Source organism: Giraffa tippelskirchi, chromosome 11 (assembly GCF_054371585.1).
Source record: "Giraffa tippelskirchi isolate mGirTip1 chromosome 11, T2T-mGirTip1v1.2.pri, whole genome shotgun sequence".
In the NCBI taxonomy this organism is placed as follows: domain Eukaryota; kingdom Metazoa; phylum Chordata; class Mammalia; order Artiodactyla; family Giraffidae; genus Giraffa; species Giraffa tippelskirchi.
This window is the reverse complement of record NC_137285.1, coordinates 134,907,673-135,196,030: the sequence shown is the minus strand read 5'-3', so window position 1 is coordinate 135,196,030 and position 288,358 is coordinate 134,907,673. Positions and strand designations below refer to the sequence as shown.

Sequence of the window (288,358 nt, the reverse complement as noted above, 5' to 3'; positions counted from 1 at the left end):
GCAGAAGAAGTCATCATAGCTGGAGTGCAGTGAATAAAGGGAGAGGAGGAAGGAAATGAGTTTAGAGAGGGAGGCAGGGGCCATACCATGCTGTGTCTTGTGAGCTGTGATACAGAGTTTGGATTGTATCGATGCAATGAGAAGCTACTCAGTTTTAAATAGGGCAGGTGAGTTGACACAATCTAATTTATACTTTTTTTTAAAACTAAGCGTCTGTTTGTTTATTTATGGCTGCAGCAGGTCTTCCTTGCTGTGCCTGGGCTTTCTCTAGTTGCGACACAAGCTTCTCACTGCGGGGGCTTCTCTTGTTTGAGAGCATGAGGGGCTCAGTAGTTGCGGCATGCAGGTTTAGTTGCCCAGAGGCATGTGGAATCTTCCTGAGCCAGAGGTCAAAACCGTGTCCCCTGCATTGGCAGGCAGATTCTTAACCACTGGACCACCAGGGAAGTTCCTAATATACACTTTAGAAAGACCCCTCTGGCTGCTGTGGGATGGATAAATTACAGTAAGACAGGAGTCTTACAGGAAAAGTCTCAGATCAAGAGGTAGGAACTTCTGGGTCAAATCATATAAATAGTCCCAGGAGCTGGGCCAGTGGAAAATCTGTGTGCAATATCTCTGTCTCCTCTCCAACCCTGAAGTTGTTCTTATACTTAAACCAGGCTGGTAGGTAGGCCTCACCTCTAATTTGTTTGCCAGGAGCAGCTTGGTCCTGGGAATGTGCTTATTCAGATTTCCAAACCTGTGCAGATGAACCTAAAATTTTGAGAAACACAGCTTGAAGCTGCTAAAATGCAGCTCCTGCTACACACCTCATTCTGTTTTAATATGGATGAGGAGAACTAAAGTTTATAGTTTTTTAAAAAGTAAGAGGGTGTGTGGAGAAGTATGTTCATTTAAGTAGCATTTCAAATAGATGGGTTGGATTAGTCTTTAAAGATAAGTTAAAAGTATATAAAATTACAAGCTTCCCTGGTAGCTCAGCTGGTAAAGAATCCGCGTGCAATGCAGGAGACCCCGGTTCGATTCCTGGGTTGGGAAGATTCCCTGGAGAAGGGATAGGCTATCCACTCCAGTATTCTTGCCTGGAGAATCCCCATGGATAGAAGAGTTTGGTGGGCTACACTCCATGGAGTAGCAAAGAGTCAGACATGACTGAGCAACTAAGCACAGCACAGCACACTTATAAAGTTACAATATAGTATAGCATATAGCATATAGAATATAGAATTAGAATAGCTGCAAGTTATTGAGTGCCTACCATGGGCTTCACAAATGAAACAAAACAATAATTATTGACATAGGAGTCTTTTTCCTCCTGCTCTGCATTTGAAGAGGGTTCTGATTCTGGGACTGACTGATCTTTGTGGGCCTTTGGATGCAATTGGTTATAAAAATACTTATTTACTTCTTGGCAAGCTAGCCATTAGAGTCCCCATGTTTTGCAGGTGAGGTGAAAAAAATTTATAGAGGTTGTCTATAATTGGTCTAATTATAGACTGGTCTAATTGAGTACTAAAGCCAGAATTTCCATCCAGGGGTATGCAACTCCAGGACTCATGTTGGAGCCATTCTATGCGAGTCACACAGGTGTGATGCAGTGATTGAGAGTGTGAATCATGGCATCAGGGGGTCTTGGATGTGAATTCTGCCCCATCGTTTAGTAACTTCCCTGATGGCTCAGTGGTAAAGAATCTACCTGCAATGCAGGAGACGTGGGTTCAATTCCTGGTCCAGGAAGATCCCCTGGAGTAGGAAATGGCAACCCACTCCAGTATTCTTGCCTGGGAAATCCTGTGGACAGAGGAGCCTGGCGGGCTACAGTCCATGGGGTTGCAAAAGTGTTGGACACGACTTAGCGACTAGACAGCAGCAACAACAGCAACCATTGCTTACTAGCTCTATCATCTTGGTCTGGTTACTTAACATCTAGGAAATGTTACTGAACATCTTAGATCTACTAACATCTGTGTTTCGTTCTCTGTAAATCAGGGGTAACAATAGCCCTTCCTGCAAAGCTTGCTCTAAAGATCAGGTGAGACCTGTCACATGGACCTGGCAAATGAAGGAGTCCAATAAATGTTAGTTATGATGATCATATACCATGCTGGCCTCTGAGAGGGGTTCTTTGCCATCTGTCTGAACCAGTTTCACTGCCAGCATCAGAAACATACATCCAGCCCTGGAAACATCCCACATAAGAGACTGTGTCCACTTGAGTCACTTCGAGCTGTGCTGTGAACACCAGACATCTAAGGAGTGCTTTGGATGATGATATTACCCAACTGCATGAGTGAGTTTGATAGCTTTTCCAAAGGGCTGGTATTTCAGTTGTGCAACTGTAACTGCTTCGTGGCAATAGGAAAGATTTATTTTTTGTACCCCAATCAACCTTCAGCCCCATTTCTCAAACTCCATAAGATGTCGAAATTGTGCAGTATTAACGTTTGGTCAAAGGTGCTCGTGGCGTTTCACAGATGGAATGAAGAACCCATATTGTCCAAAATTGCTTTGTGATGCCTCCTGCCCTGAGCTCTGCTTGCCCTTTAAAGCTCAGTTGGTGGGAAAATTCAGATGAAAGCACAGTTGGAAGGCAGAGGAAGGACAAAAAGCTGGTTTATTCCACTTTGCAGGAGCCTGGGACCTCAGGCTGAGGTACAAGATGCCCCAATGAGGAAAAGGGTCTGCTAATCCTCTCCCTCCAGATTCAAGGAGGGCCAAGGAAGCTATATCTTATAATTAAAAAAGTTAACATAATGCAGTAAATTTTGAATGGAGATGGCTGCCCGATTCCTCTAGAGGAAACAGGAGTGGTGGGGGAGCAGAGAAAAAGGGATTTTCTATCAGAGGGCTACCGTTGTCAGTGAGGTAAGCTGCTCAATAAATCATTTCCAACTGCTTTGTGGGACCAGATTTCTCAACCTGAAGGTGAGGAATTGTGTGTGCTTTCTTCAGTCGGGGGTCTTTGCTACCCAGTAGTCTGTTTTCACTTACAGTGAAGAAACAGAGTCAGCCTGACGGGGTGTAAGAGTCCGTCCCGGGGGCAGTTTCCGTGTCTTGCAGTCTCGAGTGTCCCCACTCTCCTCTAAATCCTGGTGACATGCGGAGTTGAACGGGCCTGGTTCAAAGAGCGGTGCAACCACAAACTAAAGTCACGTGACCTTAGTGTCCTCATCTGTAGAATGGAATTGACAAAAGAACTTCAACAATATATATATAGGGACTTCCGTGGTAGTCACTGGCTATGACTCCACACTCCCAAGGTAAGGGGTCCTGGTTTGATCCCTGGTCAGGGAACTAGATCCCACATGCTGCAACTAAGAGTCATATGCCACAACAAAGATCAAAGATCCTGCTTGCTGCAGCTAAGACCCGGCACAGCCAATAAATATATGTTATTGTTGTTCAGTCACTAAGCTGTGTCCAACTCTTTGCGACCCCATGGACTGCAGCATACCAGGTTTCCCTGTCCTTCACTGTCTTCCGGAGTTTGCTCAAATTCATGTCCACTGAGTCAATGATGATATATATATATATATATTTTTCTATATAATAGGAAATAAAGGTAGCATTATAAACTAAAACTGACCATTAACACTTCTGTGTTTTAAAGGAGGTAGGCATGGTTCATGTCAGTGAGGAGATACATTTTTCCTCTGTGCTTTTTCATTAACAGTGTTTGGATGATCCACAGTAAAATTGGAGCTGAATATGCCATAGAAGTTGGAGAGGGCTGAATTGCTTTGCCCAATAAATACTTTTGGGAGGCTTAATAGCTTTGGGGGCTTTCAGTGGCCAATGAGAGAGACAAGAGAGAGAGAGAGAGAGATGGCCCAAACAATACAGTGGAAGGCAGATCTTAAAAGTCTAGTAGAGCCCAGCTGTTGTTCAGTTTAGATGTTTATATATGTGAAAGCACTTAGAATAATTCTTGGCACCAGTAAGCATTTAATAAGGGGCAGCCACAAGCTATGTAGCAAAGCTATCTCACTGCTGTCCTCTAACAGTCTCTCTCTCCAGAGTAGAATCCTCTCTCTGTTATGGGGTGTGTTTGTCTTGGGGAAAGTGCACTAAACAGCAAATGTGGGATGCAGTGGGTTCAAATTCTGATTTCACAGGGTTTACTTATCTGTTCCTTTAATTTTCCATCTTTAAATTAGGGCAAAGATAGTGCTTCACTACAAATAATAAATGATGGAGAGGGTATTCCTATACTGTTGGTGGGAATGTAAATTTTTACAACCACTATGGAGAACAGTATGGAGCTTCCTCTAAAAAATAAAAATACAACTACCATATGATCCGACAATCCTACTCCTGGGCATATATCCAGAGAAAACCATAGTTTGAAAAGATATATGCTCCCCAGTGTTCATAGCAGCACTATTAACAATAGCCAAAACATGGAAGCAACCTAAATGTCCATTAACCTGTATGTATTGTGTGTATATCGGAGAAGGCAATGGCACCCCACTCCAGTACTCTTGCCTGGAAAATCCCATGGATGGAGGAGCCTAGTGGGCTGCAGTTCATGGGGTTGCTAGGAGTCGAACACAACTGAGCGACTTCACTTTCACTTTTCCCTTTCATGCACTGGAGAAGGAAATGGCAACCCACTCCAGTATTCTCGCCTGGAGAATCCCAGGGACGGGGGAGCCTGGTAGGCTGCAGTCCATGGGGTCGCGAAGAGTTGGACACGACTGAGAGACTTCACTTTCACTTTTCCCTTTCATGCACTGGAGAAGGAAATGGCAACCCACTCCAGTATTCTTGCCTGGAGAATCCCATGGACGGAGGAGCCTGGTGGGCTGCCGTCTATGGGGTCGCACAGAGTCGGACACGACTGCAGCAACTTAGCAGCAGCAGCAGCAGTAAGAGCTAACATTTACTGAAGGCGAAGTGCCTGGCTCATGGATTATCCAGATAATCTCGTTTAAACTTTACTTATAAACTGTATGATATGAGGAATGTTTTTTCATTTTTTTGTATATTTATTTTTTATTGAAGTATAGTTGATTTACGATGCTGTGTCAGTTTCAGGTATAAAGCAAAGTGTTTCTGTTTTACATATATATATATATCATAGGTTATTATAAAATATTGAGTATAGTTTCCTGTGCTATACCCTAGATCCCTGTTGGCTATCTATATTATATATAGGAGTGTGTATATATTAATCACAAACACCTAATTTATTCCTCCCCTTTCCTTTCCTTGTGGCTCAGCTGGTAAAGAATCCGTCTGCCATGTGGGAAACCTGTGTTCAATCCCTGGGTTGGGAAGACCCCCTGCAGAAGGAAAAGGCTACCCATTCCAGTATTCTGTTCTGGAGAATTCCATGTTCTCTACAGTCCATGGGGTTGCAAAGAGTTGGACATGACCGAGAGACTTTCACTTTCACTTTTTCTCCTTTCCCATTTGGTAACCATAAATTTGTTTTCTGTCTATGAGTCTATTTTGTAAATAAGTTCATTTGTATCATTTTTTTTACAGTTCACATATAAGTGATATATGGTATTTGTGTTTCACCATCTGAGTTAGTATGATAATCTCTAGATCCATTCACATTGCTGCAAATGGCATGATTTCATTCTTTTTAATGGCTGAATAATATTCCATTATATATATACACACAATGCTGCTGCTGCTAAGTCGCTTCAGTCGTGTCCGACTCTGTGCGACCCCATAGACGGCAGCCTACCAGGCTCCTCCATCCATGGGATTTTCCAGGCAAGAGTACTGGAGTGGGTTACCATTGCCTTCTCCGAGCTCTTACTAGTATTCTACAATAATAGTCTATGACGATGGTATACCATCCTGGGCTTCCCAGGGGGCGCTAGAGGTAAAGAACCCGCCTGCCAATGCAGGAGAGTTAAGAGATGCAGGTTTGATCCCCGGGGAAGGAAGATCTCCTGGAGGAAGGCATGGCAGCCCACTCCAGTATTCCTGCCTGGTGAATCCCAAGGACAGAAAAGCCTGGTGGGCTCTGGTCCATAGGATCGCAAATAGTCAGACATGACTAAAGCAACTTGGCATGCATACCATCCTAGAACATGTGCTTTGTGGGTTTTATTTTAAAATTTACATGTCTGTTCAATTTTAAAAACTAGAAAAACATAAAGAACACAGAAAACAACAGCTCTTTCAACAAAAAGATCACCAGTGTTAACATTTTGGTTCATCTTTTTCTTTTCCCTTGCAAGTGTATTATCTTTGTATATCTTTGTTCTGTCTTTCAAAATAGGATACTGTTCTATAGTCTGCCTTTTTAAAAACCTAGCAATAGACTGTGAACTTTTCTCCATGGATGAGTTGTTTCTTAAAATAGATATTTCAATGAAAGCAGTCATACCCTGGGACAGTGAATTCATTGCTTTTTTTTTTTTTTTTTAAAGAGGGGGATGCCTCATGGCTGTCCAAATTTGAGAGACACTGCATCTTATATTTCCTTCTTGGAAAATTAACAGTGCATATTAGCATGTTAAAGGCTCTGAGAAGCCCTTCCACAAAGAACCTGTTTGACTTTGATCAGTGTTTCCCAAACTAATTTAACGCTGTGGAGTCATTTATTCTCATAACTCCTATTAATGTCTCAGGAATTATTGGGGGAGACACAGCTGCAGGCTCAAGATTCCTTGAGAACAGGGAGCAGGTCTTGTTCATCTTCATTGTTTCCACACGGCCTTACAGTTGTGTTTTTAAGAAATTATACAAAATGAGATTGGATTGATGACTCTCCTTTCTAACTGACAGCCACACACGTGCGAACTGCGGGCCAAGGTTAGAGGCTGAGTCTGTGCTCCCAAGTGTTTCTCGGTGTAAAGTTAATTGGCCCCTTTGGGGATGAACCTGTGAACTTGGCCTTGTTAATGCCAGCACAAAACAGCTGAGTTAGTTTATCTGCTGCCCTGAAATTGTTCTCTTACCCAGATTCCCATGCTGTCCTGCAGGTGGCGATGCTGGTTTGTCAACTTTCTGAGCTCCTGAAGCTTGGGCCAAGAAAAGCTTGAAACTGAGAGGGAGCAGATGCAGGTGAGGAAGAGAGTCAGGAACGAGGGGATTATTGAAAACCGGAAGACACACTGTCAGGTTTGCAGTTGGCATGAAGCCGAAGGGTAGCCTTATATGGGGTGCTGGACATAGGTGTAAAAAAAATCTTGATGAACCAGTGAGCCAAGATTAAATATTGCTATTATTTATTGAGCACCACTCTTGGGGCTGGAGGTACACTAGATAATTTCATTTATTATCCCCTTTAATCCCCTAAATAGACCAAAGAAGTAGTTTCCGCAGCTAGAAGCAGCAGAACTGGAAATTCAACCCTGCTTTGTAGGCGTGGTGCTGTATCTGAGTGCTTTGCTAGACTGAAACAAGAAGGTATTTATCAAGGATGAATAAATATAAAATACTTCCTATGTCTATCTATCTACTGTCACTCTATCTATCCATCTGTTTTTTTCATTTTCACAGGATGGACCTAATTGCACTTCATGAAATTAATACCAGAGTTTTTTGGTGTGTTTTTTTTTTAAGTTAGTCATCTGCTAAATAAATTAATTACAGTTCTGGGCTGCATTCTTAGAATTATCACATTTAGATCAGAGTGGTGGAAGTACTCTTTTTAGAATTCTTCTAGTATTTTTAGTTCTGGTGATCATCATGCAAGATAAATACGGTCAAAATGAATGTCCTAGCATGGCTAGTTTAAAAGTCAGTCGTTGGACTGAGTGGTCCTTGTGTCCCACCATATCCCTGTTATAGCCCTTGCCAGTGATGTTGCAATTATTTCTTTACATGTTCCCCTCTCCCAGTGGTTGCTGTATTTCTTGAAGGTAGGAACTATGCCTTCATTTCTGTATTTCTAGGTTCTAGCAAAGTATATGGTACACAATGAGTTGTTAGTAAAGTCTGAAAGAATGAATGACCTCATGAATGAAGGGTGTCTCCAGTAGAAGTGATATCCGAGCCTGAACCGAGGAAGGCTCTCAGGGAGCTTAGCCTAGATGAGCAGAAAGAGGACCTGAGGAAGCTGCGAGAACTATCTTCACACATGTGAGAGGTGTCATGCAGAGGAGATAGCAGAACAAAATTGTGCCTCTTCAAGTCTTGGGAGGCCAGTTTCTTTAACAAAGAAGAATCTCAGAGCTGTCTAAACAAAAGGAGTTACTTTTTAAAAAATATTTATTTTGCTGTGCTAGATCTTTAGTTGCTGCACACAGGATCTTCCGTTGCAGTATGTGAGAACTTCAGTGGCTGTATATGGAATCTATTTCCCTGACAAGGGATCAAAACTGGGCCCTCTGCAGTGAGAGTGAGGAGTCTTAGGCACTGATGGCAAACACCTTCCAATCATCTCAGCCAGAGGCAGTATGAATATCTAGCAGGAATGGGGGAGAAAGAGTCCCTTCATTAGTTTGAGGCAGGAGGAGGTTACTGACGCGTGCAGCTGTGGGGCAGGCATGCAGAAGGGACTCAATATTTGTTGAACAAATGAATAACAGCCTTCTACTAATTAAAGATTCATTCTGTAAATATCTATTACAATTTTCTATGCATTAGGTCTGTATTCAACTGCAGAGGTTGCATCAGTGAAAAGGATGACTCAGCTCCCAGCAACAAGGGGAAGTATACCATATAGGTTGGGAGCACAAGATGCAGCCACACTGCCTGGGTTCAAAACCCAGCTCTGCTAATTCCTGTATATCTGTGTGCCTCAGTCTCCTCAGCTGTAAAATGGGGATAAAATAGCAGCCACCTTAAGGGATTATTTTGACAATTAAATGAATTAACACTTGACATATCTTATTGATTCAAGTATTAATGATTATCAGAGTACATATCTTCCAGCAAGGGCTACAGAGAAGTTACTGTTATGTGAAGGATGCCCTGAGAAGTATGAACTGAAATATATGAGTATCCAGACAGCCCAATAATTAGACACCCCATCAAATCAATATGCTCTAAATCTCTATCCAGTTTTCATTAGAGGAAAGGCTAAGTGCTTTGTGAGGCAGGATTAAGGCTCACCCAACAGGGTTTTGTGATGGTACCTCTCTCTCCCCTGGGAGTTGTCCAGTGCAACTAGAAAGGGATGTTGGGACCCAGTCAGCAGGGAAGAGCAGAGAAAGGAGACCTGCTGGTGCCAACCCTGATCCTTACACCAAAGTCCTGAGCAATTCCCCTCAGCTCCAAACCTGCAGTCCCCACTAAGCCTAACGAACCCTTCAAAGTTATACAACTGTGTGCACGCTTGCCAAGTCACTTCAGTTGTGTCCAACTCTTTGACTGGACTGTAGCCTGCCAGGCTCCTCTGTCCATGGGATTCTCCAGGCAAGAATACTGGAGTGGGTTGCCATGCCCTCCTCCAGGGGATCCTCCCAACCCAGGGATAGAACCAGCATCTCTTGAGTCTCCTGCATTGGCAGGTGGGTTCTTTACTACTAGCACCACCTGGGAAGACCTAAACAGAAAGCTCCCCTCCCCCGACCCCAGCGCATTAAAAGCTCACCTAGCATTTCCAAGAAAGGTCCTTTGGGGTGTTACCCCTACCCCAAGGAACTTAGCAGAGTACTCATTCCAACCACATAGCATACTACCTGAGGAAATTGTAGGACAGAATTTTTCTGATCTCATTACACTTCCTATGATTTTTTATTTCCTCTTGTAGGTTTCTGCCCCAGGTGACTGATTAGCTGACCACCCCTAATCCCTCTCTGCTGATGGGGGCTGAGCAGAGCGCCGTGAGGACATCTCCAAGGGAGCCTAGCCCTGACTTGGAGGGTAAGCGAGGACTGCAGAATATGTAGGTGTTAGTAATGCACTAACCACTAATGTTAGTTAGTGGTAAGGTTGGCTGTTCTGGACAGAGGGAATAGCACATGCAAAGTCCTGAGGTTAGTGAGAGGAACTGAGGTGTGTTAGGGGTTTGAAAATGGTTTAGTGTGGCTGGCTCACAGGGTACAGGGGGTGTGATGTGGGAAGAAGAGAGTGAAGAAGAGGCTGGAGAAGTATGAAGGGCCCTGTAAGTTGTGTTCAGGAGCTTACACTCCATCTGGAGCATGACAGGGAATCTACGAAGGGTTTGAAGGAAGGTGGTTCAACGAAGAGGTCTGCAGTTTAGAAAGAGCACGGTTGCTGGGATGGGGATGGTCCTATGGGTGGAACCAGAAGCAGGTGATTAGGAGGGTGTTGCAGTACCTCTTGAGAGAGACAGGGGGCGCTGAACTACAGAAACTCCAGCATTGTGATTGGAGAAAGTGAAAGTGAAAGTTGCTCTGTTGTGACCAACTCTCTGGGACCCCATGGACTATACAGTCTATGGAATTTTCCAGGCCAGAATACTGGAGTGGGTAGCCGTTCCCTTCTCCAGGGGATCTTCCCAACCCAGGTCTCCCACATTGCAGTGGATTCTTTACCAGCTGAACCACCAGGGAAGCCTAAGAATACTGGAGTGTGTTGCCATTCCCTTCTCCAGGGTATCTTCCTGATCCAGGAATCAAATTGGGGTCTCCTGCATTGCAGGTGGATTCTTTATCAGCTGAGCTACCAGAGAGAGATGGTAAGCAAATTTGAGGGCAATTAACAGCCTCTTGCCACTGACTGGGAACTGAGGGTGATTGATACCTTTTGGCTTCCCTGGTTCTTAGTGACAGTGTATTGATGTTTTCAAACTGTGGTACTGGAGAAGACTCTTGAGAGTCCCTTGTACAGTCCCTTGGATCCAACCAGTCAATCCTAAAGGAAATCAACTTTAGGAAATCAATGAATATTCATGGAAGGACTGATGCTGTAGCTCCAATACTTTGGCCACCTGATGTGAAGAGTCGACTCATTAAAAAAGACCCTGATGCTGGGAAAGATTGAAGGTAAAAGGAGAAGGGGGCAACAGAGGATGAGATAGTTGGATGGCATCCCTGACTCAAGGGACTTGAGTTTGAGCAAACTCCGGGAGATAGTGAAGGACAGGGAAGACTAGCGTGCTGTAGTCTATGGGGCTGCAAAGAGACAAGACTTAGCAACTGAAAAACAAAATACAGGTATCAGGCCAAAACCAGGCAGCAAAAATGGTCCATCGGGAGTACCTGACAGTTCCCTCTTGACCCTTCTTCTCTCATGGCCCCCATGCTTTCTCTCTTATTTTTTTTTCTTTTTAAAATCTCTCCTTATATAGTATGTACTAAAGAGCACGGGGGTCAGTCAGGCTAATGTTAATCACAGAACTAATTAGGTATTTATTTTATTTATTTAAGGTATTTATTTTAATTTCTTTGTGCCTCATTCATTTAATTATAAATGGGGATAATTGCACCTACCTCACAGGGCTGGGATCATAATTCTGTGCAGATTTTCTCATTTGGACCCAAACTCAGTTCCCTGATGGAGGATGGTAAATGGCACCACCCTGTGACCCTACCCAAACCGAAACCTACGCTTCCCCCTTTCTTTTAGCACCACCTCCTCCCACCCTACCCCTATGTAAATCACTGTCTCCGGTTGTCTTGATGGCTGCAGTAGCTTCTTAACTGATCACCTGCTTCCACTTCCCTCCTTCAAGGATCCTTTCTCTTGTTTTCTCTGTAAAGAAGCCAGGGTGATCTTTTTTATTGTTGATTTTTTTTTATAACAACTTTATTGAGATATGTCACCTACCATAAGATTCACCCATTTAAAGTGTACAATTCAGTGAGTTTCAGTATATTCAGAGAAACTAATTTAGAGCACCATCATCACCACTATCTAATTTTAGAGCATTTTAATCACCCAAGTGGTTCAGTTGGTAAAGAATCCACCTGCAATGCAGGAGACCTAGGTTCGATCCCTGGGTTGAGAAGATCCCCTGGAGAAAGGAAAAACTACCCACCCCAGTATTCTGGCCTGGAGAATTCCATGGGCTGTACAGTCCATGGGGTCGCAAAGAGTCGGACATGACTGAGCGACCACTCACTTCATTTCAATCACCCGCAAAGGAAACCCCACACCTATTAGCAGGCATTCTCTACTACCTCCTCCCCCAGACTTTGGCAATCATCAGTACTTTTTCTCTCTATGGATTTGCCTGTTCTGGACATTTTGTATAAATGGACTCAAATAATATGTGATCTTTTGCTTCTGGTTTCTTTCACTCAACATAGTTTTCAAGGTTTACCCATATTGCAGCATATGTTAGTGTTTTATTTCTTTATAGAGCAGAATAAGCTTACATTGTATGGATATACCACATTTTAAAAAATATTTATTTGATGGTACCAGGTCTTGGTTGCAGCATGCAGAATGTTTTAGCTGCAGCATGTGGGATCTAGTTCCCTGATCAGTTCACCCCCTGCATTGGGAGCAAGGAGTCTTAGCCACTGGATCACCAAGGAAGTCCCTATACCACATTTTCTTTACCGTTCATCAGTTGATAGACATTTGAGTTCTACTTTTTGGCTCTCATGAATAATGCGGCTGCTATGAACATTTTTGTACAAGTTTTTGCATGGACGTATGTCTTCACTTCTCTTGGGTATATAGGACTGGAATTGCTGGGTCATGTGATAACTCTTACGTCATACGCAATGAAGGAAGTCAGACACAGAAAGGCGAATGTCATATGATATCTCTTCTATGTGGAATCTAAAAAAAGGGCACAAATGAACTTATTTACAGAAGAGAAGTAGAATCACAGATATTGAAAACAAACATGGTTACCAGGGGATAAGAAGGAGGGAGGGATAAACTGGGAGATTGGGACTGACATATACACAATTATTTATAAAATAGATAACTAATAAAAACATGCTGTATAAAAGAGGGAACTCTACTTAATACTTTGTAATGGCCTATACGGGAAAAGAATCTTTAAAAAAGAGTGGATATATGTGTACATATAACTAAATCACTTTGCTGTACACCTGAAACTAACATAACATTGTAAATCAACTACAGTCCTTTAAAAAAATTTTTTTAATGACATTTTTGAGGTCTGCAAAAGTGTTTACCAAAGTGACTGCCCATTTAATAATCTCACTGGCAATGTACAAGGGTGCCAATTTCTTCATATTCTTACAACTCTAGTCATTGTCTGTTTGTTTTCTTTTTTAATATTCATCTACCTGAGTATGAACTGGTATCTCAAGGTGGCTTTGGTTTGCCTTTCCCTAAGGACCAATGATGTTGAACATTTTAAAATGTATTTTATGGCCATTTATATATCTTATTTGGAAAAATGTCTATTCAAATACTGGGCTTTCCTGCATCCTGTCCCCACCCCCACCTTTTAAAAACGTTTCTTTATTGTGGTAAACTATACATAACATCACTGACGTGATGGACATGAGTTTGAGTAGGCTCCGGGAGTTGGTGACGGACAGGGAAGACCGGCGTGCTGCAGTCCATGTGGTCGCAAAGAGTCAGACATGACTGAGCGACTGAACTGAATACATAATGCAAAAGTTACCATTTTAGCTATTACCGTTCAGTGGCGTTAAGCAGATTCACGTTATTGTACAACCATCGTCACCATCCATCTCCAGAAGGTTTTCATCATCCCAAACTGAAACTCTGTCTTCGCAGTCCCAGGCCTTAGTAACAACTATTCTCCTTTCTGCTTTTTAATTTTAATTATTTCTGGTTTTAACAAAAGCCATCCTAATGGATGAGAAGTGGTATGTCATTGTGGTTTTGATTTGCATTCTCTAATGCTTAGTGGTGTAGAGCATCTTTTTATGTACCTGTTGGCCATCTGTATGTCTTCTCTGGAGAAATGTCTATTTATGTTCTTTGCCCATTTTAAAATTGGATTATTTTTCTTCATATTATCGAGTTGTAAGTGTTTTTTATATATCTTAGATACAAGTCCCTTATCACTTCTTATGATATACTTCGAAACATAAAAATTTCTCATTTCGAGAACTCTACTTTATCTGTGTCTTTTGCTGCTTATACTTTGGTGTCACTGCTAAGAAGCTATTGCCTCATCCAAAGTTAGAAAGATTTAGTCCTATGTTTTCTTCTACCTGTTTTGTAGATTTTAGCTCTTACATTTAGGTGCCTGATATGTTTTGAGTTCCTTATAGTAAGTATATGGTGTGAGATAGAATGAAGGCGATCTTTTAGAAGTACAAACCAGATTCCATGACTCCCCCTGCTTAAAATTCGACACTGGCTTCTCATTGCTCCTAGGACAGATTCACATTCCTCACCACGGGGTCTTTTGTTTTCTCATTCCTCCCACCCCCCACCAGCCCCTCTAGTTTGCTGCAACTTTAGGCGCCTTCTAACAGTTCTTATATGCAAACTCCTTTCTGCCTCAGTGTTTCTGCCCTGCTATTCCCTATACCTAAACACAGACTATCTGGTGGCTTCTCTCTCATTCCTCAGGTCTCAGTTTAAAAGTTTTCCTTCTTCAGGAAAGTCTTTGCTGACAGCTCTATGTAAAGTAGGTTCCCCACACCACACTTTACTCCTCAGTTTCCCTCACAGCGATGGTAAAAAAACTGAGCAAAATTTAAAATCTTACTGGCTTTATTCAACCATTCATGAATCAGGTAGCGTCGAATCTAGCAGATAGAAAGGAGCTCCAAGTAGCTGTAGAAAATGGAAGACTTTTGTCGGCAGAAGGGAGTGGGAATGAGGAAGTTGCGCTGGGCAAAAAGCATGGTGGTTATTGCAAGTGACTTTGCTTTAGGGGATGGCAGGGGTTTATGAGGCAGATTACCTAACTAGTGATGATGAAGAGATTCCAGACTGCCTGGTTTAAGATTCCATTTCTGAAGTCTTCATTCAGGCTCTTGATTTGATGACGTGTGACTTTCAACCTAAGAGACTCCCTGTTGGGCCTGTTGTCTTGTTTTTGACAGTAATTAACAAAGAAAATATTCACTTTATTTGCTTACTTATGTACTGCCCCTCTCCTTTTTTAAAGTCTGTGAGGGCCTGGACCACGTGTGTCTGATTCACCTTTATCCCCAGCACTTAGTACAATGCTCTGCACGTTAACAGGTACCCCATAATTACTTATTTTAGGAAAGAAAGAGAAAGAATGAGCATTCTTAGTGTTTCTTCCCTTCCCAGCATGCATTCTCACTTTTGCCAATTCTACCACCTTTATTTTTTGTCACTTTTTGCCTGGATTTTCTTCTATTTCCTGTTTTTACAAAATATATCATGGAGTAGAACATCCATTTTTTCTTTTTCATGTTTGTTTTTCTTTTCTTATTGCTTTTAGCATAAACATATGTTGGAATTCATCTTTCTAGTCCACAACAAATTACTTTTTTCTTTTCTGAAACTTTCTCAACAGAAACTCAGTATTGAACATTGAACTCTCTTGGTCTTTTCTTATGTTTTCATATGAATAAGACTTTCCCCCTCCATGAAGATGAAAACTAAGAAGAGAATTTTTTCTAGCTCAGAGTGGTGGACTGAGTTCTGGACAAGTAAATCTCAATAAACACTAGGGCCTTGATCAGCAGCACTTTAGAAAACCAAATAAAACTAGGGTATGCTGTGCTCAAAATGTAAAAACAAAAAAAAATCCAAATCAGTGGGTTCTGAAACTGTTACCACCCAACAGCATACAAAATTTAATTAACCAAGCACCCTTCATGTAGAAATTCTATTAGAGGTAATCACATAATATTATTATTATGTATTTCCCAGAATCCTGCAGAATAATTTCTTACAGATGACTCCCTGTTGAAATGGGGGAGCTGGGGTCCTTTGTTTGGTGACATATCTCTGCACACACTTCTGCTCCATATCAATTCAGAAGGATTATATTCATAAAAAAGGAACACACCTTCATCTTAATGTTAAGCTCTGCTCCCCCCACTGATAAAAATTCTTTTGATGAAGAAGACTGCAGCCAGAAACATGTTTAGGGACCATTTCACCTGAAAGCCTCACATTTTAGATTTTTTTTTTTGAGTTTGCCATCTTGCTTATCATTTACAGATATCCAAATACCTAAGAAGTGAACCCAAAAGATGATTGAAACTTTTGATCCGAGAAATAACTCACACATTTGTTTTCTTTGCTCTAATCTTCAGAGCTGTGTATCTTGCTGACAAGCCCCAGATTTTTAAAAAACAGATTTTCCTTTGGGTTTCCCCCTCCTTTCATGGTGGTAATATTTTCTCCTATCTTCTATCTTCTGAAAAAAAGTAGGTATAACAGTCTAATCAGCCTTTACCAACTTTTCTGCAAGAACAAGGCAGAAAATATGAAGATATAAATCAAGAATTGTTATTATTGTTTATGTAGTAGTGATATATGACTCCACTGGGCTTTGTATTTTACATGGCCACTTTGAAAACACAGAATGCTGCTCAGGCACAAGCGATTTGTTTCTGAGCCCTGTGCTTGGATATTTCTAATAAATATTATTCTTCCTCTGATTTTATGATATCAACAAGATACTCATGCAATAAAATATGTCCAGATTCCTAGTGTTAAGTCTACATTGTCAAACAAAGATAATATTCCCAAACTTGAAGAACCGTAGGTAAACATTAGGCATAGAATAACTAAATATTTGTAAATCATCATAATAACAATGATAGTTTTATGCATGGGACAATGTCTGGAAGGATATATATCAACTTATTAAGCCATGTAATTTCTGGATAGAGAAATCAGAGGCTATTTAATTTTCTTTTTCTCTTTTTTGGCTTATCTATATTAATTTTTCTCTAACTGTGAATGTATATTACTATTGAAATAAAGAGAGATCCTTTTCAAAGAATGGTACATAGGAAGAGTTGATAAAACTGAGTATAAAAATAGAATTAGTATCATTCTTTCCTGGAAAATAGAGTAGGTTCTGAGAAAGTAAAAAATCTGATCTATCTTCTCTTAATTTCTGAGTTCATATTGTGCACACTTTAATGTGATGAAAACACTGACCACCTGTTGGCCAGCCTCATCCTTGTATCTAAGGCAGGTCACTACGCCTACCTACCACATGCCAGGAAAAAGCAAGCAGCAGACCCTCCTATGTCTCAGTGGGAAAATAAGCTTCTCATTTGATTGCCAACTGGTTCCCACCCCAATCCTTTTTCCACCTGGCTCTGAATTCCTAGCTTCTTCTTCTTTCTAAAGCCATGGGATTTCCTCAGGACACCTTAAAGCCTTGGTCTGAACTCAGTCTTCCAGCTTGAAGCGTGATCTCTTTCTTCAGCCCAGACACTCATGTAATAGCTGCCATACTTCCCATCGCACCCCACCTTCTTTTTCCACCGCCTTGTCTCAAGATGTTGGAGGAAGACGAGATTGAAAGCCCTCTGTTTATAATAATGACCCCACCACCTCACCTCTCTTGCCTCATCTTGCAGTCTTATTTGGGAACAGTAGGACTTCTGTGAATGGCAGAGAAGGCTGGACCCAGAGATGCAATGTCATGTTCAATGTCCTTGAATTGATCATCCTGGAGATATTCAACGGTATGAATGAGAATGGCCACATCCATTCATTGTTTATATCTGTCCTGCCTAGTCAGTACCTATGTCTTATCAGTCATTAAATATTTCAATATCATTCTCAGAGGAAAGTTGTAGTGTTATTAAGTCGACAGTGCTTACAAGAAACCAGAGTTGAGTATGACTTAGGGCCAGCAATTTACCTTCAATAAACCTTGGTTTACACATTGGGAGAATGGGGTACCCTGCCCACTTCAGAGAGGTACTGTGATGCTCAAATTATCAGAGTAGATGCAGAAGTTCTCTGTCAATTGTGAGAGGCTGTATACAGGCAAGGAGTAATGATGAAAATGACCAATAGTGACCATAACAATGGTAGTGGAGAGGTCAAGGTGGTGGTGATAATGAATAATAAGGCAAGCCTGGGAACACTGTAGACTGTCCTTTTCTAGTTCAATGTGCTACAAACATTGCTCCCTGGATCACAATCACAGTACTAAAGAGTTAGAAGCATATAAACCAGCCGCATCCACCCCCTCTGGTTTATGCCATTGTAGCTCCCAGGTTGTTCATTGGTCAGGGCTTTGTCTGTGGGCATTTGTTCATGGTTTATTTCACATCCTGGCTTGGAGACCCTTCTATCTTGTAATGGCCAACACCAGGGACAGCTCTTGATGTCCATTCAGTGATCTACTGGGACCCAGAGCCAGCAAGATGGATATGTGGAATTACCCCAATGGGTTCCTGCACCACTAATACAGCATGGTCTGAGCTGGATTCTCACGTGCCTTCTGTGATCCCCAAACCCATTCTGCAAGTGTCTTGAATGAGCTGTTGGTTGTGGTTAGGTAGAGTTAGTGATTGACTGCCTGCCTCCTTCCCCTCTCCTTTCTTCTCCTTGGCTCCCCGCTCACCCCACCCCTCCCCTACACACTTCCTTTTGAAGTCTCTGGATCTGTGCTGAATCATAAATGATGCTTCTTGCTGACCTTGACAAGAGCCCCTATTCCTTTGGAGAAAGATGCAGATGAACTCCATGAAGTCTATTTCAACAGAGCTGCACATACTGCCCCAATCATTGGCTCCTTTAATTCATTCAGAGCAATGGCTGGTGGGCAGAGAGGTTTAAACCCTGTGGCCTTGAGGGAAAAACATATCCTAGAAAGGGTTTTCTTTGCCTTTGTTAATTGTGAAATAAAACACTTCCTGCAGAGGAGGCCCCTCTTGGTGAGGGCTTTCGTGTCTCTTCCCAGAGTGATGGTCTCTGGGAGCCTCTCTTTCCCCTTTCCTCATACTTTGGGATCAGATACTTAAAAGTTACACAGCCTATAAGATAGTGGGGAGAAGGCCTGAGGAACAAGCCCCAACACTCCCAAAGGCCTCTCAATTACACACCGAGAACAGGGTCTCGGGTGGGGGCTAAGTGAGAGGGAGTGGTTTTGCAATGGCCTCAGTCACAGAGCCTCACACTCATCTCCGATCCCACGTGATGCAACGAAGACCCTGTGTGCCACAATTAAGACTGGACACAGCCAAATAAGTAAATCTTTCTCTAAAAAAGTAAACATACTTAAAAAAATGGAGTGGAGCTGGGCTGGTCTATCACTGAAGCATCTTCCCATGCTTCCATTTTATAGTCAACGGTTTTATAGCCAACCGTTTTATAGTTAGCCCTGGACTTACTCATCAGCACCTGGGCTGATCTTCCAAGTGGGACCATCCCTTCTCTGAATTCCTCATGAAGACCATCCTACAGGAGCTGCCAGGTGGGGCTTAGGTTTCTGCCTCAGTTAAAATCCTCTAAAATTCCCTTACGAGAGAAGCCAAGGCCTCTGATGCGTTGATTGCCCTGGGTGACATCATGTTTAAGTTAGTCTGACCTCCCTGAGCTCATTTCTTTGTCCCGGTCACCTCTGCTTCCATCAGAAATAACAGGTTGCTGATAAGCTGGCTCTCGGCTCCCTGGCTCAGACAGTGGACTCTGAATCCATGCTCAGAGCGGGCCTCTCAAGTTCGAAAAAGCCTTCATGCTCTATGTTTTGACAGGTTGAGAAATCCAATCCATTTATTTTGAAAACCCATTAAGCCCAGCCAATATGAGATATTTAGAAAGGCCAGAATTTTGCTTCTGGTCAGAAGGTCAGTGCTGTCATAAAACAACAGCTAAAGGAAGTGAAACAAAACATATTTTATTGTAGGGCTATAATTCCCAAACATTCTTTAAAAATGTACTTTCAGTTAAAATCAGACAAAACAAAAATACAGCACATTGAATTGCTGGAAATTGCCACCACTAAAAACTCTCTTTGTTCAGGGTACTTATTCAATTTTGCATGCCCAGTTCCCATATCAGTGACAGGGGCATAGTAAATGCTCAATACATATTCAATGAATGAGTCTCAAAATGGTTTACTTTGCTCTTTAACCTTTTTTCTAGGTATTAGTTTTTCTTGTTCTCAATGGCTATTAAATCATTCTCAAGAAAAGAACATCTGATTTTAGTTCTCTAGGGTTTTGGAAAGTGAGTTTCAGAATAAGTAAGTTTGCCTCTTCTTGGCATCTTGAATTACATTATTGATGATACAGATAACAGGGTCTTATGGTCAGATTCTCCAAAGATATCTCATTTGATCCTTCCAACCTTGTGAAGGAGGCATGAGAGATGTTATTATTTTCATGTTACCCCTAGGAAGGGTGTGTAAGTACAGACTTTAACCTGAAAGAAAATAACCTCACTATTAGGTGATCCTGGACACAAATGATGTTCAGAAGATGGTACAAAATATTCTATACCCATCTCTCCAAGCTCCATCCCAAAGAATCACCAGAAAATCTTCAAGTTTCTTTTTAAAGAAAGGAATACTTTAAAGAATGATTTTACTACTTTTATTTATTTATATTTAGTTTTGGCTGTGCTGGGTCTTTGCTGCTGTACAGGCTTTTCTCTAGTAGCGAGTGGGGGTGACTCTCTGGTGGAGATGCTCGGGCTTCTCACTGTGGTGGCTTCTCTTGTTGCAGAGCACAGGCTGCAGTAGTTCTGGTACGTGGGCTCAGTGGTTCTAGCTCCCGGTAGAGCACAGGCTCAGTAGTTGTGGCACACGGGCTTAGCGTCACATGGGATCTGCCCAGATCAGGGATAAAACCCGCATCTCCTGCATTGGCAGGCAGACTCTACCACTGAGCCTTCAGGGAAGCCCAATCTTCAAGTTTCTAAGCATGACTCCTGCCTTCGTTCTCATGAGATAGCAGTTAAAATCCCGCATTCAAAGATTTAGTTTGTTGTTAGAGGAAGCAAATGTATGACCTGGGGTCAGAGCTGACTCCTGGAGCCTTCAGGTAGACCCTGTAATTAGGGTTTCTTTTTTCCCCGCTTGAACTATGAACCCACTGAGAAGTAAGACCAAAGAGTATGTTGATGGAGGTGATGTATCACCTTAACAAGAAAGTGGATGTTGGGGGAATATGGCTTATAGTGGTAGGCAGATAGGGTTCCTACTACAGAATCCCAGATTAGAGATTTGCCCACACTGGACTGGGGTAGGCTGGCCTTCATCAGGGCAGAATCCTTGGGTGGGTAGCTCCCAAGGGAAAGGGAGAGGAAAGCCACTGGGTTATAAATGCCCAGTCCTTTCTTATAACCCAGTGCCTTCTTCCAAACCCATCAATCAGGTAAGTTATTTTGTCCTACCTGAGGAAGAATGAATGAAGAGTGGGGCAGAGGACAGGGGTGTTTTTATTTTTTTATTGAAGAATAGTTGATTTACAATGTTGTGTTAATTTCTACTATACAGCAAAGTGATCCGGTTATATATATTCTTTTTTCATATTCTTTTCCATTTTGGTTTATTGCGGGATATTGAGTATAGTTCCCTGTGCTGTACAGTAGGGCCCTATTGTTTACCTATTTTATATTTAGTCATGTGTATCTGGCTTTCCCTGGTGGTTCAGAGGGTAAAGCGTCTGCCTACAATGCGGGAGATCCAAGTTCAATCCCTGGGTCGGGAAGATCCCCTGGAGAAGAAAATAACAACCCACTGCAGTACTCTTGCCTGGGAAATCCCATGGACGGAGAAGCCTGGTGGGCTACAGTCCATGGGGTCGCAAAGAGTTGAACACGACTGAGTGACTTCACTTTCACTTTCAGGTGTATCTGTTAATCCCAAACTCTTAATTTACTTCTACCCCCACTTCCCCTTTGCTAACTGTAAGTTTATTTTTTATAGATGTCTCTTTTTGGGAGACAAGAAGGGAAGTGTTTCCCGTTAACACAGCATGTTCTATTGCCCCACACTGTTTTCAAAGAGTGGACAGAGGGCTTGCCTGGTGGTCTAGTGGTTGGGAGTCAGCCTGGCTATGCAGAGGACACCAGTTCAATCCCTGGTCCAGGAGGATCCCACATAGCAACCAAGCCCATGTGCCACAGTTACTGAGCCCATGTGCTGCAACCACTGAAGCCCACGTGTCCTAGAGCCCATGCTCCACAACAAGAGAAGCCACTGCAATGAAAAGCCCTCACACTGCAACTGGAGAATAGCCTCTGCGGAGAAGGCAATGGCACCCCACTCCAGTACTCTTGCCTGGAAAATCCCATGGACAGAGGAGCCTGGTAGGCTGCAGTCCATGGGGTCGCTAAAAGTCGGACACGACTGAGCGACTTCACTTTCACTTTTCACTTTCATGCACTGGAGAAGGAAATGGCAACCCACTCCAGTGTTCTTGCCTGGAGAATCCCAGGGACAGGGGAGCCTGGTGGGCTGCCGTCCATGGGGTCACACAGAGTTGGACACAACTGAAGCGACTTAGCAGCAGCAGCAGCAGCAGCTGTAACTAGGGAAAGCCTACATGCAGCCAAAAGAACTAAAATAAATAAATAAAATTATTTTAAAAGACAAAAAAAGTAGACAGAGTAGGTAATGTTTATAATAAGGAGATTTTGCATAAAAATCAGAATTTCAGGTGTTCTTTGAAAAATGGAATGGTTCATCAGCAATGAACCCATGTTACCACGTGGCAACAATTGCTCAGAACTGAATCACACCTGCCCCTTTAGGCAGGTCTATGTGCCTTAGCTCCTCAAAGATCTCCATTTCCTGTTGTGTAGACTGTGCTCTCTCCAATGGCATTCATTTGTATTTCCTGCCTGGTCCTTCTGGGCATTTTATTTGGTTGCCTGTGCTTTACCTGTATGAGTCTAGAGTGGAGTATCTACAGGACTAACAGATGTGGCTCTAGCTGATGTTGTTCAGCTTAACTGATCAGTTTCATTTTGATTTGTTATTAGCTTAACCAAATCTCAATCTTTCTGTTCTGCCTCACTAAAGACCTCTTCCATACCAGAGGCTTTGTGTTGGAGAAGAAAAAGGAGGCGAGGAAAACGGAAAATTCTGTCCTAGTAAACAAAAAAAGAAACCGAGGCTCAGAGGTTAAGGAACTCGTCAAGGTGTGTTGCAGAAGAAAGACACCCACATGGTCCCTTGACATCTCCTCCACTGCACCACAGCTGCGGTCATTTCTGCTTCACTGATCCAGTGAGCACCACTGATCCAGATGAGCAGCAAATTGCACATCTGAGTGTATGTTTCTGAAATATACGTTGCCTCCCTAAGATGACAAGTTAGACAGAAGCTCCAGCCCAAGTAGATTCACAGTTGCTTTTCCAGGCCCAGCCATGGGTGAAGAGAAGCAGTGACAAGGAAGAGAAGGGAGGCAAGAGTTTGTTTTCATAGCCATCCTGAAACATTTCGGTCTCTTCTAGAGGTGCAAAGGGGTTAATTCAGGGAAGAGCAGGGCAGTAGCTCATTCAAACATTTCTGCTCTTAGCCTGCCCACCCATTCTTTCTTAATAACTTGGCATAAACCAGAGGGAAAGATGGTTGCTATGACGGATGGATGGATGGACCAATGGATCGATGATTCTTTTCAGGGAATTTTGTAAGGCTCTTCCATGTGTTTGTAACAGAAAACATTTTGATTTAACACTTAAGGGTCAAATATCAAGGCTGAAAAAGCAAAGATACTCGGTCTCCCAAAAGAAGGAAGTACAGTGGAGATTAAGAGCAAGGATGTTGGATGTTGGAGTCATTTGCTCCTTAGTAACATCTCTGAGCCTTAGTGTCTTCATGTGTAAGTTGATAATAACAGTACCTTTCTCAAAGATGGTTGCAATTAGAATTAAATAATTTTCGGAAAATACGAATAACTCAGTGCCTGGCAGATAGGAAACACTTGGGGTATGATGACCCTAATTCAGTTGAGAGAATTGTTTTAAACTGAGCACTGCTTACACATTTAGCTCTATCGCAGGAATTAGGTGTGTGTTTGTGGGCACTAGCAAAACTGCGAGTGTTACCTGCAGAGTATGGTTATAAGAGGACAGACTGACAGATCTGTAACTGAGCGTCCTCATATATACTCTGGTAGATGGTTAGAAGCAGAGAACATTCCTCTGGCAACAGCTGTCGACAAGGGAATGCATAGGTAGAAGGAAAAAGGAGTTGGGGAGGAACTCCTGGTAAGGGAAGCCCCACTCCAAAAGAACAACTGTTTGCTGGCCATAGTGAGGAAGGAGACATGGATAGAACTGTAGCTGCCAGTCAATTTCCTTGTAACCCAGATCAGGGGACTTCTCCTAAGAAGCAGATTCTGAAATAAGTACAGTTGTACCTTGGTATCCATGGGGAATTAGTGCCAGGACCCTCCCCAGATACTCAAATCTGAAGATGCTGAAGTCTCCTACATAAAATGACATAGTATTTGTATATAACCTATGTTTGCGTGCTAAGTTGCTTCAGTCATGTCCAACTCTTTGTTACCCTATGGACCATAGCCCACCAGGCACCTCTGTCCATGGAATTTTCTAGGCAAGAATATTGGAGTCGGTCGCCATGCCCTCCTCCAGGGGATCTTCCTGACCCAGGGTTCAAACTCGCGTCTCTTTTGTCTCCTGCATTGGCAGGCAGGTTCTTTCCCACTAACGCCACCTGGGAAACCCTTATAACTTATGCACATCCTCCTTTTAAATAATCTCTGGATTACTCATAATACCTAATACTTTGTAAATGCTAACTCCAATACTTTGGCCACCTGATAAGAGAGCCGACTCATTGGGAAAGACCCTGAAGTTGGGAAAGATAGAAGGCAGGAGGAGAAGGGGATGACAGAGGATGAGATGGTTGGATGGCACCACTGACTCAATGGACATAAGTTTGAGCAAGCTCCAGGAGATGGTGAAGGACAGAGAAGCCTGGTGTATTGCAGTCCATGGGTCACAAAGAGTCAGACACGACTGAACAACAACAACAACAAGTAATTGTAAATACAATATAAATACTGTGTAAATAGTTTCTGGTGTGAGGCAAATTCAAGTTTTGCTTTTTGGAACTTTCTGGAATTTTTCCACATGTATTCAATCCAGGGTTGTTTGAAACTGCAGATGCAGAACCCATGGCAACAGAGAGCTGGCTGTACTTTCAGCTGAGTCCTGTCACTTGTTGGTTATTTTAGCTGCCTTTAGTCACTCGAATGAGTCTGAGCCTCAGCTTTTCATCCATAAAACAAGAATTATTCTGTGAATTTCATTTGGTATTGTGATGATTTTGAAATTGCCATTAAGGAAAGTCGTGCCCGACTCTTTGCAACCCCATGGACTGTAGCCTACCAGGTTCCTCCGTCCATGGAATTTTCCAGGCAATAAGAAAGGGCTTTATAAATGGAAAAGCATTGTACAAATGTCAGGGCTGATTGTTGATGGCTTTTTCACCTGGCAGCCACAGTGGACTGTTCATCATTCCTTTGCTGAAGATTCCTGCAGTGCTTCCGTATTGCACTTAAAATCCAAACCTCTTAACAATGGCTCACTGGACTTTTTACGTCTGCCCCGGGGCATCCACTCTCCTTTGTTTCTCCAAAGACTAAGCCATTCCTACCTCAGTGCCTTTGAACTTTGTTACATCTGCTGGAAGTTCATGGCTGGCTCCTCATTTTTCCGGAGGTCTTGTCTCAGAAGCCATGTCCACAGAGGCCGCCCTCGACCACCCGCTCTAAGAAACTGTCCGCCCCAGCCGCTCTCTCACCCTGTTTCATTTGCCCAGCATTATTTGTCACCGTGCAAACACGCCTTGATCATTTATTGTTTGTTTGTTGCCTGTTCTCCTCCCCCATGTCAGTTACTCCCCAGGGGATCTGGTGTACTTTTTCAGTTTTACCAGTGCTTCAGAGAATGCCAGATACTGAGAGGTGCTCAGTGAAAAAAATCATTGATCACATTTAACTACAGGCCCACAAACCTCCAACACTTTTCACAAAAGTCAAAGAAGTCCCATTCATGGGAAAAATGTTTATAATTCACCCCGGACTTCTAAACTAGGAGCATTCTGAATCGAGTTATATTCACTGAACACCTGCCAACTACATGATTTAAGAGTCAGAATACTTTAAGAGTCTGACTCAGAATACTGAGTCAAAATATTACCAAGAAGGGAAAGCAACAAGCTTGGTTTGTACCCTGTAATACCAGTCAAGGCAGAATACATGAGGCTCACAGTTGTGTGGTCAGACAAAGACAGGGGCAAGGGCATTTCAGAGGAAATTTGTGGGTGGCAAGTGGACTCTTCGAGAAACAGAGCCAAGGAGGGCCAAGAAGGTCTTTGCCGAAATTGGCAGGCAGTGGCTGGTTAGTGAGGTAATTTGTGCCTGTCTGGCCCTGGCCCTGCCAACAGAGATGTGTGTCCGAGGGAGGTGTTGGCAGATCCGTGATGCCCCTTGGTGTTCTGCAAACTGCTACTGCTGCTTAATGAGCCAGTCAGACATTAAGTGCCTCCTACACTATGGCAGCGTTTGCAAATGAGCAGCTGAAGGAACATACTGGAAAGCAGAGAAGCTGAGTCTTGACCAAGTCTTCCAAATCCTGCCCTTTCCACCCCATCTCTTTGATCTTAACATTTAACACAGTCTCCTTGTTCATTTTGCTTCCAACCCACTCAACCGAGCCTACCTCAGGGCCTTTGCACTGGCCAGTCCTTCTGCCTGGAACTCACTGCCATCAGACCTGGCTGATTCCACGATATAGTTCATGTTTCTACTTTAATGTGGCCTCCTCAGAGAGGCCTTCTCTAGCCACTCTATCCAAAAAGAGCACCTGTCCTCCAGCCACACTCAAGTTCCTTACTCTCACTTATTTTTCTTCAAATAAAACTGATAGTTTATTATTATCATCCATTTGTTTATTTGCCTACTGGCTGTCTCCAATCCACTCATTATCCTCCTATCCCTACCAGTCTAGTTTAAATTTCTGGATAGGGACAATGTTTGTCTTGCTTAGAGCTATATTCCCCTTAGAACCATGCTTAACAGACTATCAATCCTGGATGTTCACTGGAAGGACTGATGTTGAAGCTGAAACTCCAATACTTTGGCCATCTCATGCGAAGAGTTGACTCATTGGAAAAGACCCTAATGCTGGGTAGGATTGGGGGCAGGAGGAGAAGGGGACGACAGAGGATGAGATGGTTGGATGATATCACTGACTCAAGGGACATGGGTTTGGGTGGACTCCAGGAGTTGGTGATGGACAGAGAGGCCTGGCGTGCTGCAATTCATGGGGTTGCAAAGAGTCGGACACGACTGAGCGACTGAACTGAACTGAACTAACAGACTATCAACAACAGTTGATTCAACTGAATAAATCTGGTTTAGTTGAATTTACTGAATGAATGGGTAGATGAATGAATGAATGAATGAATGAGACGAGGTTTAGGATGGACTGGGTTATGAAGGGCACTGAATACCAGAGGTGAATAAAGAAGGGCAGGTGAGAGAGTAGAGAGAGTGGGTAGAGAGAGTGATGACTGAATGTAATGAAGCAGGAAAGTCTCCAGATGAAGAGGAGAATTTTAAGGGCTTTATCAGGTCCAGGCATATCCATCCCACACTAAACACACACACACACACACACATACATATATATATATATATATATATATATATATATATATATATGTAGAAGATGCAAACAAGATTCAAGATTTTGATAATTATCAATTCTGAAATTATTTGGTCACAAATACATTTGTTACATTGATTAAACAAGAAGGCCATTGAACTGAGGTGGAATAAAGCAAGGGTATTATTTGATTGGCTAAAGCAATTGCCTGATTTGGGAAAGCCCAGTTGGCTATTTATGATGATTTGTGGTCCTTGTGTTTTGATTTCTTAACCATGAGGCATTTACAGACTTAGGTTTTGGTTTGCTTATGTTGACAGACACAGAGTTACCAAATCTCTAGGAATTTCTGGGGTGATAGGTTTTCTAATAAGGCAACTCTTGATGGACTCCTAGATGGGGGCTGGTCACCAGAGAGACCAAGCCATGATTAGAAGCTTGAAACTTTCAGCCCCATCTCCCATCCTCCAGGAAAGGGGCAAGAACTGGACACTGAGCTAATGATCCATGTGCCTCTGTAATGAAGCCTCCATAAAAATCCTCAAAGTACAGGGTTTGAAGAGCTTGCACGGCCGTGAACACATTTTTTGCAGAGAGGGTGGAGCAGCCCAAGTCAACAGAAACAGAAGTTCCTGTGTTCAGGACCCTTCTAGACCTTACCCTATGAAGCTCTTCATCTGGTTATTCATCCATATCTTCTATTGTTTTCTTTATTACGTAGTAAGCTGGTAAACATAAGTGTTTCTCTGAGTTCTGTGAACTGTCCTAGCAAATTATTAAATCCCACTTTACAGCCAATTGGTCAGAAATACCAGACACAAACTGGAACTTGCAATTGGTGTCTGAAGTAGGGTCAGTCTGTGGGACTGAGCCCTTAACTTGTGGGATTTGATGCTAATTCCACATAGATGGGCTTCCCTGGTGGCTCAGACAGTAAAGAATCTGCCTGCAATGCAGGAGACCCTGCATTCAGTCCCTGGGTGGGAAAGATCCCCTGGAGGAGGAAATGGCAACCTGCTCTAGTAATCTTGCCTGGAGAATCCATAGACAGAGGAGCCTGGTGGGCTACAGTCCATGAGATCATGACTGAATTGAACTGTAGGATATCCAGCTGGTCAGAGAACTGGTTGTGTGGGAATAAATTCATACATCTCATGTCAGAAGTGTTGTGAGTGTGGTATTTGTGTAAGAGTAAAGGAAATGGGTATTTCTCTGAGGTAATGTGAAACACTGGGCAAAGCACTACCACCACTTCTATTCAACATAGTACTGTATTGGCAGTCTTAGCCACAGCCATGTGAAAGAAATAAGAGGTATCCAGACTGGAAAGAAAGAGGTAAAACTGTCATTATCTGCAGATGACATGATATTCTATATAGAAAACCCTAAGGACTCCACACAAAAGCTATTAGAACTGATAAGAAAATTCATCAAGGTAGCAGAATAGATTAATATGCAGAAATCTGTTGCATTTCTTTACATGCACAATGAAAGACCAGAAGTAAAAAAAAAACAAACAAAACTCCTTTTAAAATCATGTTAAAAAAATACCTAGGGATAAACCTGACCAAAGAGCTGAAAGACTTATACTCTGAAAATTATAAAACATTAATAAAGGAAACTGAAGATGATTGAAAGAAATGGAAAGATAGCCCACGCTCTTGGATTGCAAGAGTTAATATTGCTAAAATGGCCATACTGGACTTCCCTGGTGGCACAGTGGATAAGAATCCACCTGCCGATGCAGGGGATACGGGTTCAGTCCCTGGTCTGGGAGGATTCCACATGTCGTGGAGCAACTAAGCCTGTGCACCATGACTTCTGAGCCTGGGTTCTAGGTCCTGCAAGCCAACTACTGAGCCTGTGTGCCCCAGCTCCTGATTCCCATGCACCTAAATTCTGTGCTCCTCAGCAAGAGTAGCCACCAAATGAGAAGCCTGCACAGCGCAACAAAGAGTAGCCCCTGCTCTCTGCAACTAGAGAAAGCCAGTGCACACCAACAAAGACCCAGCGCAATCAAAAATCAATAAATAAGTTAATTCATTAAAAGAAAAAGTGGCCATACTACCCAAAGCAATCTACGGATTTAATGCGATCCCTATCAAATTACCCATGACATTTTTTCACTAACTAGAACCAGGAGGTTGAGATGAACAGATTCACACTTTTATATAAAAAATAAACAACAAGAGTTAACTATATAGCACAGGGAATATAGTCAATATATTGTAATAACCTATAATGAAAAAGAATCTGAGAAAGAATATATATATTCACACTGAATCACTTTGCTGTGTACCTGAAACTAACACAACATTGTAAATCAACTGTACTTCTATTAAGACATTAAAGAAAAGCCTGGGCAAAGCAACTTAAGACTCAAATGTATGTGATAGTAATAATTGTTCAACATGACATTGGACCAAGAGATTTGGATTGAAATCCTTATCAGGGAGCAAGTAAAAGTCGAACTGAGTCATTCTCTTTGAAGTAGGTGTGACAGAATTCAGACTAGTATTATCTTCCAAGCAGCTAACTGGTGAATGCAGAGGAGGCAGAAGGTAAGCGCCTGGGCACAAATCCAGTACACCAAAGCCTGGAGTGTCCCTTTCCCAGATCCTCGATGCTCACCCAGTATGGCCTGAGAGATTACTGCTGGCCTTCCTGCGGCCCCCTGATATCACAGTCCAGTTGTTATCTACCCCAACCTGCTCTGGAGCCTTGGGGAGGCCAAGCCGCAGCCCTACTTCAGAGGGGCCCTCCTACCTTTCCAGTAAAGCTACCTCCAGTATTCCTGGTAAAGGAATTGCTCCACCAGCCACAGGACATTGGAGTATACCTGGTACCCAGAACCACTTCCCATCAGTCATCCACCTCCAACTGTTCCGGCACCATCGACATGGAGATTCACGTCCACAATAAAAGATGTGAAACTTGCCCTGTGTTTCCTGCTAAGTGAATGAGTCTTCTGGTTTGTTGTTGCTATTGTTGTTTTTCTTTAATCTTACCCTCTCACTGGAGAGAAAGTGATGAGGGGAGAACAACTTCCAAAAAGAAAAAAACCGAAAACCTCCTAAAACAAAACAAAAAACTCCAAAAGAGTGGCCAACCTCATAAATGACCCTCAAGCCTTTTGGATGGAGACATATCAGAAGAGGTGTGCCAACTCTCTCCAAACATGTGAGCTTTCCACATAGAACAAAGATCAGATTTAAATGTCCCATGATTCTGGAGAGCACAGCAAGAAACAAGCAATGACCCCAGAGAGACAGCCTTTGACTCACTGAAAAAAAGAAATGTCCATCAGCCAGAACTTTCTGGAAATTAAATGCGCCACTTAGTCAGGTAGTGAGTCCTCTGTCCTTGGAGGTATTCGAGACTGGCCAAGGTATATGGTCCTATATTTCATTCTACCATATATATATAACAAGGGATGTTACATAGGCTTGCTGCTCCTGAGGAAGGTCTGGATGCTGGGAGTAGGGGGACAGAGATAATATGACCACACAATCAAAGTCATTAGCAGTTCAGTATGCATGTATTGAGTGCTTATATCCATCAAGCTCTGTATTAGCTACTTTGCATGTATGATATCATTCAGCCCTCACAGCAGTCTGAGGCATGGAGTCCTTTAATCACTATCCTGTTAGAGACAGGAGACAAAAGAATGTGAAGTAACTTGCCCATGATTGTACAGCTAGGAAGTGCAGATCTGGAACTCAAATCTTAAACAAATCCCCATTCTGCTTTGGGGCCATCCTCACCTCTGCTCCCCTCCTCTCTACCTCCCTGCTCCCTCCTATTAGAGCATGACTATAAGAGTATGATGACGCAGTGTCCCCCAAGAAAGTGCATCGGAATGGGCCCTAACCCAGAACAGCAATGCTAACAACACAAAACACCCAAATCGGGGAAGTTACTACACTTGAGTACAATTTGCAAATCACCAAGAGAGAGTCTTCCTACAAAGTGAGAGTTTTAAAACGCCCACATCCTCTAGCCTCACTCTCCTCCCCAAAGGTTCTTCTGGGCTGGCTGTGGGGGGAAAAAAATCCCTTTGTCTTCATTTGCATCATTCTCAAGTGTGAAGTCCCTCTCCGGAGAAGAGTGAGAATCACACCTTCAGCTTCACCAGCCGTGACTTTGTGGGAATCTGGCTAAAAGGTCCAAAGCGAGTCAAACTAAGTAGTCAATGTTTCCCCCAAAGACTGTAGCACTTGACCCTCCTCAAAGAACATGAGTGCATCCCACCCACTTACAAGAAAGGAGGGTGCATTGCAAAGAGAACTGGGAAGAGTGGTGTTTGCGTTCTTTCTGTTTTTAATTGAGAGCTAATTGTTAGCTAAGTTAGAGCTAACTAACTTGACATACATTAGTTTCAGGCATACAACATAATGATTTGATATTTGTATGTACTGTGGAATGAGCACCAGAATAAGCCTAGTTAACATCCGTCACCACACACAGTGACACATTCTTTTTTCTTGTGGTAAGAACTTTTAAGATTCACTCTCTTAGTAACTTTTAAATGTACGACCCAGCATCATATACTATAGCCATCAGGCTGTATATTACATCACTGGGACTTTATTTTTTAACTGGAAGTTTGTACCTTTTGACTCCTTTCACCCATTCGGCCCCCTCCACGCCACCCACTAACCCCCACTAACCTCTGGCAACCACCACCAATCTGTTTTCTGTACCTCTGAGTTTGGGAGTTTTTTGGATTTTTGCTTTAAGATTCCACTTGTGAGATCACACGGTATTTGTCTTTCTCTGTCTGACTTATTTCACTAAGCATAATACCCTCTAGGTCCGTCTATGCTGTCGCAAATGGAAAGATTTCCTTCTTTTTATGGCTAAATAATATTCCATTGTATATATGCGCCACATCTTCTTTATCCATTCATCATGGACATTTAGGTTCCTTCCATGTCTTTCTTGGTTATTGTGAATAGTGCTGCTATGAACAGAGGGCTGCATGTATCTTCTCGAGTTATGGTTTTGTCTGGATATATGCCTGGTAGTGGGATTGCTTGGATCATATGGTGATTTCCTTAATTTTTTGAGGGACCTCCGTACCTTTCCATTGTGGCCGCACCTTTTACATCCCGACATTTTAATGTGCTTCCACCCGCATTGGACTCCAGTTGTGGGCCATAGACAGGAGGGGTCTCTGAGCTGCTATCACCTGTCAAACCATGCTCCCTCCAAGATTCAGGGACCCCTGGGACTGTGAAATGTCATCTTCCAACTGCATCTATAGAACCACAGATAATTTATGTGGGGTTAGGTTCTTTTCTAAAGCTTTTCTCTACGTCCTAAAGACAGTTTCTTACAAGGATATAAGGTTCTTAATGGGTATCCCAGGTGTCGGTAGTGGTAAAGAACATGCCTGCCAATGCAGGAAATGTAAAAGACGTGGGTTTGATCCCTGGGTTGGGGAAATTCCCTGGAAGAACGCATGGCAACACATTCCACTATTCTTGCCTGGAGAATCCCATGAATAGAGGAGCCTGGTGGGGTATAGCCCATAGGTTTGCAAAGAGTCGGACACAACTGAAGCGACTCAGCATGCAAGTATAAGGCTCTTAAAATCCCAAAACCCTGGTATGATCTAGAGGTCATGTTGTATTAACTTTTCCTAACTTCTTCTTCTCTTGCACCACCTCATGAAGTATCTACTTATCTGTGGGTCCCTGATCTAGGGTGCTGGGGTTGTGCCCAATCCCAAATAATCCCATTCTCCTCCAGCACCCTGGGGTGGCCTGGATTGACTTTTGTTTAGCAGAAGAATAAAAATAATTTTCATCCCCACAAAATGGCAAAACCAAGCAGAGTGTGTGTGACTCTTCCCTGCCTCCCAGGGACCCTGGGCCACTGTGGCCCCATGCTGCTGGGGAGGAGAGAAATGACTTAGCAGCACAAGGGCGATGCGTCATTAGAACAACAAGGGCAGCAGCAGCAGTGCTGCCTGGCCTTATCAGGGCGGGAGGCCTCACTGGATTCTATTAATTGCCGAATGCTGTTGGGTTTGGCAGATACAGGAAGCAGTTTACATGGCTACACAGTGCCCCGGCTCACAGTCTCTCTGAAATGGTATTATTGTAGTGGGATAATGGTGATTAGGGACAGTTCCCGGAGGAAGACCAGGCCTTTGATGATTAAGTCACTTCCTCCCCACTCCCTCCAGTGCGATAGGGCAGCTCGCCCCACAGACACACACCCTTTGCTGGCCGGACGGTCCCACGCCCCATGGCAAGGTTCCCAAGCAGGGCAGCTGGGAGCCTCATCAGGGTCACGATCGTGGGAGAAGTGGGAGCAGGCTGGAGACCACCCCTTTTCCCAGTTCTATTTTAGGTCAAGGTGAAAAGCAACCTAGTTAATGATTTCAATTGTGTATCCCTGACTCCTGTGACAGCATGGACTTTGGAACCAGGGAGAACAGGTTCTGGCTGTGTGAGCTGGAGAAGTCCTCTCTTTGAGCCTCAGTTTCCCCATTGGCAAAGTGGTGGTGACAAGAGAATCTACCCCAAAGGATGTTCTGAGGATTAAACGGGGTTCCTTTAATGTTGAATAAATAGTAGCTATTATTATTACTGCTGTAGTTGCTGTCAAGAACACCTCCCCTCCCTGTCCCCACATCCATCTTCTCTTCCCCCAGAGTCTACTGAGGGCAGGTCACATCGCCTTGACTTGAGAGAAATGTAGTCGTCTCCAAGGGGAAGGCTGGAGAAAGATAAGGCTGCCTAGAGTGAAGGCCTGGAGTGGGGTAGATCTGAGTCTTGGCTTCCTCAGGGGCCACTTCTGGGCCCAGAGCTCCCCCAGAAACACAGCCCATTGCCCTCACCCTGAACTTGAGATGTGGTCTTCTTTACCACCAGGTGCTGTCCTGGTCTACCCACTCTGCCAAGGGCTTGTCTCCAGGACATCTATCTTCTCAAGAGCCATTCAGCATCCTGCTCATCTCAGCCTTCATTAGGCTTCCGGGAGAAAAGCAACCCTTTGTGCACCTGGGTGGGAGCAGTGTTTGCCCTAACAAGGGACTCCGCCCTATTACTAGAACCCAGAGTGGGCCCTGCAACTGCCCTCCGACACGCATGGGGGTGGAAAGAGGTGCGGTGAAGCTGGCAGGCCGAAGATGGGACAAAAACTGAGTGGCTGACGGTATGGGTGGGTTTCAGAGTCAGACGTCTTGGGCTCACATCTGCCACTTACTAGCTGTATGCTCTTAGGAAAGTCACTTTTCCTCTCAGTGCCTCAGTTTCTTCATCTGGTAAATGGGGATAAAAATACCTCTCTCAGAGTGCTGTGGTCAGGATGAAATTAGGTACATATGCAAAACACTTAGTATAGTCCCAAACACATAGAAAATAATATATGGCAGCCAAAAGAGGTGACCCACATGAGCCAAGGAGAGCTCTGAACACCACCGACAGGTTCCAGGCTCCAGAAAGGACAGAGCTCCCACTGTCCCAGAGATGCTTCTGGAAGCTAATGTGCTTTAGGAACTGCCGGCCAGACCCAGAGTCCCCAAGGCAGTGGCAACATCCAGTAAGCTGTCAAGAGCAGACATCATGTTGGTTTTGTTCACCTCTCTACCCTCAGTACCAGTGTATTTGCTTCCTGTGGCTGCTATAGCAAATTACTACAGACTTACTGGCTTAAAACATCACCAGTTGGACTCCCCTAGTGGTGCAGTGGATAAAAATCCACCAGGCAATCCAGGGGACGATCCCTGGTCTGAGAAACTTCTCCATGCCACAGAGTTAGCTACTGAGCCCATGCACCTAGAGCCTGTGCTCCACAACAGGAGAAGCCACCGAATGAGAACTGCAACCAAGAGTAACCCCCACTTGCTGCAACTAGAGAAAGCCCGCACAGAAGCCGTGAAGACCCAGAGCATCCAAAAAGAAAAAAAAAACAACACTCCCAAGGTAACACCACCCATCTATTACCTTTCAGAAGCCTGAAGTCGGTCTCATGAGGTGAAAATCGAAGTGTGAAAGGGCAACCTTCCTTCTGGAGGCTCTGGGAGGGTGTCTAGAGACTGTCTGAACTTCCTGGCTCCTGGCCCCCTCCTCCATCTTCAAAACGAGCAGTGTAGCGTCTTCAAACTTGAGTCTGATTCCCACTTACAAGGGCTTGTTATCACACTGGGCTCACCTGGATTAGGCTGCTCTCCGCAGCCCAAGGGCAGTGATTAACTCCACCTGTGGAGAAGGCAATGGCACCCCACTCCAGTACTCTTGCCTGGAAAATCCCATGGACAGAGGAGCCTGGTAGGCTGCAGTCCATGGGGTCGCTAAGAGTCGGACACGAGTGAGCGACTTCCCTTTCACTTTTCACTTTCATGCATTGGAGAAGGAAATGGCAACCCACTCCAGTGTTCTTGCCTGGAGAATCCCAGGGACGGGGGAGCCTGTGGGCTGCCGTCTATGGGGTTGCACAGAGTCGGACACGACTGAAGCGACTTAGCAGCAGCAGCAGCAGTGAACCTAATCCCCCCCCTTTGCTATTTAGCATATATATCCATCTAAGGATTCGAATATGCATACTTTGAGAAGCCATTTCTTTGCCTACCACACCTAGTAGGAAGGAAAGTGCACAAAAGTCAGATAATAATGCTGAGTGGGCACCTCTTTAGGGCTGAGCTTCCTATAAAGGAAGGACAGAAGATCTTGCCATCCATCCCAGGATGCAAGATATTCACTTGTGAGAACAGTTGCAAGCACATTACAAGTGATTACAACATAGAGTGGTAACAGGGTACAATAGCCCTCAGGAGATGGAGCACCTCAGGCCAGTGCTCAATGACTCCGAATATTTATTCAATAACTATTTTGAGCATCAATTAGGTGCGAAGTGCTCAGGAGGCAATGACAAACAAGATTACTATTCCTGTCCTTCAGGAATCTAAGAGCTCAGGAAAACCCCCGGAAGAGGTAAGGATGGAGCCAGGGTTAGACAGGAGAAGGCCAAGAGTTTGGAGAGAGGATGATGGCTTGGAAAGGTGGTCTGCATAGGTTACAAGCACAGAATCCACAGCCAAGATTTCCTGGGTTCAGAATTTGGCCCTGCCATCTATCAGCTATTTGACCTTTAGAAAGTTTCTTGGAAATTCTCTGGTGGTTCAGTGGTTAGGGATCTAGGCTTTCACTGCCAAGGACCCAGGTTCAATCCCTGGTTGGGGGAACTAAGATCCCACAAGCTGTGTGTTACAGCCAAAAAAAAAAAAAATAAGAAAGTTTCTGGACTCCTTTGTACCCCAGTTATCTCATTTAAAAATAGGAATTGGGAATTCCTTTGTGGTCCAGTGGTTAAGACTCTGTGATCCCATTGCAGGGGGCATGGGTTTAATCCCTGGTCGGGAAACTAGGATCCCGCATGCTACAGGGCATGGCCTAAAACAAAAAATTTCCTTGTTAAAAAAAAAATGGGAACAATAACAGTACCTATGTCACAGAGGTGTCTGGGAAAACCATACAACTAAGTATATGAAAAGTGGTTGGCGCAGTACCTGGCAAACTGCAAGTACTATGTAAATGCCAACTAACATTATTGTCCACTTCTTATCCTTTTGATGGTCTTAAAAGAGCAAGCAAGGAGTGAGGGATAGCCCAGCAGATACTGGAAAGGAGACAGTTAAGCCAACTAATGGTCTCTAGTTGCTGCTGCTGCTAAGTCGTGTCAGTCGTGTTCGACTCTGTGCGGCCAGATAGACGGCAGCCCAACAGGCTCCTCTGTCCCTGGGATTCTCCAGGCAAGAATACTGGAGTGGGTTGCTATTTCCTTCTCCAATGCATGAAAGTGAAAAGTGAAAGTGAAGTTGCTCAGTCGTGTCCAACTCTTCGCGACCCCGTGGACTGTAGCCTACCAGGCTCCTCCATCCATGGGATTTTCCAGGCAAGAGTATTGGAGTGGGTTGCCATTGCCTTCTCCGAATGATCTCTAGTAGGAATGTTCATTTAGGGGTAGAATTTTCAGTTTTTAAATTCTCCCAAGGTGGGAAAAAAATGCAGTATTTAATGAAGGCTATTGGGTGACAATCTTTCTTCATGGAAATTTCTTTGTGACCCCCTAATGTAAACAGTTCAAGAGGCACAGAGTTTGACCTGAATAAGCTTGGACTTGCCCCAAGTGGACCAAACCTTGGCCTTGATCTTCACAGGTCCCTGGCCCTAGATACTGAAAGGATTGGGGGCAGGAAAGCCAGAAGGTCCACTGTCAGAGAGGGGCCCAGATTCCCTGGGGAAAGAACTCCTTTGGCCATTGGACTCTTGTACCAAACAATTCCGGAAACATCAATCTGGTTTATGGGGTGTCCTAAATGCCCACTCTTCCTTAAACTCAGAGCCAGTGGTTGATTAGTGAGCAAACGTCTCCATTATCAAGGACGGAGGGCTAAAACTGGATTTATTTAAAGTGTTTTCTCTTTGGAGGTGCAGTAATTGCTCTCTGATCAGACAGGAAGTCCTATTGCTCGAAAGGAGCCAGTGTTATCAAGAGAAAACATATCAACGCCTGTCCTCTTGGGAAGGGAATTGTGAGTAATCAACAAGGCCCCTCTCCAGCTGGCCGTGGGGCCTTTGTTCAGATGGTGGACAGGTCAGGGAAAGTTTGAGCAGACAGTGCTTTGAAGGGGCGGGTGCAATTCCAATCCTTTCTCTTCATACTTTCCTCTCCAGGGAACAGGCTTTCCCCAGGGAAAGGTCCTAATGGGGTAAATTGTTCTGAAGCCATCAGACAAATCTGATTACATCACTCTCCTACTTGAAACCCATCAAGGGTACCCCTGTTACCTTCAGGTACAAGACCAGCTCCTTGATACAGCTTACAAGGCCCTTCATCACCTGGCTTTGGTGGTCCATTGCTTCCTCTGGCTTTATCATCACTCTGGCTTTATCATCTTTTCTACTTTTCTCAGTGTATGGGAAGTGCACTCACCATGCCAGGAGCACCATCTCTATACATTATGGTGTGTTGGGTCTAAGACGTTACCTGTGAGCTCAGGAGACTGAATGTACAGACATGAGAGGGAGCTCCAATAGAAGTCACAAAATGAATGAGACGGTCCTGATTGTGACAAAATTTTCCAAGCTAGCCCCGCCATCTAGCAACTTTCTGTGTGTTCTCTTTTTCTTAACTTTTTATTTTGTATTGGAGTATAGCTGATTAACAATGTTGTAATAGTTTCAGGTGGACAGCAAAGGGACTCAGCCATACGTAAACATGCATCCATTCTCCCTCAAACTTCCCTTCCAGCCAGGCTGCCATATAACATTGAGCAGAGTTCCCTGTGCTATACAACAGGTCCTTGTTGGTTATTCATTTTAAATATAACAGCATGTACATGTCTATCCCAAACTCCCTAACTATCTCTTCCTCCCATTCTTATCCCAGGCAAGTTTTTATTCTCTAAGTCTGTTTCTGTTTTTCTCTGTGTTCTTATCCTAGTCTGTATGCTTCTCGAGAACAGGAGAAATTTCTGATACCTTTGTTCTTCTCACAAGAAGATACGATGGAAGGCAGGAATGATGAAACTGATAGTAGGTGTTTAGTAAGTGACACCACTAATAAGTATCATTTATTGAGCACATACTATGCTTCAAGGAGCTTCCCAGGTGGCACAGTGGTAAAGAATCCACGTGCCAATGCAGGAGATGCAAGAGATACGGGTTCAATCCCTGGATTGGGACGATCCCCCTAGAGTAGGAAACCCATTCCTGTATTCTTGCCTGGAAAATTCCATGGACAGAGGAGTCTGGCAGGCTACAGTCCATGAGGTTGCAAAGAGTTGGACGTGACTGAGCAATTAAGTGCATTTGCACACGCACATACACACACACACACACACACACACACACACACACACACTATGCTCCAAGCTGCGTGCTAAAGACTTTGTGTGCCTTGTTTTATGAAATCCTCACAATGACCCTAAGAGGTAAGTTTTATTATCCCACCTTTATAGATAAGAATGTCAAGGCTTGTGGAGATGGTCGTTTGCCCAGGGTTATACATCCAGGAAACTCAAACCTAGGTTTTCCTAAGCCCAGACCCATCCAGAACTCAAAGGCATACAAATCCCTATATGTGGATGTGTGGACGTGTGCATGCAGGGTCTCCAGCTTGGGGAGGGCTGAACCAGGAAAGGCAGGACAGATGTAATCAGGGTAGGGCCTCTTTTGTTTGGCTTCACTTCAAACAAAGACGACAGCAGGGAAACTGAAGCCCCCACTTCCCTTCTCTGAAGACCAAAGCACAGCCAAAAATAGGAGTGACAGGAAACATTTGATCCCAATGTGTTAAATGAGCACAAACATCCTGCCAGCTTTGCCATCAGGGAGTGCCCGAGAACAGCTGCTACACGCAGGCCAGTCAGGAGGCCAGCCTGCGGGGCAATGCCCGGCCAGACCCCTCATGTCAGCGTGGCTCCGGGTCTGCTGGCAGAGCTCCAGGGTTCTTAGAACGATGGACAGGAGAGCACACAGGGTGCTTAGAGAGGATTATGGCCCAAAGAATGCACCTCGCAGACCTCCAAGCTCGGGAGGGCCCAGCTGCTTGCTCTGAATGAGCTTCTTGGACTGTCTACTTGGAGGCCACACTTCCCAGATGACAGAAAACAGCGCAGATGCTAAGGCAGACCTCTTCCTGGGAGACACCGAACTCCACTGACAGCTGTCCCTTGTTTAAGGACTGCTTGATGGCCTCGCTGAACTTTCCTTAGATTTAGGGCCCATCTAAGACGCTTCCGCTTACCCTTCCTCTCCTTGCATTGTGGTCTGAGGACTCTCTCAGCCTTTCTCAGCTCACCCTTCATTTTCTCTCACAGGAATTTCTCCTCTGAAGTCCTTGCATTGTTGAACAACCCCTTCTTGCCATCTGCTTCTCAGAGGACCTGGGCTAACTCAGAGATCACCTAGTAATTGCCTCATTTTATAGTTGAGAAAATTGAAGCTCAGAGAGGCAAAGGGATTTTTCTGAGGTCACACAGTAAACTCTCGCAGAGCAGGAAAGTGTTCTCCCAGCCCTCAGGTCATATCTGTTGACGTTGCCTCATGTGTGTTTGGAGTGGGAGGGAAGTGATGAGGCTTGTGTTAGAGTTTCTTCAAAATAAGACCCCTCACATACTCGTGACTCCTTCTAGTCCAGTCTCTAAAGCTTGAGCCCTTAACCACATTGCTTGCCTGACCTAATAAATATGAACATCCTGTTCAACTGAGAGGGGTCATTTTTGCTTTTGTAAATGGGTCTAGTAAAGTGCATAGATGTCCAGCAGTGTGTGTGTGTGTGTGTGTGTGTGTGTGTGTGTGTGTGTGTGTTTAGAGAGAGCAGATCAGAAGAAAATTGAAAGGACTGGGGACCATCCCAACCAGAGAAAAGGGCACATCAGCACTTGCTCAGGGCCCTCTTTCTGCTGGGGCCTAAACTGACTTGTCAGTTAAGACGCTTCCGGCTAATTTCTTCCACACCTGCCCGGGAGCTGGGGCTGCTTCATGGCCTCCATCAGGCTAATTGCCACTGTCTCCCCAGTGACACTGAGCTCAGTTCCTGATAAGGTGCTTCCTTAATAGTCTCCCATTTCCCTGCTGACACCAGAAAATGGGCCTGACTTGGCGGCCCTGCGCTGAGTGAGGCAGAGCTGTCACACTCAGCCCCCCCAGCCCGAACCATTAGTGGACCCAGAATCAATAGTGTTCAGGCAACCCTGGTTTCCCTGAAAGCATTCATTTGGCACGTTTGCTGTTTGTCAGGCAGTTCCTTTCTCTAATGTCCCACGGTCCATGGCCCTGGTGCCTGAGTCCCTCCTCCTCCTTTTACAGAAAGCTGAGCAGAGTTTGCAAGCTCCAGACATTATCAGCTTGCTCTCTTTGGAACAAACAAATTCCAACTTTCATGGTAATTGGTGAACTACTGTCTTGGTTACAGTTCTTAGGTCGCAAGCAGCAAAAATCAACGGCAGTGACTCTAAGCAGAGTAGGGCCTAACGGGAAGTCACGTCAGAACTCATCAGTGAGGCTAGGTAGCACAGGCCAAGCTTCTTAAGATTCAAGTTCAAGGGAGAGAAGGTCAGTTTGGTATAGTATGGGTCACTTACCTACCCTTTGACCAAAGGGGGGTGCAGTGACTAGATGGTCTGAATCGAACAAAGGTGAGTGATGATACCAGAAGAGAAGAGAATGGATGTGGGTCCAGCAACACAATGGAAGTCCACTAAGTGGACAGACATCTAGGGATACAGGACCAAAGGAGGGTCTAATGACCTAGTGTATGGTAATTCAGGCTCCGTTGGGCCTTCAGGTCTCTCTAGTAGGCCTATGAAAATTGCCTGGCACTGAACATGTATTCAGTAAATGACAGCTAGAATCATTTAGTGCTTAATTTTTTGCCTTTAAAGCATAACTTTAAATATTAGGCAAAGTTGAAGTACCTGGTGAAATGCTGGAGGTGTGCCCTAATTACCATCTTGAATTACACAAAGACTCCTAAGTGTTTTGACCAATTCTTTTTAAAGATTCTTGCTAAGTTTAACAGGTAATGGAAACAGAGATTTCTCTTGTGGTCTAGAGGCTAAGGCTCCATGCTCCCAATGCAGGGGGCCTGGGTTTGATCCCTGGTTAGGGAACTAGATCCCACATGCCACAACTAAGACCCAGTACAGCCAAATAAATAAATATTTTAAAGAAGAAGTCATGGAAACAGGGCTTCCCTGGTGGCTCAGTGGTAAAGAATCTACCTGTTAACTAGACTTATGCAAGAGATGTGGGTTTGATTCCTGGGTCAGGAAGATCCCCTGGAGAAGGAAATGGAAACCCACTCCAGTATTCTTGCCTGGAGAATCCCATGAACAGAGGAGCCTGACAGGCTGCAGTCCATGGGGTCACAAAGAGTTGGACACAACTTAGGGACTGAACACAATGAAAACAGTCTGAGATATTTGAAGACTTGGGTGAACCATAAAAAAAATTTCAGTCTCTGGAAAGGGCTGCAGAAGAGCATGGAGGCCCCTGCTTCTTAATATACTGTTAAACAGAATAGAATTTCATCCATGTGGGATACCTTACCAGCACCATCAGATAGAATTTGCCCTGTAACTGCTTATTTGCTTGCCTGGATCCCCTTCTAGCATATAGCATATATTCAAAAAATATTTGTTGAATGAATGACAGGGGGACTGATGACCTTTCAGGATCCCTGGTTGGCTAACTGCAAAGTGTTACAGCCACTGTACCACATCAGCTTGTGGAAACGGAATCAAGTCTCCTGGAGTTATTTTGGAGGCTGCAGAGCTGATCTCTTACAGTGTTCTTATCTGAAACCTTGTGATGCTTATTGAGTGGAGGGGAGAGAGGGCATGGAAGGGCTAGCAGGGAAATCTGTGATTCAGAGGTGAGGCTGGGAGGACAGGAAATGGAACATAGAGGGGTGGGGGAGGGAGTTTGACAGGAAATTCCTGTGGGAACCCAGGGGTGGGTTCATGGTCAGGAACTTCGTTTAGTTCTGACCTGGACACTGTTGACCAGAGGTCCCCTCCTGACCCAAACGCCCATGAGCAAGAGGCTATAAGTTATCCCCCAAAAGAAATGTTTGGTGGCGATACAGGACATGTCGGAAGCAATTCTTGACTGAAGGCCAGGTGCAGGTGGAGGGAATATATGCTACAGGGGTTCAGATGTGTAGGAGACCATCATGCCAGAGGTGGTCAAAGGAGGCTTCGTAGATAAGAAGTGGGGTTCAGGCTGGTCTCATATGATGGGAGAGATTTGGATACATGGAGAAAAAGGAGCACAGGCAGGAACAGAGCCTGAAAAAGCACAAAAGTAGAAAAGCACAGAGTGTGCTTCTGAGGCAAGAAGGTCCTGGCCAACTCAGGAAAATGATGAGTCAGAGAAACGGCGACGCAGGGAGCCTGGGTCAAGCCAAGGAGAGCTCTTTTTTTTTTTTCTCTCATTTCTTTTAAAATTTTAATTTAATGTAATTTACTTTTTATTTTTACAAAGGAGAAATTTTAATATCAAATTAAATTATTATTTTTGATTCATAGATGTATATTTTATAACTGTTATCTACATATGAACGAATGAATGTGAAAATGAACAGAACATAAACAGGAGGGAAGGAGCCAACTCTACTGCTGTTGAAACCCCCTGGTCCAATCCAGTGATGACAAGAGGCTTTAGAATGGCAGCCTTTCAGGTGTACAGTGCTCACCTCCACACCTCGGGCTCAGGAAGCTGCCATCCTCCTCCCTGATCAAAGTTCTGGCTTCACACGGTCTTGGCAACTCACTAAGTTTTTCAGTTGATAGAAGGAGTATTGAATAAGTGAAACAGCCTGGATTGTACGCATAGTTTCCATGTCCCCAAATGTTTCTGTGTCCTCAAGTACTTTTTTTTAAAAAAGCTTTTAATTTTATATTGGAGTAGAGCCAATTAACTGGAGAAGGCAATGACACCCCACTCCAGTACTCTTGCCTGGAAAATCCCATGGACGGAGAAGCCTGGTGGGCTGTCATCTGTGGGGTCGCACAGAGTTGGACAAGATTGAAGCGGCTTAGCAGCAGCAGCAGCAGAGCCAATTAACAAACAACGTTGTGATAGTTTCAAGTGAACAGCAAAGGGACTCAGCCATACATATACATTATCCTTTCTCCTCCAAACTCCCCTCTCATCCAGACTGCCACATAATATTGAGCAGAGTTCCCTGTGCTATACAGTAGGACCTTGTTGGTTATCCATTTTAAATATAGCAGAATGTACATGTCCATCCCAACCTCCCTAACTATCTCTTCCCCTCATCCTTCCCCCACCACAACCATAAGTTCATTCTCTAAGTCTGTGAGTCTGTTTTTCTGTTTTGTAAATAAGTTCATTTGTATCCTTTCTTTTTAGATTCTGCATATAAGAGATGTCATATGATATTTCTCCTTATTTGTCTGACTTACTTCGCAAAGCATGACAATCTCTAGGTCCATCCATGTTGCTACAAAAGGCATTATTCAATTCTTCTTAATGGCTTAGTAATATTCCATTGTATAGATATACCACATCTTCTTTATCCATTCATCTGCAAGATATAGGATTTTTTTTCTTTTTGTTTAAACATTAAAAATTTATTACAGAAATTTCAAACATGAGAAAGTTGAGAAAACAGTATAATGAATTCCTATGAACCCCTATACAGATTCAACAGTTATCAATTTATGGTCAGTCTTTTTCATCTCCACTTGTTCTGTTCCTTTGCTTCGTTCTTTTAAAGCAAATTCAGATGTCATACAATTTCATGTGTGTGTTAATCGCTCAGTCATGTCTGACTCTTTGCCACCCCATGGACTGTACGGACTATAGCTTGCCAGGCTCCTCTGTCCATGGAATTCTCTAGGCAAGAACACTGGAGTGGGTTGCCATTTCCTTCTCCAGGGCTCAAGTACTTGGAAGCTCGTAAAGAAGAGAATCTGGGTCTCCTCTGCTTCTGCAGCCCTTACCCCCTCTACCACCCACTTCACAGTGAGAGCTCAAGCGGAAGTCCAGGACTTAATTGCTGTAAGACAGGGCCTTGGAGAAGGCCAGTGGAGGCAGTGGGTAGGCGGAGATATAAACTGCTTGGGAATTCTGGAACAATGCCTACAGCGGAGTGAGGTTCTCCAGTGATTTTCTCTCTCCTGTCAGCCAGGAGAGCAGTTCAGTCAAGTGGGTTAACCTAGCAAGTTAAGTAAGATTGGCTATTTCCCTTGGGTGAAATTTTAGGGATGCTGAGAAAGCTCCCTGCCTCCAAACTGTCTACCAGATCCCTTAATTCAGCTGGATGCTGCCTAAAATTCCATAATCAAAACTTCACCTCTCAGCTAGAAGCTATGATCGATGACTTCTAAAGCAGTTATCGGTCCAGGATACCTTACCGTGAAGGAAGGATGTGAAAGCATGTTTTGATAGGGAGGTTGGAGAAGAAGAGGAAGATGGAACCTGAGTCCTTGAGACAGAAGATCCTCAGAGACCTAGAAAGTGCTGGAGAGAGTGCAGGAAGGAGCTGGCATGGTGACTGACTTTGCTCAGCGGAATTTTGCTGAGTTCTAGCAACTAATCCTGACACCAGCCAGACTGTCCAGTTATTAACAAAAACGTTTCATACACTCAATCTGATTACGGCATCAGCCAGATGATTTAAACGACTGCATTAGGCAGCTAAATCCGCAGTCGTTGGCTGCTCTGACACGTAGGGGAGCTTGGCTAATCTTAACATTAGCAGGTTGCAGCCCGCCATCCACGGCTGCCCGCTCGCGGGGTGAGTGATGCTGTTCTCAAGATCCCAAGGAGGCCCAGGGAGCTCAGGAGGATGGAAGTACTCATTCTTATTATAAAATCCCCTGAGAATAGCAGGCTGTTCAAAGGATCAGTGTGGGGGCCATTTTTCTTCGGAGGAACTTGCCTCCCAGTCTCACGCTGCATATTTCCTGGTCGTAATAGTTTGGAGAAAAATATTGCTAAATGGCTGCATAAACAATTTTAATTGGCCTGGGCTCCCAAAATGTGCTATTTTTGTTCTGCTGCCAAGCTTGCTTTTTTACTAGCTAATTATGCCCAGCATTTAACTTTCAGCAAAAAACAGGAAATAGGGCATTCATTACTCGAGCGACAACTTTTCAACAAGCCCACATTTCAACATCCATTGTGTAATTTCCTCTCCCTAGCTTACAGTTGGTTGTTCCATCAGGCCTTCGGAAACAAACAGCTCCTTCAGCGGGGGCTGGAAGGGGCTTTGTTAAGTTTAAATGCTTGCCTATCTCCAAAGCCCGCAATGCCTGCCTATCCCTGCCCAGAGGGTGCATCACTCCCATCTCATTTAGGCTCCTTGCAGACTTTCCTCATTGTGGTTTCTTCTGGTCTAAGTTTGCTGCTAGATTGGTCTCTCCTATCAGGGGCTGGGCTGTACCTGTTTATGAATCATCCCAGTGCTCCTGTGTGTTCTGGCCATACTCAGATGGATGCCCTGTTGTCCCCTGGGGAATCACAAAAGATAGCCAACTTCAGTTTGCTAGGCAGTAACTCCTAGAAAGTGCTATAAAGCCATGTCTCGTTGTGTGTGTGTATGTATGTGTGTGTGCTCAGTCGCTAAGTACTGTCCAACACTTTTGTGACTCCATAGACTGTAACCCGCCAGGTTCCTCCGTCCATGGGATTTCCCCAGCAAGAATACTGGAGTGCGTTGCCATTTCCTTTTCCAGGGAATCTTCCTGACCCAGGATTCAAACCCACATCTCCTGCCTGAGTCTCCTGCATTGACAGGCAGATTCTTTACCACTTGAACCACCTGGGAAGGGCCATTTTAAACATATTTTATTTTAAAAAATTTATTGCAAAGTATATCACATATGCATAGAAAGTGCTCAAATTGTTAAATATACAGGTCAGTGAGTTACCATAAAGTAAATACCATGTGAATAGATGACTACCAGTACCCCAGAAGTCCCCTTCATACTCTTTCCCAATAATTACTCCCTAGGTCCTCCCCAAAGGTAACCACTATCCTGACTTCTCATACAATAATTTAGTTTTAGGGATTTAAACTTTACAGAAATGGAATTATATGTATTGTGTATATGAATGGGGCTATGTGTGTATGTTTTTATATCTGGTTTCTTTTGTTCTACTAGGTTTTGTTGCTTGTAGCTGTGCCACGTTCATTTTCATTACTGTAGAGTCTTCCACTGTATGACTATATCACAAGCTGTCATTCTCCTATTAGTGGACAAATGTGGTTTCTGATCTGTAACTGTTGTGAAGTGGACAAATGTGGTTTCTGATCTGTGACTGTTGTGAAAAATGCTGCTGTGAACATTCCTATGCGTGTCCTTTAGGTGTACGTACACACATTTCTGTTGAGCATCAACTAGGAGTGCACTACTGGGTCATACACATAGTGTGCCTGTTTGATTGTTTTGACTGCATGCAAATTGTTATCAAAGTAGTGTGTGTGAGTTGCCACTGCACTACTTCCTTATCAACCAGTGGAACTGTCTAATATGAGCACTGATTCTTCATATTTCTTTTTTTCTTTTATGTGTCTGCCCTCTGCTTTTACCAAAACTCAGGGCCTTCTTGAGGATGAGGTAAGTGGAGTGAAAGTGACATTGGTGTCAGGTGGATCCAGGTGCTTTATCTCCTGCTTTGGCTCCTTATTATTATTATTAATTGAGCACTTACTATATGGCAAGCGCTGTGTTAGGCACTTTGTAATAGATGTTACCATTTAAAACCTTACAACATGGATGCTATTATTGTCCTCATTTTCCAGGTGAAGAAACAGACTCAGAAATGTTAAGAACCTTGCCAAAGGTCACATAATAAGCAGTAGGGCAGGAATTAGAATCCAGCTGTCTGACCCACAGTCCCAATTCTTCACCATTGTGCCATTAGTTCTCACCTGTATATTTTGGCACTCTGGTCTACTGCAATCCTTTCCTGGACACGTTGCTAAATTTTACATATAAAATGTATTTTGCTGCTCAGTACCAACACCTGTCCCTGCCCTAAGGCTCCCAGCCTCTGGTATCTTCAGATTGATACAGGCATTCCATGGTCCCCTCTCTGTATATGCCAGCTAAACCCATACTCCATACTCTTGGTCTCTTTATTATTCCTTTCTATGCTTCTCTTTCAGTTATATACTGTCATGTGAAAAACTAACCCAAACTTAATGACATAAAATAGTCACCATATTTTTTTCCTGTTCATGTGTTCTGCAGGTTAGGAATTTATTTACAGAAGATATGGTGGGACAGCTTGTCACTGCTCCTGAATCTATGAGCTTCAGCTGGGAAGATCAGAATGGCTGGGGCTGGAGTCATCTGGAAGCTTTTTGATTTACACGTACCTGTTGCCTGGGCTGGCTTTGGCTCAGCTGGAACCGTTGACACCAACATGTAACCTCTCCACAATATGATGGTTTCAGTATGATGGTTTCATAGTAGGCAGACCTTTTTCTTCTTTTTTGATTGTGCTGAGTCTATGTCACGGTACAAGAGGGCTCCTCTTGTTGTGGAGAAAGGGCTCTAGAGCGCGTGTAGCTGCAGCACGTGGGCTTTCTTTAATTGCCGTGTTTGGGCTTAGTTGTCCTGTAGCATGTGTGATCTCAGTTCCCAGACCAAGGATCAATCCCATATCCCCTGCATTGGAAGGTGAATTCTTAGCCAGCGGACCACCGGGGAAGTCCTGGAAGACTTTCAATAGAGCAGCACAATGCTCCAAGGATGACGTGAAATCTCCATGGCCATTGATGAATTTTCCTTGGAACTCAAACATATCTTCACATCGCTCATACTCTATTGGCTAAGACAGTCATAAGCTTTCCCAGATTCAAGAGGAGGGGACATAGACCTCATTGCTTGATGGGATAATCGTCCTGTACAAAGAATTTGCAGCCATGTTCTAAAACCATTCAGTTCTGTTCGATACATGATACAGGGTGCTCGGAGCTGGTGCACTGGGATGACCTGAAGGGGTGGGATGGGGAGGGAGGTGGGAGGGGGGTTCTGGAAGGGGAAAACATGTACACCCATGGTGGATTCATGTCAATGTATGGCAAAACAATTACAATATTGTAAAGTTAAAAAATAGATAAATAAACTAATTTAAAATTAAAAAAATAAAAATAAAAAAATAAAACCATTCACTTCAGTTCATTTCAGTCGCTCAGTCGTGTCCAACTCTTTGGGACCTCATGGACTATAGTCCACCAGGCTTCTCTGTCCATGGAATTCTCCAGGCAAGAATACCGGAGTGGACTGCCATTCCCTTCTCCAGAGGAACTTCCCAATCCAGGGATCGAACCCTGGTCTCCTGCCTCGCAGGCAGATTCTTTACCGCTTGAGCTACAGGGAAATCCTGGAGCAAGTGCCTTTTAATTTCATGGTTGCAGTCACCATCTGCAGTGATTTTGGAGCCCCAAAAAATAAAGTCAGCCACTGTTTCTGCATCTATTTGCCATGAAGTGATGGGACTGGATGCCATGATCTTAGTTTTCTGAATGTTGAGTTTTAAGCCAACTTTTTCACTCTTCTCTTTCACTTCCATCAAGAGGCTCTTTAGTTCTTCAACTTCTGCCATAAGGGTGGTGTCATCTGCATATCTGAGGTGATTGATATTTCTCCCAGCAATCTTGATTCCAGCTTGTGCTTCATCCAGCCCGGCATTTCACATGATGTACTCTGCATATAAGTTAAGTACACAGGGTGACAAGATACAGCCTTGATGTACTCCTTTTCCGATTTGGAACCATTCTGTTCCATGTCCAATTCTAACTGTTGTTTCTTGACCTGCATACAGATTTCTCAGGAGGCAGGTCAGGTGGTCTGGTATTCCCATCTCTAAGAATTTTCTACAGTTTGTCGTGATCCACATAGTCAAAAGCTTTGGTGTAGTCAATAAATCAGAAATAGATGTTTTTCTGGAACTCTCTTGTTTTTTCGATGATCCAGCGAATGTTGGCAATTTGATCTCTGGTTCCTCTGCTTTTTCTAAATCCAGCTTGAACATCTGGAAGTTCACGCTTCACTTGCTGTGGAAGTCTGGCTTGGAGAATTTTGAGCATTACTTTACTAGTGTGTGAAATGAGTGCAATTGTGCAGTAGTTTGAACATTCTTTGGCATTGCCTTTCTTTAGGATTGGAATGAAAACTGACCTTTTTCAGTCCTGTGGCCTCTGCTGAGTTTCCAAATTTGCTGGCATATTGAGTGCAGCACTTTCACAGCATCATCTTTTAGGATTTGAAATAGCTCAACTGGAATTCCATTACCTCCACTAGCTTTGTTTGTAGTGATGCTTCCTAAGGCTCACTTGACTTTGCTGCATTCCAGGATGTCTGACTCTAAGTGAGTGATCACACCATCGTGGTTATCTGGGTCATGACGATCTATTTTTATAGTTTTATGTGTATTCTTGCCACCTCTGCTTAATATCTTCTGCTTCATAGCATTTCTGTCCTTTACTGAGCCCGTCTTTGCATGAAATATTCTCTTGGTATCTCTAATTTTCTTGAAGAGATCTCTAGTCTTTCCCATTCTATTGTTTTCCTCTATTTCTTTGCAGTGATCACTGAGGAAGGCTTTCTTATCTCTCCTTGCTATTTTTTGGAACTCTGCATTCAAATGGGTATATCTTTCCTTTTCTCCTCTGCCTTTAGCTTTTCTTCTTTTCTCAGCTATTTGTAAGGTCTCCTCAGACAACCATTTTGCCTTTTTTTTTCTTGGGGATGGTCTTGATCACTGCCTCCTGTACAATGTCATGAACCTCCGTCCATAGTTCATCAGGCACTCTGTCCATCAGATCTAATCCCTTGAATCTATTTGCCACTTCTACTGTATAATTGTAAGGGATTTGATTTAGGTCATACCTGAATGGTCTGATGGTTTTCCCTACTTTCTTCAATTTAAGTCTGAATTTGGCAATAAGGAGTTCATGATCTGAGCCATAGTCAGCTCCCGGTCTTGTTTTTGCTGACTATATAGAGCTTCTCCATCTTTGGCTGCAAAGAATATAATCAATCTGATTTCGGTATTGACCATCTGGTGATGTCCATGTGTAGAGTCCATTATACCTTAAATTTGTAAAACTATCATACCTTAAATTTCTTTGTCTATTGTGCCAGTTATGAAGATCCTTTATTTTATGTAAGAATCTTTAGGTTGCAAGGAACAAAAAGTTACCAAGCTAGCTTAGAAAAAAGACATTAGTTAATTTATTATAAGGATGCAATGTTATCTCCCAGAACACCCCAAAGACATCACCATTGTCCTGTTGTGTGCTCAGTGCCTGTGGATGCTAACGGGTTAATGAGGCAAATATCCCCACTGACCTATCTCTGCAGCTGGGCAGTGATGCCTTATCCCTGAAGGCCCTTAGGGAGCACCGGTGGAGGGAAAGCAGAGCACTGTGGCAGTTATATCCCACATAATAAATAGGAGGCCAAAGTGTGGAGATAGTTTTGTCTCCCCTGGTGGGAGCTAGAACACTGAGGATGTAGGGCAGCTGCTAGGAGCAGTCTCTCCCGTCCCTAAACACATGAGTATCTAGTCTCAAGGGTCTTCATAGATCTTTCTCCCCTCCATCCCTCAGACTGACTCTGGCTAGCCCCAGCCCAGCAGATGCGGTAATTCATCCATTCCACAGATGTATGTTGATTCTCTTGGTTGTACCTGGCACTGTGACAGTGAACACGACATTCAGGAGCCTGATGAGATGAAAAATGCTTTGACTTGGGACCCAGGAGCCCTGATTCTGCCACTTATTCGCTAAGTGACTTTGGACATATACTCAGTCTTCACTGGGCCTCAGTTTCCGCATCAGTCCAATCAGGGCCTTGACCTTGAAGATTGCTAAAACCCCTACAGAACCCCCAGAAGAAAGACGATTCTGGCACACCAGGCTCTCCTAAAATTTCAGTCCTCAACCTCGAGTTTTTATTTTCTGTCTTTTGCCTTTACTGCTGGCTGGCTTACTCTTGCTGTAATTTATTTAACTGAGCCGTGCCGAGCAGTTTGGAACTGAGTTTGCATGAATCACTGTCCATAAAATCAAGTTAAGTGGATTTCATTCCACACAGTGCACCTGTGTATATACTTGGGGAGAAGAAGCTGGATTTTCTTGGCTCTTGCAGACCACTGTTGGAATTGCTTCTTTACAGATATAGCATTCATCCTGTATTTATAGTCCATTGTTATAACAGCCTCCTTCAGAGACCTGAAAGTAAAGTGTTGGATGCAATTTTTCCTTCAGATCATTTTATATAGCTGTCCTGTTTCTCTATCTAGCTGGAAATACTGACATTGATTTCCTCTATTTTATCAGAGTTGGCAAATATCAGATTCAACTTCATTCAGTCATTCAACAACTATTTATTGAGTGCTATGTAAAGTCATACTGAGCTAGGTATAGGGGTGGGGGTCAAGGGGAGTGTCCTGCTGCTCAAAGACCCTACAAACTATGAAGTTTTATGTAGCGACAATGCAAGAGAATGTTTCCAGGCAGAAAATGGGAAATTTGCTGTGCTGCGTGGAAGCAGAGACCATCGAAGGTGAGTGATCTGGGGAGGATTACGGAGAGTTTGGGGAGGATATTGAGCTTGGAAGGGGGATTTCTGTTTGGACCACTGCCCACATTTCCTTCCTCCCCAGCTCCATCCAACAAAACCTGCACCAAAATCATTTCAGTTTACCATTTTGTAAGAGGATATGATTAAAACAGAGAAAGGTTTTGAGTGGAGATGAGCATTTTTATAGGAAAAAATAATGCCCAAAGGGTCTGCTCTGGTGCTTGTGAAAATACTTTTTTGGAGCCAGTATGAAGGATTATAAAGGGATTTATTTCATTTTGTAACACAGCCTAAAGCACCGGCAGACTGTGACTAAAATGGCGGTGAGAGGGACTGGCTATTTGGATCTTTGTTCTTATATTCTACCTTGATAAAAAACATGCAATTTTTACCCTGCCACAGAATAAACATTTTACAGTTTTCTCGGTCGATTTCAAGTGATTTTGGAAATTCTATGACCTTGACCCCTGGGACTCTGGGAGATTTACTGGGATGTTGGGGAAGAGCACGGTGGGGCCTCCCACCTCCACTGACACTATGCTTATGGCCATCTGGTCTTTTTGAGAAAATGGGGTCGCTTCAGGGCACTCAAAGCCAGTGCTCTGGGACAACCCAGAGAGATGGAGTGGGGAGGGAGGTGGGAGGGGGGTTTAGGATGGGGGGACACATGTACCCGTGGGTGATTCTTGTCGATGTATGGCAAAAACCACCACAATATTGTAAAGTAATTAGCCTCCAATTAAAATTAATTAATTAATTAAAAAGAAAAAAGAAGTGAAGAGGGGGAAGACTTTAAGTTTTTGTTGCACCTGTGTTTGTACCCAAGCTTCAAGCAAAATTTGCTTTGCTTACTGGCTTCTGTATGTTGTGCTTTCTTAAGTTGAGACACACTCACATTTCCAGGCAACCATTTAGGAATTTTGTATTTCCAGAAGGTGCTTAAGCCTGAGTAGTCTCTGCCCTGGACAGAGACAATGAACAGCACCACTTCTGCCCTGAAGGAGTAACACAATGGACAGAGCCATGCTGTCCCAGAGAAATACAATGTGAGTCATGCATGTGATTTTCTTTTATAAGGAAGAATTTACTATTTTTTAAAAATATTTATTTATTTATTTGCTGTGCTGGGTCTTAGTTGTGGGGTCTTCCGTCTTCATTGTGGCATATGAGATCTTTAATTGTGGCATGTGGGAGCTAGTTCCCCAACCAGGGATCAAACCAGGGCCCCCTGCATTGGGAGCACAGAGTCTTAGCCATTGGGTCACCAAGGAAGTCCCCATGTATGTAATTTAAAATTTTCGAGTAGCTATATAAAAACCTAAAATGAAATAGGTGAGTTTAATTATATTTATTTGACCCGACATATCTAAAATATTAAGATTTCAACATATAATCAATAGGAAAATGATTGAGATATTTTCATTCTTTTTTATTCATACTCAATCTTCAGAACCTCATGTGTATTTTACGCTTTAGCACATCTCAATTCAGACCAGTCGCATTTCAAGTGCTCAACAGCTACATGGCTAGTGGCTACCATATTGGACAGCACTGGTCCAGAGTTCTTCCACGGACTCCTTGAAGCCCTGGAGGGTCTTTTCTTTTAACCTTTGTAGGCAATAAAGAGCCCAACTTTTTCTTTTTGCCTACACTGGAATAGCTCGCTAGTTAGCCCTTCAGCTGTATAATGGTCTCTGTTGCTCTCTGAGATGGAGTCAGGTACATTTCAGGGGCCTTCCATTAAGATACCCATCACTCTCATCCCTATTTATGCTACATTCATACCTTGTCTGTGTTTCTTACTCTGGCACTTTCCGTACTTTCTTTATCCTTTCGAAACTTACCTTTCCTGAGTTCTTTTTCCCTCAGAATCCTACAAAGTGTTTAGGGGATGATGGAAATAAGGACTAACAGTCAAAATAGACTGTGGGACTCTTTCTGGGTACTTTCTGGGTACACACAAACCCACTTCAAAATTACGATCCTCCTGCAGATGGTGAGTGTCAGTGGGCCTTGGTGGCAGAGCACTGGAATTGGAAAAAATTCAGAGAGCTTCTAGTATGGTGTTTTGTTTTTGAATTGAGGTAGAATTTGTATAATATAAAATTAATCTTTTAAAGTACACAGTTCAGGGCATTTAGTATGTTCACAATGTTGTGTAACCATCACCTCTATCCAGTTCTAAAACATTTCTGTCACTTCAAAGGAAAAGGCAAAATTGGGCAGAAAATTCACAGTTCCCATTTACCCTGTTCCCACATATGCGCAACCTTCCCCACTATGAGTATCCCATACTACAGGGGACCGCTTCTTACAATTAGTAAAGCTGCATTGATAGCATTATCACCAAAGTCCAGACATTTGTATTAGGGTTCTCTCTTCATGTTGTACATTCTATGGAATTTGACACATGTACAATGATGTGTATCCACCACCGTAGTATCATACAGAATAGTTTTAGTGCCCTAAAACTCCTCTGTGTTCCCCCTCATTGTGGTTTTGATTTGCATTTCCCTAATGACGAATGACGTTCAGCACTGATCTAGTGGTTTTTAAGCAGTGCCTCCATAAGACCCCTGAAAAGCCACCATGGTGAGGAAGAGAAGGCCAAGCACGTAGCCGTGGTACTCAAGGCCCCCATGCCTTCTCCTACCACAGTCATTCCCTTTGTGTCTATTTGTCATTGACTTTGCATTGAAAATTTCATCGAGCAAAGGGCTCTAAAGCTAATGCAAATTTGACAGTCATTTACCTGGTCCTACATTTTCCACATCTTCATTTTGCATGTGATGAAACTGAAATCACAAGAAGCAAAAGATATTTAGCTAGTGTCTTGAAATTGGTAACGTCCAAAACCAGTAGTAGAACCCTCTTTTTCTGACTCCTGGGTCCATTGTCTTTCTTTTTTTTTTAAATATTTGTCTGCGTCAGATCTCAATTGTGGCACATGGGTTCTCTAGTTGTGATGCGAGGGCTTCAGTAGTTGTGGCACTTGGGCTCCAGAGGGTGGGGGCTTCAGTAGGGTGGCACATGGGCTCTCTAGTTGTGGCATGTGGGCTCTGGAGCACTGCAGGCTCAGTAGCTGTGGTGTAGGCTTAGTTGCTCCAAGGCATGTGGCATCTTAGTTCCCCAATTAGGTTTTGAATCCATGTCCCTTGCAAGGCGGATTCTTAACCACTGGACCATTAGGGAAGTCCCCAGTCTTATGACAATACCACCTGCCATTAATTACAAGAATAATAATGATAATCACCACATAGGAAATGCTTCCCACATGACAGGCACTCTGGTAAGCACTGTCGTGTCTCTTAATAATGCTATGAGGTTCACGCCAACATGAGGTATGTGTCTTCACCATGGGCTGCGAGACCCCTCTCCAACCCTCATACCTGCCCCTCTTCCCCTCCGTAGCTCTGCTCCAGCCATGCGACATTCCTGTTGCTCCGTGTGAAGGCAAGTAGGTTCTGACCTCAAAGCCTCCCCTACCCTGCTCTTTTGTCCTCCTTCATGATAAACTCTTACATTATAGATAGTTTTTGCAGATCTTTCAATGACAGATCATTGGTTTTTCTCAAAAGCTCCTGTAGTAGGTATTGATGTGTGTGTTAGTCACTCAATCATTTCCGACTCTCTGTAACCTCATGGACTGCAGCTTGCCAGACTCCTCTGTCCATGGAATTCTCCAGACAAGAATACTGGAGTGGGTTGCCATTTTCTTCTTCAATGTGAATTTTAGTAGTAGTAGTTTAGTCGCTAAGTCGTGTCCAACTCTTGCGACCCCACAGACTGTAGCCTGTCAGGTCTTCTGTCCATGGGATTCTCCAGGCAAGAATATCGGAATGGGTTGCCATTTCCTTCTCCAAGTAGGCATTGATACTTCCTTTTAAAATTAAGGAAATTAAGTAAAATCAGTTGTTCAAGGTCATGCACGTCTCCACATTCATGTTTGTTCATTATTTAAAAATGTTTTAAAATCTCTATTTTGTGTCAGGCACTGTGGATAGGTATTGTATGGAATAAAAAGGTAAAATAGAAAGAAATGCCTGCTCTGAAGGAGCTTACAGATTAGTAGGAGAAGTGAAATGGGAACATGAACACAAGCTCAGAATTCAAACTGCTATACACAAGAATGCCCACGTGCAAAGATTTCATTAGAGCTAGGTTTATCTGCATACAAAGCCAAATCCCATAATAACAGAGGCATAAATAAAACATTTATTGCTCTGTCACCTAAAGGAGATCTGGAGGTTAACAGACCTCTGACTCTGGGATCATCAGAGACCCAGGCTCCTCCTATCCTGCTCTACCACCCTAGAGTGCGGCTTCCATATTCATAATTCAAGATGATGCTGGACTGCCAGCCAGTCTGCTTGAGGCCAGGCAATAGACGGGAGAAAAGGAGGAGGGCTAAAATACAGCATTTCCCAGCTAGGTCAGTTTCCTCCAGGCAACCTTCCCAGAGGCCCCATTTACCATTTCTGTTTATCTCAGTAACTAACACATGTTCTCTTGACCTCAGCTAATTGCTTGGGAAGCCGGGAAATGATATTTTTTAGTTTACCTTTTTTGTCACACCAAAGTGAAATAGGGATACTATTCTAAAGAATAAGGGGAGAATGGAGCCTATCACGGCCTTTTATTGGAAAAGTGAAAGTCAAAATCGCTCAGTCGTGTCCGGCTCTTTGTGACCCCATGGAATAGTCCGTGGAATTCTCCAGGCCAAAATATTGGAATGGATTCCCTTCTCCAGCAGATCTTCCCAACCCAGGGTTTGAACCTAGGTCTCCTGCATTGCAGGTGCATTCTTAACCATCTGAGCCACCAGGGAAGCCCTTTTTAGCGGAAGCACTTTTAATAGTAAAATTAATGTAAATATCTATAAATGGTGATTGGCTCAGCAAATTAACAGATTCATTAATATCATTTGTGCTTACATGTTATAGTGTTTGGAAGAATATTTAATGACATGGTAAAATGTTTATGATACTACATTGAGTGAAAAAAATTACTATTGTTCTAAAAAGCAATTAAGATACATAAGAACCATAAAAGAGAAATAGCTACTTGATGATATAAAAGAGTTCTGGTACTGTACTTGTCTTTTAAAAAGGTCCTTATCAGCTGGTGATATATTTATACATTATACAGAGTGAAGTAAGCCAGAAAGAAAAACACCAATACAGTATACTAATGCATATATATGGAATTTGAAAGATGGTAACGATAACCCTATATGCGAGACAGAATAAGAGACACAGATGCATAGAACAATTTTATGGACTCTGAGGGAGAAGGTGAGGGTGGGACGTTCTGGGAGAATAGCATTGAAACATGTATATTATCATATGTGAAACAGAACACCATTCCATGTTCGATGCATGAGACAAGGGCTCAGGGCCGGGGCAATGGGATGACCCAGAGGGATGGGATGGGGAGGGAGGTGGGTGGGGGGTCCAGGAAGGGGAACACATGTAAACCCATGGCTGATTCATGTCAATGTATGGCAAAAACTATTACAATATTGTAAAGTAATTAGTCCCCAACTAAAATAAATAAATTTATAAAAAAAAATAAATAAATAAAACATAAAAAGGTCCTTATCAGCTGGTGATATATTTATGGATGAAATAATATGATGTCTGGAATATGCTTCATAAGTAAAGGAGGATAAAAGGTTGGTGGGCGAATGTGGATAAAACAAGAGTGGCCATATGTTGATAATTGTTGAAGCTGTGAATAGATAAATGAAGGTTTGTGATTCTATTCTTTTACGCATGTTTGAAATTTTCCATAATAAACAAATTTAAGGATAAATTATAAGTCATTTAACCTTTGTCTCATTTCTCAAATGGACTAATAATAGTAATTAGCTTGCAGGGTGGCATGGAGATTAAATGAAATGAGAGGGTATATAAAAATACTTGGACATGAGTAAAGGCAGTCAGAAATGCCAATTACTCTCGTAAGGATGGGGCTGGCACAAAGCCAAATTAGAGAAAAAAGCCAGGTTCTCCAAATCTTTATCCCTGGGGTCTGTTACCCCCTACTTTGACTTGATACTAACACTAGCTAATGAGAATTAAGTGTTAGGCAAGTTCTAAGCTGGTCAGGGGCATTATTGATTCACAGCAACCCTAGAAGGCAGGCGCTACTAAGATTCCCTTTTGACAGATGAAGAAACTGTGGCACTCCCTAAGCTCCCCAGGGAGTGGCAAGAGGTGCTGGCACAGCTCAGCTCAGTTCACAGCCAAGGGTGAGGCAGGTTCTATGATAAGGTCTCTCAGGCCTCCAGTACCACCCCGGTAGGTACCCACCTTCTTGATCTATACGTGAGGTCAATATAACCACTGTCACCCATTTCACTGCCACAGGCTGGGTCACAGTCACGGTACTCCACCAACTGGCCATGTGGCCTTGGGTGAATGACTCCCTCCCAGGGCCTCAGAATCCCCTCTGTCCAAGGAAGCAGCTGAACACACTTGTTTGCAAGGATTCTCTGCCCCTGATGTTTTCAGAAGATAATAATGACAACAGATAGCCTTTGTTGAGTGCCAAGTATGAACCAGGCATAATGCTAAGCACTTTATAAGCTTTAATTCCTGTAATGCTTCCAACAGTCTTTATGAGGCAGGGTCTATTATTATCCCTTTTTTGCAAATGAAAAGGTACATTCAGAAAGTGTAAATCACTTGCTCAAGGTCACCAAGCTGGTAAGTAGCAAAACTGGGTGTTGAATCCAGGCCCCAGAGCTCAATAGGCCAGAGAAAGCTGCAGATTAAATGTCACGTCATTGCAGCTCTGTTAAGCAGGCTGCATCCAACTTAGAGTCGCCACACTAAATCCTGAGGTCCCAGACAAAGCCATGGGTCTGTGAAACTCAGGAAAGAAGACCCCAGTATTTCTCCCAAAGGATGAGGAAATGTTCTCAGCCTCCATTGTGAAGATCAGAAGGAAAATGTTTCCAATGCCCCACTTAGGAGACACCTGACAGATGGTCAGATTGCGTGGGCTGGTTTGATCTTATGGGTTCATTATATTTGGGATAGTTTTGATTAGTTCACGGCCAGGGCACTCCAGTTGCCAATTATTTACTATCGCCCTGATAGAGAGGAGAATGTCTTGTTTGCAAATATTAATATTTAGTAGTTGGACAATCTTCTCAAAGGAGTTTGGGGGATATTCTTAGAAAATGATAGACAGCTCCCTGGCTTGGGTAGATAACCAAGCAATGTGCTTCATGGCCCTTCAAAGTCCTGCAGAGGCTCCAGGATCTCATAAATACTGCTAGATCGGTTGCTTGTTTGGAGAAAGTGATAAGTCAAAACCACCAGAAGAGTTCTGTAGTAGAAACATATTTTTGCCAGGTGAGCTTTGCCATTCCCTTGTTCTGTTACTCTATCTTGGTTTTCCTTTGGGGAACTAGCTCTCCCTCCCCACTTACTGTTGGTGGGACTGTTCATCAGGGTGCTCCATCCTCCCAGGCCAAGGGAGGACCATGTGACCCATGGAGGCTGCTCAGATGCTCGCTTGGAATATGAATCCTAAATCAAGACACAATGACAGAAAACAGCACAGGTGCACCCCAAACAGTGCCTTCAAGAGAGCCACCCTGGTTTCAAATATTTTTGAGACCCAGCTATTTAGCCTTTTTATTCAATAGTTGTATTTTCTGAAGTTATCCAAAGTCTGTTTCTGATGCTGTAACAAAAGCAACAACAGAAAAAGCCAAACAAACCCGAAACCCCTTATTCACATAGGGGTCAATATCAAATGAATGTCAGGGCTGTTTACTTAAAAGCTTTTAATCCTGAAAGATAGACCCTTCCTCTCTGGTTCAGCTTCCCCTATCCCCAGAACCCAGGTCCTTCCATTTCCTTCCAGAGCTTCCCGGGTCAGGGTAGAAAAGGGCTCCTGTCAATGTGCTAAGCTTTACCTTGAGGGATGAGTGAGGACACTCTTTAAATTACCTATAAAACCCTTTGATTCACTCAGCAGAGGTTGCCATGGGCAATTTGCTAAGCTTATTGATTATTTTCTGTTTAAATTAAAGTTTGATGTCCTGGAACAGGCTGTGCAGTGTATGGAGTTAATGGAAAAGGTTGAGATCCTGGGGAGAGACACTCGCTGGGGAAATGGAGGGTATTCAAGGGGAAAACAGAGAGTCTATGAAGAGGAGATTGTCAGTGCCAAGTTGTAGTAAATATGATGGCGATAAAAAAGATAGAGAATGGAATTCTTTTATGGAGAAGGGTAGCTTCTTGGACATTTAAAGCTTCAGGGAGACAGTGGGAAAAATGTATTCACTCCACAAATATTTGTTGCATTTGTACTTGTTATATGCCAGGCATTGTGCTGGGCATCAGGGACAAATAGCGTGGAAGGTATGATCTTTGCCCTGTGCTTAAAATCAGTGCTTCTGAAAGTGTAGTTCCTGGTGGGGCAACATCCCCACTAACTGGGGATGTGTTAGGAGTGTGAATTCTCAAGTCCCACCTCAAACCTAGGGCTTCCCAGGTGGTGGTAGTATTAAAGAACATGCCTGCTAATGCAGGAGACGTGAGAGACCTAGGTTTGATCCCTGGGTGGGGAAGATCCCATGGAGGAGGGAATGGCAACCCACTGCAGTATTCTTGCCTGGAAAATCTCATGGATAGAGGAGTCTGGCAGGCTACAGTCTATAGGGTCGCACAGAGTCAGATACAACTGAAGCAAATTAGCACGCACCTCAAACCTACTGAATCGAAACTATGGACATGGGGCCCAGTCCCTTCCAGGTGAATCTGATGCGTGCTAAGGCTTGAGAACCACTGCTTTAGACCCTCAGGGCTCTGAGGAGTGGAGCTCAGTTTGCATTGATTTTTTTTTATGCCCAACATCTGTTGAGTATTTATCATTGCCAGGTTTTGTGCTAAGCATGACATATAGGTTTCATCTCACCCTCATGACAACCTTTTTTTAAAGGATGAAATGGAGGTACACTGGAATTAAGTGGGATTGATAGAATTCAAATGCAAGAATTAATCACCCTACCCTACTGTCTCCCCAACACCAAATACAAGCTCTATGATTCATCCTGTCCTGATTAAAGCCAATCTTCAGATAGACACAGAACCATGGTTTTCTCCAGATGAACTATATGGCAGAGTTGGGTTTTAGATGCTTGGGAAGTAAAAGAGGAGTAAGAAGTATGAAATGTGGGATGAACTGGGAGAGTAGCATTGACATATATACACTAACATCTGTAAAATAGCTAATGGGAAGTTATTGTATAGAACAGGGAGCTTAGCAAGGTGCTCTGTGATCACCTAGGGTTTGGAATTGGGTGGGGGGAGGGAGGTTCATAAATATACACATATAGCCGTTTCGCTTTGTTGTATAGCAGAAACTAACACAGCATTGTAAAGCAATTATACTCCAGTCAAAAAAAAAAGTGTTTAATGGACTTGGGAAGGTGGCAGAGGGCATAATGGGCCCCAAGGAGAAGCTAGTCAACAGTCCCACATGCACAGTTCTGCTTCTCTTATGGGAAGGTAGAATCCACAATCTCCATGTATTGATTGAGTATAGGGAAATCTTGTCAATTCAGTCAAAATGAGACTTCATATTATGATACCTAAACCCAAGATCTTTAACTTTTCCACTGTTAGTGTGTGTTGGTTGCCCCACTGCTGCTTGTGACAAAGTCAGTATTTGTTTCATGCAACCACTGAAGCAAATTACCACAAATTGAGTGGCTTAACACAAATTTATATCTTACAGTTTTGAAGGTCAGTTCAGTCACTCAGTCTTGTCCAACTCTTTGCGACCCCACGGACTGCAGCACGCCAGGCTTCCCTGTCTATCACCAACTCCCGGAGCTCACTCAAACTCATGGCCATCGAGTCAGGGATGCCATCCAAGCATCTCATCCTCTGTCGTCCCCTTCTACTGCCTTCAATCTTTCCCAGCATCAGGGTCTTTTCCAGTGAGTCAGCTCTTTGCATCAGGTGGCCAAAGTATTGGAGCTTCAGCTTCAGCATCAGTCCTTCCAATGAATATTCAGGACTGATTTCCTTTAGGATTGACTGGTTGGATCTCCTTGCAGTCCAAGGGACTCTTGAGAGTTTTCTCCAACTCCACAATTCAAAAGCATCAATTCTTCAGTGCTCAGCTTTTTTTATGGCCCAACTCTCACATCCGTGCATAACTACTGGAAAAACCATAGCTTTGACTAGACAGACCTTTGTTGGCAAAGTTTGTCATAGCTTTTCTTCCAAGGAGCAAGTATTTTTTAATTTCATGGCTGCCGTCACCATCTGCAGTGATTTTGGAGCCCCCCAAAATAAACTCTGTCACCGTTTCCGTTGTTTCCCAATCTATTTGCTATGAAGTGATGGGACTGGATGCCATGATCTTAGTTTTCTGAATGTTGAGTTTTAAGCCAGCTTTTTCACTTGCCTCTTTGACCTTCATCAAGAGGCTCTTTAGTTCCTCTTTGCTTTCTGCCAGAAGGGTGGTGTCATCTGCATATTTGAGGTTATTGATATTTCTTCCAGCAATCTTGATTCCAGCTTGTGAGTTATCTAGGCTGGCATTTCTCATGATGTACTCTGCATATAAGTTAAATAAACAGGGTGACAATATACAGCTTTGACATACTCCTTTCCCAATTTGGAACCTGTCCATTGTTCCATGTCCAGTTCTAACTGTTGCTTCTTGACCTGCATACAGATTTCGTAGGAAGCAGGTAAGGTGATCTAGTATTCCCATCTCTTTAAGAATTTTCCACATTTTCTTGTGACCCACACAGTCAAAGGGTTTAGCATAGTCAATGAAACAGAAGTAGATGTTTTTCTGGAATTTTCTTGCTTTTTCTATGATCCATTGGATGTTGGCAATTTGATCTCTGGTTCCTCTGCCTTTCTAAATCCAGTCTGAACATCTGGAAGTTCTTGGTTCATGTACTGTTGAAGCCTGGCCTGGAGAATTTTGAGCATTACTTCGCCAACATGTGAGATGAGTGCAATTGTGCTGTAGTTTGAACATTCTTTGGCATTGCCTTTCTTTGGGATTGGAATGAAAACTGACATTTTGGAGGTCAGAAGTCTAAAATCAAGGTGTTGGCAGGCTGTGTTCCTTCTGGAGGCTTCAGGGGTGAATCCATACCTCTATTTTCCCAGTTTTTGGAGGCTGCTTGTATCCCTTGGCTTTTGGTCCTCTCCTCCATCTTCTCTGCTGCCATTCTTACATCTCCAACTGACTCTGAGCCTCCTTTGTCCCTCTTATAAGGACCGTGGTGATTATATCAGGACCACCTTGATAATCTGGAATAATCTCATCTTCATATTCTAAATCACATCAGCAAAATCCTTTTGCATTGTAAGATAACATATTCAAAGATTCTGGGAATCAGGATGTGAATGTCTTTGCAGAGGCATTATTCTGTCTACCTCACTTTGTGACCTTAGGAAAGGCATTTTTCTTTCTGAAAGCCTCCTGCTGCTGCTGCTGCTGCTGCTGCCAAGTCGCTTCAGTCGTGTCCGGCTCTGTGCGATCCCATAAACAGAAGCCCACCAGGCTCCCCCGTCCCTGGGATTCTCCAGGCAAGAACACTGGAGTGGGTTGCCATTTCCTCCTCCAATGCATGAAAGTGAAAAGTGAAAGCGAAGTCACTTAGTCTTGTCCGACTCCTAGCGACCCCATGGGCTGCAGCCTACCAGGCTCCTCCGTCCATGGGATTTTCCAGGCAAGAGCACTGGAGTGGAAAGCCTCCAGTTCTCTCCAAAAATGTGGACCATCATAATTCTCAGTCATAATCTTATAGGTCTATGATTGTAATGAGTGGGTATGTCATTTTAATCACAGATGTAAATATTATTACTGCCTCAGTTTCCTCATCTGGCAAATGGGTGTAAGAGTGGTATTTCTTTTTTTTCAGTTAAAACTATGTACTGCTTACTTGCCCTGAGGTACGTGGTGGTCGTGTTGGTTTGGAAAGGACTTGACATGCATCTGCCATAGGAAAAAAAAGTAAGATGTAGTTACAGTAGTTGTGTAAGTTAGTTAGATTTTAGAGCCTTAAATATGCGTCAGCAACAGGCAGAGATGAGGCTGATTCTCCTGAGAAACCAACCATCTGATGACTCATATCATCATGCAATGTTTGGAAGAGAAGCAATAAGCCCAGGTCCCAAGATGCTCCGGCAATTGTGAACTTAAGAGTCTGCCCACTGAGCTGAGGGTCAAAATGAGCCTCTTTGCCCCCCATGGTAGGTGACAGGTAGGGGCTGCGTGTGCCCACTGGAGGCTGTTATTGCCAGGTCCCTTGATCTGCATTTGTTGGGGATCGAGAACAAAAAGCAGCAGCCGGGTCCACCAGAAGAGAGACATTACAGTTGATTAAGTGAAGGGGCCAATTAGCGTCTGGCTTCATGCAGTGTGGAGTTAATTAGCCTCTACAAAACAACAACAGCTGCTTTAATGGTGGGGCAGGAGGCCCAGCAGAGGAGCCATGGGAAGAGAAGTGATAGGGTTAGTGCTTAATAACTTGGCTGCAGTGAGCCCTGCTCCACTAAAAATGGAGAACAAAGCCCTGGGCAAACTTTCCTGCCTGCTTGTGCAGACAGTGCCTGGGGCAGAGAACCAGACCCTTCCAGGGTCCTCCCCCGATGGGGAGACCAATCTCAGACCTCAGACTTGAGTTTCTTTCTGAGCCTATTAAGCACAGCCTAGTTTACCTTCTAACTAAAATCACTATGCGACAGATTTTGTCTGGATTCTCAACTTTATAATTCACATTGTTTCCTAATGGTGATATTTTTTGCCTTATTCCAAAAGTAATATATATTCTAGGGGGAACATTTGGAAAGTATATAAAAGAGGATAGAAATATCCATCCACCCTGAGATAGATTCTTTTATTCATTAACCATTTATTGTTCACCTGCTAAATGCCAAGACTGTTCAAGGTGTTCAGACAAAGTATACATCAGTTTTGCTGTTTCTCCATGCAAATAGATATGCTCTTTTACAAACTGGACTCACTATGCATGATCTTTAATAACCTACTGTTTAAAGCAATATGTCATGAATATTTTCCCCACCTTGTTAAAGTATACTTTTAAACAACTCAGCCTTTATGGTTTCACTAATTAAGCTACATTTTAGCTGTCCATTTATTTATGCCTTCTTCTTCCTCTTCTAACGAAGTTCTTGAGGGCATAGACAATCGCTCTCTCTCTTTTTAAAATCACTATATTCCTAATACCTAGATGAGAGCCAGGAATGGGGTAGGTACTCACTAAAAATGTGATGAATGATTCAGCAAATGGGTAAACAAATGTAACCAGTCACTTTTTATGGGTTACTGGGGTTGCTTTCATTTCTTTTCCATTATAAAAATGTTGTTGTATCAGTTAATATTGGGTTTAACTACAAGTGACAGAAAATCCTCCAAGGCAGTGACTTAAACAAGATAAAAGTTTGCTTCTCTTTTGAAAAAGTTCAAGAAGTGAGTCCAGGGCTGGTCCAGTGCTTTGCTGGGCTGGTCCAGTGCTTTGCTATCCACTGGCATGGACTCCATTTCCAGAGTTACCCCATTGTTCAAGATGGCCTGAACCCTGTCCAACTACAATCCAGCCAAAAGCAAGGAAAGGAAGGGAAGAGAAGGACATATACTCTTTCTTTAAGGACCCTTCCTGGAAGTTCCATATATGGCTTCTGCTTGCATTCTCATTAGTCAAAATTTGTCACATGAGCCTGTCTAACTGCAAGGGAATCTGGGAATTATGCAGCTAACATTCAGGGCTACTGTTAATGAGAAAGAAGGGGAAGGAAACTAGGGAATCATTAATTGGGATGGCTATTGGACTTCTGCATTGACCCCAACCTGTCAAGCTAGCCCTTCCTTTATGTGGCCCTTAACAATTCCAAATGGGGATCTGGATATCGATCTAGTCAGCCTGGCTTCTTGGACTCAGTCCTGGGGCCAGTGCACCAGGAAGGTTTCAGAGCTTTCATCTCCCTGCTGCAAACTTCATCTTGCCAGTTGACATAGCCATCGCCAAAGATTGACTCAATAAAGCTGCCCCGTTTCCCGGAGGATGTTTTTCCAATTAATGCAAAGAGGAAGTCCCAGCTGTGAGGACAGGAATCGGGTTCTGTCCTGAAATACAGTGATTATTAGTAACAATCAATCAAATGGCCTCTGAGGACAATGGAGAGAAAGCCAGCTCTCAAGGATTCTATGTGGGACAAGGAAGACAGGCTGCCTATAACAAGAGGTGGTGGGGCTCCATCACAATGCTACCAAGCTCCTGAGACAGTGAGGGACTTTGTAACAAGGTTTTACTGCCTGCAGTAAAAATCCTGCCAAAAACACATTCAGGAACGTGCGGGGAGACATGTATTCATTATTGTGCCCCTAGCAGCTATCACAGGAAACCATCTGGGCTTGGTTGGCCTATAAATTTGCAACTTGCAGTTGGGTGGGCTACAGGGACTTGGCCAAGTGGGAAGGCAAGGTGTGAAGTGGATCTGGCAGGTTCCACCCACAGGGCTAGCTCAGAGTCGCCATTTCTGGCAGCTACTTTTCTTTTAAATTTTTTTATTGTGAAATATATCACACAAGTTTCTATGGTTCAGTTGCTAAGTCGTGTCTGACTCTTTCAACGCCATGGACTGTGGCTCACCAGGCTCCTCTGCCCATGGGATTTCCCAGGCAAGAATACTAAAGCGAGTTGCCATTTCCTTCTCCAGGGGATCTTCCCGACTCAAGGATCGAAGGAACATGCGTCTCCTGCATTGGCAGGCGGGTGCTTTACCACTGAGCCACCAGGCAAGCCCCAAATCACACTTACAGAAAAGTGAACAAAACATAAATACACACTTCAACAAATTATTATAAAGTGAATGCATAGGTAAGCATCACCTTGGTCGAGAAATAGGACATTGCCAGTCCCCCAAAACTTCCATGTGCTATTTCCTAAACACAGTGCTGTCTTTCCCCTCAAATATAATAACCTTGACTTTAATGAGTATACCTTCCTTGCCTCACTTTACTGTTGTCACTTAAGTAGTCACCCCAAAATGGTGTAATTCAGTTTGTCTGTTTTTGAATCTTCTGTTGTTGTACAGAATCATCAAGTTCATATTCTTTTGTGTCTAGACTTGCTTTTGGGTGTGTATGTATGAGTGCTCAACATTATTTTTTTAATGCTTATCCATGTTCCCCATGGGCAGAGGAGCCTGGTGGGCTGTAGTCCACGGGGTCACAAAGAGTCAGACACAACTGAGCGACTAAGCACAGCAGAGCATCGCGTAAGACTCCAGTTTCCTCATTTTCATTTCTGAATTTTATTCCACTTACCTATTTTACTGCTTTGGAGCATTTTACTGATCCTGGACATTTGGGTGGTTTTCAGTTTGAGGCTATGACAGCAAAGCTGCTGTGAACATTCTTGTTCATACATCCTTATACACCTGTGTGTGAGTTTCTCCACAGCTGTGACTCTCAAACTTAATTGTGAACAAAAACAGTCAAGAGCCTCTTAAAATTCAAATTCCTGGTCCTTCTCTCTAAAGATTCTCATTCAGTTAAGTCTAGGGTAATGCCCACACAATTTCATTTCCCACATATTGTTAGGTGATAACAGAGAGAAGTTGAAAGCAACTTAAATGTCAGGTAATGGAAGAAGAGATATAATTTTGCCAACAAAGGTCTGTATAATCAAAACTATGGTTTTTCCAGTAGTCATATATGGAAGGAAGAGTTGGTCCATAAAGAAGCCTGAGTGCCAAAGAACTGATGGTTTCAAGCAGTGGTGCTGGAGGAGACTCTTGAGTCCCTTGGACTGCAAGGAGATCAAACCAGTCAATCCTAAAGGAAATCAACCCTGAATATTCATTGGAAGGAATGATGCTAAAGCTCCAATATTTTGGCCACCTGATGAGAAGAGCTGATTCATTGGAAAAGACCCTGATGCTGGGAAACATTGAAGGCAAAAGAAGCGGGTAGCAGAAGATGAGATGGTTAGATAGCATCACCAGTTCAATGGACATGAATCTGAGCAAAGTCCAGGAGATAGTGGAGGACAGAGGAGCTGGTGTGCTGCAGTCCATGGGGTTGCAAAGAGTCAGATGTGACTTAGCGACTGAACAACAATGAAGGAATGGATAAGTCAACTGTAGAATATTGTGCAATTATTCAAATACAGACAGAAGCAACATGAATACCTGAATTGAAATTAATTAATGAATTAGTATGATGCTAATTGAAAAAAAGACAATGAATTTCTGTTAATTAAAAGACACCATCATGAGGTTAAAAGACACATCTCAGCAAGAAGATATTTCCACACATATGAATGACAAAGGAACTGTATTCAGAATAGATAAAAGACAGATAATATAATAGAAAAGGGGGCAAAAGATTTGAACAGGCATTTCCTGAAGTAGATATCCAAATAGCTAATAAACACTTGAAAATGTGCTTAACGTTTATTGATAATCATGAAAATGCAAGTTAAACCGCGAGGAGATACCGCTGCACACTCAATGGACTTGTTAACATTTAATTCAGATAAAGCCAAGTGTTGGTAAGAACGTAGTGATGGGAATATAAAAGTGGTACAACCACCTCAGAAACTGACATTGTCCAGTAAAGGTGTTACAAGTGCATACCCTATAACATAGAAATTCCACTCAAGAGCATACATTCTGGATCAGGTATTAGCAAACTTTTTCTGTCAAAAACCAAATAGTAACTATTATAGGCTTTCAGGGCCAAATTCTCTCTCACAACTACTCTCAACTCCACTGAGTACTAGCTTAGTCATAGATAATACATAAAGAAATTGGCATAACTGTGTGCCATTAAAACTTTATTTACAGACACTGAAATACAAAGACAAAAATAAATCTATCTGTAAGAGAAGGAAAATGCATTGGAAAAATACTGGAAGGAATTACAATGATGGTAAGAGTAGTTATGAATATGGGTAGTATTTCCTTTTTTCTATTTTCTAAACCTTTGGTAATGTCATTATATAAATTTATAGTCAAATTGAGTTAAATAAGTTAAAGAGCTACTTCCTGTTAGTAACTGACTCCTATTTTCAGTACCTGTTATGTATCTGGCAAGATGCTAAATGCCTTACGTGTGTGATCTAGTTTAATCTCCAGAGCCCTTGTGGGAGGAGTGTTTTTAGATTATTGTCTCCTTGTGAATAAGAGGAGGAGGAGGAGGCTTAGGAGGGCAGGTACTTCCCCCTAGTTACACAATGAGAGCAGAGCTGGTGCACAAACGTGGATCCACCACACCCTCTGGTCTTCACCACTATACCAGCCTAATTCCACTTGCTAGAGCCGTGGTCCCCAAACTGGCACCTGGACCAGTTCCATGGAAGACAGTTTTCCCACAGACCAGGTGGATGGGGGATAGTTTTAGGATGATTCAAGTGCATTACATTTATTGTGTACTTTATTTCTATTATTTTATATCAGCTCCACTTCAGATCATCAAGAATTCGATCCTGGAGGTTGGTGACTCCTGTGCTAGAGAACCATGGCATCTTTCAGAGGGAAATGAGGTTAAGAATGGTTCAAGTGCAATTCTACCCGAAGAAAGTAGGTCATTAGCTTTTAGACCCCCCTGGCCCAGTGCCTCTGATTCTCAATCCCGTCTCATGTGAACGAGCCAGGTAACTTTAGATGATGCCCAAAGCCTGCTGAGCCCCAGCTTAGTCTCCTGTCAAATGCAACGACGCAGCCCACCTCGGAAGTGGTTGCGTTGATTAATGAGATAATATATAACCCATGTCCTTCAAAAGGGAGGCACTTGTTAATTTATTTCCCTCCACCCAAGGACACAGGAAACTTTAAGAAGCCCCAGCCTTTTCCTGTCACTTGGGCTCTGGTTATTGTCCTGGGTGTAATGGAGTGGAAAACTCCAAACATGGCTCCCTCTGACAGTGAATTTCTAATCTTAGAAAACTTAATGGTTTTTGTCAACCTGATTGTCCAGTGAGAGCGGATTAGGAGAATGACTTCCTTGTCACTGGGAAGTTGACTTGCTTCACAGCGTTTTTCCTGGTGCCAGTGGGAGGCATGATCGATACAACACAGACTTAAATACTTACCTGCGGTTTCAAAGTGAGGACAAAGGTTGGGTGTTCCATTTATGTGCCTTCCACCATTTCCATGTAGACCCAGGCGTGATGTGCATTACAGCGGTTTAGGCAGGCGACCCGCAGCTCTGCAGTCTGAAGGGCAGACCAGAAATTGAGCAGTTGCTTCCTCCTGACCAGCGAAGCACAGGCCCCTCAGGCTCAGGCTGGTTTGTCTTTTCTTGCTCTGTTTTTCCCGTCTGGGAAAGGAGGGTCCATTAGTTACTGTCTGTGCTACAGGGGAAGGACGGCCTTGCTTTTTTCTGTATCAGGACATCCCAGACATCATGCACTGGGGCAAAAATGGATGGTGACTGCTAATGGAGATGCAGTTTCAAATCCCTACCCACTGTCTGCCTATTGCCAGGAGCATCTCTCACACCAGGCTACTCTCTAAAGCAGATGGAACTCAGGAAGCCTCAGCCAGAATTTAGTCACCCAGGGAAACTCCTGCCCTGTCCAGGGAAGCCCTCTCAGTCCTGGAGGGCAAAACAAAGCCTCATCTTATTTGAGGCACTTAAAATGATGTCATTTCCTCCGGGATATCAGATGAGGCAGGTCCCCTGTACTTTTACTTCGTCTACTTATTTTAACTAGAAATAAATCAGTATTTACATCATTAGAATGTAACCTTCCTGAAGGCAAAGCTGTCTACATGCTTTGTTCACTGCTGAACCGCAGTGCTTAGAAACACTTGTGCCATGTGGTAGGTACTCAGTAAATACTCGTTATATACATGAATTAATAAATCAGTTATATATAATTACTTGTTTATGTCCTGTCTCCCCTACTTATGAGAGAACCTCCATGAAAGAAGGAATTGTGTTTATCTTATTCATCCTGTATTCTTAGGACCCAGATGAGAAACTGGCACATAGTAGGTGCTCAATAAACACTGAAGAATAATAACGTATTTTAAATTTTTATATTAAATTAATGATAAAAATTTTATTCATGTAACAAACAGTATCACAGTTATTTTTAGAAAAAGAGAGTAAGGTAAAAGACATATCTCCCACCACTCTTAAGCAGCTACTTTAATTATTTTGATGTTTTTCCTTTCAGGGTTTTTCCACTGTGTGTTTTACACATAATTTTAATCAGGTCACTTTAAGTGCACACGCGTGCACACACACACGCACATCAACAGCTGTCCAGGTGGCAGGGATTTTTATGAATTTAAGAGCAGGAAGGGAGGACTGGATGAATAATGTCTCTCTTATTGTTATAATTAATTGTTGGTCCTACAATGGGATTGATAGCATCATGGGAACAGCCAGCGAGAAGCATTGCTCACTAAAGGTTTACCCCTGGGGTCAAGGCAAATCTGGCTATGGAAAAAATTTGCAGGTTAGAAATAATCCACAGGAAAAATGCTTTATTTTTATGCTCACAAATCAGGGAAACTTGCCGTGGCCACTGCTAACCATAAACCGGTTATATACACTGCTGTGGGCTTAGTGGCTCAGGGCTCATTTCTCAGCCTTTTTTATTTGGATCATTATATAGAAATCAACCCAGTTTCTATCTTTAAGCCCCTAGTGCTACAGTGCCAACAAGTGACTCTGACTGTATTTATAGAAGTGAGGAAACCACTGTATACTTTAAAAAACAAAACAAATCCACACCCTGCTCTGTTATTTTCAAAATACCTTTCTGAATGTTTAGAGGAAAAAGGGCCTACTCCCTGTAAGATGCAGCCCATAATAGTAGAAAGCCTCTTAGGTTACAATGGGGAAAATTCACGCAAATTCCTTATTGATAAATAAGGTAGACAGGAAGTTGAGTGAACAAATTATCTATTGTTAGAGGGACTACTTTGGGGCTTGGATAGAGACTGTGTTGACTGGTGGATAAGAGATTTATCTTGATCTGGATCTTTTGTCTTTTTTTCTGTTCCTTATCTGCAATAGCAAACAGGAGTAAATGGTGAAGGGAGGGGATTTATTTGAGATGAATAAAACAACGCTCTTTCAGGAGATGGTTCAGTGCAGCGGTCCCCAACATTTCTGGCACCAGGAACTAGTTTCTTGGAAGTCAGTTTTTTAAAAAATAATTTTTATTTATTTATTTATTTTTATTTTTGGCTGTGTTGGATCTTCATTAGAGCCCACTATGACTCAGATGGTAAAGAATCTGTCTGCAATGCAGGAGACTTGGGTTCGATCCCTAGATTGGGATGATCCCCTGGAGAAGGGAATGGCAACCCACTCCACTATTCTTGCCTGGAAAATTCGAGCCACCAGGGAAGCCCTGTGAAAGACAGTTTTTCCATGGATGGGGTGGGAGGATGGTTTTGGAAAGATTCAAGTGCCTTACATTTATTGTGCACTTTATTTCTATTATCATTACATCAGCTACACCTCAGATTATCAGACACTAGATCCCAGAGGCTGGGGACCCCTGGTTTAGTGGAAAGGCAGATGAACTGTGTGCTGGTTTCTAGCTCTCTGACCACCTTAATGTGTGAACCTGGTCACCCTTCTGGGAGCTGGGTATGACAGTGACCTCATCTCACCTTCACAGAGTTGTTTGGAGGATCAAATAAAACCCTAGCAGTGGAAGCACTTTGAAAACATGTAGTTAAATGGTCTTTAAATGAGTGGTAAGGCTCAACATTGCAGGAGGAAGCCATACTATTGAAAAGCGCTGGTGAGGAACTTCGATATTCAAGCTCCAGCAGCCATAAAGGAAACTGAGACCAGCTGAGAACTTGGGACTTTTGTATATTGGAGGCACAGAAGGAGAGAGAGAGGGAGCAGGTTTCTCAAGCATTCAAAGGATTGCCCCTGCGTGCTAAGTCACTTCATTCATGTCTGACTCTTTGCAACCCTATGGACTGTAGCCTACCAGGCTCCTCTGTCCGTGGGGATTCTCCAGGCAAGAATACTGGAGTGGGTTGCCGTGCCCTCCTCCAGGGGATCTTCCAGACCCAGGGATCAAACCCTGGGTCTATCCAGCATTAGGAGGCAGGCTCTTTACCACTAGAACCACCTGGGAAGCCCAAAGAGTGACAGAGAGAAAAATTTCTCTCTGTAGTAGTAACCAGCTGTGTGTGCGTGCTAAGAAACTTCAGTGTCTGACTCTGCAACACTATGGACAGTAGCCCATACTTGATAACAGTTGAGTTAAATGGGAAAGAGCATGTGTATTTGTTTCTACTTCTCTGATTTTTCCTTTCTAAGATGTTGATGTTATTTGTAAAATGAAGATGGGAAGAGATGTCCATTTAAGCAGAAATTCTAAGAAAATTAGATTTCTAGGGTAAAATAGTAAACTTTGTCTTACTTTCCCCCGTTGTTAATAACTGAAACAGCTGGATCTGTTAAACAATATATTACCTTCAGATAGGCTTATTGAATTCACTTATCCATTCAACAAAGATGAACTGAGTATCCAGCTGAATGTACACTGGAGAAATAATTTGCTTCTCTAGGGCAGTTCTTATATTCCCAAACCCACTGGGCATTGCAAAGTTTCCCAAGAAGAAACTAATAAAGAAATTGCAAGATCAAAGCACCATTCAGAATTCAAAAAAGAAACATCAAATGCGGTTCAGGGACTGATGACACGTATTTTCTGCTCTTTCCTGGCCACACAGAGGGACTACATTCCCCAGTTTCCCTTGCATGTAACAATAGCCACAGGACTGTATTCTAGACAAGAAATAAGAAGCTGCTCACCGCTTTCAAGCCTGGCCCATAAAATCCTCTCCCACAATGCTCTTTCCTTGTCCAGCTGGCTAAAATCCAGGGGACCTCACATGTTGAGGATGGCAGCACCTCCATCAATCTGGATCCCTGAATGACTGCAGAGAAGAAGCCTGCCCTGTGAGCTGTTCACCAAGCCAGTGCCCTTATGAGAACATGAAGTCAATCTCAATTATGTTGTGTCATTAGGCTTTTGGGGTCTGTTGGTTCAGCAGTTATACTAATTAAACTAATTCATATGGCAACCAAGTCTTCACATTTTAGGCCTATAAGAAGGAAGAAATCAGGAACTGTAACAAATATCAGCAATGGGTGCTTTTGCTGTCATTAAAAATTTCAATTTTTAATGGCATTCTTAGTCTGATTATTCCAGGGACTTGCCTTCTAGGAGAATCATCTGCACTTTTCTCTGCCTTGGTGTTTCCACAGCAAGAGAGTAGATTTATAGATAGATGTAGTTATATAACTACAAAGATATTTTTGAAGGTATAGTGTAAACATAAACTCTTTGAAGGGTAGATGGATGCAGATACAAAAGCAGAGCGTAAGGCATCAGAAAGAACCTGGCTTTCTGTATCTCTGATCATTTCTCTGCCAACCCAGCCCTGCCAGGGTATCCACAGTGATGTCAGGCATCTGTAACCTGAGTCTTACCCAAGCCCTGGGCCAGTGGGAGCCTGGCCTCATACCACACCAGGAATCTGCTATCTATCAGTGAGCAAACTTGTGCCAGAAAATAGGCTCTCTTCAGTTGCTTCAGCCTTCAGTTAGGATGCTTTGGTTGAAAGTGATAGAAAATGCAAACCAAGCTAATTTCTGCTAATAGGGAGTTTATTAATATATGCAACTGAAAACCCAGGACCAGGGACTAGTTCCAGGAAGAGCTGGATTCAAGGGCCCCAACAGCATCATTAGAAACTGTCTCCTCTTTGTTCTATTCTTTTTCTTCCTTCAGTCTCCATTTTGCCTGGTCACAAATGGTTGCAGCAACATCAGCTACCTAAGGTAACTGCTCCCCTGAACCAATCCCAGTGGCCAGAGAGGCACAGTGCTTTGATTGGCCAGGTTTGGTCATGTGGTCTACTCTGGTGGCTGGATGTGAGAACTCTGCACAGATGGCAGAGACTGAAAGCAGGGAAGAGATGGCTTCCCGGGGGAATGGCAAGGGCTATTACCAAGAAAGGGAGGATGAGTGCCTAAGAGGCAAACCTTACTGGGTACAGAGAGGTTAAGGTCATAAGCACTGTGCTGTGCCTTTCTGCCTCTTTGCTCCCTGTGGTGCAAACCCACCTCCCTGCCTCTTCTAGAACCTAGCAAGAGAGACCGGAGCCCTAGTTCTGAACCCCAGCAGCAGGCTACATATCCTGTCCCACTTGCTTGATCCTTGGCTCAGCACTGGTTTCTAGGTTTCCCTAATCCTGCAGGAGACCAGGGGCAGGGATGGGCAGCTTTGGGCTCTGTAGCAGAATTCCTGCCTGTGCATCTTGCTATTGGCTTCTCTCACTGCTCTTCTTTCTGATCTCTGGGGCCATCCAGTCTGCCTGCTCCATCAGGTTGGGTTCCTTGGTCATCATTATCTGCCTACATTGCACTTAGGTTTTGCTCATACTCTTTTGGACATAATTGTCAAGTTCTCAAGAGATGAGCTTCCATCTGTTTGGTCTTGTGGTATTTCTGGTTCCAGCCTTCCTTCTTCTCCCATCCTCAGCCCCACCTGCTCCCACAACCAGCCCTCCTCTGTACTTCAGACACCTCTAGATTTTGTCAGCCTGACAGGCTCCTGGGATGGGAGGCCTGGGCATCCAGCAGCTCTGAGATGGACAGTCAAGTGTCTTCTGGACCTCCCTGGGCCAGAGGCACATTCTCTACAATTGGGCTAGAGCTCTGACCTTGTGACCCTTCTCTGGCCTTATAAAGTGGGAAGACTGGTACTGTTTGTAGATCTGAAAATAAAATCACTTTTAATGCATATGTGTTATAGCTCATCAGCATACAGGCCTGGAGACAGCTCATGAACAGAAAATATCCTAAGTCCTGAGTTGGTTGGAAGTGGAGGAAGTACTGTGGGTTCCCCAGAGGTCTGTGGTAGGAGCCATCCCATGTGGGCAAGGCCTTCTTCATCGATTGTGGGGGGATTCAGGATGCTTCTTTGAAAACCATCTTGAGCCTTAGGTTTCAGGAAAAAGGGGAAAATGTTCCTTATTTGGAAACTAATGAAAACACTTATAAAGATAAGAATAATGGTATTTTATTGAGGCTTTTCTATAATATTAATATGTTCCAGGCATGTTAGAAGCCCTTTACATATCTCATTTGCCATGAATCCTTACAACACTTTCATGAGATGGTGTTATAATCTCTACCTTTTATAGGTAAGAGGTAGGAGGATTGAGAAGGCAAAATAATGTATCCACAGCTACACAACTAGTAAGTGATAAGGACTAAGGTTCAAATACAACCATTCTCACACTAGGGGCTTCATCAAAGTGCTTAGCTTTAGAAGGGGTTCAGGCTTTATAAAGGGCTTACATGAGCTGGGGACAGTGCCAGGTTGAAAATGCCAAATCAAAGCAGAAAGGACAACAGGTTGTCAGGCTGGTCCTCAATTAGAGATTAGGCTCAGCCAATGTCACACACAGGGACAAAGACAGACCAGGAACCCCAGTGCTCAGAAAATCAGGTCGCCAAGGTCTGAATAAAAAGTGCAGGAGGCCCGAGGCTGGGGCGGAGGGCAGGGCCAGAGGGAAAGGTGATCTGCCAGGAGCCAACTGACCTGGCTCTGAATGCGCCGGTGTTTCTCCCCTCCAGGGTGTATCTTGGCTCACAGTTCAACCCCTTTGTGCTGAATCGGGATCTCAAGGCATAGTTCATGGAGTGTTGGGACGGGGCAGAAGTGGTCAGCCAGAACTCAGAGACCACAACAAAGTGTTTTCTGGGTTGAGTGTCCCACCACAAGGCCACACAATGCCAGGGGGACTCTGCGAGATATTTAAGGTGTGTGCAGAAGAAAGAAATGGGAAACGAGAAAATGAGAATTTGCAGGAGGGCAAGAGCAGAGAAAGACAACACCGGGGCGATTGTGACGGGAGGTCAGAGGATCGAGCTTTGTCATTTACTGCCTTGCCCCACAGTACTGCTCCCAGAAACCTGTTCAGGGGTCAAGGTGGGAGGGCAGGCTGTACTGAACAACCTGGGCTTCCTTCCTCCACATTTGTCCACTCTTCTGAACAAATTTTGAGTATAAAATATCTCTCCCTAGGCAGGAAGAGTTCTAGTAATAAGGTGCCTGGAGTTAGTTATGACACTGAAGCCTCTCACAGGAAGGAAATATTTTTTTATGTCATCATAAAACTGCTCAACTCCTCTAAACCTGCTGTGGAAACGGTGACTCTGAGGACAGAGTGGAGATAAGAGCGTCTGACCTGAAGCTGAGGCAGAAGGGAAAGGTAGGGACACAGGTCCCCTCCCAGCTCAGAGTCACACTGGCTTTTCTACTGCATCCCAAGTCAACAGGAAAAAACAACACAAGTCAGTCAGAGAGGAAAATGAAAGGACAAATGGAAGTCCCTGGACTATGCCCAGCCCGGTCCAGAGGAATTACACCTGTAAGATCTCCCAGGAATCAGTCATCTCCCTGGTAGGGGCAGGTGTGGGTGGGTAGGGACAGGTGTCTGTGTATAGCTGCCCTGAACTCTCTGCTTAACTAGAACGCCTTGTCCTGTTGTTGTTCAGTTGCTAAGTTGCATCCGACTCTGCAACTCCATGGACCGTAGCACACCAAGCTCCTCTGTCTTCCACTATCTCCCAGGGTTCAAACTCATGTCCATTGAGTTGGTGGTGCCTTCTAACCATCTCCTCCTCTGCCAACCCCTTCTCCGTCGCCTTCAATCTTCTCCAGCATCAGGGTCTTTTCTAATGAGTTGGCTCCTCATATGAGGTGGCCAAAGTATTGGAGCTTCAGCTTCAGCATCAGTCCTTCCAGTGAAAATTCAGGATTGATTTCCTCTAGGGTTGACAGGTTTGATCTCCTTGAAGTTCAAGGGACTCTCAGGAGTCTTCTCCAGCACCACAGTTCAAAAGCATCAATTCTTTGGCGCTCAGCCTTCTTTATGGTCCAACTCTCACATCCGTACATGACTGTCCTAGCCCCGCCTAAAGTAAGTCAGTGTAGGTCTGCTAGGCTGCGTTCACAGACCTCTCCCTCAGACAAGAGGTACCCCAGCATCGAGCTCTGCAGGCAGCGAGACTTCTGTCCAAATGTCACTCTGGCATTTCTAGCTGAGTCATCTTGGGTGACTGCCCCTTTCTGAGCCTCTATTCCCTCATGAAGTTGAGGAAAACAATGCCCATCTCCCAGTGGTTAGAGGCTCAGAGCCAGAGAGGGCAAAACACCGCTGGTGAAGCTCAAAGTTTTGTATCTAAAGATATTATTACACAGTTTTCCCACCCAGAGCCTTAATGGTACGTTCCCTTCCAGAGATGCAGCTTTGAGGGTCTTTGTCACACAGGCCCTGGAGACAGAGGTGAATAAGGCAGGGGCCTGCCCACCAGGGCACACAGTGAGCAGGGAAAACAAGACAGGCAGACACCATTAGAATCAAGGCGAAATGTGCTGGGATGAATGAGCAGCTCTGGGAGCTCTCGAGAGTGAAGAGTGTCCACCTAGGGGATACAGCAGATCAGTATAAGACCTGGGCCTTGAAGGGTGAGCAGGATTTTATTGGACAAAAAGTAATTAGCAGAGAAAGGGAATTTTAGGAAGAAGGAGCTACATGAACAACAGTATAGTCATTTGATATGACCCAGAGTATTAGGAGCAACATGAATGGTCTAAAAGGCTGGAGAGTATAGTACATAATGGGCAGTGACAAGAGGGAGGTGAGAAAGGCAAGCTGGTCAAGACTTAGCTGTGGTTAATACAACCAAGAATGATCCCATGAAAGTAAGAATGCTTCCCAGAGGACTTCCTGTGATGGAAATGTTCTGTATTCGCACTGTCCAATATGGTAGCCAGTTGGCCTTGTGTGGTTTGTTGTTGTTCAATCGCTCAGTAATGTCTGATTCCTTGCGACCCCATGGACTTGGAGCACACCAAGAATCTCTGTCCTTCATTATCTCCCAGAGTTTGCTTAAATTCATGTCCATTGGGTTGGGGAGGCTATCTAACCATCTCATCCTCTGTCACCCCCTTCTCCTTTTGCCTTCAATCTTTCCCAGCCTTCAGTCTTTCCCAGAATCAGAGTCTTTTCCAATGAGTTGGCTCTTCACATCAGGTGGCCAAAGTACTGAAGCTTCAGCTTTAGCATCAGTCCTTCCAATGAATATTCAGGGTTGATTTCCTTTGGGATTGACTGGTTTGGTCTCCTTGCTGTCCAAGGGACCCTTTAGAGTCTTCTCTTGTGTGGCTGTGCTTTGTGGCTCAGTCGTGTTCAACTCTTTGCAACCCCATGGACCCCACCAGGCTCCTCTGTCCATGGAGATTCTCCAGGCAAGAATACTGGAGTGGGTTGCCATTTCCTCCTCCAGGGGATCTTCCCAACCCAGGGATCGAACCCAGGGCTCCCACATTGCAGGATTCTTTACTATCTGAGCCACCAGGGAAGCCCTTTTGTGGCTACTGAGCACTCAACATGGAGCTAGTATGACTGAGAGATGAAACTTTTAGTTTCAATTAATTTCAGTGTCAGTTTATGTAGTTCCATGTGACTAGTGGCTATGATACTGGTCAGTGTTACCATCAAACACTGACAATTACTTCGAGTATATAGAGGGAGCCCTCAAGATCCCCACCTTGCTGTTCTGTCCTCAGCCCCTACAACGCGAGCTCCTAAGCCAGCCATTGCTGTGATCATGCAGCCAAGTGGTTGAGTTGGGCTGAAACACAGCTTGTTTCCTGCTTGCCAAGCTGTGGCCCAAGATGTGGTTGTGTCTGCTTGGAGGAAGTGGCAGCTTTAAAAAAATTCTTCCAAAGGCGTCATGTGGACTAGCAGCAGCCCTGTTTCTGCCCTTGGTGGCCTCTCTGCAGGCAGAGTCCGGTTTCCTCTCTGCTCCTACTTCCTGGAGCTCCTGGTTCAGGTGAGCATCCCTGGGGCATGACTCGGGTAGGGCATGCTGGGTGCTGGCTGTTACTCAGGAACGCTCCCATGAGGTGCTGAGGCCAGGCTCTCATTAAGAATGTCAGTGTCAGTTTCTACTCTGCAGCCCTACCTGTCTGCAAGCAGGTCGCTTGGCCTGAACTTGGGAAGAGGTCATGGGAGGCTCTGACTCTGGCCACAGGTTAAAAGCAAGGTCATTATTCAGCTTTACGTGGCATAAAACATATTTTGCAATTTAATTCCCACCTGGCCTCCTGGTCTAGTTCTCAGTAGTTTCTAATACAAAAGCGAAGAGGAGGAAAGGTAAGCCATTAAGTTCCTCCAGAACCTCCTCGCCTCCCAACCAAAAGGACATGGATTACACTTTCTAGTCTTGAACACAAAACAGGAACATATTCATGAGCCAACATGTCCATTCATGATTCCCTGCTCTAGAACATAGGCACAAGCTTTCTGAATTGGCAGGAATATTGAATTCTAAAATCTCATCATAAGATGAGGAAATTTGGGTGCCAGGGAAGTTTGATGACTTGGTCAAGGCCATGCAGAGATGAGAGGAAGGTATGACTGGATTCCAGTTCTCCTAACTCAGTCCAGTCCTAATTATAAAAATCAGATTGCAAACCAGAGGCAATGGGTTGAAGTTAGCTTGCTGTTTTTGTTGTCGTTGTTTGATTGTACACAGTGTTGGCCCATGCAAGGTTTTAAAAATGTTTTTGAATCATTTGCCAATATTTAAAAATCAGATGAATTCCTTTTGAAATCCCTATTGGCTGTCATCTGGGGGCCTGTAATTCTACATGGCAGCAAGGGCATATAGCGAAGTAATGCCTGATCCTGCCAAAAGAGAGGTAAAAGTGAAAGGGGGAAGATGTAGACCGTTTCAGAAGCTGGTCAGCGAAGGCCACATCAAACTGATCCCAAAGTAATATATGCTGCTTTGAAAGTGCTAGGTTAGTGATTTGCTACTGCTTACTTTGAGTTTCAGTTTGTAGACGTTCAAACAAAATAGAGATCTTAGAAATCACCTGGTTGAGCCGAATTTTTTTTTTTTTTTACAGATGAGTGTTGTGTCTAAACCACTGTGCATCTAAGCCTGCAGATAAAACAGGATCACAGGGAGTTGTAACCAGGTAGGATTTTATAGGCTCCCCTGGCTCCAGCTCTACGGGGGGGCTCCAGATCCATCACATTTCCGCCTAAAATAGTTTTGGCAAAAAATTTCCTAGGAATATTTCTTATGGATTCTGTGTAGTGACAGCACTGATGTCTGCACCAAACACATTGATGTCCAACTTGGCACATAACAGGCTTTCATTCAATAAATTTGTTAACAAGTGAATGCATCTGTGGGTCAAAATTGGGTGTAGCTTCCTTATACATGTTGCCGTTTTCAGTACATAATCTTTTCAAATTAATATTGATGAATCTTGACAAAATCCTGATATCTCTGTCAATTATAATCTGTTCTTCTTTAAACAGATGTGACATTGCTCTGATTTGGAGCAGCAGAGAATCAGAGCACTGGTGTTATGTTTTTCAGGATGTATTTTGCAGTCTCATAAAATATTAATATTTTAATTGCCCCCAAATGAAAACTAAATAAATCTTCACACCACTAGGTAGGAAATCAGCAGGAAGGAAAAAAAATAAAACTAAACTAAAAACAAACCAAAAACACCATGCTGTTGCCCAAACCAAGTCAATCATCGTTTGAAGCCACCAGTACCATCTTTGCTCACAGCCAAGGAGCTGGCCCCGATGTCTTACATCTTTCTATTCCCCAGATATTTGAGTAAGAAACCTTTGATTCAATTTTTACTCACTCTTATTATAGCTCTCTTGTTCCAGGGCTCTTTTGTGGATGCCTTAGTTATCCTCAGAAACAATTCTGCCCTCTCTCCACTGTTACCCCTTGTCCTTGAATTGGACAAATGTCCCTCAACTTTGCCATTCCCTGAGACAAGTCATCTTCTGAGAAGCAGCTTAGTTCTGCAGGTAATTGGATCCTGGGGCAGGGATGGTACCCAGTCCTCCAGTCTGGTTCCAACATGTCTGGACACATCTTAAGCTATGTTATCTGATACTAAAGGTGGTAACACATTGGAATGCTTTGCTCTTTCTTTGCTGCTGTCTTCTAGAGCAGTGCAGGGACCTTGCTTATCTCCACTTCACGTGGGAGTTATTGCTGATTTGATCACTGTACAAAAATGAGGTTATACAAGTCCAGCTCTTTGTGAACCCATGGACTGTAGTCCACCAGGCTCCTCTGTCCATAGCATTATCCCCTCAAGAGTACTTGAGTGGGTTTCCAGTTTCTTCTCCAGGGGATATTCCCAACCAGGATCAAACCCAAGTCTCCCACATTGCAAGGAGATTCCTTACCATCTGAGCCACCAGGGAAGCCCATACCAATTTGAAAGCCTTTGCCAACTAAAAACTTTTTCTCCATAAACATCAATACACTAGAGAGAAATCTTCACAGTGAAAACTCTTTTTTTAATTTTTTGAAAATTAAGTCTCAGGTTGCATAGAGGGGCAATAAATTACCACTTACTATGTGCCAGAAATTATACCAATTCTATGTCTTACTAAATCCTCACAACAGCCTGAAGAGGGCTTTATAATCCGCATTTATAGATGAACAGTGGAGATTCCGTGAGTAGAGTGGCTTGCTTGTATAAAGGGCTGAGCCAGAATTCAAATTAAGGTTTTTCTAACTACAGAGTCCTTTTTTTAGTGTTGCCTTTCCAGAGAGACTTTTTTCCTTAAAGCACCCCCAAAGCACACAAAACAGCCTTCTTCTCTGTGTGTTACCACCGGGAGCTCATAAAACAACATATTTCCACCGTAGTCTGAGACTTTGCAAAATGCACATATAACTAACTGGGAAAATATAATGTTTGAACCATCTCGGTAGAGAGAACTTCAAAGCAATAAGCCCAGGGCAAATGCCATCTGATCGCCCAGCCCAAAGATCAGCCTAAAACTTTCTGTAGGGTGTTACTCTAAAGATAACCCAAAAGGTCTCATAGCTTCCTGGTTGTTAAAACAACTACAGTAGCAGGAATTGAGACCTAAAGATCAGCGGAGTAGAAATGAGGAAGGAAATGGCATGTTAAATGACTACTTTTCCCCAGTTGGCCCTATTCTTTCTAGATATAGTCCCAGAACCTGCATAGTTACAGTGGGAGAATTTGATCGATCAAAGGCTGAAAGTTTTCTACCAAGGTTCAGGCTGTTCAAAACTTGAAGTACTTCGAAGTTTGGGGTATAGTAGAATTTCTAGGAAATTTATGCCTCTATCTCTGTTAGGCTGGTTTGACACAAATACCCTCTTAGGAGGCCCTTCACAAGCCACCGTGTATATTCTCCTAGGACAGTAATAAAGTATGTCCTTGTAGTCTCCTGCCTCCAAGGATCTCATTTTAATTCCTGCCTCTTTTTATCCTTTTCTGGTTTCATTAAATTCATTGTCACTTTGGTTCTTTTCTTTTCTTTTTTGTTTTCATTTTTACTGGAGTATGATTGCTTTCAATGTTGTGTTTCTACGGTACAACAAAGTCAATCAGCTATATATATATACATATAGCCCCTCTTTTTTGGATCTTTCTCCCTCTCTCTCCCCATTTTTCTACTTCAGTTCAAAGGAGTTCCCCATTTCCTCACTTCTGAAATTACTCCTGGAAGGCAAATCCAGTAATTTCCCATCTCCTTTTCCAGGCACACAGGGTGCTCCTTAGCCGAATAAGATCCCCACCCGACCCCCCACCCAGAGAGCCCTGGCAGGCTTTTGGGTTGTAGCAAGAGTAAAGGTTTAGTTTGATGTGGTTAAGCCAGTCATCACGGTGTCTTCAGACTCTCAGCCCCAAACCACTCTGGGGTACATCACCCTCACTTTCCATTTCTCTGGATTATCTTTCATCTGTTCACCACTAACCCTCACAGCCTCAACCAAGGCTGAACCGGGGGCCAGCAAGGTGGTACGCTTCCTTTCTTGGTTGAGATACTAACTGCTGTGGCTAAAGCCATTCCTTTTCAGACTCGTTACAGGGAACAAGAGAAAGAGAAAGCAAGAGTGAGTGCTGCAAAGACTGCTGTTACATGGTTTCCCTTAAGCCCAGAAATAGAAAGCCAGACTTCCGACTTGCAGAGCCTCTGTGCAAACCACCAGACCACACTGCCAGATAAGAAAAATGTTCGATTGTGTCATATTTCCTTCATCAGCACTAGTTTCTGAAAATGCCCCTGAGTTTCAGAGAGCCTGGCCATGATCCTAAGATTAAGAGAAGATGAAAGAGGAGGGAATAAGGGATCAGATCTTTTTCTTTTCAGGTGTAAGTTTATTTTCAACCACAGAAGTAAAGGGAAGGAAAGATTATGAGAGATTAGATGTGAGCTAACTTTATTTGCAAAAGAAATTTCTTATTTGCAAGAGAAATGAATTGGACATCAACAGGCATTGAGAAAGGGAGCCTGCTAGTTTAAAAAACTGTGTCCTTGGTCTTTTAATTCCCTTGTTTATTTATTGAGTGCCTACTGTATGCCAAGGGCTGTGCTTATTGCTGCAGATCCAAAGAGGATGAGGCATCTGTTCGCAGAACAAGGAGGCTGGATTAGATTCAGATTCACCTAGATTCCAACTCATGCGCTCAGCACCACCTCCACCACCAAAATAATTTTACTCCACTCTCCCAGAGAAGCCTTGGTGGGCATCTGTGTTGTCAGCTGCTGCAGGAAGAGTGATGGCCAGGGTATTGACAAGCTCCTAACTGGATGGTAGGAGGTACCGTCTGCTATAAAAGGTTATCTTTGGACCAGGCTGGGCTGCTTGTGCTTGGAAAAGACTTGGAGGGTAAAGCCTGGTGATCTGTCAACCTGGGGTAGGACCTGGCCCAGCAGACAGATGACAAAGGTTGGGGAGGCAGATGACAGACAAGGCTCTCGTGGGGAAGTAGCCATTTCAGGGATGCAACAACAGCATGGAAACCAGGACCTCAGAAGCCGGTGAGCTCACCAGGGGCACAAAGAAAGGAGAGAGCCTGATGTGGCCCCAAAGCTCAGGACCAGAGACCGGGTTTGGAGAGCTGCTGATAGGAGCCTCGTGGTGAAGACAAAGGAAGGCGAGGGGACTTCCGTGGTGATCCAGTGGCTTAAACTCTGTGTGCCCAATGCAGGGAGCCTGAGTTCAATCCCTGGTCAGGGAACTAGACCTTGCATGCCACAAATAGACCCCTGGTGTCCCAACTAAGATCCAGCACAGCTGGAAAAAAAAAAAAAAGACAAAGGAGAGGTAGGAGTCAGGAGTCTCTTTTATCAATACGTAACCAATACAAACCCAGCTACTTATGAGTGACTTCTGTTTGCCTATCCATGTGCCTTGGGGCTTCCCTGATGGCTCAGAGAGTAAAGAATCTGCCTGCAATGAGAGAGACCTGGGTTCAATCCCTGGGTCAGGAAGGTCTCCTGGAAAAGGGAATGGCAACCCACTCCAGTATTCTTGCCTGGAGAATCCCATGAACAGAGGAGCTTGGTGGACTACAGTCCATGGGGTTGCAAAGAGTCGGACAAGACTGAGCAACTGAGTTCACACAAACACACATAAACACACACACATACACGTGCCATGCCCTGAGGGGTTCAAAGGAAGAGCCAAGTTAGAATTTCACATCTAATGTAGAGCTGATCAAATCCATACACTGAAATTACTGCTGGCTGAGACAATCCTGCATGGGTCACGCAGTACTGGCACTCGCACAAGCTCTTTCTCCTTGCCTTATCTCGTTTAATCCACCCGACAGCCCTGCAAGGTGGGGACCGTAGTCCCTGTTTTAGAAATAAGGGTGCTGAGGTTCTGAGAGACTGTGTACCTTATCCGAATTGGTCCAGCTAGTAAGTGGCTGAGCCAGGCTTCAGATCCAAGCCTGTGTTGAGCCTCTGAACTTTCTAGTATAGCCTGCAGCATCCCTGTACTGGAATAATACGGTGCTCCATTGAGCTCATATGCTTAGATGTTCAGCTGTGTCTGACTCTGAGGGAAAAGTAAATACCAGCCGGAGGTGCAGGGGAGAAGGGCAGCAGGAGGAGCCCTAGGAGCGGGAGGGTGCTTTGCAGGCATGGGGTCAAGGATGGCTTCTTGGAATCAGAGGGTCTGTTGGAGCTGGTTCAAAGCTGTAATCATGAGTCTTCTCCAGTTTCTGAGGCAGAGAAGGAGGGTCTATGTTAGGATGTAAGCCATCCGGCAGTTGCTATCTGCAGTGGCCCTGCCCTGAAGACACGGGGGTGTCACGCAGAGCACACGTGGTGTGAGAGCTCACGGCAGGAGCCACGCTCCATCCGGTCAGACAGACACCCAGGCGGCCCACAGGCCCAGCCCCCAAGCCGTGGGCTTGCAACCCCCTCGCAGAACCGCCACTGGCCCCCGAGCAGAAGTGAGAAGGAAGTACCCCCTCAGCCCTAGGCCGTGGAAGGGGTCTGGCTGTCCACCAGGGCCTGCGGGTATCCTGGCAGAGACAGGAGGTAGCACAGGCCCCAGGCTCTAGGGTGCCAGAGCCTCCCGAGAAGGAACAGGTGCGAAGCAGGGCAATTAGCTGGGAAGGCATCCGGGGGGCAGGTGGCCTAGAGCTGATTGGGGAAGTCACCAGGATTACATCATTGGCCAATGAGTAGGCTTGATTAACTCTCGGATGAGCGCAGTGTCGAGAGGGAACGGTTTTTTCTTCTTCCAGGAGCCAGAAGAAGTGATCGTTAGATTTGTCTTATAAAATACAACTGTTCTGTAGCAGGGACAAGCCTTTAAGCTTCTCCGGTGTATTTGGCACCCTGGCTTCTCTCTGGGAGGAAGGAAGGGCATCTATTCATGGGCTGTGACTTGGAGAGGCCCCATGGTGAGTCAGGCGTTCTCTCTGTGTATGCACCCCGTAGTCGCTCATGTCGTGGGGGAACTGCTAATTTACTCATGTAATGTGTTCCTCTAGACCAGCCACAAAGACCACTCAGTTATTTTGATCCAAAAGAGAGGATAGTGTTTACCACAAACTCCTCGGCAACCCTCTGTGTGTGTGTGTGTGTGTGTGTGTTTGCACAACGACCTTATACAATGAAGGGTTGCCCTGGCTGGCAATGACAAACATTCCAACTCTGAATTGAGGTCAGAGATCGTCCTGGAGTGACCTCCACCGGCATGATGACTTGTACGTCTTCTAAAAATCCAAGTGCATGGAGGGAGTGGTCACGTGTTTCGGCCACCACAGGGGACCTGAAGGGAAGCAAACATTTGAGAATATCTACTTCTTGCCAGGCACGGGGCTCAGGTTTTACATATCTCATCGTGTTGGCTTCTCTCAACTACCCTTTGAAGCAGGTATTATGCTTTCACCATTCCAGACTCTTGCCCCAGTGTTTCTGCTTCGAGGACACTCATACGTCCTTAGGTGCCCTCTGAAAAATCCTATAAAACCTTTTCTGACTTTATCACAGTTAGTTACACTCTCCTTTGTGCTCCCAGAAAGTCATAGACTTTAGGGAGATGGCAGCTTCAGTTTCTTCCTCTGTAATATTGGGGTAACCATAGGGTCATTGTGCGGAATATATGAAATAAATCACGTAAGTGTTTTGACAGCAGTTGGCACTTAGCCCTTGCCAGTCGTTGCTGTTATTAATAATAGTAGCAATAATATCACATATAATTACATACCACTTGTAAGTTTCTTGAGTGTAGGGATGTTAACTACTTGGTTCATTGTTTTATCCTCAGAGTCTAGCAGTGTTTGGCACGTGGGAGGTACTTGTTTTCTAGCTGGTGAATGAATCAGCGTGAAAGCCTTGCCACCTCTCACTTCTGTATGTGCCTGAGAATGGACCCTTGTCTAACCCGCCTCTGTATCTGTAATATCCCCACTTCATCTGTACAACCCACATGTTCAGTGACTCTATTGAACAGATGAACAGGACCATGAGATGTTGCTACTCAGCCAGTGCCTGGCTAAGGGAGCCCGGCAGCATGCTCATTTGATGCTGTGTGGGGGCTCGGGGATCCCTCCTGCTCCCTGAATTCAGTAAGTGTGCCCTCAGCACACCACCCCTGCATGGGGAGCTCCTCAAGGTGGGGACTGCGTCTTGTTTACTTTTAAATCCTTGGTGTCCAGCACTGTGCTTGGCACAGCATGCCCAGATGGGTATCCGAGGACTCTCCTGTCCTCCTGGACTCAAAGAAGCGTGGAGTCAAGTGGATTTGTCATCTCTCCTCCGTCACTACCTAACCCTCTTCTTCTGTCGAGGTTCCCATTTCAGTTTATTAAAGACCCCTTTTCTCAATTACAATGGTCTAAGTCTCCTCCAGAGTATTGTACCCTATGGGAAGAGTAGTCTTTGTAATCAGGCTTTTCTGGACTCAAATCATGACTCTGGCAACCCCTCATCTTATCTGGACAAGTTGCTTACCTCTCCTGGGCATCAATTTCCCCTTTCATCAAATGAGGCAGTAATACACTCTATTCAACTTAGGGCGCCTAAGACATGGCAGGACCTGTTCTAGGCCCTGGAGATACATATACGTGAACAAAACAAACATTGCTCTAGCCTAAATGGTACGTGCAAACCAGAGAGGGAGAGATCGACACTAAACAAATAAGCCAGTAAACAGATAGGGGGTTGGATGGTGTATGTGCTGTGGGGAAAGGAAGTGGGCAGTCAGGGTTATCAGTGACTTATTCTGGGGAAGAAGGAAGGCCTTTCTAATAAGGAGAAACTGCATCTGCAGAATAAGATTCCAGGGAGAGGAAAGCAGCAAAGACACCTCCTGCCTCTCCCACCCCAGTCCAGCCCCAGTGCAATCCAGTCGCATCCCTTCTCCTGCTCAAAAGTCTGCAAAGGACTAATGGCTCATTAAGTTCATAGTCTTAGAGACTGACATTCAGAACCACCTCCAATATGAGGCTACATTCACCTTTTCCAGCCATATTCTACTGCTCTCCCAGAAATATTTAATCCTAGGGGAGAGAGCTGGGTACACTTTGTCAGTCTCAATAGAATGACTGAGGAAAAAAGCCTAACCACACTCCCAGTGACAAATAGATTGAGATGGGCCCTTATCCCAGATTCCCTGGGCCACTCGCACGTTCCAGTCATGGTGGACAGGACCCCTGTCTATTACTGGCTCGCCCCTCCCATAGTGCTACCATGGACTCGGTGATAATGCATCTTTTTTTTTTAATAATAAGCATCCCTTAATTTGCTGACGCCATTGCAAAAACTGATTGCATTAGCAACAAAAAGTGTTTTCTTGAGTTGAAGTCAGAGGCAGTTACTCCCCAAAATGTTAAGTAAAATAGTGTGCAACATCAGTATTAAAATGTTAAATTTTACATTGTCTTTACCACTTTTGATCTGAACAATTTTATTGAGCAAGATAAGATAAAAGATTACATGTTCATTTTATCTTCAGGAATGTAAAGGTCTAATTATTCAAACAGTTTTTATTATAAAACTAAACTCTGAAGGTGTCTACAGAGTTGGGTTTTTTTTTCTTAAAGCTACAAAACAGCATGTGGTTTCCCAAATCAGTTTTCTTTTACTACTTTTATCTCCCTTGATCCCTGCTCCTATGAGCCCCTCACCCATAACAAAATGACCTCATTTTGCCTTTATCGATTCTAATGGGAGATCCAGGCTCCAGTCATAAATTTCTGTATCAAACAGCTGGCTGCAAGGCTCCCCTGGTCCTCCATCCTTCTATCCATTTTCAATCAGCACTCAATCCACAAAGGATTCGTGTCCAGACCAAGGGCACATCTTAAACTGGGACCCTCTAGCCATACACAGAACAGTAAAATCCCCCATACTACGTTTCTACCAGCCTGGTGATCAGGCACCACCAGCCTCTAAAACATTCCCCACGATGGAATTTATGATGAATTTAAAGCCTGGCTAATTTCAGACCCTTCTTATAGGGAAAGCCCTTGGACCAACACCTACGACCATGTGGATCTTGGAGAAAAGCAAAAGAGATCCTGATCCTCAACACTGATATTACTCTAAAAGAAGGTGTCTGAGGCTTTCTATTCCCCACCACACGACGTTGAAGCAAGGACAGCCATTCATGGCTGTGGGATACAGATGTCCCCTACCACTATGAATGACATCCCTGAATACCACTGTGGAGCCTACACGTCTGAAAATGTTACTGCTGAACCTTTAGCTTTTCACTAGCTGGCTCCACCGGATATGGCTGATGTAGCCTCAGTCTGGGACACAGTTTTCCTACTCAATGCCAGGACACCTGGGCAGTGTGGCACCCACACTGTCATTCCTATCTATTTGGAGGGTTCCACTCTTCTTCCCCAATACCACTAGCCAAGCAGATTACATTATCCTAAGCAGCCATCAGGAAAATACAAAAGGAATGTGGTTCTGCATTTTAGTGCCCACTTCTGAAGATTCCTCTACCGTAGTTATGATGCCCAGTTGGATGCCCAGCACATAGTAACTTGTGCCCTCGAACATACCTTCTACCATGTACATCCTTGTGACAGCCTTTCTGATGTCAGCCTATGCTTCCACGACCTGGGTCAAGAGCTGCACTTGCCCAGGGAGCCTATCACAGCATTACAGGTGATGACCTGATCCCAGACAACCACCACATCTCAGAGAACGACTACCCAGTTACCCACATCATCTGCCAAGGTGCCCCTGCCAGAACACAGGGATCTTCCCCTCAGGGGATAGCCCACTCAGCATGTACCATACACTCAAAAGAGGTGAACAACAGACAGACCTCCACACTTAACCCTCTACTCCCCATTGGGCACAATAAACCCCATTACCACTGTGGCTAAAACTTCCCCTCCTAAACCTCCTAAAGCAAGCCTCCTGCTTAAGGCCATCCCCAAGCTAGTCTGTCTGTACACATGGTCAAGGCTACATCCCAGAGGTCCAGTCACTGGGTGTACTCGGCCCCTATGAGCAAGCCATTTCCTTATTCACACCATGCCAGGTGACCCAAGACTCATGAAAAAAGGCTCCCCCCAAACCCACCAATATTAATGCTACTGGTCTAGGTCTCTAGGTCTTGCTCTATCTTATCCAGGACCCAATAGGACATTGATCAAATGTTATCAAGTCTGGTCCCTGGCCCATGAGTCCGGATCATGTAACCATTCAAATCCACATGCCTGTGTTGTGTCTTCCCAGGCCCACAGAGCATGATGGGAGGCACAGCTCTCCGCTGGCCCAGACAGTAAAGGAACATGAGTGATTAGAAGCTACAGAAGGAATCTGGTTCTCCAGTGTCCCTCCCCTAGATAACTCACTCCTGATGTCCCAACTCCTGAAACTCACCCGCACACTCTACTGACTCCATTGATCTTCTTAACCTTTTCCAACCACCCCGTGAGGGGGCCCTGCTGGTCAAAAGCCCCAGCAGAAATGATGAGCATTTCCCTATACATGGCCCCAGATATGAAAGTGACACCTTGGGGCTAGAGGAGTGGGACTAAGGGCTTGATTACATAAGGAATGTATTATAGCAGATGCAGCAGAGGAAATGTCCAAGGTTCTATTAGAATCTTGTGACGTTCACAGTGTAACAGAAACAGTGGCAGCACTTGAGGCTTTCACTGAAGGGCAAAATTCCTAACTGCCAGGGTGGCAGATGACAGACTAGCTCCAGATGACCTTACCACTGTAATATATGTGCCCTCAAAGAGGAGGAATATGTGTCCTCAAGGGAATTTCCTGCTATGTGTGGATAAGTGACGCAGGCAAAGTCATCTAAATAGCCCAGCAGATGCGCCACCAAACCAAATTTTATACAAAGTACCTTGAAGTCTTTAGTTTCTGAATGTTCCCTGCCTCTTGGGGTGATCTGCTCCAGGGACCCTGCCACCAGAAAGTGGACCTCACATACTGAACTGGTTATGTAAAGTCAGTGCAGCCCACAGTCAAGTATATCAATAAGAGACTACCTGAAATTAATTTCTCTTCTCCATCACCTCCTCGCATTTTTCAGTAGGTGGGCTCCTGTCCTACATCGACATCCCCAGAACCAGGCTTTCTCTCCCTGAAGAGGTTAGGGAGCTCTCTTGTCAGGGGGCTGCTCACCTAGGGATTCCCCTCACTTTGCCAATGTCTGATTAGGTAACAAACCTTTGAGTCACTTGTGATCACAGCCAAGGGGTGGTGTGTTTGGACAGGCAATGCCCTTAAACAAGGGGGAATGGCAGACAGGTTGTCGAGTTGAATCATAACAATATTCCAGTGAAAGGAAATCTGAACCTGTCTTTATTCCATCACCGCCCCAGAACCACACCTGCAGCTCTTGACCCCACACCCAGACACTTACTCAGGCTCTTTCCTGCCAGTCACACCTGCTTCACTCACTGGGTGCCTAGGACTACGGACTTTGAAACCTCTGCTGTTTATCCCTACTCATTCCTCAGCTCTGTGACCGGCAGCAAGTTCCTTAGCCTTTCTGTAACTCAGTTTCCCCATCCATAAAGTTATGCTCACAATACATACTCCGTTAGGGTGTTGTAAGGGATGTGAATATCTCACTCTAGGTAAAGCCCACAGTACAAGTCTGGCACAAAGGAAATACCCAGGTATTTATTCATCAAGGGTACCTCACTTTCTATTAACGCTTCCTCCAGAAAAACTTCTACATCTATTTCCACTCCAGTTTCTCCTTAATCCAATTAATCTGATTCCATTTCTGTTCAGCACCTTGCTGTGAATCATATATCTGTTCTCCATTACATATGCATTCATTTTGGCTCTCCAAGTAAGAGATAAAGGTCCTTGAGCAAGAGACAACACTATACCTGGCTCGCCTACTGATGTGCTATGTCATCTTGCACTTGATTTTTTTAGGATTGAGTTTCTTTCCCTGGAACATGTGGCAAATATGTGGCATGTGTGCCAACATTTCCCCACCCCATAGCCTTGGGAGATACTAATACTCAACAATAATTCTCTTCCTCCTAACCTGTCTCCAAACTCAGCATCCTTAGTGCAGTGCTTTGGACAGTGTCTACTAATGTATTCAGTAATTACATGTTGAGTACTTACTAGGTACTACCCTTATTTAGTATTCTGGAGATAAAACTTTGGGTGTGTAGTCGGTGCATTTGTGAAACTTGTCACTTAATGCGGAAGAAAGAAAATGTGCAAATTCATAAGTGAGGAGATCTCAGATAGTGATCAGTACAGTGATGAAAATAAAATAGTGCTGTGTTAGTGTCTGGTGAAGAGGCAACTTTAGGTTGAGTGTCCAGGGACTTTCTGAGGCCTCAGGAGATTTTGATCTGGTAGATTTGGTGTGGGCCCCAGAATATGTGTTGTTAACAAGCAAATGCAGGAAATGGCAACCCACTCCAGTATTCTTGCCTGGAAAGTTCTATGTACAGAGGAGTCTGGCAGGCTACAGTCATGGGATCACAAAGAGTCAGACATGACTGAGTGACTAAGCACTTGGTAAGAGTGAATGTCTGGAATCAGGAGACCTTATATCCATTTCCTTAGTTACATAGTTGTGTGACTTAAGCAAGTTATTGAATTTCTGTGACCCTCAATTTCCTTATCTGTTAAATTGAAATATTACTACTACTCATCTCAGAAGGTTACATTAGGATTAACCAAGATAAAACATATAAAATTCCCGGCACATAGTGTATGCTCAATAACAGACAGCTACTAATTACAACAATGGGCCCATCTACTCCTAATTATAATCTTCAAAAATAGATCCAACAAGTACCATTTAGTAGGTACTGAATATAGCCTTCAGTTGATTTTTGCCTAATGAAACTCTTCCTCTTGAAAAATAAATTGTCAAAAGACCTTCCAGTGAGCAGGACTGCCAGAGTCCAGTGAATATATATTCCCTGGCACTCTAGTTGAGGCAGGTTTCAGGTTTGGAAGGACTTTGTCCTAATTTCCTCTCCTGTCAAGTGGGAGCCTGGCTACTTGCCTTTCTAATTCGGTGGGCAGGGATGGGGGGATTTCTGAGACCTGAAAGGATGTGAGATTTGCAAAGTATGAGGCACACACAGGACACTTGCCTTCTCAGAACAACTGGCCCATCCAGCTGAAAGGCCCAACAGCAGCGGTAAGCGCGGCTCCTGCTCTGCTGGCCTCCACTCATTTAGAGAAGGGGGGCACTCCTCCACGTTAAAAGCTGAGCTGGTACATAACGAAGAAAAAAAAAAAAAAAAGCTGGGCAGGAAGCAGCCTTTTCAACCAGTGAAGAAACCGTTAGAATCCATCCCTTTGCCCCGATGCCAAAGCTCAACTTGCCCCACCCGGCCACACTATCGAGGACGCTCAGGCCATCGCAAACCCCTGGAGGTGTTCGTCCCTAGTTTATCAGGGACCTGTGAAAACATTTCCCTACCGAAGATAAAGAGCTCTTTCCCCCTCTCCCTCCCTTCTACTTCTAACTACCTACCAGAGAGTTCCTCTCCTTTTCTTTCAGTAACACCGACTCTGAAAAGAAGCTGTTTTTTACCCTGGACTTGAAGTAACTGGTGGAGAGGCAGGTAAGAGCATTTTATTCATTCATTCCTTCAGTAAGTAATTACTGGGGGCTTAATACATGCTGGGCTAGGCTCTTGGATTCAATTCCAACGCAGAAGCAGCCTGCAGCGTTTGGGGGAATCCAACAGTACTTAACAACCACAAAACGTAGAATTATCCATTGTGATCCAAACTGGCAATGAGTAGATAAACAACCAAGTCCTACTGAATAGCACAGGGAACTAGTCAGTATCTTATAATAACCTATAATGGAAAAGAATCTGAAAAAAAAAAAACAACTGAATCACCTTGTGGTATGCCAGAAACTAATACAGCGCTGTAAATCAACTCTACTTAAATAAATAAAAAGGAAAAAATATTAAAACAAAAACCTTGGGAGTGGGGTCATATAATGATGGGTCCTAATCCAGTCATGAGGGGCTGGGGGCTTCCCTGCTGAAGTAATGTTTGAGTTGAGAGAGAGTGTATATGGTATAATCTTCTAGATTTCACTTTTGCCCTCCCAGTGGGTGTTTTCACGGTTAAAAAGCTGCCTCAGGGGCGGGAAGACTTGCTGCCATGCCATGCCTGTCCTGTTTTCAGGACCAAGTCACGATTCTTCAACTCTGGTGAAGGTTAGGATGGAAATGACTTATTAGAGTGATGGAGAGGCCAGCATAAACCTGCCAGGACCTCCTTCAAGATTCAGTTCACTTTGCAAAAGTTGCCAGATAAAAGATATTTCCAGATGGAGAGCCATGCAGGAAATACAAATGGAAGAGTTTTTAACAGCTCCTCCTTTGCAGGCTATGACCAAAGCAGTTTTGGCAGCGTGATGGGAAGGACTGTAGCCTAATAGCATGGGAAGAGCTGAACTGGTCCATGAGCATCCCAAGGGCGTCTGGAGAGAGACTGTGCCCTGAAGAGGGCATTCAAGATGCTCTACTATGGGACCACCCCCCACCCCCTCATCCTGCCACCACCACTCCACGTGGAGCCTGTGCCTGCTAAATACTAACCCTCGATTTCTCAGAGGAGAGGGCAGATAGGAATCTGAGAGCATGGGTCCCTTTAAGGAGGAGGCTGTACATAATAATAAACTGCCCCCTTTTCCCCTGTCCTTGGGGCCTAGAGGGCCTGCAAAGAAGATAATCTGGAAGTCAGGGACCAGCACTGCTTGACGGGGGCCTAAGTGGGCAGGGATTGCCACTGGGGGACCCAAAGAATGTCTCAGAGTTCATGCAACAGGCCTCACGGTAAACTTGTGTGTGTGCGCGCTAAGTCACTTCAGTCATGTCTGACTCTTTGCAACCCTGTGGACTGTAGCCTGCCAGGCTTCCTTGTCCATGGGATTCTCCAGGTAAGAATGCTGGAGTGGGTTGCCATGACCTCCTCCAGGGGATCTTCCCAACCCAGGGATCGAACCCACATCTCTTACATCTCCTGAATTGGCAGGTGGGTTCTTTGCCACTAGCGCCACCATAACATTGGATGTTGTTAAATATATCCATGGATGAACCTGAGAAGGTTGCAAGCTCCCTGAAATGAAAGGTAAAATTCTGCACCTTGGACAGCTGTGCACCTAGGGAAAGGTCTTTAACTTTTACCAGGTTTTGTGTGTGTGTGTATGTGTGTGAAAAATATACATGGCATAACCTTTACTATTTTAACCACTCCCAAGAATACAGCTGAGTGGCATTGAGCACATTTACACTGTTGTGCAACTGTCACCCACTATCCATCTTCAGAAGGTTTTTTATTCTCCCCAAACTGAAATATCATATCCAGTGAAAAATAACTCTCCTCTCTCCCAGCCCCTGGCCACCCCCATTCTACTCTTTGTCTCTATGAATTTAACTACTCTAGGTACCGCGTATGAGTGGAATCATACAGGCTGTATCCTTTTGTGACTGGCTGTTTCACTTAGCATAACATCCTCAAGTTTCAACCATGTTGTAGCATGTGACAGGATTTCTTTTTTAAGGCAGGCCTTTCTTCTTTAAGAATGTAAGTCACTTATAAGGTGGCAAGATAGTGTGCACACATTTTATGCATATTTATTTATTGGGTATATACCCAGAAGTGGAATTGATGAATCATATATTAATTTATTTTAAATTTTGTATAGAACCTGCTTATACCATAAATTATATATTACGTTAATATATTATATATATATAATATATATTATACATGTGTGCCTAGTCACTCAGTTGTGTCTCTTTGTGACCCCATAGACTATAGCCTGACAGGCTGCTCTGTCCTTGGGGATTCCCCAGGCAGAAATACCAGAGTGGGTTGCCATGCCCTCCTCCAAGGGATCTTCCCAATCCAGTGATCAAACCCAGATCTCCCGCATTACCAGATTCTTTACCGTCTGGGCCACCAGAGAATCCCAAGAATACTGGAGTGGGTAGCCTATCCCTTCTCCAGGGGATCTTCCCAATCCAGGAGTCAGACCAGGGTCTCCTGCATTGAAAGTAGATTCTTTACCAGCTGAGCTACCAGGGAAGTCCATATGTTATGTATAATATATATATTATATTCCCATTAGCAGACCACAGAATTTCCAATTTCCCCACGTTTGCCAACACTTGTCATTTTCTGTTTTGGGAATAATAGTGTCCTGATGGATGTGAAGTGTACTTTATTGTGGCTGTGTTTTGCATTTCTCTGAAGATTATTATTTCTGAACCTCTCTCTATCTGCTTATTGGCCATCTGTATATCTTCTTTAGAGAAACATTTCTTCAAATCTTTTGCCCATTTTTTAATTGGTTTTTCTTTTTTTTTAGCTGTTGAATTATAGGAGTTCTCTAAATATTCTGGATATTAACCTTTTATCAGATATATGATTTGCAAATATTCTCTCCCATTCCATAGGGTGCATTTTCACTCTCCTAATACTGTCCTTTGATACACAGAAGTTTTTAACTTGCGGTCTAGTTTGTCTGTTTTTCATTTTGTAGCCTGTGACAATAAAAGGTGTCATATTCAAGAAATCATTGCCAAATCCAATGTCATGTAGTTTTTACCCTATGTTTTCTTATAAGAGTTTTATAGTTTTGAGTTGGTAGGTTTTTAAAGAGATCTATGACTGACAATGCATGGGCCATCCTCAATACTGATGGGGATGCGTGGAGACCCTCACATCTTGACCAATGTCAGTGTGAAGCTAGGAATTGGGAAATTGATAACATGGTGGTGATATGTGAAGTCTTTAATTCAAAAGGAATTATCGAATATCTCCAAATTTAGTAAAAATGAAAATTATGATCTCTCTTCTCTAAGAACATAAGTCACTTATGAGATGGCAAGATGGTGCGCACACATAAAATCATGGCTCTGCAAGGCAGAGTCTATTGAGCACCTACCCAGGCCCCAGAACCAAGAGCTGGAAGGAGTTGAGTTCAGGGGACAGAGAAACCTTCAGTGCAGAGATGTGACTTGAGTGGGCTCCAGGTTGATGGACACAATCTGGAGAGGCAGAGAAGACCTGGGAGGATTTTTACAAACTGCAGGATGATTGCTATTACCGAGCACTCACTGTGTGCTGGGCTCTGTGCTCTGCCTGCTGCATACATTATCTCAGCCATGCCTCTTCACCCTATATTTATCATCGCCTCTGTTTTATCACTGCAGGCACTGAAGCACAGAGATTTGCCTAAGATTAATTACCCAGATAGTAAGTTGTAAAGTGGAGACTAGAAACCAGGTTTATTAATCTCTATTCTTAACCCCTCTACAATTCTAGCACCAAAGTTTTGGAGCACAGACAAAGCAGACATTCCTGATGGAAAGAACAGAATAAAACAGTGCACAGAAATGGGCATGAGACGAATGTCTGAGGTCAGAGAGGAGCAGCCTGGTTGGTGGGAAGGGTCAGGCTCTAGGGGTTTGGGATATGAAGTTGATTCGATGAGATGGGCAGGGTCACAAGCATCTTTCATGGAATCGTCGAGAGTTTGTCTTGATCTTATAGAAGGGCAGAATCTCACATAGAACTGCATCTCTAACCTTCCAGTCCACCTCTTTCTTCTATAAAATGAGAGCATCAAGATCCCAAAAGGTTCAGCTACTTGCCAATGATCACAGCAATAAGAGAGTCATTGCAAATTTTTGAGCAGGGTGGTGACAGTGAAGAAAGGAGTAGTCCAGATGGGTTAGTCAGGCAGCCAGATACATGAGGGGTAGCTGAAGGGAAGCAGAGAAAATTGGCACTAAGAAGCAAGCAGCTCTTTCCCCGGTTTTGGCTGAAAGATATCTCCCTCAGCTATAGGTATTTTCGGGAGCATCACATACAAGACTCCTTTCCGCTGAGGTCGGGAGCTTAGGAAGTCAAGTGTCATCAGGAAGGTCAGATGCCCTTGCCCCGCCAGCCTCAGGGCCCTCAGCTAGATACGAATGCCAGAAAACACCGCTTCCCCGGAAGCTGCCCAGCCCTTCCTCCAGTGGAAGGTCTATCTGGAGTGAGATGTCTCAGACCAGAGACCCCAACTCTGAAGAACCAGTGACTAGGACAGGCTCCTGACGTCATCTCCTTTTGTTGTCTACCTGAGTATGAAGCTGGGCCAGCTGTCTGTGAGTCTAACCCACCAGCCCCATGGGGGTTGGGGGTTGTCCAAGCTGGTGAGATAAGGCAAGAGTCCCCCAGGCAAGGAGGCTGATCCCACCCTGCTTGGACTGAGCCCTATATTGTGACGTAAATCCAGTTATCCACCTGTGTGTCAAGAAAGGCCTGCCCTGGTTGACTATCCTCCTCTGAGGTTCTCTTAGCTTCATTAATTCTAATAATAGCCGCCATCCATTGAGCACTGTGCTAAGCATTTGACATGCATGATCTCATTTTATTCTTCCAACCCTGTGATGAAGATATAATTATCCTCATTCTATACGTGACAGAACTGAGGCTCAGAGCTATCAAATGATTTGCCTAAAACCACATAGCTGAAAGAGCCAGGACTAAAACGTAAGCCTATCTATATCTAAAGCCTGTGCCTTTACCCATAGAATTGACTGTATTCTACACATTGGTCCACTGTAACCACATCTCCTTGTGGGCATGGGGGACCCGCAGTAGAGAATCAAGCTTCAAAGCAGGTCTTTGTTTCTGACACCACCTGTATCTGTGTGTTCCTAGGAGCCAAGAGCTTGATTTGGTTCCCAAACCAAACTCTTGGATCTGAATCTGAATGGTATATGGGCCCTTATTTTCTCCCAATAGCAATGCTCTAGGAAAACAAGTGATCTTCAAGTTCCCTCTCAACTTTTACCTGGAGAGCATAGTGCAGGCATGCTTTGGCCAAAGGGAGCAAGGCTGTGATTTATTCATTCCTCATTCATTCAATGAACAGTTATTGAAAGCCTACTGTGTGCTAGGCACATTTTAAGTCCTAAAGACACAATTGGAAACAAGTCACATTCTTATGGAGTTTATATTCTAGCTGGGAAGAAAGGTCAAAACCAAACCCATAAAAAACTACAAACACATATGTAGTAAACTGGAAGTAATGATGATACTAGGGAGAAAAAAGCAGGATAAGGGAATGGAGAACGATAAGAAATGGGATTTTAAAAGACTCTTATGAGGATAAACATTTGAACCAAAATGAAGTAAATGGGAGCCATAGGATGCTCTAGAGGAAGAGCATCTCAGGCAGAGGAAAGAGCAGGTGCAAAAGCCCTCCAATAGGAGTTTCCAGTAGTCATGTATGGATGTGAGAGTTGGACAGTGAAGAAAGCTGAGTGCCCAAGAATTGATGCTTTTGAACTGTGGTGTTGGAGAAGACTCTTGAGAGTCCCTTGGACTGCAAGGAGATCCAACCAGTCCATCCTAAAGGAGATCAGTCCTGGGTGTTCATTGGAATGACTGATGTTGAAGCTGAAACTCCAATACTTTGGCCACTTCATGCAAAGAGTTGACTCATTGGAAAAGACCCTAATGCTGGGAAGGACTGGGGGCAGGAAGAGAAGGGGATGAGAGAGGATGAGATGGCTGGATGGCATCACCGACTTGATGGACATGGGTTTGGGTAAACTCCAGGAGTTGGTGATGGACAGGGAGGCCTGGCGTGCTGCGATTCATGGGGTCGCAAAGAGTCGGACACGACTGAGCGACTGAACTGAACTGAACTGGTTTGTTTTAAAGTTTAGGGAAAACATCAGTGTGGATCTAGCATAGCAAAGGGGTTGTAATGGGAAAAAGTAGTAGGGGCTTTAGGATAAGCCTTTCGAGGCCACAGAAAGGAGCTGGGATTTCAAGTGTGCTGTGTGAGTGTCCCAGGCACTGTGGTGTGTCATTCAGGTAGGGCTGCCTCTGAGAAACTAAAGGGAGGATATGAATCTCATGAACAAAGGGCATCAGGACAGCTCTGTGAGTCAGCTCACCCAGCTCTGACTCCCCCTTGAATTCAGAGCACCAAATAATTTCAAAGTCTGGTACCCAAGAGAGAAGGTGGGGGAGGATTTGACGGGGACAGAGACAGAAGAAGGAACTGTTGACTCTAGGTCTCATTTGCCTTGTCCATCAATGGGGCTCTGAATGAGTGTTCAAATATTTTAAAGCTGGAATCTCTCTGTATAAGCCAAATCTTCTGCAGAAGCTTTCTCTGTGCCTGTCTCCTTTCCAAGTACCTTATATAATATGTTTCATTTTACAGAATTGTTATAGCAGTTTCGTGAGATAGGTACCCTGAATATGCCCACTTTACAGATGCAGAAGCTGAAGTCCAGAGAGGCTGAGCAACATGTTAATAGGTGCAGAGGTGCTGTGGTTGGAGCAGGAACAGGTGGAACCTACTAGGGAAATACTTCAGAACCCCTACTGCTCCAAGGAGCAAGCTGGGAAATCACATTTCAGACATGCCATGAGTTTAACTCTGCTTAAGACCTCGCTGTGGAGTTGTGACATTTGGGGGCAGTTACTTCATCACTTTGACTTTGTCTCCCATCTCAGTCCAAACAGGTGATTTAGAAGTTGCTGGAAAGGGGAAAATCAGAAACATGCAATCAGGGATGTGGCTGAAGCAGGCCATGTGGTAGGGAAGCGATGAAGCTGTCAACAGCCTACCTAGGACCTAAATGGTCACATTCCTGAATTTCTGATTGGAAAGTGGGGGCTTCCCAAGCCTGAAACCAGCTTATGTCTCGGGTGCACTTCAGCTTTTTTAATAGCACCCCAGTCTCAGCATTCTTTGGTGGATGTCCTGACTGGCTAGGAGATTGCTGCTTCCTGATATAGTAGTGATGACTTCTGAAAGATGGGGTAATAACAACAGGTATCATTTCTGAGTGTTTACATCACTGTGCAAAGCATTTTTATACACATTACCCTTTTGAATCCTCTTAAAACTCCTGTGAAGTGAGCAGGTATTCCTGTGCCCTTACTCTAGTCCCAACCCTGCTGAGTTTACTTACTGTTGCCTCCATTTAAGAGATCAAGAATCTGAGGTTCAGAGAGGTGAAATAACTTCCCCCAAGTCACCAAGCTAGTAAACAGCTGAGTTATGCCTTCTGACACCTATGCTCATCTCCTAAATTTAGTTGGTAAAGATTTTTGAAAAAGATTTGGGGGCTTTTTTCTCCTATATAGGGAAACTGGTTTATTTTTCACTAATGTTACTGATAGATCTAACATTCTGAAAATATGTCCATCAGCATGCCCTGAAATGTTGAGATGAGTTTGGAAACCAGATTCCTGTGACAACTGAGTTGTTTAAAGAAGTTTCCATGGGAGCTGAAGCCAAAATAAGACAAATCTTTATTTTTGTTCCTATACGTGAATGTCACAACTAACAGGTAATATGATGCAGCTTGGCTTCTAAAGGTTGTAAAAAAAAAAATAGAAGAAGTAAATTGTCATTCTTGGCATTTTCCCAATGACATTTGCATTTTCCTTTCTACTAGAAGTCCATTTTAGCAAAGAAATGTAGCCTTAGTCACTTGAAACTGCTCTTCCTGAGAAAACAATTGTAGATGTAATAAGCAAAAAGAATAGAAAATGCCAACAGGAAGAAAGTAATCCACCTAAAGTCAGAATCATCATGCCAACTGATTCAGTTTTCCTGTGACATTCACATTCAGGAAGGAAAAATTGGAAATTTTCTAAATTTTAAAGTATGTAAGATTTGCAAGGAGTCGGGGGTGGCTAAAAGGAATTAAATTGCAAACCCACTGGGGGGCGGGGATCAAGTCCGGATTTCCTCAACTCTCAAGAACCATTGTACATGTTCAAATTGCCTCCTAGTTACTGAGTCACTCTTCTACATAAGGCATAAGGTTGCTATGGAAGGATACAATAAGGTCATGATTGCTCTAAAATTATTCACAATGAAAACACATTTTGAGACTCGATTCTAAATGTTAAACTTAAATTTGAGCAATTTAATTGCCCGTTGAATAGAAATGAAATCCCACTGGCAGGCAGTTATTTCTTACAACCACTGTGTGTGAAATTGAAATCTTAAGATACCATTTCAAATATTCACTTTCTCTAAGGAAGTTCTCCCCAAAGAGTGGTGAAAGATAAGAAACTGACCCAAAGTCATCAGTAATAACTCTTTCTTTACACATTCGGATCAAAACAGAAGCATATTATTAAAAGGAAACTTCATGTCCCAAAGTTGGCCGTTTGGAGCTTACCTCCTGGAACCCAAGGATATATTTAATTTAACAACTAACTTGGGCTCCATGCAAAACTATATAGCAAGGAAGGAAGCAACTTATCAGATTTAATAAAAGCAAGCAGATGAAAACACATCACGTAGTCACCAAGATAGTGAACATTAAACTGGAAAATGCAAATATGTTTTGTATACGAGCACAAGGAGGTGAAGTGAAAGGACACTGTTCTGTTTGCTTTTTAAAAATGGGACAGGTTTTCAAATCTAGGTGGGAAATTAGGAAGTTCTTATTTTTAACCTCCATTTCACCTTTGAATTTAATTTCAAACTCTCTAAATTCTCCCAGTGATGTTTTCCTACAACACAGAAGTTACCATTTATGAGTGCTTAATACACACCAAATGCTTTGCATGCATGTAATCTCATATCCATTATTACCCCCAGTTCATTACAGGTCTACCGGCCACACTGCATGCGTTTACTCATTTAATCCTCACAACGGCCACACTGCATGTGTTTACTCATTTAATCCTCACAACGGTTGATGCAATAGGCTCTGGTATCCCCATTGACAGATAAGGTTCCTGGGAGTTTATAAATTCCTGCTCTTCCACTAGGTTCACAAGTAGGAAAGTGTGGGTTGTTATGAAGGCAGGCTGACTCCACAGCCACTACCCAATACTGTCTCTTCAGATTAAGTGACTTTCCTAGATAGGCTCCACTAGCTGATAAGTAAGAATCTAAATCAAACGTAGGCAGTCCAATGCCCAAGTCTTAGCGTTTCACCACCACACTGATTGGTTGTAAGCAGGTGAATTGCTCATCAAAGCCTATTTGTTTATTTTCATTTTTGATTGTAGAGTGGTGGGTTGTATGTTTATCACATAATTTAGACTGATTTAAAAATGCTAGACATTTTCCTTTTTTAATTAAAAACAAGCGCCTGAGCAGAAGTTCTTTTTTAGATTGAAAGGCTTGAGTTGGACCCAAAGCTGCTCTTAAGACTTCCTTTGACCCCCCTCCCCCAACACACACACAGGAGAGGGTGGAGGAAATAGGGAGAGATTTTTATTATATCCATAGGGACCCAACCTTTGGACATGGACATAAGAAAAGGACAAGGGCATGCAGACAATGGTAAATTCTAGGTATGCATGTGAGAAGTTAGAATCAGCTTTAAACAAGGAAAACGAAGCCTACAGGGATGTACTTCTGACCTCAACCACCACCTTCCAGGGTGAACTCATCCAGACCCTTCAGTGTCATCTTTAAAATGGGAATACAGTGTCCATGACCATGATCTAGACTGCTCCTATAAAACCATGGATCCTGAGAATACTGGTAGCTGCTTCTTTACAAGACTTGTGGCGTGCACAAGTAGGCCTTTAGTAAGAATTTCTGAATGCAATTATTTTCAGGGAGCGCTGATGAGGCCCAAGGGACCTAAAGTTTTGCTCTATTGAAGAGAAGACTATTAGCTTCCTCCTCTCCCCTTCTTCATTCCCCTCTCTTCTTGGAATTTGCCCTTGAAGTTGGAGGGGAAACCTGAACTAAACAAGTCTGCTTTCTCTCTCTTTTCCTGACCCAGGGCAAAATAGTCTCCAAGCATTGCTCTCCATCATTGGAGAGGCACTTTTCTCTGTGCAGAGTGCTATTGGCCCTTTACAGGGGCCAGTTCAACCGCAGGGGTCCGATTTTTAAAGATACTGAGGGAGGGAATTCTGCCGCCAGCAGATGGAGAGGAGACTCAAACCAGCTTGGTCCCTCCCAACCACCCTCCCTCGGGATTAGCTGCCCCTGGTACTGCTCAGGCGTACCCAGCCCGAGCAGTCCCTGTTCGCTCAGCTCCCGTCGTCTTTTTGGAGCGCGGACGCAGTCACAAGTCCTCAACCAGCAGAGCCGCGCTGCCTGGGGGGCATCTCCGCGTTCCCTGTCCGCGGATCTGGGACCTCCAACCCTGGACGCGCGCGAAAGCCACTTGGAACGCGTACATCTCTGTATGTTTTTATTTCACATTCTCGTTTTTTCTTTCTTCCTTGAGCGGCCCGCTGGTCACTTTCAATCTTAGTTAACCAAAAGGGGAACGCCGAAGAGGGGAAGCCCTAAAGAATGCTTTACAGACACCCCAGTCGCCTCTCCAAGGAGAGGTGTTCTCTGAGCGAGTCTCCCTGTCCCCGACGCTGGCCCCTTTAAGAAGCCAACTCAGTCTTGCTGCGGCTGCCGCTGTTTGTATCGCTAATCCCCAGGAGCCCCGTTTTTAAAAAAAAAGGGAAGAAAAAAGAAGGGGGGGGACCGGGCAGCTGTCTCTTTAAATGTGATTTCCTTCTATTGTATTTGAATCGTGATCAGGAAAAAGGAAATGAAACCAGAGACAGAGGGAAGCTGAGCGAAAATAGACCTTCCCGAGAGAGGAGGGAGCCGGGGGAGAGAGGCGCGGTCCCCTCCCCGCCCCCAGGCCGCCGCCCCCTCCCTGCCCTCGGCGGCGAGCTGCGCGCCGCGACCCGGGCTGAAGGTGCGAGGGGCGCGGGGCGGCCGGGCGGGCGCGCACCATCCCCGCGGGCGGCGCGGAGCCGGCTACAGCGCGCGAGCCGAGCCAGACCCGGCGGCGGCGGCGGCGGCGGCGGTGGTGGCGGCGGGACCGGGATGGAAGGTTAAGTCCTGAGCAGCAGCAGCAGCTGCAGCCGCCCGGGGCCAGGCTGCGCGCCCCGGTCCCCGCCTCGGCCGCGGCGCGCCGGCAGCCTGGTGATTCGCTCTCTCTCTTTGGCGTTTGAAGGGAGCGCGGTGACTGTCCTTGAGCGCGGAGGGGCGAGCTCGCCGCCAGAGCGCCGGAGCAAGAAGAGGCGCAGGAGCGGCGGCGGCGCCCGAGCACCCGAGGGGGTCCGAGCCCCGGCAGCCGGCCAGCCTCGCGCCACAAAGGGAGCGCCCCCGCCGCCTGGCACGCCACCTCCCTCCCCAATGTCCTCGGCCATCGAGAGGAAGAGCCTGGACCCATCTGAGTAAGTGCGGCGCTCCTGCCACCGAGGGTCCACGGCCTCGCGCCCCGGGGCGGCGGGGTTGGCGCGAGCGGCCGGCCAGAAGGCTCCAGGTGCGCGTCCGCGGCATGCCCTTGGTTCCCCCTGCTGTGCGCGGGGCTCCCGCATCCTCTTGGGTGACTCCGGGGACACTGGGAGAGGGGCTGGGTGGCGGGCGGCAGGAAGAGGGGTCGGCCCGGCGCCTCGGCGGGGCCCTCGCGGCTCCCTGGGACGCTCCCTAAAGCCACTTCGGGCCAGAAAGTTTGCACCGGAGCAGGCCCACGGGGAGGTCAGAGGCGCGCCGGTGCAGTCCCGAGAGCCTTCAGGACTCGATTCTGTTCCCGTCTCGCCTCTCGTTCCTTCTTGGTCCCCCTTCTCTTTGTCCGTTTGGTCTTGGAAAGGGGAACACTACAAGTGGAGCTCCCTCCGCCCCGGGTCCCCGACGGTCCACTTCCAGGTCCGCAGGTGGAGCGGTTGCCCACGGTGCCGGGGACCCGCGGGTGAGGAGGTGCGAGTTCACCTCGGAACTCACTCAGGCCTCCAGAGACTTTAGAGCAGCCGAACAACACGGGAGTTAGGCTGGATATGCGGACACGCCTCTCCCCTCGGAGCCACCGATGGGTACCTTTGAACCTCGAAAGTTAGTGCACCATTTTGGATATAGGTGAATTTTTCCGGAGAGCGGAGTCTTACGGCTTTTGTCACAACCTCAAAGGGTTTAGGGTCTGGGAACCAGAACTCTAAATGAACCGCATTTGTTTTCTGAGCCCCTGACTGGTTTGAAGTATCCCCCTCTTCCCAATCGTTACCTTCAGCCCATTGCTCAGTGTTAACAGGGGGAGAAAGGGATGTTTAAGATATCATTTTCCCGTCAGCGCAAATGCCCTTTTAAGATTCATTAGTTGTCTGGTTTTGAGAATTTTTATTCCTTTGAAGTCCCCATCTAAATCCTTTGAAGGGATTTGTTACACAGACCAAAGGAGCTGGTTAATGACTTGTCCATTTGTGCTTTTAAGAGGCATTTGTTTTGTTTTGTTTTGTTTTCCTGCTTTGAAAGAATTGTGCTTTCCTTATTGAAATACCTCCTCCTCCCAATTTCAGCCTCCTATGGTGTTTATATACCTGGGTTTTACCCTCAGTTACCAGCATAAAACCTCAGCGTGTTCTCATAAAACACAGGAAGTAACCATGATCCAGTGAGAATATAAACATCACTATTCAATCTTGAAGGTTCAGAAGCCAGATCTACAAGGAGTCAGGTTTGTTCTAATAAAAACTCAGCTTCCTTAAATTCTCAGGGAAAAAAAATAACATAATTTTTTTTTTAAAGTATTTATTTAGGAAAACTCTGGGAAGGGTGCTTTGCTCACTTTTTTTAAACAAACCTAGAATTACAACTTAGCCCTAAGTTTTCAGAGCCTGGGCAGGATGATAGTAATACAATAAGAGAGTGAATTGGATGAATTATCTTTGAAAGGTACCTTAATGCCTTTTCCATCAACAGAACTTAGTCACTAATCTTTTTATTAGAAGATAAATCTGGAGGTTTCAGCTCCCTGACGGAAGTTTGCTCTTTTCAAAGTTTGTGCTTTTTCACAAAGAGACTGGAAAATTGAAACATCTTCCTCTCATAACACAGCAGGCATCTATGGAAGGATGCTCAGTAGGGTGCTCTTCGCTATCCTTTGCTTCACTATTTGCCCAGTGAAGACAGGCTCTAATTGGAGATGGACCAGCTGGCTGAGAAATCATTGCAGCACATTTTTTCCCCACATCTTTCTTGAAAACTTGAGAAATTATCCCAGAAATCCAGGCCAAAGTGTACTGAGGTGTAATATTCAGATAGGCTCTGGGAGAATGTAAAATATTAATTAGAATCCCACAGTTATTGACTTGGAACATCCACCAAAGATAATGTGATATTATCTTTAATTATAGAAAGATAGAGCCAATATCTTATCCAGTCCTTTCCTATCTCATCTTAGGCCATCACAGACAGTAGCTTTTTGACTTAACATTTCTCCTGTGGACCACTACCCTACCAGATGCTTCAGTGTATAATACTTGGGTCAGTGTGACTGAGGTCAGTCTGATGAGCATCTCCAAATTACACCCAGCAACTTGCCTAGGCCTACGCAAATGAAACATTTAGACAGAAAGACAGCCAGAATTCACACACACACACAGATTCCCTCTGCTGTGCCATCGGTGGCCCCTACTGCCTCCCTGTGAATAACAGGAGCTGCTGCTGCTACTAAGTCGCTTCAGTCGTGTCCGACTCTGTGCGACCCCATAGACGGCAGCCCACCAGGCTCCGCCGTCCCTGGGATTCTCCAGGCAAGAATACTGGAGTGGGTTGCCATGTCCTTCTCCAGTGCATGAAAGGGAAAAGTGAAAGTGAAGTCGCTCAGTCGTGTCCGACTCTTAGCGACCCCATGGACTGTAGCCTACACCAGGCTTCTCCGTCCATGGGATTTTCCAGACAAGAGTACTGGAGTGGGGTGCCGTAACAGGAGCAGTTCATTTTAATTCCAGGCAGTTTTGCACCAGCTAAGTGCAAATTCTCTTCTTTCACAGTTGGTTGGCAGGATCTGCGTCAGGGCATCCAGTGGTGTTGAGGTTCCATGAATGTTTCTGAAAGCCTAAAGTAAGGCCACGGGCTGTGAAAAGGGAAGAGAAGCAATTCTGAGGCGATGCACAGGAAAATGCTGGGTGTTTTATTTTTCAGGAGGGAGGGTGGAAGTTCTTATACATAAACTGTGGAAACAAAGACAAGTCAGACTTCAGTGGATGTTTAAAACCCTATTTAAAGTCTTGAGTTTTTAGGAGATAATTAGTTCGGGTTTACACTTCCCTGGTCTAAAAGGAGATCATCTCACAAAGGACCCTCATAGCCTGTCTGCAAAGTGTGGGCTTGGTTTCAATATTCCTGAATATTCACAGGGAAGTGTGCACTTTACAGACAGAGTTCTCTGAAGGTGTCCGAGTGTGTTAGCAACACTGATTCCCTGAGCCTCATCCTTCCTTAAGTATAAAGGGCCTTAAATGCTGTGGGCACAGGGCAGTCAGGATGCAAGGTCACCAAGTAAGCCAGCATCAGCTGGAAATAGGAGACACAGATTTATATCCTCAAGGTACCAAGGGGGAAATTCCCTTTGGGAATTTCACAGTTGGAAGCAGGTCCATTTTTCCAAACATAATAGATTTTTGAAAAACAGATTTGTGTTTGAGTGAAGTTCAAGAGAGCATTTGTTAATTGCTACAGATCAACAGGTATTCGGTTTTTCCTATGTCCCATCTAGTGCAGGAATCATTTCTCTCACTCAATTTTTTTTTTTTTAATCTTCTTCTGGCAAGTAAAGTTATTTCTTTACGATAACCCTATATGCGAGACAGAATAAGAGACACAGATGCATAGAACAATTTTATGGACTCTGAGGGAGAAGGTGAGGGTGGGACGTTCTGGGAGAATAGCATTGAAACATGTATATTATCATATGTGAAACAGAACACCATTCCATGTTCGATGCATGAGACAAGGGCTCAGGGCCGGGGCAATGGGATGACCCAGAGGGATGGGATGGGGAGGGAGGTGGGTGGGGGGTCCAGGAAGGGGAACACATGTAAACCCATGGCTAATTCATGTCAATGTATGGCCAAAACTATTACAATATTGTAAAGTAATTAGTCCCCAACTAAAATAAATAAATTTATAAAAAAAAAAAGTAAAACAAAAGGATTCAGATTCCAGTTAAGTGAACTGGAGACACTATATGATTTTGTAATGAAAGAACACATGTCGCAGGCTCACTCTTAACAATTGCCTGGAGGAGATTTCAGTGTTTAATTGCCTTCCACACTCTCTCCTGAAAAGAACTATTGCCCCCTCCCCATTTTCTTTCCTAAATCAACTTCATGCGAATCAGTTTTGCTGCTGTAAAAGTGTTCATGTGCAAAAACATCTGTTTGATCTCCTTTATAAATATATTAAAGTGGCTTTAATTAACACCTGAGATTTTTCCTCAAGGACTCATTCCATAAGAAGGATAGGATGTGGAGTTTCTGTTAAAAATAATAATCATGAGAATTTCTATTGTATCTTGATGGTATTTTTATCTGGGAAAGAGAAAGCAACCTAAAATAATTTGGGGGCCCTTTCCTCCTCATCTCTACATTCGTGCAGTTGGAAAAGGATGGAGTCCAGGTGGTGCAGAGATTCAAAAGGGGATTTGAAGATGTTTAGCCCACTAGGTAGTCACTGTTTTGCCCATAAGCAACTCTTAGAGTCCTGGTGCCTCCTCTGGGGTTGGGCAGTGCCCTTGGCTCCAGGATATCGGGGGAGGAAAGAGATGAGGTGTGGAGGTGGAATAGGAGGGGAGGGGGGATCAAGAAGAAGAGAGACCACAGGTATGGGAGAGGGCTGGGCTGTAGGTTGGGGCAGGGGGCGTAGTACCCTTTGCCTGGGTGCCTCTTGGTGCCCTGCCCTTGCTTCTCCCAGGATCTAGAACGTAGGGGCTAGCTCTTTGCTGTGCTAAGCCAAGGCTGGCGGGGCCTCTCTGCCGTCGTCTGCCCTAGGTCTGTGCTCTCCCCTCCTTTTTCCGGTGTCACCAGACAATTGAGTGAGGTTCTCTGTGGGGCGCACCGTGACTCCTGAGCCCCTGGCTGGTCTCCCCGAGGTGAGGCCATCCCTAATGCGTGGCCTTCCTTCCAGGGAGCCGGTGGACGAGGTGCTGCAGATGCCCCCGTCCCTGCTGACATGCGGAGGCTGCCAGCAGAACATCGGAGACCGCTACTTCCTGAAGGCCATCGACCAGTACTGGCACGAGGACTGCCTCAGCTGTGACCTCTGCGGGTGCCGGCTGGGCGAGGTGGGCCGGCGCCTCTACTACAAGCTGGGCCGGAAGCTCTGCCGCCGAGACTATCTCAGGTGCGTCCTCGCCGCCCTCCTGGGGCCCTGGCTCTGTCTCCCTGGCACCTGCCTCCTGGGCCAGCAAGATCACGTTGGTCTCAGCTGCCCTGTGCAGGGGAGCAGTTGGCCTTTCTTCCTGTTGGAGAAGCATGTTCTCAGGGACATAGGCCTGTGTGGTCCAATTCTCATATTTTAAAGGCAAGAGAGTGATGAGCACAAAATTCAGAATAGTGGTTCCCTCTGGGGGTCAGACAAGGGGAGAGGGTGGGGGAGGAAGGCTCAGGGTATGCCAAGGGAACTGGGAGTTTTGAAGCTTGTAAGTTTGAGGGTGGATTACTAGCAGCTCATTTGATGCTTCAAAAATATAAGCATAGGTTTCTAAGTATTCTTTTGTAAGATCTCGATATAATGTGACGAGAAATTTAAAAAGATTAGCATGGAAACATATACACTAACGTATGTAAAATAGATAGCCAGTTGTATGACTCAGGGAACTCAATCTGGGGCTCTGAGACAACGTAGAGGGGTGGGATAGGGTGGGAGGTTGGAGGGAGGCTCAAGAGAAAGGGGACCTATGTATGCCTATGGCTGATCCATGTTGATGTATGGCAGAACCCCGCACAATATTGTAATTATTCTTCAATTAAAAATAAATTTAAAAAATTGAAAGTACATTCTCGCCCTAGCACTCCAAGCATTTTTGGTCACAGCAGGAAGGCCCTCAAGTCAGCTGTAGATTTGAGCCCCGGCACCACTGCTTTCTAGCTCTGTGACCTTGGACAAGTTACATAACCTTCCTAAGCCTCAATTTCCTCATCTGTAAAATGGGGTTATAGAATAGCGATACCTACTTCCAGGAAGGGGTGGGAATTAGATGGGGTGGTACATGTAAGGTGCCTGGCGTGGTGCATGGGTATCAAATAGATGTTAGCTGCTGTCTTCAGTAACCCTCATGACATTTATCATTAGAATCTTTCCCAACCTAATGAACAAAGTGATGGAAGAATGGAAAGGCAAAAGAGGAACTCTGGAACACCCACTGAGACAGGCACTGAAGATATCTCAGATACTCTGGGTCATACGTTTGGCTATGTGAATTTTCCGACTCTCAAACAGGTGCCTTTGCCTGGAATGTTCTAGTTTCATATGAAATTTCCAGTTTCATATTAGCTACGGCAGAGGTAACCCTATGCCCTCTGCTGTCAAATCTGCTCGAATGTGTAGCTGTCAGTTTTTTTGCCATCTTCGTGGGGTACAGGGTCTGTGGAGCATGCAGCCTTAATACTTTAGGACCACCCAACCCAGGGAAGCTTGTTTAGACTCCAGTGCCCTTGGCTGCCAGGCCAGCTCTTTCTCCCAAACCTGCCCTCAGAGCATTTTACATTAAAAAAAAAATTGCAGGCAATTCCATGAAGCAAGCTTATCTGTTTACCCAGAGACTGATAGAATAAGCTTTTTCTCCCCCCTAAATTTCCTGATTAAAGTCCTTGCAAATTTGGTGGTTCAGAGAAAAGAAGTCAAGTTTCCAAGGATCATGATTTTAATTTTGACCATTTATTATTATTATTATTATTAAGGAATAAGAAAATAGAACTGGGATAAATAGAGACCTGATTCTGCTCGCTACTAGTTTGCCAAGTCAGTGCGGAAAAGCAGACGGGTAAATGATTCCCACTGGGCCCCCTGACGACATCCCTGTCAAATCATTTGAATCTTATTAAATGAAGTACAGATAGAGTAAGGTCAAAAGAGCCAAGGTTTCTCCCTATCTCTGACGTTTTATATAACATTCAAGAAGAAAACCCTGTGCTGCCTGGGCTTGTTAATCTCTTGCATTTTTAAAAAGGAGAGAAAAAAAAAATAGTCTAGGAGAACCCAATGTTAATTAACTTGTGTCTTGGTGACATGAAATAATTCTCCCTGCTACATTCCTAGGCAACATGTTAATTAACTCTGTTAGTGCAGGCGTTTCCAGCCATCCTTTCATATTTATATTATTGTTATTAAAATGGGCAGGTGGAAGCTTCAGACATGACACCTCTTGACAGAGGAGAAAAATCGTTTCTTGCTGCAGGCATGGCCCTTCAGCCATGGACTTGTTTGCTTGCATTCTTAACATAGCTGACTGTGCCTTTGCGAAAGATGAGTTGGAGGAGTGATGAAATGTGTCCTGGGATGGCGTTCAGTCCTTACCCCCGACCCCCCCCTCCTCCCACCCTCACCCCAGGAGAACTCCTCCCCAGGGTTTCCAGTTGCTGCCTGGCCTGTTAAAGCCTTTTTCAGATATTTAGCCTCACATAATCAGGAGATTCCCATGCAGAACCTAAATAAACTCTTAGTCACTAAGTTGTGTCCAACTCTTTGCGACCCCATAGACTGCTGTCCACCAGTCTGCTCTGTCCATGGAATTCTCCAGGCAAGAATACTGGAGAGGGTAGCCATCCCCCTCTCCAGGGGATCTTCCTGACCCAGGGATCGAACCCACATCTCCTGCATTACAGGCAGATTCTTTACCATCTGAGCCACCAGGGAAGACTGAACCTAAATAAACCCTGTGCTATTTATGTTGTTTTCCTGGGAATTTAACAGTAGCTGTTAATGTCAGTACCCAGTCCAGCTCCCCTCAGATACCTTTTAACGAATTTTGTGCTCAGTGCACCCCCTACCCGCTATTGTTTTACCTTCGACAGCTGCTACTAAGTTGCTTCAGTCGTGTCTGACTCTGTGCGACCCCATAGACGGCAGCCCACCAGGCTCCGCCATCCCTGGGGTTCCCAGGCAAGAACACTGGAGTGTGTTGCCATTTCCTTCTCCAACGCATGAAAGTGAAAAGTGAAAGTGAAGATGCTCAGTCGTGTCCGACTCTTCGTGACCCCATGGACTGCAGCCTACCAGGTTCCTCCATCCATGGGATTTTCCAGGCAGGAGTACTGGAGTGGGGTGCTATTGCCAGAAGCCTGCCCTGTACTCCCACCCACCCACCCAATGCCCAGTGGCTGGCACTGCCAGAGACCAAAGTCCAGTAATCTTGCCTGGAGCCAAGGCCACTTGGAGACATAACGTACACCCTAGAGTCCCCGTGCATTCAGGCCAAAGCTCCCCTCTGAGGAACTTGGCCCAAGACTGCATCTTGGCCTGCCTTCCATCTTCTGTCTGGTTTCCCTTGCCACTGTACCTGTTTTCCCTGATGACACATCCTTAATAAATCCTGACCTCAGGGTCAGTTTCTGGGATAGCCAGCCTAACTTACCAATTCTTGGTGCCAGAGGTGAACATGCAAGTTAGATGTCAAGTTCTAGCTTATTTTCACTTAGTGAAGTCTCAGCAAACCAGAGCTGGAAGGGGCTGTAGAGGCCTTCCTTCCCTTCCAGTTCTCTTGTCTTATAGCTTAAGACATGGAAGCCAAGGCAGAGGATGTCCCTGGCTCCAGGAAAACTGGCTGGTTGGAGGTGATGTTGGGATCTGAAGGTGTCTCCCAGATATTGTCCTTCATGCTTCCCGTCATTAATTGTCTGATGTGTGTTGTGATTTACCCCCTGATTTCCCTTTAATAAATGCTCCTCTTCTGTAAGGGCCACACACCCCAGGCAGTTAGCTGCTTTCCACACATGCTGTTTTGTGAGTTGTTTATTCTCACTCAGGCCCAAACTCCTCTTACTGAACAATCAGAAAATCAGAACTGTCTTTCCACCCCATGACCTCCAAGGTGGCAGTTCCCAACAGCTCCACCATCTGCTGTCTTGGCCTGAAGTGTTCTTCCCCCAGTAATGAGTTTGCTCCCAGGTAGGGCCTTGAAAACACTCGGAGTTCTTTGCATGGAGAGCGGGATTTGGAGGGACACTAGCCAGCCTGGCTGTAACCTCGAGCTCTCTACCCACAGATGGAGTCTTCCTGGTTCCATTCATTCTGCTCTAAATTTGTCAACTGCTCTCATCGCCCCTACATCCTCTCAGAACCTACCAGTTGATTCTCTGCTACGCTGAAGTTCATAAGAACTTCCGAGAAGAACAGGCATTTACCTAAAACTGCCCTGAAGGTTTCCTATGGAAAAGACATGCTGACGTGCCATGTAATCAGGCAGCAAGACTGGCCCCTTTGGGATACCCCCAAGATGTGTTAAAACCCAGCGCTTTGACTTGCTGCGTTCCATCCTCCAACAGCCGGGTGAGGTTGATGCTGTGATGACTATCATTCCACAAGCTCACAGTCGTCAGAGGTCTCAGCAGGTCACAGTCATCACAGGTCCCTGCCTGAATCTGAGTCTTCTGATTCCAGCACTTGTGTTATCCAACTCCTGCAGGCTGATTCTCAAATTTCAGCCTGCAAATACAGCTGGTCCCAGGACCACACTTTGAGAACCACTGCACTAGGCTTCAGCCCTCCTCGGTGGCACTAGTGGTAAAGAACCCACCTGCAGGAGATGTAAGAGACGTGGGTTTGATGGGTGGGTTGGGAAGATCCCCTGGAGGAGGGCACGGCAACCCACTCCAGTATTCTTGCCTGGAGAATCTCATGGACAGAGGAGCCTAGAGGGCTACAGTCCATAGGGTCGCACAGAGTTGAACAGGACTGAAGCAACTTGGCAGCACTAGGCTCCACCATAGTGCATCTCCTGCTTTGACAACCGCATATTGCTTAAAATAAATGACCGGTCAACTGAGACTTAGGAGGGTCTTGATTTTGATGACAGAAGAGAAGTTTTTCAGGGACTTATGCCATTGGGCCAGCGAGGATCTTGAATTAGGATCTTCCATTCTATATGGAGAGATATTGCTTGTCCCCCAGGTGGCTGAGGGACTGTTCACTGTTGAACTCCCTCTGTCTCCCAGAAACTGGGGTCCTATAGAGCCATTGTGTGCAATGGCCTATGTGGCTCTGAAGAAGTTAATGACCAATCCTCCCTATGGGTGGAATTAGAGCCGTTGATGTGATAGGGTGTGGGAGGGAGCCTCAGAAAGGTGCCCATTTCATTGCATTCCTCTCAAGAAGGCCCCTGGGGTTTACTCCTGCTCCTCTTCCAAAATAAAAGTTCCCTTGGGAGGAGACACATAATCCATGCCTAACCTTTTTTTTTAATTGGAGGAAAATTACTTTACAATGTTGTGTTGGTTTCTGCCATACAACATGAGTAAGTCATAATTATATATGTAAAACTATATATAATATATATCCTTTCCCCTGCTTTACCCTCTAGGTTGTTGCAGAGCACCAGGCTGGGCTCCCTGTCTTATATAGCAGCTTCCCCTTAGCTATCTCTTTTGCCCATGGTAGTGTATGTAGGTCAATGCTACTTTCTCAGTTCATCCCACCCTCTCCTTCCTCTGCTGTGTCTACAAGTCTATTCTCTACATCTGTGTCTCCATTCCTTCCCTGTAAACAGGTTCATCAGTACTATTTTTCTAGATTCCATATATACATGTTAATATATGATATTTGGTTTTCCCTTTCTGATTTACTTCACTGTGTATAACAGGCTCTAGCTTTGTCCACCTCACCACAACTGACTCAAATTCATTCCTTTTTATGGCTGAGTAATATTCCGGGGTGTGTGTGTGTGTGTGTGTGTGTGTGTGTGTGTGTGTGTATGGCACAACTTCTCTATCCATTCATCTGTCAATGGACATCTAGGTTGCTTCCAATTCCTGGCCATTGTAAATAGTGCTGCCATGAACAACGGGGTACATGTGTCTTTTTGAATTGTGCTTTTCTCAGGGTATATACCCAGTAGGGGGGCTTGCTGGGTCATATGGTAGTTTTATTCCTAGTTTTTTAAGGTGTCTCCACACTCTTCTCCATCGTGGCCATATCAGTTTACACACAGCTAAACTCTTAAATCACTTCAGTTGAGAGTCTTTTCACAGAGGCAGGTCCTGGGGCATCCTAGAAGCAGGGAGAAAGCTCAGAAGAGGAACAAGCTATGCCAAACACAAATGCCCCAGGCATGGTGTCATGTCAGAGGACCGTCTTCCTTCTAGGAAAGACTGTGAATTAGTCATAGTCAGTTGTGGTGAGCTGGATGAATTAGTGGGCCGTCTGTCTGGACCCAACTCTTCTTTGCTTCACGACATCTTGGAAATCCAGCCTACATCATGGAAACCATCCTCAGGCTCTTTCTTCCAGTCTTATCTCTGCCCCTGCCTTTTTAGCTTCTCTTTCTTTCTTCCCCCCAGGCTTTTCGGCCAAGATGGTCTCTGTGCATCCTGTGACAAGCGGATTCGTGCCTATGAGATGACGATGCGGGTGAAGGACAAAGTGTATCACCTGGAATGTTTCAAGTGTGCCGCCTGTCAGAAGCATTTCTGTGTGGGTGACAGATACCTCCTCATCAACTCCGACATAGTGTGTGAACAGGACATCTATGAGTGGACTAAGATCAATGGGATGATATAGGCCAGGGGCCCCAGCATCTCGGGGAGGAGATTCACTGAAAAGTCACTGTCTCCGTGGGGTCTTACGCTCTTGGGCATTCTGGGGATTTGAGGGTGGGCTGAGGCATTTCTTAGGGGATGGTAGACCCTAACTGGGCACCAAGTACCAAGACATAGCATCCAAGTGACATAATGCAAGGGGCAAAACTTAAATGTCACAAAATGACTGGCCTTGAGGGAGAACTTAGGGACAGTGGCCACAGCCTATGGGTAATAACTGACATGATAAGCCAAGGAGAGAGTTCTGGGGGGCTGCTGTGCCATCATAATGGGACTTCCATCTACAGATGGGGACATGTTCTGCCCAGACTTGTTATGTCTTTGACCCTTGAAAACTAGAGATGTGCAATTGATTTATTTTCTTCCGGGTTTTTATGACAACCCTGTTCCAGCCCCTCTCCTCCACATGAGGGAAGGCCAGAGATAAAGAGTGGCCATCCTTTTCTTCTTGGCCACCTTACCAAGGCCTTAAGCTTTGGACCCAAGGGACACTGCATGGAGACAACATTTTAGTTGAGAATGAAAACTGCAACTTTTAACCAAACAATTATTTAAAGCAATGCTGATGAATCACTGTTTTTAGACACCTTAGTTTTGAAGTGAGGAGTTCCACAGATTGTTTCTATACGAATGTAAATCTAAAAACAAAAAGTTGTTCAACTATTTTATTATCTTAGATTATATCAAAGTATTTGTTGTGTGTAGTTTAAAAAAAAAACTGCGGAAAATAAAAATGACTGACTAAAATGCAGTGTTGTGTATTTGGCAATGACTTACAATTTGGGATGGCAGAAAAATGACTTTTTATATTAAAAGGGAGAAGTAAATAAGCAATTTACCTTCAGGTCAAATAAAACTTGGGTTTATGTGTGGAGTTTATAGGAGGCAGGCACATTTCTATATTACTAGCAATTAGTATGTAACAGGTCATCATGTAGCTCAGAGGGACGTAGAATAATTAGATTGTTATTGTAAAACAAGCATTTCTCTTCAGCATTGTACGGAGCGAATGGAAGGCAAGATCTTTGCCTTTGGGAAACCTGTAACCTAGAAAGGACACAAATACATAAAACAGATTCCCTTTGGGGGAGAAGGTAATTACCTAGTTTGAAATGTGGCAAAGATGCTGAGCTTGACACTTCGATTTTCCAAGACGTGTGTCTCAGGGTGTTTTATGACAAGTGGTTAAGAGAACCTTACTTTGAGGATTTAAAGCAGCCACCTTGTCTGTGTTTGCCTTTCACCGCATTCAGGCCGCCATGACCTGACTCCGAGCGCCACCTGCTGGTCATCACCTCTCAGGTCTCTAGTTCAAGAATGTCCCAATGACAGACCAACAGAGGTGTATTTCAATTGTTACGTAAAAATACTGGCAAGTACCAAGAAGTCTTAATGTGTTTAATTATCAAGACATCAGAAACATGCATCTAGTACTACAGTTAATTAGCCGTGATATTCCTTTTAAAACTTTTAACATTAAGGTTTGCTTGAGTTTTTTTTTTTTTTTTTCTTCTGGAGAAATAAGTGATGGCTCCCTTGGTCTGTAAAATACTAAAAGCGGTTGGGAAATTTGACTGCTGAGGGTGGCCTATTTAAATCAAATCTAGTTATACTGAGTTCCACCTCAGGTGGTGGAAGGGACTGCCAGTGAGGGGATGTTTGTTCTAAATCAACAGAGGGAAGTGGTTCTCCGATTGTGATCCCTAAACCAGCAATATCAGCGTCACTTGAGAACTTATTAAAAGTGAAGATTCATGGGCTCCATCCCAGACAGAGTGTGTTGGAAACGCTGGGGATGGGATTCAACAATCTTTGTTTTAACAAGCCCTAAAAATGCTTCTGACTCATGCTCAAGCTTGAGAATGTTCTTCAACATCTCCCAGTTTGGTAGAGCATCTGCTCTAAATTGTTAATAGCTAATATTTGACACAATGGTTAATCCCTGAGGAACCTTTCCACATGTAGACTTGACTATAGAATCTCTGAGGGACAGAGGAAGGGTGCAAGGGAGGTACAAGATGGGCCTGGAACATCTTATTACACTAGAAAATAAGGGAGTGCTTTAAAAAATGCAGGCATGTCACAAGGACAAAGAAGCCAGCTTGAAGGGGCTATCAGTGGCCAAATCTGGGGCAATTTGACTACGAAAATCATGAAGGACAGTAACGAGTTATAAAGTGTTGGGGAAAAAATAAGAATCTGTGGGTTCATACCAATAATAAATAAATGGAGAGAAGAAAGGGCTATCGTTTACTGCAGAATCTTGAATGCAGACTGGTAAATGTGAAGAGAGTGTGGGAGCTGGAAAATCATCCTTCTGAAACTATCATACTGAAATGACAGAATCAAGCAAGAAGCATCAATAGCTGCTAAATTTCAACAAAGAGCAGGGTACTTGGATGGTCTTACAGTGTCTTCCCACGGATTGTTATTCATTGCAAGGGGGAAATCCATAATTACTCAGATGAGAAATTGGACAGCACCTTGACCAGGTAATCAGTGAGGGACGGTCGGACCATGTATGTCTCCAGATGTGATCCTCTGTGGGGGACACATCATCTCTGTTTTAGCATTCTGCCTGAGAATACAGAGCTTGGCTCTAAGTATGAGGCAAATTACCAGGCAAACTCAAAATGATGAATATTGTATTTCCAAAAAGAGGAGATGAAATGTTTGTGTCATAAAAAATAAAGAAAGGCTGGGGAATGTTTCAGATTCAAGAAGGCTAAAGAGATCTGATGACTAAATCTAATACCTGGCCCTTTTCTTTCCCTCCAGTACTGGAGAGGCGAAAAGTTAAAGAGGACATCATAGGGGCAGTTGGTAATATTGAAATATGAATAGGTAGATTAGTTCAAACTAATGAACAAATGTTAAATTTATTGAGGTTGACAACCGTGGTTACAAAACAGACTATCCCTATTATTAGGTAGTACATAGGTAAATACTTAGGTAAATACTTAGGACTAAAGGGTCATGACATATGGAACTTATTCTCAAATAAAAGAAATTCACATGTGCTGTGCTGTGTGTGTGTGTGTGTAGAGAGAGGTTGGAGAAGGAGGAATAAATGGCAAAGCAAATGAGTAAAAAAATGTTAAAGGCCGGGGGCCTCCCTGGTAGTCCAGTGGTTAAGACTCCACACTTCCACTGCAGAAGTTGTGAGTTCCATCCCTGGTCGGGAAATTCCCAGCCTGCTGTGAGGTGCAGCCAAAAAATAGTTAACAAACGAATCTAGGTAAAGGAAGCAACAGTTAGAACTGGACATGGAACAAAAGACTGGTTCCAAATAGGAAAAGGAGTACGTCAAGACTGTATATTATCACCCTGCTTATTTAACTTATATGCAGAGTACATCATGAGACACGCTGGGCTGGAGGAAGCACAAGCTGGAATCAAGATTGCCAAGAGAAATGTCAATAACCTCAGATATGCAGATGATACCACCCTTATGGCAGAAAGCAAAGAACTAAAGAGCCTCTTGAAGAAACTGAAAGAGAAGAGTGAAAAAGTTGGCTTAAAGCTCAACATTCAGAAAACGAAGATTATGGCATCTGGTCCCATCACTTCATGGCAAATAGATGGAGAAACTGTGGAAACAGTGGCAGACTTCATTTTTGGGGGCTCCAAAATCACTGCAGATGGTGATTGCAGTCATGAAATTAAAAGACACTTACTCCTTGGAAGGAAAGTTATAACCAACCTAGACAGCATATTAAAGAACAGAGACATTACTTTGCCAACAAAGGTCCATCTAGTCAAGGCTATGGTTTTTCCAGGGGTCATGTATGGATGTGAGAGTTGGACTATAAAGAAAGCTGAGCGCCAAAGAATTGATGCTTTTGAACTGTGGTGTTGGAGAAGACTCTTGAGAGTCCCTTGGACTGCAAGGAGATCCAGCCAGTCCATCCTAAAGGAGATCAGTCCTGGGTGTTCATTGGAAGGACTGATGTTGAAGCTGAAGCTCCAATACTTTGGCCACCTGATGCAAAGAGCTGACTCGTTTCAAAAGACCCTGATGCTGGGAAAGATTGAGGGCAGGAGGAGAAGGGGATGACAGAGGATGAGATGGTTGGATGGCATCACCAACTCAATGGACATGGGTTTGGGTGGACTCCGGGAGTTGGTGATGGACAGGGAGGCCTGGCGTGCCGCAGTTCATGGGGTCGCAAAGAGTCAGACATGACTGAGCAACTGAACTGAGCTGTAAGGATATATAGGTGCATGATTTTTATTCTAACATCTTTTCTTTAAATTTGATACTTTAACAAGTAAAAAGTTTTTTAAAAGTTCAGAAATCTTGACTTTTTCTTGTTTCGGATTTTTGATTTAATTAGGAGAACAGGAGAGATGATAGAGTGAAAATAGTTTAGTTTAGAAGTCAGTGATATTCTACTATTCATTTGTCACAATTTTAATACACTTTTGGCCTCAGAAGTGAAGGTTATGTGTCCCAAGCCAGCAATTCCTTCCAAATATAGATAATATAAATGATGTGTTTAGGAGGATTCACTTAGTGCCCGTTTCTGGAGCAGGTGATTTCTCAACCTTATAAAATGAGCTTGCTGCAAATTCTACATTTCCTTTGAAATCAGGATCAAGATGTAATCATCTGAAATGTGTTTTAGGACCAGGAATCTAAGCTATAATGATTTGTGCGAAGATGTAAGAATTGAGTTGAAAGAAGTTTCAAAGCACTAAAGTGACTTTCGTTCTCTCTCAGGGGCTGTGTGTTAATTCTCCCAGAAAAACATCGTTTCTCTGAGTTAACAGAATCTTTGAAGTTAAATCAAGTCCATTTCCATTGTCACATTGTGAAGCTTTTGAACCAGACTCACTGAATTATCCTATTCGATGGCCACCTTGAAGATAGCTTTGCGGTGATCCTAAGAAAACCCACAGCTGCAGCTTCTGTGCGTCACTGCCTTTCCGCCTCACCTGGTTCATTTTCATTACTTAATGAGAAGCTCAAGGCAAATGCCACTTAGATAAATAGTAGGTAAAATAGAAGTCAATGTGATGTGCAGAGAAGGCAATGGCACCCAACTCCAGTACTCTTGCCTGGAAAATCCCATGGACAGAGGAGCCTGGTGGGCTGCAGTACATGGGGTCTCGAAGAGTTGGGCACGACTGAGCGACTTCACTTTCACTTTTCACTTTGATGCATTGGAGAAGGAAATGGCAACCCACTCCAGTGTTCTTGTCTGGAGAATCCCAGGGACGGCGGAGCCTGGTGGGCTGCCGTCTATGGGGTCACACAAAGTCGGACACGACTGAAGCAACTTAGCAGCAGCAGCAGCAGCTATGTGATGTGATAGAAAGAATACTGAAATGGAAACTGGAAACCTGATTTTTGTCTCTAATTAAGGGGTATGTCTTCAGGCAGACCTCAGTTTCCTCATCTGCAAGATGAGAAACTTATATAGATTAGGAATTTGCTCCTCAAAATTTGGTTTACAGACAGGGAAGTGTGAAAATTGGGAGTAAGCATTTGCAGTAGCCGGTCTCCCAAGATAGCTCCAGAGATTGTTTTTAAAAAATTTGTTTTATTTTGTGTTGGAAAATAGCCAATTAACAATGTTGTGATAGTTTCAGGTGGACAGCAAAAGGACTCAGCCATAATTATACATGTATGTATGTATAATTGTATGTCTCAAACTGCCTTCTCATCCAGGCTGCCACATAACACTGAGCAGTTCCCTGTGCTATATGGTAGGATCTTGTTGGTTATCCACTTAAAATATAGCAGTGTGTACAGGTAAATACCGAACTCCTTAACTATTCCTTCCCCCCATCCTTCCCCTCTGGCAACTGTAAGTTCATTCTCTAAGTCTGTGAGTCTGTTCCTCCAGAGAGCTTTCCTCCTGGCTTCATGCTTTTGTGGTCTCCTCTCACATCAAACAAGACAAACCCATCTAGTCAGACATGACTGAGCAATGAAACCACCACCACATCTAATCAACAGTGTATTGCAGAGATAATACATTGTGATGTCTGAGGTTAGGTCATAAGGGACTTCGTGGCTTCCATTGAGCTATCTCTTGGATGACTTGCTCTGGAGAAAACCAGTTGCCCTGCCATGAAGATGCTCAGTCAGCTCTATGGAGAGGTCCGTGCGGTAAAAAGGAATTGAGGCCTCTTGCCATCAACCAGCATTTGCCTACAATAGGAAGAAGCCACCTTGAAAGCAGAGCCTCAAGCCCTAGTCAGGTCTTCAGATGGCTACAGCCTTGAATGTATGTCACTCATGAGAGACTCTTAAGTCAGAATCAATCAACGAAGCTGGTTCCAAATTTCTGACCCACAGAAATTATGTGAGATAAATAACTGTTTTAAGCTGCTGAGTTCTGAGGTATTTTATTATGTGGTAAGCCATAATTAAAACACATTTTAAAACTCTCAAAGCAATTTGATAATCTTATGACTATTGAATCTAATTTTTAAATTTTTCCAGTCATTTCACTTTCTACTGTATTTTACCAAAGTATCAGTCCAAGGTGGTTTGAAAATTAAAAACAAAAACTGATTCTACTCCACAGAGAATTTGAAAATCACTGATCAGAATAATACAATCTCAGAGTTGAAAAAGCTTTTTGAAATTATCCAGTCCAAAGTTACTCAGAGAATAAATTCTCTCTTACAGTTTTCCTACAATTTTTCCAGCAGTAAAACTCTGATTCTCAGCAGCATTTTATTATCACTATTGTTATTAAACATGCTTTTTATTGAGAGACCAGATGGGGGAATATTGCTTAAGCCAAGTTAGAAATGACAGTGGCTTGGACGAGTGTGTTTGCAATGAGGATGGAGAAAAGTCAATAGGATCAAGATACACTTCAGAGGTAGCTGAAATTACTTAGCATACCCTAAAAACATGGTTGTTTTCTTGTTATTACTGTTAATAGGGGATTCTTAACCATCTTGAGTGTCATTATTTTGTTGAAGAAACACTGTCTTCATGGTGTTTGTTGCAACACAATTTGCCGTGTTTGCTAATGTTTTACTTGCTTTGTGTAATCAAAGGAAATGAGCTACTGAGAAGAGAAAATTTTCATTTGAATATTGACAAATCTTTCCTTCCTTGCCTGGTGATTAAAGAAAAAAAGATGGCTGGTCTTAAGTTCTGGGTAATTGGTATCATTAGAAAAGAATATGAATCTCCTTTTTTCTTTGAGGTAACTGGTTTATAACATGGTATAAGCTTCACGTGTACTTCTGTATACACTACAGTGTGTGTGTGCTCAGGCGTGTCCAACTCTTTGCAACCCCATGGACTGTAGCCCGCCAGGTTCCACTGTCCATGGGATTTTCCAGGCAGGAATACTGGAGTGGGTTGTCATTTCCTCCTCTAGGGGATCTTCCTGACCCAAGGATCAAACCCAGGTCTTCTGCATCTCCTGCATTGGCAGGAAGATTCTTTACCACTGAGCCCATATACTACAGTGTGTTTATCACCAAAAATTTAGTTTCCATCCATCACCATACAGTTGATGCCCTTTACCCATTTTGCCCCACTCCCCAACCTTTTCCCTCTGGTAACCACTAGAAAGTGAAGCTCCAGATCCTGCCTGCCATGGTTTATAAAGAAACCAAGGTGCCCCACAGTGGGTATACCCAGCATTACCAAACAAGGGAAGGTAAGATGCATCAGATCCAACACTACAAAAGGTGTCATAGTGATGAAATCTAAACTGGAGAATGTTTTGTTTAGGCAAGATGACACCCTAAGATAACCTACCACACCTATAACTTTTTAATATAATTGATTAAAAGATATTTAAATGCAAAATTGAACTGCAGGAAAAACAAATATGGAAAATATTAGATCCAGAAATAAAGGTCAGAAAAATTACATCAAGTTACTCCTGAGACGCGCTGGGGGAGTTACTGGCCACTGCAGTGTGGCACCATGCAGGGATTAAGGGATGAGAATTGTTGCAAAGTGGAAGCAAAAACCTACATAAAAGCAGAGATAGCAAAGGGTCATATCCACAGTGAAAGAGTGGACTGGAAAAAAAATCTATCCACAGACTCAGAGAGATGTCAAGGAATTTTGTAATCTCTGCCTGGATATACTGGATGAGAGCAAACAAAAGTTTCCCCTGGGTACTCAACGTCTTAGGCCTACTGCTTGTACAGATTCTGAATTGACAATATACACACAGCCCAGAAAATTATAATAAAGATCTACACTGGTCCAGTGATTCTTCCTGTCTCACTGGACGTGACGCACTTTCTCTGACACGACGCACTTGCAGATCATGCAGAATTTCCACAGAAAACTAAACTTAAATTATGCAAAATGTCCATAAAAATCTAGAGCCTCGCTCAAGATGAGCTTTAGATAAATAAGTAAAATGCAAAGTATACATCCTCCTATGAACAAGTATCAGAAAATATAACACACATAGACCCCAAGAATTTTAGTTCATAGAAAAACAGTTTAAAGGATAATATAAAATAAATACATTTTAAAGGATTAAATATATTAAGTATATTATTTACTTACTATATTAAAAGAACAAGTCTCTATTTTTTTTCTAAAAAAAATGTAGATTTGAACAAGTATCAGATAGAACTTCTAGAAAGAAAAACAAAAGAACTGAAATTTAAAATTCAATGAACGGGTTGAATAGCATAACAGCTTAACAAGAATTAGTGAGCCTATAGACAGAGTTAAGAAAATCACTCAGAGTGAGATTAAGAAAAACAGAAGTTAGAATGAGAAGTTTCAACCTATGCCTACTAAAAGATGATGCTGTGAAAGTGCTGCACTCAATATGCCAGCAAATTTGGAAAACTCAGCAGTGGCCACAGGACTGGAAAAGGTCAGTTTTCATTTCAATCCCAAAGAAAGGCAATGCCAAAGAATGCTCAAACTACCGCACAATTGCACTCATCTCACACGCTAGTAAAGTAATGCTCAAAATTCTCCAAGCCAGGCTTCAGCCATACGTGAACCGTGAACTTCCAGATGTTCAAGCTGGTTTTAGAAAAGGCAGAGAAACCAGAGATCAAATTGCCAACATATGCTGGATCATCGAAAAAGCAAGAGAGTTCCAGAAAAACATCTATTTCTGCTTTATTGTCTGTGCCAAAGCCTTTGACCATGTGGATCACAATAAACTGTGGAAAATTCTGAAAGAGATGGGAATACCAGACCACCTGACCTGCCTCTTGAGGAATCTGTACGCAGGTCAGGAAGCAACAGTTAGAACTGCACATGGAACAACAGACTGGTTCCAAATCAGGAAAGGAGTACATCAAGGTTGTATATTGTCACCCTGCTTATTTAACTTATATGCAGAGTACCTCATGTGAAATGCTAGGCTGGATGAAGCACAAGCTGGAATCAAGATTGCCAGGAGAAATATCAATCACCTCAGATACGCAGATGACAGCACCCTTATGGCAGAAAGTGAAGAAGAACTAAAGAGCCTCCTGATGAAAGTGAAAGAGGAGAGTGAAAAAGTTGGCTTAAAACTCAGTATACAGAAAACTAAGACCATGGCATCTGGTCCCATCACTTCATGGCAAATAGATGGGAAAACAGTGACAGACTATTTTTCTGGGCTCCAAAATCACTGCAGATGGTGACCGCAGCCATGAAATTAAAAGACGCTTGCTCCTTGGAAGAAAAGCTCTGACCAACCTAGATAGCATATTAAAAAGCAGAGATATTACTTTACCAACAAAGGTCTGTCTGGTCAAAGCTATGGTTTTTCCAGTAGTCATGTATGGATATGAGAGTTGGACTATGAAGAAAGCTGAGCACCGAAGAATTGGTGCATTTGAAATGTGGTGTTGGAGAAGACTCTTGAGAGTCCCTTGGACAGCAAGGAGATCCAACCAGTCCATCCTAAAGGAAATCAGTCCTAAATACTCATTGGAAGGACTGATGCTAAAGTTGAAACTCCAATACTTTGGCCACCAGATGCAAAGAACTGACTCATTTGAAAAGACCCTGGTGCTGGGAAAGATTGAAGCCGGGAGGAGAAGGAGATGACAGAGGATGAGATGGTTGGATGGCATCAATGACGCAATGGCCATGAGTTTGAGTAGGCTCCGGGAGTTGGTGATGGACAGGGAAGCCTGGCATGCTGCAGTCCATGGGGTGGTAAACAGTCAGACATGACTGAGCGACTGAACTGAACTAGGAGTTCCAAAAAGAAAGAATAGAGAAACCTAGAAAGAGGAAATATTTGAAGGGATAATGGGTGATAACAGCCCAGAATTGATTAAAGCACACATATGAATTTTCACATAAGATATTATGTAAAAGGCACAAGATATTAGTCAGTGTTCTCCAAAGAAACAAAGCCAACAGGATGTGTTGTGTGTACGTAGACAGATGTGATAAAGAAAATCTATTAATATGAAAAACCCACAATTAAAATTATACATAATATGAAAGACTGAAATTTTCAGTTTGGGAAAAAATTCAAGGATGCCCACTCATAACTTCTCAACATTGTGCTAAAGATTCTAACCAGTGTAGTAAGGAAGAAAAAAGAAATAGAAAATGAGTGGACTGGGAAAGAGGAAGTGAAGTTGCCTTTTCATAAACAGAAAGCTTGACTATGTATAAAATTTAAAGGAATCTACCCAAAAAGCCAACTTAGAATTAAGGAGTTTAGCAAGGTAACAGAATGCAAAAATCAATTGTATTTACATATACTAGCAACAAAAAAATCAGAATTTGAAAGAAAGTTAAAGACCATTTAAAATAGCAGAAGAATATTAAATTCGAGTCAGACATGCCAGTGACTAAACAACAATCCTGAATATTTAATGAACCCTTATAACTCAACATTTGAAGATAACTCATCCAAAATAGACAAAAGATTTGAATAGATATTTTGCTAAAGGAGATGCACAAATGGAAGACTACTCAGCAATACAAGGAAAAATTAAAGCCTACTGATGTAAGCAACATGAATGGGTCTCAAAAATCATTGCCCTGAGAGAAACCGGACATAAAAGGCTATGTATTATACAAGTCCATTTACTGAGGTTCTAGAAAAGGGAAAAGCAGTGATGTAAAATAAATCAATGGTTGCCAGGAACTGGGATTGGGGGTAGAGAGTATTCATTCCAGACGGGCATGAAAGAACTTAGGGTCTGACACAAGATTCAATCGCCAGCTCAGGGACACTTTCTAAGCCTCTAGTCATTGTCTGACTCATTCAACAGCCTTCACAACAACCTTCTGTTATGGTTTGGCTTCCCTGGTAATTTTCCAACAGGGAGAGTTGGTCCTAGATAATTTAATTTTGGAATGTTATAACTGCATTCTCGGTTATAGTTTCATCTTGTGTGAGTTGCATTCCCATCTGCCACCACCTCTGGGACACTGATGATATCACGTATCTAGATCTGAGAAGCTGAGGGCCTGGTTCCCTGGTGTGAAGGAAGGAGGCCCAAATGAGTGGCCTCCCCTGGCACCATTTCCAGGCCATCATGCTCTAGTGGTAACTCAAGATGGTGGCCACAGATGCCAGAGGGAAGCTGACCTCTCCCGTGACTTCCAGTCTTTAGAAATATTTTTGGATACAAGAAGTATCATTTACCGTGCTGAAGAGAGAGAGATTGGGGGGTGGGGGGCGGTGCTAATGAAATACGACTTTTCATGAAATATACATAAATCTGGGTTATTTTGTGTGACTATTCTGGTTTACACATGATATCCTCTTTTCTTGTTCCACAAGGACTTCCTGACTTTGAGTTGAAATAAACATTTTGGTGGAATTCTCTTTCCCAGTAAGAGCAACCAAAAAAAAAAAGAACAAATTTTCTTCTAATGCTTCCTAACATTTCCATATTTTGGCACATATGGAATGGAATACTGCAGTAATGGAAGGAAGCTGCTTGTGGCCCAACAGGGGGTTGATAATATAGATCCAACTGTAAGCCTTCTAGGTTCCCCAGTAGATCAGTGGCTTTGACCCTGGAGCCATGGCTGCAAATGACGTGCTTGTGAACTAGGAAGGAATAATGGTCTAAATGCTGGCCAGCTGCAATTCTAATTCCATAGCAAGAGACCTGTAAGTCAATCAGAACACCTCAGGGCACACCCATGACCACGTTCCTGGACAGTTTTCATGAAGGTGAACTGATATCACTGCTGAATTAATCTTTGTTCCTTGGACACTGGCTTCATGTCTTAAGGTTCGATCCTAAATTCACAAATCCAGGAGAAAGGCTAAATCTACTTGCTTCCCTGGTGCCTCAGATGGTAAAGAATCTGCCTGCAATGTGGAAGACTCAGGTTCGATCCCTGGATCAGGAAGATCCCGTGGAGAAGGGAATGGCAACCCACTCCAGTATTCTTGCCTGGAGAATTCCATGGACAGAGGGGCCTGGCAGGCTACAGTCCATGGGGTTGCAAAGAGTCTGACACAGATTGAGTGACTAAAACAGTCATAGTTGGGTGACATATTATAGATAAATTTTCATCCATTCATTACCTCTTGGGGCGCCATTGGAGAAGGCAATGGCGCCCCACTCCAGTGCTCTTGCCTGGAAAATCCCATGGACGGAGGAGCCTGGTGGGCTGCAGTCCATGGGGTCGTGAAGAGTCAGACACGACTGAGCGACTTCACTTTCACTTTTCACTTGCATGCACTGGAGAAGGAAATGGCAACCCACTCCAGTGTTCTTGTTTGGAGAGTCCCAGGGACGGGGGAGCCTGGTGGGCTGCCGTCTGTGGGGTCGCACAGAGTCGGACACGACTGAAGCGACTTAGCAGCAGCATTATCTCTTGACTGTCTGTCCAAAGTACTTCTGTAGCAGAAACTAGATATGTCAAATTATTTCTTACAATTTTAAAGTTGGAATAATAATTCCTACCTACCTACTTCATGGGGTTGTGAAAATAGAGCATTAGAACAGTACTGGTCACAGAGTAAATGCTCTTTAAATGGTCACAATTATTATGCACATCTTCACATTCTCAGAACTAATCAATAGGTTAATAAAGAGTAAAAATGTTAAAATTTTCCCAATTCATATTAAATAAATATATATACTTTTGGCTGCACTGCAAGACTTGTGGGATTTTAGTTCCCTGACCAGGGATCAAATCTGTGTCCCTTGTCATGGAAGCACAGTCTTAACCACCAGACCACCAGGATTGTATAGAAATATGACTTTTGTAGGAAATATGGAGTCAAGGTACCTTGGAACTTTGTCAGTGCTACTGTTAGCAATAAATTGTCAAACGAGTTAATAGAATCAGGGAATTGGGGACATGGGGGAAAAGACCAACACTTTCCATTTTTAGATGGAGAAAAGGAGATATACAGAAAGAAAGTCACAGTGGCAAGCCTGTGACCAACAGCTCACAGCCCATGGTTTTTCTCCAGAGTGCTACACCATGGATAAAAAGGTTTTTTAAAAGAAGTGCTTCAGAAAACCTAAACACTCTACAAACAAGAGGTAGCATAAGCAATATGTTTGGGCAAATAAAATCTGAATCTGGTTATCAGATCCCCTAATGGAAGCAACAACCGGCAGAAGCAAAATCCTTGTGATTTGAAAGATAACAGGACCCAGCTCACCAGATCTCCTGTTATTAGACAGAATCCTCCCAGCTATTACACCTTGGAAAAGTATTAATGCGTTCAGTCAACAAAGACAAATTTAAAAGAAGAAGCAAGTGCTGTTACACGTGGCAATGCCACCTGATATTCAAATGCGCTCTTCTGAGCTGTGTCTAATGTCAGTATCATTTTTTTAAAGAGACATATCAGTTTCAGTCAAGGTTTTTATTTCACTTTCCCCATTCTTCACTGCCTGGACTAGAGGAAAATAAAGAAGAATTACCGGTGATGTTACTTTTTAATTTAATGCCCTTGAGTAAGGGCAACTGGAAGGAGACAGGATAGAAATTTCGAGAGGACAGCGGATGGAGAACAGTTGTTAGTGCCACATCTTCCATGAATATTGGTGGCAGCAGCTGTCTCTGCCATCATTCTCTCAAGGTAATGCCTTGCTTCGCATTGTCATGGTATCTCAGAATCAAATTATTTGAATTCCAGACACATCGACAACACACTGAAGGGCCCCTGCCAATTTCTGCAGCTCGCTTGGAAAAGAGCATCATGAAGCATTACTCATTTATACGACTCCCAGGTTCCTGTTGTAAATTCAGCACGCAGGACGGCCTCCAGGTGCAGCCCTTCGGCTTAGCTCTCTAATCCTGTAACCCTTTACCACCAACTCCTTCCCAGAAATATGGGCAGAAAATCCCCAGGCCAGGTCGTCCTCGTCTTTGAGCTTTGCAGATGGAGGTTGGGCTGCCAAAGCTGACCTGGAGGCAGAAGTCAGAGATGTTTTGCCTCAGTCTGGCCTAGAGATGAAAGGCCCAAAGCATGACACACTGAATTGTCCCCACAGCCATGCCTCCAACATTTTCACACAGATGAAGTCCGCTTAAAAATTAACATCTGTTCTGCAGTAGTGAAGCAGCTGATAATGGTCCATCTCTTGGAGTATAAGGGAACCATTAGCAAGGGTGTCTTGGAAGATTTTTTTTTTAATGACCTAGGAAAAACTCTCACAACATAAATGGAAAAAAAAGAGTGTAATCTCAAATCTCATAAAGGTTTTATATATGCATATAGGTATACTTACATATGGGCTTCCCAGGTGGCGCCATAGTAAAGAACCTGCCTGAGAATGCAGGAGACTTAAGAGATGTGGATTCCATCCTGGGTCCAGAACATCCCTTGGAGTAGGAAATGGCAACCCACTCCAGTATTCTTGCCTGGAGAACCCCATGGACAGAGGAGCCTGGCGGGCTACAGCCCACACAGAGTCGGACTTAGCACACATGCACACACTTACATATACATATCTAACTAGAAGAAAATGCATCATAATTAACGGTGATTGTTTTATTTTCTTTATCTTTTATTATATTCTCTAAAATAGGCAGACATCACTATCATATTCAGGGAAATAGATGCCCTCTATAAATTTTTTTTTTCCATCAAAGGTATTTTTAAAACAACAGGATTGTTTTCAAAAGGTTCACTACACAGGTAGCCCACATATCCCCATTCTAAAAGCAAAGGGTTCCTATGTACTGGCTCCTGCTTAGAAGAACTGCCACGGTGGGGTCCTCCTAGCACTCCCTTAGCAAGGGGGTTCTAGTTAAGGAGTTTTGTCCAGCAGGACCGAAAGTGACTGCATTAGTCCAATCAGATTCTCTCTCTTGAATTGACCCACACAGAGAGAGTAGCAAAGGCAGAAGAGGAAGGAGGCGGGGCAAGAATGAGTCACGCTTGTGTGGCTGGAGTGCGGACTGCCAAGGATGGAAGAAAGGGACCTTTTAGCTTGAGCTACCTTACACCTTGGACTAGTTTCTGATTCCAGGATTCTGTGCCATGCAAGACCACAGTGCCTCTTGGTGGTTGATCTTTCTGGGTATCTGGCAGATGGACCTAGACCCAAGAATGCTGTTCTCCTTAGTACCATGAATATCCTTGTAACAATCTATTTGGGGGCCAGATTATACTGTGACTCTTTTAATCACACGACAGGAATTGCAAGGTACAAAAACCCTGAGACCAGGTTAATGGGTTTCATAGGTCATTTTATTCCTTATTATGTACACTTCCCCAAACGTTATTTATTCCTTATTATGTACATTACAGGTCTTCCCTGTAGCTCAAAAATGAAGAATCCGCCTGCAATGCAGGAGAACCGGGTTCAACCCTGGATCAGGAAGATCCTCTGGAGAAGGGAATGGCAACCCACTCCAGTATTCTTGCCTGGAGAATCCCATGGACAGAAGAGCCTGGTGGGCTACAGTCCATGGGGTCACAAAGAGTCAGACACAACTTAGTGACTGACACTACTGCTACTACAGCTACCCAGACCAGGGCTACCACCAGACCATGTGGCGTTTTATACAAATTTGAAAAAGCTATCCCTTCCTCAAATTAAAAAAGTTGATTATTTCTCAATAACAGTTACTAGAGAAAAACAGTAATTTTATATGAGTTGCACAGCTAAGTGATCTATCATAAAATGAGAGAAAATTCAAATGTTTAGTGATCATATTAGAAATTTAAGTCACTTTGATCTAATAATTTGTTATAAAATTGATAGACATCTTGCCCAGGAAGAAATTATTGTTTTCAACGGTAAGCACAAAAAGTAAGTTTTTGTGCTTACTTTTTAGTATAGTTCATATTTTATAGAAATGTTCACCAGATTGGCAGTCTTTCTTATGACACTGTAGACTTAACATTGTTCTTAGCGTATTTAATTTTGAGATGCCACATTCTTCATTGATATTGATATTGACAAAATTAGTCATATCTTGAAACTTTCAAAGTTATTTGGAAATGGAACTGGTAAATTATTGTCACAAAAACATTACAATATTTTGGTGGGAGAATATTTGATTATAAAAAGACAAATTTGGATTTTTAGTTCTTTGTACATTTCCAGTGGTCATGTATGTATGTGAGAGTTGGACGATGAAGAAAGCTGAGCGCCGCAGAATTGATGCTTTTGAACTGTGGTGTTGGAGAAGACTCTTGAGAGTTTCTTGGACTGCAAGGAGATCCAATCAATCCATCCTAAAAGAGATCAATCCTGGGTGTTCATTGGAAGGTCTGATGTTGAAGCTGAAGCTCCAATACTTTGGCCACCTCATGCGAAGGGTTGACTCATTGGAAAAGACCCTAATGCTGGGTAGGATTGGGGGCGGGAGGAGAAGGGGACGACAGAGGATGAGATGGTTGGATGGCATCACCGACTCGATGAACATGGGTTTGGGTAGACTCCGGGAGTTGGTGATGGACAGAGAGGCCTGGCGTGCTGCAATTCATGGGGTCGCAGAGAGTCGGACACGACTGAGCGACTGAACTGAACTGAACTGAACATTGATGAGTGATGCATAAAATTCAATATGCCCATCAGTCAATTTCAGTCATACATTTTTAGCCAGCTTTGGTACTTCACATTGATAGTAGCTCTTCAAATAACACAAGATAGCTAGAACTCACCTACTTCAATTACACAGAATCAGGGCATCACCAGGAGCTTGTTTGAAATGTAGAATCTCAGGTACCATCCCAGAATTATCAAATCAGAATTTGCATTTTCATAAGATCCCAGGCAGGGTTGGTTGGATAGCATCACTGACTCAATGGACATGAACTTGGGCAAATTCCAGGAGACAGTGAGGGACAAGGAAGCCTGGCATGCTGTAGTCCATGGGATAGCAAAGAGTCAGACATTACATAGTGACTGAACAAAGATCCCAGGCATTTTGTATACACATGAAAATTTGAGAAGTACCGATCTAGGCTACTGTAAAGGCCATATCATATTATTTCAGCAATATAAATTTTTTTTAATTTATTTTTAATTGAAGGATAATTGCTTTAGAGAATTTTGTTGTTTTCTATAATTGCTTTACAGAATTTTACTGTTTTCTGTCAAACCTCAACATGAATCAGCCATAGGTATACATATGTGCCCTCCCTTTTGAACCTCCTTCCCATTTCCCTCCCCATCCCACCTGTGTAGGTTTCTCAAAGCCCCTGGTTTGAGTTCCCTGAGACATACAGCAAATTCCCATCGGCTATCTATTTTACATATGTAAACCTTTCTTTTAAAGAAATATTGTTACCATTACAGAAAACATAGAAATCAGTTTGAATCAGAGATAGATTGATTGTGGAAATAATATTTAAAATGAATCTTCCTCCCCTCTCTGGTGTTTCTATATTGAATAAGTAGGAGTCAATGTCAAGAAGTTGCAACTTGTTAAACAGCAATATTTTGTAACTACCATAAATTCATTTTTCTTGAAAGATTTTCTTTGCCCATTATATGCTTTTGAGGGCATAATAGATGTTGACTTTCGGTTCCCATCTAATTTTGCTTACAGCATTAATTTTTCCTTAATTTCAGTTAATACAGCAATGCTTTTTAAAGAGAATGTTTTCAAAAGTGTACTTTGACTTGTATTTGAGAATCTGTTTTTATTTGTAACATCAATAAGCACTGCATACTCCCTCTAATTAAGTTTTAGTAGCAAGATGGCATCTACTCAATTTTCCCATCTCCTATTCAACGATTTAAAATTTTATGTCCCATAAATGCATGTTCAATATACTTCAACATTTGATTGAAGCAAAAAGAGTAGTTATACAATTTCTTGGATGATATAAAAAATACAGTTCTGTCAGAATATCTTTTTGCCACATCATTCAATGCCAAATGTAAAGAATATGTAAAACAAAAAATATAGAATACCCTAGGGTTTTGGTTTTTTTATTTTTTGAGAATCTTCTGTAGCAATTCATTACATTCTCTACACATACTTGTGGCATTACTGAATCCAATACTTCTTTGGATTCAGTTTTTGTAAGTTGTCTTGAAAACATGTATATGCTTTCTTTTGTCTTGTCATCTGCAACATATGGTCTGCTAGACATTCACATACGAAATGCTTGCTTATTGGAAATCCACAAATCTAACATGACATGTTCTACAAGGTTTATACCAGGGGTTGTTTCCAAAACAATACAATAATAATTTCATTTCTTACCTTTTTCAAAATTCATTAATCCATTGCATCTGCTATGATTTTAACCACTGGACTGCCAGGGAAGTCCCCACATCTACTACAATTTTAATTATCTGGTTTTATATTTTGTGCCTTTAAAAATGTATAACATTATTTGTTAATCAATGTGCCATTATGTTATCAAATTTTTAGTTTCTGCCAAAGAAAGGAAATTTTCATCTCTGTACTTGAGGCCTCCTGGGTAATCTCCCTAGATGTGGCCTGGCCAAAAGTTGAATTAGGTATAGTATGTGTTCCCAATGTTGTTTCTCATTTTCAAGGTATCTTTGTCTGCATCTCTCTCAATACGTAGTATTCAAATACATATTTCAACTTTAAGTTCTTAACACTATCATAGCATTTATCAGCTTATTAGTAATGTGTGATGCATACTGCCAGTCCTTCCTTATGTTTTCATTTCAGTTGATAACTTTCCTCTATCCCCAAAGAATTTTTAACATAGATAAAACACAGAATTCCTAGAGGTAGAATACTATAGGGTTTTTGATCATTAGTAAGGAGTTGGTGATGGACAGGGAGGCCTGGCGTGCTACGATTCATGGGGTCACAAAGAGTCAGACACAACTGAGCGACTGAACTGAACTGAACTGAAGAATTTATGAATATACAATTTCTGAAAACTCACCCGCACTGATAGTTAAATTTGATAAACTTTGATGAAAATAAATTTAATAAAAAGTTACATAATTTCTTACATAAGATAGATAAATTTCAGATGGAGTGTTGTTAATATTCAAATTGTTAAATATTCAGATTATACAGCCGGATACCTGGATAGCCAGAATATACATCTACCTGTATGTGGATAGATAGATCTCCAGTCTAATGTTTTCTCTTCTATAGCCTTCCTAATCCAGCAGACTGATCCCTCATTCCATCTTCTCCAAAATGTATTTAATGATCTAAATTATTCTTTTTCATTTTCTTCTGTTTTCTGATTCTGAAATCAATTTTAAAAATGCTTTCATAGAATCTGATTAAAAATCGATTAGTATTTTATCTTAGAATCCTACATATATGTAACATACAAAATATATATTCAACAAGATGATAAATATTGTCAAGTGTTAATACGCTCACTAACAGAATATCCATAACAAGTAATTGCTGTTATGTAATTTCTAGGTCATTAAACAGTGATCTCTAATTTATGTGCATATAATTTATTTTATAGATCATTTGAGCATAGGTAGTTTGATGGTGACTCATAGAATAATGAAACTTCTTGTAGATTTATGTTGGGAAGTCAGCAATACCTTTTGAATACAGCAAATAAACAGGAGATGATGTGATGCAACATGAAACACTAAATTAGCTGTACACTGACAATGATGATTTTAAAAAATTTTTGAAATACTCACCTATCAGTATATCAATTAGAAAAGCAGTTTCTTATTCAGAAGCAAAAATATTTTGGATGATGTTAGACCAGTTATTGGTTTTGATTATTGACTCATTTTTCCTTTGTGCATGGAAGCAGAACAAAATATATTAAACCCCTTAAAACAAGACACTTTACTGCCATCTGCCAGGAAGTCATAATAAGTATACAAACCACCCATCTTTGTGATAAACAATAATAATAAACATACAAACATTTTCAGGATAATAAAGGTGTCCATGAAGTAAATGGTGCCCTTTTAGACGAGGAGCAGCATGCAGTGCTTAACTGAAATAACCCTAGTAGCAGCCCCAATCCCAACTGCATCTAGATTTTATATTGTTGCTTTCAATCTTCTGCCAAAGGAGAAAAATCCCCATTGTAAACACATTCTTGGGGTCCAGTCTGATGTTTTTCATTTCTATTTTGGGTAGAAAAACAGGGGAGTGGGGTACAACCAACAATGCAGCTTCTAAAGAAAGGTCACTCACTCTAGCAGAGAAGATAGGTTGTTCAGGACTTTCATCACTGGCCCCAGGACATTGGGCTGAGCTGTACTGTCTCCTCTGGGCTAAAGCCAATGACCCTGCAGGGAGTGGGAGTTGGGGAGGCAGAGGTCCAGGCTAAACCGTCAAAGGAAAAACACATCTGCCTAAAATTATGGGTGAGCCAGCAGGATCCCTGAACAAAAGAACTTTGAGTAGGGGTGAGAGGGGATGGGGAGATGCAAACTCACAAGTATCTTGCTAGAAAGGGATAACATAACCTTTGGCATGCTTGGCTCGGAAACTATGGGCATAAATCCAATACTATTTTCTATTCTCAGAAGAAGACAAATTGTTAGATGGCAAGGTAATAAGAAATTTCCATGTAGTATGAGTCCAGTTTTATAAAACATAAATCAATCCTGTAAAATATTAAAAAAAAAAAAGAAAAATTCTCATGACTTAATACAATGTATTTGAGGTAAAATATTGAGCTAGTCTATGTTCCTTGCATTCAACTAGCAAAAGTTAATATTACCAATACCTGGACTTCCCTGGTGGTCCAGTGGTTAAGAGTCCACCTACCAATGCAGGGAACATGGGTTCAATCCCTGGTCTAAGAAGATCCCACATGCCATGGAACAACTAAGCCCATATACCACCACTACTAAGCCTGTGCTCTAGAACACGAAAGCTGAAACGAGAGAAACCACTGCAAGCAAGAAGCCTGTGCACCACAAAGAAGAGTAACTCCCACTCGCCACAACTAGAGAAAGCCTTTGTACAGCAAGGAAGACCCAGTGCAGCCAAAGGAAATAAATACAAATGTTACCAATAACTAATACAGGGCAGAAAGTATCAAGTTCCTGACCCATCACAAGCATGGAATGAATGAGAAGAGTTCTATTCCAGAGCAACCCCAAAGTACCAAGTGAGCATAGAGAATGTAGAATTGGGGGAACCAGGGAAGGCTTCCAGGAGGAGGTGTTCTTTGAGCTCAGCCCCAGAAAGCAGAATCTTGATAGGCAGAGATGGAGAGAAAAGGAATCCCAGGAAGAGTCAATGGTAGCAACAAGACCTGGCAAGTGGGAGGAGAAGGTGGAGTATCAGTCAGTCATCTGGGACAGAAGAGAAGGCCAGGGGAGCATGGTGACAGTGTCTAGTGAGGAAGAAGTGTCTAGCAAGGGTCACTGCATCTGGTAACCTCTGAAGGTGGGTGTGGCAGCCAGATTGCTAGGAAGGATAACAATTGAGTGAGAGAGGAAGGAAGGGGGAGTAGAGAAGAGAGATAGGCTACTGTCTTTTTTGGTTAACTTTTTAATGAAGTAACATATGTTCCGGAGAAGGCAATGGCACCCCACTCCAGTACTCTTGCCTGGAAAATCCCATGGACGGAGGAGCCTGGTAGGCTGCAGTCCATGGGGTCGCTAAGAGTCGGACACGACTGACCGACTTAACTTTCACTTTTCACTTTCATGCATTGGAGAAGGAAATGGCAACCCACTCCAGTATTCTTGCCTGGAGAATCCCAGGGACGGCGGAGCCTGGTGGGCTGCCGTCTGTGGGGTCGCACAGAGTCGGACACGACTGACGCGACTTAGCAGCAGCAGCAACATATGTTCATATGTTCCAGCTTCCCAGGTGGTGCAGTGGTAGAGTCTGCCTGCCAATGCAGGAGACTCAAGAGAGCCAGTTCGATCCCTAAGTAGGGAAGATCCCCCTGAGGAGGAAATGGCAACCCATTCTGGTACTCTTGCCTGGAGACTCCCATGGACAGAGAAGCCTGGCAGGCTAAAGTACATGGGGTCACAAAGAGTTGGATGCGATTGAGCACAAACACATGTTTATTATTATACATTATTAAAATGTATTTTACATATATTTATTGAATTAATATGTATTATATAAAACACTCAAATTATGTTCTTTTATGCATATATGTATTTATATTAAAACATTTTCCTGATACATGAATGGCATGTGCATGGGCACCCCACTCCAGTACTCTTGCCTGGAAAATCCCATGGATGGAGGAGCCTGGTAGGCCACAGTCCATGGGGTCGCTAAGAGTCGGACACAACTGAGCGACTTCACTTTCACTTTTCCCTTTCATGCACTGGAGGAGGAAATGGCAACCCACTCCAGTATTCTTGCCTGGAGAATCCCAGGGATGTCGGAGCCCGGTGGCTGCCGTCTATGGGGTCGCACAGAGTCGGACACGACTGAAGCGACTTAGCAGCAGCAGCAGCAGCAGCATATATAGCAAAATGTACATAGTCCACAGCTCGACAAATAATTTTCCTGACTCCTAACAGCATAGATTAGTTTTTAGAGCTACTTGTTGTTTTTTTTAAAGAAGTAAAAGGAGAGAAACAGGATGGTAGCTTGAGTGGCAGGATCAGTGGAAAGGGATTTTCAGACCAAAGAAGCATTTTTATACCAAGGGGAGCCAATTAAGAGGGAGAGATTGGATATGTAAGAGGAAGTGGGAACAACCGATGGCAGTACTAATGGACATGAAAGGAACAGGCTCAAGGCAATGGATGTGGTTATTAAAAAACTAGGAAAAGTCGCCCTGGGGTAGCCAAGCAGAGAGATCAGTGTGGGGCAGGGGACCTGACAGTCCTGGTGCCACTTCAGCTCTGCCACCCACGCAGACCATTAACAGTTACTCCACCCCTTTCCTAAACTTGAATCACTATAACAAAGGCAACAGCAACAAAAAAAGCAATGGCTCCTGTTGGAGTCCAACAGCCCTGATATCATCTTGAAATGGGACCTGCTTTTAAGTTGTAGTGATTTCCCTGGTGGCTTAGATGGTAAAAGCGTCTGCCTACAATGCAGGGAGACCCGGGTTCGATCCCTGGGTTGGGAAGATCCCCTGGAGAAGGAAATGGTAACCCACTCCAGTATTCTTGCCTGGAAAATCCCATGGACAGAGGAGCCCGGTAGGCTGCAGTCCATGGGGTAGCAAAGAGTCGGACATGACTGAGTGACTTTACTTTCACTTTCTTTCACTTTTAAGTTGGACTCAACCAAGGCCACAAGACTTCTATCCTCACCCTATCCCTGCCCTGTAACTTTTCCAGAGGAGAGCCCACTTCAGATTAGCCCTGGAGTGTCACAGGAAGCATCGTGCCAGCCTCCGAAATTCCAAAAGATAATTCAAGCCAAATCAGTCTGATGGTCCGGGGGTGGCAGTTGGAAAGTCCAGCATGTGGGGGGACTCTGGCCTCCAGGGCCTCCCTGCCGCTTACGGTCTCTGGTGGGTGGTGCTGAGGGGAGGTGATGGCAGAACTCAGCTGTCTGAGGACAGGCCCTCCTCCTCTTGTAGAGGCAGCCAGAGCAGAGCAGGACCAGCCAACACGTCATCAAACCTCCTTTCTGAGGCTTCTTCCCAGGGTCCGTGTTGCCCATGCAGGAAGGGTTGGGCAAGAACCTCTTTGCATTCAGCAAATAGGCCCTGACCTCACCTGAGAACCTGTCTCCCTGAAGGAACTGGTGATCTGGGGCTAGGATAGACTCACAGGTGAGGCTCCAGTCCTCAAGAAGTGGGCAAGCACTGGATAGGCAGTAGTGACAAAGAGCCCTCTTCTGAAATGAAATCCACACCAGACCGTGGTGGGAACTGAAGGACACGCATGCAGAGGGAAGGCCAGAGCCGGTGGCCACCGGTTCGCCTGTTCTTTGGGGGAGCCACTTCTCCCTGCTTTTCCTGCCACCGACTTTCTGGCTGCACAGGGACAGGCTCACCCTTGCTACTCTCGTCATTCCTTGTAAGTCGTCTGAGACAAGACTAGAAAGTTCAAATAGGACTTTAGCAAATGCTGAAGGGAAATGCAAACTCAAAGCAACATGGGTTATAAGGAGGGCCACAGAGCTACAGAGATCACGGGATCCAGAGAGGTGAAACTTGCTCCAAGATTGTAGAACGCTGTATGAAGTTCCCGCTGCCTCAGCCAAGCCCCCAGATGGAAAAGAAATCCAGCAGAGGAGCAGCAGGTTGTCGTGGTTAAGGCGCCAAACCCAGGAGCCAGGTGACCTGGGTTTATGACCCAGTTCTACTAGTTCCGTAATCTTTGGCAAAGATTTAGTCTCTGGGGGCCTTGGTTTCCCCATCTTAAAAACAAGGGTGAAACTAGGGCCTCCCCCATAGGTTCTTACAGGAATTAAGTCAGTTAACACGTGTAAAGCACTTACAACAGTCTTTGGCTCATAGATGTTAAGTAAGCTTGGAATTTTCTCATTATTAAGGACATGCCCAGTGGGCCTAGAGGAAGAGAAGAGATGGAGGCCACCTGGGAGATAGGCAAGGAGGCAGGAATGAGATAGACAGGAATGGGTCCCAAAAAATGGAGGCCACAGAGAAGGATGGAGGAATGAGAAAAAAAAAAACATCCAGGGTGGGACTAGGGTAGGGCAGAGGAGACTCTCAGGTAAGTGAGACAGATGGGAAGAGGCACTGCCCGCCTTTAAGCCAGAGAAAGAGACCCACTGATGCTGAAGCTCCAATACTTTGGCCACTTGATGCAAAGAGTCGACTCACTGTAAAGACCCTGATGCTGGGAAAGATTGAGGGCAAGAGGAGAAGAGGGTGACAGAGGATGAGATGGTTGGATGGCATCACTGACTCAATGGACATGAGTGTGAGCAAACTCCAAGAGATAGTGAAGGACAGGGAAGCCTGATGGGCTGCAGTCCGAGGGGTCGCAAAGAGTCGGATCGGATACCACTTAGCCAATGAACAGCAAAAGACCTACACCTCAGACAGCCTGGCTGTGTATGGCTCTTCTCTAGACTCACCACTCTCCCAATCAGGTAATAAATCCTGGGGGCTATGGGATGTGTCTCCTTGGCAACCTCATTTTGTCTGCTGAGGACTCTGGAATTCCCTGCCCCTAGGAACCCCAGACGCTGCCCTCCCCTGGTCACGCTGTCTGGAGGCTACAGATGGGCACTGGTGAGCACACCCCTGGGGTCAGAGGGGGTCAAGGGACCACTATTTGCAAGCGTATGGACAGAGCTGGGGGCGGAGGTGTCCCTGTGTGCACTTTGGGGCCCCCTCAAGGTGCAGGATGGAACCGGGGGGGAAGGTGGAGTGTCTCTGTAAAACTGGTAGGTGTTCCCAGTGTGGGGAGGATGGTTCCTAACTTTCCCTTGAGGTCTTTCCAATAACCTTCACACTGACCATGAGGTAGTGTGCTTCCCTGTCAACATTCCTATAGGACCCAAGTCCTGAATCTCCCCCAGTTAACCCACTGGCACTGCTAGAAAGGCCTGGCATCTCTTGGTGGACCTCTGGAAATGACGCCAAAATGAAGGGAGGAGAAAACCAGGTGATCTCCTTCCGCGGGCGCAGTTTCCTCACTGGGGCGGGGTTTCCACTCAGGTGTCCGAGGGGCCGGGTATTGGGGTCACCCCGGGTGGGAGGGCCGTGGACCTCGCTCCAGGACCAAGCAGGCAAGGCCGCCCTCTCCCACCCTGTAAAGGCCCTGTTTCTGGGTTTCCCTCTGAGCCGCTCCCCATTCAGAGACAAGACGGAAGAGAACCTCGCCAGCATTTAAAGCACAGGGTCCCCAGGTGCATAGCGTGGGAAGGGGAGCCCGCGGGTCGCCAACGCCCCTCCGCACTGGACTGCGGCCCCCGTGGCGACACTGGGCAGGCAGAACTGGATTGAGACGATGCCCAGGTCTCCGAGCGTGGCCAGCTCCATCTTCAGGACGTTACCAGTCACTTTGTCCCGGGGAAGGGGAGGAAAGAAACTGGGACGGGAAGACGCAGGGGTGGCAGCAGTAAGGGAATGGATCGGGAAGAGGGATGGTGACCTTAGATGATGCTGGGGAGCTGGAACCCAAACCTAGGCACGACTCCCCCTCCCGCCTCTCCCTCCTGCCCAGACGCCTCTCCAGCACCTCACCGGGTCCCAGGGGTCAGCTTTTGCCCTGTGGCTGTTTCAGGATCTTTCAACCCAAAGGGGACAACATAGGATCCAGCGAGCCCCTGCAGTTTGTGTGTGTTAGTCGTTCAGTCGTGTCCAACCCTTTGTGACCCCATGGACTCTAGCCTGCCCGCTTCTCTGTCCGTGGGCTTCTCCAGGCAAGAATACTGGAGTGGGTAGCCATTCCCTTCTCCAGGGGATCTTCCCAACCCAGGGATCAAATCTACAGTCTCCTGCATTAGCAGAGGGATTCTTTACACTCTGAGCCACCAGGGAAGCCCTCTCCACAGTGCTTCAGGGAAGTTATATTTCTAGGTGGAACTTAGAGGGACTTGCTCTCTGCAAGATGTAGCATGAGGACTGGGCAACCTGACCCTAACCCCGGAGGTTTTGGAGAAAGGGTTTGGGGCTCTGGGGGCTGCAGCATGCCCAGGAGCCTTAGAGTGTAGGCTCCAAGTAGGGGCGCACTCCCCCTTCTGTGCGGTAGTTCACACCCTTACCCTGCAGGACTCAGGCTTCAGCCTTGAGGTTGAGTACCCTGTATTATTCTGCTCTGTGCCCACAAGGTGGGAAGAGAAGGCCCTGTCCTGCCGACTAACTGGATTTTGGCCTTGTTATCCAGCTACAAATCCGCCTTTTGAGAAAAGAGCTTTATCAGGGGAAGATCCACCAGCAAGGAGACAGGAGGCAAAGCTCTCAAACTTCTCTCCTTAATCCAGGCTTCAGGGCAAAATTTAAGGGGCTAGGGGAATTTCAAACTTGGAAGCTGATTGGCTGCTCTTGGATGAGTCCCTATAAGCTACTCCTGTTTCTAGAAGCCAGATTTTCCTAACTAAAGGACGTCTCACTTTTTAAAGGGCTCTGATGGCATCCTATCTATTCTTTGAGCACTGTAGACTGAAGATTCTTGGTTCCAGGGTCATCCTGAAGACAGGTGTCCCGTCTTGCACTGGGCACAGTGCTGTTTCTTTAAAATAGAATCAAGGTTTCATTAATCAATCAACCTATTTAAGGAGGCAAAACCAGTTTCAGCTGATGCTTTTTTCTGTGCTGTTTCACCCTGGTGCCTTCATCAGTGACTGTAACCATCAGGGGGGTCTGAAGGACAAGTTCTCCCAGCTGATCTTTCACTCCATCCCCAGATGGTAACACCGACCTGGCACTGGGACGAGGAGTGTCTGAGCCAGGGCACTGCAAGAGTCAGGGACCATCCTGCCCAGTGGGGACGGAACCAGCAGACCCCCTCCGCCCTCACTGGGCAGAAGTGGAGACCAACCTGCAACAGGGAACCTCTATGGCTTCCTCTGATGTTCTGTGAGGAAGCAGCGCTATCCTGAAGTTGGCTCTCCCCTGGTAGGATTAGGGGCAGGGAGGGTCTCAGAATAGGAGTCTTGTGGGTTCAGGTGGGGTGAGCATGAAGTCAAGTCCCATTTCAAGGTGACCCCAAGAGCAATACTGTCAGTTTTGCTGTAGGTGTTGCTGCTGGTTTGCCTGATGATTTGAGTTGAGATGATCAAAAGACAAATGCAGAAGGTACAGGTGGGGAGCAGACCAGCCTGAGAGGCTTTAAAGGGACATGATTTTTAGCTCCTTACTTGGATTAAAGAGTGCCAAACAGTCTTTGAAACAATAAGAACAAAGTTAGTCTCAGCTCTGGCTTTGGAACTACCAGGCTTAAAGAAACCTTTCAGATTATATGTCCATGAGACACAAAGCGTAAGTGTCCAAGCATTAACTCAAACTCTGGGGAATATCCCTCCACCTGTTGCCTGCTTCACAGAACAACTTGAACAGACTGTTAAGGGACGGCCACCTTGCCTTTGAGCTGTAGCAGCTACTTGCGACAGACTTCAGGAAGCTGAGAAGTGTACTCTGGGCCAAGCCACCACTGTGTTTTTCCCTTACCATGTCCTTTCTTTCTTTAAAAAAAATACTTACTTTTAACTGAAGGATAATTGCTTTACAATATTGCTTTGGTTTCTGCCATACATCAACATGAATTAGCCATAGGCTATATATACGTCCCCTCCCTTTTGACCCTCCCTCCCACCTCCCACCCTTTCCCATCCCTCTAGGTTGTTACAGAGCCCCAGTGTGAGTTCCGAGTCATACAGCAAATTTCCATTGGCTATCTATTTTACATACGGTAGTATATGTGCTTCCGTGCTACTCTCTCCATTTTTCTCACCCTCTCCTTCCTCCCCACTACCTGTGTCCGTAAGTCTGTTCTCTATGTCTGCATCTCCATTCTAGTGAGGTGGATGAACTATGCCCTTTCTTTACTGGAACAAAACAGGGGCTGTTGACTGACTTCTGGAGAATGGGGAAGTACTAAGCCATCCTCTTAGACCCTCACAATGTAAGATTTCAGGTCACTTAGCCCTGCTACTTCTGTTAAGTTGCTCCAGTCGTATCCGACTCTGTGTGACCCTAAAGATGGCAGCCCACCAGGCTCCCCTGTCCCTGGGATTCTCCAGGCAAGGATACTGGAGTGGATGGCCATTTCCTTCTCACTGAGCCCTAAATCCAGCTGGTTGATTCGGTACCATCCCCAGAGCACGGCTGCCTACACGTCATGGAGCTAGTGTACTCTAGCACGCCAGACTTAACTGGCCAACCCTTGGCTGAGCCAGACATGGAACTGTTTACTGATGGAAACAGCTTCATGGGCCAAGGTAGGTAGGTAATGCACTGGATACGCAGTGGTAACCCTTAAAAGGATTGTTGAAGCCCTGCCCCTAGGGAGCTCAGCCCAGAGGGCAGAAATCATTGCTCTGACAAGAGCCCTACTACTCACTGAAGGGAAGGGAGTAAATATATATACTGACTCTTGCTACGTGTTCTCCATGCTGCATGCTCACAGGGAAGTCTGGAAAGAAAGAGAACACCTCATTTGCAACAATAAAGGCATAAAACATGCTTCTGAAATCCTGCCTCTATCAGAAGCAGTCCATAAACCCTCACAGGTGGCCACAGTGCACTACCCAGGCCACTAGAAGACTGAAACTCTTATAATAAAGGGCAACCAGTTGGCCGACCAAGCTGCAAAGAAGGCAGCAAAGGAAGGGGATTGTTGAGCTAATCAACTTCTCCTGCAGACTGACCTGTCAAAACACCAGCTGGGGATTCACTCTTGACCACACCTCACCTGGCTGGAAATGTCATGCACAAGGAATTGTTTTGATTCCTGAGACCCTCTTGGACACTGTTCTGCAGACCATTCATAATAGTACCCATTATGGGAAAGAGGCCATCTCACAAAGGATTTAAAAATATATAATGGGATGTAACCTACAAAGGACCATTTTAAGCAAGTCACTGAAAATTATGTGATTTGTGCTAAAAATAACCCAAAGACTGCTGTCAGATCTCCCCAGATGGTGACCCAACATAGAGGAACCTGCCCCGCCCACAACTGGCAAATAGACTTGACTCAAGTGCTCCAGGACACAGGAAATTTCATATACCTTCTACTCTGTGAGGACACTCTTTCACAATGGGTGGAGGCATATACCACCTGAACAGAAAAAGCCTCCGAAGTGGATAAAAGTCCTTAAAGATATTATCCCCCAATTTGGACTGCCTACTTCTCTTCAAAGTGATAATGGGCCTGCTTTTGTCTCTAGTATAATCCGACAGATGTCCAAAGCACTACAAATTAATTGGAAGCTACGTACATCCTGGAGATCCCAGTCAGCAGGAAAAACCGAGAAAATGAATGTAACATTAAAAAGGAGCATTGCTAAAATATGTCCATTTAACTTGAAATAAGGCCTTGCAAGTTGCCCTGCTACCGAGCAGAGAGGCTCCCAGAAGCAGGCTTAAATTAAGCCCCTTTGAAGGCCTTTCCAGGTGTCTGCCTGGGTGGAAGAATCTTTAAATTCTCTGAAAGACCCATCAGTCACCAATTATGTTAAAACTGTGTGTACCATGTTAACCTCTGTCCATGAGTTTACCTCCAGAAGGTGTGACTATCCACCTGAAGTAACCTTACATCCTTTCTGACCTGGGGACTGAGTCCTCCTTAAAACCTGGAGAGAGCAAGGGCCTGAGCACCAGCTGGCTGCATGGTGGACAGGACCACACGTGGTATTACCTATCACACGGTCATCTGTTAAGTTAGCTTCAGGAAAGCCATGGATTCATCCCACTTGAGTTAAGGGAGCCCCACTGTCAGTAGAAAATGACTCAACTTCTGAGAGGCCTAGAGAGCCATGGGTTTGTGAATCCTTAGAAGACTTGAGGTTGCTCTTCAAAAAAGATAAGCAGTGAGATTAAAATGTCATTGTAGAAGAGATTTCAATAGGTTAAAATAGTTGTAGACAAAGAAAGAATTGTATTACTCACTAAAAATTTTAAAGAATATTCTTGGTCCAAGGCGGATCAATTCCATTCCGTGATCACCCCCTCATGGCCCCTGTTCAGCTGAAAGTGGCCACAGTGATCATCACCCCCTTTTTCCACAAGACTGTGGAATGGACATTGACAGTGGGGAATTGTATTAAGGCTGAAGCAGCCGTTGGCTGTCCTTCTTCACCGATGGGCAGCCTCACAGTGGTCCCTGCAGTCACCAAGTTTACAACAACCAGCCACACCCTGTACCCCCTCCCGCTTCTTGTATAAAAGAAGCCCAAATTTGAGCTGGGGGGAAGTTGGCTTTTTTTTTGAGACACTAATCTGCCATCTTCTCAGTCTGCTGGCTTTCTGATTAAAGTCATTATTCTTTGCCCCAACAACTTGTCTCTTGATTTGTGTGTCATGCAGAACAAGCTTGGACTTGGTATTAGAGACAGTTAGGAGGTTAGTCTAGCAATTTATGCCTGATGTGAGGGAGCCTGTGCTGGGGATGAGCAATGAAATGGTAAGAAGTGGGTGGATGTTGAGCCATTCATACCTGCTGTTCCCTTTGCCTTGAGTGCTCTTCCCTATATATCTGCTTGCTCATCTTCTTCAGGTCTCTGCTGAAATAGCACTTTATTAGGGAGCATTCTGTTGAATAATTGGTATAAAATAGCAACATCATGCCTATATGTGCCCTACATTTCATCCTCATACTAATTTTTCTCCATAGCATTTACACCATTTGACATCACTCTTTCTTTCCTTTAGGGCTTCCCTGATAGCTCAGTTGGTAAAGAATCTGCCTGCAATGTGGGAGACCTGGGTTTGATCCCTGGGTTGGGAAGATCCCTTAGAGAAGAGAAAGGCGACCCACTCCAGTATTCCAGCCTGGAGAATTCCATAGACTGTATAGTCCATGCGGTCGCAAAGAGTGGGACACGACTGAGCGACTTTCACTTTCTTTTCTTTAATTATGTCACTCCCTTGACTAGAGTAAAAACTCTGATAGTAAAGACTTTGGCTAATTTTGTTTTCAGTGCCATCCACCCAGTACCCAGGATAGTTGACCCATAGTAGCAGCTCAAAAGAAATGTGTTAAATGATGAAGTGAATGGGTGGATCCCATTCTCTGTGTTGGTTATCTATTGTATAACATGCGTGCATGCTCAGTCACTTCAGTCATGGTCTGAACTCGTTGCAGCCCCATGGACTGTAGCCCACCAGGCTCCTCTGTCCATGGAATTCTCAGCAAGAATACTGGAGTGGGTTGCCATGCCCTTCCTCCAGGGAATCTTCGCAACCCACGGATTGAACCCAAGTCTCCTGAATCTCCTGCATCGCAGGTGGATATTTTACCACTGAGCCACCAGGGAAGCCCCCTACTGTGTAACACATTACCCCCCAGTCTAGTAGCTTGAAATAACAGGCATTCATTATCTCACACAGTTTCTGCGCACAAGAATCTGAGAGCAGCCTAGTGGGTCCTTCTAGCTCAGAGTTTCTCATGGGGTCCAGTCAAGCTGTCAGTCAGGGATGCAGTCATCTGAAGGCTTGAGAGGGCCGAGGATCTGCTTCTAAGATGGATCACTCACATGATGTGGCTTTTGGTAAAAGGCCTGGGGTCCTTGTCTCATGGGCTGAGTGTCCTACATCCCTCAGAGCGAGCTAACACACGGAGAGACAGAGACAGACAGAGAGCTGTCCCAAGGACTTGTGTAACCTAACCTCAGAGATGACATACCATCACTTCTGCCATATTCTCCAATCATACAGCCCAACCTTGAGACAAGGTGGAAGGAGGCTACACAAGGGCACAAAACCCAGAAGGCAGTGATCCTGGACTGAGGGCCCTCTTGGAGCTTGAGGTCTTGATAAAAGCTCTTTCATCAAGACCTTTCTCCTTATGCGGGGAGGGTGGGGGGGGGGAATGGTGGGAATGGCATTCCCTGGCAGTCCAGTGGTTAGGACTCCAAGTTTTCACTGCCAAGGGCATGGTTTCAATCCCTGGTCAGGGAACTAAGATCCTACAAACATAGCACAGCCAAAAAAAAAAAACAAAAAAAACCCAAAACAAAAAAAAAACCTTTCTCCTCCCAGCACCAGCTATTCATCTGTAAAGCACAGGTAGTAAACTGTTGACCCATAGCTATATTCAGGGTAACTGTTTTTCTTTTTTAAACATTACCATGTTTTAGTTTATTAGACTCAACATTTAAAAATAAGGGGAAGGGCCAGGAAGCCATTGGGATGGCCAGGTGGTGAAGGTCCGGTGGGGATGACAGTTGGGCAGTTGGAATGAGGCGGCCGTGAGGAATCTGAGAGACGGTTGGAAGGCAGCCCTGACCTGGGTGGTGGGATGTGGGTGACAGAGGCGAGGGGTGAGGCAGGAACAACATTTCAGAAGCAGGAAGAAAGAATAAGTAACAGATCCCTGAGCAGAAAGAGGGAAATTGGGAGGGGATCTGATCTGAGAGAGAGTTGAATCAGCCTTCGGTGTATGTGAGGCAGAGAGAGGCCTTCAGGGGACCGCGTTCTGCTTTTCAGTAGCTCACAACCGGTACAGGAGATAGGCAAGCTCGCCAGAAGCTAGTCTGCAAGGCTGAATGAAAGAAAGTCACTGATCTGCTGCAAGATCACATTGTTCAATGCCAGAGGAAGGGGTCTGAAGTAAGTATGGGGTTCTCTGATCCTGAGATGACCACAGGCCATCAGGAGGAGGTGTCCAGCAAGCCCAGAGGAGGGAGGTGGGCTGGGAACTGAGATGTGGGAATAAATACACAAAGCTCTGTAAGCAGATGAAACCAGAAAAGAGAGAGGTGCTTTAAGGAGGAGTGGGGAGTCCCAGCCCCAGCCCGGAGCACTCAGAAGCACAGCAGAATGGACTCGTGGTTAAAAGCAAGGAGCTTAGAGACAAACGGATGGCTTGGATCTGAGCACTGGTCCTGCCCCCTGTTGGTTGTATCTTCTTGGGTTGTTACTACCTTCTCTGTGCCTTAATACTTCCATCTGTTAAATGGGTTCTATTGTAGTATCTACACATACTGAGAAAGTGAGATGTGGGGAACATGGCTTGGGACACAGTCAGGGTTCAGTTGATGCTAGCCAGCTTCTTGTGCATCAGGAGGGAAAAAGAGTAGTCAGGCTGAAAGCAGAACTAAGGGCTGAAATATCACTGAAGTTCTGGGGAGGAGGGGATTTTGAGGAGAATGGGGTCAGGATGACAAGAGGGAACAAATGTTGAGCACTTGAGTGGGTTATTTCATTAAGAACTGTGATCAGCTCAAGTTTACAGATGAGGAAACTGAGGCTCATAGGTAGGAAGTGAGTGGCAACAGGTTGCACAGCTGAACAGATGTGTGGAGATGGAATTTTGATCCGTGTTTATCCAGTCCTCTGGCCCAGGGGTCCACACTGCCCTGGAGGAGCCCCTAGAGAAGGCAAGGGTGCTCCAGAGTGGGAGGGGAAGGAGCAGGGCATCCAGTGCAGCGGGAGGCTGCAGCAGGGTGTCTGGATCAGAGCCGGAGAGAGGAGACAGAAGTGGTGGGCGTAGGTCCCTCATCGGAGAAGTTTGGCCAAGAACGAAGTGAGGAAGGAGGCAACAGCTGGAGGTGGAGAGGGTCCCTCGAGAGTTTATTCAGAGCAGGGACACAGGACTGGTTATCAAGTCAAGAGGAAATGAAGACAAAGGTGCTGGAGAGGCTGGGGGTGTCCTTGAAGGAGAAAGGCCCTTTGGGTGTGGGAAAGACTGGAATCGGGGCCACTGCTGCAGAAGCTTAGTTTTGGACAAGGAAGAAAAGGGAGATACTACTCCACCAAAAAAGTCAAGGTGGCACCTCTATTGGCTCTGCATGGGGACAAGCTGAACTCTGCCTTGAGACAGAGACACAGGTGTGGGAGGCCGGTAAGGACACACATGGCTGGAAACCTCAGCATTGAAATGAGGGCTTAGGTGTGGAGTGGGTTCAGGGGACAGAGCCATCTGGGTCCCGGCTGGGGGCCAGACCAGCCTGCACTCTGTCTATCCACACCCCCATCCTGCCAGGCTCTCCACGAATTGTGAGCTCTGGAGATTTAACAAATCAGAGGTTTTATCTTCATAGGCTGTTCAGTCCTTGAAGGTAGACTGCTGTGATTGGTGAATTGCGTGATGCTGGGATCACCCAAGAGGTCATGGCACAGAAATGAGGTCTAAGTCAAGAGTAGGGGGTAGGCATCAGGAAGGAAGAGTTTGTGGGCAGCTTCCACCTGGGGCAGAAGAGAGAAATGGAGCAGGGAAACCTGGGGAGGGTTGGCAAAACAGTGCAGTGGGCTGGGCTGGGCTTGGAGACAGTCACTCTGGGCATGCAGAAGAGCATAATCTTTGACTGTTTTTGTCCACAGGACTCGCAGCTCAGGTGCAGGGGAGGAAATTGACAGGAGGCTGAGGCTTGGCCGAGCACAGATAAAGGAAAGACTGTGGCAAGCACCCTACGTTTCAAAGGCGTGAGCTGAGGTATACGGGAGAGATGGCGGGACAGCCTGGACAGGCGTCCTGCTCACGCGGTTTGAACTGTCCTTTCATGGGACTGTAAGGAGCTACTGGGGAAAGAGTTCATCCAGAGCGGCCTCAAGTCCAGTTCTGATCACAGCCCTAGGGATGAGAAAGGCAGAAGAGTGCCTGGAGGGTTCCGCAGGCCAGCAGCCAAGTTCAGCGAGAGACAGCTTGTTTGTAGGAGCATCTGACACACTCACGGGGGCCCCAAGGGAAGAGAGGGTGTCTGCCCATGGCTCTGCAGGAGGAGACAAGCTGGGGGAAGCAGGGTGACCGTCGGTGCTTGGCTCAGCTTCACACTGGGCAGGTGCTGCCCAGGGACGTTCAGTCCACATTTGTGCACGTGGACCAACTATAACGCAACACTCAACACCCACTGTGTCCAAGGCCCCTGATCAGCCAGAACACTTGTCCCTCAAGGTCATCCTTCAGTGCTCACAGCCTCATGGAAAGGGGCCCTTGGATGCCCATTTTGTAAAAGAGGAGAAAGCGGGTTGGAGAGGTTAAGTGATTTATTTCCCTAAGATCACACAGCTTGGGTGTGGTTAAATCCAGTCTCGGTTCATCTTCATCTCCTTTCCTCTCCAGCTGACATTTTGCGGTTATTACAAGCAGCCTCGGGCATACACCACACTCCCCACCTTGGGCTCGCCCAGCAAGAGGCAGCCCTGGTCAAGATCAGCTCTGAGCCAGCTCCCCTCTCCAGGATCACAGCTGGAGGTGGCTGGAGGAACCACTCCCCCACCCCTCCATGACCAAATTCATGACCTTTAGCCTCAGGCAGGCCCAGGGGGTCTGGACAGTATACTTTCCCACTCTCCCACTCTCTAGTTCATACCCCCTCCTTTTCAAGCCCCCACCTCCTGGGAGCACCCAGGGTCCCAGCACACTGTGGTTTATGGTGTGAAAGACCCATCTCTGACAGGGAGGAGACAGAGGTCTGGAGGTCAGGACTGATGACTGTGCTGGGCTCCAGACTATGGCTCCCCCATCCTGAGTGATGGAGGGCCAGGCCTGATACCTGTGCTGACCACTGCCCTGCCCAGGCCATAGGGGTCAACTCTGCAGCTCCCCTGACACTAATTCACAGATTTAATACGCTCTTTGGGAGTGAAGGTATTTTGAGAAGAGGTTCCGCTGATGCCGAATTTTTCTCTGAACGTGGAGGTGGCTGGAGAAACCTGGCACTAAGGAGAAGGATGATGTCATTAGAGCCAGATTAGTCCCGTTATCAGTGCCCGGCTCTGCCCAGGGTCACAGAGCAGAGAAGTGGGACTAGGCTCTAGTCTCTCCCGACCCCAAGGCCACCATCCTCTGCTTACAAAGATATTAGCGAAAATCATTTAAGAGCATTCAATTTCTAATAACAGTCTAGCTCCATAACTATTCATATCTCAGCAGCTGCTGGAAACAGGCACTTCCTCCCTAGGCTCCAAGTCCAGGTGATCTTCCTTAGTGGTCAAGGTCATTTTTTAAAACCACAAATCTCAGAGTTGACTCTGGTAAGTTGAGTGCCCACACGGACACATAGGCGTGCACGTCACATGTTTCTTGCCTCTTAAGGGTAAGACACAACAGGAATCAAGGTGAAGAAGTGACAGATGTCCATAAAGTCCCCTCCATGGAGGAGCCGGGCCAAACGGACAGGGGTGGAGTTGGTGTCCTTCTGGCAGGGAGACCAGGCTGCGTATTTTGCTGGGAGTGGTACCATCAGATTCCCTGGCTGCCTGGATGCTTGGCAGCCCTGGGAAAACCCAAGTCTGCAGACCAAGACTTTTCTGTTAGGTCTCGGGTCCCTGGCAGCTTGCTTTTCTGTCTGTCTGTCTGTCTGTCTTGCTTTTCTGCCTGCCGGGCCAGTTCCCCACCCTTAGCCCTTAGTTATTGTTACAAGACCTCCCCCACCGCCACCCTCCTCACTCCATGGGTGGACGCCTTTTTTGTGAGCTTCCCAAGCACCCTGCTCCCCAAGAGCCCCACTGTATCCCCAAGACCCCAGAGCCCTGGGAGTTGCAGGGACCTGGGAAACAAAGCAGAACTCTTCGGGGGATGCCACCCCTGCAGAGTGCCCTCAGGCCACAGGGCCTGGAGTTTCCATGATGATGGTAACAAGTCTAAGATTCTAAACTGAACTGGCAGCCTCTTTAAACCGCTGAAGTGAGACAGTGATGGGGAGAAGGGGAATTTGAGGGAAAAAGAGCTCCGAGGTGAGGTGAATGGGGGGGTGGAGTTGGGGAGGGTGCAGATCTGAGGTCAATTTTTTGTCTCCCACTGTCTGAAATGACTTTCACACCTTTCCATCACCCCCTCCAAAACTCCCACACCCCATCTCTCCTCCCTCTCAGCTGCTATTTGCTGACTGTTTAACCAATAAAAAAATAAACTGTCCCTATTTTATCCACAGCCTGTGGACCTCACCCCACTTCCTAGTCAAGGACATCTCTCCTGCAATTGACCTCTATCCACCTGCACCACGAGGTGTTTCCCTCCCTAGGGGGTCGTTGTTGAGCAAATAAAATTACGCCGGGAGAGTGAGTTTTTAAAAATCTGTTTAGTTATGATGTGGATGTAAAAGGCACTCATCCATTGTAAGTGTAAAGTTAAGAGTTTTGACAAAGGTATAACCCCATGTAATCGCTGCCACCACCGTCAAGTCAGCGAACATTTCCCTTCAACCCCATGAGGTTTCCCACTGCTGAGAAGCGTTCCCTTGTATGGATGCAGCACAGTGTGTTCATGCCTCGCCTGTTGATTTACAATTGGGTTATTTCTATTTTTTGGCTATTATGAATTAAAAAAGTGCAGTGACTATGAATGTATAAGTACCTGTATGGATGTAATCATTTCTCTTGAGTAAATATCTATGAGTGAAACAGCTGGGCCATAAGATAATCTATGTTTAGTTTTATTAGAAACTCCCAAACTTGTTCTCCAAAGTGCTTCTATGATTTTACGTTTCCATTGTGGTCCTTCAAAGTTCCTCTGGTCTGGCATGTGGCCCCCACCATCCATGGTGTGCATTGCAATCCAGTCCTCTCCTCCTGCCTCACCTCAAGGAAGCCTTCCTTGGCTGCAGCCACCCTCCCTCCCTCTCTTCCGCCTCTGGTTTCCTAGAGCAGGTGGGCTCTGAACCTCAGCACTCACGTGGTGATTTCTGTAGATCAGTCCTGAATTTTTCCATCAGGAGGAGCCTCTTGAGCCAGGGACCACACAGCCCTGAGGTCAGAGGGGAGGGAAGAGCTTCTCATTGCTGGCCCCTGATGCCCAGGCTGGTGTAAACAAGGGAGAGCGTGTGCCATGGAGGAACGATTGCAGGCTGAGCATCAGGGTCCTGGACCCTTTTCTTCCAATGATCCCTGAGCCTATTGTTTCCATCTCTGAGCCTCAGGTCCTAAAGCTGTGAAATGGGAACAGATGAGCTGGGCTAGGTGATTCCTAGCCCAGTTTTCAGGATTCAGTATGCTCCATTAGTGTTTCATAACCCTTTGCAGATATTAGAATCACCAAAGAAACTTAAAAGACTAGCAACGCCTGTGCCCCATTCCCAGGGATTTAAGATGCAATTGGCTTGTGATGGAGCCCTGGTATTTGTGATTTTATAAAAGTTCATGGGATGAGCAAGACAGGATTGGGAATCTGATGTCCTCACGTTTGGTGGGGAAGCCACTCATTCATTCGAAGGACCCAGCTCATGTTCAGGCAGAGCCGTGGTCTCATGCTGCCCTCTGGTGGTCTGGTTGTTCACTACAGGTAGATTTCCACATGCAAGTGTTTCAACCTGGGTCAGGAAAAATGTGTAATAATTGAGCAGAAGAGGAAAAGGAAGAATTGAGGAAGAGGAAGGAGGAGAAAGAGAAGGCCTGGCTTCTCCATGACCCATGGGTACACAGGCATTTCCCTCCCCACGTCTCTCCTACAACAAATAATGTGCCCCCAGGACAAGCCCTCTGGATCCCCACTCTCCCCTCCATGGATGTAAGGGGAATTTAGAAGCATAGAAGTCCAGGTGAATTGCTTTAGGTCAGTATCCCCCAAATGGAGGGAAACTTTGATGCAGGGATACCGGAACCCAGCACAGGACCTGGCCCATCACAGGGGCTCAACACATTGTTGAACAAATGAATCCCACCCTGAAAATACTTTGTCTTTCCTCATTGTGCCATATTTATTTGTCATTCCCAATTTTTTACTACCATTAAGTAAAAGTAGTTCATTTCAATTCGGTTGCCACAACTACTTTTTAACTATGTAAAAAAGAAATCATTAACTTTTTAGGCTAAATTAAGAACAGATTATCCACACATGAGAAATGGCAACAAAATTAAGATCTTAACATTAATTTTCGCTTTCTTTCAAAAATACTTTATTCTAACATCCTTCCCCTTGCTGCCCATGTGCCTGATGGCCTTTCAGCTTTGTTTCTGAGTACACACACCCCATCATCTGAATTGTAACGCACTCGCTGTACTGGCCAAGGGTCATGTTTAGCTCCATAAAATTCTGTGCCTGGCCAGAGACAGTCCTGGCCAGAATCTCATGAGTAAGAACTATGCTCATTTCCCTTCCAAAAGCTGGGGTAACTCTAGCAGGATGGTGCTACTCAAATATGGTTCAGAGACAACACGGGTATCACCTTGGAGCTTGTTGGAAATGCAGAATCTCAGTCCTCACCCCAACCAAAGAATCAGAATATGTGTCTTAAGCTACACTGGCGATTCACACACACATGAAAATTCAAGAACGGCTCTTCTAGGTTGTGTGATTACCAAGCTGTTTGCAGCTCAGGGAATCTATGCAGAAAGTTGAATACTTATTGATCTGGGTCTGGAAAACTTTCTCCAACTTTTCATGAAATTAAACCTTAACTAAATCTGCAAGGGTTAAAAAAAAGTTTGTCAAGAATTTTCCAAGCCACTATGATTAATAAATACCATTTTCAAAATCTGTGTCAGCCTTCTCTCTCTGGTAAATGCTGCACACTCCCCTCTCTCTTATCTACTTCATGTTTATACATTGGTTTGGCAACGGGGTGTTGGGTTGGTCAGTATCAATGAGCTCTGGCCATGAAAATACTCTAGAAAAGCCTCCTTTTTTAGAGGCTCACTCTTGGAAAAATCAATCAATTTTCAATTAACAATTAACTTTCACAGCAAAAAGTATTTTTAAACCTAGACCTGTCTGACTCACACATCACATGAGGCCATGGAAAATCAGATAAAGAGTAAGGATAGTTAAGCACTAATGGACTCTATAGATGTAGCGTTTGTGAAAATGAAAGATAACTCATCTCTTTGAGGTGGGCCAGTTCACAAGAGCTTTTCATGTGGTGACAGCTGGCAGCTGGAATCAGCCTGCTTTTGAAGCTCTGATTCCTCACTAAGTAAGAAACTATGCAAATGTTTTGTGGTTGTTGTCAATGGTTTTCCCTACGTGAAAAAAAAGATAAACCGCTAAAGTGGATTTCTTATCATTATCAATATATGAGTTTAGGTATCCAAACTATGTTTCCAATGATCTGACAAAGAAGATGAAAAAAGACTTTGTAGACCAAATCTGGCAGCTTAGACTTACAAGCAAAACATAAAAGCTACCCTTTCATAACCAGTCAACCTAATCGTAATTCCAACGTTGGATGGTACAAACTCTAAACAAAATAAAGACCTGTTACAGTTACAGCTGTAACTGTTACAGCTCTTAAAAATGTAAAAACCCAGTTTAACCATCTTATTGGTTCAGGTGATACTAAGACATTAAATGACTAGCCCACGATCACACTGCTTGTTTCTATCAAAGCAAAAGCTAGCATCTGGGTCTTCTGACATGGAATTGGATATTATCATCTATACCACTGTGCACGCGAAACATAATGCCCCTCCTTATGAAGAATAATTAGAACGACAAAACAGAGAAAAGCACAGGAGGGCAGGGACCACATCTGTTTATCACTTTATCTGACAATCTAAAATCACAGGCACAGCACTCAATACATATTTGCTGAAAAGTCTTGCAACAGATTACAACTCAAGAAATGTTTTCTGAGTGTTTCTGAGTTTCTAAAACCATTGGTTAGGCAGTATATGAGGCACATTTACATCACTACCTTCATTTTATACCACTCTATTCCCATCACCATTATTGTGATTATCAGAGTTGTACACAGTTACCACAAAAGGTATAGATAGAGGTCATCATTTCCTCTGATTTAGGAGAGAAGAAAAAGAAGACAAGCAGGAAAGGGTGGATAGGATAACAGAGACAGACTAACCTTAGACATAATTGGAAATTTTCTGCAGTTTATAAGCAATTGTCTTTTTTCACAAAGTATATTTTCAGAGTATAAATGGTGATCCTTAAATTTTGCCCAGCTGATGCAATTCCCAGAGGATTGTCACTCTTAAAGGCAAGAAGTGAAGGGAGATGGTCCATGGGTATTTCAATGGTTATAGGTTTTCAATCTTCCCTAGGAATTGGTGCTTATCAGATCCTTTTCCTCTTTTTGCATGAAATAATCTAGAGGTATGCTAACAAAGGAAAAAATGAGTTAGAACACATAAAGAAAGGCAGTTAAGTCTAAGACTCTGCCAAAGCTGCTTGATCAACATCCTTCAAAAATAGCCTCTTCAGGGGAGCGTGGTCTTTCACTGTGGCTCAGGGAAGAAATGCAGACAAAACCCCATCATACAGATCAGTTGGTTTAGCACTAAGTTTTATTTTTACTCTTGAAGACTTCTATTTACTAAAACCTTAAGTGAAAGAGAATATAATACAGATCAAGACAGAACTCAGTTACAATTCAAACCCTGCTCCTGACTGCTTCTTAGAGTGGGCCCTGGTGCACAGTGACTGCTGGATAAATGCTAGCAATGACCATCACCATGGCTATCATCTCCATATTGCCATCGTGGTGGCTGCTCCAAGCCTCCTGCTCCAATTTTGACGATCTTCCCTCAATCCGCATGGATCCATATGGATCTACCAACTTCATTGCTTCACCTGAGGTGACAAGTCATTTCTGGACTTCTGCACTTCAGCACTGAATGCCTCATCTAGATTAAAAAGTACCAGTTCCTGTCTAGTCAAATTACCAAGAACCATTTTCAGGTTTTTCTTCTAAGATAAAAGTAAAAAATTTTTTTTTAATCTAGAGCATGTGGCACCTATTACTAGTACTAATGCAATACTAATAAAGCTACTATTAATAATATAGTACTAATAAATCTACATGTATGTTAGAGGTAAGGGCAAGAGACTGATATAGACAGACAGAATGAATACATCTGAGTGTAGGATACCAAGTAAAGTTCAATTGGTCCTGACCCCAGTAGGAACCTAAAAAATAAACTCAAAATGGATTAAAGACCTAAATGTGAGATTGGACACCATATAATCTTAGAGGAAAACATAGGCAGAACACTTCCTGACATATATCACAGCAGTGTCTTTTTTGATCTCTCTCAGATTAATGGAAATAAAAACAAAAGCAAATGGAACCTAATTAAACTCAAAACCTTTTGCATAGCAAAGGAAACCACAAACAAGATGAAAAGACAACCCACAGAATGAAAGAAAATATTTGCAAATGATGACAAGGGATTATTCTTCAAAATTTACAAACAGTTCATGTAGCTCAGTATCATCAAAACAAACAATGCAATCAAAAAATGGGCAGAAAACCTAAACAGACATTTCACATGTTCCAACAGACATATGAAAAGATGTTCAACATTGCTAATTATTAGAGAAATGCAAATCAAAATCACAATATCACCTCACACCGGTCAGAATGGCTATCATAAAAAAAAAAAAATCCACAAACAAATGCTGGAGAGGGTATGGAGAGAAGGGGACCCTCCTACACTGTTGATGGGAATGTAAGTTGGTACAGCCACTATGGAGAACAGTACAGAGGTTCCTTTAAAAAATCAAAAATAGAGCTACCATATGACCCTGCAATCCCATTCCTGAGCATATACTCGGAGTAGAAAGGATATATCCACCCTAATGTTCATAGAAGGGCTGTTTACAATAGCCAAGACATGGAAGCAACCTAAATGCCCATGGACAGAAGAATATATAAAGAGGTGGTACATATACACAATGGAATATTTAAAAGAATGAAATAATGCCATTTGCAATAACATGGATGGACCTAGAGATTGTCACAATGAGTGAAGTAAGTAGACAGAGAAAGACAAATATTACATGATATCACATGTGGAATCTAAAAAGAAACGATACAAGTGAACTTATTTACAAAACAGAAACAGACTTTGTCTCTTGGGGACTGGCACATTTAAAATGGATAGCTAACAAGGACCTACTGCATAGCACATGAAACTCTGATCAATATTCTGTAACAACCTAACTGGGAAAAGAATTTGAAAAAGAAAAAATTATATATATAAAATAAAATAAAAACAGCAAAGTCAACTTTTTCTGAGGAATATTCCCTCAGTTACTGAGTCTACGCCTTTCAACCATTTTAAGGTCATCTTTGAAAGTTATTGACCCTCTCTATGGAGAAACATTCACATACACACTAAATATTGAATAAATATTACTGGCTGATCCTTGAGAGTTACTTGATTCCCTAAAGCCCATTTTAAGAAAACCTTGGCTAAGATTAGCCCCGCACCTTTAAAAATAAGGAGACAAAAGTCAACATTCAGCCTCAAAGGAGAGAAGAGGAAGACAAGGGGTTTCTTGACTACCAAGGACAACCCAAACTGCCCTGAGGTAGGGACGGGTGTAATAGAAGCCCCATTGCCCCAGGGAAGTTATACCGCCACTAAGACCACCCAGAGCTGCCCAAAGCTGCAGAACCTCCCTAATGCAGGATTCCTACAAATAGAGAGTGTTTGTTTGTTTGTTTCCTTTTCTTGCTGCTGCTGCTACTGCTGCTAAGTCGCTTCAGTCCTGTCAGACCCTGTGCAACCCCATAGATGGCAGCCCACCGGGCTCCCCCGTCCCTGGGATTCTCCAGGCAAGAACACTGGAGTGGGTTGCCATTTCCTTCTCCAGTGCAGGAAAGTGAAAAGTGAAAGTGAAGTCGCTCAGTGTCCGACTCTTAGCGACCCCATGGACTGCAGCCTACCAGGCTCCTCCATCCATGGGATTTTCCAGGCAAGAATACTGGAGTGGGGTGCCATTGCCTTCTCCACCTTTTCTTGCTAAGAGAGGAAAAATTGATGATTCTATCTGGAGGGGTTTTAGGGGTACAGGTCATTCTTGGAGGTGCCCTTGGCCCACTGTTTATAGAAGTCACCAACAGGGGTCGCTATGAATGTATCTACTCAGTACCTTCAAGGCCCCAAGGCCGTGCAAAACAACTTTGTCTCGACAAACAAAGGAACGGACTACCCTACCCACCATGTGAGCTCTGGTTTCCCGCAGATTCAGGAAATGTGGAGGCTTGTTTTGCGAGAGAGGGGGTTAGGGACTGAGTCCCAGACCTCGTCCTGGTTCCCACCGGTCCAGTGTCTGTAACTGTCCTGGAGCCCTTCCTGGTTTTCCCGCTGGGCCCTAAACCTCTCAGGGGTTTTGCCTCCAGGAGTTGGCAAAACCCGCGCCGGGTTTTCCTATGCGCCCACCTGCCTGGCTGCGAGTCTGGCAGCGGCCGCAGCCTGTCTTCAGTACCCACTGCCGCCTCTCCATCCCTTTGCTTCTGCCACCCGCCTCTCTTTGGCAGCCTCGCTACCAGGTTTTACCTTTTGCAGCGAACTTACCTCTTTTTTTGTTTGTTTGTTTTCCAAAGGCGCATTCGCTGTGGGGCTCCAGGGCCTGGCAGAGCCCCTGCTACCCCTTTGCTCCCCTCCCAGATCTCAGAGCCCACCCCCAGCAGCTCAGTTCCCGAACTCCAAGGCCGCCTCCTGGGCTAGTTGACACCTGAGATCCTTATCCAGTCTCCAGCTCTTCCTGAGACCTGACAGGACCCTTAAGAAGAAATTTTGCCATCCCTAAGATGCCCCGGCTTCAAATGAAGAGTTAGTCGCTCAGTCGTGTCCAATTCTTTGCGACCTCATGGACTGTAGCCCGCTGGGCTCCTCTGTCCATGGAATTCTCCAGGCATGAATGCTGGAGGGGGGTGCCGTTTCCTTCTCCAGGGATCTTCCCCACCCAGGGATCAAACCCCGGTCTCCTGCATTGCAGGCAGATTCTTTATCATTTGAGCCACCAGGGAGGCTTCAAATGACCACCTCCAAAAACTAGAGACAAGTTGGATGTGTGCCTGTGTGGTGGGAATGCTCATGTGGGAAAAAAAGGGTACCCCACCCAGGTACAAACAGAGTTCATGCAACACCAAGGAGCAGGGGAGGGAGAACCTCCTCGCCACCCTCAACTTAGCACACACGTGTGTCTGGTCGGGCAGAGCTGGCCTGGGCACTGCAGTAAGGTCTTGGCCAAGTGATGCTCTTACTCCAAGGGGGAAGGGACACGGGTGTTTACGAAACAGCACGTCTTCCGAATTGAGGATATGGCTTTGTTGGAAAGCAGGTGCCTCTGCAGTCCAGCCTGTCTTTCCTCTGCGCTCACTCAGACCTGCTGAACTAACACCTTGAGAACAACCAAAAAGGCAGGGGCAAGCTGCCTGGGTCCCTCCTTAAATCAAGTGCTGCCTTTCTTCCCCCCTAGGGTCTTAAGAGCACAAACAACATCACATTCATCTCTGTAACCCCCCCTCAACACTGAGGAAGGGAAAGCCAGCCCTGCCATTCATCAGGTTGAGATAACAGACACAGATTTTTTTAAAGACAGCTGCAAAGTTCCCAGTAAACAGTATTTCTCCCAAGGAAATGCTGAAAACTACCATGTGATTCCTCCTCGGAATGACTGCTGCTGTCTTACTCACTGGAAAATCTGTCCTCTAAAATCAGACTATCAGAAACTTGGCTGTTTGAAATTATTTCAGTAAGAATGAAACCCCTTCAGTCTTGTCTGGAGTAACTAAGACACTGTGACACAGAGAAGCAAACTTGATTTACAGCTCAGGTGCAGACATTCAGATAAAGGTGTCTGGACACAGGAGTCCACATTTAACCTAAGTTAGTGGTTTCTGGGGAAATATGACCCTGGGTCCATTTTGGTTTAGACCTGTTGTGACCCTTTTATTACACTCACTTTGCATTGCTTTAAATGCATTAAAACACTATTTCATCTGAATGTTATCCAGATTCTATCCTTCCCCCAAATTCTATAATAACTCTACTTTTCCCTTTGTTGAGAAGCTCCATAATGTATGAACTGTATGAACTGTATGGTTCTCCTCCTTGCAATGAGACAATAAACCTGACTTTGTCAAACTGCAGGTTTGTCCCTAGTGATCTTAGGCTGATTGGGCTCTGACAATAACAGGCACAGAGACTCACTTGTAATGGAAGGGAATTCTGACGGGTTTGTTGAACAGTCAATATGGACTGTGAAACAGATGAAGATACGGCATAAGCAGAGGTGAGCAGTTTTCATTATACTAAGTGAGTATAATCATTTCTGCAGCACTATCCAACTGTTTTCCCAAGAACAGGTAGAAACGAGAAAATGATCAACTGTTTGTGAAGTATACAGTTCAGTGGTTTTTCAATACAGTCACAGAATTATGCAGTCATATCCACTGTCTAAGCACAGATATTTTTATCATCCCCAAAGAAACTCTGTCCCTGTACCAACGACTCCCCAACCCCTCCTCTGCACATCCTCTGTCAACCACTAATCCACCTTCTCCCTCCTTGGATTTGCCTATTACTGGACATTTCCTATGAATGTAATCATACAATATGTAGTCTTTTGTGATTGGCATTTTTCATTGTACCATAGTCCTCCATTTTGTTTCATTTCTCTTTTTTTTTTTACCTAATATTTTATTGTTTTATAAATAAAAATATTTTATTTATTTTATTGAGACATTACTTTGCCAACAAAAGTCCGTCTAGTCAAGGCTATGGTTTTTCCAGTGGTCACGTATGGATGTGAGAGTTGGACGGTGAAGAAAGCTGAGCGCCGCAGAATTGATGCTTTTGAGCTGTGGTGTTGGAGAAGACTCTTGAGAGTCCCTTGGACTGCAAGGAGATCCAATCAATACATCCTAAAAGAGATCAATCCTGGGTGTTCATTGGAAGGTCTGATGTTGAAGCTGAAACTCCAATACTTTGGCCACCCCATGAGAAGGGTTGACTCATTGGAAAAGACCCTAATGCTGGGTAGGATTGAGGGTGGGAGGAGAAGGGGATGATAGAGGATGAGAAGGCTGGATGGCATCACCAACTTTACGGACATGGGTTTGGGTAGACTCCGGGAGTTGGTGATGGACAGGGAGGCCTGGCGTGCTGCAATTCATGGGGTCGCAAAGAGTCGGACACGACTGAGCGACTGAACTGAACTGATTTTATTGTATGGATTCTCCATATTTCATTTATCTGTTCAGTGGATGGACATAAGGGTTATTTCCACGTTGGGGCCATTATGAATAATGCTATAAATATTCATGTTTATGTTTTTATGTGAACAAATTATTTTAATTCTTTTGGGTTTATACTTAAGAGTGAGATGGCCAAACTATAAGATAACTCCATATTTAACTTTTGAGGAACTGCCAAACTGAGGGGTCTTAGGCCAGCACTAGGACCCATCTTTTGAAGGAACTCTTACTATCGTATATAAGCCAGTCATTATCTGCTTGGTCCTTAATACAATTTTAATTTGGACATATTTATACTAGTCATGTCATAAGTCTTGAGAGTCCCTTGGACTGCAAGGAGATCCAACCAGTCCATCCTAAAGGAGATCAGTCCTGGGTGTTCACTGGAAGGGCTGATGTTGAAGCTGAAACTCCAATACTTTGGCCACCTGATGCGAAGAGCTGACTCAGTGGAAAAGATCCTGATGCTGGGAAAGATTGAGGACAGGAGAAGAAGGGGATGACAGAGGATGAGATGGTTGGATGGCATCACCAACTCAATGGACATGGGTTTGGGTGGACTCCGGCAGTTGATGATGGATAGGGAGGCCTGGTGTGCTGCGGTTCATGGGGTCGCAAAGAGTCGGACACGACTGAGCAACTGAACTGAACTGTCATAAGTATCAACATGTAAAGTTATTTTCAATTTTTTATCAAAAAATGTGACTGAACAATTTTACATTCCCACCAGCAATATATGGAGTTTCCAATTTCTGCACACTCTCATCAACATTCGTTATTGTCTATCTCTTTTATTATAGCTGTCGTGGTGGATGTGAAGTGATATCTTATTGTGTTTTTGATTTGCATTTTCCTGATGACTAACAACGTTGAAACTCCCAATACTCTGGCCACCTGATGCGAAGAGCTGACTCATTTAAAAAGACCCTGATGCTGGGAAAGATTGAGGGCAGGAAGAAAAGGGGATGACAGAGGATGAGATGGTTGGATGGCATCATCGACTCGATGGACATGGGTTTGGGTGGACTCTGGGAGTTGGTGATGGACAGGGAGGCCTGGCGTGCTGCGGTTCATGGGGTCGCAAGGAGTCAGACACGACTGAGTGACTGAACTGAACTGAACAGCGTTGAATGTCTTTCCATATGCTTATTGGCCATTTATCTATCTTCTTTGGAGAAATGTCTTTTCAAATGCTTTACTCAGTTTTTAATTGGGTTATTTGTCTTTTTATTGTTGAGTTTAGGTATCCTTTATATATACTGTACATAAATAGTATGCACTATAATTATATATAGTATTACAAGTCCCTTATCAGATATATATATTTGCAAACATTTTCTCCCATTATATCGGTTGTCTTTTCATGTTCTTGATAGGGTCTATTAAAACACAAAAGTTTTCAATTTCGATGAAGTTTAGTTTATCTCTTTTTTTTCTTTTGTTCATGTTTTGGTGTGATGTCTAAGAATCCACTGCCAAGGTCGTTAAGATTTACCTGCATGCTATCTTATAAGAGTTTTATGGTTTTAGCTCTAATTTAGGTCATTGACTCATTTGGAATTAATTTTTGTATAAGGATTCAATCTCATTCTTTTGTATGTGATTATCCAGTTGTTCCAGCCCTTATCTATTGAAAATATTATTCTCTCTTCACTGTTGTCTTAACATCCTTATTGAAAGTCAACTGACAAATGTACAGGTTTGTTTTTAGACTCAATTTTATTCTATTGATCTATATAATTCTCCTTATTCTAAATTCTCATGATTGCTATAGCTTTCCAGCAAGTTTTGAAATCAGGATATTTGAGTCCTCCAACTTTATTTTCTTTCTCAAGATTATATTGGTATTCTGAGTCGCTTGCATTTTCATATGAATTTTAGGATCAGCTTATCAATTTCTCCAAAGAAACCATCTAGGATTTTGATAGAGATTGGACTGACTTTATAGATCAGTTTGGAAAGAACTGCCATCTTAACAATAAATTTACACTTATTAAGGTCTTCTCTAATATCTTTTGATGGTGTTTTTGAATTTTTAGCATGCAAGTCTTGTACTTTTGTTGAATTTATTCCTATGTATTTTATTATTTTTGATGCTATTGTAAATTGGATTGTTTTATCTTTCATTTTGGATTGTCCATTGTTAATACATAGGGATGCAGTGAATTTTTGTATATTGATCATGTATTCTTTCACTTTGTTGAAACTGTTTATTAGCTACAGTATTTGTCTCTGTGTGTATTCCTTAGGATTTTCTACAAACAAAATCACATCAAATGCAAATACAGTTTTACTTCTTCCTTTCCAACCTAGATGCCTTTTATTCCTATTCTTGTTTAATTGCCCTGACTGGAATCCTCAGTAAATATTAAATAGAAGTGATGAGAGCAGACATTTTGTCTTATTCCTGATACTACAGGTAAAAGCTTTCAGTCTTTCTCTGTTAAGTGTGGTATTAGCTGTGGGGATTTCATAGATGTCTCAGTCTACTAATTCAGATGCTAATCTCATCCAGAAATACCCTCACAGACACATCCAGAATAATGTTGGACCAAATGTCTGGGCACTAGCATTGTATTAATAACAACAAGACAATACAAATGTAAAAAACAAAATAAAATAATCATCTCCCTTCATTCCCTCTCATTTTCCTTACTCACCTTTTCCACACCATCCTTGTATCTATCCCCAGGGAAGCAGTATTAACAGTCACTTAAAAAAATGTTTATCTTTTTACACCTTTCTCCCTGATTTTACACACATACAACCATGGTAACATTGTTTATTTTCCCTGAAAAGTAAGTCAACTGAATTTATCATGTCTGAGTTTTTAAAAAACTCATAATAACAAGGACAATAAAAAGTGTATCTTTCTGGGAAAAAAAGTTTTACATAGCTTATTTTTCCTATTGCATACTTAGTGTACAAAATGCTAGAACTTAGTCATGGGATACCCTAGAGACAAATTCCTAACAATGTAAAATTAATGAAAAGATTTCCATATGGTTTAACAGACACTCCATTCCTTGACCACACTTAAATCCTTGCAATATATCCTTTTCATCAGGTAAAGCAAGTTTTGAATATAGCTCTGCATGCTAACATCCTCAGCTAAGTACAGATAAGAAGTAAAGACATTTAATCTCTATGAAGTTCATTTTCTGCCATAATTACTAGTAATATAAAGCAGACTCTAAAAATAGATTACCTGAATCAAAAGAATTACAGCTTTAAAAGAAAGCATATCATTAAAAATGATAAGGCTGCATAGTTAATAATCCCATGAATGTCTCAGACTGATTAGGCATGGAAAAAATTCAGGCACCTTGAAAACATTTTCACACCCAGGCTCCATTTTCTCTCTGCAAGCATTTTACTTGGCAAAATCCAACCCATCCCACGATGTTCAGCTCAGCTGTCACATTCTGTGGGACGCTTTTCTTCACTGACCTGCCCACCACTAGATTAGTCACTTCCACATCTGTGCCTTCATGACACTCTGCTGACACTGACATCATCCCAGTTAATCCCACTGCAAGTGTCAGCTAGGGTGAGGTTTCTCTTACCTTCTGAACTGTCAGCAAAATGTGGTAAAGTTTTATGGTGTCCTTGCTCCTTTGAGCACATGTGAATACATACACATAGAAATGCACCAACAGTTACACATACATAAAGCAAGATATGGAACCTAAATGTCAATTCCACTATTTTCTGTTCCTAATTCTGTCCATCAGACTTTTCCTTAATTTATACATATCTGGCTTCCCTAAATGTATTTGTTCTTCTACAGCTTGAGTGGAATGATTTGTATATCTATTTTCCTTCCTTGTCTAATACAGAAAATATTTAACGTTTTTAGTTTGCTTCTAGGTAAAGTTTTGGCAGAAAAATTTTAAAAAATTATTATATGCCCTTCTGGTTGTCATTATTGTCAAATAATTCTATAACATCTGCTTTAATTTCTTTGACTGATGAGGTTTTTAAAGGATGTTTTTATTTATTTGCTTTCTGAGGCCAACTGGTGGGGCTTTGAGAATATACATTTATTATTCGTTTCTGATTTTACTATATTAGGGTCAGGGAATATGGGTCTGTACTGCTTCTATATCTAGAACTCAAAGTTTTTTCTGTAGCCTATTTTGAGAGCCCTTTAGAAATACATGACAAACTCTTAAAAAGTTTGCAAATTTGACCCAGCAATTCCAAACCTAAGATTTATGCTATGAGTATAATTGAAACAATTCACAAAAATGAATGTACAATGATATTTATCAAAATGCCATTATAATAAATTTGGAGATTTTCTAAATTTCTCATAATAGGAGACTAAGTAAAATATGATACATTCATATTTTATTATATTTGTATTTTCCTTTTTATTATCTTTCCTATTTTATTTTTTCAGCTTTTTGAGGTATGAGTGACAAAACTGTAGTTATTTTAAGTGGACGACACAAAGATTTGATACACTCATACGTTGCGGAAGGAGTCCCACAATCAAGTTAATTAACTTTGTTCTTTTGCCCACTGAACAGTCACAAGATAACTTGTGTTCTTCAAATCCACCAATCAGTGACAGCCTCGCTGCAACACCCCACACTTTGGAAAGTCAGCAAACCCCAGAGAGCCCCTAAGCTTCTGAAACTGAGCCAATCAGTGACAGCTAGTACGTGTCAGCACACCAGCTCACAAAGTAAGAGTGTGTTTTGTCAGTAATGGATGTTCAGTGGACAAAAGAGCAAACCAAGCTGGATGTGACCACTGTAGAGACTATCTTACAGTGTAAATGAAACACAGATTCATTGTAAATGAAAGGAAACACAGGACTTACACAAGCAACTTACAAACAGCCCAAGACAGCTGAACTGGTCAGGCTTGCAGAGACCACCAGGTCATCACTGGACAGACAGGCAGAGTGGGCAAAGAACACAAGGCTTTTTTCGGTAACAGTATTTTTGTCCTAAGAATTTCCAGTTGGGTATCCCCATCCTTTTGATCGTTTCATTAGTGTCATGGGTTAGAGCACAGACTCAGTGAGCTGATGTAGATAGACATGAGGCCCATACATGCTTCATCAGTCTTTTTAAGTAGGTTATTTTCCTCTACATTTTGTTGCTCTTCCGTGCCTGTGGACAGTGTGCTCTGCAGCCAAAAATGGCATCTGAAGTTTAACCCACTGTTCAGCATGCCTAGTGCTGTGGGCCTCTGTGATTTTATGGCTGTGACATTCCATGGGGTTTGCCCATCTCAGAAGCAAGCTATTTCATCAGTGAACCATGCTTTTTCATTATATGGAAGTCTTGTCAAAAAAGACACCAGAGAGCTAACTGCTTAGGCTGAACAGTAAGTTGGTCTCTCTGAGTTTAATGGGTGGGCAGTAACCTGTTTCTGAATTTGGCTAAGGCATCAGGAACCAGGCTTGGGCCCTGGCTAGAGGGACCATCTTCATACATATCACTGCAGCATTTGCTGGATATTCTAGTTCAGATGGTTCAGGACCCAGTGCAAGGTAAGAATGTCAGGTGGCAGAGTCATTGTCCTTTCAGTGACCATCGTGTTTTTCCAGAATGGGCTAGTTTCAGGCTGGACAACAGAAGGAAGTCCTTGTAGACTTGGCTGATGAGAAAGTAGAGCCCCATATCCACACTCTCCAAATTGTTGTGAGACTGAACCTTGACATCTGTGAGTCCATGGGTCTGAAGGAGATAGGAGGAGGCCTCCAGCAAAGGTTTGCTTCCCTGATGACTGGATCACTTTCCAGGCTTCTTGCCCCAGGTGCCCCCTCCCCAAGAGTGGTTGCTTATCTGGTATATAAAGGCTGTAGTGAAATTCCTATGTGTAGAGAGTGTTGTTTCCAAAATAGGCCAATCAGAGGTTAGGCCTCCATTCCTATGGCTGCTAGCCACACAGGAAGCTCCCAGGAAGGTCCTATGACCATTTCTTTTCTTTTTCCCCCTCTTATACAGCTCTATTGACATTTAGTTGATATATACCAAAAGTTTCACATATTTACTATATACATTTTGATGAGTTTGGGCGTATACAGGAAAACACAATTACAATCGAAACTCCAGCTGGGGGAGACTAAATATCCTAGTTCCTCCTTTCTCCCCTTTTCCCCAGTTGCTGACCAGAAGCCAGATGACAGGGGAACCCAGATGAAGGAGTCCATAGAGGTCAGCCTCTCAGGGCACAGAGATGAGCAGAGATCAGAGGCTGAATTTTCCCTTCTTCTTGGAGAGTATCACCTACCCCCTAAAAAAAGTATTGGCCCATCCAAGCCCGCATACCAAGCATCCCACTGGTTCAGCCACTCTTATGATGTCTTTCAGGCACTACCGGAGAAGGCAAAGGCACCCCACTCCAGTACTCTTGCCTGGAAAATCCCATGGATGGAGGAGCCTGGTAGGCTGCAGTCCATTAGGTCGCTAAGAGTGGGACACGACTGAGCGACTTCACTTTCACTTTTCACTTTCATGCATTGGAGAAGGAAATGGCAACCCATTCCGTGTTCTTGCCTGGAGAATCCCAGGGACGGGGGATCCTAGTGGGCTGCCGTCTATGCGGTTGCACAGAGTCGGACACGACTGAGGTGACTTAGCAGCAGCAGCAGGCGCTACAGGAAAACAGCGCACAAGCTGACCTGCATAAGCCTCAAAAGGACACAGAAGGACTCCAAACACCGTGTCTCCCTCAGCCTACAGGCTACTGAATTGGTGGATGGTGTTATCTGGCACCCTGAACTGTATAACATCTTGTATGAGAACACTGCATTTTCTTTGACCCTGGGAGAAGCCATTGTTTCCATGATGCAGTCTTGGGAAACTATGGGATTACAGACCATTCACCCTTAATATTCACTGTTTTAGAAGCCACCAAAAGGGGACACCTCAAATGTGTTCAACAGGCAGATCCATTCACCGTGCATCCAGAAAGTTCACACTGATTACACAGGCTGCAAGAAAATGAGAAGCGTGTTCCAGACAAAACAAAACAACACACGTATGTTTTAGCAAATTCAGGAATATTGAAAGTCTTGCCCATGAGAGGAGAAGGGGACCAAATCCCAGAACCTCATTCATATGACTGCTAGAATCGTACGTTTAAACCTAGGTTTATTAGCGATGGGTTTTCCTGTGTTTGTGCCACAGAAACAGCTAAATCCATTCCATATTTTTGCATCGGCTCATCAGGCTGGATGCCTTTCTGAGCAGCAGTGGCAGCCCCTAATCTCCCTACCACCCTGTAATTACATTCTTCTCCCTGCTTTCAGCCATGAAGCATGAGCATGCTCTTGAATTTTCCTGAGCTCCACAGAGGCAGGCCTCCTTTTCACCAGTCACCAGCAGCCTTTCACCTGGGTTTTGTTTTTGTTTTTTTTTCTGGATGACGCACTCGTTTGGGGGAGCTGGTGACTGGTAGTTCCATCCTGGTCTTCCCACCCCCTCATCTCCTGGGCTCCCAATGCCAGGCCTGCCTCACCACCATTAGAAGAGCTGACAACAACGCTTGCACGGTCCAGTTCCAGGCCTGCCCTACAACCTGACCGGACCCCCTGAGAACTTCCTGAGCACATTTCCCGTCTGAGAGGCCCAATTGGTCACGGCCTTTTCCGCAAACACTTAGCATGAGACAAAGCAGTGTGTGACCTCCAGGTTACCTCCAGCAGCGACTGTTCATGGGCCCAGGACACACACCACCAAGGCCATGCAGTATAAACACGGAATGTTGGTATGGGTCTACAAGCAGAGAAAAGGAGGAAAGTACACAAAAATGCCCTACTTCCACGCCCACTCCCATCTCTCTCCCCATCTCAGTTCACAGCTTTCACTGTCCCACTGGGAGGTGCATCTAGGCTGGGCAGAAGACTGGACACATCCCAGAGAATGGTCAATACAGAGGGACCCTAAACGATGATGCTTTACATATGGGGGGTGGGGGGGCATGGGACATGTGAGGCCACCATTTACAGCATTTAGCAAGAGCCTCTAAAACTCAATATCTGGTGACTGTCTGTTCTGCCTCCCAGCAAACTCAGATCTGCTGATGCAGCTAGTTGCTAACCCCTGAAAATGAGGGAGAAAATGAGACTCCAGGGCCATGTGGATTTGTTTCTCCCCAAGCAAACAAGAAGTGTATCTCTCACCTTCTAAAGAGTGATTGCATCCAAGCAGGAACAGCACCGTGTCTTGATCCCTGTAATCCTGAGCCTAGGTCCTGGCAAGTAATAAGGAATGAATGCATGTCTGGAGGACTTACCGAAACAGCCAATGGGAACCTTGCAGCCAATGAAGCTAGTGAAAGAAAGTATCAGTTATTCAGTCGTGTCAGACTCTTTGCAACCCTATGGACTGTAGCCCGTCAGGCTCCTCTGTCCATGGAATTCTCCAGGCAAGAATCCTAGAGTGGGTAGCCATTCCCTTTTCCAGGGGATCCTCTCAACCCAGGGATTGAACTCACCTTTCCCATATTACAGGCAGTTTCTTTACCGTCTGAGCCACCAGGGAGCGATGAAGCTAAAGTGTAACTACGTGTAAGGAGGTAGGGTATTGTGCACTAAGAACTATTTGCCACTAATCAAGGTGACATTGGGCTTTTAAAGAGAACATGTGAGTGTATTTATTTCTCAGGCATTATCTATCTCTATTCCTGAGAGAATAGACAAATCTCTTTTTTTCTATGAACTCTTCTTTCAGAATCTTGTGCCTTCTGATGTACCACAGGAATATTAATGGCAAGCAAATGCTATTTTGGTGAAATCCTTCCATGCCCTTTAGAGACTAGCTTCCCAAACCATTAGCAGACTCGGAGTGACTGTCTCTCCTACCCAGGCACAAAGGCTATGGAGCCCTCACCCTTGACCTTAGTCCAGGGGACCCAGATAGCCAAGCTCCTTCTTCCCACACCTTTCCAGCCATGACTGGGGTATGGGGGGTGACAGGAAGCCACAGCCCAGGAATCCTGGGGACCGCTCACCTGCATTACTCCCCCCAACCTCCTCGACCTGCTTCCTACCATGCTGGGGAGAAAAATGGAGTCTGGGCTGAGGTCACTTCCCGGGGATCACAGAAGGGGCCGGCAACCTGATGGTACCCCCACCCAAGTATGGCAGGAGCTCTGAGCCTTGCTACATAGAGGAAGCAAGTCCTCTACCTGAACACTCCCTTCTGGCCTTCTAGGAAAAAACAATAACCATTTGAAAAGTCATAAAAACATATATTTAAGTGCCTGTTTGTTTTTTTTCCTTTTGGCTTAGGATCCAATATGGCTTGCACAGCATTGTGGGATCCCATTTTTGTCTAAGATTTTGTTATTTTGTTCACCATGGGCTTTTTGCATTTTTTTAAAAAAACTATTGCATTAAAATATTACTCATCTTGATTACTGAGGGTTTTTTTTTTTTTTTTTGTACTCCCTTGAATTTTGTGTCCCAGGTGAGTACATCTCTTACCTCACCTTAATCCTAGCTATGACGGAGTAACTTCACACTTTTGGTCTTCTCATTAGGTCATAACTAGACCAAGTCCAAAAAGCTGGAAAATGCAATAGGATAGCAGAAGCAAATACAGTCTACTTGAAACTCCAACTAGGCTTCCCAGATAGCTCAATGGTAAAGAATCTGCCTGCCAATGCAGGAGACATAGGTTCCATCCCTGGGTTGGAAAGATCCCCTGGAGGAGGAAATGGCAACCTCCTCCAGTATTCTTCCCCAGAAACTCCCGTGGACAGAGGAGCCTGGTAGGCTACAGTCCATAGGGTTGTGAACAGTCAGACATGACTGAAGTGACTGGACATGCATGAAACTCCTACCAGCTTTTAGATTTAAAACAAGTAGCCCAATGGAGGGAGAAATAGACACAAACATGAATTAGGATCAAATGCCTTTACAAACTTTACCTATATCAACAGGTACGGTTCTCTTGTAAATAGAAATGAGAGTTCTGTCTTCATCCATTCAACCTAAATTTAAACTTTCTACTTATTGAATGTCATATTAGACCCTGGGTAACAAGGATGTAAAAGACAGAGTTTACAGCCTGGTATGTAGCAACTGACTCCTGTATTCTTGCTGGAGAATCTCCATGGACAGAAGAGCCTGGCAGGCTACTGTTCATGGGGTCACAAAGAGTCAGACATGACTGAGCGACTAAGAACAAGAGAGACAGACAGGGAAAAACTGACCTGAATCCAACTCAGTAAATGCTCTAAATATGTGCATAAATAGTTTGGAAGTATAGACATGTAAGCACAAGGGTTTTTTGTTTGTTTGCTTCAGTTTTGGTTTTTGCTGGGTGGGTCTCTCATTTGTACCTGTGGGATTTCAGTTTATGGAGGTGACTGAGTGACACCATGACAAGGTCAATGCCATGGAAAGAAGTTTTTTTTTTTTTTTAATTACATTTCCCTAGAGAAAGGGGCACATCATGCCATGAAGGGTCCCCATGGAAGCATCAGGTTTGGGTCAGGAGGCAGAAGCAGGAGTAAGAGGCAAATTTAGGCCAGAGCCTTTATCTGAGTTTGCATTGGGCAGCGCAGAGTAAACAGCTTGAAAAGTAAAAGTGAAAGTGTTAGTTGCTCAGTCGTGTCTGACTCTGTGACCCCATGACTGTAGCCTGCCAGGCTCCTCTGTCCATGGAATTCTCTAGGTGAGAATACTGAAATGAGGAGCCACTTCCTTCTCGAGGGGATCTTCCTGACCCAGGACAAACAGCTTGGGACTGGCTGATCTGAACAATAAATGGGGGTCTTCGGACAATTGGGGTGTTCTCTCATTGCCTGGTATCTGACCCTGAGATGACACAGGGCAGGGGAAATAGTGGCCTTGTGTGTGAGAGTTAGATAAAGGGGGTGGTTGGCTTGCATATGAGAGGTGCGTCCAAGTTGTTTGTTATCTTTAGAAACTAGCTAGCCCTGGGAGGTCAGTCTGTATCTAGTCAGCAAGATTTTTAGGATGTCAAAACATCATAAGATACAGAAAATAAAAAACACAATTAATACAGTGCAAGTGGGGGAGGAAAGGGGTTATAAATATTAGACAAAACCATAATTATAAGGCACAAATGGTATGGTTGCCAACATCCATTGGATCATAGACAAAGCAAGAGAATTCCAGAAAAACATCTATTTCTACTTCATTGATTACGCTAAAGCCTTTGACTGTGTGGATCACAACAAACTGTGGAAAATTCTTAGAGGTGGGAATACCAGGCCACCTGACCTGCCTCCTGTGAAACCTGTGTGCAGGTCAAGAAGCAACAGTTAGAACTGGACATGGAACAATGGGCTGGTTCCAAATTGGGAAAAGAGTATGTCAAGGCTGTATATTGTCACCCTGCTTACTTAACTTATATGCAGAGTACATCATGCGAAATGCCAGGCTGGATGAAGCACAAGCTGGAATCAAGATTGCTGGGAGAAATATCAATAACCTCAGATATGCAGATGACACCACCCTTATGGCAGAAAGTGAAGAACTAAAGAGCCTTCTGACGAAGGTGAAAGAGGAAAGTGAGAAAGCTGGTTTAAAACTCAACATTCAAAAAATGAAGACCATGGCATCCGGTCCCATCACTTCATGGCAAACAGATGGGAAAACAATAGAAACAGTGAGAGATTTGACTTACTTGGGCTCCAAAATCACTGCAGATGGTGACAACAGCCATGAAATTAAAAGACACTTGCTCCTTGGAAGAAAAGCTATGACAAACCTAGACAGCATATTAAAAAGTAGAGACATTACTTTCCCAACAAAAGTCTGTATAGAGAAAAAGGCTATGGTTTTTCCAGTAGTCATGTATGGATGTGAATGTCAGACAATAAAGAAAACTGAGTGCTGAAGTATTGATGCTTTTGAACTGTGGTGTTGGAGAAGACTCTTGAGAGTCCCTTGGTCTGCAAGGAGATCAAACCAGTCAATCCTAAAAGAAATCAACCCTGAATATTCATTGGAAGGACTGATGCTGAAGCTTCAATTCTTTGGCCACCTGATGGGAAGAACCGACTCATTAGAAAATACCTTGATGCGGGGAAAGATAGAAGGCAGGAGGAGAAGGGGACAACAGAGGATGAGATAGATGGCTAGATGGCATCACCGACTTGATGGACATGAGTTTGAGCAAGCTCCGGGAGTTGGTGATAGGGAAGCCTGGTGTGCTGCAGTGTGTGGGGTTGCAAAGAGTTGGACATGACTGAGCAACTGAACTGACTAAATGGTATGGTGAATTGAGGAAATGGAGTATTTTGTTGTTGGAGGTGGGTAGGTGGGATGGGAAGGGTAGAATCATTTCCACTTTTCCAAATAGTAGGAAACTTTCTCCAGAATGTGACAAATTTTGTAAAACTTGGTGATGGATATGTGTACAGGCTTGTACAGGTTGTTAAAAAAGTAACATTTTTTAATATCTAGCCAGGCGTTTACGCAAACCTTTATGGGCATCCATAAACCACTTTAGGGGACAGACGGTTTTAGAGCTGAGTAAACAGTACTCTTGCCTGGAAAATCCCATGGAGGGATGAGCCTGGTAGGCTACAGTCCATGGGGTCGCTAAGAGTTGGACACGACTGAGTGACTTCACTTTCACTTTTCCCTTTCATGCACTGGAGAAGGAAATGGCAACCCACTCCAGTATTCTTGCCTGGAGAATCCCAGGGACAGCGGAGCCTGGTGGGCTGCCGTCTATGGGGTTGCACAGAGTCAGACACGACTGAAGCGACTTAGCAGCAGCAAACAGTTACATGGGCTTTCCTAGTGACACGGCAGTAAAGAATCTGCCTGCAGGAGATGCAAGATCCCCGGAAAGGAAGATTCCCCCCATGGCAACCTGCTCAAGTATTCTTGCCTGGAGAATCCCATGGACAGAGGAGCGAGGCTGGTTGCAGTCCATAGGGTCGCAAAAACTTGGACACGACTGAAGCCACTGAGCATGCACGCATGAAAATAGGCTCATAGAGCTTAGGCATAACGAACGAGCTCACCATTCCACTTCTAGTAAACAACAGATGTATGAAGTCCAGGTCTGACTGGACTCCCTGAAGCTCTTTACACCACATTGCATTGGAAAAGAAACAGAAAAGAAGAAATCTGCTAAGTGATCTATTCCTTAGCTCACAGTCCAGGACATATCTCCCATCTCCACTTTAATACCTTCTTATCTAAGCTAGAGTGACCATCAGTGCTTCAACCAAGCCCATTGAGGCCACAACCCTCCTTCACATTTGAAGTACTTAACCCTCTGAAAATAAATCTTGGCAAAAAAAAAAAAAAATTATTATACACTTGCATTGCCCTAAAAAGTTGAAAAACAACCGTGATGACCAAATTGAGAGCACCAAATAGATTCAGACCCTATGCACCTTTTACTTGGGAGGGGGTTAAAATTATGCCCTCGATGACCATTTCCTTAGTTTGGAAGAAGGGCCTTCCACCGGCGCCTCTAGTTGATTCCCAACTCTGCCCCCTACAGAGTGGACAATGCCCCCTACAGAGTGGACAGGGCTCCGGCTGTGTGTGAGCGACACGCCGGGCCAGGGAGGCTAAAGAGAGAAACAAGGGATTTCTCGGTCGGAAAACGAAGAGAAACAATGGATTTGGGGGCCAAAGGCAGAGAGAGAGCTTACTGTGAGATTTGAGGCCACACTTCAAGGATAGCGGATGTAAAATTTCCCGTGAGGGGCGAGAATGACGCAATCAAATTTGGTAATAAACTCTCAAAGAGGCCCGGACTAGGCAAGTTTAGGGATCGGAATGGGAGGAGGGAGCCCGGGGGGTCTAAGGGAGAGCACAGGGGCACCCTGCAGAGCTATAGCAGCTTGGGTGAGCCAGATCGCGAGGCACGCGCGCTTGGCCTGCAAGGCAGAAGGCGGAGCCTTCCGGGGAACCGCCTATCGGGCCGCCCTGTGGGCGGGGCTCTCCTGCTCTCCTGTCGATTACATAACAAACCTGTGCCGGTGGCGGGGGAGCGGCGCGGGCCGTGGCGGAGGGGGCGTGTCCTGGGCGTGGCCCGGGCGTGGCCAGGCCTGCACCGGGCCAGGCAAGATGGCGACCATGGATCCCGAGTCGGCGCCCCTGACCCTAGAATCGCTGCCCACCGACCCCCTGCTCCTCATCTTATCCTTCTTGGACTACCGGGACCTAATCAAGTAATGGGACGAGGCACATGGCAGGGGTGGGGGTCGCGGGTAAGGGAGGAGGCATAAGGCAGGAAGGACGGAGGCCCGGCTCGCCGACCGAACCGGGACTCGGGTGTCAGCTAGAAGGTGACGCCAGGGCCACCCTGATCCTGCAGGGTCCCCCGGGGGGCCGGGGTGAGACCGCGGCGGAAGGGGCCCCGCCTTGAGGTCTTCCTCGCGTCCGGGGCCCAGGCCTGAGGAGCAACAAGAGCCCTCTCTCCCGGGCCTCAGCGAGGCCCAGTTGGAAGCGGGGAGATACTGCTCCCCGCTGCCGGCCCGCGGACCCCCGCGGCCCGCACCTCCGGACCCCCGGCGTCTCTGCCCGATCCCGGCAGCCTTGGCCGCTTTGAAAAAGTCTCCGTCCCGGCAGAACAGTCTCCTCTGCCTGGGCCGGAGGCCTTCGGAGTCGGGCGCCAAAGTGGGCCAGTGGGACGCGGGAGAGGAGCCGGGCGACCCCCTCACCTCTGGGTGCGCGTTCTGCGGCAACGTTATATCCGGCAGGCTCACTTTCAGACTTCTCTGCTGGATAATTGTTTCGTTTTCAGCCTTTGTCCTCACGGTTGCATGTTGGATTTTGTTTTGGTACTGACTTCCGGTGGTGCGATACAGGTGACCATCTTCCCTCCTGTATGCTTTGGGTTTCCCAAGTTGCCGGCATCTGTTCCAAAAATAAACACCGGTTGCTGGTAGTGGTGGTTAAATGCCGGTTCGGAAGAAATGGCGCTGTTTACACCCTTGACAGCTGGTGGCATGGCTCTTTCTTGGGCCACCATGTATATTTGCAGAGGAGGCAAAGTCGCCCTCTTAAGGATAGGTAGGAGAGATTCGTTTTGTTCTGTTTGATTAACCATTGGATTCTAGCGGTTTGGTGACTGTACCCTGTGTTGTCAGGAATCCTTGTAGACATGCAGCTTTCTTGAAGTTAGTGGCAGCTGACTAACTTCAGCTGGTTGGTTTGTCTAGCTAAGTGGTGACAGAGAGATAACTCCAGTTTCTGGCTGCTATCTATATTAATACCTGTAACACTTTTATTTTTCTAGAAAACAAATTGTTCTCTACTCACGCTTGTAATAAAGTTTGTCTTTTCTTTGGAAAAGTCTGTTCCAGCTGCAAACTTTCATCTGAAATATTGTGTTGCTATAGCCTTTTAGAAATCTAACACTACACACACTCTTGATCTAATGGGCCACATTGCTCCCAGAGTGATCTTTCTAAGATCCTAAAAATCCTATAATGCCCCTCGTTATTTACAGATTATAACCTAAACTTCAGGGAGCATTTAAGGCCCTTATTATTTGACACAGTCCACTCTAGCCAAATTGACCTCAGCCAGCATACCACACTTGTGCTTTTTTTGTTCTGTGGCTTAATCTCTTGACCTTGCCTGGAATGCCATGCTCCCCTCTTCTCATCCTAGCAAGATGGAATTCCTTTAAGACCCCTTCTCCTGAGTCCAATCTCTACCTTTCTTCCTCCTTTTGCCGAGTTCATTTACCACACCAGATAGATTGTGCATCTCTTAAATATAAAGACTGTGTTGTTTGTCTTTGTAGTTGCCATTTATTCAACAGGTTTTTGTTTTTGTTTTTTTGAGTGTTTCTGTGTGCCAGCCTATTAAATGCTGGGGAAACAATAGTGAACAAGACACATAAGGACCCTCTTATAAGCTCTTACAGTCTAGTGGGCAAGATGGAGAACAAGCAAGTGCATAATTACAAAAGCTGCTGTGTGCTATGAAGGAAATGAATCAGTGACTCTGTTAAGGAGCTGATTCAGACTGGAAGGAGCTGCCATGTGTGATAGACAGCATAGAGCAGTCCTGGCAGAAGGAACGGTGTTTTCAGGAGCTGATTGGAGGATAGCAGAGCCTGTTGGAAGAGCTAGAAGACTGGTGTTGCAGGAGGTAGGGAGTGACTCACAGGCAGAGAGGCTGAGCAGAGACTGGGGAGATCATGAAGGACCTTGTAAAACAAGGTGAGGAGTTCAAATTTATTATAAATGCTTTAGGTCGTAATCAAAGTTTTAAACAAAAGTGACATGATCCCTCTATAAATGTTTGTAGAAGTAAACTGAGTTGAATACTGTATTAGTCAGGGTTTTTGAAGGAAGCAGAACAATTTGTGTGTGTGTGGCTTATTTTAAGGTATTTACTCATGAATTGTGGAGGCTCTTTCCTATAGTCTGCCATGTGCAAGCTGGAGACCCAATAAAGCTGGTGGTATAGTTTGAAGGGTAGGGAGCTGAAGTGATTCCAGTCTGGGTCTAAAAGCCTGAGAATCAGGAGTGCCAAAGGCAGGATGAGATCAGTGTCCCAAATTAGTGGTCAGGCAGAGAGCAAATTCAACCTTCCTCTGCCTTTTTGTTCTATTCAGGCCCTCGATGGATTGGATGATGCCCACCCCTATTGGGGAGGGCCGTCTGGCTAACTTAGTCCACCAGTTCAAAGGCTCATCTTTTCCGGCAACATCTTACAGACACATCAAGAAATAGCGTTTAACCAGCTATCTGGGCATCCCTTAGCCCAAACAAGTTGATGCAAATGCCATCGAATTTTATCCACAGAAAAGTTTCCAATGTACTGTGACTTTCCTGTAGTATGTAGCTCAGATTTTTCCAGTGTCCCTCCCATTGCTAACCTCTGAAGATTTTAGTACATATTTGCTGAACTGGATTGGGTTGGATTGATTAGTCTATTGGGATCATTGTGTAATGTAAACTGCACAGTTTGAGTCTCACTGCATATCAGAATTATATGTGGCACTTTAAAAATATACATATCATGCCCGAGGTACAGACTTCACCCTATGCCGACTGAGTCAGAAGCTCTAGGACAGTAGTTTTCATCCTTGATGTCCATCAAAAATCACGCCTGGTGCACATTCCAGAGATTCTTTTATGTTGTTTAACTCGGGATATTGAGGGAGAAGGAACTAAAAAAGAGATAGGGGACTCGTGAATTCACAAAATTGGAGGGATTCCTAGTTTTGTGAATGTTAGTTTGGGCACCTCCTGAGCGTGGCTGAAAAGGATGAGAATGATGTTTGTGTAAAATCTGAAAAATGAACAAAGCCAACTCTGTTTAGTATCAGTTGTTTTTTAATATGCCCCACTCATGGCCTTGACAAATCCTATGTGATTTAAGATTCCCTTAATTGATTAGCTATTGCCCAAGTAAAATCTTTTAATACCTACCTACTTTCTCTAACTTGTGATTTCTCTTCTGAAAGGATAAAAATCCATTTTTTTTAAATCTTAAGTTCATTCTTTTTTTAATTAATTACATAGGGAAGGATTTACAGGAATCAAGCACTATTGTGTTAGAATCTATATATAATAAAATTGTTTCTAATATTTCATATTTTTGAGCAGTTGACACTTAAGTTGAATAGCTGTGGATATTGAATCAGAACTGTTGTGAATCTAACATCTTTTATAAGTGGGTTTTCCAATAGTTCCTATAATTGAAAAGTGTTTTTGGCTACATATTCTTGTTAAGAAAAAAAATTAGAACAAACAGAAGGCCTATGTATTTAATATCAAATGTCTCACAGATCTTAAAAAGAAAAAACACAGTTTATATCTGAATAACATTTCTATTTGTAGAAATGATTACTGCCCCAATAATGAATATAGGAAAACTCTTTGATTTGAAATAACTCCAGTGGTTTATATGTTTCATAGACTTTTGTTTGAAAATTAAAATTGTAGACATTTTGCAGTGTGTTTGTGAACTCAAATAGTTAAGATTTCACTACTCACAAGGTAATTATACTAGCTAATACATTAAACAGGTTTTAGAAAATACTGTTTTGTGGTTATAAGGGTAGATAGTGTAAGAAAAGCAAAAGGAACAAAACAGAACTTAACATGGAAGGTTTTCATCTTCATTTCTAAATTGCTTTCTTGTTTTCTTTTATACTAACCATGAATCTGGTTACTGCCAGCTGTTGCTATGTCAGTCGAAGACTCAGCCAGCTATCAAGTCATGATCCGCTGTGGAGAAGACATTGCAAAAAATACTGGCTGATATCCGAGTGAGTATTTGGGAAACATGTATTCTTGAAACTGGGCTCTTGGCTTTCATTAGTGCTAGTCTGTCCTGATTCTCCTCTAAGCCTTGTCTCTTTAACACCTCTGATTGTTCTCGTGCCTGCCAGCAAACGCAGGTGTTCTCCCAGCTCCTGTCCTGGGCTGACTGCTCTTCTCTCTCTGTGAAGTCTCCTGCATGCACTGCTGCAGTTTGTAGAGATGACTTATATACTTCTAACTCCCAAACCTGAGTGTCCACCCCAGACATTGCCATTGAACCCCAGAGTTGTTTGCATAACCGTCTGCTGGAACTTTCCACTGGAGGACCCACAGGGTTCACCGAATTCAGTAAATTTTAATGAATTTGATAGAATAAAAGTGGAGATGACAGAAGGTGGGAGCTGGGAAAGGTGAAAGAAAGGGTAGGATTGCTAATATCTTTTTCTTAGGTTGAGGGGAGTCAGGTGGTAACTGAAGTTGGTGAAGCAAGAAACAGAGGTTTCAAAATATTATTTAAAGCTAAGCTACTGAGTGGAACTAAAAATAACAGAGCCTCTAAACATTGGGAGGAGAAAGAATGAGGAAGAAGGAGTTTTAAGTATTGCTTCATCCTGACCTTTTATTGATTCTTTGGGGTATCAGTAGATAGATATAAAATCGATAAATCAAGAACTAGAGGAATAGGGACTTCCCTGGTGGTCCAGTGGTTAAGAGTCTGCCAGCCAACGTAGAGGACATGGGTTCAGTCCCTGGTCCAAGAAGATCCCACATGCTGTGGAGCAACTAAGCCCATGTGCCACAACTAGTGAGCCTGCGTGCTGCAACGCCTGAGGCCACTCGCGACAGCTGCTGAAGCCCATGTGCTCGAGAGCCTGGGCTCTACAACAAGAGAAGGCCCTGCAAGGAGAAGCCATCACACCACAGCTGGAGAGTAGCCCCTGCTCACCTCAACTATAGAAAGCCCAGATGCAGCAGCAAAGACAGTGCAGCCAAAAATGTTTAAAATTAAAAAAAACAACTAGAGGAGTAAGCATTTAGAATTAGAGATACCTTCCAGAAGTAACTAAAGTTTCCTTTGAGGAGTTGGACTTAGGAGACTGCCTAGCTTTTCATTATAAGTTTTTTGGTACTTTTTGGTTAATAATATGTGTATTACTTGGATGAATAAAAAGTTACTTCCTTCCTACCACTCCCCCCACCCCAAAAAACACACACACGTTACATACAACACCCTGAATTGTTCTTCTCCCCACCCCTAAACCTGATCCTCCTGTATTCCTGTCGTCATAGCAGCACCATCCATCCTGGCATCCAAGCCCAAGAGAGGAATCATCCTACGTCTCTTCTCTCCTCCTCTCCCTACCTTCATTCAGTGACCAAGCATTTCTGATTTTAGCCCCTGTATGTTTCTTGAATCTTTCTTCTCATTTCATTTAGCCACCACAGCTTTAGTTCAGTTCATCATCCCTTACCAGGACTGCTGCAAAACCTTTCCAACCAGTCTCTGTGCCTCTAGTATACACCCCTCCCAAACCACAACCACAGTCCCACTCTTTTCACTCCCTTGTTATGACTCTTCAGTGGCTCTCTATTCCCTGCAAGATAAGGTCCAAGCTACTAGTGTGTTACCTTAAGGCCCTTTCTGGCTGCCTTATCCGGTACCACTTCTGACTCTTAAATTTATACTTGATTCTTTCTCCCTGATTAGACCACATTCTTTGAAGGCCAAAAATGTGCCTTATTTTAAGTGTCCTCAGCGGCTACATAGACAGTAAATGTTTGTGAAATTGTACCAAACAGAAATGTTGAATTTTGATTCCTTTGCTGTGCTATATTGATTCTCTGGTTAATCCAGTGTAGATAAATTAGATTAATATAGCCTGTCATTAGTTTCTAAATGTTCTCTAAAATAGAAAAGCTTAATATACATTTTAAAATTTTGCAATTGGTATGTTTTTAGGAGTAAGTTGAAATTCATATTCCATATGTTATTCATACTATATCTTATTAAGGATTAGAAAACTTACAAAAATAATAAATAGAAAGTAAAAAAATAAGTGACTCATAATCCCACTGTGCCAGGAATAACTTGTTAAATTTTTTGATATATGTGTCACTGTTTATTACCTAGTCTTCATTTGTAGCTAAAATAAATGAAAAGGAAGACAAAGGTAGCCACAAATTTCCAATAAAGTATGTTGGTAAGTGTCTAAAATATATATATGCTAATTTCATTGTAAAAGATTTTTAATTTTATTTTTTGAATCTATTTAGGGAAGAGAAAACACAGAAGAACCAGTGTTGGAAATCCCTCTTCATTGATACTTACTCTGATGTAGGAAGATATATTGACCATTACGCTGCTATTAAAAAGGCCTGGGATGATCTCAAGAAATACTTGGAACCCAGATGTCCTCGGATGGTTTTATCTTTGAAAGGTATTGGGAATGCAGGGTCTCTCTTCTTCATTTTAGTTACTCAAGTATAAATAGGTTAAATAACTTTGAGTTTCTATCTCCTATGCCGATCTGTGCTGCTACTGCTAAGTCGCTTCAGTTGTGTCCGACTCTGTGCAACCCCATAGACGGCAGCCCACCAGGCTCCCCTGTCCCTGGGATTCTCCAGGCAAGAACACTGGAGTGGGTTGCCATTTCCTTCTCCAATGCATGAAAGTGAAAAGTGAAGTCGCTCAGTCGTGTCCGACTCTTAGAGACCCCATGGACTGCAGCCTACCAGGCTCCTCCATCCATGGGATTTGCCAGGCAAGAGTACTGGAGTGGGGTGCCATTGCCTTCTCCGATCTGTGCTAATCCAACATTATCTGTAATTCATCATTCACATTTGGTCAAGGAAATAGGAAGCCCAATTTGCTAAGAGGACACTGGTTCTAGTGCTTGCCCTATTTTTGCCTACCTCAGCACCCACATGATTCTTTATTAGAAGGGAAGGCTGAACTCATGTGATCTTTACATTTGTTTTACATAAAAGAAACTAGTAATGCTAAAATTGCTTGAGGATACCTACTGTAATTTCTTTTAGAAGACTTTTTTTTTAATTGAAGTATTGCCTGCTGTATCAAACCTCTTCCCTGTTTTCAGTACAAGTAAGTGTTTATTTGACAGCCTGATATTAGGAAAGACCAAGTATTGACCAGGTATTTAAGCATGTAAGAGCAGCATAATAGAAGAGGGAAAACTTTCATCCCTACTTTGACATTTACAGAGTAATGAAACTAAGATTTGAAGTGAGGTTTATTTGACCCCAGAATCTGTGCTCTGCCTACCATACTATTATTGTCCAATTTTGGCAAGAAATATTAATAAGCAATTTCCCATTGCTTTGATTTTTAAATTTATGCCCAAGAAATACATAAATGGCTTGGAGATGCTACTTATCTGCCTCCAATTTTTTTCAGGTTTCTCCACTAAAAGGAATTCTATATGTGTTTTGGTTTTGCTAAGCTGAAATTGGAATTAGTTCTTCTCAAACGTATTCCTTTTGAACTGATGTCTCTTTTGAAAAGGCATTCCTTTTATATTTCATATTTATACTGTACTTTTCCATGCAAATATGAATTTCATACATTCATGATTGCATGACCAGGTACTTAAAACTGAATTGCAAGGAAGCAGAAGAAAGAATAATTTGGTAGAGAGAGTAGAGCTTTGAAGGAAAGTACCCTTGATTAATATTTTTATTAGTTTTTTTTCTTGAAAGAAAAGAAAAATATCTTCTTCGTATGTGGGGTTGAAAATTTTCAAGAGGAAAATAATTCCAAAAATAGGTGATTTGGTGGTGATATGTAAAATATGTAAGGGTTAGTGGAGAAGGCAATGGCACCCCACTCCAGTACTCTTGCCTGGAAAATCCCATGGACAGGGGAGCCTGGTAGGCTACAGTCCGTGGGGTCGCTAAGAGTCGGACACGACTGAGCGACTTCACTTTCACTTTTCCCATTCATGCACTGGAGAAGGAAATGGCAACCCACTCCAGTGTTCTTGCCTGGAGAATCCCAGGGACAGCGGAGCCTGGTGGGCTGCCGTCTATGGGGTCGCACAGAGTCGGACACGACTGAGGCGATGCAGCAGCAGCAGTGGACTTCCTGAGTGGTGCTAGTGGTAAAGAACTTGCCTGCCAATGCAGGGAATGTAAGAGATGCAGGTTCGATCCCTGGGTTGGGAAGATCTCCTGGAGGAGGAAATGGCAACGCACTCCAGTGTTCTTGCCTAGAGAATCCCGTAGATAGAGGAGCTTGGCGGGCTACAGTCCATAGGGTCTCAAAGAGTCCAACACAACTGAAGTGATTTAGCACGCAACAAGCGTGCAGTAGCTAGTATTTGTTAAACACAAAGCTAGGCACTAAGCTAAGTACTGTGTATTATTCCATTTAAATTGCCAAAATCCTATGAGGTAGGCAATTACTATTCTCATTTTATAGGTGAGCTATCTGAGGCAAAAAAAGCTAAGTAAGTTGTTTGCCATCACAAAGCAAAAGCTGAGCCAGTATTTGAATACAGGACTGACTCCAGAGCTGCGGTCTTAACAGCTGTTGAAGGAAGAGAGGACCTATTCTATTTTGTTTAGATTGTCTTAGGACTCTTAGAGAGCTAGTCTAATATTAGGTGGAATGTGAGAATATATTCATTGTTCCCCTTTGAGGCGCGGAGCTACCAGGAAAGGAAGAAACTAAGGGTACATAGCAGCCTCTTCCTTTTTTCTTTGATAGTGTTTTAGGGGGGCACTCGGTGTTCCCAGGCTCCCTGCTCACAGTTGTGTACTTAGTGGTTGGAGGGGAAGTTGTCAGAGAATCCTTAACAGCCCCTGTTTTACTCCCAGGTGCCAGTTCTCTGGGGTCTTTGCTATGAGTTGGAACAGGACAAATGCTTTGAAATCCAGAAAATTGGGGGTTCTATTCATGTAGACCTGTGAGTTTTAGGACTCAGTCAGGAACTTAGCTATTCGTCTCAGGGGCCATAGTGCCTGACTCAATTTCGAGGGTATAGAGATTTCAGATAGGAAAGTTGGAAAGCAGATAGGCATTGGGCTTGGGAAAATTTTTATTAAGTATCTTGAAATTATAGTATATTGGCATGTTGATTCACTCAGTCATGTCCGACTCTTTGCGACCCCAGGACTGCAGCACACCAAGGTTCCCTGTCCTTCACCAACTCCCAGAGCCCGCTGAAACTCATGTCCATTGAGTCGATGATGCCATCCAGCCATCTCATCCTCTGTCGTCCCCTTCTCCTCCTGCCTTCAATCTTTCCCAGCAACAGGGTCTTTTCCAGTGAGTCGGCTCTTCACATCAGGTGGCCAAAGTATTGGAGTTTCAGCTTCAACATCAGTCCTTCCAATGAGTATTCAGGGTTGATTCCTTTTAGGATTGACTGGTTTGATCTCCTTGCAGTCCAAGGGACCCTCAAGAGTCTTCTCCAGAACCCACAGTTCGAAGGCATCATTTCTTCCCCACTCGGCCATTTTTATTGTCCAGCTCTCACATCCATAAAATGGCTACTGGAAAAACCATAGCTTTGACTAGACGGACCTTTGTAGGCAAAGTAATGTCTCTACTTTTTAATATGCTGTCTAGGTTTGTCATAGCTTTTCTTTCAAGGAGTAAGCATCTTTTAATTTCATGGCTGCAGTCACCATCCAGTGATTTTGAAGCCCTAGAAAATAAAGTTTGTTACTGATTCTATTGTTTCCCCATCTATTTGCCATGAAGTGATAACCAGATGCTGTGGTCTTTGTTTTTTGAATGTTGAGTTTTAAACCAGCTTTCTCACTCTCTTCTTTCACCTTCATCAAGAGGCTCTTTAGTTCCTCTTTGCTTTCTGCCATAAGGGTAGTGTCATCTGCATATCTGAGGTTATTGATATTTCTCCCAGCAATCTTGATTCCAGTTTGTGCTTCATCCAGCCCAGCATTTCACATGATGTACTCTGCATTTAAGTTAAATAAGCAGGTGACAATATACAGCTTTGTCATACTCCTTTCCCAATTTGGAACCACTTCGTTGTTCCATGTCCAGTTCTAACTGTTGCTTCTTGACTTGCACACAGGTTTCGCAGGAAGCAGGTAAGGTGGTCTGGTATTCGCATCTCTTGAAGAATTTTCTACAGTATGTTGTGATCCACATAGTCAAAGGCTTTAGCTTAGTCAATGAAGCAGAAGTAGATGTTTTTCTGGATTTCTTTGCTTTTTCAATGATCAAAAGATGTTGGCAGTTTGATCTCTGGTTCCTCTGCCTTTTCTAAATCGAACTTGTACATCTGGAAGTTCTCGGTTGCAATCTGTCTAATGGTATATATCATATGTCTTTGAAGTTCATATTAACCTTAAATGTTGGCTTAACATTTTCAGAGTCAAGGGACTTTTAGAGATCATTTTGACCAAGGATTAGCAAAACTTTTTCTTTAAATGACCAGCTAGTAAATATTTTAGGCTTTGATAGGCAGATGGCCTTTGTGACAGCTATTCAGCTCTGCTATTGCGGGAAAGCAGCCATAGACAATTCAGCAACAAATGGGTGTGGCAGTGTTCCAAGAAAACTTTATTTAGGGAAGTAGGCGGTATTTGGCCTGCAGGCTGTAGTTTGTGGATCTCTGATTTATAACAGCCCTTTTCTTTTTATGGACTTCCCTGGTGGCTCAGAGGTTAAAGCGTCTGCCTCCAATGCGGGAGACCTGGTTCGATCCCTGGGTCGGGAAGATCCCCTGGAGAAGGAAATGGCAAACCACTCCAGTATTCTTGCCTGGAGAATCCCATGGACGGAGGAGCCTGGTAGGTTACAGTCCACGGGGTCGCAAAGAGTCGGACACGACTGAGCGACTTCCCTTCCCTTCCCTTTCTTTTTATAGGTGAAGGAACAGTCTCAGAGAGTTTAGGTGACTTATGCAGGGTCCTATAGCTGGTGAGGAACAGAGATGGAACTCTGAGAACTCTAGGCCTCTTGGCTCCTAGTAATCTTTTCACCGCTTCCTCATACAAATAGGCTGGGGGCCAGGAAAGCACTTTATTAAACACTTGAAAGTTACTTAATCCTCTCTGTGATTCTCTGTAGGTGGTCATCATCTTCTATTTTGCAGAGGAGGAAACTGGATTAAAGAGGTGAAATAAGTTGCCAGAGATCACAGTCAGTCTAGTCATACCGTGGTATCCACGAGGGATTGGTTGCAGGGCTCGCTGAGGATATCGAAATCCAAAAATGCTCAAGTCCCATAGTTGACCCTTTGTATCCTTGTGTTCCACAACCGTGGATACAGAGGGCCAGCTGTAATTGGTGGAGCTGAGATTTGACCCTGGTCTGTCTGGCTCCCAAATTCTGTTAGAGTAGGATGCCCCTCTAAAACATATTTCCTTTTATTTGTCTTTCATCATGTTTCCTTGTGGTCATTTTACTTTTTTTTTTTTTCTGTCTTGCTATCTCTTTTCAAGAAAAGCTTGGTTTCTTAATGTTACATGTTAAATGTCCAACATGTAGCACTAACCATATAAATAGTCATTTTTTTCTCATTCAACTTCTGGTTCAGATAGCTATTCAGCTTGTTTACTTTCATACTGAACTTTTTAAAAAATGAACTTTTTTGTAGTAATTTACATTACAAGACAGTTTCAAAGATAGCACAGAGAGTTCCTGTGTACCCCTCAGCCAGCTTCAGTTTCCCCTAACATACCACCCCATGGGACATTTGTCAAACTAAAGTCTTCACTGGCACATTACTGCTCACTAAACTCTGGACATTATTTGGAATTCCTCAGATTTTCCATCAGTGGGATCCTTTTTCAGTTCCTGCATGCAGTCCAGAATACCACATGGCATTTAGTTGCCATGTATCTCCTCACTGTCCTCTGGCCTGTGGAAATTTCCTAGCCTTTCCTTATCTTTTACAGCCTTGATAGTTTGAAGCAGTACTGGTCAGGTGTTTTGTAAGATGTCCCTCAGACTTACTCACGATTAGACTGGACTAAGGGGTTTTCAGGTTACTACCAAGGTGAAATGTTTCTCTTATCACATAGCTGGAGGTATGTGATATCCACAGGCTATCACTAGTGATGTTAACCAACCTAGAGAAATGTGTACAGATCAAAAATAAAAAATAAAGAGAAATGTGCACAGATCATAAGTGTACAACTCAGTAAACTGTTGCACTGTGAACTTTCCCATTGTAACACCCTTCAGGTCATAAAGTAGAATAATTATGTGTACATAGAACCCTCTCTCTTTCTCAGGGGTAACCACTATCCTGATTGCTAATGCCACTGAGTAGTTTTCTGTCTTTTTGAACTTTATATAATTTGCATGATTAACTGTGTATTTTGTGTAAAGTATTTGTTTCATTTGTGAGATTCAGTTGTGTTGTGTGTAACAGTATTTTGTTCATTTTTGTTATGGTATAAACATTCCGTTTTATGATTAGACCACAGTTTATATATTTATTCTGCTGTTGATGGATAGTTTATATCTAGTCTTTGACTATTATAAATAATATTGTAAATCATTTTTAAAGCAATTTTTATTAGGGCATAGTTGATTTAAAGTGTTGTGTTAGTTTCTGCTGTATGGCAGTTATACATATACATATATCCACTCTTTTTTAGATTCTTTTCCCATGTACGTCTTTACAAGTGTTGAGTGGAGTTCCCTGTTCCACACAGTAGGTCCTTATTAGTTATCTATTTTATGTATATTAGTGTGTATATGTCAATCTCAGTCTCCCAATTTATCCCTCCCCGCCAATCCTAAGTTTGTTTTCTACCTTGATGACTCTATTTCTGTTTGTAAATCATTTTTGATGTACATATGAGCATATTTCTGTCAGGCAAGTATCTAGGACTGCATTTGTTGGGTGGTATAATATGCTTACATTAAACTTCAAAAAATACCGTTAATTTTCGAAAATGGTTTTACCACTTTACATTCCTACTAGCACTTTAATGTTGTCATTGTTTTTATTTTAGCCTTTCTAATGGGTGTGTATGCTGATTTTAATTTGCATATCCTTGAGGAGGTACAATGACAGTTTTATTTCTAGCTTTCCAATCCCTATATGTCATTTCTTTATTTTTCTTGCTTTATTGAACTGGCTGGGGCCTTCAGTGCAGTATTGGGTAGAAATGATAATAGTGAGTATCCTTATCTTTCCAACTGCAGAGGGAGAACTTTCAACAAGATGATGTTTGCTGTAGGTTTTTAGTAGATATTCTTTAGCATATTGAAGGAAGTCCCTTCTGATCCTAGTTTGGGGAAAGGGTTTTTTGTTTTCATGTTTTAAATGAATAATTGAATTTTATCAAATCCCTTACTACTTCATTCTGTTAATGCTCTGAATTACATTGATTGATTTTCTGAATGTTAAACCAGTTTTGCATTCTTGGAGTAAACTTACTTTGGTTAGAATGTATTATCTTTTCCTTTTTATGTATTGTTGGATTTGATTTGCTGGTATTTGGGGTTTTTTACATCTATGCTCATGAGAGAGTTTGGCCTGTAATTTTCCTTTCTTGCAATGTTCTTGTCAGGTTTTGGTATCAAGATGATGCTGGCCTTGTAAAACGAGTCGGGAAGTGTTGCCTCTTTTTCTGTTCCCTGGAAGAGTTTATGTAAGCTTGGTCTTATTTCTTGTTTAAATGATTAGTAGAATATTACCAGTGAAGCTATTCAGTCTTGGAGTTTTCATTATAGGAAGGTTTTAAATTAAGTTTCAATTTCTTTATCAGATTCAGGACCACTCAGATTTTCTACTTAGTCTCATGTCAGTTTTGGTAAGTTTTGTTTTTCTAGGAAATTGTTCACTTCATGTACATTTTCCAATTTATTGCTATAAAATTTTTCATAATATCCTCTTATCTTTGTAATGCTCATTGGATCGGTAGTGATTGATTTCACCTTTCCATTTCTGATATTATTTGATATTATTATTTCTCTCTGTTATTTTTGATCAGTTTTGCTAGGTAGGGGCTAATCAATTTTATTATTGTTTTCAAAGAACTGACTTTTGTCTTTGTCAGTCCTCTGTATATTAATATCTTATTTCTTATTTCATTAATTTTGCTGACGTCTTCTCTTTGAGTTTACTTTATTGTCACTTTTGCCTGACTTGAGATGATTACTTAGATTATAGATTTTTCAGCCTTTCTTATTTTCTTCAAATCCCTTTAGGTGTATAAATTTCCCTCTAAACATAGCTTTAAGTTCATCCCACAAGTTGGAATATGTTGTGTTTTCATTAAAATGCAGTTCAAAATACTTTATGATTTCTTCTTTCACCCATGGATTGTATAGAAATGTATTCTTTGATTTCCAAACATTGGGAGCTTCTTTAGTAATCTTTTTAATGTAATTTATATTTTAATTCCACTATGATCTCTACGAGTTCAGTCATTTGAAATTTATTGTGATTTGTTGTGTGTCCAGCATATAATTTATCTTGGGAAATATTTCATGTATACTTGAAAAGAATATGTATCTCTCCTATATATTTTTTGCCATTGTTGCCATTTAGTACTATATATATAATTAGGCAAAAACTTTTAATCTTATTCAAATCATCTATACTCATATGAAGTTTTTGGTTTATTATTCTGTTAGTTACTGAGAGAGATAATGTTAAAATTCCTTAGTGTGGTAGGCAGAGTTCTGAGAAAGTTTCCAAGATTCCCATCCTTGTGGTACATGCTGATACAATGATAGCCTCCCCTTAAATATGAGTGGTACTATGGATATAATTGATTTTAGTCCTGTGATTAGGTCATATTATATGACAAAAGGTGAAGAAGGGGTTTTACAAATGTAATGAAAGTCAAAAATTAGTTGTTTTTGAATTAATTATTACTCAAAAGGGAAATTATCCTGAGCAGGCCTGACCCAGAAGGAACATAAAAGGAACTGGGCCCTTCCAGAAGTCAGAGAGATTCAAAGCATGAGCATCTCTCCTATTGGCCATGAGCAAGCAAACTGGCATGTTGTGGAGGGGGCCAGCTGATAGGAAATGGCAGATGGCTTCTCAGAGCAGACAGCCTCAATCCTGCAACTGCAAAGAACTGAGTTCTGCCAACAACCAGTGAGTCTGGAAGAGAACCCCAAGCAAAGGATGCATAAAATGAGCTAGCAGCCCCAGTTAACACCATGATTTCAGCCTTGTGGGACCTGAGCAGACAATCCAATTGAGTCATGCCCAGAATTCTGACCTGCAGAAACTGTGAAATAGTAAATGAGTATTGTTTGACACTTCTAATATTGTGGCAGTAGAAAACTAATATACCTATTATAATTTTAGATAATCTTTTTTTCCATTTTAATTCTGTCATTTAAAAAATATATTTTGAAGCTGTGTTATTAGATGTACAAAACTAAAGTTACAATGCCTGTGTAGTGAATTTAACCTTTTTGCCTTTACAGAAAGTCCTCCATTACCTCAAATAATGCTGTTTGCCTTCAAGTCTATTTTGTATGATTTTAGTAGAGCTATTTTAGTTTTCTGTGTTTACATCTTTAAGATGTGCCTCTTGTATGTAATTGTGTTTTGTTTTTCATCTGGTCTGTCAGTCTGTTTTTTAATTAGATTATTTAGTCTTTATATTTAATATAATTACTAATACATTTGAATGCAAATATACTATGTTGCTGGGAAGCCCAAGTGGTTCAGTGGTAAAGAATCCACCTGCCAATGCAGGAGACGCTGTTTGATCCCTCAGTTGGGAAGGTACCCTGGAGGAGGAAATGGCAACCCACTCCAGTATTCTTGCCTGGAGAATCCCATGGACAGAGGAGCCTGGTGAGCTACAGTCCTTGGGGTTGCAAAGAGTTGGATACGACTGAGTGACTGAGCAGGCATGTGTGCATACTTTGTTTCTACTTTTTATTGGTGCCACCTAAGCAGAGGAACCAGAGATCAAATTGCCAACATTTGCTGGATCATCAAAAAAGCAAGAGAGTTCCAGAAAAACATCTATTTCTGCTTCATTGACTATGCCAAAAAGCCTTTGACTGTGTAGATCACAATAAACTGCAGAAAATTCTGAAAGAGATGGGACTCCCAGACCACCTGACCTGCCTCTTGAGAAACCTGTATGCAGGTCAGGAAGCAACAGTTAGAACTGGACATGGAACAAAAGACTGGTTCCAAATAGGAAAAGGAGTGTGTCAAGGCTGTATATTGTCACCGTGCTTATTTAACTTATATGCAGAGTACATCATGAGAAACAGTGGGCTGGATGAAGCACAAGCTGGAATCAAGATTGCTGGGAGAAATATCAATAATCTCAGATACGCAGATGATACCACCCTTATGGCAGAAAGTAAAGGACTAAAGAGCCTCTTGATGAAAGTGAAAGAGGAGAGTGAAAAAGTTGGCTTCAAGCTCAACATTCAGAAAACTAAGATCATGGCATCTAGTTCCATCACTTCATGGCAAATAGATGGGGAAACAGTGGAAACAGTGACAGACTTTATTTTTTTGGGCTCCAAAATCACTGCAGATGGTGACAGCAGCCATGAAATTAAAAGACGCTTACTCCTTGGAAGGAAAGTTATGACCAACCTAGACAGCATATTAAAAGGCAGAGACATTACTTTGTCAACAAAGGTCCATCTAGTCAAGGCTGTGGTTTTTCCAGTGGTCATGTATGGATGTGCGAGTTGGATGGTGAAGAAAGCTGAGTACCAAAGAATTGATGCTTTTGAACTGTTGTGTTCGAGAAGACTCTTGAGAGTCCCTTGGACTGCAAGGAGATCCAACCAGTCCACCCTAAAGGAGATCAGTCCTGGGTGTTCATTGGAAGGACTGATGTTGAAGCTGAAACTCCAATATTTTGGCCACCTGATGTGAAGAGCTGACTCATTTGAAAAGACCCTGATGTTGGGAAAGATTGAAGGCAGGAGGAGAAGGGGACGACAGAGGATGAGATGCTTAGATGGCATCACCGACTCAATGGACATGAGTTTGGGTAAACTCCGGGTGTTGGTGATGGACAGGGAGGCCTGGTGTGCTGCGATTCATGGGGTCTCAAAGAGTCAGACATGAGTGACTGACTGAACTGAACTGCACTGAACTGAAGCAGGTGTTCCTTTTTTTGCATTCTTCTTAATTATCTTTTATTCCATACCCCCTTTCCTTTCTTATTTAACTTCTTCTTTTAGTGATTAGTCTAGAAATTAAAATATGTATATCTGACATAATTAAAGTCTATTGTAAAACTAGTATTTTTACCACTTCCTGAACAATGAAAGATCCTTAAAATACTTTAATGTCAATTACCTCCCTCTTTTGTATTGTAGCTTTATGGTTTTAGTTTTCAACATATTTTATCTCTTTGAAAACATTATTACTATTGTATATGTTCAATATTATTTTAGATATACCTCCATATTTATCTCTTCTAGTTGCACTTTATTCCTTCCTGTATCTTCATGCTTCCATCTGGGGTAATTTTTCTTCTGCCCGAAGAATTCCTGTTAGTATTTTTTTTTTAAATGAGGGACTGCAACTGCTGAGTATTTTCAGATTTTTTACTTTTTGGTTGAAAAATGTATTTATTTCATCTTCACTTTTGAAGTATAAATTCACTGAATATAGAATTCTAGTCAGCAGTTTGTTTATTTTTTTCTTTTTTCCAGCACTTGAAGATACTATTCTAGCTTCTGTTGTTCTGTTGAGAATTTAGCTATCAGTCTTACTGTCATTCCTCTGAAAGTGACTGTGGCTTTTTCCTCTTCTCTGATTGCTTTTAAGATTTCTCTTTGTCTTTGATTTTCAGCAGTTTTCCAGTAATGTGTCTAGGTAACGATTTTCTTTGTAATTATAGCACTGCTTGAATTGTTTTCATCAGTTTTGGAAAACTCTCAACTCTGTGATAATGCTGAAAGCTGTGCTCAGTTTCTCAGCTTTGTGTTTGCTGTCAGAATTGGTAGTTGCCTCAGAGACAAGGTAGCTCCAATGGCCTGGCTAAACTCTCAGTTTCCCTGTTCTGGACCAACCTCCCCCCGCCCAGACCCTGCTGTTTCTCACCACCTTTGAAGTTCTCCAAAAACCTTGAAACCAATATTCTGTTCAGTTTTTCTACTTCTAAGCAGAAGGTTTGGCCCAGCAGCCTGGTGGGCTGTTGCTGGGAGTGACTCTCTTCTCTGGGTATTTGTAATGATGCTTTTTGAAGCTAGTTTATATGGCAGGCTTACAAACATGAAAATCAAATGCTAGGTAATGTCCTCCTAGAATGAACCTACACCTGTATTCCCCATTGAGAAGCTTGGTTAAGACTCTTGAACAACATCTGTTTAGAGGACTTCTGGAGAGTTTTTTTTAAATGGAAAAGTTTGAGTTTATTAGTTTAAGAAAAATGAGCTATGCTCTTAAGTTTGCAGTGTAATGTGAAAAATTATTGTGGATTTCACTGGTGCCTGCCATTCCATATTTTACTTAATGCCGGTGCTTTCCCCCTGGAGAGGAAACTGGGGAATTTGCTTGCTCAAGTGCTTCAAATATCAGAGCCAATCTAAAGTGATATAATGGTTCTCTGAATATTCAGTTCATTTCCCTATATGTCAGCAAGTACATTTTAGGCAGAATTCAGTTGGTCTAAAATTGTTTCATTGGCTAGCAGATACATTGGAATTCCTTCTTAGATTTAAGGCTATCATTGTTGCATAATTTGTTTTTTTGTGTCTCTGCAGAGGGTGCTCGAGAGGAAGACCTAGATTCTGTGGAAGCTCAGATCGGCTGCAAGCTTCCTGATGATTATCGGTGTTCCTATCGTATCCACAATGGGCAGAAGTTAGTGGTTCCTGGGTAAGATGTTCACTGTTTGGGTTATTTTTTATGATACCAAGTATTTTCTAGAATGTAAACAAATTGTATTTGTAGTTATTCTTAACAGATTAAAGCAGTATGAGAATTTCCTCTTGTTTCTTGTAACAATCCATAGGACGAAATATAAAGCTTGAATTTGATTTTGCCAAAATAGATAATGTCTCAAAAGCGTCATTTCTATCAATACATCTTTGTAGTTTAAATGAAGTCTGGTTGGTGGTAGGGCTATGGGACATGAGAGAGGAGTGTGTACATATATAATTTAACTAGAACTGTTCTGAATCCTTGAAATGTTTACCTTGTTACAGGCCAGGTAAATCAGGAGAACTTGTAAATTCTGTGTATCATACATCTAAAAAGTAATTTGTTCAGAGCTACATATACTTAACCAAAGAAAATATAGTTTTGTCCTATTCAAGCATAGCCTATCATTGAATAGCCTATTTTAAACTTACTTCCAAAAGATGCGAAGTATTCACTTTGGATCCTTTTGGTAAAAGAAGAGCATACAGTAGCTGTCAAATTCATTCCTAGTTTTAAAAGGTCTATTCTTTGAATGATTCTACTCCTTTTGCTCCCTTATGAAATTAAGCTAATTCAGAGACTTTGCATTTGTGACATGCTAATAGGAATTTAGGGAGAATTTTGCATTGTTCTTGTTAGAATTTGGTTATCTCTGTGTGTGTGAAAAATCATATGAGGCTCTGTTACCATTTTAGATCAGAGTTGAGTGAGTACAGGGAATCTAGAAGGCAATCGATCATACTGAGATTCAGATGTCAAATACTGGGCAGTTAGAACTAGATAGAAATCACTGATTTTTTTTTCCCCTACTCTTGTTTTCCTGTCACGCTACAACTTGACAAAAAGGAAAAATTGTCATATTTCAAGAACAAACAGGAGAGAACTTTACTAAAGGAGCTGCTCAGACTTGACATGACAAATGGGTCATGAGTTCAACACAGGGATTTTTATCTGTCCACAGCTCAGTGAGCCTTAGGATGAGACTTTTCAAAGACCGAAACCTGTGTTATTCTTGTTTGTCTACCATGAGATGAGTTTAGACACCAGACATCCCAAGTTTTTGAAAATTTGAACAAGATTTAAGCTGATCTCCATTTATTCTGCCTGGTAGGATAGAGTAAGCTAAAGGTTGTATGAAGATAAAAGTATCAGAGAGAATATACTCCTTAAAACATAAAATTAGTCATACATACATATATAGCAAAACACTGGCAAATTATGGCAAGATAGGTTTTTGAAAGCAATAAAACTATTTTTCTTGTTAAAAGATTGACGTTTAGACATTTAGGCTTTTAATTTAAATCAGAATCTTTCCACTCAAGAGTTTGAATTTAAGATATATAGAAATTGTAGTGTTTCATGTATTCCCACTTTAGAATTGACATGGTAATCAGTTTTCATAAAGTTGTCAATGTAAAATTAGTATTCATCAAAAAAGTTGCAGTTGACTAAATTTTTGAGTCTATGTTCTCAGGTTGTTGGGAAGCATGGCACTGTCTAATCACTACCGTTCTGAGGATTTGTTAGATGTCGACACGGCTGCTGGAGGCTTCCAGCAGAGACAGGGACTGAAATACTGTCTCCCTTTAACTTTTTGCATACACACTGGTTTGAGTCAGTACATAGCAGTGGAAGCAGCGGAGGGCCGAAACAAAAACGAAGTCTTCTACCAATGTCCAGTAAGTAGGAAGTGTGTTGAAAGGTGGCTTTCAGATGTGTTCTGATAAAATGATAAAATTCGGAATTTTCAGGACTGTGGAATGAGTATAGAGCATTATGTAATTTGATTATAGCCCTATCTAACTAGACGGCTAATATTCTGATTTAATGGCATAAAATACTAAAAGAAAATTTCACCAATGGACAAACAGTGCAAACAATTGTACTTATAGAGGGGAAGCTGTGATTTGTGTTAAGATTTTCGTGTACGCACAGAAAGTATCATGTCGTTTGGTCTCATTTCTTCAGTTCTCAGTCATTCCTCAGTTACAGACCTGCTGCTTTTGTTTTTGTCTAGATGTGAACTTTCAACTTAAAAGAGGAATTTAAAATAGAAAATATTTTTCATAGTTATCTGAGACATGTGACTCTATATAACGTTTAAATTATTTGAAGAACTTTCATAGCTTTTAATTTTTTTTCTATGTATTTGCATATCTTTATCTCATTTTTGACTTGATAGTTCTGTAAGGTTGTAGGATAATGACTTGGCCTCTCCATTTCCTGAGAGAAGCGATTAATCTAGAATTGTTCAGGTCCATTGACTGAATCCAAAGCCCTGTCTTCTGGGTCCATAGGTCATATATCATCTCCTAGTTTTAACATCCTAATTGTTCTTTTAAAGGATCATTTTTTTTAGTTCATTTGAGCACTGAGAGCAGTGTATAAGCATTTTAACTGTTTTTGAGAAGTGCTTGGCATTCTTCTAAGGACTTGATAGAAGAGCCTGAATACAGAAATCATAAAAGCAGAAACTGAAAAGTATGAGGAATGTCTGAGTATTGTTTAGAGCACTTAAAGTTATTGTTGCCTGTTTTGCCTTGTCCTCAGGGAAGGATACAATGAATAATAAGAAATTAAGTAAAATGTACAATATCAATTATAATCTTTTTCTCACCTAGGACCAAATGGCTCGGAATCCAGCTGCTATTGACATGTTTATCATAGGTAAAACAAAAGTCTTCTTTTCCCCCTTCTTCCTTCTGGTCAGAAACATTAAGTTAGTAAAAACTTGTCTGTTACTTGATCAGCTAGCAATTTTATATTTGTATTTCTTAGAGCTTATTGGTTCATAAAGTACTATAACTATGTTTTTTTTTAGAATAGCCCTTATACTTCATTTGACCTGGGTTTCTACTTGGAAAAAAGCCGTGCCCTATACAACCTTGTTCTCTTAGGATTCTTCTGTAGAACAGTGAAATACATGGAATAGCTAGAAATGTGTATATAGTTCCCTTATACACACATGCATTTTCCATCGATCATATTAATACATAATTAGAGAGATACAGATACATGGAATAACCATACTTGTTCTTCTAGTGCCAGTTCTATAGTAAAATACTGATAAGTCACACCAGAGACCTCAAACCAGCAGTCTTCAGAGACCAGTATAAACTGGGCCTTATAAACTGCTTGGCACACCTGATTTTTCTTGGTCTTTAAAGGGTATTTCTCATAGGATTTTTTTTTAACTTTTTATTAAAACCAGTTAACAATGTCATGATAGTTACAGGTGAACAGTGAAGGGACTCAGCAATACAAATACATCTCACAGGATTTTGAGAACAATTCAGTCTGTATACAAGAGCATCTCACCCCTTTGTTGTTCATTCAGTCTTGTTTTGCTTAGATTTCGCTCAAGTAAGACGAGCATCCTAACTATCCGTTCTGCTTTTTAGAGATATTTCTGGCACATATTAAACATCCTCATTTATTAATAGTGAAGGGGCCTTCCAGACCAAGGAATCTATAATTGTATCTCCTAATTGGAATCTTGAGCAGAGTATAAGTTTCTGTGGGTTCAGACTATGGCATATTCTAGGTTTCTATGTTCATGTTATGGCATGTTCTAGATTTAATAAATAAACTGGTACAGTCACTATAGAGAACAGTGTGGAGATTCCTTAAAGAACTGGGAATAGAACTGCCATACGACCCAGTAATCCCACTGCTGGGCATATACCCTAAGGAAACCAGAATTGAAAGAGACATGAGTACTCCAATGTTCATTGCAGAACTATTTACGATAGGTAGGACGTGGAAGCAACCTAGATGTCCATCAGCAGATGAACAAATAAGGAAGTTGTGGTACATATACACAATGGAATATTGTTAAGCTATAAAAAGGAACGCATTTGAGTCAGTTCTAATGAGGTGGATGAACTTGGAGCCTATTATACAAAGTGAAGTAAGTCAGAAAGAGAAAGACAAGTACTGTATATTAATGCATATATATGGAGTTTAGAAAGTCAGTACCAACGATCCTACATGCAGGGCAGCAGAGGAGACACATGTAAAGAACAGACTTTTGGACCCAATGGGAGAGGGCAAGGGTGGGATGATTTAAGAGAATAGCATTGAAACATGTACATAACCATATGTAAAATAGATGACCAGTGCAAGTTTGATGCATGAAGCAGGGCACCCAAAGCCGGTGCTCTGGGACAACCCAGAGGGATTATGTGGGGAGGGAGGAGGGAGAGAGGTTCGGGGGGGGGACACACGTATGCCTGTGGTCGATTCATGTTGATGTATGGCAAAAGCCACCACAGTATTGTAAAATAATTATTCTCCAATTAAAATAAATTAATTTTTTTAAAAAAAAAAAAGAAAAAGGGCCAGAGTGAGCCATTAATAGACATTGAGAAAAGAGAAAACTGGCTTGGATGGCATCACTGAGTCAGTGGACATGAGTTTGAGCAAACTCTGGAAGATAGTGAAGGACAGGGAAGCCTGGCGTGCTGCAGTCCATAGGGTCACAGAGTTGGACACTACTTAGTGACTGAACAACAACAATTGCATTTTACCTGCTCTCAACCGATACCTTTAAAATTTTAAAGCTGTATACTATCAAACTCAAGCTTAAATTGTATCTTCAATCATTCCCTAAATAGAATTGTAAGTAAATACAGACTGTAAATTCAGCATTGGACTTTCAGTGTGGTAGAGTGCAGAAACTAGGTTAATAGAAACCAGATTATGAAGAAATTCACTGAACAACATTGATTAAGGGACTAATTAATATATTCTAGGCACTGAGATGTATTAACAGTAAATGATAGGGGTCTGAGAAAGTTATTATATTGTATTAACTAGATGAGGCAACGATAATTCACGCAAATACTTGCTATTGATCTAATCACAAGGTCACAGATAAATGGTCTGGACTAGACTATCCCAGTCATTCTTCTCTGCTTCTAGCTGGTCACTGAGAATATGGAGGACCTCTGTACATTCGAATCTATAGTAGCACAACTGGGCTGTGTGTGTTAGTTGCTCCGTCGTGTCCAACTCTGCAACCCCATGGACTGTAGCCCACCAGGCTCCTCTGTCCATGGAATTTTGCAGGCAAGAATACTGGAGTGGGTAGCCATTCCCTTCTCCAGCGGATCTTACCAACCCAGGGATCGAAGCCGGGTCTCCTATGTTGCAGGCGGATTCTTTACCATCTGAGCCACCAGGAAAACTGCTTTGGGGTTATCCTGATGCCCAGAACTCCACAGTGCTATAGCCCTATTAAATGTCCAGACTGAGCCTAGCTTCTACCAGAATTTTGTGCGTGCATCAGAATATGCCTAGTAGACCAGGGATATACCTTGTTCATCTGAGGATAGCTGCTATCTTTTTCTATAGTTTCTTCCTAGACGTAGCTATATCTCCTTTGTTCCGTATGTTCTAGGAATTATAGACAGAGGGCTTTTCATTCTTGTACCAGAACCAGTTGAAATTTAAAAGTTAACTTTAGTTTTAAGTGTTAAAAAGTAGTTTGAAGGAAGTTGGAGGATTCCCTAGCAAGGTAGTTAGGGAATACGATTGCTAGAATTGAGGATAGAAATTTACCTGGGATTTGTAGAATGACATCTATAAATGTTTCTAGTTTTGATATCACTAGATATCACTATTAAGCATAGAGAAATTATAATTTTTTCCCTTGTTTCCTGTATAGATTTTTAAAACTTATTTGTCCTTTTCTCTTTTCTTCCCCCCTTCCTTGTTTATAGGTGCTACTTTTACTGATTGGTTTACTTCTTATGTCAACAGTGTTGTATCAGGTGGCTTCCCTATCATCAGAGACCAAATTTTCAGGTATTTCACTCAGACCTTTTTGGTTTGGAATGATTATAAATCAGAAAAAACCATTAGTTACACATCATGAGATGACGTTTCCCAGGAAGGTTAATAACAGAACCTCTCATCTTGAATCTCATTTTTTTATTCTCATTTTAAAGCCAAAACATCCAAACAATTGAACGACCAGTATTTTTTTATCTTGAAGAATCAAGAGAAAAAACTGATTTTGATTTAGGAGCTATGGCTTTATAGTAGTTATATAATTAGGGGGGCAGGGGAGCTATTACCAATTAATAAATATATTGTGACTAGCGAGGCAGTAACTGTTGACTCCTGGAAAATGTTATTTATTATCTCTGGAACATTCACATATTATAGATGGTATTAGAGGTAATCTTGGTTCACAGTGGCCTGGTTGGCAGAAATGATAGATTAATTATACATTAGAGGCCACTAGAATAACATACTAACACACCTATATTGTCAGAGTCACCATTTAAAGGGCATAGCTGGGTTATCAGATGTTCCAAGTTTCCTTAGCTCTGAAAACTGAAATAAGCTGATTTTAGTTCCCAAGTTAGTTACTAATCCATTATTTGAACCACTGATCATTGAACCTTGACTGCTATCATTACTGATGCAGAGTCTTCAAACTTTTCTGATTTGCTTTTTTAAGTTTAATAAGTTTGCAAATATGATTTAAATTTTTTATCCTAAGGTAAAATATATACTTGCATTGTATCTTTAAAACTTATATCTTATAGAATTGAGGTTTGTTGATTTAAAAATGTTTAATTTTTTAAAATTACCTAGATATGTTCATGATCCAGAGTGTGTAGCAACGACTGGTGATATTACAGTTTCAGTTTCCACATCATTTCTGCCAGAACTTAGCTCTGTACATCCACCCCATTATTTCTTCACATACCGAATCAGGTGAGAATTTTAAATGGGGATGCTTTTTAAAATTGTGGGATATAGCTCATGGATGTGTTATTATCGCCCTATTTAATATGATATAAAAAAACACATTTTGAAAAGCAGTTTCTTGCTAAAGTGTGGGGGTAAGTGGATAGCAAAATAATTTTCTACAATATAGTGTTTATAAAGTACCTTGAGTTTATATCAACCTTTAAGTTGTTTCTTCAATATAAGTATTGTGCCCAGTACTTTGAGAGGTGGACCACTGAGTTGTAATCATCATGGAAGTTCAGTATTAGAGTTATGACACATTCTAAAAGCTATGAATAACTTCCCTGGTGGTCCAGTGATTAAGACTGTGTGCTCTCAGTGCAGGGGGTACAGGTTCGACCCCTGGTCAGGGAACTAAGAGCCCACGTGCTGCACAGTGTGGCCAAAAAAAAAAAAACCTATGCAATTGCCCAAGATAAAACCATGCATTTAAATTTTAACTTGCTTGTCTATATTTAGTTAAAAGTGTAATAAATATTATTTGAATACAGCCTCTATAATTAGACGTAGTGCTGAGCAAGCCCTGGATTTGGTTAAATAAAAAGCACGTTAAATTCACTTTAATTAGTACTCTGTACTATGAGGTCAGGTCAAGATAACTCATTACCTTAAGATATTAAGATGTATTTTTTGTTTTTAGATGTATTTTTAAATACTTTATGATGTATAGATTTTTTACAATGCCTATTTATACATATGTATACATACTGGAAATAATGGTAATGTATACTTAACCAGGAAGCATTCTAGGATTTTGTTATTGTATCCAGCTTTGATGTCTAGTTACATATATTCAGATGAATTTGTTTTGTTTAGTTTACATCCTGCCTAGGATTGAGATATGTTTAAAATAATAACACCTATACATGCTTATAGGGTATTCTAAATGAAAATGCGTCAGCAGATTCTCAGGAAAAGGAGGGAAATAATAGTATTGGAAAACAGAGTCAAGGGACGATCCTGGTAACTGAACAGTAGATGCACAAAACAGTGACGTTTTGCTCTGAGCTGTCTAGGAGATAATGGAGAAAAGGGAAATGGGCTGCATAGCCTTGTAGTGAAAAAAGGACTCTTTTTTTACAGCAGTTTTTCATAGCACTATATTCTAGAAAGTGTTTCCCACATTGGTCATTTGAACACAATATTGTTGGCACCACTGTGTTTGTAACTTTTTTTGTGTTGCCCTTTCTATTGTTAATCCTAACAGTCAAGAGTGTAAATTGAATGAAAGCATTTCTGTGGGTGGAGTCCAGCCAGTATCTTTGAGGGCTTACAGGAATAGATGATTTACACAGACTTTGGGTTGGATTTCTTAATTTACTTTGGAAATCCCTTTTACCGTCTTAGCTCAAATACTATAGCTCTTAAACAAAAGAAACCAATGTGTCTCTACCACCCCTTTTTCTCCAGGATTGAAATGTCAAAAGACGCCCTTCCTGAAAAGGCTTGTCAGTTAGACAGTCGTTACTGGAGAATAACAAATGCTAAAGGTGATGTGGAAGAAGTTCAAGGACCTGGAGTAGTTGGTATGTAACCCAAGATTTGAGTTTAAACATCAGTTGCTTCTGAGACATTTTGGAGAGTATATATGTGATACATACAATTGCTTGGTAAATACATGATGTTGTAGTGGATAAGACGGCATCTTTTTAATAGCTGTGTTTCAATGTGAAAGATACTATAGATTCTGGATTTTTCTCCTAACTATAATACAATAAATATAATGTATAAAGGTCATTATTTTATCAGTTTAGTACCTTAAACATGAACTTTTCTAAAAGGATAGCAAACTCAATCATTCAGGGGTTGAATTTCCATTCTGTGCATCAAATGGATTTCTTGCTTTCCCTTCTTAACTTATTTGTTTTAGCTGAAAAATTATTCATTATCATACTCTATAGGGTTAAAAGGTATAGGACAGAAAAAGAAAATAAATTTCATACTGGTCATTTTTTGAATTTCAGGGGAAATGCTAACACTAATAGCAGAGATTTTATTGTCAATCATCTCTAGCCTCTGATTACAATTGACATTTGGCTTTTTAAAAAATTATGAGTAGTATAAGTGTGTGAGCCCTCAGATTCTTCAGTCTTGTGTTGCACTTCAGGAAACTATTATTACTTAAGCAATGCACTTTGGTTACTGGTCCTAAGCATACGTAGGATTCAGTTTAAATTTGTTTTAATTAATTGCCACAAATAGAGTCATAGTCTACATCTCTTTCTAAGGAATTGTTCAGGGGCTAGTGCTAAAGAGCTTTGTTGAAGCTGTGACCCCCCTCAGTCATCCTGTCTGTGGGGTGAGGCCTGTCTCCCTTGTGACTGCACTTTGGGCCAAATGCTGAAGATGCATCTTCAGAGTTTTATGTTTTAGTCTCTTGCTACTTTTAAACGTTTAAATTATCCTTATCTGTTTGAATTAGAGTCTGACAGTTTTTATTACCCATGTCTTAAAGAGTGTGTCTTCAATGCCTCTCCGTTTTTGGTTTCTATTCCTCTACTAGATATCACCCCCCTACCCCCTTGCATATACGCTGTAAGGCATTTGGAGAGTACAACAAAATGTCAAAATACGCATAATCCCATCACTGTTACCATTTTGTTACATTTCCTTTAAAAATTGTTTCCAATTATGCATTTACTTGAATATAGTTTAAAGAGGACATGTCTTATTTGCTATAATGAAGAATTAAATTTTATACTTTGATTTATTGTTGCTGTTTTCTCCGCAGGTGAATTTCCAATCATCAGCCCAGGCCGGGTATATGAATATACAAGTTGTACCACATTCTCTACAACATCAGGCTATATGGAAGGATATTATACCTTCCATTTCCTTTACTTTAAAGACAAGATCTTTAATGTCGCCATTCCCCGATTCCATATGGCATGTCCGACATTCAGGGTGTCTATAGCTCGATTGGTAGGTTAAATTCTCCTCTGGTGTTGATTTACATGACTTTGTAGCGTGAACTCCACAGAGGGTCTTACAGATAGTTTGCAAATGGTATTTCAGAGAACCCTCGAGATTTTGAGGGAGATATCTTTGGAGGATGGGGGGATATGTGAATACATTGGGTGGGGGTGGACAGTAAGTAAACTAGGCTCCATATTCTTTAATCAGAGTAACTCTACTGTTATCTTTTTGTTGTTTTTGTTTGTTTTAAAGAAACGATTTTTTAGAGCAGTTTCAGATTCATAGCAAAATTGAGCAGAAGGTACAGAGATTTCCCATGCTTCAGCACATGCATAGACACGCCCATTATCAATATCTCCCAGCGGAGGGGTAGCTTTGTTACAATTGACGAATCTACCTTGACACACCATTATCGCCCAAAGTCCATAGTTTACATTAGGGTTCACTCTTGGTGTTGCATAGTCTGTGACTTTGAATGAACGTGTAGTGACCTGTATCCTCCATATAAAGTAGTTACTGGTTTTAAGTTCAGTGTCTTTTCCAGTTTCCAGAAACAGTTTTGCTGCCTAATGAGAGTCACTGTACCGGACCAGTTAGAGTTGCCTTTATCTCATGAAGACTGGGGAAACAATTTCTTACTGTGTTTTTGCTAAAATTCCCAATTTTAAAAAGTAATACAAATATCCTATAAAATCATTACAAAGAAGATTTAATGGGTAGACTTGTACTCTTAGTAGTCTCTCTTTGGGATAACTTCCTAATTCAATTAGTCCTGTTTTTAAAATCTCGTCTCTAGGGTTATGACGGGTATAACAGTAACCCCAGTCTTACCAGCTATAAAATGATTAAAAGAAATTTATCATGCTCCAGTAATACAATAGGAATACCACATGAATTGCATATCCAGAATGTAATCAAGTCACAGGGGTCAGATATTTTTAAAAAAAGCTCTCTAGCTCCTGGGGTGACCCTGATGAGTGGGTCCAAAATAAGTCTGGGAAGATAGACATGATGTTAACATGACTTAGATACATTCCCAACTCCAGTTTGGAAAGAAAAGGATGGTGATGAGACTCCACCACTAATACTTGTGGTATTTCTGGTGAAAAGAATCTGCAGTCTTAGCTTTGGAAGTGAAGTTTAGCTTCCCTTCCAATGTGTATTTCCAACACTGTGAATTTGCTACTTCCTATAACAGTCTTCCGTTTTTGAGTAGCTCCATTTTTGTATGAGATTGATATTATCCTTAAATGTTTGATACAGTTTATCAGTGAAGTCATCTAGGGCTAGAGTTCTCTTTGTGGGGACATTTTGAAATATGAATTTTATTTCTTTAACATTCATATTTTCTGTTCCTTATTTCACTTTTGGTAATTTGTGTCTTTCAAGGCATTTGTCCATTTGGTCTAAATACTGAATTTATTTCTATTAAGCTATTTGCAATATTCCCTTGACATCCTATAAGAGCTACAGTTACACATAGTGTTTTGTTCTTGATATTGGTAGTTTGCACCTTCTCTTTTGTTCTTCACCTTAGCTAGGGGGTTATCCCTTTTATTGATCATTTAAAGGAACAATTTTTGGTTTCACTGTTTTTCTCTTATTTGCTCATTTTTATTCCATTGATTTTTGGAGTTATCTTTATTTCTCTCCCACTTACTTTAGGTTTAATTTGCTTTTCTTTTTTTTTTTAACTTCTTAAAGTAGAAGTTTAGGTGATTGATTTTAGACCTTTTAAGCACTGTTTTAGCTGTATTTCACAAATTTTGATGTGTTTGTTTTCATTAACATTTAATTCAAACTATTTTCAGATTTCCCTTGTAATTTAATTTTGATCTGTGTATATTTCTAGAAATGTATTGATTTCCAAACATTTGGAGCTTTTCTAGTTACCTTTTGGTTATTAATTTCTAGTTTTGTTATGGTTAGAAAACTTGCTGTGTATAATTTCAACTTTTTTAAATGTTTTATGGCCTAGCAGTATGGTCTGTCTTGGTAAATGATCCTTGTATATTTGAAAAGAATGTGTATTCTGATATTTGGGGAATATTATTCTATAAATGGCAAGTCAAATTGATTGTTTTTCAAGTCTTCTTTATATTTACTGATCTTTTTTGTGTATGCGTTTGTTCTCTGAGAGATGATTGTTGTAATCTCCAACTGTATGTCTATTTTTTAATTCTGAATTTTTATTCTTTTAAATTTGTTTCATGTATTTTAATTATATGCAAACATGTTTAGGATTGTTATGTGTTTTTAATGAAGTGCTTTCTTTATTGTTATAAAACCTCTATCTGTGACAATATTCCTTGCCCTAAAGTTGCTATATATTCCTGACCTAAAGTGTAAAGAGCGTTGACGTTTGTTTGCGCAGGCAGTTTGCGCAGTTAAGTTACTATTGAGTCAGTTGATCCCGTTGAGGCTTGCTTTTTCTGTTTGTTAGGGTGAGGATAGAGTAGTCTTTACTTAAGTACACTAGTTCGCAGACTTTCCAGTCTCATGATCCCCCTAAGCTCTTACAAGTTATTGAGGACTCCAAAGAACTCTTGCTTACGTGGGTTATACAGCATTTATCATATTAGAAATAAAAACTGAGAAATTTTATAATATTTACTTACTCCTTTTTTAAAGTTTAAAATTTTTAAATTTATAATTTCCAATTACGGTAATAAACTCATTACATGTTCAACCTTCTCTTAACTATGTTCTTACTTATTGAGAGTTTTAGTTTCCTCCCGACCACAAAGAAGCATGTAAAATCTTGATCTCCCTTGTGGAAAATGTTTTCTCTTTCTCCAGGATGAGAACTCAATAAAATTAAATGAGAATTCTGCACTTATTTCTAATCAGCATGAAAGAGGCAGTGGGGATTGTATTTCTGTTGTGTTGTATTTGTATTGTACCTTTCCTATTTCAAGATTAGTTTTCTTGATATAGAAGTTGAGTTGTCCTCATTTGTCCCCTAACGGTGTATTATCGTTCTTAATACTACTTTTTGTTTTATACTTTGAATGCTGCTATAAAATTTTTGGGGGGGTTGGTCGTAAGTCTTTTCTTGGTCTAGGTAGTTTGTTTTTGGACACTTGAGAGGCTCCTGCTGCTTATTTATTTCCATTCTTGTCTGTGTGCTCCCTTTTCCTTCTACTGTTTTTGTATATACACTTTTGTCTGATATTATCAGCAATCTTCCTCTTTATCTACATTGATTTTTTTTAACAATTTTTCTGTTCTTTTCTTAAGATAATTAATAATCATACTACCTGGATTTAATGTTTCAGAGTTTCCTAGGCTTTAATCTTCTCCCCCTTTTGGACCTTCTACTGAATTTTAAAGTATTTCCCAGAATAAGAAAAATCAAAAGATAAAAGTAATGAAATGTTATATTTATGTATATTTTCTCTGTTGTTGTTAGTGTTATAATAAATCCTGAGTGACAGTTATTTTGACAAATTCTAACAGACATTTCCTTTCTCCCACATTCATTACTTTGCTTGCTCAACAGATATTTATTGAGTACCTACTAGGTGCTGGGGAAAATGTAGTGAACAACATAGTGAAAATCTCTGCCTTTAGGGATGTAATGTACAGCTTGGTGATTATGGTTAATAATACTGTGTTGCATATTTTGAAAGTTGCTAAGAGAGTAAATTTTAGAAGTTCTCATCACACAAAAAAAGCTCTGTAACTATGTATGGCGATGGATGTTAACTAGATTTATTGTGGTGATCACTTTGTAATGTATACAGATACTGAATCATTATGTTGTACATCTGAAACTAATATAATGTTGTTTGTCAATTATGCTTCAATAAAAATAAAAAATAAAAGAGAAGAAAGTTGAGGAGATTAAAAAGAAATCTCTGGCTTGGAATTTACATTGTAGTTGTAAGAGACAAAGTGTAGTAAAGATACACTCCTCACTTATGTCAAGGAGTCATAAGTGCTCTGGAGAAAAATCAGAGTAAGGGTGCTAAGAAGTGTACTGTTGGGTTGTTCTAACACAAAGATGTGTGAGGGAAGGCCTTGGTGACATTTGAGTTTATGCTTGAAAGACGTAGAGGGAAATGGGCCATGTGTGGCCGAAGGGTGTTGCAAGCAGAACAGCAAGTACAGAGGTGCTGAAGCACTCAGGTGCTTGGTGTGTCTGAAGAAGTGCACGGAGGCCAGTGTGGCTGGAGGACAGTGGATAGCGGAGAGTGGTTAGAGACGCCATCGTGGGGCCGTGGGGTGCTGCATATTGCCATGCCATAAAGGCCATGGGGGAAGGACTTTTGCTGCCATCACAGCCCAAGTTTCCCAGTACTTCCCACAGTAACAGCTAGGTCCTCCTTGCTGTTCAGAATCCTGTCCAATTATACTAGCTCCTCTCTTGAGTCTTCAAAAACGTATGAGACAGAAAACCAACAGCAGAGTAAGTCAAGACTCGATTAGAGACATTGCTTAAAAGGAACAGAAATGTCCAAGAGACGTGCAGATACTGGATGTTCAACATCACTGCTGCCTTATTCTGATAGTCTTCAACAAGTTAATTTAAAAGTAGTGGCTACTGAAGGAGGTTGTCTTACTAGATCTCTTGTTGACAGTACATAAAAGTTACCAGCAGAGGTCGTAACTTAGTTATATTTTTATATCCTCGTTTCTGTAAGCATGCAGGTTAATAAAGCATTGTTCCACAATATGTTAATAAATTCAGTAAAATTTCATCTTGGGTTGTTAGAAGTGGTCTGTTTGCTACCTTCTGTGAATTACCAACCACCATGTAAAATAACTTCTATTAACGAAATATATTTACTGTGAAAACCACATTGAGCATTTTAAAACTTGTCATGGCATGTATACTCTAGAATCTTAACATATGTGCATCATGAACATGTATAAAAGTCTGTATGATTCTATAAAAAGGTATAAAATTCAATGAGAAGTTTATAAAAATTCATACTTGGCACGCCCAGTTGTTTAGATTCTAGGTAAGTGAGAATTTGTATTAAATAAAAAAAAAAACTGATGGAAGTTCTTATCAAAAGATTGTCTTCTCTTTCAAGGAAATGGGTCCTGATGAATATGAAGAGATGGAAGAGGAAGAAGAGGAGGAGGAAGAAGACGATGACGATTCGGCAGACATGGATGAATCTGATGACGATGAGGAAGAGAGACAGAGGAGAGTCTTTGATGTTCCCATTCGAAGACGCCGCTGCTCTCGCCTTTTTTAGCAAGCCTCTGCTGATGGAAGCCCTGGGATGAATCCAGCCTTTTAAATAGATGTCTCAACAATGTCAATAACTAAACTGTTCTCAGCTTATATTAATAGCAGGAAGACTAGCATGAAGTACTGTGCCAGGCCCTGGGTTCTGTGCGATGCTACTTTGGGAATTGGATTGTTTGGGTTTGCTTTGTGTTTTTGAGGCAGAGGAGGAAATGGGAATCTTTTTTCTCTTCTAGGAGTTAATGGGAGGATAGTTATCTAGCTAAGGAACAGACATTGCTTTATTTAAAAATATTTTATACTTATAAAAATATGGAAATGGAAGGGAATTGGTTTGAAAGAGGATTTAAGTTCAATCAGAAATACGTACACAAGGATAGAGAGAAACTATGTGACTGAATGGTTCTGTGAAAAGACTTATAAGTTATTTAGAAATGAACAGAATTTGTAATTAGGCTAATCCATTTAGTGATTCCTATATATTTTGTACCTACTGGGAACTAACTGACTAAATAGCTTGACTGCCAGTTGTTTGTCCTTTCTTAGACAATCTATCCTTGAATTTAGAGTTTTCATCACAACCTTGAATTTAAAGCTATCAGTATGGCCTTGACCTTAAATCTAGTCTTCAACTCTACCAACTTTGAATTGAAGGTTTTCAACACTATGACCTTTACCACACTGTTCAACAAATGCTTCATTTTTGAAATGTAGTGTGTAAAAGTATGTATTGTGTTTATTAACAAGGTTCTTCACAGTGTCTCATGTAGTCTACATTTGTAAATACTGCTTCTGTTTTGTTACTTGACTGTCTAACTTTGTGATAAGTGACATGAACTTTATCTTAAGATCAAGTATGTTTTCCTGAAACATAAAAGGTTTTTTTTTGTAATTGTATATAATTGAGAGTTTGGAAATGAAATCCTCCAAATGTCAAAACCTCACATTTTGAAAACAAATTTTGGTTCCAATCCTGTATTTTGTGTAATTGCCTATTTCCCAGGATTTCCGTGGTGGCTCAGGCTGTTAAGCGTTTGCCTACAATGTGGGAGACCTGGGTTCAATCCCTGGATCAGAAAGGTCTCCTGGAGAAGGAAATGGCAACCCACTCCAGTGTTCTTGCCTGGAAAATCCGATGGACGGAGGAACCTGGTGGGCTACGGTCCATGGGGTCACAAAGAGTTGGACACGACTGAGCGACTTCACTTCACTTTCACTTTCACATAAATATATATCTTAGTAAGCTTTTGCTCTTAAAATGAAGATGAAATCAAAACTCTTTGGCCTATTGCCAGAGGCCCATTCAAAGTCATTTTCTGGCTCTAACTAAACTGTCATGTATTCTACCTTGCCTTTCCCCCAGAAACAGTTCTTTTCTAGGGAAAACTGTAGAAAGAGGCAAGTATATACAGGATTCAGAAGCTGCCATCAGGGAACTTAAAGGCAAACAGCCTTTCATATTAGCTAACATGAAACATATCAGAATGTTCTAAAGTGGAGTAATAGTTTTTCCTGCCTCCCTTTTTTTTAATAGAGTATTATCAGGGTGCCAACTCCTTCTGTTATGCCTATCCTTTGAAAAAAAAAAAACCATTGGTATTTTGAAAATTAAACTTTCCCAATAAAGTAGTAATTAGAAGTAGTTAATGTTGGAACTTAAAGCTGGTTCCAGGATCCCTCACCATTCTTAGCATCTTTCACTTTTTAGAATGGCCTCGCCTTTCTCTCAGTTCCCAGAGAACTCAGGAGGCCCCACATCTCGCTGTCACCCCATCCAACCCTTATTCCTCAGAATGCTTCAGGCTCACTTATCCTTGGTTAGAATTCACATTCTTTTAGTATATTGACTGAGTTCCTCCTAAGGTGTGATTGATTAGTTGATAACCTCATCCTTTATTTCTCTGGCAAGAACGTGTATTCACACAGAAAAGGGACCTAACAGTTGGTCTGACTGTACTTTTGGTGTAGTGAACCCCATTTCTGGCTCTGAGGTCCTCAGAACACCACTTGTCTTTTACTCATTTGTCTGAAGCTTGATGTATCAGAATGAGGCAGATAGGTAAACAGTAACCAAATAGTTCAGAGTTTTTTCCTCTTGTGAAAAATCAGAGGTAACTTGCTCATGGCTGATAAGGTGGCCCAATCTTTTCAATATTCCAGATTGCTTCCATCTTCCTGTTCTGCCATTTGTAGCAGACTTGAAGATCACTCATGGCTTTGGTGTAGCAACTGCAGCCATACTGTATTCCAAGAAGGATGATGAGAAAAGGGGAAAATTAAATGGAAAGTAAAAAATAAAACAAGCCTGGAGAGGTAAACCAGCCAGGTCTCTAACAGGAAGATAAGTAGAGATGGGGCAAGAGATGTAGGTATTAACATGGGCAGCATGGAACCCTAATATGAAGAAATTGTAATGGCCCAATGTAAGACATTCTAAATCCAGATGTACAAGCTGGATTTAGAAAAGGCAGAGGAACCAGAGATCAAGTTGCCAGCATCCTTTGGATCGTACCAGAAAAACTGCTTCATTGACTACACTAAAGCCTTTGACTGCGTGGATCACAACAAACTGTGGAAAATTCTTCAAGAGGTGGGAATACCAGACCACCTTACCTGCCTCCTATGAAATCTATATGCAGGTCAAGAAGCAACAGTTAGAACTGACATGGAAAAATGAACTGGCTCCAAATTGGGAAAGGAGTATATATACAATATACTATATACTGTATATACAATATACAAGGCTATATATTGTCACCCTGTTTATTTAACTGATATGCAGAGGACATCATGCAAAATGCCGGGCTGGATGAACCACAAGCTGGAGTCAAGACTGTCGGGAAAAATATCAATAACCTCATTTGCAGATGACACCACCCTTCTGGCAGAAAGTAAAGAGGAATTAAAGAGCCTCTTGATGAAGGTCAAAGAAGAGTGAAAAGCTGGCTTAAAACTCAACATTCAAAAAACTAACATCATGGCATCCAGTCCCATCACTTCATGGCAAATAGAAGGGGAAATAATGGAAACAGTGACAGACTTTATTTTCTTGGGCTCCAAAGTCACTGTGGACAGTGACTGCAGCTATGAAATTAAAAGACGTTTGCTCCTTGAAAGAAAAGCAATGACAAACCTAGACAGCATATTAAAACGCAGAGAAATTACTTTGTTGATAAAGGTCCATCTAGTAAAAGCTATGATTTTTCCAGTGTATGGATGTGAGAACTGGACAATAAAAAAGGCTGAACACCAAAGAATTGATGCTTTTGAACTGTGGTGTTGGAGAAGACTCTCGAGAGTCCCTTGGACAACAAGGAGATCAAACCAATCAATCTTAAAGGAAATCAACCCTGAATAATCATTGGAAGGACTGATACTACTTTGACCACCTGATGCAAAGAGCAGATTCATTGGAAAAGACTCTGATGCTGGGAAAGATTGAAGGCAGGAGGAGAAGGGGATGACAGAGGATGAGATGGTTGGATGTCATCACTGACTCAATGGACATGAGTTTGAGCAAACTCCGGGAGATGGTTAAGGACAGGGAAGCCTGACATGCTCTAGTCCATGGGGGTGCAAAGAGTCAGACACGACTGAACAACTGAACAAAATAAGATATTCTACAGGCTTGAATTAGGGCAGTAGCAGTGGGAGTGGAGTGGAGAGAGGATGAAATTGAAGTATCTAAACGATAAAATAGACAGGAGTTGGTGATTGCATGTGTGGGAGCAGAAGAAACTGAAGTTGATTCCAGGTATGGGACGTTATTGATGAAAAAAAAATTGCGGGAAAAGCAGTGGAACATTGGAGAAGAGTTAAGATCTGAACACATTTTGAGTTCAGATGTCTGTAGGACATATAGATGGAGATGTCCAGTAATTAGATACAAATATGAGGATCCAAGGAGTGGTAGAGAAAAAAGATTTGCAAGTTGACTTGTAAACATATATACAGTCAACCCTCGGTATCTGCAAGAGAATGGTTCCAGAACCTCCACGGATACCAAAATCAGTGGATGCTCAAGTCCCTTACAAAAAGTGAAAGTGAAATCACTCAGTTTTGTCCAACTCTTTTCGACCCCATCCGTAGCCTACCAGGCTCCTCCATCCATGGGACTTCTCAGGCAAGAGTACTTGAGTGGGTTGCCAATTCCTTCTCTCCCTTACAAAAAATGATGTATTTATAATACAGTCATCCCTTGACAACTGCAGTTTCGGTAGCTGAATCCACTGATGCCAAACCTGTGGATATGGAGGGCCAACTGTATTCGCAAGTTAAAACAAAGCGGGTGCACTATAGTCTCCCAGGGAAAACATATAGCCATGGTTCTCAGGCCAACACTGGCAATACCACATTATGAGCAGGTAATGGAAAAGAGCTTATAGGATGCGCAGAAAATGCATGTGAAAGAGCTCTGTAAACAAACTATCATAGGAAATACACATTTTAGCTGATTTAAGCACACTGTAATATCAGGGCTTTCCTGGTAGCTCAGTCGGTAAAGAATCTGCCTGCAGTGCAGAAAACCCATGTTTGATCCCTGGCTCAGGAAGATCCCCTGGAGAAGGAAATGGCAACCCACTCCAGTGTTCTTGCCTGGAAAATCCCATGGACAGAGGAGCCTGGTGGGGTCACAAGAGTCAGACACGACTTAGTGACTACACCACCACCACCACCACTGTAATATCAAAGCAAATCCTGATTTGAGACTCCAGTTTGTACAGAGAAAACCCAAGATTAAGGCACCACCACATGAAATTCATTCCATGACACCCCAAAGCCATCAGAGGATCATGGTAGAAGGCACATGTCATGATGGGTTATCATACAGTTTCCCCTCCTTGAACTTGATCTCAGCAGAGGCCAATCTCTTGGAAAAAGAATGTAATATTGGCCTGCCTTCCCAGCTCTCCTTTGCAGGGCTCTCATTAAGCCGGTTCCGGAGCGGATGCTGACAAAGTGATCAACGGAAACTTCAGATTTTTATCTTCACATAAGAATAACGTTCTAAATGGTGATACTGGTCCCAGACTGGCTAATAAACGCTTTTAGGATCACAAAAGGGAATTCCCCTGCGAGCTAGTGGTTAGGACTCCATGCTCTCACTGCTAGGGGTCCGGTTCCATCACTTGTCCCGTAACTAAGATTCCACAAGCTTTGTGGTGGACCACGCCCGGCGCCCCCGCCCCCCGCAGCAAAAAAAAAAATCCACAAAAATTTCATCTCGCTTCCAAACAAGACACAAGGCACCAGATGTGGCTACGACTGAAGGGTCTTTGTGGGCTACCAGAGCCCGAGAGCCGAGAGCAGCCTGGCCAATGGGAATTTGGCATGGGCACGCAAACATTTTGAAAAACATTTTTATATTTTTTTGTAAAGAAAGGAAAATTCCTAAGTCCTGGAGGTTTTTTTTAAAATAACAAATCGAAAGGAGGAAGAGCATCATAAACTTGACGTTTTCAGCATTTTAACATAAAGAGCTTCACCTAATCCTGGTCACGAGTCTTTTTCCGCACCGTGGCCTGGACTGCACACTTGCGCGCAGCCGTGTGACCTTGGACTGGCCACTGCGGTGCGCAGGGCTCGGCGGGGAGGGGCGGGGCTCGGCGGGGAGGGGGCGTGGCCTGCGAGAGGGGGCGGGGCCGGGGCTCGCCCCTTCCCAGCCCAGGCGGTAAAGAGTGGCTGGGCGGTCGTCGTAGGTTGAGCGGCGCTGAAGCGGATGCGTGGGGTCTTCAGGTAAGGTTGGAGGGTCGGGAGGCTCGCGGAGCCGCGCTCCCAGCCCGACGCTGGGGCACTTGAGCTCTGCTCTAGCAGCTGGGCCGCCGGGTTGAGGGGTTTGGAGGGTCTGAGCTGGCGCGCTCACCCCGCGCCGGCCGCCGCGCCGGGGGACGGCGAGCTCCGGCGCCCTTCCCTCCGCCCGCGTCCCGCAGCATCCCGGCGCCGGGGGCTCCCGGCTTGCCTTTCAGCTTCCCGGCCTCTTTTGTGTACAAGGAGAAGAGGGGAGCGGACGCATTCCGCGTTCCGCGCGCCCCCTCCACCCACCCACCCTCTATTCCGCGGCCCCACACCCCCACCCCCCCGCGGGAATACCATTCGAACCTCGAATCTGAAGAGAAGCTCTTGCAGTTTAGGGAAAAGAGATCGCACCTTGAAAGGAGGTTATAACCCCATCCTCGAGTGTCTGGACATTGTTCTCTTCCTCTGGAGGTCTAAATGTTGAATTTTAAAAAGCAAGGTAGGGTCGTAACTTAGACATTTCAAGTATGATGTTGGTTTTCTTGGGCCGGCCTGGGCCTCACCCTTCTTGGAGTCTGGCAGCTGGCTTTTAAGGAGACGTTAAGTAGTGATTTTCTCCATGGATCCTGGAAATGTACCAAGTAACGTTCTGTTTCTCCTCTGAGGCATGTGAGTTCTCCCCTTTAGCTCGCTTCCCACACGAAAAAGAGATGGAGTTGGTGACTTACCCTGGCAGTAGTTGGGTGACTTCTTTGAAGTTGCAGTGTGGCCTGTTGCCACCTTGTGAAGACTGGCGCAGGCGGCTTCCTCCGGCTTTGCTTTTAACCTGTGCTTTCCTTTTTTTCCTTCCTGTAATACCTTATGTGCACTTTGAAAGTGCCTCTTGCTGTGGCCAGCTGATTCTTTTAAAAATCCTCTTCTTGGCCAACTTTTAAAAGATACCAGGGGGCCTCAGCGGAAACCTGGCTACCACTCTCAACTGCAATAACTTTGTGCTGTGTTTAGTTACTCAGTCGTGTCCGACTCTTTGCGACCCCATGGACTGCAGCCCTCTAGGCTCCTCTGTCCATGGGGAATCCCCAAGCAAGAATACTGGAGTGGGTTACTATGCTCTCCTCCAGGGGATCTTCCCAACCCACGGATGGAACCCAGGTCACACGCATTGCAGCGGGATTCTTTATGGACTGAAGGGAAGTTCTTAATGGACCACCAGGGAAGCCTTCATTAACTCTATTTCATTCTAAACAGATCAGCCCATTTCCTGAGATCGGCACCAAGTGCGTCCTGCCACTCCAGAAGGGGGTCTTCCCATAAGCTCACCCATCATACCCTGTGGGTCCTTTTCAGAATGACTTTAGGCTGTTTCTAATAATTAAATCCATTGCTTCAATGAGTCCTAAAATGTTGAGAAAAGCATGATGAGGTCTTCTGCGTGCTTCTTGCATCTAAGTGTTTGGTTGGGTGGGTTGGAAAAGTCATGGTAGCTCTGTTGATTCACCTACCATATGATCTATACTTACAGGCATGATTTTTAAATTTAAAATGAAGGGTGTTTTATACTAGGGGGAAGAGTTTCAAGCCTTGAGGTTCAGTTCTTTTTCTTAATGCTGAAACAGATTTGCCAGAAGATAGGTGATGACTACTAAAAGGGAAATTTTTGTAATGTGTGGATTTTCCTATTTCTGATTATAAAACCACTGCTTGTCTCTTTATAGAATATTTGGGGAAGTATGGCAAAGAGTTAAAGGGTCAGGAAGAGAAATAAGAAATCATAAATAATCCTGCTTAGTGTTAACTACTGTCAGCATTTTAGGGGCATTTATAAAATAGCTTTAAAACAATCAGCTATTTTGTCTTCCCTGGTGGCTCAGTGGTAAAGAATCCACCTGCAGTACAGGAGATGCAGGTTCGATCCCCAGAAGGAAATGGCAACCCACTCCAGTGTTCTTGCCTGGGAAATCCCATGGACAGAGATGCCTGGCAGGCTAGAGTCCATAGGGTCGCAAAAAAGACAGACACAACTTAGCTACTAAACAACAGCAATGAAGACCTGGTCTTCTGATTCAAATACTATGACCTTGGCATCTGCACACTGACCACTTCCTTTCTCTGCCATCTTTGCCCTCTTGCACCCAAGTCATGGAAACATCCACTGTGACGACCAGCCAGTCGTGTGGACTTAAAGCGCAATCTTGACACTCCCCATCCAACCCATATGGCTGGGGGCTGCCTTAGGCTTGGGGCCTGCGATCTCCTCTGCTTATCCAAGTCCAGAGTGTTTGTCCAGCTTTCTGACATGGTGCTACCTTCTGTCTATCCTCTCCACCCTTCTCGCCCCAATGCCCCATCCCTATTCCCGTTTCTTTTTCTGGGAACCTCATGACTTCCCATGACTCATGGTGGCTACTGCTTTTTGAGGGCTTCCTTTGGCCAGGCACCATGCTGTGCAGTATGTGTGATTATCCCTGTGTGTACTGGATGCAGAGGGGAGGCCTAGAGGTTGAGTAACACACAGCAAGAAGTGGCAGAGCCAGAAATATCCAAGGCTTTGTTCACCGGTCAACGAGAAAGCCTGTCCCTGAACCAGTTCACTGTGCAGTTTCTGCTGCTTTTGTTAAGAGATATGCCTTTCATGAAGGGTGGGCACCCACACCCTGTTTATTTTAATTCATGCCAAGGACTGTTTGGAAGAAAGTCTCCTAGAGGTTGTGACCTCCTCCCTCCTCCTCTGGTGGGGCTGCCCGAGGAAGCAGCTATTTCAGAACTTTTAGGAAGAGTCTGACGCTCCTTGCCTCCCTCTTTGGGAACCTCTGATGGATGCCTTCCTCTCCTTTTCTCTTGCAGCACTTGTTCCCAGCCCCGGGCTGTGTGAGTGTGTTAAGTCATCCTTTCTACCCAAACGCCCTTGCGTGTAAGGAACCGGGCTGGGAGCTGGGGTGTGCTGGGCCTGGGTCACTGACTGGGGTCCGGGGATAGGGGAACACTCTCATTTGTTCACTTGACTCATCTGGCTGCAGGCAGAAAGCATTGCAGGGGCGTTGGATGCCAGCCAGAGGGGCTGGGACCTCTTTCTGATTTGTTAGGGTGCAGAGACCCTGATCTGTTAGGGTACTAGCCTCCCATCTCTCAGGTTCAGGGAACAAAAGGGGAGCTCCCTAGAGAGGCCGATAGTCTGGCCAGGAGGTGTGGACATGCCTGTCTGACTTAGGGCGGGAAGTCTGGGTGTTGTTGTGAATCCGTTTACCACAGATTGGGACTTGAACTCATGTGCTGGGACTCAAAAACCCAGCCAAAACCTTGCTTAGGACTTGAACCCAGCCAAAACCCTGCTTGGGACTTGAACCCATGTGGCTGGCACTCAAACCCAGCCAAAACCCATGGTGCGTGGTTTCAGGACCTAATGAAGCTCAGGTTCTTGATGTCTCATTGCAGAAAGAATTCAGTGAGAGACAAAATGATAGGTAAGAAGTAGATTTATTCAGATTCTGAGAGAAGCACACTCCACAGACACAGACAGAGTGTGGGCCATTGCAGAGGGCAAGTGTGCCCCGAAATTTGAGGTGGTTAGTTTTTATAGGCTGGGTAATTTCATATGCTAATGAGTGGGAGGATTATTCCAACCATTCTGGGGAAGGGGCAGAGATTTCCACCCACTCCTTGGTCTTTGAACAGTGCCTTGGAAATGTCATGAACCTCCTTCCATAGTTCTTCAGGCACTCTCTCTATCAGATCTAATCCCTTGAATGTATTTCTCACTTTCACTGTATAATCGTAAGGGATTTGATTTAGGTCCTACCTGAATGGTCTGGTGGTTTTCCCTACTTTCTTCCATTTAAGTCTGAATTTGGCAATAAGGAGTTCATGATCTGAGCCACAGTCTGCTCCTGGTCTTGTTTTTGCTGACTGTATAGAGCTTCTCCATCACTGGCTGCAAAGAATATAATCAATCTGATTTCAGTATTGACTATCTGGTGATGTGCATGTGTAGAGCTTCTCTTGTGTTGTTGGAAGAGGGTGTTTGCTATGACCAGTGCGTTCTCTTGGTAAAACTCTTAGCCTATGACCTGCTGCGTTTTGCACTCCAAGGCCAAATTTGCCTGTTACTCCAGGTATCTCTTGACTTCGTACTTTTGCATTCCAGTCCTCTATAATGAAAAGGATATCTTGTTTGGGTGTTAGTTTTAGAAGGTCTTGTAGGTCTTCATAGAACCGTTCAACTTCAGCTTCTTCAGCATTACTGGTCGGGGCATAGAGTTGGATTACTGTGATCTTGAATGTTTTGCCTTGTAAACAAACAGAGATCATTCTGTCATTTTTGAGACTGCATCCAAGTACTGCATTTTGGACTCTTGTTGACTATGATGGCTACTCCATTTCTTCTAAGGGATTCTTGCCCACAGTAGTAGATAATGGTCATCTGAGTTAAATTCACCCATTCCAGTCCATTTTAGTTCACTGATTCCTAAAATGTCAGTGTTCACTCTTGCCATCTCCTGTTTGACCGTGTCCAAATTGCCAACATCCCCTGGATCATTGAAAAAGCAAGAGAGTTCCAGAAAAACACCTATTTCTGCTTCATTGACTATGCCAAAGCCTTTGATTGTGTGGATCACAATAAGCTGTGGAAAATTCTGAAAGAGATGGGAATACCAGACCACCTGACCTGCCTCTTGAGAAACCTGTATGCAGGTTAGGAAGCAACAGTTACAACTGAACATGGAACAACAGACTGTTTCCAAATAGGAAAAGGAGCATGTCAAGGCTGTATATTGTCACCCTGCTTAATTAACTTATATGCAGAGTATATCATGAGAAACACTGGGCTGGATGAAGCACAAGCTGGAATCAAGATTGCTGGGAGAAATATTAATAACCTCAGATATGCAGATGACACCACCCTCATGGCAGAAAGTGAAGAACTAAAGAGCCTCTTGATGAAAGTGAAAGAGGAGAGTGAAAAAGTTGGCTTCAAGCTCAACATTCAGAAAACAAAGATCATGGCATCCAGTCCCATTACTTCATGACAGATAGATGGGGAAACAGTGGAAACAGTGGCAGACTTTATTTTTGGGGGCTCCAAAATCATGACAGATGTTGACTGCAGCCATGAAATCAAAAGATGCTTACTCCTTGGAAGAAAAGTTATGACCAACCTAGACAGCATATTAAAAAGCAGAGACATTACTTTGCCAAAAAAGATTCATCTAGTCAAGGCTATGGTTTTTCCAGTAGTCATGTATGGATGTGAGAGTTGGACTATAAAGAACGCTGAGCACCGAAGAATTGATGCTTTTCAACTGTGGTGTTGGAGAAGACTCTTGCGAGTCCCTTGAACTGCAAGGAGATCCAACCAGTCCATCCTAAAAGAAATCAGTCCTGAATATTCATTGGAAGGACTGATGCTGGAGCTGAAAATTCAATACTTTGGCCACCTGATGTGAACGAAGAACTGACTCATTTGAAAAGACCCCGATTCTGGGACAGATTGAAGGCGGGAGGAGGAGATGACAGAGGATGAGGTGGTTGGATGGCATCACCGACTTGATGGACACGAGCTTGAGTAAGCTCCGGGAGTTGGTGATGGACAGGGAGACCTGGCGTGCTGCAGTCCATGGGGTAGCAAAGAGTTGGACATGACTAAGCAACTGAACTGAACGGGCACTGTCCTGGCACCTCTGGGTGTGTTATTTCACTTGCTGATTGAGGATCAAGGTCTAGTCTTGTTTGCCGTCTTGGTCCCATTTGATTCTGAGCAGTTTATGTTGTGTCCTTGGGCTGTGTCATTCTTTCAAAAGCTGTGCCCTGTCCCTTTCTCTCCTGTTACAGTATTGGCGGGGGGGCGGGGGGGGGAGAGGTGTGTGCAGAGTGAGGTAGGAAGTGGCAGTAGCCACCACTCTCCTGTGACTGTGTCAAGCACATACTTGCCTTGTTTTATCTTACATCTCCCCGTGTGGGGAAGCACCCACGTATAGGTGAGAAAGATGAGGCTCGGTAGCTGTGGGAGAGCCAGACTTCAGTATGTCCGGGCCTGAGCCTTTGGCCACTAGTCGGGAAGATCCTCTGGAGAAGGAAATGGCACCCCACTCCAGTGTTCTTGCCTGGAAAATCCCATGGACAGAGGAGCATGGTTGGCTACAGTCCCTGGGGTCACAAAGAGTTGGACACGGTTGAGCGACTTCACTTCACTTGGGCAGCCTCAGAGCTTCACTGCACTGGGGGGTGCTGGGCAGCTACCCTCCAGGGAGGGTCAGCCTGGTGGCAGTGGGCATATAGGCTATGGTAGGTTTTGAAGACCCCAGAGGGAAATGGGGGTGATTCAGCCTTAAAGAAAGGCCAGGACCAGTTAGATTTTCTTCCTGCTTCCCCACTCATTAGAATGTGACCTTTCTGTCTCCTGGGCATGGGCTTCCTCAATATCATCATCTTTAGCCAACACCCAGCCCTGCCCTTTTCCTGGTCCTATCTTCCCCACCACCCCCCTCCAACTCAGAGGAGGGCTGGGTGGGGTGGGGTGGGGTGGGGTGGGGTGGGGTGGGGCGGGATGGGGCCCACCCACCAGGAACCTTATCTGTTTGCCAGGCAGAGGTCCTGGCCTGTGGGGCTCAGGAGAGTAGAATGTGGGGCCACCCTGGTTTGGAGCAGATATCACCTTCCTGTTGCTCAGCGAAGTCAGGGTAGGGTCTGGAGACTCCTTAGATCTGTTGCTCATGGTTTGGACTTGGTCTAAATTAAAAACCGCCCTGTGGCTTGGCCTCCTTCTCAAGTGAGAGGAGGATTTGAGGCATTTCAGCCCTCCTCTCTTCTCCTCTGACCCTCACTGCCACACCTCTAAGCATTAACGGAATAGGGACTAGACAGCAGAGTTACTTGGAACCTGCCCTTACTTTTCAGAGTGAAGGAGGAGGTGTGCGCATCACACTTACCAAGGTGGGGAGCCAGAGCTTCAGTGCACTAAGCCTTTGCCTCATGTTCTGCCACTGAGTGCCTGCTGGCGTCCCCCAGAGTCACCCCTTTGGTGTGATGCACTTAGTGGCATGGCCTGGAAAAGTGATGCTTGCCGGGCTCAGCTCAGCCAGCAGCCGGAGGTGGGGCCTGCAGAGCTCGAATTGCAGGCACTGCATTGTGTACTCAATTCATTTTATCATCTGAGTCAGTGCCCCTGATGGAGGAGATAGTGCTGTCTCACTGCTCAGTCGTGAACACTGAGGCTCAGAGGGACTGAGTTTCTGCACAGGTGCACAGCTACTGTGGGTGAGGGCTGGGGTGGGTCCGATGTACTTTGTCTCCCTGCAGCCGCCTCTCCCGCCAGGCCTGACAGCATTTCTTCAGCAAGCTGAGGTCTTCGACTGTGGAGGGACCGAGCACTGCCCCCACAAAGAGCACCCTGGGTTCACGGCCCCTGGCCGGAGGTTCCCTGTTTTCTCAGTCTGCTCTCTCCTTCCTGTGTTTCCTGACGCCCCCAGGCCTTCCAGCTCTTGGTTTCTGAGACACCCGGCAGTCACCTGTTGGTTTGTGACGATGCTTTGTGTTCCTTCCTCCCAGACTCTGTAGCTGGTCGCAATGGCAAGCAAAGGAGGGTACATCCTGCTCGGGCTCCTGTTCTTCCTGGCTGTCCTCTGCCAACTAGGTGAGTGGTCCAGGGGGACTTGGATCTGGGTCATGTAGGTTGCTTCAGCCCTAACTTTTTCTTAGGCTTCAAGATGACCAAGCTGGTACCACAGCCCCGGGCCAAGCTTCGGTTCTTTCGCCGTCAGTGTTACAGGTCCAGGGTGATATGAGTGCTCCTTCCGACATTACAGCCCTACCCTCGGCGAAGCCCCTTCCTGAGTTACAGTTCATCCTGGGTGACAGAGCTGCTTTTGTGGGGGAGAGACTACACACAGCCTCCTAAGTTTCACCCCTTGCACTGCCAGCAGCCGGTGCTGCCAACCCATGCCATCTTCAGAGTGCTGAGCTCAGCGGCCACCCCGGGCACTCCCATGTGACACTGCTGTGGCTGAGGGTACTGTGGTTATAGCAGCAGCAGCTGCTGCCCACAGCATTCATGAGCCAATCACTGTTCTCAGCATCTTAACACTGTCTACTTATTTAACCCTCATGTCCATCCTGGGGAACAGGGGCTGTTTATTGCCACTTTCCAGATGATAAGACTGAGGCCCAAAGAAATGGTTTGTAAAATATCACACTGAAGGGCTGCAGACACAATTCAAACCCAAATGAGCCTTTCACCAAAGTGTCTGCACCTGTCTCCTATCTCCTTCACCAGCCTACCCTTCCCCTTCCCTCCTCCTGGAGATACTCGTTACCTCTAACAGTAGGAACACCTGTGTTTACTTGCTTTGCTTCATTAGAAAAATCAGAGGTCATTTTCTGCCTCTGTCATGTTGGTGTTACTTTTTTTTTTTTCTTTGAGGAGCAGGGATGGGAGACAGAAAAGAAAGTAGCCATGTAGTGAACAGTACAGAGTCATCTGTGTGTTGGAGCGTGTCTTAGAGCTTACAGCGTTAGCAGCTTCCGTATGGCGAACACTTACTATGTACCAGGGCCTGGGCCAGACCCTGTCTCGTTGAATCCTTAGCCATCCCCTGAGGGCTCAGTGTTGTTATGCCCGTTTTACAGTTGAGGAAACTGAAGCAAAGAAGTTAGCCCAAGGTCACGTTTGAGCAAGTTGTCCCTTTCTAAGACAAGACAGAAGTCATGACCTCCCCACTGTTGATCTTAGCCAAGGTGGTTTGTAATGTAGTGAGTGTGTTACAACATACATTATTGTCACAGTTCTACCCAGTGAATTTTCTGTAATCATAGCCTGGGGGACCTCCCTGGTGGTCCAGTGGTTAAGACTTTGCCTTCCAATACAGGGGGTGTAGATTCGTTCCCTGGTTAGGGAGCTAAGATCCCGCATGCCTCATAGCCAAAAAACCAAAGCATAAAACAGAAGCAATACTGTAACACATTCAGTAAAGACTTTAAAAATGATCCACATCAAAAAAGTCTTGAAAGAATGGCCTGGTCACACCCGCTTTCCAACAGTCTACGTTTATTTATGGAGCTTGGGTATGGTGCCATTAGCCATTCTGTGACAGGTCTTGGGGGCACTTAGGTCCTTCCCGAGAGAGTTGGAGTGTGAAGAATATCCACTTCACTCTGGTTAAGTGGCTGCAATATCAAACAGCCATCCTCTGACTTATTGCTTGCCCCTGGCTTGGTCTCCTCCATGATGAAGGTTGGTTTCTTCTCTTTTTCACTCAGGATGGTTAGAAGAACATCGTGGTAAACAAACCAAGCATGGGCTTCAGAACTGACTGTCTGGGTGTAAGTCCCAGCTTTCCTCTCAAGGGCTGTCTGCCTTTTCACAAGTTAGTTAATATCTTAGTTTAAGGGGGATGGCAATCCTTAAGGCTGCCTCTTAACTGCAGTTCTCTGAAGATTGAAAGTTTAGATAGATATTGGAACACTGTATTAGCTGTGAATATCTCTGCCTCACAGAAGTTCCAACGGTGAGCTCTCTTTCCTACGTCCGAAGGTTTGTCAAGAAGCCAAATGAACTCTGGCTGTAGCCAGGAGAAAATGTGCTCCCATGGGCAGCCTTTCCAAATGGCCCTCTCAGATAGCCAGGTGAGAATATCCTCTCCCTCTTCACTCTTTCCTCTTATCAGGTGGACACACTTCTGCAGCAGGGAAAGATTGTTGAAAATTGGCATCTTTGTCCCTTCTCATGGTGACTCCCCTCTCACGCAGGCGTGGCAAGCACTGAGCCTGGCAGAGAAGAGGCAGAGGGGGCCAGCGGAGCCCAGCCCCGGACATGGGGGCTGGCGTCCTCTCTGCTGCATGCAGTGCTTTGAGTATTCTTGAGGGAGTCACTCCTGCTCTCCAGACATCTGTCTTATCATCTGCAGACAAAATGGAGGAGGAAGGGGTTTGGGGGACTGATGTTTCAAAGTTTAACCTGGAACCTTCACAAATCAGAGGTTCCTCTGCTAGTTGGGATTTCACACCTGTGAAGGCAGATGTGGTCATTTAAGATGTTATAGAGAGCTTCACTCCTGACTGTGCTCAGAAAGTGAGGAGCCACTTTCTTCTGGCCTTCTGAAAATTCTTCTCCCTGGTGATAAACCCAGACTATGGCCTTAGGACTAAAAGTCGGCTCTTGGTGCTAAAACCCACATTTTGGTCTTGGTTTCATCATGCCATTCTTCTATGACACTTTACATATTTCATCTTTGAAAATGTCTTCCCATACATATGGGTACTGCCAAATACTGATTACATGGAAAATGTGGACCTTGGCTCATATTTTTCCTGTACCACTGTTATATAAAACAGAAGGGAAAATAATTCAGTGAAACGTGAAGTCTAGCTACCAAAGAGGAATCCTAAGAACGGAATGGGAGTGGTAGTCATTTGGCCAATTGGGGAACCAGAGGCATTGCTTCTGATAGGAGCCAGCCCTTATGTTCAGTGTCCCTGTGCAATGCCTGCTCACCCGTATGGGTTTAAGATACACGGCTGCTGCCTGTCCTTTGGCTGTGTTTGCTTCTGGTGATGGGCCAGTCCCTCAGCAGGGAACAGCTGCACTGAGGATGCTGTATCCCAGAGGGCATCAGATTGTTCTGTAGAGGGCCAGATGGTAAATATTTTAGGCTATGCAGGCCAAGAGACAAAAATCAAGGGTATTTTGTAGGCGTTTGTATAAATAAGAGAGAAAACAAGTTTCTATAAGTTTTTAATTGATTCAAAAATTAATAATTGAGTATAATTATTTATGATACAGCCTTACTAATAAAGATGGAATTATTTCTGGGAGAATAACATTTTGCCTACACTGATTCAAAAATTAGTGTTCCCCATCATCAAATGAGTTGCAAAGGTTCATGTGTTGATACTGATTTGTAATAGATTTAATGTATTTCATCTTGGAACATGTCTTTTCTCACAGATAGGTACTACCAAATACTGATGATCAGTCCATGAGACTGAGATGTCAGAGCATATTTGTTGGTCGGAAGATGTTTATACAATTCTGTTAGTTTATCCTCTTGATGGGTTCCTTTCAACAGGTCAGTAACATTGCAGATTAATCACTTCTGGTTGAAAGTAGGAGAAAGCTTCTCAGTTGCACAATTAAACGGGTTTTGAAACCGGACATTCCCTTTGCACGTGCCTCAGGGTCCAGAAAACCACTGCTGGAACTGTAGTCTGAACTTGGAAAAATATGTCTGCTGCAGGTTTGTGTGGGAAGGCATCCCACTGTGAGTTGCTGACCTCTGACCCACACTACTGGAGATGGTGGGCTTGCTTCTGCTGCCAGAAGAGTAAGTCACTGCTTATCTACCAGGTCCTGACGGTCCTTTTCCTGATTCTAGGTCACAGCCTGCAGTGCTACAGCTGTGCTAACAGTGAGGACTGCACTACAGTTGTCAATTGTTCACCGAATCAAGATGCTTGTCTCTTCGCTGAGGCTGGTAAGAGCTTCCCCCTCCCCTCTCTGCCTTAGTGTAATGGGATGAAGAGAGCCTGGGAAAAAATCTGTGCCACCTTCTTTTTTGTTAGACTTGTATTCAACAAGTAATAGCTACCATTTAATAGCACCAGTTGCATACGACACTAAGCACTTTCCATTTGTTTTTATTTTTCCATTTTGTTTTTAAATTTAATGCTTTCCATCTACCACTTGGGGTAATATTTTATCCCCATTTGGTAAACGAGACTGAGATTCAGATTAAGCAACACACTAAGGTCAAGGAAACCAGCTCAGGATTTGAACGTGGAAATCCATCCAATTCCAACACTTGTCCTCATAACACCTACACTGACTGCCTCCCAAACTTTTGAGAGCCTGCCATGTGCTAGAGCCTGAGCTAGGAGCTCGAGATACAAAGAAGGAGAAAGGAGATGATGAAAATTGCGAGAGGCTTCTGTAGCTGTCACAGATGTCTTTATTTACTTATACTTGTCTATCATTCCGGGGGGAGTTTTATATATGCCGAGTCCTAAGGGGACTCAAGCTGAGCTCAGTGGACAAATAGGAAGTAAGAGGGAGAAGGGTGTTCTAAAGAAAGGCAAAGCAGGTTCTGAGGCTCTGTGGCCTCAGAGAGCAAGACACTCATGGGCTTGGGATGGGGATTGGCCAGCATTGACAAGTTTTGTCAAATCTGCATTGTCCAAATTGGTTAGACTATGGAATTGCCTCTTCCATAAATCCTGTTAAAGCAGAATTTAGGGAATGGTGGGCAGAGGCAAGAAACCAGCCACATGCCCTCTGCTCTTGCTGGGTGTGGTTCTGGATTGAATTGACATGTAGAAAAGATACTGTGAGGTAAGGAGCGGCTATTTCAGGGTCTGCTTAGTGAGTGTACAAGGTAAACCCCCCAACTTCCATCTCTTAAGAGATAAAAATAAAACCACCCTGCAAGTTAGTTCACTCACACTCTTTATGCAGATTCTTCCCAGCATCCTTCAAAGAATGCTGAGCACATCAGGTAAACTCAGAAAAGTTTTGGGAGACCCACAAGCACAGAAAAACCTGATAGAAAGAAGGGCGGGATTCATTTCCCCAGAAAGGAAAAATCCCTCAGTAAGTCAGGATGAATTAGAATTCTCCTGTGTAAATAATAGGAGTATCTCTTAATTTTGGTACTAGTTCCTAGAATGCAGCTCTAATTCCAAGGCCTGCGTGTGAGGTCCTTGTTTCTGTAGGGAGACAGTTCCTCTGCCTCACCTGGAAGACAGTGTTGATTCATCGTTAATGTAGAAAGCACAGCGAGGCCCCCAGAGAGGACAGCCATCCACTCCACAAATATTTGAGCACCAGTTACCTACAAGCAGAGACCTGCTTCTTAACCCTGATCATCTGTGTCTCTTGGACCCCCATGACAAAAGTATAATTTCCCAATGAGATAATAAAGGCAGTATTATGTGTAGAGTAAATATTAGATTAGCAGTTGGAAGCTTTGAGCTCAGATCTCTGTCCTGCCAGCAGTAAGTTCTTCCTGCCTGTGTTTTTTTATTAACGGAATGGGTATGTTGGATGGTAGAGGTGGAGAGAAGAAAAGAGGGAAGTAGAGTGAAATTGAAATCTTTTTTCCAGCTCTCTAATCCTATTGTTTCCTACCTAAATGGTTAAACTTTCATTTTAATTGTTTTCTAACATTATTGAAGCATAATTGACAAATAAAAACTGTATATATTTAAAGTGTGAAATGATTACCACAATCTAATTAATACATTCACCCCCTCCCATTATTACCTTTTTGTGTATGATGAGAACACTTAAGATCTATTCTCTTAGTAAGTTTTGAATAGCCAATCTAGTATTATTAACTCCCTGGTAAAGAATCCGCCTGCAATGCAGGAGACCCCAGTTTGATTCCTGGGTCAGGAAGGTCCCCTGGAGAAGGGATGGGCTACCCACTCTAGTATTCATGGGCTTCCCTGATGGCTCAGACAGTAAACACTTTTCCTGCAATATGGGAGACCTGGGTTCAATCACTGGGTTGTGAAGATCCCTTGGAGGAACGCATGGCAACCCACTCCTGTATTCTTGCCTGGAGAATCCCCATGGGCAGAGGAGCCTGGCGTGCTACAGTCCATGGGTCGCAAGACTGAGCAACTAAGCACATTATTGACTACAATCACCGTGCTGTACATTAGATCCCCAGAATTTACTCATCTTATAATGAACTGTTATACTTTTAAAAACAGTTAATGTAAAGAGTGAGGCACATCTAATAGAAGGGCCAGGATGTAAAACACGGACCACAGCAGATACCAGTGAGGGTGTGGATGTCCTAGAGCTCTCATTCACTGCCGGTAGGAATGTAAATTGGTACAGACTGTTTGGCAGTTCCTTAAAAAACGTAACGTACCCTCACCATAGATTCAACTATTGCATTCCTTGATTTCATTACCTAAATGAGTTGAAAACTTAGGTCCATACAAAAACTTGCACATGGATGTTTATAGCAGCTTTATTCATAATTGCCCAAACTTGGAAGCAACCAAGATGCCCCTTTGTAGGTGAATGGATAGATAAATGGCGGTACATCCAGAGAATGGCCTAAAAAGAAATGAGGTATCAATCCAGGAAAAGACGCGAAGCAAACTGCATATTTCTGAGTGAAAGAAGTCACTTTGGTAAGGCTACGTACAGTTATCATTCCAACAACATATTTCAGAAAAGGCAAACTAAGGAGATAATAAAAAGGACAATGACTGCCAGGGGTTAAGTGGGGAAGAGGGAGGAATGAACAGATGGAGCACAGGATTTTTATGGCAACCAGTATAATACTATAGCGATGGATACACGTCATATGTTTTGTCAAACCCCTTAGAATGTACAACACCGAGAGTGAACCTAAATGTAAATTATGGACTTTGGGTGATCATGATGACATCAGTTGCAACAAATAGAGGTTCTGGAGATGTTAATAGTGAGGGAGGTTGTTTAGGGTCGGGGCTGGGGGTGTCAGGGGACTATAGGAACTCGGCTCAATTTTTCTGTGAATCTAAAACTCTAAAATATAAAATCTTTTTTTTTTTTTAAGGATGATGTGAATCTTAAGTAATAATTTTCTTCTTCTCATGAACATATGTCCCAAAACTTCAGCTAGACATGTGGTAGCAGCAGTTCTTGAAATATAGATACTCAGACAGTAAGGCAGATACTAACAGAGCATCTACACCCCCTCCAGCTCTGACGTCAGCCTGGGAGAGGCGGAGCACACATTGTCATAAACATGACTCAAAGGCCAAGCGTACATTGGAGAAATTATTTAACCACATTTCACCCCCAAACTGTGAAATGGGAATACTTATCTCCCAATGTCAGTAGGGCGGTTAGAGTAGAAATGTGTATGATAGTGCTATGCAGATGCTGTCTAGAAGAGAGACAGATGGGTATTAATTCAGCCACTGTTTACTGGCATCCTGGCTAGGTCCTGGAAGTACAAACCATGTACTTGGAGTCTGGCAGAGCCTCTGATGACAGTGTCAAGCAATCATTGCTGAAATGGCCTTTCAAATAAGGGACATACTTAAGGGTCCCTAAGGCAATTGTGGGCTATTGCTTGGTAAAAGCAGACTTGAACCAAGTCTTCAAAAAGGGTGGGGAGGCTGTGCCCAGAGAGAGAACCTTCAACATTCCAGTGACTGATGTAATCCACTTTTATTTGGGTCATTCTGATAGTGGCTTTGGTGAGAAGCTCACCCTTGTAAGGTTGTTATGCAGATAAGATCGTTCAAGTAAAAGGCTTGGTTCACTACAGGACAGGTAGTACGTGATTAATTGGTAGCAGTTATTATAATTAGGACAAAATTAATCTGCCCTCCTCAAGCTTTTAGGCTTGCCAAATTAACATTCTGGTGGCTTTAATGCCTTCCTAGTTCCAATGTCTGATGATTATTACGTAAGGCAGTAACTTGTCCTATTCAAGTATTTTTAGTACATTTTTAGAAGCAGCCTCTTAAATGCTTATGATCCAAACAAGCAGAGTCACTGGAACACTTGTTCTGGCCTCTGCCACTTGACCAAACTTCATTAAAATCCAGGCCAGCACCTCATCTCTGAAGGGGAGTACAGAACAGTTATACCTGCAGTTATTAACTTAGGGGGTTTTGTTCTGAGCTGTGAGTACAGTTGGATAAATTAGTTACAAGCCTTACATAAAAAAAAAGGCATCTGTATTTTTCATCTTTCCAACACAGAAGAAAAGAAAATGATACCAGGGCAAGCACCACCCTTCTATTGATATATCTGTGTGTCCCTAGCATCTAGCACATACTGCAACTTTTGAAGAGGAAAATATAACGTAATTCTCTCTCAACACTTTTTTTCACTTAACATAGTTTATCTAATTATATATGCCAGTATAAGATACTTAGCATATATACTTTTGGCCTTTATTTTCCTTTGTTGTGCAAAAATTAGGACCACAACTGCATATTCTTTTGGAAAGTTTTTCCTGTGTTACTGAATAGTCTAATGATTTTTAAAGGAAGTTAAAATATTTTGGAAATAAATTCATCCAGTGACTTTTTAAAATCTCAATCCACATATAAATATAATAAATATATAAATGAAAGATAGTCTTCTGTGAAGGTAAACACTGTTAAATTCCTTGGGAATCCTTTCAGAGAAAATTAATGTATATAGCCCCACACATACACTTTATACAAATGGACCACATTCTACATATTGCTCTGCATCTAGGCTTTTTTCTCTTGAGATGTAACTCACATATCTCAGTTTCAAAGTTCATTTTAAAGTGTATAATTCAGTGGTCTTTAGTATATTCACAAGTCTGTATAACTGTCACCACTATCTAATTTCAGAACATTGTTGTGGTCCCAAAAGGCAGCCCCATACCTGTTAGCAGTCACTGCCCATTCCTCCTTCCCACACACCCTGGCAGCTACTAATCTACTTTCCATCTCCACGGATTTGCTTGTTCTGGATATTAATTGACACATAAAATGTTGTGGTCCTCTGCGACTGGCTCCTATCACTGAGCATGAGGCTCTTCAGGTTCACCCATGTTACTGGATATATCACAGCACCTTATCCCTTTTTATGGGCAAATAATATTCCATCAGGTGGACACACCCCATTGTGTTTATCCAGTCATCAGTTAATGGACATCTGGGTTGTTTCCACTTTTTAGCTGTTTTGAATAATGCTGCTATGAACATTGGTATATAAGCTTTTGTGTGAACATAGTTTTCAGTTCTCTTGGGTGATGTATTTACCTAGAAGTAGAATTACTAGGTCATATGGAAACTATTTTTAACCTTTTGAGGAAATACTAGACTTTTCCGAGATATCTGCACCATTTTACCTTTCCACAAGCAATATATGAGGGTTCTAATAGTCCATGACACTAATTAGTTTCCAGTTTCTTGATTATAGCCACCCTAGTTGGTATGAATTGATGTTCATTGTGGTTTTGATTTGTATTTTCTTAATGACTAATGATATTGAGCATCTTTTCATGCACTTATTGGTCATTTGTATATCTTTGAAGTATCTATATCCTTTGCCCATATTTTAATTGCATTGTCTTTCTATTGTTCAGTTGTGTTTCAGTCTTCTCGGATGTGTGATTTATAAACATTTTCTTCCTTTTGTGGGTTTTGTCTTTTTAATTTTTTAAAATGTTCTTTAACTATTTGAAGCACTCAAGTTTTTAATTTTGATGAAGTCCAATTTATCTATTTTTTCTTTTTTGTTTTTAAAGAAACTAAAACTTCCCATGGCAACACACACAGTCCTATGACATTCCTTATCTGCATGGAACTTTGTTGTGTAGAACCTCTGCCATAATTTATTCAGATGCTTTTTTTTTTATTCACAGACTGTCTTTTAGTTTCTTGCCACTACAGATAGTAGTGCAGTGACCATTCTTGAGTGTGTATCTTAACGCTTCTTCAAGTCATTCAAAGAGTAAGTCCTAGAAGTGGGATTGCCAAATCAAAGAGGGCATGCATTTAAAAATCTTGGTTAATCTCGAACATTAATATGATCGCCTGTTGCCTCCTATGCACACACAACTGTACTGGCTCTGCTGAGACTCTGGTTTTATGGAGAAGTTCCATTCAGAGCTGGATCCTGCATCTTTTTAGCCAGGTAGGAGAATTCAAAGACAAGTATAGAGCTTTACCTGCTTGATTGCTTACCCTTGTATGTGTGTGTTTCCCCACAGTGCCGCTAAAAGTTTACCGCCAGTGTTGGAAGTTGGAAAATTGCGATTTTGAGTACATTGCAACAGAATTAGGGGAGAATGAACTCCATTATGACTGCTGCCAGACGAACCTGTGTAACAAAAGTGATAGGATGAGCATATCCAAGAAGACACTGCTGCTGGTCACCCTGCTGCTGGTGGCAGTCTGCCACTTTCATCTCTAAATCTGTGCCAGGAAGGCTTCTCCTGAACGTCCTGTTTCTATATATCCCTTCTTTCGTGTGATGCTGTGTTCCAAAGGCTTTTTATTTTCCAACTGGATCGTGTTGAGAAAGACTAAAACTAGCTTGAGCAAGTTGAATGTAGAGGAACTCAGAAAGACTGAAGACCAGTCCTGTTGGCAGAGAAGACGTGTTTGAGTTGAAAAAAGTTACGAGTGAACCGCATGTAATTTGAGTGAGATGACATGCTTCTTACTCTGCACTTTGTGGGGCCAGCTTTGCAGGGACAGTTTGAGTAGCTGCTCTGCAGTCCTCAACATTTCCCTCTGGTTCCTTGGATGTAGTTAGTGTGATCAGTACTTTTTTATAGTAGCTGGGGCAGGGGTCTCCTTTTCAACAGTCTCTCTCACAAGGAATGCTTTATGCTCGCCTTCCATGGCCCCTGTATTGCCAGGCAGGCATGATGCATCTTTCAGATGTCGGCTGTCAGTCAGGGACAATGAAATTCTTAAAGAAGAGTAGTGAGAATGACTGTTGTATTCTCAGCTGCCTGGGAAGGAGGTCAGCTTTCCAGACAGCAGGGTGTGGAAGCACAAGGTTTATCTTTCAAGAGGTACTAGTGGCTCAAATCTGTTTTCCTCTGTCCCTCAACTTTGTATTGGCTTTGCTGTCTTTCACTAGAAAAACTCAGTAGCATAAATGAACAGTGTATGAAAACTATCCCTTCCACTCCCTACCTTTTCTATTGACATGGTAGGCTTTCTTGGCTTTGTCACACACAGTTAAAAACTAAACATTTGAATATTCTATGTTACATGTGACTTGCAGTTATTAAGTATGCTATTTTAACTGTTACTGGTAGGAGCACTCTTCATGTGTGTATGTATAATGCGTGAATGGAACAGGAGGGGGCCTTTGGGGTTAAGATTTGAAAGTTCCAAATGTGATCATGAACAGTAACAGGTCTGCAGGGATGTGTTTTAGCTGCTGACACACAGCCAGTAGGCTCCTAGCTGAGTCAGCACAGATTGTGTAAAATACATTTGTAAGGGCTATTAGCATCATCACAAATGCTGAGGCTTTCAGAAGCATTATCAGTTTGCTAAACAGTGCCCACCTTTTCAGGAGGACCAAGTTTTGCCTTTTTCTTGTGGGTACTGGTGAATAAGATTCAGTAGACTTAATGACATTTGTATGCTTACAATCTTGGCTGTATTTAACAGCATAGCCTGACTTTTACAGATAAAGGTGAAATTCAATTTTTTTTTTTAAATCCTTGTTTTTGTGATGTGCTGGTGGACAGACTAAAATGAATGCTGCCTTTTTTCTGAAAATAAAATCTCATCAAATGCACAAGTGTGGTTATTGGCCCAAAAGGATAGCAACATATGCAACACGTCCAATGGTAGCAACTGAAAGAAGAGATCTTAGTACAAGGTTTCTTCTGTGGTTGCTATTACTTCAACATGAACAGAGAGAGGCTTCCTCATCCCAACCTAGCATTACTTCGGTGCTTTGTTTAATATTCTTTTCAAAGACAGAGTGCAACTCGGTGTGACTCTTGTCTCAATAGGACTTTTTCTGCCTGAGGAAGTACTGACCATTCCATAGGAAAGCAGCTCATTTCATTCAGATAGTGCCTTTTAGTTCTAAGAAACAAGAACAAACTGACTGACTTAGGCAGGAAATGAATTTTGGGAAACTTTGAAGAGGAATTCAACGAGACTGAAAAAAGCCAGGAATTGGGGGAAGTCCCTGGTGCTCTAGTGGTTAGGATTCAGCACTTTAACTGGCGTGGCCCAAGCTCAGTCCCAGGTTGGGGAACTGAGACCCTGCACACTGTGCAGTGTGGCCAAAAAAATTTTTTTTTAATTAGAAAATAGCCAGGAGTTGGGAAGTTCCAGAATTGTCTTCCTAGATTCAGATGCCAGGGTGAGACTGTCTTGCTTGCTCTCCTGGGTCTTGTACCCACTTTGGGGCCAGAGTGCATTGAGAAGGGGGTCATTCTCTAAAGCAGAATCTGCTAAAAGGGACTTAGGGAGAGCACTGCTGGGAGTCAGAATCAGCAGGGGTTGTATAAACAGTCTTAAAGTTTCGAGGTTTCTTTCTGCAGATAGTTGCTATGACTCATGCCGTAGGCTAAGTGTTGGATGTCTGGACTCAAAGGCAAGAATACAGGGACTTCCCTGCGGTCAAGTGGTTAAGACTCTACACTTTCAATGCAGGTTCCATCCCTGTTCATGGAACTAAGATCCCACGTGCTATGTGGTGCAGCACCCCACCCCTCGCCAACAGGCAATGCTACAAAGGCCAGATGAATTGGGGAGTCACTAGTCTTGGGTTCATTACTGGGTGGTGATAACCCCATTGGGGGCTTCCCTTGTGGCTCAGATGGTCAAGAATCTGTCTGCAATGCAGGAGACCCAGGTTCGATCCCTGGTTCAGGAAGATCCTCTGGAGAAGACTGACTGTGGAGAAGGGAGCTACCTTTCCATGATCTGCTTCCCTGGGGCTGCTGCTCTTCCCACCCTTGCTGTTATGGGCCATATGCAAATTAGTCAACCCATTAGTCAACCCACATTAGCATGCTGACCCTGTATGTGAGCTCTGTTGGCTTGTTATGGTGCTGTGACCAGAAGTGGAACTCAGCATAACGCGTAAACTCTACTGGGGTAGATAAATGGGACCTGGCTCTAAGTTTTTTGGACAGGGAGCATATTGGGTCACAACTTGAGGGCTTACTGTGTGCCAGGCACTAGTCTAGGCACTGTACGTATATGACTTCATTTTTCTCAGTAACTATGCATAGCAATGGGGCTTCCCAGGTGGCGCTAGTGGTAAAGAACCTGACTGCCAATGCAGGAGATGCAAGACGAAGGTTCTATCCCTGGGTCAGGAAGATCCCCCAGAGGAGGAGAGCATGGCAGCACACTCCAGTATTCCTGCCTGGAGAATCCCATGGACAGAGGAGCCTGGTGAACTACAGTCCATAGGGTCACAAAGAGTCGGACAGGGTTGAAGCGACTTAGCACTGCACGTGCATAGTATTGTCTGTACCCAAACCCATCAGAGTGTTTACAAACTACAGTCCCTGTCCATTTCACCGAGTGGGGCGCTGGGGCCCGGGGCACTCAGCCTGGAGGTGGGCAGCCACTGGCAGTTGCTTCAGCTGCTCAATGATGTCTGGGCTGGGATATTTGTGCTAATTTTGGTCTTTCCCTCCTGATCATAAAATGACTGCAGAAGTTGCAGCAATTGCATCTGGGTTCAAGGCAGGAAGACAAGATGAGGAGAAAGTTTCAGTTGTTTCTGTCCCTCTTATTGGGAAAGTAAAACTCTGCTCAGAAAGCTCTCAGGTATGTGTTCTGACTGGAACTGTGTCTCATGGCTGTCCCTAGCTTCAAGGGGGCTGGCAGAATTTCCAGTCTTTGTAGGGGATGGCAGCAACGGAAAGGGTTAAAAACAGTCGTCGAGAATAGCCAGCCAATAGCATTTACCATTCCAGTGGCCACCCTGAACAGGCTGTTGATTTCTTCCCCTTACCCGGACCCCCCAAATTACCCTGGTCTCTGCATCTTCTAAACCTAAATCTTAAGCTTTTAATTCCATGAGCTATCTCATATCCCTCTGTATAAATCCTCAATATCAACTTCTGTTGGTTGTGAATAGAAAATTCTGACGACCTCCCCTGCAACTGTAACCATCAGTGTAACATGAACACACACTAAGTGGACAGCAAGTGTTAGTGACAATTATTTCACCCAAGGTTGCACCCCTGGTTCATGCTGGTTGATGGGACTCAGACTTGGGTGTCATCTTCCAAGCCCCTGCATTTTCCATGCCAGCCAATCTGCCTCCCAGGGTTTGGTTTATTGAAAATTGTACTGACACTGAGAGCGCAGAGGAACATATCCAACCAAGAGAAACAAGAAAAAGGCTGCAGTTTTAAGAAACTTTCTTGAAATAGTGGGTGTTGGGAAGGGAGGTGGGAATGCCTCCCCCTCACCCCCGGGGTTCAGACCAACACAATGGTTAATTCAAATAAGTAATAAAGAAAAGACTGTTCCATGGTTCCCAGAATAGCTGGGCCCTTGAACTGTGGTACAGGCAACTTCCAGTTAGAGACAGCCCCCTGCCAAGAAGAGGATGAGAAGCCAGAGGCCAGGAAGGTGGCCTTGCCTGAGGCCTGAGGCAACTCCTGGGAGGCTGCAGGAGGGAGTGGGCCCTGGAGTCAGCCTGCCTGTGTGGAACACCAGCTCTGATGCTAACCAGCCACAGGACCTCAGGTAAGTTACTGAACCTTGTGTGCCTCAGTTTCCACATCTGGAAAATGGGGATAATGACGCGTACTTCTAGGGGTTGTTAGAAAAATAAAGTGAGTGACGACAAGTACCTGGTACACAGTAGTCTCTCTTTATATGTTTACTACCATAGGAACGACTTCCCTGTAGCTCAAACAGTAAAGAACCTTGCCTATGATACAGGAGACCAGGGTTCGGTCCCTGGGTTGGGAAGTTCCTTTGGAGAAGGGAATGGCAATCCACTCCAGTGTTCTTGCCTGGAAAATTCCATGGAGAGAGGAGCGTGGCAGCTGCAGTCTGTTGGGTCACAAAGAGTCAGACATGACTGGGCGACTAACACACACACACCATAGGGACAGAGTAAAGGGACAAAGTAGATGACTAAATAGTTAACTCCAACAGGGATCTTAAGTACAAAGTACGGAAGACTCCCGTAAGTTAATGATCACTCAAGAAAGCAGGCTTGCTTAGCAAAGAAAGCAAGCAGGCTTTGCCTAGCAACAAAACCACACAGACTTGCTTGGCAACAAAACTGTGCCTCAGAAGCATGAGACATGCCCCCAAAGAATAAAATGATGATAGAATAAGACCTACATCATACCCATCAAAATCAAGTTAATGATTCTAGAGACGGGATTTTTCTGCATGTACTAAGAACAGAAATATAGAAGAAAGGTGGGGGCTTCCTTGGTGGTCCAGTGGCTGACTATGCACTCCCAATGCAGGGGGCCTGGGTTCGATCCCTGGTCAGGGAACTAGATCCCACATGCCACAGCTAAGAGTTCACATGCCCCAACTAAAGATACTACATGTCACAACTAAGACCCACTGCAGCCAAAAAAAATGTATATATATATATATACATACACATATATATAGGAGAAAGGTGACATGCTACTGAAACTTGACATGATTTACCATATTTTAGTATATGTTACCACCTGTTTCTCATTTCTGTAGTGCCATTGGGCTTCTCTGGTGGCTCAGACAGTAAAGAATCCGCCTGTAATGCAGGAGACCTGGGTTCGATCCCTGGTTTGGGAAGATCCCCTGGAGGAGGGCATGACAATCCATTCCAGTATTCTCCATGCCTGGAGCATCCCATGGACAGAGGAGCCTGGCGGGCTACATACAGTCCAAGGGTCGCAAAGAGTTGGACATGACTGAGCAACTGAACAATGACAACAGTTCCAAGTTTGACTATGTAGAGATAAGAAAACTCGCCCGCTCAGTGTAGAGGAGGAGCTGATGGATGCTTGATGTCTGCTCAAGAATGAGGAACAATGTGGTCTTCTCCGCCCCCAGCTCTTCCTTTGATTAAAGAACTGTAGCCCACTAAGTTCGTAGGATGGCACTTCCTTTCCTGCCCACTTGGATTTCTCAGAAGCTTCAGTTACTTAAGAAGACTCTTGAGAGTCCCTTGGGCTGCAAGGAGATCCAACCAGTCCATCCTAAAGGAAATCAGTCCTGAATATTCATTGGAAGGACTGATGTTGAAGCTGAAACCCCAATACTTTGGCCACCTGATGCAAAGAACTGACTCATTGGAAAAGACCCTGATGCTGGGAAAGATTGAAGGTGGGAGGAGAAGGGGACAACAGAAGATGAGATGGTTGGATGGCATCATTGACTCAATGGACATGAGTTTGAGTAAGCTCTGGGAGTTGGTGATGGACAGGGAGGCCTGGCGTGCTGCAGTCCATGGGGTCGCAAAGAGTCAGAAACGACTTAGCGACTGAACTGAACTGAATCTATCACTCTGCCTCTCACTGAATTATTTCTGCACCAAGATGGGAGAACCTATGCTGCACTACATCCTGAAATGCATTCTGTGGTTTCACTATCAGTGTCTTCAGCAGGACAATAAGGAATCAGCTTCTAGGGTGTGGGGCTTCTCAACCTGGCTGCTGCTGCTGCTTAGTCACTCAGTCACGTCCGACTCTTTGCAACCCCATGGGCTGTAGCCTGCCAGGCTCCTCTGTCCATGGGGATACTCCAGGCAAGAATACTGGAGTGGGTTGCCGTGCCCTCCTCCAGGGGATCTTCCGAACCCAGGGATCGAACCCAGTTCTCCCACAGTGCAGGCAGATTCTTTACCGACTGAGCCACCAGGGAAGCCGGCTCAACCTGGAGGGGGTCTGATTTTCAAGGAGGGACCCCTCCTGATCCATTTTTCTCATCACGTTACCAGGACCTCATGGTGAATGAAGGAATCCATGTGGAAGTGAATACTAATCAGTCACACCTCATTGAGCACCAGGGATGTGTCCCAGGTACTGCTTATCATATTTTCATCAAATACATCAACCCTGTGAAGCAGACACTGTCTTCACTTTACAGGTCAGAAGACAGAGGGTCAGGGAGCTAGCATGATTTTCCCGGAGTCACAGAGTCCTGATTCAAGCGTTGACTCTTGTCTCAGTCTGTTCAGGCAGCTATATAAAAAATACCATAGGTTGGGTGGCTTAAACAACAAACATTTCTGTCTCACAGGTCTGGGGGCTGGGAAGTCTCGGATAACAGCTCCAGTGTCCTTGGTGTCTGGTGAGATGCCACTTCCTGATTCACTGGCAGTGGTCTTCTGTGTCCTCCCGTGGTGGGAGGGGACGAGAGCTCTCTTTTCTCAGGGCACTCATCCCACGTATGAGGGCTGTGTCTTCAGGACATAACCACTTCCTAATACCCTCCCATTGGGAGTCAGCATTTCATGTGAGTTTGGGTGGACACAAACATTCTCTCCATAACAACGCTGTTATATTCCAAGCCACAGACACTGTATTTCCCTAAAAGCCATCCAGAGCCAAGGCGGGCAGGGAAAATCCTGATGTACCCCTCAAGAGGCAGAGAACCCAGAGAAGGTGTGCTGGCCAGCAGTGTATCTAGATGCAGAGTTAGCGTGATGGAGGGAAAGGGTACTCCCAGGGGAAGTCTTCTGTACCATCTTCAGCAGTCCCACGACTGAGGGAGCCAGGCAGACAGCACCCCAGGACTGCCTGGCTGGAGAGGGATGTGGCAATGGAAAATTTACAAACTCCAACTGCAGTGAGGCAAACTAGGTAAATAGAGTTTAAATCAGTGTCGGGAGGAACTTCCATCTTGATGTCTTATGAGGAGTGACAGTCCTGGCGCTTCTCCTCTAGAGAGTGGAGAAAGGACAGCCCTGCTTAGAGAGTTCAGAGAAAGGGTCAGGTTGGTTCTTGGCAGTCTCTTCACTGTGCCCACGAAGGCCCTTTCTCTGTGTACAAAGCCTGTGGTTTTCCCACAGGGCCTTGCACTGGTGGGTGAGGTCAGTTGAGAGGTGCAGTATCAGTAAGCCTAGCTGGCTACCAGACCTCTAACCACGTCTTCCGACTGAACTTCATCAGCAAAAAAAGCCTTACGTGTGTCTTAGCTCCAAATGCAAGCAGGGGGCAGGGGTGTTAGGAATTGAATCCCTCAAGCCCAATAGGATGGCACTAAATGGGGATTTGGGGGGAGAGGCAGGTTATACAACAGCTTTGGACTCCAGGAGAGAAAGGTTCTGCTTAAAATGAACATAAGCCTGCTTTATCTTTTCTTTAGCAACTTGAAATTCCAGGACCTTTGTTTGCAGAAATAATCTGTAGGCGTTTGTCTTAACAACCATGGTTTGTTATGGCTCCATTTGGACTTCACCTCCAAACTCAGGTTTATCTCAAGTGTTTGCCCATTGTGGCACCTGAGTTTTCTTGCGGTGTGCTTGTTACAGAAGACAACCTCTTTTTAAACCCATTGTGTAACACAATGGTGTGATGATTAAGCCATCCAGTATCAAATCTTTTGATTATCTTGGAGCTAAGAAAAAACATCTGGAAGCTTTGTCTCTTTGAAAGGAGAAATACACATAAAAGCATCTGATTATATTACATCATTTAATAAAACTTAATGCAAAGTCTCTTTCCATTCTAAGGATCTTCAACATGTAACAACAAGAGCTAACATAGGTACTATGCCCAGGTACTTAGATTGTCTCTTTTAATCTTGCCAACCCAAGCAAGTAGGTACCATTACTCTTCCCGTTGTATAGATGAAAAACTGAGGTTCAGAAAGGTTCACCCACACAGCCAAATACACAGTGGATTCAGAGCTTGGTCCCAGGTCTGAATCTCAGACCCTGGTTCTTACCATTACTACGGTTCTGTAGAGGTGGAGAAAAACCTCCTCTATTACTTTAGGTTCAGTAGCTGGGTTATGAGAATTAAAGCAGTAAAAGACAGATTAACAGGAGAAAAGATTTATTATGCACTCACATGTGGGCCTTACACAACAGTAGTGAAAACCCAAAGAAGTGTTTAGGCTTGAGAGCTCGTAAACCATTTCAACAAAGGGTGGTACACTGTGAACAAGACAAAGGGAAAGGGGTTTGGGTTGCCAAGAATTTTCATTTCTAGGTCAATTGTGGGAAGGTAAATACTGGATTGGCCAAAAAGTTGATTCAAGTTTTTTAGTAAGATCTTACAGAAAAACCCAAATGAACTTTTGGGCCAACCCAATAAACGGGGGAAACTTATGGAAGATAAAGGTTGTTTGGTAAGGCTCTGTTACGCAGACTCAAGTTAGGGCCATTTCCAGTGGTAAGAGTTGTCTCCTTATTCTGGCATGGGAGAGGGGGTTGGGGACACCTTCACAAAGGGAAATTTATTTTATCTTTACAAAGGAAATTTTGTAACCTTTAAAAGGGGAAATTTATGCCCTGCTTTTAGGCAGAAAAGGAGAGGACAGAGTATCTCTTGTGTCTGCTTTTTCTCAATTAACTTCAACTTAAAATAATTCTTATGCAAAGCGGTGTATTTTGTGGTGGTATATTTTGATCTCCTTCAGTTCCCACAATACATAACACTGTTTTAAAAGTGCCCAAATATTTATTGAGTCTTATTATATGCCCTGGTGGCTCAGTTGGTAAAGAATCTGCCTGCAATGCAGGGCACTTGGGTTCGATCCCTGCGTTGGGAAGATCCCCTGGAGAAGGAAATGGCAACCCACTCCAATATTCTTGCCTGGAAAATCCCATGGACAGAGGAGCCTGGCGAGCTACAGTCCATGGGGTCACAAGAGTTGGACACGACTTGGTGACTGAATCACTCCACCACCACCATTCTATGCCAAGCATTATAAGATCCTTGGGCCAGATCCTCACCCTCAAGAAGCTTACAGGTGAGTATGGGAAGAAAAAGCTTCTTAGTTTCAGACAAGCCCCTCAATGGGAACTGCTCTTATAATTTGAGAGAATACATACGTTTACAAGTTCTTCACACACATTATTGTCTTCCATCTGATCATCAGAAAGAACCCTATGAGGCCACCTGTTCTTTTATTTTGCAGAAAACCATCTTAGAAGTCAAGCAACTCGTCAGTCCAGGACATCTGACGCTGCTTTGCTGCTACACACACATACACGCACACAGTATTTGCTAGTGGACCTGGATCTGACTCAGATCTTAACTGACCAACAGCCTAAACCGGACCCCACCCATCTTTGTTCATTCACCTCAATATCATTAGGCAGAAGTTTTCAAGGAAATTTACTCCCCTTCCGTCTATGAGTAATACAGGCTACCATTTAAATGAACTGGGCATGTCCTTGGGCAGTATATCCAAGTCACCTTAAAAAATAACTGAGCTGTTTGAGGGTTGCTCTGCAGAATTTCCTTTTGGTGGTTCGTTGACTGCCTTTTAGCTCCTGATAAGCAATGTTTGGAAGAAAACTAAACTGCATTTCACTTAAGACACCTAGGTCAGATCTATTACAAATCCATAAGAGGCTCTCTCTCTCCTTTTTTTCCCAGAATTGTCCACAACACTGGGAAATTTGGTGAAAACTTGGGTTGGTTCTAACAGCCATTCCCATCAATCTGCTTCTTCTGTTATAGAGAATGAAGTCAGATACTTGTTTCCCCAGACTTCTCTGCAAGGAGGGGTGGTAAGCGAAGTCTGCTGGTGGAGGGGGCAAGTTTCTAAGATTTTTTTTCTTTTTTTCTCCCTGTAAGAGGAGAGGGGCTTCCCAGGTGGCACAGTGGGAAAGAATCCATCTGCCAAGGCAAGAGAGGCAAATTCAATCCCTCGGTGGGTAAGATCCCGTGGCTAGGAAATGGCAACCCATTTCCAGTATTCTTGCCTGGAAAATTCCGTGGACAGAGGAGTCTGGTGGGCTACAGTCCACGGGGTCGCAAAGAGTCTGACACGACTGAGCACGCCCGCACACACGGAGGCACAAACACATGAAAGGAGAGGAAGCCTGAAGGAAGTTTCCCCTCGGAGTTCTGACCAGCTCGCGGCTTCCTACTTCTGGATGAGGTTGTAGCAGGATGAGAGAGCAGGAGTCAGGGGTGCAATAACGCGAGTGAGGCTTGTGAAATTCAGGGGTGGTAGCGGGAGTCTTGGGGCGGGACCCGGCCGGGGTCTGGAGGACGTGGAGGTGCTGTCATCGAGGACGGTGGGTGATCGCCGGTAGGGGATGAGCGCCACAACAGAACGGATCCGCCCGATTCCCCATTCCCTCTGCTAGGGTGGCCCTTCTCACTCCAGGGGGCGGAGGCGGCGGCGGCGGCGGCGGCGGCGGCGGCGGCGACCACATTCTGGGGCGTGGCCAGCCGGACCTGAAAATCCCGACTGTTTGGGGGCGGGGCCGCTCCCTCGCGGCGTGGCCTGTGGAACCTCGGAATCCCGGCGACTCCGGGCCGGGGCTCGCGTCTCCCGGCACGGGGTTCCTCTCACGCAGCTTCCCATTCAAACGATGCCGAAGGGGCGGCGCGGCAGCCAGAGCCCCACGATGAGCCAGCGACCGGCTCCGCCCCTCTACTTCCCGTCCCTCTACGACCGCGGCATCTCCTCGTCCCCGCTCAGCGACTTCAACATCTGGAAGAAGCTCTTCGTGCCGCTGAAGGCTGGAGGGGCGCCGGCCGCGGCGGCGGCGGGCCAGTCCCTGCCTCAGGCGCCCTCGGCCCCAGCGCCCCCGCCGCCCCCCGGCCTTGGTCCCCCTAGTGAGCGCCCTTGTCCCCCGCCCTGGCCCTCCGGCCTGGCCTCCATCCCCTACGAGCCTCTGCGCTTCTTTTACTCTCCACCGCCGGGGCCCGAGGCAGCGGCCTCCCCGCTGGCTCCCGGCCCCACGACCTCCTGGCTAGCCTCTGCCTCCCACCCTGAGGAGTTGTGCGAGCTGGAGATCCGGATTAAGGAGCTGGAGCTGCTCACCATAACTGGGGACGGCTTCGACTCCCAGCGCTGTGCGTGACCTCGGCGCCTTAGCCTGCCGCGGCTCCCTCCTTGGCTCCGTGGCCCCTGAGCCCCTCACCCGCAGTGTGGCCTTTAGGCTCAGACTCCAGTTCCCAGGAACCCCAGATCCCAAACCGATACTCCCCCGCCCCCTCGGAATCCAGACACTTCATCCTGGATTTCAATCAATTTCTTCCTCCACCGTAAATCTGGACCCTTTTGCCCCAAGTTCCAACCTCCCTCCGCCCTGAGCCTTTATATTACTTTGAGCTCTAAACCTGGAACTCGGTCCATCACAACCCCCAGGTTGAATTTTAAGCCTCCTGCACAGTAGTACAACCACCCTGGGGGGTCCACCCCCAAGACAACTCCTGTTTCTAGAGGCCTGACTCAGTGTTTATCTTAACTTGGGGTCCTCAGTGGAAGGAGGGGAAGTAGGTGAGGGTCATTTGATCTCTAGGGAGACGTGCAAGACCTAGAAGGCTGAGGACGCTCACTGAGGGGCTTTGGGGTCTTCCATTTCTCAGTGCTGGAAGGTCACCTCCTGTGACGCCCCTGGCTGCCCTCTAACCAGAGTCACAGCCTCTGCCATCTGATCTTAGGTCTAAAGTCTTAGACAGACCAGGGTGGACCAGGCGTGCTATGTGGGCAGGATTCCTCTAGTGTGCAAACTGACTGAGTCCTCCCTGTTCCAGAGTGAAGCTGTTAAACCCCGTTTTACTCCCAGAAGGACCAGGAATATTCAGGAGCCATAAGCTCTTCAACAGACTTTGCCTTTGCCAACACCTGGTCTGGCTAAGGCTAGCACTTGACCACTGGAGGAGGGCAGATGGGTCTAGAAAGACCATCCCCACCACTGTGAAATAAACTACATGTTTAGGTACATGTGGCCATGGGAACAGTCCCCAATTCATCAGGCACTCTCGGATGTCACCTACCCGACTGCCTGAAGAAGAAAACTCCTAGAATACTTGGACTTTCCAAGTCCTGGATTTCTCAACCACATATTTCTCCACTTGGATATGTTTTGGCTCTTAGGGTTCCCCCCCGCCACCCATCTTGGGTCTTAATAGGTTTGGGACTCATGTGGGGAAGCACATGATTGCTTCCCAAAGCTAGCTTTGGAAGTGTTAGAAAAAAGCCCTCCTCTCTCCTACATCTAAGTTTGTTTTGGTCTCCTGCAGATAAATTCTTGAAGACGCTGAAAGATGAAAAGTTACAAGGCCTGAAGACCAGGCAGCCTGGAAAGAAGTTGGCCTCTCTCTCCTGAGGAGCTGCCCACCAGAGCCTGGCAGCCGCCTCCTTAGGTGGTAGTGCTTAGATAATGTGTTCCGTTTGTTGTCATTTCAAAGATCGTTATTTTCTGTTTTGTATTTACTGCTATTCTCGTTGCTCCCAGCACGTACTCCACATACAGTGCCCACTTGCGTGGTAAATCTCATGGTCTCTCTCCTGTCTGTCCACTGCTGGGGGGAGTGCTCACATGGGGGCTGGAGGCTGCTGCCCAGCCAGCATTCAGGGGTTTCCAAGACCAGGAGAGGAGGGGATCCCTCACACTGCCAAGTCGGGGGGATTGGAAAAAGCCAAGGGCAACATATATTTGGTTCTGTTGCCATGTCCCTACTCAGAAAGGCTCTTTGAGGACTGGAACAAGGGGTTGGTTTGGTTTCAAACAGCTTTAGTCCTTGGAAATGTTTTATAATTTTTAAATGCTTCTTGGAGCACAAAACTCTTTGCTAATCTGATGAAAGGCACGGTCCTTCCTAGACATTCATATAGTCGAATCCTTGAGTGCTTATTATGTGTTAGGCACCCTCCTAGGCTCTTGGGATTGGGGATGGGGATACAGATAGCAAATATTATTAGTAAATCATAATATGGTTTCAGAAGATAACAGGCTAAGGGGAAAACAAAAAGTAGCGATGAGGATGGTCAGGAGGGTGGGAGGAAAGCAGACTTTCTTGAAGAGAAAATATGTAAACAGTGCTTGACGGAGATTGAGAGCGATAGCCAGGAGACACCCTAGGGGAGCATTTCGGGGTGAAGGGCAGGTGCAAAAGCTGAAGGTGGGAGCACACCAGGAGGTCTGGGGGTCAGCAGAGAGAGAAGATGGCTGGAGCAGGAGTAAGGGATGAGTGCAGAGAGGGTCCATTCGCATGGGACCTTACAAACATGGTAAGGACCTGGGGATTTTTACTCTGAGTGGGATGGGAAGTAGAGTTTTCAGCTGCTGAGTAACAGGTTCTGATTTGTGCTATGTTGAGAACAGAGTAAGGAAGGATGAAGAGAAAACAGTTAGGAGGTTGTTGGAATTAATGCAGCTAAGTGAGAAGCAATGGTGCAGTATTCCTGCCCTTTCCCCCTTGCTGGGTCCCCTGCTGCCAGGTACTGCCTCTATGGTGAGGAGCAAGGGCCTGGTGGCACGAGCACACAAAGGATAACATAGTTGATGGAACAAATCTTTGATCTAGAACAAATCTTCCAGGGACTGCCCTGGTGGTTAAGACTCCATGCTCTCAATGCAGAGGAGATGGGTTTGATCCCTGGTTGGGGAACTAAGATCCTGCATGCCACACAGTGTAGCCTGAAAAACAAAACCCAAATCTTCCACTAAGTATAACGTTTGGGTGCTTAGCTTCTCCACCCCTTTGTGCCTTCACTATGCCAGCAGCCTAGATCGTAGCTAAAGAATCTGTGAAGTTTGGGCTTCTTTCAGAGGAGAATGGAAAAGAGTAGCTGGTGAGCCAGGCTTCCCTGGTGGCTCAGAGTTTAAGAACCCACCTGCCAATGCAGGGGACATGGGTTCGATTCCTGGGTCGGGAAGATCCCCTGGAGAAGAAAATGGCAACCCACCCCAGTAGTCTCGCCTCGAGAATCCCATGGACAGAGGAGCTTGGCTGGCTACAGTCCATGAGGTCGCAAAAGAGTTGGGTGCAACTTATCTACTAAAAAACAGCTGGTAAGCCAGGTGTCTTCAAAGACAGGTGAAATAGGAGGGAGAAGAGGAGGGGGTCTGACAAATAGCATTGACAGGTCAATAGGAACTTGAGCATTTGCTCCTGGATTTAGCAACAGGATTTTGTTTGTGGTGATTTTGCAGTTTTAGTTGAGCAAAAGGGGTTGATGCCTGACTGCGGTTAGTTTGAGAATGGGAGGAGAGGAATTAGAGATAGGAGGTAGATGCCTTTATAGGAAGCTTAGCTTCAGAGCTGAGATGGAAACAACTGGCAGGGCAAGCAGGGTCGAGATAAGGGTTTTTTAAGAAAGGAGAAATGACCCCGTAGAGGGAGAAAAACTGACAAATAGAAGAGATCTCTGCCTGATGCACAGCAAGCCAAATGGTGAGATGCCAATGTTTGCAGCAAAAAGAGGTCTTATTTGTGAGACAGCTGGAGAAGAGGCTGAAAGTACAAGTAGTAAGTCTGCCCCCAAAAGGCAAGGGGCTGGGGTATTTATAGGATTACGAATAAAGATGATGCAGATCAGCTGGAGGCGTGGGGAATGTGGGGATGTGATTGGGGAAAGATGCAGGAATTGTCCTCCTGCGCAGGTGTAACTCGGCTACACGCCTCTGCACATTTTGAGCGTGGCAGTTTGGGCCCTCTGATGTCAAAAAGGTCCTGAGTGGACCCTGGTGTAATCCCAGTTAGAGGGTCAGTGGTCCTATCCAATCTTAACCCATTCAGATGAAATTAGCCTCCAAGTTTCTGGGCAATAACTCAGGCAAATATCTTACTGTTTAGCCTTCATGCTGCTGGGAGGACATGCAAGTCTTAAAACAACCTTGATTAGTGAAGACAGGTGAAATGGATTTAACCTGTGGCTTCAGAGAGAGGAGGAATTGCTGGAATGGTGTCCTTGAGTGGATGAGAGGGGTCAGGTCTAGTTTATAGTAGAGGGATTGGCTTTGGATGGAAGCAGAGATGGTTTATTCTTAATGTGCTTAGTTGCTCAGTCACGTCCGACTTGTTGTGACCCCATGGACTGTAGCCCACCAGGCTCCTCTGTCCATGGGGATTCGCCAGGCAAAAGTACTGGAATGAATTGTCATGCCCTCCTCCAGGGGAGCTTCCGAACCCAGGGATTGAACCCAGGTCTCCCACACTGCAGGTGGATTCTTTACCATTGAACCACCAGGGAAGCCCTGGGTTTTCAATAGATTGGCTTTGGATGGAAGCAGAGATGGTTTATCCTTGATAGCAGGAGGTTATCACCTGATGATGACAGATGGGGTGGTGGAGCCCCAGAGGCTACATACACTTGCCCCAGAGTTTGTGCAGCGACCACCAGCTTGAGGGCACAAGCGTGCATGTCTGTGAGGCCCAGCTGGAGACCCTGGGCATGGGTACCGGGAGCCAGACAGAGGCTGGCCAGCCACAGAGCTGCTGCCCGACTGTGGGGGCGTTTCAGCCACTGCTGCCCACAGGCAGGAGTGTGGGCTCAATGTCAGGCCAAAGCCCCCAGGTTCTAAACCTTAGCAATGAATTTCAGTGTTTCCAAAACCCAGTATAGGGTGAGCAAAGTCTGGACAGTCCCCTAGAATTCACAACTGTGGGAGTTCACAACCCCAGAATTCACAACCCCTGGGAGTCCTCCCACCCTGGGCATTCCAGGTCCTGTCTCCCCTCTCTAGGAGGAAGCTCGATTCCCATTACTCCAGGCTGGTTGATGCAAGAGAAGCTCCCTTGTTCTAGAAAACTTCAGGCTGGCAAGTCCAGTGAGGGGAGCTGGAGGCTCTTAATGAGAGTCAGGAAAACTCAGCAGCAACCTCAAGGAGGGCAGAGCTGCCCGGGGGTAGGGGGGCATTTCCCATTTCTTCTCCAGAGCCTCCACTGCCCCCCACCCCCATCCATCCAGACTCATAAAACTGGCCACCAATTAAGCGCATACTGGGCACAGAGGGAGGCAGTTGACATGAACAGTCTACTTCTTAGTAGTACCAGGACTCCGTGCTTTCACTGCACGGGGCACGGGTCCAATCCTTGGTCAGGGAACTAAGGTCCAGAAAACTCCATGGTATGGCAAAAAATAATAATTCTTACTAGCACGTTGTGATATAGGAACCGTTCTTGACATGTTTTACAAATGAGGGGACAGAGATTCTGAAAGGTGTCGTGATTTACCCCCTCCTCCACCCCTGGGCACAGGGCTAGGGAATGGCAGAGTGAGGATTGGAAGTCAGGCTTGTCAAGGGTCTCCCAGGCCTTCCTGCAGCATAAAAGGGCACAGACATAGGGGAAGCCCTAGTGAGTCACCAGAAGGAAACATTAGGTTCAATACCGGGAGGACATAGTTTGGGAGTGGGCTGTCTCCCAAGTGAGAATGGAGTTGACAGTCTTACGGTATCACAGTCAAGGTCCCAGGAATGCCCACACTCAGCCCCATCGTTTGTCCCTTCATCCCATGGCTTTGGCCACAGGTCCTGTTATCAGCATGGTGGAGGAGGCAGGTCTTGTGATTCTCAGTCCATCCTGAACAGAATGGAATGGAAGAGGCTGTATACCAAAGAGAGAGATGCTTGGCAATTGAAAACAAGATAAGGGTCCAGGTGAAGCAAACACCATATGCACGGAATAATAGATAAATGCAGTGGCATGCTGGAGCCAGCTGGAACAGCTCATGAAAGCCAATGGTTAAATTTTGAGGAATTTTGTAAGCTGGTTGTTAAATACAGCCATTGTTAAAAATTAACTTGTATCAACTTACAGTTAAACAGTATTTAAAATGAAGGTAATAAATATCCAAAATTCAGCACTCCTTAGTTATTTTGCTCCATTTTACAATTACCCATGCTCTTAAAGTTATTTATGGCTCTTGTGTCGGTATAGTGGAAATACTATATAACAGTGAACTAATGTTACATTCCTTCTGAGTAATGTCTGTGTTGATGTCTTGAAACTGGCCACAGTGAGAGTATTTACACTGTGGAAATTGGTAAATGTACAAATCAGGGTGTTTCTTGTCCTCTCTACCTTTTCCAATCTCCATAAAAAGTTGGTTGTTAAACATTTACTGACACACCTCCAGATAAACAGGAAAAATCATTGATAGCTGAGCTAGAAGGAAAGCTGCTTTGGAACATTCAGAGTTGGGCTGAAGGTATGACTGAAGCTCCCTGCTGCTTCTGGCTTGTCTACCCACTTGGTTACCCACATGGAAGAGGTAGGAATGAAGAGCCTAGTCATATCAGCTCATGAAGGCAGGCTTTTCTTTTTTGGCCACTGGACTTGCAGGATCTTAGTTCCTCTGGACCAGGGATCCGAACTGTGCCCTCTGCAGTGGAAGCATGGAGTCTCAACCACTGATGATGCAGGGCCCAGGGAATGTCCGGGACCTCAGCCAATCAGATTAGCAGCTTGTACTCTCATCAGCGTAGAGGGTGAGCAGAGGAAACAGCCTGTGGGTGGGGGACTGACGTTCATCTTTTCCAGCAGTAACTTGTTTGAGCTAGATGGAACAGCAAATCTGATAGAGGGTGAAACCAGATATATGCATCATGACTGCTCCATCAACGGATCATTAGTCCTGAGAGAAGCAGAGATTTCAAGTGTGATGGGAAAACCTGCCACCCCCTCAACCAAATAACCTGTGCCCTATGCTATGGCCAAAGGATTCAGGCAGGATCCAGTGCCTGCAGGGGCCTGGCTTCTTGAACAGGAGGAAGACAGACGTCATCACTGCGTTAAAGTCTCCCTCTCACTGGAGGTGAAGGCTGTACTGGTGCCTTATGCACACTGGCCTTTTCCTTTCAATGACATCTTGAGCCTGTCACCACCCTGATATGTGACCTTAGGAATGTTACTCAACCTCTCTGAGCCTGTCTCATCATCTGGGAGATAGAGACATGTTCTCATGGGTGGGAGAAAATTATCAAGATGATAGAGGGGAAATTTTTCTCAGATGAGAGTCATAATTACTGTTTTCCACCCTATTTAGGACCCATTGCTCACTGCTGAGCTACTAGTTGAATCTGCAGGGCTCTACAAAAGTGATGGGGGTGAGCATGGCTGGGGGCAATTTGGGGAAGAGGGTGATTCTTTTCTAGTGAGGGCCAAACACGTCTCTCCCAGGCAGCATCACATCCGCCACTTCAGATGAGATCAAGGACTCGGCCCCTCTGTAGGTGGTGCCCCAAAGAGAGGGCTTCCATCCCGTCCACAGCTGAGCATCAGCACATCCAAGAAGGGTATCTGTGCAGCGACCAGAGGCAAAGTAACTAGAGAGGAATCCAGAAAATACATCCATGACACGAAGCTGGAAGATGACACATTCTAGGGGCTCTGGGTGGTAGGGGAAAGAGGCCACTCAAAGCAGCTCACTTAAATAACAAGAGGGGATGATGGTAGGGTTGGTGGTTACAAACAGTAGAAACTAACGCAAGAGAAAGAAACAAAGGGGGTGTCTAGGGCTTTAGGAGGAAAGGAATATGGCGCTGCCACTGGACACTTGGCTCCAACCACATTTGTTTTCTCCAATCACATTTGTTCCTTGGAGAGCAAATGTGGTTGGCTGGTCTGGGTTGCTCGTCTGTTTCTGTCCCTGTTGGGGTGAGGTGGTCAGAGTCCTGAGATTGCTGCCCCACCAGAGGCCCTTGGAGCAGAGGAGCATTTGTAGACACATCACATGTCCCCTCATGGGCCTCAGGCCTGTTGGCATCGGGGCCTGGAAGCCACAAGGAGCCCAGGCAGCTCGCCCCCCTCTCTTCCTCTCACTCCACACACCTGCACACCTCCTGCCTGTCTCCCTAGACTGTCGACTCAGTTCAGCTTCCCCCTAGAGAGTCATGTCGGGTTCCCTCTCACAGGAACCCTTTGCTAGTTCCAGTTCCTAAGAGAAGAATGGGAGTGGTTAGACAGTCCTTACTGGAGCATATCAAATGCTAAAGGTGATGTGGAAGAAGTTCAAGGACCTGGAGTAGTTGGTATGTAACCCAAGATTTGAGTTTAAACATCAGTTGCTTCTGAGACATTTTGGAGAGTATATATGTGATACATACAATTGCTTGGTAAATACATGATGTTGTAGTGGATAAGACGGCATCCTTTTAATAGCTGTGTTTCAATGTGAAAGATACTATAGATTCTGGATTTTTCTCCTAACTATAATACAATAAATATAATGTATAAAGGTCATTATTTTATCAGTTTAGTACCTTAAACATGAGCTTTTCTAAAAGGATAGCAAACTCAATCATTCAGGGGTTGAGTTTCCATTCTGTGCATCAAATGGATTTCTTGCTTTCCCTTCTTAACTTATTTGTTTTAGCTGAAAAATTATTCATTATCATACTCTATAGGGTTAAAAGGTATAGGACAGGAAAAGAAAATAAATTTCATACTGGTCATTTTTTGAATTTCAGGGGAAATGCTAAAACTAATAGCAGAGATTTTATTGTCAATCATCTCTAGCCTCTGATTACAATTGACATTTGGCTTTTTAAAAAATTATGAGTAGTATAAGTGTGTGAGCCCTCAGATTCTTCAGTCTTTTGTTGCACTTCAGGAAACTATTATTACTTAAGCAATGCACTTTGGTTACTGGTCCTAAGCATACGTAGGATTCAGTTTAAATTTGTTTTAATTAATTGCCACAAATAGAGTCATAGTCTACATCTGTTTCTAAGGAATTGTTCAGGGGCTAGTGCTAAAGAGCTTTGTTGAAGCTGTGACCCTCCTCAGTCATCCTGTCTGTGGGGTGAGGCCTGTCTCCCTTGTGACTGCACTTTGGGCCAAATGCTGAAGATGCATCTTCAGAGTTTTATGTTTTAGTCTCTTGCTACTTTTAAACGTTTAAATTATCCTTATCTGTTTGAATTAGAGTCTGACAGTTTTTATTACCCATGTCTTAAAGAGTGTGTCTTCAATGCCTCTCCGTTTTTGGTTTCTATTCCTCTACTAGATATCACCCCCCTACCCCCTTGCATATACGCTGTAAGGCATTTGGAGAGTACAACAAAATGTCAAAATACGCATAATCCCATCACTGTTACCATTTTGTTACATTTCCTTTAAAAATTGTTTCCAATTATGCATTTACTTGAATATAGTTTAAAGAGGACATGTCTTATTTGCTATAATGAAGAATTAAATTTTATACTTTGATTTATTGTTGCTGTTTTCTCTGCAGGTGAATTTCCAATCATCAGCCCAGGCCGGGTATATGAGTATACAAGTTGTACCACATTCTCTACAACATCAGGCTATATGGAAGGATATTATACCTTCCATTTCCTTTACTTTAAAGACAAGATCTTTAATGTCGCCATTCCCCGATTCCATATGGCATGTCCGACATTCAGGGTGTCTATAGCTCGATTGGTAGGTTAAATTCTCCTCTGGTGTTGATTTACATGACTTTGTAGCGTGAACTCCACAGAGGGTCTTACAGATAGTTTGCAAATGGTATTTCAGAGAACCCTCGAGATTTTGAGGGAGATATCTTTGGAGGATGGGGGGATATGTGAATACATTGGGTGGGGGTGGACAGTAAGTAAACTAGGCTCCATATTCTTTAATCAGAGTAACTCTACTGTTATCTTTTTGTTGTTTTTGTTTGTTTTAAAGAAACGATTTTTTAGAGCAGTTTCAGATTCAGTTTCAGTTTCAGCAGATTCATAGCAAAATTGAGCAGAAGGTACAGAGATTTCCCATGCTTCAGCACATGCATAGACACGCCCATTATCAATATCTCCCAGCGGAGGGGTAGCTTTGTTACAATTGACGAATCTACCTTGACACACCATTATCGCCCAAAGTCCATAGTTTACATTAGGGTTCACTCTTGGTGTTGCATAGTCTGTGACTTTGAATGAACGTGTAGTGACCTGTATCCTCCATATAAAGTAGTTACTGGTTTTAAGTTCAGTGTCTTTTCCAGTTTCCAGAAACAGTTTTGCTGCCTAATGAGAGTCACTGTACCGGACCAGTTAGAGTTGCCTTTATCTCATGAAGACTGGGGAAACAATTTCTTACTGTGTTTTTGCTAAAATTCCCAATTTTAAAAAGTAATACAAATATCCTATAAAATCATTACAAAGAAGATTTAATGGGTAGACTTGTACTTTTAGTAGTCTCTCTTTGGGATAACTTCCTAATTCAATTAGTCCTGTTTTTAAAATCTCGTTTCTAGGGTTATGACGGGTATAACAGTAACCCCAGTCTTACCAGCTATAAAATGATTAAAAGAAATTTATCATGCTCCAGTAATACAATAGGAATACCATATGAATTGCATATCCAGAATGTAATCAAGTCACAGGGGTCAGATATTTTTAAAAAAAGCTCTCTAGCTCCTGGGGTGACCCTGATGAGTGGGTCCAAAATAAGTCTGGGAAGATAGACATGATGTTAACATGACTTAGATACATTCCCAACTCCAGTTTGGAAAGAAAAGGATGGTGATGAGACTCCACCACTAATACTTGTGGTATTTCTGGTGGAAAGAATCTGCAGTCTTAGCTTTGGAAGTGAAGTTTAGCTTCCCTTCCAATGTGTATTTCCAACACTGTGAATTTGCTACTTCCTATAAGAGTCTTCCGTTTTTGAGTAGCTCCATTTTTGTATGAGATTGATATTATCCTTAAATGTTTGATACAGTTTATCAGTGAAGTCATCTAGGGCTAGAGTTCTCTTTGTGGGGACATTTTGAAATATGAATTTTATTTCTTTAACATTCATATTTTCTGTTCCTTATTTCACTTTTGGTAATTTGTGTCTTTCAAGGCATTTGTCCATTTGGTCTAAATACTGAATTTATTTCTATTAAGCTATTTGCAATATTCCCTTGACATCCTATAAGAGCTACAGTTACACATAGTGTTTTGTTCTTGATATTGGTAGTTTGCACCTTCTCTTTTGTTCTTCACCTTAGCTAGGGGGTTATCCCTTTTATTGATCATTTAAAGGAACAATTTTTGGTTTCACTGTTTTTCTCTATTTGCTCATTTTTATTCCATTGATTTTTGGAGTTATCTTTATATCTCTCCCACTTACTTTAGGTTTAATTTGCTTTTCTTTTTTTTTTTAACTTCTTAAAGTAGAAGTTTAGGTGATTGATTTTAGACCTTTTAAGCACTGTTTTAGCTGCATTTCACAAATTTTGATGTGTTTGTTTTCATTAACATTTAATTCAAACTATTTTCAGATTTCCCTTGTAATTTAATTTTGATCTGTGTATATTTCTAGAAATGTATTGATTTCCAAACATTTGGAGCTTTTCTAGTTACTTTTTGGTTATTAATTTCTAGTTTTGTTATGGTCAGAAAACTTGCTGTGTATAATTTCAACTTTTTTAAATGTTTTATGGCCTAGCAGTATGGTCTGTCTTGGTAAATGATCCTTGTATATTTGAAAAGAATGTGTATTCTGATATTTGGGGAATATTATTCTATAAATGGCAAGTCAAATTGATTGTTTTTCAAGTCTTCTTTATATTTACTGATCTTTTTTGTGTATGCGTTTGTTCTCTGAGAGATGATTGTTGTAATCTCCAACTGTATGTCTATTTTTTAATTCTGAATTTTTATTCTTTTAAATTTGTTTCATGTATTTTAATTATATGCAAACATGTTTAGGATTGTTATGTGTTTTTAATGAAGTGCTTTCTTTATTGTTATAAAACCTCTATCTGTGACAATATTCCTTGCCCTAAAGTTGCTATATATTCCTGACCTAAAGTGTAAAGAGCGTTGACGTTTGTTTGCGCAGGCAGTTTGCGCAGTTAAGTTACTATTGAGTCAGTTGATCCCGTTGAGGCTTGCTTTTTCTGTTTGTTAGGGTGAGGATAGAGTAGTCTTTACTTAAGTACACTAGTTCGCAGACTTTCCAGTCTCATGATCCCCCTAAGCTCTTACAAGTTATTGAGGACTCCAAAGAACTCTTGCTTACGTGGGTTATACAGCATTTATCATATTAGAAATAAAAACTGAGAAATTTTATAATATTTACTTACTCCTTTTTTAAAGTTTAAAATTTTTAAATTTATAATTTCCAATTACGGTAATAAACTCATTACATGTTCAACCTTCTCTTAACTATGTTCTTACTTATTGAGAGTTTTAGTTTCCTCCCGACCACAAAGAAGCATGTAAAATCTTGATCTCCCTTGTGGAAAATGTTTTCTCTTTCTCCAGGATGAGAACTCAATAAAATTAAATGAGAATTCTGCACTTATTTCTAATCAGCATGAAAGAGGCAGTGGGGATTGTATTTCTGTTGTGTTGTATTTGTATTGTACCTTTCCTATTTCAAGATTAGTTTTCTTGATATAGAAGTTGAGTTGTCCTCATTTGTCCCCTAACGGTGTATTATCGTTCTTAATACTACTCTTTGTTTTATACTTTGAATGCTGCTATAAAATTTTTGGGGAGGTTGGTCGTAAGTCTTTTCTTGGTCTAGGTAGTTTGTTTTTGGACACTTGAGAGGCTCCTGCTGCTTATTTATTTCCATTCTTGTCTGTGTGCTCCCTTTTCCTTCTACTGTTTTTGTATATACACTTTTGTCTGATATTATCAGCAATCTTCCTCTTTATCTACATTGATTTTTTTTAACAATTTTTCTGTTCTTTTCTTAAGATAATTAATAATCATACTACCTGGATTTAATGTTTCAGAGTTTCCTAAGCTTTAATCTTCTCCCCCTTTTGGACCTTCTACTGAATTTTAAAGTATTTCCCAGAATAAGAAAAATCAAAAGATAAAAGTAATGAAATGTTATATTTACGTATATTTTCTCTGTTGTTGTTAGTGTTATAATAAATCCTGAGTGACAGTTATTTTGACAAATTCTAAGGGACATTTCCTTTCTCCCACATTCATTACTTTGCTTGCTCAACAGATATTTATTGAGTACCTACTAGGTGCTGGGGAAAATGTAGTGAACAACATAGTGAAAATCTCTGCCTTTAGGGATGTAATGTACAGCTGGGTGATTATGGTTAATAATACTGTATTGCATATTTTGAAAGTTGCTAAGAGAGTAAATTTTAGAAGTTCTCATCACACAAAAAAAGCTCTGTAACTATGTATGGCGATGGATGTTAACTAGATTTATTGTGGTGATCACTTTGTAATGTATACAGATACTGAATCATTATGTTGTACATCTGAAACTAATATAATGTTGTTTGTCAATTATGCTTCAATAAAAATAAAAAATAAAAGAGAAGAAAGTTGAGGAGATTAAAAAGAAATCTCTGGCTTGGAATTTACATTGTAGTTGTAAGAGACAAAGTGTAGTAAAGATACACTCCTCACTTATGTCAAGGAGTCATAAGTGCTCTGGAGAAAAATCAGAGTAAGGGTGCTAAGAAGTGTACTGTTGGGTTGTTCTAACACAAAGATGTGTGAGGGAAGGCCTTGGTGACATTTGAGTTTATGCTTGAAAGACGTAGAGGGAAATGGGCCATGTGTGGCTGAAGGGTGTTGCAAGCAGAACAGCAAGTACAGAGGTGCTGAAGCACTCAGGTGCTTGGTGTGTCTGAAGATGTGCACGGAGGCCAGTGTGGCTGGAGGACAGTGGATAGGGGAGAGTGGTTAGAGACGCCATCGTGGGGCCGTGGGGTGCTGCATATTGCCATGCCATAAAGGCCATGGGGGAAGGACTTTTGCTGCCATCACAGCCCAAGTTTCCCAGTACTTCCCACAGTAACAGCTAGGTCCTCCTTGCTGTTCAGAATCCTGTCCAATTATACTAGCTCCTCTCTTGAGTCTTCAAAAACGTATGAGACAGAAAACCAACCAGAGTAAGTCAAGACTCGATTAGAGACATTGCTTAAAAGGAACAGAAATGTCCAAGAGACGTGCAGATACTGGATGTTCAACATCACTGCTGCCTTATTCTGATAGTCTTCAACAAGTTAATTTAAAAGTAGTGGCTACTGAAGGAGGTTGTCTTACTAGATCTCTTGTTGACAGTACATAAAAGTTACCAGCAGAGGTCGTAACTTAGTTATATTTTTATATCCTCGTTTCTGTAAGCATGCAGGTTAATAAAGCATTGTTCCACAATATGTTAATAAATTCAGTAAAATTTCATCTTGGGTTGTTAGAAGTGGTCTGTTTGCTACCTTCTGTGAATTACCAACCACCATGTAAAATAACTTCTGTTAACGAAATATATTTACTGTGAAAACCACATTGAGCATTTTAAAACTTGTCATGGCATATATACTCTAGAATCTTAACATATGTGCATCATGAACATGTATAAAAGTCTGTATGATTCTATAAAAAGGTATAAAATTCAATGAGAAGTTTATAAAAATTCATACTTGGCACGCCCAGTTGTTTAGATTCTAGGTAAGTGAGAATTTGTATTAAATAAAAAAAAAAAACTGATGGAAGTTCTTATCAAAAGATTGTCTTCTCTTTCAAGGAAATGGGTCCTGATGAATATGAAGAGATGGAAGAGGAAGAAGAGGAGGAGGAGGAAGAAGACGATGACGATTCGGCAGACATGGATGAATCTGATGACGATGAGGAAGAGAGACAGAGGAGAGTCTTTGATGTTCCCATTCGAAGACGCCGCTGCTCTCGCCTTTTTTAGCAAGCCTCTGCTGATGGAAGCCCTGGGATGAATCCAGCCTTTTAAATAGATGTCTCAACAATGTCAATAACTAAACTGTTCTCAGCTTATATTAATAGCAGGAAGACTAGCATGAAGTACTGTGCCAGGCCCTGGGTTCTGTGCGATGCTACTTTGGGAATTGGATTGTTTGGGTTTGCTTTGTGTTTTTGAGGCAGAGGAGGAAATGGGAATCTTTTTTCTCTTCTAGGAGTTAATGGGAGGATAGTTATCTAGCTAAGGAACAGACATTTCTTTATTTAAAAATATTTTATACTTATAAAAATATGGAAATGGAAGGGAATTGGTTTGAAAGAGGATTTAAGTTCAATCAGAAATACCTACACAAGGATAGAGAGAAACTATGTGACTGAATGGTTCTGTGAAAAGACTTATAAGTTATTTAGAAATGAACAGAATTTGTAATTAGGCTAATCCATTTAGTGATTCCTATATATTTTGTACCTACTGGGAACTAACTGACTAAATAGCTTGACTGCCAGTTGTTTGTCCTTTCTTAGACAATCTATCCTTGAATTTAGAGTTTTCATCACAACCTTGAATTTAAAGCTATCAGTATGGCCTTGACCTTAAATCTAGTCTTCAACTCTACCAACTTTGAATTGAAGGTTTTCAACACTATGACCTTTACCACACTGTTCAACAAATGCTTCATTTTTGAAATGTAGTGTGTAAAAGTATGTATTGTGTTTATTAACAAGGTTCTTCACAGTGTCTCATGTAGTCTACATTTGTAAATACTGCTTCTGTTTTGTTACTTGACTGTCTAACTTTGTGATAAGTGACATGAACTTTATCTTAAGATCAAGTATGTTTTCCTGAAACATAAAAGTTTTTTTTTTTGTAATTGTATATAATTGAGAGTTTGGAAATGAAATCCTCCAAATGTCAAAACCTCACATTTTGAAAACAAATTTTGGTTCCAATCCTGTATTTTGTGTAATTGCCTATTTCCCAGGATTTCCGTGGTGGCTCAGGCTGTTAAGCGTTTGCCTACAATGTGGGAGACCTGGGTTCAATCCCTGGATCGGAAAGGTCTCCTGGAGAAGGAAATGGCAACCCACTCCAGTGTTCTTGCCTGGAAAATCCGATGGACGGAGGAACCTGGTGGGCTACGGTCCATGGGGTCACAAAGAGTTGGACACGACTGAGCGACTTCACTTCACTTTCACTTTCACATAAATATATATCTTAGTAAGCTTTTGCTCTTAAAATGAAGATGAAATCAAAACTCTTTGGCCTATTGCCAGAGGCCCATTCAAAGTCATTTTCTGGCTCTAACTAAACTGTCATGTATTCTACCTTGCCTTTCCCCCAGAAACAGTTCTCTTCTAGGGAAAACTGTAGAAAGAGGCAAGTATATACAGGATTCAGAAGCTGCCATCAGGGAACTTAAAGGCAAACAGCCTTTCATATTAGCTAACATGAAACATATCAGAATGTTCTAAAGTGGAGTAATAGTTTTTCCTGCCTCCCTTTTTTTTAATAGAGTATTATCAGGGTGCCAACTCCTTCTGTTATGCCTATCCTTTGAAAAAAAAAAAACCATTGGTATTTTGAAAATTAAACTTTCCCAATAAAGTAGTAATTAGAAGTAGTTAATGTTGGAACTTAAAGCTGGTTCCAGGATCCCTCACCATTCTTAGCATCTTTCACTTTTTAGAATGGCCTCGCCTTTCTCTCAGTTCCCAGAGAACTCAGGAGGCCCCACATCTCGCTGTCACCCCATCCAACCCTTATTCCTCAGAATGCTTCAGGCTCACTTATCCTTGGTTAGAATTCACATTCTTTTAGTATATTGACTGAGTTCCTCCTAAGGTGTGATTGATTAGTTGATAACCTCATCCTTTATTTCTCTGGCAAGAACGTGTATTCACACAGAAAAGGGACCTAACAGTTGGTCTGACTGTACTTTTGGTGTAGTGAACCCCATTTCTGGCTCTGAGGTCCTCAGAACACCACTTGTCCTTTACTCATTTGTCTGAAGCTTGATGTATCAGAATGAGGCAGATAGGTAAACAGTAACCAAATAGTTCAGAGTTTTTTCCTCTTGTGAAAAATCAGAGGTAACTTGCTCATGGCTGATAAGGTGGCCCAATCTTTTCAATATTCCGGATTGCTTCCATCTTCCTGTTCTGCCATTTGTAGCAGACTTGAAGATCACTCATGGCTTCGGTGTAGCAACTGCAGCCATACTGTATTCCAAGAAGGATGATGAGAAAAGGGGAAAATTAAATGGAAAGTAAAAAATAAAACAAGCCTGGAGAGGTAAACCAGCCAGGTCTCTAACAGGAAGATAAGTAGAGATGGGGCAAGAGATGTAGGTATTAACATGGGCAGCATGGAACCCTAATATGAAGAAATTGTAATGGCCCAAAGTAAGACATTCTAAATCCAGATGTACAAGCTGGATTTAGAAAAGGCAGAGGAACCAGAGATCAAGTTGCCAGCATCCTTTGGATCGTACCAGAAAAACTGCTTCATTGACTACACTAAAGCCTTTGACTGCGTGGATCACAACAAACTGTGGAAAATTCTTCAAGAGGTGGGAATACCAGACCACCTTACCTGCCTCCTATGAAATCTATATGCAGGTCAAGAAGCAACAGTTAGAACTGACATGGAAAAACGAACTGGCTCCAAATTGGGAAAGGAGTATATATACAATATACTATATACTGTATATACAATATACAATATACAAGGCTATATATTGTCACCCTGTTTATTTAACTGATATGCAGAGGACATCATGCAAAATGCCGGGCTGGATGAACCACAAGCTGGAGTCAAGACTGTCGTGAAAAATATCAATAACCTCATTTGCAGATGACACCACCCTTCTGGCAGAAAGTAAAGAGGAATTAAAGAGCCTCTTGATGAAGGTCAAAGAAGAGTGAAAAGCTGGCTTAAAACTCAACATTCAAAAAACTAACATCATGGCATCCAGTCCCATCACTTCATGGCAAATAGAAGGGGAAATAATGGAAACAGTGACAGACTTTATTTTCTTGGGCTCCAAAGTCACTGTGGACAGTGACTGCAGCTATGAAATTAAAAGACGTTTGCTCCTTGAAAGAAAAGCAATGACAAACCTAGACAGCATATTAAAACGCAGAGAAATTACTTTGTTGATAAAGGTCCATCTAGTAAAAGCTATGATTTTTCCAGTGTATGGATGTGAGAACTGGACAATAAAAAAGGCTGAACACCAAAGAATTGATGCTTTTGAACTGTGGTGTTGGAGAAGACTCTCGAGAGTCCCTTGGACAACAAGGAGATCAAACCAATCAATCTTAAAGGAAATCAACCCTGAATAATCATTGGAAGGACTGATACTACTTTGACCACCTGATGCAAAGAGCAGATTCATTGGAAAAGACTCTGATGCTGGGAAAGATTGAAGGCAGGAGGAGAAGGGGATGACAGAGGATGAGATGGTTGGATGTCATCACTGACTCAATGGACATGAGTTTGAGCAAACTCCGGGAGATGGTTAAGGACAGGGAAGCCTGACATGCTCTAGTCCATGGGGGTGCAAAGAGTCAGACACGACTGAACAACTGAACAAAATAAGATATTCTACAGGCTTGAATTAGGGCAGTAGCAGTGGGAGTGGAGTGGAGAGAGGATGAAATTGAAGTATCTAAACGATAAAATAGACAGGAGTTGGTGATTGCATGTGTGGGAGCAGAAGAAACTGAAGTTGATTCCAGGTATGGGACGTTATTGATGAAAAAAAAATTGCGGGAAAAGCAGTGGAACATTGGAGAAGAGTTAAGATCTGAACACATTTTGAGTTCAGATGTCTGTAGGACATATAGATGGAGATGTCCAGTAATTAGATACAAATATGAGGATCCAAGGAGTGGTAGAGAAAAAAGATTTGCAAGTTGACTTGTAAACATATATACAGTCAACCCTCGGTATCTGCAAGAGAATGGTTCCAGAACCTCCACGGATACCAAAATCAGTGGATGCTCAAGTCCCTTACAAAAAGTGAAAGTGAAATCGCTCAGTTTTGTCCAACTCTTTTCGACCCCATCCGTAGCCTACCAGGCTCCTCCATCCATGGGATTTCTCAGGCAAGAGTACTTGAGTGGTTTGCCAATTCCTTCTCTCCCTTACAAAAAATGATGTATTTATAATACAGTCATCCCTTGACAACTGCAGTTTCGGTAGCTGAATCCACTGATGCCAAACCTGTGGATATGGAGGGCCAACTGTATTCGCAAGTTAAAACAAAGCGGGTGCACTATAGTCTCCCAGGGAAAACATATAGCCATGGTTCTCAGGCCAACACTGGCAATACCACATTATGAGCAGGTAATGGAAAAGAGCTTATAGGATGCGCAGAAAATGCATGTGAAAGAGCTCTGTAAACAAACTATCATAGGAAATACACATTTTAGCTGATTTAAGCACACTGTAATATCAGGGCTTTCCTGGTAGCTCAGTCGGTAAAGAATCTGCCTGCAGTGCAGAAAACCCATGTTTGATCCCTGGCTCAGGAAGATCCCCTGGAGAAGGAAATGGCAACTCACTCCAGTGTTCTTGCCTGGAAAATCCCATGGACAGAGGAGCCTGGTGGGGTCACAAGAGTCAGACACGACTTAGTGACTACACCACCACCACCACCACTGTAATATCAAAGCAAATCCTGATTTGAGACTCCAGTTTGTACAGAGAAAACCCAAGATTAAGGCACCACCACATGAAATTCATTCCATGACACCCCAAAGCCATCAGAGGATCATGGTAGAAGGCACATGTCATGATGGGTTATCATACAGTTTCCCCTCCTTGAACTTGATTTCAGCAGAGGCCAATCTCTTGGAAAAAGAATGTAATATTGGCCTGCCTTCCCAGCTCTCCTTTGCAGGGCTCTCATTAAGCCGGTTCCGGAGCGGATGCTGACAAAGTGATCAACGGAAACTTCAGATTTTTATCTTCACATAAGAATAACGTTCTAAATGGTGATACTGGTCCCAGACTGGCTAATAAACGCTTTTAGGATCACAAAAGGGAATTCCCCTGCGAGCTAGTGGTTAGGACTCCATGCTCTCACTGCTAGGGGTCCGGTTCCATCTCTTGTCCCATAACTAAGATTCCACAAGCTTTGTGGTGGACCACGCCCGGCGCCCCCGCCCCCCGCAGCAAAAAAAAAAATCCACAAAAATTTCATCTCGCTTCCAAACAAGACACAAGGCACCAGATGTGGCTACGACTGAAGGGTCTTTGTGGGCTACCAGAGCCCGAGAGCCGAGAGCAGCCTAGCCAATGGGAATTTGGCATGGGCACGCAAACATTTTGAAAAACATTTTTATATTTTTTTGTAAAGAAAGGAAAATTCCTAAGTCCTGGAGGTTTTTTTTAAAATAACAAATCGAAAGGAGGAAGAGCATCATAAACTTGACGTTTTCAGCATTTTAACATAAAGAGCTTCACCTAATCCTGGTCACGAGTCTTTTTCCGCACCGTAGCCTGGACTGCACACTTGCGCGCAGCCGTGTGACCTTGGACTGGCCACTGCGGCGCGCAGGGCTCGGCGGGGAGGGGCGGGGCTCGGCGGGGAGGGGGCGTGGCCTGCGAGAGGGGGCGGGGCCGGGGCTCGCCCCTTCCCAGCCCAGGCGGTAAAGAGTGGCTGGGCGGTCGTCGTAGGTTGAGCGGCGCTGAAGCGGATGCGTGGGGTCTTCAGGTAAGGTTGGAGGGTCGGGAGGCTCGCGGAGCCGCGCTCCCAGCCCGACGCTGGGGCACTTGAGCCGCTGCTCTAGCAGCTGGGCCGCCGGGCTGAGGGGTTTGGAGGGTCTGAGCTGGCGCGCTCACCCCGCGCCGGCCGCCGCGCCGGGGGACGGCGAGCTCCGGCGCCCTTCCCTCCGCCCGCGTCCCGCAGCATCCCGGCGCCGGGGGCTCCCGGCTTGCCTTTCAGCTTCCCGGCCTCTTTTGTGTACAAGGAGAAGAGGGGAGCGGACGCATTCCGCGTTCCGCGCGCCCCCTCCACCCACCCACCCTCTATTCCGCGGCCCCACACCCCCACCCCGCCGCGGGAATACTATTCGAACCTCGAATCTGAAGAGAAGCTCTTGCAGTTTAGGGAAAAGAGATCGCACCTTGAAAGGAGGTTATAACCCCATCCTCGAGTGTCTGGACATTCTTCTCTTCCTCTGGAGGTCTAAATGTTGAATTTTAAAAAGCAAGGTAGGGTCGTAACTTAGACATTTCAAGTGTGATGTTGGTTTTCTTGGGCCGGCCTGGGCCTCACCCTTCTTGGAGTCTGGCAGCTGGCTTTTAAGGAGACGTTAAGTAGTGATTTTCTCCATGGATCCTGGAAATGTACCAAGTAACGTTCTGTTTCTCCTCTGAGGCATGTGAGTTCTCCCCTTTAGCTCGCTTCCCACACGAAAAAGAGATGGAGTTGGTGACTTACCCTGGCAGTAGTTGGGTGACTTCTTTGAAGTTGCAGTGTGGCCTGTTGCCACCTTGTGAAGACTGGCGCAGGCGGCTTCCTCCGGCTTTGCTTTTAACCTGTGCTTTCCTTTTTTTCCTTCCTGTAATACCTTATGTGCACTTTGAAAGTGCCTCTTGCTGTGGCCAGCTGATTCTTTTAAAAATCCTCTTCTTGGCCAACTTTTAAAAGATACCAGGACGCCTCAGTGGAGACCTGGCTACCACTCTCAACTGCAATAACTTTGTGCTGTGTTTAGTTACTCAGTCGTGTCCGACTCTTTGCGACCCCATGGACTGCAGCCCTCTAGGCTCCTCTGTCCATGGGGAATCCCCAAGCAAGAATACTGGAGTGGGTTACTATGCTCTCCTCCAGGGGATCTTCCCAACCCACGGATCGAACCCAGGTCACACGCATTGCAGCGGGATTCTTTATGGACTGAAGGGAAGTTCTTAATGGACCACCAGGGAAGCCTTCATTAACTCTATTTCATTCTAAACAGATCAGCCCATTTCCTGAGATCGGCACCAAGTGTGTCCTGCCACTCCAGAAGGGGGTCTTCCCGTAAGCTCACCCATCATACCCTGTGGATCCTTTTCAGAATGACTTTAGGCTTTTTCTAATAATTAAATCCATTGCTTAAATGAGTCCTAAAATGTTGAGAAAAGCATGATGAGGTCTTCTGCGTGCTTCTTGCATCTAAGTGTTTGGTTGGGTGGGTTGGAAAAGTCATGGTAGCTCTGTTGATTCACCTACCATATGATCTATACTTACAGGCATGATTTTTAAATTTAAAATGAAGGGTGTTTTATACTAGGGGGAAGAGTTTCAAGCCTTGAGGTTCAGTTCTTTTTCTTAATGCTGAAACAGATTTGCCAGAAGATAGGTGATGACTACTAAAAGGGAAATTTTTGTAATGTGTGGATTTTCCTATTTCTGATTATAAAACCACTGCTTGTCTCTTTATAGAATATTTGGGGAAGTATGGCAAAGAGTTAAAGGGTCAGGAAGAGAAATAAGAAATCATAAATAATCCTGCTTAGTGTTAACTACTGTCAGCATTTTAGGGGCATTTATAAAATAGCTTTAAAACAATCAGCTATTTTGTCTTCCCTGGTGGCTCAGTGGTAAAGAATCCACCTGCAGTACAGGAGATGCAGGTTCGATCCCCAGAAGGAAATGGCAACCCACTCCAGTGTTCTTGCCTGGGAAATCCCATGGACAGAGATGCCTGGCAGGCTAGAGTCCATAGGGTCGCAAAAAAGACAGACACAACTTAGCTACTAAACAACAACAATGAAGACCTGGTCTTCTGATTCAAATACTATGACCTTGGCATCTGCACACTGACCACTTCCTTTCTCTGCCATCTTTGCCCTCTTGCAACCAAGTCATGGAAACATCCACTGTGACGACCAGCCAGTCCTGTGGACTTAAAGCTCAATCTTGACACTCCCCATCCAACCCATATGGCTGGGGGCTGCCTTAGGCTTGGGGCCTGCGATCTCCTGTGCTTATCCAAGTCCAGAGTGTTTGTCCAGCTTTCTGACCTGGTGCTACCTTCTGTCTACCCTCTGCACCCTTCTCACTCCAATGCCCCATCCCTATCCAGTTTCTTTTTCTGGGAACCTCATGACTTCCCATGACTCATGGTGGCTACTGCTTTTTGAGGGCTTCCTTCGGCCAGGCACCATGCTGTGCAGTATGTGTGATTATCCCTGTGTGTACTGGATGCAGAGGGGAGGCCTAGAGGTTGAGTAACACACAGCAAGAAGTGGCAGAGCCAGAAATATCCAAGGCTTTGTTCACCGGTCAACGAGAAAGCCTGTCCCTGAACCAGTTCACTGTGCAGTTTCTGCTGCTTTTGTTAAGAGATATGCCTTTCATGAAGGGTGGGCACCCACACCCTGTTTATTTTAATTCATGCCAAGGACTGTTTGGAAGAAAGTCTCCTAGAGGTTGTGACCTCCTCCCTCCTCCTCTGGTGGGGCTGCCCGAGGAAGCAGCTATTTCAGAACTTTTAGGAAGAGTCTGACGCTCCTTGCCTCCCTCTTTGGGAACCTCTGATGGATGCCTTCCTCTCCTTTTCTCTTGCAGCACTTGTTCCCAGCCCCGGGCTTGTGTGAGTGTGTTAAGTCATCCTTTCTACCCAAACGCCCTTGCGTGTAAGGAACCAGGCTGGGAGCTGGGGTGTGCTGGGCCTGGGTCACTGACTGGGGTCCGGGGATAGGGGAACACTCTCATTTGTTCACTTGACTCATCTGGCTGCAGGCAGAAAGCATTGCAGGGGCGTTGGATGCCAGCCAGAGGGGCTGGGACCTCTTTCTGATTTGTTAGGGTGCAGAGACCCTGATCTGTTAGGGTACTAGCCTCCCATCTCTCAGGTTCAGGGAACAAAAGGGGAGCTCCCTAGAGAGGCTGATAGTCTGGCCAGGAGGTGTGGACATGCCTGTCTGACTTAGGGCGGGAAGTCTGGGTGTTGTTGTGAATCCGTTTACCACAGATTGGGACTTGAACTCATGTGCTGGGACTCAAAAACCCAGCAAAACCTTGCTTAGGACTTGAACCCAGCCAAAACCCTGCTTGGGACTTGAACCCATGTGGCTGGCACTCAAACCCAGCCAAAACCCATGGTATGTGGTTTCAGGACCTAATGAAGCTCAGGTTCTTGATGTCTCATTGCAGAAAGAATTCAGTGAGAGACAAAATGATAGGTAAGAAGTAGATTTATTCAGATTCTGAGAGAAGCACACTCCACAGACACAGACAGAGTGTGGGCCATTGCAGAGGGCGAGTGTGCCCCGAAATTTGAGGTGGTTAGTTTTTATAGGCTGGGTAATTTCATATGCTAATGAGTGGGAGGATTATTCCAACCATTCTGGGGAAGGGGCAGAGATTTCCACCCACTCCTTGGTCTTTGAACAGTGCCTTGGAAATGTCATGAACCTCCTTCCATAGTTCTTCAGGCACTCTCTCTATCAGATCTAATCCCTTGAATGTATTTCTCACTTTCACTGTATAATCGTAAGGGATTTGATTTAGGTCCTACCTGAATGGTCTGGTGGTTTTCCCTACTTTCTTCCATTTAAGTCTGAATTTGGCAATAAGGAGTTCATGATCTGAGCCACAGTCTGCTCCTGGTCTTGTTTTTGCTGACTGTATAGAGCTTCTCCATCACTGGCTGCAAAGAATATAATCAATCTGATTTCAGTATTGACTATCTGGTGATGTGCATGTGTAGAGCTTCTCTTGTGTTGTTGGAAGAGGGTGTTTGCTATGACCAGTGCGTTCTCTTGGTAAAACTCTTAGCCTATGACCTGCTGCGTTTTGCACTCCAAGGCCAAATTTTCCTGTTACTCCAGGTATCTCTTGACTTCGTACTTTTGCATTCCAGTCCTCTATAATGAAAAAGATATCTTGTTTGGGTGTTAGTTTTAGAAGGTCTTGTAGGTCTTCATAGAACCGTTCAACTTCAGCTTCTTCAGCATTACTGGTCGGGGCATAGAGTTGGATTACTGTGATCTTGAATGTTTTGCCTTGTAAACAAACAGAGATCATTCTGTCATTTTTGAGACTGCATCCAAGTACTGCATTTTGGACTCTTGTTGACTGTGATGGCTACTCCATTTCTTCTAAGGGATTCTTGCCCATAGTAGTAGATAATGGTCATCTGAGTTAAATTCACCCATTCCAGTCCATTTTAGTTCACTGATTCCTAAAATGTCAGTGTTCACTCTTGCCATCTCCTGTTTGACCGTGTCCAAATTGCCAACATCCCCTGGATCATTGAAAAAGAGAGTTCCAGAAAAACACCTATTTCTGCTTCATTGACTATGCCAAAGCCTTTGATTGTGTGGATCACAATAAGCTGTGGAAAATTCTGAAAGAGATGGGAATACCAGACCACCTGACCTGCCTCTTGAGAAACCTGTATGCAGGTCAGGAAGCAACAGTTACAACTGGACATGGAACAACAGACTGTTTCCAAATAGGAAAAGGAGCATGTCAAGGCTGTATATTGTCACCCTGCTTAATTAACTTATATGCAGAGTATATCATGAGAAACACTGGGCTGGATGAAGCACAAGCTGGAATCAAGATTGCTGGGAGAAATATTAATAACCTCAGATATGCAGATGACACCACCCTCATGGCAGAAAGTGAAGAACTAAAGAGCCTCTTGATGAAAGAGAAAGAGGAGAGTGAAAAAGTTGGCTTCAAGCTCAACATTCAGAAAACAAAGATCATGGCATCCAGTCCCATTACTTCATGACAGATAGATGGGGAAACAGTGGAAACAGTGGCAGACTTTATTTTTGGGGGCTCCAAAATCATGACAGATGTTGACTGCAGCCATGAAATCAAAAGATGCTTACTCCTTGGAAGAAAAGTTATGACCAACCTAGACAGCATATTAAAAAGCAGAGACATTACTTTGCCAAAAAAGATTCATCTAGTCAAGGCTGTGGTTTTTCCAGTAGTCATGTATGGATGTGAGAGTTGGACTATAAAGAACGCTGAGCACCGAAGAATTGATGCTTTTCAACTGTGGTGTTGGAGAAGACTCTTGCGAGTCCCTTGAACTGCAAGGAGATCCAACCAGTCCATCCTAAAAGAAATCAGTCCTGAATATTCATTGGAAGGACTGATGCTGGAGCTGAAAATTCAATACTTTGGCCACCTGATGTGAACGAAGAACTGACTCATTTGAAAAGACCCCGATTCTGGGACAGATTGAAGGCGGGAGGAGGAGATGACAGAGGATGAGGTGGTTGGATGGCATCACCGACTTGATGGACACGAGCTTGAGTAAGCTCCGGGAGTTGGTGATGGACAGGGAGACCTGGCGTGCTGCAGTCCATGGGGTAGCAAAGAGTTGGACATGACTAAGCAACTGAACTGAACGGGCACTGTCCTGGCACCTCTGGGTGTGTTATTTCACTTGCTGATTGAGGATCAAGGTCTAGTCTTGTTTGCCGTCTTGGTCCCATTTGATTCTGAGCAGTTTATGTTGTGTCCTTGGGCTGTGTCATTCTTTCAAAAGCTGTGCCCTGTCCCTTTCTCTCCTGTTACAGGATTGGCGGAGGGGGGGGGGGGGAGAGGTGTGTGCAGAGTGAGGTAGGAAGTGGCAGTAGCCACCACTCTCCTGTGACTGTGTCAAGCACATACTTGCCTTGTTTTATCTTACATCTCCCCGTGTGGGGAAGCACCCACGTATAGGTGAGAAAGATGAGGCTCGGTAGCTGTGGGAGAGCCAGACTTCAGTATGTCCGGGCCTGAGCCTTTGACCACTAGTCGGGAAGATCCTCTGGAGAAGGAAATGGCACCCCACTCCAGTGTTCTTGCCTGGAAAATCCCATGGACAGAGGAGCATGGTTGGCTACAGTCCCTGGGGTCACAAAGAGTTGGACACGGTTGAGCGACTTCACTTCACTTGGGCAGCCTCAGAGCTTCACTGCACTGGGGGGTGTTGGGCAGCTACCCTCCAGGGAGGGTCAGCCTGGTGGCAGTGGGCATATAGGCTATGGTAGGTTTTGAAGACCCCAGAGGGAAATGGGGGTGATTCAGCCTTAAAGAAAGGCCAGGACCAGTTAGATTTTCTTCCTGCTTCCCCACTCATCAGAATGTGACCTTTCTGTCTCCTGGGCATGGGCTTCCTCAATATCATCATCTTTAGCCAACACCCAGCCCTGCCCTTTTCCTGGTCCTATCTTCCCCACCACCCCCCTCCAACTCAGAAGAGGGCTGGGTGGGGTGGGGTGGGGTGGGGTGGGGCGGGATGGGGCCCACCCACCAGGAACCTTATCTGTTTGCCAGGCAGAGGTCCTGGCCTGTGGGGCTCAGGAGAGTAGAATGTGGGGCCACCCTGGTTTGGAGCAGATATCACCTTCCTGTTGCTCAGCGAAGTCAGGGTAGGGTCTGGAGACTCCTTAGATCTGTTGCTCATGGTTTGGACTTGGTCTAAATTAAAAACCGCCCTGTGGCTTGGCCTCCTTCTCAAGTGAGAGGAGGATTTGAGGCATTTCAGCCCTCCTCTCTTCTCCTCTGACCCTCACTGCCACACCTCTAAGCATTAATGGAATAGGGACTAGACAGCAGAGTTACTTGGAACCTGCCCTTACTTTTCAGAGTGAAGGAGGAGGTGTCCGCATCACACTTACCAAGGTGGGGAGCCAGAGCTTCAGTGCACTAAGCCTTTGCCTCATGTTCTGCCACTGAGTGCCTGCTGGCATCCCCCAGAGTCACCCCTTTGGTGTGATGCACTTAGTGGCATGGCCTGGAAAAGTGATGCTTGCTGGGCTCAGCTCAGCCAGCAGCCGGAGGTGGGGCCTGCAGAGCTCGAATTGCAGGCACTGCATTGTGTACTCGATTCATTTTATCATCCCAGTCAGTGCCCCTGATGGAGGAGATAGTGCTGTCTCACTGCTCAGTCGTGAACACTGAGGCTCAGAGGGACTGAGTTTCTGCACAGGTGCACAGCTACTGTGGGTGAGGGCTGGGGTGGGTCCGATGTACTTTGTCTCCCTGCAGCCGCCTCTCCCGCCAGGCCTGACAGCATTTCTTCAGCAAGCTGAGGTCTTCGACTGTGGAGGGACCGAGCACTGCCCCCACAAAGAGCACCCTGGGTTCACGGCCCCTGGCCGGAGGTTCCCTGTTTTCTCAGTCTGCTCTCTCCTTCCTGTGTTTCCTGACGCCCCTAGGCCTTCCAGCTCTTGGTTTCTGAGACACCCGGCAATCACCTGTTGCTTTGTGACGATGCTTTGTGTTCCTTCCTCCCAGACTCTGTAGCTGGTCGCAATGGCAAGCAAAGGAGGGTACATCCTGCTCGGGCTCCTGTTCTTCCTGGCTGTCCTCTGCCAACTAGGTGAGTGGTCCAGGGGGACTTGGATCTGGGTCATGTAGGTTGCTTCAGCCCTAACTTTTTCTTAGGCTTCAAGATGACCAAGCTGGTTCCACAGCCCCGCGCCAAGCTTCGGTTCTTTCGCCGTCAGTGTTACAGGTCCAGGGTGATATGAGTGCTCCTTCCGACATTACAGCCCTACCCTCGGCGAAGCCCCTTCCTGAGTTACAGTTCATCCTGGGTGACAGAGATGCTTTTTTGGGGGAGAGATTAGACACAGCCTCTTAAGTTTCACCCCTTGCACTGCCAGCAGCCGGGGCTGCCAACCCATGCCATCTTCAGAGTGCTGAGCTCAGCGGCCACCCCGGGCACTCCCATGTGACACTGCTGTGGCTGAGGGTACTGTGGTTATAGCAGCAGCAGCTGCTGCCCACAGCATTCATGAGCCAATCACTGTTCTCAGCATCTTAACACTGTCTACTTATTTAACCCTCATGTCCATCCTGGGGAACAGGGGCTGTTTATTGCCACTTTCCAGATGATAAGACTGAGGCCCAAAGAAATGGTTTGTAAAATATCACACTGAAGGGCTGCAGACACAATTCAAACCCAAATGAGCCTTTCACCAAAGTGTCTGCACCTATCTCCTCTCTCCTTTGCCAGCCTACCCTTCCCCTTCCCTCCTCCTGGAGATACTCATTACCTCTAACAGTAGGAACACCTGTGTTTACTTGCTTTGCTTCATTAGAAAAATCAGAGGTCATTTTCTGCCTCTGTCATGTTGGTGTTACTTTTTTTTTTCTTTGAGGAGCAGGGATGGGAGACAGAAAAGAAAGTAGCCATGTAGTGAACAGTACAGAGTCATCTGTGTGTTGGAGCGTGTCTTAGAGCTTACAGCATTAGCAGCTTCCGTATGGCGAACACTTACTATGTACCAGGGCCTGGGCCAGACCCTGTCTCATTGAATCCTTAGCCATCCCCTGAGGGCTCAGTGCTGTTATGCCCGTTTTACAGTTGAGGAAACTGAAGCAAAGAAGTTAGCCCAAGGTCACATTTGAGCAAGTTGTCCTTTTCTAAGACAAGACAGAAGTCATGACCTCCCCACTGTTGATCTTAGCCAAGGTGGTTTGTAATGTAGTGAGTGTGTTACAACATACATTATTGTCACAGTTCTACCCAGTGAATTTTCTGTCATCATAGCCTGGGGGACCTCCCTGGTGGTCCAGTGGTTAAGATTTCGCCTTCCAATACAGGGGGTGTAGATTCGATCCCTGGTTGGGGAGCTAAGATTCCACATGCCTCATAGCCAAAAACCAAAGCATAGAACAGAAGCAATATTGTAACACATTCAGTAAAGACTTTAAAAATGATCCACATCAAAAAAGTCTTAAAAGAATAGTCTGGTCACACCCGCTTTCCAACAGTCTACATTTATTTATGGAGCTTGGGTATGGTGCCATTAGCCACTCTGTGACAGGTCTTGGGGGCACTTAGGTCCTTCCCGAGGGAGTTGGAGTGTGAAGAATATCCACTTCACCCTGGTTAAGTGGCTGGAATATCAAACAGCCATCCTCTGACTTATTGCTTGCCCCTGGCTTGGTCTCCTCCGTGATGAAGGTTGGTTTCTTCTCTTTTTCACTCAGGATGGTTAGAAGAACATCATGGTAAACAAACCAAGCATGGGCTTCAGAACTGACTGGGTGTAAGTCCCAGCTTTCCTCTCAAGGGCTGTCTGCCTTTTGACAAGTTAGTTAACATCTTAGTTTAATGGGGATGGCAATCCTTAAGCCTGCCTCTTACCGCAGTTCTCTGAAGATTGATAGTTTAGATATTGGAACACTGTGTTAGCTGTGAATATCTCTGCCTCACAGAAGTTCCAACGGTGAGCTCTCTTTCCTACGTCTGAAGGTTTGTCAAGAAGCCAAACGAACTCTGGCTGTAGGCAGGAGAAAATGTGCTCCCATGGGCAGCCTTTCCAAATGGCCCTCTCAGATAGCCAGGCGAGAATATCCTCTCCCTCTTCACTCTTTCCTCTTATCAGGTGGACACACTTCTGCAGCAGGGAAAGATTGTTGAAAATTGGCATCTTTGTCCCTTCTCATGGTGACTCCCCTCTCACGCAGGCATGGCAAGCACTGAGCCTGGCAGAGAAGAGGCAGAGCGGGCCAGCGGAGTCCGGCCCCAGACATGGGGGCTGGCGTCCTCTCTGCTGCATGCAGTGCTTTGAGTATTCTTGAGGGAGTCACTCCTGCTCTCCAGACATCTGTCTTATCATCTGCAGACAAAATGGAGGAGGAAGGGGTTTGGGGGACTGATGTTTCAAAGTTTAACCTGGAACCTTCACAAATCAGAGGTTCCTCTGCTAGTTGGGATTTCACACCTGTGAAGGCAGATGTGGTCATTTAAGATGTTATAGAGAGCTTCACTCCTGACTGTGCTCAGAAAGTGAGGAGCCACTTTCTTCTGGCCTTCTGAAAATTCTTCTCCCTGGTGATAAACCCAGACTATGGCCTTAGGTCTAAAAGTCGGCTCTTGGTGCTAAAACCCACATTTTGGTCTTGGTTTCACCATGCCATTCTTCTATGACACTTTACATATTTCATCTTTGAAAATGTCTTCCCATACATATGGGTACTGCCAAATACTGATTACATGGAAAATGTGGACCTTGGCTCATATTTTTCCTGTACCACTGTTATATAAAACAGAAGGGAAAATAATTCAGTGAAACGTGAAGTCTAGCTACCAAAGAGGAATCCTAAGAACGGAATGGGAGTGGTAGTCATTTGGCCAATTGGGGAACCAGAGGCATTGCTTCTGATAGGAGCCAGCCCTTATGTTCAGTGTCCCTGTGCAATGCCTGCTCACCCGTATGGGTTTAAGATACACGGCTGCTGCCTGTCCTTTGGCTGTGTTTGCTTCTGGTGATGGGCCAGTCCCTCAGCAGGGAACAGCTGCACTGAGGATGTTGTATCCCAGAGGGCATCAGATTGTTCTGTAGAGGGCCAGATGGTAAATATTTTAGGCTATGCAGGCCAAGAGACAAAAATCAAGGGTATTTTGTAGGCTTTTGTATAAATAAGAGAGAAAACAAGTTTCTATAAGTTTTTAAATGATTCAATAATTAATAATTGAGTATAATTATTTATGATACAGCCTTACTAATAAAGATGGAATTATTTCTGGGAGAATAACATTTTGCCTACACTGATTCAAAAATTAGTGTTCCCCATCATCAAATGAGTTGCAAAGGTTCATGTGTTGATACTGATTTGTAATAGATTTAATGTATTTCATCTTGGAACATGTCTTTTCTCACAGATAGGTACTACCAAATACTGATGATCAGTCCATGAGACTGAGATGTCAGAGCATATTTGTTGGTCGGAAGATGTTTATACAATTCTGTTAGTTTATCCTCTTGATGGGTTCCTTTCAACAGGTCAGTAACATTGCAGATTAATCACTTCTGGTTGAAAGTAGGAGAAAGCTTCTCAGTTGCACAATTAAACGGGTTTTGAAACCGGACATTCCCTTTGCACGTGCCTCAGGGTCCAGAAAACCACTGCTGGAACTGTAGTCTGAACTTGGAAAAATATGTCTGCTGCAGGTTTGTGTGGGAAGGCATCCCACTGTGAGTTGCTGACCTCTGACCCACACTACTGGAGATGGTGGGCTTGCTTCTGCTGCCAGAAGAGTAAGTCACTGCTTATCTACCAGGTCCTGACGGTCCTTTTCCTGATTCTAGGTCACAGCCTGCAGTGCTACAGCTGTGCTAACAGTGAGGACTGCACTACAGTTGTCAATTGTTCACTGAATCAAGATGCTTGTCTCTTCGCTGAGGCTGGTAAGAGCTTCCCCCTCCCCTCTCTGCCTTAGTGTAATGGGATGAAGAGAGCCTGGGAAAAAATCTGTGCCACCTTCTTTTTTGTTAGACTTGTATTCAACAAGTAATAGCTACCATTTAATAGCACCAGTTGCATACGACACTAAGCACTTTCCATTTGTTTTTATTTTTCCATTTTTTTTTTAAATTTAATGCTTTCCATCTACCACTTGGGGTAATATTTTATCCCCATTTGGTAAACGAGACTGAGATTCAGATTAAGCAACACACTAAGGTCAAGGAAACCAGCTCAGGATTTGAACGTGGAAATCCATCCAATTCCAACACTTGTCCTCATAACACCTACACTGACTGCCTCCCAAACTTTTGAGAGCCTGCCATGTGCTAGAGCCTGAGCTAGGAGCTCGAGATACAAAGAAGGAGAAAGGAGATGATGAAAATTGTGAGAGGCTTGTGTAGCTGTCACAGATGTCTTTATTTACTTATACTTGTCTATCATTCCGGGGGGAGTTTTATATATGCCGAGTCCTAAGGGGACTCAAGCTGAGCTCAGTGGACAAATAGGAAGTAAGAGGGAGAAGGGTGTTCTAAAGAAAGGCAAAGCAGGTACTGAGGCTCTGTGGCCTCAGAGAGCAAGACACTCATGGGCTTGGGATGGGGATTGGCCAGCATTGACAAGTTTTGTCAAATCTGCATTGTCCAAATTGGTTAGACTATGGAATTGCCTCTTCCATAAATCCTGTTAAAGCAGAATTTAGGGAATGGTGGGCAGAGGCAAGAAACCAGCCACATGCCCTCTGCTCTTGCTGGGTGTGGTTCTGGATTGAATTGACATGTAGAAAAGATACTGTGAGGTAAGGAGCAGCTATTTCAGGGTCTGCTTAGTGAGTGTACAAGGTAAACCCCCCAACTTCCATCTCTTAAGAGATAAAAATAAAACCACCCTGCAAGTTAGTTCACTCACACTCTTTATGCAGATTCTTCCCAGCATCCTTCAAAGAATGCTGAGCACATCAGGTAAACTCAGAAAAGTTTTGGGAGACCCACAAGCACAGAAAAACCTGATAGAAAGAAGGGCGGGATTCATTTCCCCAGAAAGGAAAAATCCCTCAGTAAGTCAGGATGAATTAGAATTCTCCTGTGTAAATAATAGGAGTATCTCTTAATTTTGGTACTAGTTCCTAGAATGCAGCTCTAATTCCAAGGCCTGCGTGTGAGGTCCTTGTTTCTGTAGGGAGACAGTTCCTCTGCCTCACCTGGAAGACAGTGTTGATTCATTGCTAATGTAGAAAGCACAGCGAGGCCCCCAGAGAGGACAGCCATCCACTCCACAAATATTTGAGCACCAGTTACCTACAAGCAGAGACCTGCTTCTTAACCCTGATCATCTGTGTCTCTTGGACCCCCATGACAAAAGTATAATTTCCCAATGAGATAATAAAGGCAGTATTATGTGTAGAGTAAATATTAGATTAGCAGTTGGAAGCTTTGAGCTCAGATCTCTGTCCTGCCAGCAGTAAGTTCTTCCTGCCTGTGTTTTTTTATTAACGGAATGGGTATGTTGGATGGTAGAGGTGGAGAGAAGAAAAGAGGGAAGTAGAGTGAAATTGAAATCTTTTTTCCAGCTCTCTAATCCTATTGTTTCCTACCTAAATGGTTAAACTTTCATTTTAATTGTTTTCTAACATTATTGAAGCATAATTGACAAATAAAAACTGTATATATTTAAAGTGTGAAATGATTACCACAATCTAATTAATACATTCACCCCCTCCCATTATTACCTTTTTGTGTATGATGAGAACACTTAAGATCTATTCTCTTAGTAAGTTTTGAATAGCCAATCTAGTATTATTAACTCCCTGGTAAAGAATCCGCCTGCAATGCAGGAGACCCCAGTTTGATTCCTGGGTCAGGAAGGTCCCCTGGAGAAGGGATGGGCTACCCACTCTAGTATTCATGGGCTTCCCTGATGGCTCAGACAGTAAACACTTTTCCTGCAATATGGGAGACCTGGGTTCAATCACTGGGTTGTGAAGATCCCTTGGAGGAACGCATGGCAACCCACTCCTGTATTCTTGCCTGGAGAATCCCCATGGGCAGAGGAGCCTGGCGTGCTACAGTCCATGGGTCGCAAGACTGAGCAACTAAGCACATTATTGACTACAATCACCGTGCTGTACATTAGATCCCCAGAATTTACTCATCTTATAATGAACTGTTATACTTTTAAAAACAGTTAATGTAAAGAGTGAGGCACATCTAATAGAAGGGCCAGGATGTAAAACACGGACCACAGCAGATACCAGTGAGGGTGTGGATGTCCTAGAGCTCTCATTCACTGCCGGTAGGAATGTAAATTGGTACAGACTGTTTGGCAGTTCCTTAAAAAACGTAACGTACCCTCACCATAGATTCAACTATTGCATTCCTTGATTTCATTACCTAAATGAGTTGAAAACTTAGGTCCATACAAAAACTTGCACATGGATGTTTATAGCAGCTTTATTCATAATTGCCCAAACTTGGAAGCAACCAAGATGCCCCTTTGTAGGTGAATGGATAGATAAATGGCGGTACATCCAGAGAATGGCCTAAAAAGAAATGAGGTATCAATCCAGGAAAAGACGCGAAGCAAACTGCATATTTCTGAGTGAAAGAAGTCACTTTGGTAAGACTATGTACAGTTATCATTCCAACAACATATTTCAGAAAAGGCAAACTAAGGAGATAATAAAAAGGACAATGACTGCCAGGGGTTAAGTGGGGAAGAGGGAGGAATGAACAGATGGAGCACAGGATTTTTAGGGCAACCAGTATAATACTATAGCGATGGATACACGTCATATGTTTTGTCAAACCCCTTAGAATGTACAACACCGAGAGTGAACCTAAATGTAAATTATGGACTTTGGGTGATCATGATGACATCAGTTGCAACAAATAGAGGTTCTGGAGATGTTAATAGTGAGGGAGGTTGTTTAGGGTCGGGGCTGGGGGTGTCAGGGGACTATAGGAACTCGGCTCAATTTTTCTGTGAATCTAAAACTCTAAAATATAAAATCTTTTTTTTTTTTTAAGGATGATGTGAATCTTAAGTAATAATTTTCTTCTTCTCATGAACATATGTCCCAAAACTTCAGCTAGACATGTGGTAGCAGCAGTTCTTGAAATATAGATACTCAGACAGTAAGGCAGATACTAACAGAGCATCTACACCCCCTCCAGCTCTGACGTCAGCCTGGGAGAGGCGGAGCACACATTGTCATAAACATGACTCAAAGGCCAAGCGTACATTGGAGAAATTATTTAACCACATTTCACCCCCAAACTGTGAAATGGGAATACTTATCTCCCAATGTCAGTAGGGCGGTTAGAGTAGAAATGTGTATGATAGTGCTATGCAGATGCTGTCTAGAAGAGAGACAGATGGGTATTAATTCAGCCACTGTTTACTGGCATCCTGGCTAGGTCCTGGAAGTACAAACCATGTACTTGGAGTCTGGCAGAGCCTCTGATGACAGTGTCAAGCAATCATTGCTGAAATGGCCTTTCAAATAAGGGACATACTTAAGGGTCCCTAAGGCAATTGTGGGCTATTGCTTGGTAAAAGCAGACTTGAACCAAGTCTTCAAAAAGGGTGGGGAGGCTGTGCCCAGAGAGAGAACCTTCAACATTCCAGTGACTGATGTAATCCACTTTTATTTGGGTCATTCTGATAGTGGCTTTGGTGAGAAGCTCACCCTTGTAAGGTTGTTATGCAGATAAGATCGTTCAAGTAAAAGGCTTGGTTCACTACAGGACAGGTAGTACGTGATTAATTGGTAGCAGTTATTATAATTAGGACAAAATTAATCTGCCCTCCTCAAGCTTTTAGGCTTGCCAAATTAATATTCTGGTGGCTTTAATGCCTTCCTAGTTCCAATGTCTGATGATTATTACGTAAGGCAGTAACTTGTCCTATTCAAGTATTTTTAGTACATTTTTAGAAGCAGCCTCTTAAATGCTTATGATTCAAACAAGCAGAGTCACTGGAACACTTGTTCTGGCCTCTGCCACTTGACCAAACTTCATTAAAATCCAGGCCAGCACCTCATCTCTGAAGGGGAGTACAGAACAGTTATACCTGCAGTTATTAACTTAGGGGGTTTTGTTCTGAGCTGTGAGTACAGTTGGATAAATTAGTTACAAGCCTTACATAAAAAAAAAGGCATCTGTATTTTTCATCTTTCCAACACAGAAGAAAAGAAAATGATACCAGGGCAAGCACCACCCTTCTATTGATATATCTGTGTGTCCCTAGCATCTAGCACATACTGCAACTTTTGAAGAGGAAAATATAACGTAATTCTCTCTCAACACTTTTTTTCACTTAACATAGTTTATCTAATTATATATGCCAGTATAAGATACTTAGCATATATACTTTTGGCCTTTATTTTCCTTTGTTGTGCAAAAATTAGGACCACAACTGCATATTCTTTTGGAAAGTTTTTCCTGTGTTACTGAATAGTCTAATGATTTTTAAAGGAAGTTAAAATATTTTGGAAATAAATTCATCCAGTGACTTTTTAAAATCTCAATCCACATATAAATATAATAAATATATAAATGAAAGATAGTCTTCTGTGAAGGTAAACACTGTTAAATTCCTTGGGAATCCTTTCAGAGAAAATTAATGTATATAGCCCCACACATACACTTTATACAAATGGACCACATTCTACATATTGCTCTGCATCTAGGCTTTTTTCTCTTGAGATGTAACTCACATATCTCAGTTTCAAAGTTCATTTTAAAGTGTATAATTCAGTGGTCTTTAGTATATTCACAAGTCTGTATAACTGTCACCACTATCTAATTTCAGAACATTGTTGTGGTCCCAAAAGGCAGCCCCATACCTGTTAGCAGTCACTGCCCATTCCTCCTTCCCACACACCCTGGCAGCTACTAATCTACTTTCCATCTCCACGGATTTGCTTGTTCTGGATATTAATTGACACATAAAATGTTGTGGTCCTCTGCGACTGGCTCCTATCACTGAGCATGAGGCTCTTCAGGTTCACCCATGTTACTGGATATATCACAGCACCTTATCCCTTTTTATGGGCAAATAATATTCCATCAGGTGGACACACCCCATTGTGTTTATCCAGTCATCAGTTAATGGACATCTGGGTTGTTTCCACTTTTTAGCTGTTTTGAATAATGCTGCTATGAACATTGGTATATAAGCTTTTGTGTGAACATAGTTTTCAGTTCTCTTGGGTGATGTATTTACCTAGAAGTAGAATTACTAGGTCATATGGAAACTATTTTTAACCTTTTGAGGAAATACTAGACTTTTCCAAGATATCTGCACCATTTTACCTTTCCACAAGCAATATATGAGGGTTCTAATAGTCCATGACACTAATTATTTTCCAGTTTCTTGATTATAGCCACCCTAGTTGGTATGAATTGATGTTCATTGTGGTTTTGATTTGTATTTTCTTAATGACTAATGATATTGAGCATCTTTTCATGCACTTATTGGTCATTTGTATATCTTTGAAGTATCTATATCCTTTGCCCATATTTTAATTGCATTGTCTTTCTATTGTTCAGTTGTGTTTCAGTCTTCTCGGATGTGTGATTTATAAACATTTTCTTCCTTTTGTGGGTTTTGTCTTTTTAATTTTTTAAAATGTTCTTTAACTATTTGAAGCACTCAAGTTTTTAATTTTGATGAAGTCCAATTTATCTATTTTTTCTGCTTTTTTTTTTTTAAAGAAACTAAAACTTCCCATGTCAACACACACAGTCCTATGACATTCCTTATCTGCATGGAACTTTGTTGTGTAGAACCTCTGCCATAATTTATTCAGATGCTTTTTTTTTTATTCACAGACTGTCTTTTAGTTTCTTGCCACTACAGATAGTAGTGCAGTGACCATTCTTGAGTGTGTATCTTAACGCTTCTTCAAGTCATTCAAAGAGTAAGTCCTAGAAGTGGGATTGCCAAATCAAAGAGGGCATGCATTTAAAAATCTTGGTTAATCTCGAACATTAATATGATCGCCTGTTGCCTCCTATGCACACACAACTGTACTGGCTCTGCTGAGACTCTGGTTTTATGGAGAAGTTCCATTCAGAGCTGGATCCTGCATCTTTTTAGCCAGGTAGGAGAATTCAAAGACAAGTATAGAGCTTTACCTGCTTGATTGCTTACCCTTGTATGTGTGTGTTTCCCCACAGTGCCGCTAAAAGTTTACCGCCAGTGTTGGAAGTTGGAAAATTGCGATTTTGAGTACATTGCAACAGAATTAGGGGAGAATGAACTCCATTATGACTGCTGCCAGACGAACCTGTGTAACAAAAGTGATAGGATGAGCATATCCAAGAAGACACTGCTGCTGGTCACCCTGCTGCTGGTGGCAGTCTGCCACTTTCATCTCTAAATCTGTGCCAGGAAGGCTTCTCCTGAACGTCCTGTTTCTATATATCCCTTCTTTCGTGTGATGCTGTGTTCCAAAGGCTTTTTATTTTCCAACTGGATCGTGTTGAGAAAGACTAAAACTAGCTTGAGCAAGTTGAATGTAGAGGAACTCAGAAAGACTGAAGACCAGTCCTGTTGGCAGAGAAGACGTGTTTGAGTTGAAAAAAGTTACGAGTGAACCGCATGTAATTTGAGTGAGATGACATGCTTCTTACTCTGCACTTTGTGGGGCCAGCTTTGCAGGGACAGTTTGAGTAGCTGCTCTGCAGTCCTCAACATTTCCCTCTGGTTCCTTGGATGTAGTTAGTGTGATCAGTACTTTTTTATAGTAGCTGGGGCAGGGGTCTCCTTTTCAACAGTCTCTCTCACAAGGAATGCTTTATGCTCGCCTTCCATGGCCCCTGTATTGCCAGGCAGGCATGATGCATCTTTCAGATGTCGGCTGTCAGTCAGGGACAATGAAATTCTTAAAGAAGAGTAGTGAGAATGACTGTTGTATTCTCAGCTGCCTGGGAAGGAGGTCAGCTTTCCAGACAGCAGGGTGTGGAAGCACAAGGTTTATCTTTCAAGAGGTACTAGTGGCTCAAATCTGTTTTCCTCTGTCCCTCAACTTTGTATTGGCTTTGCTGTCTTTCACTAGAAAAACTCAGTAGCATAAATGAACAGTGTATGAAAACTATCCCTTCCACTCCCTACCTTTTCTATTGACATGGTAGGCTTTCTTGGCTTTGTCACACACAGTTAAAAACTAAACATTTGAATATTCTATGTTACATGTGACTTGCAGTTATTAAGTATGCTATTTTAACTGTTACTGGTAGGAGCACTCTTCATGTGTGTATGTATAATGCGTGAATGGAACAGGAGGGGGCCTTTGGGGTTAAGATTTGAAAGTTCCAAATGTGATCATGAACAGTAACAGGTCTGCAGGGATGTGTTTTAGCTGCTGACACACAGCCAGTAGGCTCCTAGCTGAGTCAGCACAGATTGTGTAAAATACATTTGTAAGGGCTATTAGCATCATCACAAATGCTGAGGCTTTCAGAAGCATTATCAGTTTGCTAAACAGTGCCCACCTTTTCAGGAGGACCAAGTTTTGCCTTTTTCTTGTGGGTACTGGTGAATAAGATTCCGTAGACTTAATGACATTTGTATGCTTACAATCTTGGCTGTATTTAACAGCATAGCCTGACTTTTACAGATAAAGGTGAAATTCAATTTTTTTTTTTAAATCCTTGTTTTTGTGATGTGCTGGTGGACAGACTAAAATGAATGCTGCCTTTTTTCTGAAAATAAAATCTCATCAAATGCACAAGTGTGGTTATTGGCCCAAAAGGATAGCAACATATGCAACACGTCCAATGGTAGCAACTGAAAGAAGAGATCTTAGTACAAGGTTTCTTCTGTGGTTGCTATTACTTCAACATGAACAGAGAGAGGCTTCCTCATCCCAACCTAGCATTACTTCGGTGCTTTGTTTAATATTCTTTTCAAAGACAGAGTGCAACTCGGTGTGACTCTTGCCTCAATAGGACTTTTTCT

General features: G+C 43.6%; 5 protein-coding genes and 3 long non-coding RNA genes across 14 annotated transcripts; 7 read left to right on the top strand and 1 right to left on the bottom strand.

Annotated features, from left to right (window-relative positions):
- Window positions 1-58,592: 58,592 nt before the first annotated feature.
- LOC145526301 (uncharacterized) lies at window positions 58,593-95,275 on the top strand. 2 transcript variants are annotated; one of them, XR_014068834.1, is made up of 6 exons: window positions 58,593-58,728; window positions 64,344-64,435; window positions 69,295-69,379; window positions 69,907-69,941; window positions 81,435-81,506; window positions 94,844-95,275. It is a non-coding gene; the product is annotated as an uncharacterized LOC145526301 (long non-coding RNA). The 2 variants fall into 2 exon arrangements; XR_014068835.1 differs by lacking the exons at window positions 64,344-64,435; window positions 69,295-69,379; window positions 69,907-69,941 and adding an exon at window positions 67,162-67,240 and having other exon boundaries at window positions 58,609-58,728.
- Window positions 95,276-105,871: 10,596 nt separating this feature from the next.
- On the top strand, window positions 105,872-118,599 carry LMO2 (LIM domain only 2). Of its 2 annotated transcripts, none has more exons than XM_081541656.1 (4): window positions 105,872-106,016; window positions 106,278-106,500; window positions 111,227-111,442; window positions 117,595-118,599. In XM_081541656.1, the coding sequence occupies exons 2-4, from the start codon at window positions 106,460-106,462 to the stop codon at window positions 117,812-117,814; spliced, it is 477 nt and encodes a 158-aa protein (XP_081397782.1). In that variant the 5' UTR covers window positions 105,872-106,016; window positions 106,278-106,459; the 3' UTR covers window positions 117,815-118,599. The 2 variants fall into 2 exon arrangements, with proteins under 2 accessions (XP_081397782.1, XP_081397781.1); XM_081541655.1 differs by having other exon boundaries at window positions 105,998-106,154.
- A 32,352-nt stretch (window positions 118,600-150,951) lies between these two features.
- LOC145526298 (uncharacterized) lies at window positions 150,952-155,957 on the top strand. The gene is made up of 3 exons (XR_014068832.1): window positions 150,952-151,277; window positions 152,991-153,102; window positions 155,543-155,957. It is a non-coding gene; the product is annotated as an uncharacterized LOC145526298 (long non-coding RNA).
- Window positions 155,958-172,650: 16,693 nt separating this feature from the next.
- On the bottom strand, window positions 172,651-179,392 carry LOC145526299 (uncharacterized). The gene is made up of 4 exons (XR_014068833.1): window positions 175,448-179,392; window positions 175,007-175,083; window positions 173,697-173,767; window positions 172,651-173,289 (listed from the first exon to the last, which is right to left on the bottom strand). It is a non-coding gene; the product is annotated as an uncharacterized LOC145526299 (long non-coding RNA).
- A 149-nt stretch (window positions 179,393-179,541) lies between these two features.
- FBXO3 (F-box protein 3) lies at window positions 179,542-263,241 on the top strand. 4 transcript variants are annotated; one of them, XM_081541647.1, is made up of 11 exons: window positions 179,542-179,689; window positions 183,664-183,753; window positions 186,023-186,186; window positions 198,420-198,534; window positions 200,054-200,258; window positions 201,201-201,246; window positions 204,303-204,387; window positions 205,186-205,308; window positions 206,755-206,870; window positions 208,076-208,266; window positions 262,996-263,241. In XM_081541647.1, exons 1-11 carry the CDS (start codon window positions 179,586-179,588, stop codon window positions 263,164-263,166), a joined length of 1,410 nt encoding a protein of 469 aa, XP_081397773.1. In that variant the 5' UTR covers window positions 179,542-179,585; the 3' UTR covers window positions 263,167-263,241. The 4 variants fall into 4 exon arrangements, with proteins under 4 accessions (XP_081397773.1, XP_081397775.1, XP_081397774.1 ...); XM_081541649.1 differs by having other exon boundaries at window positions 179,542-181,693; XM_081541648.1 differs by lacking the exon at window positions 262,996-263,241 and adding an exon at window positions 213,303-214,439.
- On the top strand, window positions 219,125-238,448 carry CD59 (CD59 molecule (CD59 blood group)). The gene is made up of 4 exons (XM_081541654.1): window positions 219,125-219,199; window positions 226,742-226,826; window positions 230,563-230,661; window positions 236,896-238,448. The coding sequence occupies exons 2-4, from the start codon at window positions 226,760-226,762 to the stop codon at window positions 237,096-237,098; spliced, it is 369 nt and encodes a 122-aa protein (XP_081397780.1). The 5' UTR covers window positions 219,125-219,199; window positions 226,742-226,759; the 3' UTR covers window positions 237,099-238,448.
- On the top strand, window positions 248,147-257,787 carry LOC145526296 (uncharacterized protein C11orf91 homolog). Of its 2 annotated transcripts, XM_081541652.1 has the most exons (3): window positions 248,147-248,634; window positions 249,808-249,930; window positions 257,750-257,787. In XM_081541652.1, exons 1-2 carry the CDS (start codon window positions 248,148-248,150, stop codon window positions 249,891-249,893), a joined length of 573 nt encoding a protein of 190 aa, XP_081397778.1. In that variant the 5' UTR covers window position 248,147; the 3' UTR covers window positions 249,894-249,930; window positions 257,750-257,787. The 2 variants fall into 2 exon arrangements, with proteins under 2 accessions (XP_081397778.1, XP_081397777.1); XM_081541651.1 differs by lacking the exon at window positions 257,750-257,787 and having other exon boundaries at window positions 249,808-250,059.
- A 5,587-nt stretch (window positions 263,242-268,828) lies between the features above and the next one.
- LOC145526293 (CD59 glycoprotein-like) lies at window positions 268,829-288,128 on the top strand. The gene is made up of 4 exons (XM_081541646.1): window positions 268,829-268,903; window positions 276,431-276,515; window positions 280,240-280,338; window positions 286,576-288,128. The coding sequence occupies exons 2-4, from the start codon at window positions 276,449-276,451 to the stop codon at window positions 286,776-286,778; spliced, it is 369 nt and encodes a 122-aa protein (XP_081397772.1). The 5' UTR covers window positions 268,829-268,903; window positions 276,431-276,448; the 3' UTR covers window positions 286,779-288,128.
- Window positions 288,129-288,358: the final 230 nt, after the last annotated feature.

Bases quoted from the DNA above. Each gene is read 5' to 3' on its own strand.
- LMO2 (XM_081541655.1), top strand. The intron at 106,501-111,226 runs GTAAGTGCGGCG...CCTTCCTTCCAG, and splicing joins AAGAGCCTGGACCCATCTGA to GGAGCCGGTGGACGAGGTGC. The intron at 111,443-117,594 runs GTGCGTCCTCGC...TCTTCCCCCCAG, and splicing joins TGCCGCCGAGACTATCTCAG to GCTTTTCGGCCAAGATGGTC.
- FBXO3 (XM_081541649.1), top strand. From the start codon at position 181,512: ATGTGTGATAGACAGCATAGAGCAGTCCTGGCAGAAGGAACGGTGTTT. The intron at 181,694-183,663 runs GTGAGGAGTTCA...GGTTACTGCCAG, and splicing joins GAAGGACCTTGTAAAACAAG to CTGTTGCTATGTCAGTCGAA. The intron at 200,259-201,200 runs GTAAGTAGGAAG...TTTCTCACCTAG, and splicing joins AAGTCTTCTACCAATGTCCA to GACCAAATGGCTCGGAATCC.
- CD59 (XM_081541654.1), top strand. From the start codon at position 226,760: ATGGCAAGCAAAGGAGGGTACATCCTGCTCGGGCTCCTGTTCTTCCTG. The intron at 226,827-230,562 runs GTGAGTGGTCCA...TCCTGATTCTAG, and splicing joins GGCTGTCCTCTGCCAACTAG to GTCACAGCCTGCAGTGCTAC. The intron at 230,662-236,895 runs GTAAGAGCTTCC...GTTTCCCCACAG, and splicing joins TTGTCTCTTCGCTGAGGCTG to TGCCGCTAAAAGTTTACCGC.
- LOC145526296 (XM_081541652.1), top strand. From the start codon at position 248,148: ATGCCGAAGGGGCGGCGCGGCAGCCAGAGCCCCACGATGAGCCAGCGA. The intron at 248,635-249,807 runs GTGCGTGACCTC...GGTCTCCTGCAG, and splicing joins CGGCTTCGACTCCCAGCGCT to ATAAATTCTTGAAGACGCTG.
- LOC145526293 (XM_081541646.1), top strand. From the start codon at position 276,449: ATGGCAAGCAAAGGAGGGTACATCCTGCTCGGGCTCCTGTTCTTCCTG. The intron at 276,516-280,239 runs GTGAGTGGTCCA...TCCTGATTCTAG, and splicing joins GGCTGTCCTCTGCCAACTAG to GTCACAGCCTGCAGTGCTAC. The intron at 280,339-286,575 runs GTAAGAGCTTCC...GTTTCCCCACAG, and splicing joins TTGTCTCTTCGCTGAGGCTG to TGCCGCTAAAAGTTTACCGC.